Source organism: Entelurus aequoreus, linkage group LG20, assembly GCF_033978785.1.
Source record: "Entelurus aequoreus isolate RoL-2023_Sb linkage group LG20, RoL_Eaeq_v1.1, whole genome shotgun sequence".
NCBI classification, from domain to species: Eukaryota; Metazoa; Chordata; class Actinopteri; order Syngnathiformes; family Syngnathidae; genus Entelurus; species Entelurus aequoreus.
The window spans coordinates 38923251-39138008 of record NC_084750.1 but is presented as its reverse complement, the minus strand read 5'-3'; the positions used below and the strand labels follow the sequence as shown (position 1 = coordinate 39138008).

Here is a 214758-nt window from a genome sequence, read left to right as displayed (position 1 = left end):
AAAGTTTGTCTAAGTCTAAGTCTAAGTAAAGTAGTTGCGAAAAAACACCAAGACAACAGGAAATACCACCAAAATAAGAGCGCAGGACAGGAACCAGCACTAAACACAGGAGAACACTAACAAAGGCAACATAAGGTACGGCCTGGTGTAACCAGCCGTGACACTAAGGTTACAAAGAGCTGGCCTGGGGTGCCCAAAGTGCGGGCCAAGGGCCATCTGCAGCCTTGTGACTCATTTGTCATTGGCTCTAACTAAAGTAGACACAAACAGCAAAAATGGGGGGAAAACAGCAAAAGGCAAAATGAGAAAAAGCCAAAATGTCACTGTAGTGGATTGTCCGAAGCTTAACCAGCAACAAAAGTGAGTTTAGTACAAAAAGTTTATTTACCCATAGTCAAAAGTGCAAAGTATTGAGCTGCCCATGCAGACAAACAAATGTCCTCCGGAGGACACAAGAATCAAGCAATCTCTCTTAGTCCTTGTCACTTGGCCATTTTATCTGTTTCCCCATGCCCCAAGGTCCCGTTGTTTTCGACATGTTTGTTTTGCAGCATCCTTGAATCCCTAAGTCATGCTTAGACAATCAAAACATTTTGTAGAATGGTCAGAGCGACTCCATATTCAACTTTGTCCTACATCTGGTCCTTCAATGGTATAGAATAGAAGAGAAATGAAACAAGTAGACATTCTTGATAGACACGAAATATAGCTCAAAGGTCAGAAATTCTACTACATCACACCAGCCAATAGCACAAAGATTTCTCTTTATATACAGTACCTGTATGTATAATTTTTACTCTACAGTAAAAACATTTTTTTAGAAAAACATAAAATAACTTAACTATTTTACTGTCTTGAGTGTTTGTGCAGTGATGCAGAATCCAAAATAAACAAATTGTAATGAATTGATAATGAAGACTTTTCAAATTGTACTTTTCCAATATCATTGCTTCTTGCAAAAATGCATCATCTTTGATAACAATACAGAAAGTTTCAAGATAATGCATGTCCTAGCAGCAGTAGAAAGCTGCAAATACTTAATGCTTTTTTCTATTTTGGTGTGATACTTTTTCAAATGATTAAACACATTTGTTGTGTTGTACACATTTTGTGCATCGGCTTGATTGAGTTAGCTTTTTCCTCAACAATACCCTCATCTTCGGAGGATAGCTCTTAGTCATTCATGTATGTCGCTGCCCTCATCTGCACGTTTTGCTCCAAGTTCAGTCATTCTGTTTACTTTTGTAGTACTGACGAGTACAATCGGAATTGGAGCACTCACGGACATTACTGTCATGTCTGTGTTCATGTTTTTGTTTGGCCATGTGCTGTTTTGTTTTTTGGACACTTCCTTAGTTCCTGGTTTCACTTCCTGGTTTTGTTTTGTTTTGTTTCCATGGTTACTCATTAGTTTCACCTGTTCCACGTTTGGACTCACACACACCTGTCTCACGTTTTCACATTGTCATGTCACGCACCTGTTCACAGTTAGTCACGCACCTGTTTTCACTTATCATGTCACTATATAGGCTTTTCTGTTTCTGTTGTTCGTCCTGGCGACATCACCCATTCATGCCATGTCCACAGTTCCTTGTCACGTTAGTTCTTGTTTCATCTCTTGTCACGTAAGTTTTTGTTTGTTTAATGTTCATAGTTCTCCGCCATTGTGCGCGCCTTTTGTTTTTTCCTAGTGAAGTTTTTTTTACCTCCGCTGTGAGCGCCTTTTGTTTGTACCCTTTTGTTTGTACTTTGTAGTTTATAGTTATAATTAAACTATGTCTTTACCTGCACGCCACGTCCGTTCCATTTCTTTTGCACCACGGGAGAGCAAACCACGCCATAGACCTAGTCTTGACAGATGTCGCCAGCACGAGAGCTCTCCCGCAAAAAAATGGGACAATTTTGACGAGGTAACGTGGGAGGTCCTGCGCGCCATGGAAGCCGAGACACTCCGCCATTCCCCCATGGAGCGCAGGGATCTCATGTGGGGTCCGACCGGCAAACTGGTGCCGATCAGCTCCCTTTGGTCCGAGGATGGCGCTGCGTCACCGCAGTCCCGGAAGCGCCGCTCCCAACGAAGGACGTCAGGGAGGGCTTCCACAAGCATTGGAAAGGACGCATCGTTCCCGCAAGCTCCTCCCCCTCCGGGCGGAAACGAGCTGCAGCCAGCCCGGCTTCCCCAGGACGACGTCACGCCGCTGCCAGTGGGTGACGTCATGGATTTTTTTCCCCTGAACTCTTTTTCTTGTCAGCCACATCCAACCAAAGACTCTAAATCCATGATTAAATATTACCAAGACATGTTTTTAGAAATCAGATCCTGTCAATCACAGTCACCCAATTTTCATGCCCCGCCCCCCAGGACTCATGCCACGCCCAAGTCAGAAATTTTTTTTTCACCCACAAAAGCCCAGGTGGGGGGGAACGAAAGACCTTTTGGACAATTTAGAGGGGAGGATTCTGCCCTCCTCCTGAACCCCCTCCGCCCACCCCAAAAGACGGTTCCAGACCGCGGGGAGCGCGTCTGGGATCCGCTCCTTGAGGGGGGGGCTAGGGCTGGGAATTGTTCAGGTGGGGTGGGTCAGCATCGTCACGCCAAGCCACAGCCTCCAGCACGACCACCACCACCTGTCTTTCGACCTGCCAAGCCACAGCCACCAGCACGACCCCCACCACCAGTCTTTCGTCACGCCAAGCCACAGCCTCCAGCACGACCCCCACCACCTGTCTTTCAACCTGCCAAGCCACAGCCACCAGCACGGCCGCCACCACCAGTTTTTCGACCATGCCAAGATCCACCTGCTCCACGCCCAGCTCCACGCCAAGCGCCACCAGTACCTGCTCCACGCCAAGCGTCACCAGTACCTGCTCCACGCCAAGCGCCACCAGTACCTGCTCCACGCCAAGCGCCACCAGTACCTGCTCCACGCCAAGCGCCGCCAGTACCTGCTCCACGCCAAGCGCCGCCAGTCGCAGCCCCACGCCGCCAAGCGCCGCCAGTCGCAGCCCCACGCCGCCAAGCGCCGCCAGTCGCAGCCCCACGCCGCCAAGTGCCGCCAGTCGCAGCCCCACGCCGCCAAGTGCCGCCCGTGGCTGCCCCACGCCGCCAAGTGCCGCCCGTGGCTGCCCCACGCCGCCAAGTGCCGCCCGTGGCTGCCCCACGCCGCCAAGTGCCGCCCGTGGCTGCCCCACGCCGCCAAGTGCCGCCCGTGGCTGCCCCACGCCAAGACCAAAGCCAAGACCAAGACCCGCCAAGTGACCAAGACCAAGACCCGCCAAGTGACCAAGACCAAGACCCGCCAAGTGACCAAGACCAAGACCCGCCAAGTGACCAAGACCAAGACCCGCCAAGTGACCAAGACCAAGAATCGCCAAGTGACCAAGACCCGCCAAGTGACCAAGACCAAGACCCGCCAAGTGACCAAGACCAAGACCCGCCAAGTGACCAAGACCAAGACCCGCCAAGTGACCAAGACCAAGACCAAGTCCAAGCACCGCCACGCCAAGACCAACCACGCCAAGTCCAAGACCAACCACGCCAAGTCCAAGACCAAGACCCACGCTGCCAAGACCATGACCCACGCTGCCAAGACCAAGACCGCCAAGGCCAAGACAAAGACCCCCCACGCCAAGCTTCGCCGCCTGACGCACCAAGCCAAGCTTCGCCGCCTGACGCACCACGCCAAGCTTCGCCGCCTGACGCACCACGCCAAGCTTCGCCGCCTGCCACGACAACGCGCCCACCTCCTCGTCGGCCAAGGATGTGGCCATTCCATGGGCGTCCGCCACGCCAGGTGCGCCGACCTCCTCGTCTGCCACGAATGTGGTCATTCCCAGGTCGCCCACCTCGTCAGGTTCAGCGGCGGTCTACCCGCCGCCGCCACCTGACTCTGCCCCGGTGGATTCGGGGACACCTGGTCTGGCGACCCACCGCCATGTCCCCCTCCCCCCCTCCCATGACTCTTGATCCTGTTTTTTGTTTTTGGACATCTGGGATCTGTCCGTAAGGGGGGGGTTCTGTCATGTCTGTGTTCATGTTTTTGTTTGGCCATGTGCTGTTTTGTTTTTTGGACACTTCCTTAGTTCCTGGTTTCACTTCCTGGTTTTGTTTTGTTTTGTTTCCATGGTTACTCATTAGTTTCACCTGTTCCACGTTTGGACTCACACACACCTGTCTCACGTTTTCACATTGTCATGTCACGCACCTGTTCACAGTTAGTCACGCACCTGTTTTCACTTATCATGTCACTATATAGGCTTTTCTGTTTCTGTTGTTCGTCCTGGCGACATCACCCATTCATGCCATGTCCACAGTTCCTTGTCACGTTAGTTCTTGTTTCATCTCTTGTCACGTAAGTTTTTGTTTGTTTAATGTTCATAGTTCTCCGCCATTGTGCGCGCCTTTTGTTTTTTCCTAGTGAAGTTTTTTTTACCTCCGCTGTGAGCGCCTTTTGTTTGTACCCTTTTGTTTGTACTTTGTGGTTTATAGTTATAATTAAACTATGTCTTTACCTGCACGCCACGTCCGTTCCATTTCTTTTGCACCACGGGAGAGCAAACCACGCCATAGACCTAGTCTTGACACATTACCACCATCTTTGATCAAATTAACATGCTAACAGGTGTAATCGAACTGAAATTGATCATGACCATCAATCACGATCAGCCATAGCCCGCCCTTAGCTTTGATGGTGATGAACACACTTGACTTTGTTGTGTACATTTCATCTGTCAAGTTTTGTACTGAGCAACCAGGACATATAAAGCATATGTGATGATTTCCTGCTCAATATTTCATTTCTTAGTTTAAAAAAACCCAAAGAAAAAGCAAAACACACACTTGTACACGCATCATTTTTTTGAATAAATGATGCAATAACGTTTAGTGCAATTTTGGTTCTAAATTGTACGACTTTAGAAGTATTTGTTAGACTGCTCTACTCTTACTTCCACTAAAACATGAATAAAAACAAAACAAATTATGATATTCAAAAAGGGATCAGGAGTGTGAGGGGCCACTGTTTGCACGTGAGAGGCATCTTGCACCAACGTAACATTCATGCTCCAATTGACTGAATGCTGTTACTGTAATATTCATAGTGTGGAATCATTGAAGCTAAAAGCTACCTATGACACACTTATAAAGTGGAAAGTTCTTTATACATTGGAACCTTTTTATGTTGACCAACTCATCAAGTCTTGATCCGCCATGTTTTTGTTTTTAAGCTGACATCGACCGCTTTTGTCGACATAAAAACCTGAGAGCCAATTGTGCCATTTCTTTGAAAACGGGTATCTTTATGTCAATATTGACATGTGACATTGTTAACCATCTTAATATCGATCACATTTTTTTGCAAAAGTAGATTTATACTTATGTCATTTAGTGGATTAATAAACATTGTCATAATTCAATTCAACTTAAAAAAAAAAGAGCCAAATATGTTGACACAAATATAATTCTATTGTCAGAAAATCATAAACAGACAATTTTTAAATGTTTTACCTGAATGTACGTCATATGTTTTTCTTTGCTCAAAACTTGATAACAGTTTTGTCTAATGTTCAGTCAGGCTTATTTTGAAGTAAAGTCAGAGTCTCCTCACACATTTTTGTGGATGCACTAAATCTTTGAATCATCTTTAAATAATTACTTAAATGTGTCATTGAATAATTATAATTGGAATTAAGTACATAATTGTGCTATAAAATGTGTCAATTTATTTACTGTACAATTAAATTAAATCATTTAGTAATTTAACTATTGATTTTATTTATTTCACGTTTAAATTATTTCATGAATTAATTATTTGATTATTATTTTTTTAGTTGAATGATTTCAATATGTAATGATTTATTTAATTATTTCATGATTTGGACTAGATTCCTGTAAACCCCGCCCACTGACGTTATTGGCTGAGTTTGACATCCATCAATCTATCCATTTTCTACCGTTTGTATATTGAAATCAATAATTAAGTAATAGTAATTGCCAATGAAATAATTATTGACACATATAAGTATTTATTTAATTAATACATTTTGTCCAATTTGACCCTCAATAAGTTTTGGTTATGTCGACAACTGCTTATGTCGAGTTAGCCAGTCCGGTTGCCGACTTAAACGTGTTCCACTGTTCTTTCTGACTCGTGTGATGTTCAAGCAACAAGTTTTATTTTCCCATGTTTTTGTAGATTCATAGAAATATACATTTAGAAAAAGAGACTTCAGATAATTTTGTAATCACAATCAGTCACTGTGTTGCAGACAGCGAAAGAGGATTTTTGTACATTTCTTTGAACATTGTGTGAATTTGCCAGAATATTTCTAAGCCTGACAAACAGACTTTTTGAGAAATATCTCTTTCGATATGTTATTATTATTATTATTGGTGTAGTGACTTGTGCGCACTTGTGATGATTGTCTCAGGAGGTCAGTATTTAGCAAGATGTCAAATATGCTGAAAAAGGAAAAAAAATAAATCTGGCACATTGTCATGCAATTTATTGGTTATCTTTATTAACATTGGGCAACTAACATTCTAATAGGGATGGGCAAAGTATTCAGTTAAGTGATTATTACAGGGGAAATAGAGTGCACTACTCCGCTTCAACCGGTAAAGGGACTGTTCAGTCTGCACAGCTTCTTCAGGCAGCATTTTCTGGCATGGAAACAAGAGTTCAGAAACTTCTAAGAGGTCTTACCATCCAATTATAAATGGATGTCACTTAATTGATTGTAAGTAATGTTAATTGATGTTTATTCATTCGCCCATCCCATTCTATAATATGCTTTTCTATGAATATAGTTTTCATCTTCAACAAATGTAACCAAGGCTGCGAGTTGTTCTCCCAGTGATCACAGTAGCAGGAGTCCCACCAGGAGAACCAGAAGTGGCTTGATGAGGGCTGAGATCCCTTCTGTGTTCACTGAAGGAGCTCCTGGATATCAGAGAATCATCAGAATAAATTTCAATAACAGCTACTAAGGTAGGCCAGCTCTTTTATTATGATGGAATAGAATCATTGATTGTCTTTGTATGTCTTACAAACAACAAAATTAGTCGTGCAACGGCAAGCGGTGCTTAAAATGTAAAAATAAAAACACAATTTACAGTAAAAATAGCAACAAATTCAGTGCAAATAATTGTTGAGGGCACATATGGTCCTTCAATAAAGCCATCCCTGAATGTGGATGTTTGAGTCTCTAATAGGGCTGGAAACTGTATCACAATATACGGTAAGTGTCTTATGTCGGTAAATATCTACATTGGTATTTTTTTTATGAATTATCAAAAATAAGGACCAGGAAAAAAAATAAATGTAAACATTTTATTTTAAAAATGTAACCTTCCTCTGATTATAATCCCCTCAGATATCAAATGTCACAACCATGGAAAACACTCAATGTAAACAAAATTCTAAAATCACATTGAACACTTAAAAATAATATCTTAAATCAGACTTGGACAAAATACTGGCCACACGCGGCCCATTAAGATTTTCAATCCGGCCCACCGGACGTTCTACATAATTATTTTAGACCTTTAACATCAAAACTGTAGTCCGTAAGTCTTGAACTATAAAAAGTGATTCAATGGTTGAAATGTGCGCTTTTGAGTGTTATAGGAGTTATTACGGTAATCTACGTCAGTGGTCCCCAGCCTTTTTGTACTTGCGGACCGGTCAATACTTGAAAATTTGTCCCACGGACCGGGGGGGTAGTATTTTAAAAAAATTTTTTTTTTTTTTTTTTTTGTCATAAAGAAATACAATCATGTGTGCTTACGGACTGCATCCCTGCAGACTGTATTGATTTATATTGATATATAATGTATATATTGTGTTTTTTATGTTGATTTAATTAAAAAAAAAAAAAAATCTTTTTTTTTTCTTTTTCTTTTTTTTCTTCTTTTTTTCTTTTATTTTTTTATTTTTATTTTTATTTTTTATGTCCTGCCCAGCTTTTTCTTCTTTTTTTAAATTTCGTGTTCAGCCGCGGCCCGGTACCAATCGGTTCACGGTGGTTGGGGACCACTGATCTACGTCACAGCAGCTCAGACGAGGAACATACCAGGGTGGGCGATAGAGATGCGCGGATAGGCAATTATTTCATCCGCAACCGCATCACAAAAGTCGTCATCCACCCGCCATCCACCCGAACTAACATTTTATCAAAACCACAACCGCCCGCCACCCACCCGTTGTTATATATCTAATATAGACGATGCAAGGCATTAGTGAGGTAAGAAAGCTTTTGCCTGTTAAAGAAAGGAGACTGATCCAAGGCAGCAGAGACATTCAATGCGTGCCACGCATTAATATCTCTTGGCCACGCATTAGAGGCTAAGAGATATTAATGCGTGATAATATTATTTATCATTATTATAATATTATTGTCATTTCCATTAAGAAAGTGTTGACTATTATTATTTTTTTTCCCTGGTCTTTAGTATTCCCTTTTTTAGTTTGCTGACGAGTTTGCGTTGCCATCTTTTTATTTTTTCTTCTTCTTCTGTTGTGGTGTGCTGTGTCATGCCACATTTCTTCCCCCTACAAAAACACCCCCCCCGCCCCCCCCCCCCCCCCCCATTTACTTCCGTGGTCATGTTTCCTCTTACGTCATTGACAGCGATCGATAGCACTTCGGCTTTGACTGCCCGTCGCTGGAAGGATACTCCGTCTTTGACAGCTGCTGGAATCTGAAGAAATCAATTATTGTTTGTTTTTTTTGTACAGGCGCGAAACAGGACAGTCGCGTGCCGGTTAAGGACCCCCGGCAACTTTGTGATTTTATTGGACGCAGCCCCGGAAGTAAATGGTAGGGGAAGGTTTTTGTAGGGCCAAAGAAATTTTCAGAGTGCTGATCGTTTTTCGTATGTGTGTAACAACATTTAACTATGTATATATATTTCCGAATTGGTTCAACCGCCACCCGCCCGAATCTATTTAAAATCTATTTTTTTCGTCATGCATCCGCCCGACCCGCGGATTATCCGCAGACTCCGCGGTTGTGTCCGCAAACCGCGCATCTCTAGTGGGCGGGGTTTGTTTTCAGAGCAGCCAGCCTGAAACGCGTGTGTCAGAAACACATTTTTACAACCAATATCTGCCTAAAAGTGATAATATATCATATTGAAGGTGTTTATTACTTTGTACTCATATTTTGCTGTTTGTTATATTTTTGTTGTTGAGGAGCGATGTTTATATGTTAATATTCAGTGTTTTATTGCACATAGTTAATATTGTAAATCCCACTTTCTTTATTTTAATGTGCATGTTTGGTGTCCCATTCAGTAAAAAACTGTAAAGTTCCATTCCGTGTTTTTGAGGTGGTCTGTTTTTAGAATCGAACATTGTGACTTTTGGTATTAGTGTTCCTGAAAAAAGGGAACCAAACACACATACTGTACAGCAGATTTTTACAGCTAAATGTGTATATATAATTTATACACACATACACATTGGCTCCCCAGACACATTTTTTCTCTCAATGTGGTCCCCGAGTCAAAATATTTGCCCAGCTCTGTCTTAAATGGAGGTGCATAAATAAGTGTAACAAAATAGTGAAAATCTAAACACAGAGAAACCGGAGAAGAACGATTTTCTGCAGGTTTAGTGCCAGGAAGTTACTTTGCGCTAAAGGGGGAGCGCGGCTAAGGTGCTGTGGTATTACCTGTCTTGGTGGGGATGAGTGCCTTGCATCATTTACAGACCACAACGGTCTGACTACATTTGTCCGCCCTGAGATCGGTAGGTTGTGAGTTCAAACCCCGGCCGAGTCATACCAAAGACTATAAAAATGGGACCTATTACCTCCCAGCTTGGCGCTCAGCATCAAGGGTTGTAATTGGGGGTTAAATCACCAAAAATGAGTCCCGGGCGTGGCCACCGCTGCTGCTCACTGCTCCCCTCACCTCCCAGGGGGTGATTAAGGGTGATGGGTCAAATGCAGAGAATAATTTAGTGTGTGTGTGACAACCATTGGAACTTTAACTTTTTAACTTTTTAGAAAAAAATCCCCCAAACTGCCCTACTGTCGAGGTGACTTCCAGTTTTATCCACAATTTCTTCACTCTCTGAAACAGTCATTTTTAGTTTCTTTTCTCACGCCATGCAAAGATTCAACATGAGACCTGAAGATGGCGCAACCAAACATGATATTTAATACTGTTACCTGATTGGCTATCAGCGTGTCACTCCCACTGATCAGTGGTAACCTGCGTTGCTCGGCTACCAGAGAGCGAGTGCTTTTGTTCATGCAACCAACCTTGCCGCGCAACATCCAGTTTCTTCCGACTCAAACAAAAAAAAAAATTAACATTTTATCAAACGCATTTTGTATTGATATCGATTACATTTCTATCTAGATATATTTTGATATTGTTTTATCGCCAAGCCCTAGTCTCTAGCAATGTTCCTCGCTTGGCTGTGGTGGTAAAAAGCAGGAGTGTCCTCCACGGACAATAGCTGGCATCCATCATCTTTTCAGCTGCTTAATGTATGAATTTAGTTAATAATTTGTTCCAGAGTGAAAATGTCGCCATCATACAAGCTTTATGAAGCAACATTTATAGGTGAAAAAATCTACCGGTACTGTTAATGCTAATATACAAAAAATAACTTAGGTTTCTGTAAACCCCACTTTTCGTATGATTTGGTTTTTGATATAAAATGTCAATAAAATTATTCCACCGGTTTTTGTTTACTGTCTTGGTTATCGTACGACAAAACATAACGCGTAACAAACCAGCGTGTCAAATATGTGTTTTGGTCAACCTTTGGGAAGCACTGATTAGCTATAGTCCCAAATTGAGCCGAATATGCAACATTATTTTTGTCCTGGCGGATCATATTTTTATTTTTACCTTTATTGAAGACTCTTGTTGGCATAGACAGCGATGAGCGGAGAGGGAAGGCGCAGAGCCATGTGGACGCCACCGCCATACTTGGCTAACAGTTAGGCCTTGGCCAATAACTTTTATTGTCCCACAAATTATTGCCAATAAACAATATTATTGTCAGCATTATTTTATGACCAAATTCAGCACTAATGTAATCATAATATATAATAATAAGGCAAGTAACCATTTAAAGCCCAACTGAAATGAATTTTTTTATTTAAACGGGGATAGCAGATCCATTCTATGTGTCATACTTGATCATTTCGCGATATTGCCATATTTTTGCTGAAAGGATTTAGTAGAGAACATCGACGATAAAGTTCGCAACTTTTGGTCGCTGATAAAAAAAGCCTTGCCTGTACCGGAAGTAGCGTGACGTCACAGGTTGAAGGGCTCTTAACATTTCCCCATTGTTTACACCAGCAGCGAGAGCGATTTGGACCGAGAAAGCGACGATTACCCCATTAATTTGAGCGAGGATGAAAGATTTGTGGATGAGGAACGTAAGAGTGAAGGACTAGAGTGCAGTGAGGACGTATCTTTTTTCGCTCTGACCGTAACTTAGGTATAAGGGTTCATTGGATTCCACACTTTCTCCTTTTTCTATTGTGGATCACGGATTTGTATTTTAAACCACCTCGGATACTATATCCTTTTGAAAATGAGAGTCGAGAACGCGAAATGGACAATCACAGTGACTTTTATCTCCACGACAATACATCAGTGAAGCATACCCCTGACTGGAAGGATAGACAGAAGATCAACAATACTACTATTAGGAGACACCGAACCAAACACTGGACCTGTAACCACACGGTTAATGCTGTGCCGTCTGTCGAAGCCTAGCAATGCTGTTGCTAACGACACCATTGAAGCTAACTTAGCTACGGGACCTCGTCAGAGCTATGATAAAAACATTAGCGCTCCACCTACGCCAGCCCTCATTTGCTCATCAACACCCGTGCTCACCTGCGTTCCAGCGATCGACGGCGCGACGAAGGACTTCACCCGATCATCGATGCGGTCGACGGCTAGCGTCGGATAGCGCGTCTGCTATCCGACTCAAAGTCCTCCTGGTTGTGTTGCTGCAGCCGGCCGCTAATAAACCGATTCCACCTACAGCTTTCTTCTTTGCAGTCTTCATTATTCATTAAACAAATTGCAAAAGATTCACCAACACAGATGTCCAGAATACTGTGGAATTTTGCGATTAAAACAGAGCTGTTTGTATTGGGATACAATGTGTCCGAATACTTCCGCTTCAACCATTGACGTCACGTGCAAACGTCATCTTACATAGACGTTTTCAAGCGGAAGTTTCCCGGGAAATTTAAAATTGCACTTTATAAGTTAACCCGGCCGTATTGGCATGTGTTGCAATGTTAAGATTTCATCATTGATATATAAACTATCAGACTGCGTGGTTGGTAGTAGTGGGTTTCAGTAGGCCTTTAAGACAGAGGTGTCCAAACATTTTCCAGCGAGGGCCACATAGAGAAAAATTAAAGGATGTGAGGGCCACTTTTATACATTTTGTATATGAAAAATACTCAAACCAAAACGATGTAAGTGAACATATGCTAACATTTGAAAAAAAACTTCTACTTCTTAGCTTTGTATTATAGATAACAAAGCAATAAAATAATTCATGATTATTTTAATAATGATTTTATTTGTATTTATGTTAACTGTGCTCTAAAGTAAGCTTGTATTTACTATTATTGCTATTATACCGTCAACTGAAACACTTTTGAGAGCTTTAGTACAATGAAAAACATATCTTGTCTCACAAAAAACGTGTACACTTTTTCATCATGACAGGACACACGGAAATCATCAAAGACCTTATTCAGTAAGACGCTCAGATTGTCGACCATTTTGGTTTTCAGGTCCCATTTTTGGAAGATTTGGTCCCGTTTAATTTGTCGTCGTTTTTTGTTCTAATTTGGGACTTATTCAGGGCAATAAAAACCGAGCTGCGGGCTGCAAATGGTCCCCGGGCCGCACTTTGGATACCCCTGATTTAAGAGGATATCAAGTTTTATTTCTTGTTAGAATTGTTTACATTGTTCTGTAATTGGAAAGTACATCACTTTATACTAAATAAAACAAATAAATGGACTCATCTCTGCAAGCAAACATGTTAAATAAATATTGAACGCCTTAAAGTGCATTTTTATCCTAGTTGGAAAAACTGATGTTTTTTTGTTGCCATCACGGCATTCTCGCTCATTCGTCCGTGTTGATTGGCTCATATTGCCCATCTGGTTTGAAGCTGAAATATTACCACAACGGACATTGTAATGTAACGACTTTGTATATTTGTATTTTTTCCTCTTAACTTTTGTTACTTTGCAGAACTTCCCAAAAGCGAGTCGCAAGTAGCGAGGCAATGTCCATGAATCCTGTTTGTGTAAAATGACTGCGTTCAGTTAATTCTACTGCTAAATAGGTGTGCTCAGGTGCTGAGGGCGATGCACAGAGTGAGACCTTATACGGTTTGAAGCGAGAGGCGCAGAAAACAAACACGCACTTGTATCGTTTGAAATTTATCGTTGGATTACCGTATTTTCTGGACTATAAGGCACACTTAAAATCCTCATTTTTTTCCTCAAAACTCAACAGTGTGCCTTATAACCCGGTGCGCCTAATATAAGGAATAATTCTGGTTTTGCTTACCGACCTCGAAGCAATTTTATTTGGTACATGGTGTAATGATAAGTGTGACCAGTAGATGGCAGTCAAACCCAAGAGATAAGTGTAGGCTGCACTATGATGGCAATATGACTAAGCAAACAACACCAACATTTTATATGTTCGATTGAAACTATAGAACATTACACACGGTGCTCAAAAATCTATTAAAATGTTTTAGTATGACTTTGGTAAGCTATGAAGCCGCACTGCTAGATGGATTGTCGGTGCATTAAACATACGAGTATTATTATGGTGTGTGTATAAGGTAAGACATATTATCTGGCGTTTTGTTTGGTAATATTAAGCAAAAGCAACTTTTCTTACGTTCTGGTACCTGCTGATCTGTATTTCGGATCTGCATAAATCCTTAAAAATTGCACGCATCCGCCTTTGTAGCTCGTGCCGACACTGCAGTTGATAAGCTTCTTCTCTTTCTCTATCTTCTTGTTATGGGACATTCATCCTCCGCTGTTGCCATTTCTAATATAAAGTAGTGTAAAGTTCTTACTTATATCTGTCGGTAAACTCGCCATGAAAGCGCTAAAACATACCAGTATAGTGAGTTTACATTATTCACCCAAGGAACTTTAGTTATTAGAGAGTTCCGGTCGGACGGTTTTTCACGGGACACATTTCCTGTGTTGTTGTTTCCGGATGAGGAGATACTGCTCCACTATTGAATTAAGTGAAGTCCGAATGTCATTAAAACAGTTAGCTCCATCTTTTGACACTTCTTCCACTCCCGTCCTTGCACGCTACACCGCTACAACAAAGATGACGGAGAAAAGACGCTGCTGAAGGTGAGCCACGTAAATAAAACCGCCCACAAAATGGCGCATCTGGAAGCAAATTGACCAAAGAACCACCATTACATGTTATGTAGACCACAAGGAAGTGTTTTCAATTTAGAAAAATAAAAAAATATTACTCCTTTACGCGCCTTATCGGAGTAATATTAGGTGCGCCCTATGTTCCGTAAAATGGTTGGCCCAGACCTACAAGTTCCTCTTTGAATTCAACAGTGTTGCTCACATTCTTTACCAAAGTGCTGGCACTCGCATCTTTTTTGGGCCAATAGTGGCTTAAAGAACAGAGACCAACAAGTTGTTGTTTTTTTTTTGTGTGTGTGTGGGCACTTGATTTTATGGAATAATATGCGGAAAAATGGACTAGTTTGTCCGAACAATAACAGACAGTTGGGAAAACTTTTGGTTGAAAAGCAAATTATTTGAAATGTGGAGTTAATGAATAGCGATAGCGGTCATTTTGTATTGTGGTCATATTAGCAATGGTTTGTGCTTCACACCTGATTGCATCTGACTTGCAGCACTTTGCATTTCCCCAGACTCAGCCCTCGCCAGGGCGTCCATTTGCACATCTGTAAGAGCAGCTCGCTGTCCTCTGGTTACCATGGCAGCGTTGTCAGGACCAAGGGCCTCCAGTTGGGCTACAGAGAGGGCCTAATGTTGGGCGGAAGTAAAAAGTAGTCAGAATTTAAAAGTAAAGGGTCAAAGATGGGAGACTCACAGCTATGTTATTTGGATGAAGGAGTGGAACGCTGCTCTGACTGAGAAACATCATGACGGATGGATCCAAAGACACCAACTGGTGCGCATGCAAGCCAGCTGAGGGACACACAAACAAGTTCCAAAGAGCGCCATCTACATGAACAACAAGGTCACGCAAACGTCTCACCAATCATGGTGCCCACTTCAGAAACAGACGCCTCCGTCCAGCTGTCTGGACGTCCAAAGGCAGACAGCAGAACCTTCTGGAACTGCTGGGCAACGCTGGGCGAGCAGCGGATGTCGTTGATGGTGCCCACGGCGTCCCTGTGAAGAACACCGTTTAGTCAGCTCAGCATTTTAACACCGCTGTCCATCCACCTCCAACCTGAAAGCAGCTACGTCCAGTTGGGAGATCTCGTCAGAACTCAGACCACACATGAAGACGTTAAGAGCGGCCATGTCTGACGCGTCCAACTGCTCAGCCGATAGGTTGTTGCGCTTCGAGACACTTTTCCACACTGAATTCAGCTGTTGGTAGCCCACAACAAACATAAATAAACATGATGAATAAGCAAGCATCATGATGAATACTGGATATTGACTGTAATTCTCACTGTACATTACATCCTCTAATGGAGTGAAAAAGGGGCAGCACTCATAGGGGATCTTTGACTGGCATTTTTACAGTAGGCCTTAAAAACGGCATAGCGCTGTTATATATAGAGGATCTTTGACTGGCATTTTTACAGTAGGCCTTAAAAGCGGTATAGCGTTGTTATATAGAGGATCTTTGACCGGCATAGCACTGTTATATAGAGGATATTTGACTGGCATTTTGACAGTAGGCCTTAAAAGTGGCATAGCGCTGTTATGTAGAGGATCTTTGACTGGCATTTTTACAGTAGGTCTTAAAAGCGGCATTGCACTGTTGTATAGAGGATCTTTGACTGGCATTTTTACAGTAGGCCTTAAAAGCGGCATAGCGCTGTTATGTAGAGGATATTTGACTGGCATTTTTACAGTAGGCCTTAAAAGCGGTATAGCGCTGTTATATAGAGGATCTTTGACCGGCATAGCACTGTTATATAGAGGATATTTGACTGGCATTTTTACAGTAGGCCTTAAAAGCGGTATAGCGTTGTTATATAGAGGATCTTTCACCGGCATAGCACTGTTATATAGAGGATATTTGACTGGCATTTTTACAGTATGCCTTAAAAGCGGTATAGCCCTGTTATATAGATGATCTTTGACTGGCATTTTTACAGTAGGCCTTAAAAGTGGTATAGCGTTGTTATATAGAGGATATTTGACTGGCATTTTGACAGTAGGCCTTAAAAGTGGCATAGCGCTGTTATGTAGAGGATCTTTGACTGGCATTTTTACAGTAAGCCTTAAAAGCGGCATTGCACTGTTATATAGAGGATCTTTGACTGGCATTTTGACAGTAGGCCTTAAAAGCGGTATAGCGCTGTTATATAGAGGATCTTTGACCGGCATAGCACTGTTAGAGGATATTTGACTGGCATTTTTACAGTAGGCCTTAAAAGCGGTATAGCGCTGTTATATAGAGGTTCTTTGACCGGCATAGCACTGTTATATAGAGGATATTTGACTGGCATTTTTACAGTACGCCTTAAAAGTGGCATAGCGCTGTTATGTAGAGGATCTTTGACTGGCATTTTTACAGTAGGCCTTAAAAGCGGCATTGCACTGTTATATAGAGGATCTTTGACTGGCATTTTTACAGCAGGCCTTAAAAGCGGCATAGCGCTGTTATGTAGAGGATCTTTGACTGGCATTTTTACAGTAAGCCTTAAAAGAGGCATTGCACTGTTATATAGAGGATCTTTGACTGGCATAGCACTGTTAGAGGATATTTGACTGGCATTTTTACAGTAGGCCTTAAAAGCGGTATAGCGCTGTTATATAGAGGTTCTTTGACCGGCATAGCACTGTTATATAGAGGATATTTGACTGGCATTTTTACAGTACGCCTTAAAAGCGGCATAGCGCTGTTATATAGAGGATCTTTGACTGGCATTTTTACAGTAGGCCTTAAAAGTGGCATAGTGCTGTTATATGGAGGATCTATGACTGGCAGTTTTGGAGTAAGATTATGTTCCTCTAGAAGACAGAAATGTCCTGCATATAAACATGCAGAACATTAGCAGGTCCTGAAAAACATCAAAGTTGTCATTGGTGGATCTTTGACCAATGTTTTTGTAGTGTGTCATTAAATCAGGCATGAACTTGTCACATGGAGGGTCTTTAATTAATGTTTTGTGGTTGGTTCTTAAAAACTACAGGTCACTCCTGTCACATATAAAGATATTTGACTAGCTTTTTTGCAGTAGGTCCTTAAAAACAGCGGAGCAATCTGTTATATGGAGGATCTTTGACGTGTTTTTTTGCATTAGGTCCTTATGAAAAGTGGAGCAATCTGATATATATATATGATCTTTGACTTGTTTTTTTGCAGTAGGTCCTTACAGCGGAGGAATCTGTTATATAGAGGATCTTTGACTTGTTTTTTTTTGCAGTAGGTCCTTAAAAACAGCAGAGCACTGTCATATAGAGGATATTTGACTTGTTTTTTTGCAGTAGGTCCTTAAAAACAGCAGAGCAATCTGTTATATATAGGATCTTTGACCTGTTTTTTTGCATTAGGTCCTTATGAAAAGTGGAGCAATCTGTTATATGGAGGATCTTTGACTTGTTTTTTTGCATTAGGTCCTTATGAAAAGTGGAGCAATCTGATATATATGTAGGATCTTTGACTTGTTTTTTTGCAGTAGGTCCTTACAGCGGAGCAATCTGTTATATAGAGGATCTTTGACTTGTTTTTTTGCAGTAGGTCCTTAAAAACAGCGGAGCAGTGTCATATAGAGGATATTTGACTTATTTTTTTGCAGTAGGTCCTTCAAAACAGCAGAGCAATCTGTTATATAGAGGATCTTTGACATGTTTTTTTGCATTAGGTCCTTATGAAAAGTGGAGCAATCTGATATATATAGGATCTTTGACTTGTTTTTTTGCAGTAGGTCCTTACAGCGGAGCAATCTGTTATATAGAAGATCTTTGACTTGTTTTTTTTTGCAGTAGGTCCTTAAAAACAGCGGAGCACTGTCATATAGAGGATATTTGACTTGTTTTTTTGCAGTAGGTCCTTCAAAACAGCGGAGCAATCTGTTATATATAGGATCTTTGACTTGTTTTTTTGCAGTAGGTCCTTAAGAACAGCCAAACAATCTGTTATATGTAGGATCTTTGACTTGTTTTTTGCAGTAGGTCATTAAGAACAATGGAGCAATCTGTTATATATAGGATGTTTGACTTGTTTTTTTGCAGTAGGTCCTTAAAAGCAGCGGAGCAATCTGTTATATAGAGGATCTTTGACTTGTTTTTTTGCAGTAGGTCCTTAAAAACAGCGGAGCAATCTGTTATACATGGGATCTTTGACGTGCTTTTTTGCAGTAAAAAACAAAACAGCGCTCTGTCACAGAGAGGATCTCCGATTAGTTTTTTGCAATCGGTCCTTACATTGTCGTGTGTACAGAGAGTATGGCCACTCGGTTTCAGGCGATCTCCTCAATGATTGGTCAAAAGGCACTCATGTGACTACACGGCACCACGACTGCTACTAACTTTGAGCTGTGTCTGCGGTGCTTTCTCGTTAGTTTTTCAACGTGTAAAAATACCATGTTGTGCAGCATGGGGCTGCTCCACCTGCAAGACCACAACCCGGAGAGAAGACATGTATGGGAAGTGAAGGTTCCCCAACAACAATGGAGAGCCATCCATTACAGCGTCTTGTGCCAGGTAAGCGCACGACACATCTGTTTTGTTCAGGAGAGAACACACAGAAGCTAATAAAAATAATAACCGAAGAAATTGGTAAATTTAAGAGATAGTTTGACATAAACAAACTATCTTTGTATCTCAGTGAAACTAAAATATTGCAATTAGGTAACAGCAGAAAAGAAAATGAGTAAAACACATTTTGGGTGTACTAATAGATGAGAAAGTGACCTGGAAATCAAAGTGGCAAGAAATAAAGAATAAAGCAAAATATGTTCTAGATAGGCTCTAGTACCCCCCACAACCCCAAGAGGGACAAGCGGTAGAAAATGGATGTTCTGGACCAAAAATCACTCCATATTCTCTATTGCTCATCAGTGTTACCATATCTGAGTTATTGGGCAGAAATATGGGAAAATAACTACAGAAGTATATTTATTCACTTACCATGTTACAAAAAAGAAAGATCAGTTAGAATAATACATGAGTGATACACAGTACAAATACATTGGAGGTAGCCACCACAGTTGACATACTTCACACACAAGCCATAATTTCTCTGTGATTGTTGGTCCAAACCTAATGAAAATTTTGGCAAGGTGAGGGTAATAAGTCATTTTTTTGGTCGTTCTGTGTACTTTTTTAGGTTTATTGGACCCATCAGGAGAAAGGGTGAAGTGTCTTGCCCAAGGACACAATGGACGTGACAGTATGACGGAAGCTGGGATTGAACCTGGAACCCTCAAATTGCTGGCACGGCCGCGGTTCAGTCAACCTTACTAAAAACAATGGCGGGGAACTGGAGACTGTGCCTGGAGATGTATCAATCTCAGTTGGTAGTACAATTTTTATTCAAGTCTGTGGCGAGGGTAGTAGAGATGTGCCTGAGCAACATATATTCACAAGGCAGTGACGTGCAGTCAGGGGAGGCAAGTGAGGCGGGGCCTCACGTGCCATCATGGAAAGAAAAAAAATTTAAAAAGAAAAAAAATAAATTAAATTGTTATATGTATCCAGTGATTATACTATAACGTTATTTTCCATTTAACTTCACCAGTTTTAGATTATTTTTATTCAAATTCGCTGAATTTTCACATATGCCATTCAAATACTGAGAAGAGACTTTGCGGTGATCAGCAGCCAGTTGAGGCACGTCACTGAGTTGAGCCTCACCATGGTTGCGCAATGACTCGGTTAACTGCTGGCCTGCTGTGCAGTGAGACCGTATTGCTATATGAATTATATTATACATTTCCATAGTTTAGTTAGCTGAGGTATATAATGTACAGTGTATTTTGTCAACAACTGTATGTGTGTAACGTATTTCTTGTGCTGAGCAATCATAAAACGGCTGCAAAAGACGCACTGTGTGAGGCTCGCAGTAATCCCGCCTCCTGGTGGTAGAGGGCTGTAGTGATCCCAGAGATCATTCTTGTGACTACTCGGGCGGCAGAAGAAGTGACAACAAGCAACAGTTGGCAGCGATCGTTTATTTTTTCCTCTTGCCTGGATTATTAACATGGAGGATTACATACTGTATCTAAAATAAAACAGTTTTCTAAACTGGACTTTCAATCGAAGCAGGAGGTAATACCGTATTTTCCGGACTATAAGCCGCTACTTTTTCCCCTCGTGCTGGTTCCTGCGGCTTATACAAGGGTGTGGCTTATTTACGGCCTGTTCTTCTCCGACACCGACGAATAGGATTTCGGTGGTTTTAGTACGCAGGAGGAAGACGATGACACAATGATTAAAGACTGACTTTTCATATACCGGTAGGCTGGTTATTTTGATAACGTACAGGCGAGCACTTTGTATTACTTTGCACCGTTGTATTATTTGTACTCTGCACGAATGCTGTTCGCCATGTCAAAGATGTGAAAGTTTGATTGAATGATTGAAAGATTTATTGTTAATAAATGGGACGCTTTGCGTTCCCAAACAGTCATCTCTGTCCCGACAATCCCCTCCATGGTAGCAGGAACCCCTATATACACATCAAAACCCTGCGGCTTATAGTCGGGTGCGGCTTATATATGGAGCAATCTGTATTTTCCCATAAATTTAGCTGGTGCGGCTTATAGTCAGGTGCGGCTTATAGTCCGGAAATTACGGTACTTAAAGGAAGATCTCCATCGAGACAGAGAGACTTTTAAAACTGAAGAAAGATAAGGAAGACTTCTATAAACAAGTTATCGATGCTTTTGTTCAAAAGGAGTGGCGCATGGACTTCATTTATAAGTAAAGGTAAGACCATAATAACGTTTTTTTTAAATTAAATGTGCTTTTTTGTGTGCTACAGTTTGTATGTGTAAAGTTAAAGTTAAGTTAAAGTACCAATGATTGTCACACACACACTAGGTGTGGTGAAATCTGTCCTCTGCATTTGACCCATCCCTTGATCACCCCCTGGGAGGTGAGAGGAGCAGTGGGCAGCAGCGGCGCCGCGCCCGGGAATCATTTTTGGTGATTTAACCCCCAATTCCAACCCTTGATGCTGAGTGCCAAGCAGGGAAGAATGCTGGTATGAGCTTTTAAACATAACCCGTTAACTGCTGCCAATCAAATGGTGAATAAGGGTTAATATGTTTGTAAATCTGACTGTGATGAAGTCAGTGCCTCACCAGTCATGAACCTCACCGCACGTCACTGTCACAAGGTCATCAGGAAGAAAGCCCAAATAGGTATGCGATCTTAGATGATCAAAGCAACGTCTCATTCCCCAAGACAAAGTTCTCTGATGCCTTTTATAATCTAGAATTACCTCTCACCAGCCCAGAGGCGATGCAGCCTACAGTCAACACCGTAGCTGCACTAGCTAGTCAACTCTGTGATCACGGCACCGCTAACAAGTTTGTCTGCGTTAGCGCTTATAATAACAATATTGCTAATATTTGGGTAATATTCAGGTCACGTGATGAAAATAGAGTATTGTTGGCGGTTTTCGGATGTTTTTTTAGAGGGCTTATGGGCAGAATAGAGTACTCCCACGAGCTGCATTGTTGGCCACCTCGTACTTGCCGTATTTCACTTGTTAGAATGCATAAAATAAAATGAAAACATGTGCTCTTATCTTACATAAGGATTGTGAATGATAGACAAAATTCCAAACAAGTGCAATTCCCCTTTTAGCAATAATAAACTTATTTTGCACTTGTGTGAGATTTGAGATGATATTAAAACATTACCTGTATGGAAGTAGATGTTTATTTCTATAATCTGGTGTGAAATATTAAGTTTGGATGCATGGTCGTCATGATACTGTGATATTTCACCTGCCACATTTTCCAGCCACAGCGTCCTGTTTCCTCTAGCATGTCCAAGGAAAACGCCATCTTCTCCAAGTCCGCGTTGGAGAATCCCTGAGCGATACATCCTATCTGTGCTACAACGCTCTCGTTCATGTGAGACGCTTCACCCAGAGCCTGGACATGAACAACACGACGCTGCCGCTCAAATCAACATGATATAGGTAAAACACTTTTTCAATTTTCTCTAATTTACAAAACCCAAAACCAGTGAAGTTGGCACGTTGTGTAATTCGTAAATAAAAACAGAATACAATGATTTGCAAATCCTTTTCAACTTATATTCATTCAATTGAATAAACTGTAAAGACAAGATATTTAAAGGCCTACTGAAACCCACTACTACCGACCACGCAGTCTGATAGTTTATACATCAATGATGAAATCTTAACATTATAACACATGCCAATACGGCAGGGTTAACTTATAAAGTGACATTTAAATTTGCCGCTAAACTTCCGGTTCGAAACGCCTCTGAGGATGACGTATGCGCGTGACGTAGCCCGGGGAACAGAGGTATGCCTTCCCCATTGAATACAATACAAAAAAGCTCTGTTTTCATTTCATAATTCCACAGTATTCTGGACATATGTGTTCGTGAATCTGTTGCAATTATGTTCATTGCATTATGGAGAAAGAAGCTGAGCAAGCAAAGAAGAAAGTTGTCGGTGCGAAACGGACGTATTTTTCGAACAAAGTCAGCAACAACAGTACACAGCCGGCGCGTCTTTGTTTACATTCCCGAAAGATGCAGTCAAGATGGAAGAACTCGGATAACAGAGACTCTAACCAGGAGGACTTTTGACTTCGATACACAGACGCCTGTAGAGAACTGGGACAACACAGACTCTTACCAGGATTACTTTGATTTGGATGACAAAGACGCAGACGTGCTACCGTGAGTATGCAGCTTTGGCTTCTAAACATTTGATCGCTTGACCGTATGTGCGCAACTTTTTTTTTGCGTATGTACGTAACTTTTTTTAAATATATAAGCTTTATGAACCTTGGGTTAGGTGAACGGTCTTTTGGGCTGAGTGATTGTGTGTGTTGATCAGGTGTTTGAATTGTATTGGCGTGTTCTATGGAGCTAGGAGCTAGCATAGGAGCTAGGAGTTAGCATAACAAAGACGTAGGTGTTTTTATGCAGGATTAATTTGTGTCATATTAAATATAAGCCTGGTTGTGTTGTGGCTAATAGAGTAAATATATGTCTTGTGTTTATTTACTGTTTTAGTCATTCCCAGCTGAATACCAGGTACCGTGAGTATGCAGCCTTGGCTGCTAAACATTTGATAGCTTGACCGTATGTGCGCGTCACGTACGTAACTTTTTAAAAATATATAAGCTTTATGAACATTGGGTTAGGTGAACTGTCTTTTGGGCTGAGTGATTGTGTGTGTTGATCAGGTGTTTGAATTGTATTGGCGTGTTCTATGGAGCTAGGAGCTAGCAGAGGAGCTAGGAGCTAGCATAACAAACACGTAGGTGTTTTTATGCAGGATTAATTTGTGGCATATTAAATATAAGCCTGGTTGTGTTGTGGCTAATAGAGTATATATATGTCTTGTGTTTATTTACTGTTGTAGTCATTCCCAGCTGAATATCAGGTCACCCCCGGCTCTCACAGCATCTTCCCTATCTGAATAGTTTCAACTCCCCACTAGTCCTTCACTTGCACTTTACTCATCCACAAATCTTTCATCCTCGCTCAAATTAATGGGGAAATTGTCGCTTTCTCGGTCCGAATCTCTCTCACTTCATGCGGCCATCATTGTAAACAATAGGGAACTTTGCGTATATGTGCAATTGACTACGTCACGCTACTTCCGGTAGGGGCAAGCCTTTTTTTATCAGATACCAAAAGTTGCGATCTTTATCGTCGTTGTTCTATACTAAATCCTTTCAGCAAAAATATGGCAATATCGCGAAATGATCAAGTATGACACATAGAATAGATCTGCTATCCCCGTTTAAATAAAAAAAATTCATTTCAGTAGGCCTTTAATGTTCGAACTGAGAAACTTTTTTTTTTTTTTTTCAAATAATCATTAACTTAAAATTTAATGGCAGCAACATATTGCAAAAAAGTTGCCACAGGGGCATTTTTACAACTGTGTTACATGGCCTTTCCTTTTAACAACACTCAATAAACATTTGGGAACTTAGGAGACTAATTTTTGAAGCTTTTCAGGTGGAATTCTTTCCCATTCTTGCTTGATGTACAGCTTAAGTTGTTCAACAGTCCGGGACCTCCGTTGTGGTATTTTAAGCTTCATATTGCGCCACACATTTTCAATGGGAGACAGGTCTGGACTACAGGCAGGCCAGTCTAGTACCCGCGCACTCTTTTACTATGAAGCCACGCTGTTGTAACACGTGGCTTGGCATTGTCTTGCTGAAATAAGCAGGGGCGTCCATGATATCGTTGCTTGGATGGCAACATATGTTGCTCCAAAACCTGTATGTAACTTTCAGCATTAATGGTGCCTTCACAGATGTGTAAGTTACCCATGCCTTGGGCACTAATACACCCCCATACCATCACAGATGCTGGCTTTTGAACTTTGCGCCTATAACAATCCGGATGGTTCTTTTCCTCTTTGTTACGTAGGACACGACGTCCTCAGTTTCCAAAAACAATTTGAAATGTGGACTCGTCAGACCACAGAACACTTTTCTGCTTTGCATCAGTCCATCTTAGATGAGCTCGGGCCCAGCAAAGCCGGCTGCGTTTCTGGGTGTTGTTGATGAATGGATTTGGCTTTGCATAGCAGAGTTTTATGTTGCACTTACAGATGTAGCGACAAACTGTAGTTACTGACAGTGGTTTTCTGAAGTGTTCCTGAGCCCATGTGGTGATATCCTTTCAGTGTTTCCCCCAGAAAATGTGTTAGTTAAGGTGGTGTCTCTCCAAGGGGAAGGGGGTGGGTGGGTGTAAGGAACAGCGTAACTCGGCCTGTCGCCATCACGTCTCCATCTCATCGCTGCCACCACAGCCTGGGGGGGAAATAGACTACAGACTGTGGTGAAGTAGGCCGGCTTCGTCGCGTGAAGAAGCCTACAATTTTTGGTTGTGTTTTCCGCTCCATATGCTGAATGCCGATATACTATATATATCTCGATATTTTTTCCGTAAAGTAAAAACAATACACAAACAGTCCTAGTTACCTGAGATACTAAGTATGTCATTATTATGACTTAGTAAGTCAATATTTTGACATAGTAATTTACTAAGTCAAAATAATGACTTAATAAGTCAAATTAATGACTTACTGTAAGTAAGCGTTTGCAATAAGCGTTTGAAAAACAGAGTTAAAAGTGGGGCCACATGCTGACATATGCTCAACTCATCATGCTTAATTTATTACAGCATTTGGGAAGCCTGTAGTTGATTTTTATTATGTAAATGTTATATTTTTATCAACATGTGATAGCAGGAACCAAGCCATTCAAAATTAGGCTGCTACATTACTAATGATTAATGTAACTATAGCTGAAAACAATAGTACAATAGCAATAGGAGACACTATTCATCCCTGAACACCATGGAGTTCATGCAAACTTTATGATGCAGTTACATTATTATATCAACTATCAGAGACAGCTTCAAGAAACCCTTCATTTAACATGATGTCCTTTTTGGCTGCTTCAACACAGCTCAATCAACACAGAAAAAGGTAAAGTGAAATAACTTAGTTGTTAACTGTAGGTCAATAATGCTTGTCTTTCTCTCAGACAGACAGGGGTTTGCTGTCCCTTTAATGTGGGGCGCACACGCACACACACCGCACAGTGAGCTAACGTTACGCTAATAGCTAATTAGCCTTCACCTCAAGGACTGCGAGCGAGCTGAACTGCTGCTTATGTTTCTAGAACGTCAACGGGCTCATAGTGATGTTACTAGTAGTTGAGTTGTAGGGGACTGGGAGGTGTTTTGGGGAGAGTTCGCTGCCTTATGCTTACCTGCTAAACACCTATCTGCTCACCCCACCGCAGGAGTACTCACTCCATGCGCTGTGAATATGCACGGCTGATTGGCTGTTACCGCTCTGCGTGTAACCAATCAGATGGTTCTGTGGGTGGGACAATGCTGGGTGCTGCAGAGACGTACTGACAGAGGCAGAACGAAGCGTAGCAGCTTATTTAGACGTTAGTTTAGGCCAGGAGTCGGCAACCCGCGGCTCCGGAGCCGCATGCGGCTCTTTGACCACTCTGATGCGGCTCAGCTGCTTACTTGCCGACCCTCCCGGTTTTCCCAGTATACTTAACGACCCCCCCGATTTTCCCAGGAGACTGCCTCTCCTAGAAATCTCCCAGGGCAAATATTATCCTATTTTCACTCTAATTACTTAATCAAGGGCGGGCGTGCCCTAATGGCACTGCATTAATTGTCCTCTATAGCATTTACAAACAGCGTGCCAGCCCGGCCACATGTTATATGTTGCTTTTACTTGCACACGTAGGCGACAGCAAGGCATACTTGGTCAACAGCCACACAGCTTACACTGACGGTGTCCATATAAAACAACTTTAACACTGTTACGTTACAAATATGCGCCACACTGTGAACCCACACCAAAAAAGAATGACAAAAACATTTCTGGAGAACATCTGCTCCGTAACACAACACAACAAATACCCAGAATCCCATGCAGCCCTAACTCTTCCGGTCTACCGTGCGTCGGTTGAGCGGAAGAGTTAGGGCTGCATGGGATTCTGGGTATTTGTTGTGTTGTGTTTATGTTGTGTTACAGTGCAGATGTTCTCCAGAAATGTGTTTGTCATTCTTTTTTGGTGTGGGTTCAAAGTGTGGCGCATATTTGTAACGTAACAGTGTTAAAGTTGTTTTTGTACGACTACCGTCAGTGTAAGCTGTGTGGCTGTTGAACAAGTATGCCTTGCTGGCACTTACGTGAGCAAGCAAAAGCTGCATTCAACATGTGGCCAAGCAGGTACGCTGTTTGGGCAGGCTGTAGAGGGCGCTAAAAACAGTGCCAGCACGTCCTGAAATTTGTGAGTCTCCCGGAAAATTGAGAGAGTTGGCAAGAAAGACACTATCAAGCCCCATTCAATTAAAAGTCGCGGGCCGCACTAACATTAAATTTCCTTATTAAGATGCGTGCCGGTGCGTGTGTCAGAGACCCCTGGTTAACATAGCGCAAAGCAATTCAAGCTTTGTATGCGGTGTTTTTCATTTTAAATTTTCTAAATTTTTTTGTGGCTCCCATTGTTTTCTTTAATTTGTGAAACTTTCCAAAATGGCTCTTTGAGTGGTAAAGGTTGCCGACCCCTGGTTTAGGCGGTGGCTCTTTGTTGTTAAGGCGGCCGCCTTAACAACAAAGCGCTGCGGAAAACCCTGCCTTTACACACCGATGTCGCCTTTTGATGCAGTAAAGGCGACCTTAGATCCCCTGTAATATCATCGCTTACGTGCAGTGATTTCTCCAGATTGTCTGAACCCTTTGATAATATTACGGACCGTGGATGGTGAAATCCCTAAATCCCTTGCAACAGCTCGTTGAGAAATGTTGTTCTTAAACTGTTAAACAAATTGCTCATGTATTTGTTCACAAAGTGGTGACCCTCGCCCCATCCTTGTTTGTGAATGACTGAACTTTTTATGGAAGCTGCTTTTATACCCAATCATGGCACCCACCTGTTCCCAATTAGCCTGTTCACCTGTAGGATGTTCCAAATAAGTGTTTGATGAGCATTCCTCAACCTTCTCAGTCTTTTTTGCCACTTGCGCCAGCTGTTTTGAAACATGTTGCAGGCATCAAATTCCAAATGAGCTAATATTCGCAAAATAACAAAGTTTTCCAGTTCGAACGTTAAGTATCTTGTCTTTGCAGTCTATTCAATTGAATATAAGTTGAAAAGGATTTGCAAATCATTGTATTCTGTTTTTATTTACGATTTACACAACGTGCCAACTTCACTAGTTTTGGGTATTGTGTAAGAGAAATACATGTAATTAGTCCAAAATGTTTTGTTTTTAAATATAGGCTTTACCTCAGTTGCCTTTTTACTGAGCACGGTCAGCTGCTCTAAGTCGTAGTCGGGGACGGAACCAAGCGTTTCCATGGTAACAAGGAACATGTCTGATGACATCGCATCTAGTTGATCAGCTGACCAGAACACATTGTCCATTCCCAGTTCTTCTATTAAATCTACTGTTGGTTCGTTACTGTTCAAACTGTCTGTCATGACTGAGAGGGAGAATACATGATGTGAGTGTTGTGTGTTAAATAACAACACAAGACTATCTCTTCCTACCTTCGTCCTCCCTTTTAGATGTGATGAGCTTGAAGAAGGTCCTCCTTAGAGCTTGTGTCCTGTGTTGCGATCTCAGGAAATAAAAGACCTCGATCATCCAAGGCTGGCAGAAGGTAAAAAACAAAGTTGTGATGTGTGGAGAATTAACTAACACAACTACACCATTAGCATCTTCTGACATGTTTGGTCGTACTGAAATCAAACACTATTATGAAACCCATTCCATAATCATGCTGCACTCCACACATGACAACCGAAAATAATTGTTCGAATAGTAAATGGATTACCTTCAAGATACTAAAAGCGTTTTGACACATTTTCCACACTCACCCCTTCACACACACACACACACAGATGGCGTAACCTCTCATTACCCATCAGGAGCAAGGGTGAAGTGTCTTGCTCAAGGACATAACGGACGTGACTAAGATGGCGCACCAGGAACCCTCAAGTTGCTGGCACGGCTGCTCTACCACCCTAGCCACACAGTCTCCAAATTTTAAAACTTAATTTTGTTCTACACAAAAGCAGTGTTTTAAAAAAAATCACATTTCATCATTTTAAGTGAGCGTACAATTTTTTTTGTAGGTACACTTAATTACAGTTATTGTTTTGTCGAATTGTTACTTTTTGAAAACAATGAACTCGGGGTCCCCTAACTTTTTGACTTGGGGGCCACATTGGGTTAAAAAAATGATAGATATATAGTTCTGTGTATATATATATATATATATATATATATATATATATATATATATATATATATATATATATATATATATATATATATATATATATATATATATATATATATATTCATTCCTCGAGCACTAATTGACTGAAAAAGCGCGCACCTGCCGCATGCTCGCCCGACACTGCGGCACGAGCGCGATGTTATCGATGGGAAAATGCATTTTTAGACAATATGATTTGCCTGAGCAGCTCAGAGACACAAAGAGTAACAAGTGGTAGGAAATGGATTAGAAAGGACATTACAAATGTATTGATTTATTTTAACTTGGGACTTCCCGCGGCCCGAATTTTGGACACTGGCGGGCCGTATCCGGCCTGCAGGCTGTAGTTTAGGGACCCCTGCAATAAACCTTACATGTATCAAATGTATTATTTATTATAGTTCAAATTTACTGACTTTTATACATTTCAAATACTTATTTCAAAGGTAAAATTATCTGTAGAAAAAAATCACAAAAAAGTAGTCTTTTTTTTACTGTTTTCTATCAGTTTTGGCAACAAATCTACAGATTTCTTTCCTCAATTTTTTTACCAGGTTTGTGGCCAGGTAAACTTCATAGCGCTCAATAGGGGTGCACAAAAAAAATCATTTCCAAGCCAAATCACGATTCTTATTGGTCCCGATTCTACATCAATTCATAATTTTCTAAAATTGACTCAAACAAATTTTATAAAATATATATTTTTCAATTTTTTTAAAATACGTTTTTAGACCATCTCAAATCAACCAGAAGGAGCAGCTCTAACCTGTAACCTGTTTTGAAAAAGTTTAATTATAATTTTTATGCCAAATAATGCATTGCGAGAATCAGTTTGAAATGAGAAGATCAATTCTAAAACAAAATTGTCATGCCAGGAAACGGAACTGGATTGAATTGTTAGGTGCACAAAGATTCACACTCCTAGTGCTCAACAACGATCACATATATTAGTTAGTTTATCTTCATGAAAAGTGTGTCAAGAAAAACACAATTTTCTTTGACTACACATATATTTAAAGAAAAAACTTGCATCTCAACTTTTTATTTGAATTAACATATTTAAAATAGAAATCTGCATTTCAACTTTGTGTTGTTTGTGACAAGCATGGTATCTGTATCAACATTTCATCTTTTTGCTGTCACATTATGCCATTTTAGTTCTGTTTGTCTTGTTGAAATATGTAAATAATGTAAGAATCACAGTATAACACAGGCCTCTGCAATTATTTTCACTCGGGGGGCCAGATTCAGAGGGGGGCCGGTATATCTATTTTTAGGAACACTAATACAAAACCTCACAATAATGTCTGATTGAATGCTAAAAATGTTATGACAGACCGCCTTAAAAAACGGAATGGAATTTAATTTTTTTTTACTGAATGAGACACCCAGAATGTACATGAAAATAAAGAATGTGGGATTTACATTATTAACTATGAACGATAAAACACTGAATATTGACAACATATGAACGTCACACACCCTCTCGATCGACATATTTTACAATTAAGCGAAACGCAACAAAAATGCAACAAACACAGCGAAATATGAACGCGACGGTTAAAAAACCCCCACCTACAATCTGATATATCTGATGTATCACTAAGCTTTAGCACTTTGTTGTAATAATCTCCTTCCACGTCTGTCCCTGACACCCGCATTTCAGGATGGCCGCTCTGGAAACAGTTTATGTCTGAGCTGCTGTGACTTAGATTACCATAGTAACTAGTATATCATGCAAAAGTACAGATTCCAACCATTGAAATACTCAAGATTTACGGTCATTTGAAAACATCACTGCACATCATAATGGCAGCTACAGTTTCCATCTCAAAATGTCCGGCGGGCCAGATTGAAAAGCTTAACGGCCATCTGCTAGTTCTGGTTCTGGCGTGGCTCGGTTGATAGAGCGGCCGTGCCAGCAACTTGAGGGTTCCGGGTTCGATCGCCACTTCCGCCATCCTGGTCACTGCTGTTGTGTCCTTGGGCAAGACACTTAAGCCACCTGCACCCAGTACCACCCACACTGGTTTAATTGTAGCTTAAAGATGTACAGTAGATAATGGGTTTCACTATGTAAAGCTATATAAATATAATTCACTTCACAAACTGTAAGTGACACACCTTAAAGGGCAGCGCAAACAGAGCATTTTCATCCCAATCCCAAAGTGGACCAAGTGACTCCATAGTTTCCTGTGACCATTCAGATGGGTTCCTGCAGGAAATAGTAAAAAAAAAAAAAAAAAGACATTGCACTGTACTGTCTTCCTGTACCTATAATATCTCAGTTGTCCACTAGGAGCAGGATTGAAAAGTACCTAAAGTTTTCTTTGATGAGCTGCATCAGGGCTTCTCTGTGAGGAACATGCTGACAGGAAGCTATGACCTGCATGCTGACGTTGAGGGTGTTGGCGTCCATTAGGCTCAACGTGGACGCTGGAAGCTCACACACGAGTTCTCCAAGTCTGGAAACATCTTCTACGGTCAGCAGTGATGACATGTTCTTATCCTGAAAACATGCATTTGGAAATGAGGTTAAATATTTCCTTCAAGGCTATTTCTGTTAAATGAAAAAATGTTTTAGGTATTTTCAAACTTGGGGATTTTTTAAGAGGATTATTGCCAATTAGCTGGAAGTTATCAGTGTACAAACAAAATATTGAACGTTATGGTTTATGTCATGGTACCTATGTTGTAAGCATATAAAGTATTTATCAAAATTGCATATTTTTAATGCAATCTGTCATGAAAAATATGTTGTAAACAATGAAAAACTCTTATTACATATTTTTTATATTCATAATTACTCAGTAACAAAGTACTATACAATTTTACTAATCACACCATTTTAATACAACTTTAACATTTTTTTAAATTAAATATTATAGAAATAGTTCTGTATATATTATGCATTAACCTTTTCAACATTGTTCATATAATTGCAAACTATTTTGGAAAAACGTTTTTTTGTCCTTCAAAACATAACAAAAATGTAATTAAATAAAATATAAGGAGTTTACCCGGGAACATACATTATATCTACTGTATATATTGTTGGGGACATACAAAATGACATTAAAAATAAAATATCTTAAATTATACTTTAATATTTTTACATTCATTCTTATAATTATTTGTATTTAATTTGTGTTTGTAGCGAGATATGTTTATATATGCATTCTTATATATGCATGTGTATGTAGCGATTATTACAGTTTGTAAGCAGACATGCTTGCAAAGATAACAAACATTTTTGGAAAATGTTCATACAAATTCTCTAGTAATGTTGATTTATTTCTACAATTTATTATTATTTTATATTTGTTATTAATTGTATGTAATGTCGCGATTATAAATACAGTATAATAGCAGACATGTGAAAAATGTATTTTAAAAATAGATTTTATGAACCTTCAAAACAATGAAAAATGTAATTTAATAAAATAATATGAAGAGTATTCCTGAGTACATAAAACATATTTGCTGTATCTGTTAGAAAAATGGCTTTGGACCCTATTGAAAGTGTTCATAAAATGATTTGTAAAATGTTAATTTATATATACTGTTCATGATCTGTTTTTATATTACGGTATTCATCGTACGTAATGGATATTACTACATTTTATAAGCAGACATGCATACAAAATATTTTAATACTTTTTTTTACTTTATAACATGAAACATGCTCATAAAAATTTCTCAAGAATATTACATTTCTACAATGTATCTATTTTAATATAATTGTATGTAATGTAGCGAAAATAAATACAGTATATAAGCAGACATGTAGAAAACGATTTTAAAAATACCTAAACATACTAAAAATGTAATTGAATAAAATATGAGTATTTCTGTGTACATAGATTATATCTATTGTATCTGTTAGAAAAAATGGCTTTGAAAACATTGAAAATGTTCCAAAAAATATTTAAATTTTTTTAAATTCTTATATTATACTATGATACATTGTTATATTAATGTATATAACTGTATGTTATGCAGTGAATATGAATGCACTATTAAGCATGCATTATGCATTACATACTATACATTACCTTTGCACTATATTAATTTATATTATTATGTGTGGTCAACTTTGTACTTTTTTATGTCATTGCCTGAAATAAATAAATACATGAAATGAAAAATGAAATGAGGCTGGCATGCCTGGAAACTAATATTTCAATGTAATTATTTTTTGTATCATGATTACAATGAAAATGTTCATACAATTTCAAGAATATACATTTTTACATTGTAATTATTATATAGTCTTATTATTGACTGATGTATGCAACACATTTATTTTATATACACATAAGCAGGCATGCAAACTTTCTAAAAATGTATAAAAGGAATGTTTTTTACATATTTATCATATCTTTTTACATTTATTGACATAAGTGTATGTATAAATGCAGTATACAAGAATACATGCATGCCAACTTATTACATTTGTTTTGTTTTTCAAAACAATGAACATTTTATAAAACTATTTTAAAATAATTATCTATATTTATTTATAAAAAACGAATACAGTATACAAGCAGACATGCAAAAAAATAAAAATGTTAGAATAGAAACAAATTCCAGTAAAAAATTATAATTTTTGTATACATTTTTATATTTTATATAATTTAAATATAATGTAAAGATTATATTGACAGTACATTACACTTAAGTACAGTAAATCCAAATTGTAAAGTGATTTAAGTGTATTTTATATTATTTCACAGTTGTTTAGAAAATATTAAAAAAAAAAAAAAAATCATGCATTTTTTTGTTTTACTTTTTTGTATTTGACAAGGCTGGTCCCACCTTGGTGAGGCAGTGCAGAGCTTTGTGCAGAAGCGCAAGTCGAGATGTTGATGGACGAGGCAGGGAGGAGAGTTTGGCTGATTGCGTCTTGTTGAGGAACACTTCACAAACAGAATCAGGTAGATGGTTCAATTCCCAAGCCCTGGAAGACATGATAAATAATGTATTATATATATATATATATATATATATATATATATATATATATATATATATATATATATATATATATATATATATATATATATATATATATATATATATATATATATATATATATATATATATATATATATATCTATATATCTCAGGGGTCGGCAACCCGCGGCTCCGGAGCCGCATGCGGCTCTTTGACCACTCAGATGCGGCTCAGCTGCATACTTGCCGACCCCCCCAATTTTCCCAGGAGACTTCTGGATCTCAGTGCCTCTCCTGTTAACTCCCAGGGCAAATATAATCCTATTTTCAGTCTCCATCCATCCATCCATCCATCCATCCATCCATCCATCCATCTATCTTCTTCCGCTTATCCGAAGTCGGGTCGCGGGGGCAGCAGCTTAAGCAGGGAAGCCCAGACTTCCCTCTCCCCAGCCACTTCGTCCAGCTCCTCCCGGGGGATCCCGAGGCGTTCCCAGGTCAGCCGGGAGACATAGTCTTCCCAACGTGTCCTGGGTCTTCCTCGTGGCCTCCTACCGGTCGGACGTGCCCTAAACACCTCCCTAGGGAGGCGTTCGGGTGGCATCCTGACCAGATGCCCGAACCACCTCATCTGGCTCCTCTCGATGTGGAGGAGCAGCGGCTTTACTTTGAGCTCCCCCCGGATGGCAGAGCTTCTCACCCTATCTCTAAGGGAGAGCCCCGCCACCCGGCGGAGGAAACTCATTTCGGCCGCTTGTACCCGTGATCTTGTCCTTTCGGTCATAACCCAAAGCTCATGACCATAGGTGAGGATGGGAACGTAGATCGACCGGTAAATTGAGAGCTTTGCCTTCCGGCTCAGCTCCTTCTTCACCACAACGGATCGATACAGCGTCCGCATTACTGAAGACGCCGCACCGATCCGCCTGTCGATCTCACGATCCACTCTTCCCTCACTCGTGAACAAGACTCCGAGGTACTTGAACTCCTCCACTTGGGGCAGGGTCTCCTCCGCAACCCGGAGATGGCACTCCACCCTTTTCCGGGCGAGAACCATGGATTCGGACTTGGAGGTGCTGATTCTCATCCCAGTCGCTTCACACTCAGCTGCGAACCGATCCAGCGAGAGCTGAAGATCCTGGCCAGATGAAGCCATCAGGACCACATCATCTGCAAAAAGCAGAGACCTAATCTTGCAGCCACCAAACCAGATCCCCCCAACGCCTTGACTGCGCTTAGAAATTCTGTCCATAAAAGTTATGAACAGAATCAGTGACAAAGGGCAGCCTTGGCGGAGTCCAACTCTCACTGGAAACGTGTCCGACTTACTGCCGGCAATGCGGACCAAACTCTGGCACTGATCATACAGGGAGCGGACCGCCACAATCAGACAGTCCGATACCCCATACTCTCTGAGCACTCCCCACAGGACTTCCCGAGGGACACGGTCGAATGCCTTCTCCAAGTCCACAAAACACATGTAGACTGGTTGGGCAAACTCCCATGCACCCTCAAGGACCCTGCCGAGAGTATAGAGCTGGTCCACAGTTCCACGACCAGGACGAAAACCACACTGTTCCTCCTGAATCCGAGGTTCGACTATCCGGCGTAGCCTCCTCTCCAGCACACCTGAATAGACCTTACCGGGAAGGCTGAGGAGTGTGATCCCACGATAGTTAGAACACACCCTCCGGTTCCCCATTCTTAAAGAGAGGAACCACCACCCCGGTCTGCCAGTCCAGAGGTACCGCCCCCGATGTCCACGCGATGCTGCAGAGTCTTGTCAACCAAGACAGCCCCACAGCATCCAGAGCCTTAAGGAACTCTGGGCGGATCTCATCCACCCCCGGGGCCTTGCCACCGAGGAGCTTTTTAACTACCTCAGCAACCTCAGCCCCAGAAATAGGAGAGCCCACCACAGATTCCCCAGGCACTACTTCCTCATAGGAAGACATGTTGGTGGGATTGAGGAGGTCTTCGAAGTATTCCCTCCACCGATCCACAACATCCGCAGTCGAGGTCAGCAGAACACCATCCTCACCATACACGGTGTTGATAGTGCACTGCTTTCCCTTCCTGAGGCGGCGGATGGTGGTCCAGAATCGCTTCGAAGCCGTCCGGAAGTCGTTTTCCATGGCTTCCCCGAACTCCTCCCATGTCCGAGTTTTTGCCTCCGCGACCGCCGAAGCCGCACACCGCTTGGCCTGTCGGTACCTGTCCGCTGCCTCAGGAGTCCTATGAGCCAAAAGAACTCGATAGGACTCCTTCTTCAGCTTGACGGCATCCCTCACCGCCTGTGTCCACCAACGGGTTCTAGGATTACCGCCATGACAGGCACCAACTACCTTGCGGCCACAGCTCCAATCAGCCGCCTCGACAATAGAGGTGCGGAACATGGTCCATTCGGACTCAATGTCCAGCACCTCCCTCGTGACATGTTCAAAGTTCTTCCGGAGGTGGGAATTGAAACTCTCTCTGACAGGAGACTCTGCCAGACGTTCCCAGCAAACCCTCACAATGCGTTTGGGCCTGCCAGGTCTGTCCGGCATCCTCCCCCACCATCGCAGCCAACTCACCACCAGGTGGTGATCGGTAGAAAGCTCCGCCCCTCTCTTCACCCGAGTGTCCAAAACATGAGGCCGCAAATCCGACGACACAACTACAAAGTCGATCATGGAACTGCGGCCTAGGGTGTCCTGGTGCCAAGTGCACATATGGACACCCTTATGTTTGAACATGGTGTTTGTTATGGACAATCTGTGACGGGCACAAAAGTCCAATAACAAAACACCGCTCGGGTTCAGATCCGGGCAACCATTCTTCCCAATCATTTTCACTCTGATTACTAAATTAAGGGCGTGCCCTGAATGCACTGCAGTAATTGTCCTCTATAGCATTTACAAATGTTGTATGTAGCTTTTACTTGCACACGTAGGAGACAGCAAAGCATACTTAGTCATCAGCCACACAGCTTACACTGGCGGTAGCCGTATAAAACAACTTTAACACTGTTACGTTACAAATATGCGCCACACTGTGAACCCACAGCAAAAAAGAATGAAAAACACGTTTCTGGAGAACATCCCACCGTAACACAACATAAACACAACACAACCAATACCCAGAATCCCATGCAGCCCTAACTCTTCCGGTCTAGATTATACACCCCCGCTACCACCAAACCCCCCCACACATCAACCCCCTGCCCCCTCCGTGCGTCGGTTGAGCGGAAGAGTTAGTGCTGCATGGGATTCTGGGTATTTGTTGTGTTGTGTTTATGTTGTGTTACAGTGCAGATGTTCTCCAGAAATGTGTTTGTCATTCTTTTTTGGTGTGGGTTCAAAGTGTGGCGTATATTTGTAACATAACAGTGTTAAAGTTTTTTTTTCTACGGCTACCGTCAGTGTAAGCTGTGTGGCTGCTGACCTAGTACGCCAGCTGAAGCTGCATTCTACATGCGGTCGAGCAGGTACACTGTTTGAGCAGGCTGTAGAGGGCGCCAAAAGCAGTGCCATCACGTCCTGATATCCGGGAGTCTCCCGGAAATAATGAGAGGATTGGCAAGCATGACGCTATCAAGCGCCATTCATTCAAAACTCGCGGACCGCCCTTATATCAAATTTACATATTAAAGTGCGTGCCGGTGCGTGTGTCTGAGACCCCTGGTTAACATAGCACAAAGCAATTTAAGCTTTGTATGCGGTGTTTTTCATTTAAAATTTTAATTTTTTTTTTGTGGCTCACATTATTTTCTTTAATTTGTGAAACTTGCCAAAATGGCTCTTTGAGTGGTAAAGGTTGCCGACCCCTGATATATATATTTATATATATATACACATATGTATGTATATGTATATATATATGTATATTGTATGTACTGTATATATATATATACATATATATATATATATATATATACATATGTATGTATATGTATATATATGTATACTGTATGTACTGTATATATATGTATATATATATATATATATATATATATATATATATGTATGTATATGTATGTATATGTATATATATATATATATACATATGTATGTATATGTATGTATATGTATATATATATATATACATATGTATGTATATGTATGTATATGTATATATATATATACATATGTATGTATATGTACATACATATGTATATATATATGTATGTATATGTATATATATATATATGTATGTATATGTATATATATGTATGTATGTATGTATATATATATGTATGTATATGTATATATATATATATGTATGTATATATATATACATACATACATACGTACGTACGTACGTATGTATGTATGTGTATATATATATATATATATATATATATATATATATATATATATATATATATATATATATATATATATATATATATATATATATATATATATATATATATATATATATATATATATGTATATATATATATATATGTATTAGGGCTGTGAATCTTTGGGTGTCCCACGATTCGATTCAATATCGATTCTTGGGGTCACGATTCGATTCAAAATCTTTTTTTTTTTTTCAATTCAACACGATTCTCGATTCAAAAACGATTTTTTTCCCGATTCAAAACGATTCTCTATTCATTCAATACATAGGATTTCAGCAGGATCTACCCCAGTCTGCTGACATCCAAGCAGAGCAGTAGATTTTTGTAAAAAGCTTTTATAATTGTAAAGTACAATGTTTTATCAACTGATTGCAATAATGTACATTTGTTTGAACTATTAAATGAACCAAAAATATGACTTATTTTATCTTTGTAAAAATATTGGACACAGTGTGTTGTCAAGCTTATGAGATGCGATGCAAGTGTAAGCCACTGTGACACTATTTTATTTTATGAATGTCTAATGATAATGTCAATGAGGGATTTTTAATCACTGCTATGGTGAAATTGTAACTAATATTGATACTGTTGTTGATAATATCCATTTTTGTTTCACTACTTTTGGTTTGTTCTGTGTCGTGTTTGTGTCTCCTCTCAATTGCTCTGTTTATTGCAGTTCTGAGTGTTGCTGGGTTGGGTTTGGTTTTGGAATTGGATTGCATTGTTATGGTATTGCTGTGTATTGTTTTGTTGGATTGATTACAGTTTTTTTCAGTCGCTAACAAGCGTTTTTCTAAACAGTAGTCACATTTTCAAAACTCTAAACACGATTAGCACAACATCGGTCCTTTGTGGCCATACCATTCACACATTTCATGTTGTTTTCACACAATATGCAGTCGGTGAACACATTTATATAATGCTTACATTTTCTTAACAGACAAGCTATACCTCCAAACAAAATTATGGATTGTTTTTGTATTATTTACAAATGTTAACACACAACATCCCACAATTGCAAACACAATATTCCAAACCTTAGATACAGTATAAAAACCTCTGCTTCTGTAATACAGTAATATCAGTTCTAAAACAATATATCCCAGCTGATAATACTGTAACATCAGATGCGATGTGGATGAAAACTTGTGGCCTAACCCTGAAGATCGCAGGGATTAGATACTGTAAAGGAATTGTGTGGTTTTTTTTAGTTCTCCCTTTTTACTGGGCTTTTTGCTGTTGCTTTTTTGTTCATGGATATTTTGTTAACTTTACTGTAAACAATACTGTAAAACGTTTTCTGTTGTATCATAATGTAAACAGTATTTCTACTATACCTCCTGTAGTAAACAGTAAAGAAAAATAAACTGATTCGCTTTTTACTGGAATGCTTTTGAATGTGAACATTACATGTGGATATACAGTTCCCAACCAAAAAATTAGGCGTAAAAAACTTGGATTGCATGTTTTGCATGCAAATACCTGTAAAACTGAAACATAAAAGTCTATGCAGTTTTTGTAATGTCCACAATAGCCAGTATTTTGAAACCTGGTGTACTTTGATTGGCTGCATGTTCCTTGTGAAGTGAAAACAAGAGTTATTCTTTGAAAGAATAATTTCATTTTGAGTCAGATGTCCAGTGTTTTGGTAAAGTTAATGTGTGCAGAGAAAGATGTCTTCTATTTTGAAATGAAGAGTTAGTATATAGTTAACAAAATGTGCTTTTGAGAAGAAAATGATCTATTTGGCCAATTGTGTTTTGTAGGTGTAAGTCTGTGTTAAGAGTTTAGTAAAAGTATTTTAAGTATAGGTAAGCGCTTGTTAGCGATGGAAAAAAACTGTAATAAAAAATAAAAAATAAAAATAAAAATAATTTTTTTTAATACATTAAAAAAAAAAAGAAAAAAAAAAAGAATCGATTCTGAATCGCACAACGTGAGAATCGCGATTCGAATTCGAATCGATTTTTCCCCACACCCCTAATATGTATGTATATGTATATATATATATATAAAGTATATATATATATATATTCATATATATATATATATATATATATATATATATATATGTATATGTGTGTGTATATATATATATATGTGTGTGTGTACATATATACATATTGTACATATATATGTACATATTAATATATGTATATGTGTGTGTGTATATATATATATATATATACATATATATATATATATATATATATATATATATATATATATATATATATATATATATGTATATATATATATATATATCTAACGGGGAACTGCACCTTTTTTTTTTTTACTTTGCCTATGGTTCACAATCATTATGAAAGACATGATGACGAATTATTTTTTTTCCCATCCAGTTTCTATCGCTTGTCCCTCTCGCCTATCCCAGCTGCATTTGGGTGGAAGGCAGGGTACACCCTTGACAAGTCGCCACCTCATCGAAGTGCAAACACAGACAACATTGACACGCAAATTCACACATTAGGGCCAATTTAGTGTTGCCAATCAACCTATCCCCAGGTGCATGTTTTTGGAGGGAGGCTGCGCTGAGGTGCAGTGACAGGAAACAGAAACCAAAATAACAGCACTGGACAGGAAAAAGCACAACACAGGAAGACAAACATGATTAAACTGTCAGGAGCAGGCCTGACTTTCCTACAACGCATATCAGACGTTTTAAATTCAACAGAGAGTCCAAAAACCAACTGAGGGTGGAGGGAGCAATGGCGGAGGAGCCGGCCAACAGTCCAGGCCTTGTGTCCCTGCAGCCAGCGGGGAAGAGGCAGGTGTCGGCGGTGGGTGGAACAGAGACGTAGCTGGCAAAGCGGAGCAAGAGAAGCCCACAATGAACACCCCAGCAGCAGCAGTCGTCAACGCCCAGGTCCCAGGACCTGCTGCTGGAAAATAAACCCCAGACTAGCACTTCTGCAGCAGGCGAGGACGGTGTGTGCCAAATGAGCTCTTCCAGACGCCAGACGGGCGCTCCGCAGCAAGCGAGGACGGCAAGCGCCAGATGAGTGCTCCTGCAGCAGGCGAGGACAGCGAGTGCCAGACGGGCGCTCCTGCAGCAGGCGAGGACGACAAGTGCCAGACAGGTGCTCCTGCAGCAGGTGAGGACGGTGAGCGCCAGAAGGGCACTCTTGCAGCAGACGAGGACAACAAGCACCAGACGTGCGCTCCTGCAGCAGGCGAGGACAGCGAGTGCCAGACGGGCGCTCCTGCAGCAGGCGAGGACAAGTGCCAGACAGGTGCTCCTGCAGCAGGTGAGGACGGTGAGCGCCAGAAGGGCACTCTTGCAGCAGACGAGGACGACAAGTGCCAGACAGGTGCTCTTGCAGCAGGTGAGGACAGTGAGCGCCAGAAGGGCACTCTTGCAGCAGACGAGGACGATGAGCGCCAGACGTGCGCTCCTGCAGCAGGCGAGGACGGCGAGCGCCAGACGCGCACTCATGCGGAAGGCGAGGACGGCGAGCGCCAGATGGACTTCTGCAGGAGACCCACTGGAGTTGCGGGTGGCGACAGCGGCAGACCCACTGGAGCTGCGGCAGACCCACTGAAGACAAACTCACTGGAGCAGAAGGGAGTACTGGTAGCGGCGTCGTTGAGGTCATCCCAGCAGAGAGACATGGTAGCATCGTGGACGACCACTCTGAAGCAGGAAGGCTTGCTGGTAGCGACGTCGCTGATGAGGTAATCCAAGTAGGGAGGCATGGTAGTGGCGTCGTGGATAACCTCACTGGAGCAGAAAGTTGCTGTGCCTCCCCAGCAGCACAGCTACTCATAGCCCCTAGGGGGAGGGGTGGGAGGGAGCTTGAGAAGAAGCTGGAGTATGCTTCAATGTGGCAATCAGGGCCATAATCTTGTCAAGCCGGTGGGCCATACAAATCTCTGCGCGGTCACTCACTGGCTGGATAATTTCTGTCAAGGTTTGGTAAGCGTTGACCCCAAAGATGCAGAAATAGCAGACAGCCTGCAGGTAAAAGTACATTTATTGGCAAGAGGGAGGTGCACAGGAAGCTGACTAACAAGTAGAATGATCCAGCCCTGTATGCAGGGCAGGCTGGCTTATAAATAAGCCTGATTGGCAACAGGTAAAAGGTGTGTCTAGAGTGCCAATCAGAGACAGGTGAGAGAGGCAGCGCTCCGGACAGCGGTGCAGTGACCAAAATAAGAACACTGGACAGGAACAAGCACTGAACACAGGAAAACACAAACATGACTAAACTGTTAGTAGCAGGCCTGACACTCCACACAGAAAGACCCTGAGCCTGGGGATCGAACCCAGAACCTTCTTATTGTGAGGCACCAGCACTAACCTCCTTTTTTAATGCATTCTAAATATTAAATAAACATAAATAAAAGTCCGCTTACAGTGGAGCCAATGGGAGGTCCTCTATTACGACCATAAAATTCAATAAATAAGTGTCAACAATACTCTATTTACATTTTGTGACTCGAATATAAACCAATAATTAGTAAAATTGTTATTATAAGCGTTAACATAGACAAACTATTTATAGCGGCGCTGGGATAACATCTTGTGTACTATTTCGACATGATAAACTAGCGAGGTGATTCCTCGCTTCCTTGCTCCCTGTAAGTTTATTTTAGATCTTAAATCATGCCTCTCACCTGGAAAGTAGGTGGCTAAGTACGTTCTCCGAAAAGTTGGTACACTTTGACAGCCATATAGGACCCAGAAATGGCGATAACGACACGAAAAGACGCTTAGCATTGTAAGCGGACTTTTGATTGCATTTATTTAATATTTAGAATGCATAAAAAAAAATAACATCCATCGTCATATCTCTCATGATGCCGAACAATATGCAAATTTCCAAAAAATGCCGTTCCTCTTTAAAGCCGCAGAGTGATGTGTGCTTTGTGTTCTTACGGCAGGTGGATCATCAGACTTGTTGGAATTTCAATAAGCTGCTCCTCTGTGATGTTTTTGAAGCAATCTGCTCGTGCTTTCCTCAAAGCTGCGAAGTATTTCCAGGCTGCACATCCAATCTAAAAGTACATAAAATGTTCTCATTCATCTAGGTCATCGGCATCTCAGGGCAGTCAATCGATCGCAACCGGACTGTGGTTTGTCTTAGAAGATGTTTCGCCTCTCGTCCGAGTAGGCTTCATCAGTTCATGCTCATAGACTTAGATTGGTCAGATCTTGTCTGAGATTAACCAAACAGTCCAGTTTCGATCGATTGAATACCCTGAGAATACAGTACACAATAATAGAAGCGGTTATTCTAATAATTTACTGTACCTATTAATATCAGCAATACTGCTATTTACTTGATATCTAATCTGAAATACAGAACAGTATTGCTCCATATTATCTTGCTGACTGTATTGTACCATATGTCCCGGTCAGTAATCTGAATTCTAAGAACTCCGGTTTATTAGTGATTTCCGGATCCCAAAAAAAGTCTGCAGGTTATAGTGTTTTTTCTTTTCGGGCACCAGTACTCTGGAATGCCCTACCAGTAACAGTTAGAGATGCTGCCTCAGTAGAAGCATTTAAGGCCTATCTAAAAACTCATTTATCCACCCTAGCCTTTAAATAGGCACCTTTTTAGACCAGTTGATCTGTCGTCTCTCTTCTGTCTGCCCCACTCTCCTGCATGGAGAGGTTATCAGGTGGACACAGATCAGTTGCCACTAAAGAAGGCGCTAGCTATTCAAGTCAGGATCGCTCTATCCATCAATCGGTGATGTCTCTGTGCTGCTGACTTGTCTCCATACAAGGGGATCCACTGGTGGCCTCACTATGGACTGGACTCTCACGTTATTAACCGTATCCACTCGGCATCCATTGCACCGATCACCCAAGGGGACGGTCCCCACAGATGTGGGGACCGTCCCCACATCTGTGGGGACTTCCAAGGTTTCTCGTTGTTCCCATTGGGTTCAGTTTTTTCTTGCCCTGATGTGGAATCAGAGCTGAGGAAGTCTTTGTGGCTTGTGCAGCCCTTTGAGACATTTGTGATTAAGGGCTATATAAGTAAACTTTGATTGATTGATTGCAGCTGATATCTGTGCTCTCTACGATGCTCTAGTATCGTAGCTGATACCTGTGCTCTCTACGATGCTCTAGTATAGTATCATAGCTGATACCTGTGCTCTATACAATGCTCTTGTATAGTATCACAGCTAATAACTGTGCTCTCTACGATGCTCTATAGTATGACAGCTGATACATGTGTTCTCCACGATACAGTAGTATAGTATCGTAGCTGATACCTGTGTTCTCTACGATGCTCTAGTATTGTATTGCAGCGTATACCTGTGTTCTCTACGATGCTGTAGTATAGTATCGTAGCTGATACCTGTTCTCTCTAAGATGCGTTAGTATAGTATGACAGCTGATACATGTGCTCTCTACAATACTGTAGCATAATATCACAGCTGATACCTGTTCTCTCTAAGATGCGTTAGTATAGTATGACAGCTGATACATGTGCTCTCTACAATACTGTAGCATAATATCACAGCTGATACCTGTTCTCTCTAAGATGCGTTAGTATAGTATGACAGCTGATACATGTGCTCTCTACAATACTGTAGTATAATATCACAGCTGATACCTGTGCCTTGGAGAGCCACCATGGTGTCTCCTCTATGGCCTGAGCCATGTCTTGCAGGTCTGTGTCAGCCATTTTGTCAATCATCTTACAGGTAACACCCTGAATGATGGAAGTCCTCCTGCAGCGACATAAATACAAAACGTCTTCCAGGACAAACCAATTGCGAACAATTAAACGCCCTGAGATGACATCGACCTGGATGAATGAGAACCTTCATAGGCACATAAATACAAAACATATGCAAACATTTATTCATGTGTAAGGTCAAGGTTTAAGACCTACAAGTGAATTAGCACAGCAGCTCTGTTAGATAAGACTGCACTGTTATTAAAAAACACTATTATTAAAAAACGGTGTGCACTATCATTGAAAACATTATCATTGGAAAACACTATTAGTAGGCACTTTAATGGCCAATTTTTAGTGTGCACTATTATTAAAAATCATTATTAAAGTTTGCAAATTTATTGCAAAACACTATCGTTGTGTACGATCAATGTAGAACTACTAGTGTGCACTACTAATGCTTCACTATTAGTAGGGATGGGAATCAAAAACCGGTTCTTGTTCAGAACCGGTTCCCAGTGTATCAATTCTTTGGAATCGCTTGCTATTATCGATTCTTCCAGGTGGGGATGATGTCATTACGCAACGTGCGTAGTGACGTCAGATCGCAAAATGGCAATGCCCAGGCGTAACAAACACAAACAATTTACATGAAAATTTTGCAACGGTGCTACTTGTAATAATTATACGGCTGCTATTTCATCAAGAGGAGGACATACAATGCTGGAACATTAGGACACACAGCATGCAATCATTTTAAGGGAAAGTGTAATTTTTACCCGCTCCTATCTAATCCTAGCTGCAGTAACGCCAGCATGTCATCTAAATACAACAGATACTAACAAACACCTTTTATCATGTTAGCGCTATTACTTGTTAAATTGAAATGAATGCCTTCTCAGTTAGATGAGCATGATGAGAGACAGATTCTGAGGCAGGCAGCTCCAGTTCACGCCTGCCGCTCATTCTCAAATAGTAGGGCCGGCCTCACTTGGGGGGCGCGGTGCGATGCCATGGGGGTTGCGTGTGACCTCGGAGAACATGCTTGTTTTGCCGCACCAGAATACGATGACGCGTACGTAGCACTTGACTTCACTGTAACCACGGTGGGAGACGAGGAAAAAACGCTGTGTTGTTATCCTTCATGTTTAATAGGCTTACAATAAGATGCAGAGTTATAGTTGTAACAATTTTACAGACAAATTATACTATTTATAATCACTGTGGAGAGTGAGGGGTCGCAATATAATTTCTTCTTCCTAGGGTGGCGTAACAGAAAATAATTGAGAAGCACTGCTTTTTGTCATTAACTCTTATTAGACATTGTTTTCAAGATATATAATGTGTCTTTTCGTGTGTAAATGTGTGCTGGTATGACAAAGTCCATCCTTAGTTGTATTCATAGCAGTTTAATTTGTATTTATAATTTATTGTTCTATTTTATTTATATCAATCAATCAATCAATCAATCAATCAATCAATCAATCAATCAATCAATCAATCAATCAATCAATCAATCAATCAATCACTCAATATTTATTTATATAGCCCTAAATCACAAGTGTATACCTGTTCGTATTATGTGATGTGCTATAAGGTATTTCCACTATCTTGTGTACCGTATATGGAGTTCTATTTGTTAAACATATATTTTATTTCCGGAGGACACATGCTCTGGGGATAAAGTTCTGTAGACGGATGTCACCGAGCAGCGACTAAGTTTGTGGTCAAAAGTTTGCATTTTCGGTAGGTTGTTCAATTGTAGTCAGATAAAACTTGCACGTTTTCCTGCAACCTGTCTCTGTCTTTATATTATACAGGTGAAACTCAAATTAGAATATGGCGTAAAAGTCCATTCATGTCAGTAATTAACTTCAAATGTGAAACTAATCTGTGACATTAACTCATTACATGCAAAGAGAAATATGTTTTGATCATCATCATGGCTTACAGTTTCTGAAACCTTGCATTTTCTGAGATTTTTGACATATCTCACTTTGCATGTAATAGGTTAATATCACATGTTACTAAATGTTACATTCTTGTGTAATTTGCACATGATTAAATGAAAACCGATGGATGGATGGATGAGTTCTACTAAAGAATATTCATTTCTTATATTTATTTACAAATTTAAGTAAGTTACTTTTTTTCTTCTATGCTACGTATGGGACTCTTGAGACCCCACGTCACGTTACCTCTAAATTAAACAACATTTAAGCTAATTCACCTTTTTTTCTCAGTTTTTTTCCAAATAAGAATCGATAAGAGGACTGTTATAAGGAACCAAATCGTTAAACAGAATCAAAAGCAGAATTGTAACCGAAAAATTCCCATCCCTAGATGGATCGTGTATTCAAAATAGCTGCTTTTAGCACAATTCAAGTCACTGCATGTCGCACGTCAGTGTTGTAATAATGCATATGCACGATTACATGAAAATAATATTTTATTGTACTTTTTTAGTTTCCTCATAGGTAGAGGAGCTTAAAGCTTGACTTAATGTCCAAATAAGTACGTCCACTTTGCTGTGACGACAAAACGTGACAACGTACAACACCACGTAAACAGAAGCATCCAAAACAGCGTGAAAGCTCACGCCAAAATGCATAAACTTTACCACGATCATCCAACATTTATAAGTCAGAAAAAGACACAATCATAAATCCCCTTAAAAATGTGCCAATGATAAGCTATTGTTGCCAAAATGTGTCCTTTCATTTTCCAGTGAAAAATAATTTGTTGTATTCTTACCAAAAGTGTGACGTATGCCTCTTGAAAAGCTTTGCAGCCAGAAAAGCGGCCTAAGGAAATGAAGCATGTTAAGCTTTAGAAATAATCATCATGATAGTAAAATACTTGGCCAGGATGTGTGTAGCGACCTGTGGGCGGTTTAGACTCTCCGCCTTTAATTGTAGAGAGGAAGTGATGTCTGCTTCCTGCAGAGTTTTCACAGACAAACTGCGCAGCAAGGAACCAGGCAGTCGGCCCACCAGCTCCAAAGGGCTCATCTTCTTCAGCAGCTTTTAAATCAGTTTAAAGGGATGAGAGCCATTATATCAAACACCACAACACGGAGTGGACTGAAATAGTTTTGATAATTTTTTTTAACAATATTTATTTTATTTCATCAGGGGTTATAATTTATTAATTATTAATACTAAAGTAATAATTTTCCAATAGTTCCAATACTTTTTTTTTTAATGTATTTATTTTATTTTATAACATTTATTTGTTAACTTATTCATTTATTAGTGGTAGTCGTAGTAGTAGTAAATAATAGTTCCGTTATTATTTATTTATTTCTCAAATGTTTTTAGTAGTAGTAGTAGTAGTAATATTTTCATTAAATGATGACTATAATACTTTTTAAATTGTTTTAATTGTTACTTTTTTACGCAATTTTTTTATTTGATTTTATTAGATGTGTTTATTTATTTTAGTAGTGGTAGGAATAGTAGTAGTAAATAATAGTTGATTTTGCATTTGTTTAAGTTATTTGTTTGTTTTAGTAGCAGTTTTCTAATTGTTTCAAGACTTTTTTGCATTTTTATTTTTTATTTATTTAACTAACTTTATTGAATGTATTTATATAGTAAAATCAGTAATACTAGTTCCAATATTATTTATTTTAATGGCAATAGATTATAGTTCTAATACTATTTATTTATTTAATTAATCTTCAGTAATATTAATTCATTAATATCAAACAGTTCAAATACTTTTTTTACATTAATTTTTTTTAAATTATTTCTTTATTTATAATGAAGTAGTAACTTTCCAACAGTTCCATAGTTTTTTGTACATTTGTTTTAACTAAACTATTTAATTTTATTAAATGTAATTATTTTAGTAGTAATAATAGTAGTATATACTAATAGTTAATACTATTTTTTATTTTGAGTAGTTATTTATTAGTAAAGTAATAATTCCAATACTTTTTTCTTTACATTCATTTTAAAATATTTTATTTCAATTTATTTTATCAACTGTATATATTTATCAATTTATTTTAGTAGTAGTAATAGTAGTAAATAACACTCGTTCCGATACTAACCCCCTGCAACATAGCCTTCCTCTGAGCCCTCCTCATCCTCTCTGAGACGCTCCTCAGAGTCTCCACGTCTTTCAGCATCTCCAACGTCTTCACACGCCGCAGCACACAGCTCGGCACTCCTTTTATGACTTGACCAAGTTGGAGCAGCTGCTGACTGGAAACCTCCTGACACTTTTACACACAGCAGGAAAACGCTTGAGAAAAATCACAGTCAATCCCTGCGTTATCTGCAGCTTTTGTGAGCTTTAATAGTGTTCTTCGAGGCAACGTTATTCCTGAATGCAGTCTTTTGCAGGAAGTATTGCGATAAAAGCTACAAAAAGCTAAAGAAATGGAAAAATGTGCAGCTTATGTTTTGCATGTGGTGAATGTTTATATTCCTCTTGGAGAAAGTGAACCACCAGATTTAAGTAAATAGTAGCATTTCAGTTTGGGCACATAATAACATAGGGCCCTTTAGTACTGACATTGGTGTGTGGATTGAATTAATTCTCGTGGAAGAAAAGGCAATAAAATTGAACCTTGCAAAGGTGATGGCCCTATCTGTGAAAAGAGACTTGTTTGGCGTAAAGAGGCACTTCCACACAAACATCCCCTTTATGGCCAGGATGCACTCTCCCGATTTAGCACACACACACAGACAGGAGGTAAGAATATAAAACTGATGGTTTGGCTTCTCCAAGTTAGGAGTGCCTCATTTCTGACTTGACCTCCTCCAGGAACAGCAGTCCTGTATAATCACGCTTGCTTGTAATAAAGCAACTTTTGGTTCAGTACAGCATCTGTAACGTCTCTTTTGATCCAGCCCCACTGCGGTGTCATCCTTTTGTCCCGACGAGGATGACAAGACCAGAAATACACATCACTAACCTTAGCTGAAGATTCAAGTTCAAGATGAACAGAGCTCTTGTCTCGGTTCATATTTTAGACCATGTATTGCAATTAAAAGACAACATTACGAAAAAAATATGGCCTGATTTACTAAAGGTTTACTTGTATAAAAACATGCAAACCTGATAGCACGGGCAAAGCTCAACTACTAAACTTGTGCGCAGAGGATTGCGTCTCTTAAGAGAGCAGAATAAGGAGGGCAATCCATTTAGCGAGTCTGTTTTTATTAATATATAGAATATATGCTGATTCATCAGAAAACCACAACACTGGGGTAAAAAATGCAAAAATTATTATTTAGCGCGCAGTGCCATCTATCAAGACTAAAACTGTTCTGCGGCCACTGTTTTTTGCCTTTTGCCCGTCGAGAAAAGTGCAAAAAATAGCTGTGAGAAGAGGCGAATGGGCTGCAGCTCCATGTATGTAATCAATGTATATGGACTGTCAAAAATAAAAATATTAGACATATTGTCTATCCAGCAATATCATTTAAAAATGTCTCTGGATAACTTAAGGGGCTTATTAAAACAAACTGAATTGATATGTTTTCGTGTCTGCTGGTGTTTTTTTAATGTTTGTTTTGTCACAGAAAAAAAAAATTTCTACATAAAAAAAAAGCATAATATAAAGTATATATATATATACATTAAATATATAAATATATATATAAATGTGCAGCTCATATATATATAAATGTGCAGCTCAAACTGCACAAATAATGTATAAAGCCAAAATCAATAAACTCCCAGGAAGCATTCAAAAATTGTTCAGCACACGAGAAGGTGAGTTACAATTTAAGGGAGAATTTTAATTTCAAAATGCTTAGTTATAGAATGACCATTAAAAGTTTTTGTATTTCAATTTGTGGAGTGAAACTATGGAATGGTTTGAATGTGGAGTTAAAGCAATGTCCAAACATAAACCAGTTTAAAAAGAAGCACAGGCACATGGTATTCCAGAGGTACAAATATGAAGAATGGCTTTGATATTGGGTTGTTTGTGTTACAGAAGAGCGTGGGGCTGCCCATTGAGGCAGTGGTGCTGCTGCTGTGGCATGATGCCATTTCCATGATCACTAGTGGTAATGGTGTGGCTATGTATGTGTGTAGTGTGCATATGTATTATAATTTATGTATATACAAGTTCATTAAGATTGTACAACAGGTAGTTCTAGCTCAGAGTAATTTACGGTTTAAAGAAAAGGGGTGGGATTAATTAAGTGTAAACTTATTCTCACTCCTTTTCAAATATGTAAAAAAATAAATAAATAAAAAAGTCCATTGCTCATTTTGTTTATTTTTTTCATTTTTATTCTCCGTTGTTTTCATTTTGTTTAAATGGCTGTTAAGGCACTGTATTGGATAAGGCTTGCTCTTGTTTTTTTGCATATTTGAAAAATCAAAGATCAAATCAAATAAATACAAAAAATAAAAAACTGCTGTTGTGGGGTTCAACTTCTTAGATTTGTCTGTTCATAGTGCCTGACTTGAAGTTAGCTTTCTTGAGATTGTACTTGTTCATGTACTATGACATTAGTCTACGGAATTTTGTGTAGATCTATTAAACCGGTATTTGGGGTTCATTTTTTCCCCCTAATATGTGTTGCGTGAGGTCGCCTAAGCCTGACTTCCTGTTCATTTTTGGGCATGAGTACTGGTTACGACTGGGAAATAAAACAATATAAATATATATCGTGATAGACACGTAATCGATATCAATTAAAAATGTTCGATAATTTATTTTCTTCTTTGTCAGGAGAAAACAGAATCTGCAAAGCAAGGTTGGTTGCATGAACAAAGACACTCGCTCTCTGGTAGCCGAGCAACGCAGGAAGTGATCATTGATCAGTAGGAGTGACACGCTAACAGCCAGTCAGGTAACAGTATCAACTATAATTTTGGTTGCGCCATCTTATTGTCTCCCAGTTAATTTTTTGCATGGAGTAAGAAGAGAAAGTAAAAATGAATGCTGCAGAGAGAAAAAAACGGGAAAAGCATGACAGTATGGCAGTTTTAAAAATGTTTTAAAACGGACTGTAGTCAGACCAATGTGGTCTGTAAACGATGCAATGTGCTCGTCCCCATCAAGACCGGTAATATTACACTAGTACTTTAGCTCATACTTGCCAACCCTCCCGAATTTTCCGGGGGACTCCCGAATTTCAGTGCCTCTCCCGAAAATCTCCCGGGACAACCATTCTCCCGAAAATCTCCCGATTTCCAGCCGGATAACTATATTGGGGGCGTGCCTTAAAGGCAATGCCTTTAGCGTCCTCTCTCACCTGAAAAGGAGACCATTATACATATCTCCGTTATCCATAGGTTTATCTACAACCCATAAAATAGGCAGGCACGGAGCTATTTCTCAGAGTGTGTTTATTCCAGCCGGCATGTTAATACACTGACACACAACATCCGGATTCCCATCATGCATTGCTTCAAAACTACGGCAAGTTGTAATATCCAAAATTCCCAGCCGGACAAACAATATTGGGGCGTGCCTTAAAGGCACTGCCTTTAGCGTTCTCTCACCTGAATAGGAGACTATTATATATGTCTCCTTTATCCATAGGTTTATCTATGACCCATAACATGGTGGCCGAATGGATATAGTCACTCATGAATGGTCAGAGAAGCACAAGGGGGCGGCAACGCAGTATTATGGGCCACCTTGCAAGCAACATTCCGTTCTCATTTGCGGATGTTTTCAACAAATCTGTGAAGGATATGTTCCCGGATTCAGAGATCGCTCGACAGTACTCAAATGGCAGAACAAAAGCTACTCAAATAGTGAAAGGTAAGTGTTATTTTTTTTATAAGTAACCAGCAAGTACAGTACAGTTAGTAGAACAACTGTGTTTTCATTACTGTACTGTATATATAAGAAATACTTTAATTTCAGTGAATTCTAGCTATAAATATACCCCCCCTACACTGTCATGGCATCATGACAGTGTATGGCAGTGTTGGGTATAGTGTGGGATAGGGTGTGTAATGTGGTGTTGGGCCTGACTGTATTTCCCATGCTGGCAATGTCTGTGGCCCACAAAGTCCAATATTGTTGACTGACCCAATTGACTGGTAAGATGGCTGACCAAGAGACTCGTAAGTCAGTGTCCTGGGTGGTCTCCTGTCTCGCACTGGTCTCCTGACTGAACCACGCTGAGGGGAAGAAGGACTGTCCTGGTTGGTGTCATACCTGGCTTGGCAATGTTCATTTTCAGCATTCTGTTCATATTCGTGTTCACTGGATTGTTCTTGCTCCATCAGTTCAGGTTCCTCTGCTGTGAAGCTAGGAGGCTGTCCGTGCTCTCCTGCTTGTGTGGTCAGCCTTGCTTGTTCATGTAAGGATGGAGAAGTAACATGGTTTCTTTGAGGCACATGGGTGGTTGTTATATTTGACCTTTGTGACTCGGCTGGCCTTGATACTCTGAGCCAGTACTGTGGTCTTGGGCCATCTTCATCAGAGTCAGATGAAGCACTGCTTTGGAATGTCTCTCTCTCTGCATTCCTTTCAACCTGACTCCTATTCCTTTGTCTCTCTTTAGTCGGTGCTTGGTTCTTTGACTGTTCAGCCACACTCACAGGTAAGTCATTTACAAGGTGGAGGAGATTCCTATGTAGAGTACGGACTTTGCCACCACCTGTCTCTGGAGACACTTTGTAAACAGGGCTGTCATTTATTTGTTCCTTAACCTGAGCTTTCCTGGGCCTCCTCTCTCACTCATGTTGCGAACTAAAACCCTGTCACCAGGCTGTAGAACAATCCCCTTCACATGAAGGTCATATCGTCTCTTGCCTCGTGCACTGGACTGCTGACTGTTCTCAGATGCAATGCGGTAGGCCTCTTTCATTCTCACAGCCCATTTGTCGGCGTACCCTTGGGGTGTTTCACCCTCTTCAGAGGACAGACCAAAGAGCAGATCAACAGGGAGGCGGGAGTGGCGCCCAAACATGAGGTAGTGGGGTGAGAAACCTGTGGCCTCGTGTCTAGTGCAGTTGTATGCATGCACCACCTGTGGTAAATGATCCTTCCAGTTGCTCTTCTTCTCCTCTTGCAGTGTTCTCAACATCTGAAGCAACGTCCGATTGAATCTCTCGGCAGGGTTTACCTGTGGATGGTACGGGGTTGTCCTGGAGTGTCCCACCCCAGACAGTTGCTGGAGGGTCTTAAACAGGGAGTTCTCGAACTCTCTGCCTTGATCATGGTGCAATTTGGATAAAAAACCAAACCAAGGGATGAAGTCATTAAATATTTTCTCTGCAGCTGTTCTGCCTGACTTGTTTCGTGTTGGATATGCTTGGGCAAATCTGGTGAAGTGGTCTATGACTACTAAGATGTATTCGTATCCACCCTTGCTTTGCTCCAAGTGCATGTAATCGATAGACACAAGCTCAAGAGGTGCACTGGTCGTGATACTGCCGATTGGTGCTCTATCATGGACCACAGGTTTCTTTTTCTTGATACAGGGGCACTGTTTTGTGACATAAACCTCAATGTCCTTTTTCATGAAGGGCCAATAGAAACGATCTCTTGCCAGCCCAATGACTCTCTCTGATCCTAGATGAGCCATGTCATCATGGAGATGCTTCAATACAAGGGGCCGATATTCAGAAGGTAGGACAAGCTGCTGTCGTCCTCCTGCACTCCTGTACAGAAGGCCACATTCCATATACAGTTTACCCCACTCATGCATGAGTCTTTTCACAGGGCCACCTGCTTTCTTCCTGTCCTCATTTGTCAGTGCTGTCTTTGTCTGTTTCAGCTTGATTATCTCACTGATGGCTGCATCCTGCCTCTGAGATCTGATTAGTTCACTTTGGCTTATGGTCGGTACTGGGGACTTAACTTGAGACTCTGAACTTTGGGCCAGGTTAAGAGAAGCAACATAGGCGATGTCATACCTTTTTGCAGCCTCACTTCCTTCCCAAGTAGCACGTATTGCATCTCTGTCGAGCTCTTCAGTACACTCCTCAACATAACTGTTTATGTCCAGTGGGAGACGAGACAGTGTGTCAGCATCCACATTGACTTTTCCTGGCCTATACTTTAGGTTGAATCTGAAGTCAGCAAGCTCTCCAACCCATCTGTAGCCTGTGGTGTTCAGCTTTGCAGTACTCATCACGTATGTTAGTGGATTATTGTCTGTATACACTGTGAAGGATGGGGCTTAAAACAGATAATCCCTGAATTTTTGACATACCGCCCACTTTAAGGCTAAGAACTCCAGCTTTCCAGAGTGAAAGTTATAGTTCTTTTCAGCGGGGTTCAATGTCCTTGAACCATATGCGATGACTTTCAGCTTTCCACTCTGTTGCTGGTACAAGGCTGCACCGAGTCCCTGCTGACAGGCGTCTGTGTGTAGCGTAAAGGGCAGTTCAAAGTCAGGGTACGCTAGTGTAGGTGGATGTGACAGGACGTTAATGAGCTGCTCGAGTATGGTCTGGTGACAATCAGTCCACTGTATGGGGGTCTTTGAAGGCAACTGTACTCCTTTACCTTTCTTTATCTTCCCCTGTGTTGCATCAGGATTTCCTTTCACTTGTAGCAGCCCATATATTGGCTTAGCGATGCGGGAGAAATCTTGAATGTACATCCTATGGTAACTCAGAAAACCTAACAGTTTACGGACATCCCCCACTGTAGTGGGTCTTTTCTCCCTCAGTGTCATTACAGCCTCAATGTCTTTTGGGTCTATTCTCACCCCATTAGCTGACACTAACCTCCCCACATACCTGACCTCTGGCTTGAACAACTCACATTTTGTGGGTTGCAGCTTGACTCCATGACGTTGCAGGGCTCTCAGGACATGACGCACTGCATCGACATGATCAGCAAAGGACTTGGAGTAGCAGAGGATGTCGTCAAGGTAAGGAATACAGCAGTCATCACGCAAGGCGACAAGCCTCTCCTCCATGCTGCGTTGGAAAGCAGCAGGGGCATTGCTGAGACCAAACGGTATTCTCACCCACTCATATAGACCCCAAGGCGATATGAAGGCTGTCATGTGGCGGGATCCTTCAGCTATGTAGCCCTGATGATAGGCTTTGCCTTGGTCAAGAATGGTGAACCAGCTGTGGCCGCCCAGGGTGTCCAAGAGATCCTGGATGCGAGGCAGTGGGTGGCGATCTGGCACTGTTTTCTGGTTCAACTGCCTGTAATCAATACACAGTCTTAGAGATCCATCACGTTTTCTGACACAGACAACAGGTGCTGCAAAGGGTGATTTTGACTTGACAATCCAGCCTTTTGCAAGCAGCTCTTGGATGTACTGTTTGACCTCTTGATAGAGTGGTTTGGGAATGGATGAATATGTTTTTTGGACTGGAATGTCATCTTTCAGACTGATGATCATATGGAGGTTTGGGATGTCCCCAATGTCACCATCATTGCGAGCAAAAGCTCCTGATTCCTCCATCAACATTTGTTTCACCTCCTCTTGTTGATCATCCACTGGTGGGTGCCACAGGTCTGCAGTGGGTGGGACCTGATTAGAATTGGGGGGAGGTGAGGAGTCAACAGTGTTAACATGAATACTCTTATAGTCACTGTGGGGACTGTCTGTCTCTATGACTTTGTCAATGGGCTCAATGCTGCCTAGGACTGTGAAGCTTGGCAAGGTCACATCCATTTGGGAGTGGTTTGACACTGGCACTTTAATGAAACACCTGTCTGTCTGGTGAATCTCCATTAAGCCTGCTCCAATGCTCAATGACTCCAGCTGTACACTGTCAAGGTTGGGTTCAAACAACACAAATGACTCTGAGGGGTTAATATTGGCTGGAACCCTGCACTTAACGTGAACTACCTGACCTGAACAAATTGTGACCTCTTTGAAACCCACTTTTACAGCAGCATGTTCCTCTTTTGGGGAGTTCTGAGTCCGAATAAAACTCACTATGGCTGCAGCACTAACATCATCAATCTCCATGGCACCCGCAAGGAGGTTAGACAGAATGGACATGAGTTTAGGCCGGCCTTCATTACTCTTAATGAGTTCTTGGATTACATTAAAACCAACTAATGGTCTGTCTAGTTTCAGGCAACTCACTAGGAAGGGTACACGGATGGATAAGTCTGGATCATCATTACCTTGCAGGTTTACCACCACTTCAACCCATCCGTCGTAAGGCACTTCATCACCCGTGACTGCCGAAACATTCAGCTCATTGTCCAGTAGCTCACAGAGAGGTCGAATATCTTGGCTAGGCAGATACTTGTTCTTCCACGTGCGGTCAATTAGGCTCACATTGGCTCCTGTGTCCAGCAGGACAGTGACAGCGTAGCCACCCATACTACATTTCAGCAGGAAGTTGCGGCCAATGAGTGGGGCTACTAGCTTGCATGGCTGTGATGTATTGTGAGATTGTATTGTGTTGGCATCACTGATCTTAGCTGGCTTTTGTTTTGGGCCTGTTTGGGGTTGGGACAGGGGTGCAGGAGCGGTCAAAAGTTGTCCCTCTGTCTTGACCGCACTCCGTTTCCCGACGGTTTCTGTTTCTTCAAGCACCCAACTGCACGATGGCCTTCTTCTCCGCATGCGAAGCAGTGGTTGCAATTTGGATTGGACTGGGTGACACATTGTGTGCAGCCATAGGGTCTCTGTGTCTTTCTCTCAGTTCTGGGCTTTTCAGGGTCACCATAAGAGGTTGGTGCACAGCGCTGATCTGGTGCATGAGCCTGTGTGACCAGCTGTTTCAGGGTCTCCATTGCTTGGGTCAATGCTTCAACCTGGGAGCTAAGTCTCTGTATTGTGTCATCTTTATTGACAGTGTTGACTTTTACCTCACTCTTAACTTTCTCCTCAGGTTCAGCCTGGGTGCTATGGGCCTGACTTACTTTACGGGCAGAGCTGCGACCAAATCTTAGCTTTCTCTCACTTTCCTCTGTGGTGGTCTTTATCACCTGTCGCAGCAAAGCTTCATCAGATACTGTTGGGTCAGCAAGGAGAGGCTTGAGCTCACGCCTGACATCATCATACTTCTCTCCTATTCCCTGACATATTGTGTTCAAGAATATGCACTGTATTGTGGAGGTATCATACTTAACTACTGAGCTTGTTTGTTTAGTAGTGAACATAATCTTTTGTTTGAGGCCAATCATTCTATACAAGAATTGCTGTCGTGTCTCATTTTCATGTTGCTTGGCACACATCAAGTCCTGAAAGAGCTCTGTGCATCCCTTTTCACCTTGGTGTGACTGGAGGAAGCTTTTGAGTTCTGTGACAGTCAGTTCGTCTTTGTTTGTCAACATATCTCTGAAATTGCCAGGTTTGATTGTACGGAGCACCCCTCTAATGACCTCACCCTCAGTGTGTTTCTCTCTGAGACCTTCATCTATTTGTTTGCATAAGCTGTTGTAGCTTAGATCAGATGTAGTTTTACTTATTTGGCCCCCGTGTATCCTGAACTCTTTTCGCTGGAGATAAGCAAGATCTTGTAGGGAGACCAACCTATCTGGGGTTTGGTGTGGTGTGGGTTCGATATCACTATGGTGACGTGGCTGGCTGCCACCTTGTGCTGGGGTTCTTTGAGTCATTAGGGGGTCATTTGCATCATGGTTGTTCAGGTGTGGGTCAGTTGCGGTTGTCAGGCCAGAAGATGTGGTGGGAGTCACACATTCCTGTAACTTCCTGCCTAGTTCTTCATACATGGCTTGTAGTTGCTTCATATCTGGTGTGGTTGTGTGGGTGTGTGTACTGGGGTTAGTGTGTGGATATGTAGTATCACCTGACTGTGTGTGTGGTGCATTTGAACAAGATGGCTCATCATTTGAAACAAAAACAGGTAATTCAAAACAATCACGTTTTTTGATAACCTTCAATATTACATCATTCAATATCATCAAACGACCAATACCCTCATCATTAGAATTAAACAGATCATCAGATTGCATAAAGGAAAGGATATGGTCGATGCAGCTTTCTTCATCGGTTGAGCTCAGCTCGTCTGTGCCTGGATGATCAATTCCGATGGACATCGCAACCTCATAGGCTTCGGTGCCTGAGAGATGGTGTAGTTGCTTTTTGATGCTCCATAAGAGTTCTTTGCGTCCTTCAGACATGGCCTTAGCTGCAGTGATGACACCTTGCTCCTGTCGTCACTCTGCAGCCACTTCACTTCGCCTCTGTAGTCGCACTGAGTCACTGTAGTTGCACTGCAGTCTCTCTAGTCGCATTGCAGTCTCTATAGTCGCACTGCAGTTGCTGTAGTTTCTTTGGCTCTATGGTCGCACGTCACCTCTGTACTGAAGTCGCACTGCAGTCACGCCACCTCTGCACTGTGGTTGTCCTGCCGTCGCGTCACCTCTTCTCTGTAGCCGCACTGTAGACACACCACCTCTGCTCTGTAGCCGCACCGCAGACACGTCACCTCACTTCAGTAACGTGCAGTCACTCTGGTCTTCTGGTTCATATATATCACTGGATCAGCAATCGTCAAACCATCAATGGCGTTGCCGATCCCGGACGAGCCCCCAAATATCTCTTGCAGGTCCCAGGTAGCCAGGACAAGCAGTCAGATAATAATGTCCTGTTATACAGGAGGAAAAATCACACAGAACGTTTCAGATGTTTACAGACTGGTCGCTCTCATCAGAATGACGAGACACTTCCGGTCTGCAGGTGATATCATTCAATTGGGAAGAAACGCCCTACTGCCCCCTACTGACCAATGTGAATAGTGATAAATGTGGAATGACAGCTCCAAAAACGAATTCAAACCATAAAATAAAATAAATAAATCACCACAAAAATGTGACACATTATGGGTGGGTCACACGGACACATGCCTTCTCTATCTGACCGACCACATCAAACATGAAGTGGACGCGGCAAATACTGCGGCATGGTCATGCTGGACCTTCAGAAGGCCTTTGACACCGTTAACCACGCTATACTGTTGGATAAGCTCAGAGCAATCGGATTTAACAAAACCTCATGGAGCTGGATGCAATCTTACTTGGAGGGGAGGGAGCAGGTGGTAGAGGTGAACGGCACCGTGTCCCCCCCCCCCCCCCCCCTCTCGGTGAGCTGTGGAGTCCCCCAAGTCAGTATATTGGGACCTTTACTGTTCCTAATATACATAAACGACTTGTCATCGGCATGCGACTGTGAATTGTTTTTGTTTGCGGATGACTCTGCCCTGCTGGTATCCGATAAGGACAAGTCACAGGTGGAGAAAATCCTCAGTGCTGAGCTCTGTAGAACTTGCACCTGGCTCGCTGACAACAAGCTATCCATACACTTGGGTAAAACGGAATCCATCCTGTTTGGGTCCCACATCAACCTTAAGAAAGTCAATGACTTCACTATAAAAGTGGGTGACATTGTTATCACCAGGAAAGATGAGGTCACCTACCTAGGTTCCATTCTAGAGGCTAACCTTTCCTGTGATAAAATGGCAACCAAGGTAATCAAAAAGGTTAACCAACGAACGAGATTTCTCTACAGAATCTCCTCTCTGGTCAACAAAAGCACCAAGAGGATTCTGGCGGGAACTCTCGTTCAACCCTTTTTCGATTACGCATGCACCTCCTGGTACCCTAGCACCTCCAAAACCCCCAAATCTAAATTCCAAACATCTCAGAACAAGCTAGTCAGGTTACTTCTAGACCTCCACCCCAGATCCCACCTCACTCCTACCCACTTCTCCAAAGTGGGCTGGCTCAAGGTGGAGGACAGGATTAAACAACTTGCACTGAGCCTAGTCTATAAAATCCACTACACCTCCCTGATACCGAAGTACATGTCAAACTACTTCCTTAACGTAAATGACCGCCATAACCACAACACTAGGGGGAGCTTCACTAACCACGTTAAACCCAGATTCCAAACTAACAAAGGTCTTAAATCATTCTCTTTCTATGCCACATCAATGTGGAATGCGCTCCCAACAGGTATAAAAGAAAGGGCATCTCTATCCTCCTTCAAAACCGCAATAAAAGTTCACCTCCAGGCAGCTACAACCCTTAACTAACACCCTCCCCGGATTGCTAATAATCAAATGCTAATAATCAAATGTAAACAATCAAATGCAGATACTTTTTCTTATGCCTTCTGATCTCTCTCTCTCTCTCTCTCTCTCTCTCTCTCTCTCTCTCTCTCTCTCTCTCTCTCTCTCTCTCTCTCTCTCTCTCTCTCTCTCTCTCTCTCTCTCTCTCTCTCTCTCTCTCTCTCTCTCTCTCTCTCTCTCTCTCTCTCTCTCTCTCTCTGTCCACTACTTGCTGTCCATATCCTACCCCCCCCTCCACACCCCTGATTGTAAATAATGTAAATAATTCAATGTGATTATCTTGTGTGATGACTGTATTATGATGATAGTATATATGATAGTATATATCTGTATCATGAATCAATTTAAGTGGACCCCGACTTAAACAAGTTGAAAAACGTATTCGGGTGTTACTATTTAGTGGTCAATTGTACGGAATATGTACTTCAATGTGCAACCTACTAATAAAAGTCTCAATCAATCAATCAGTCCATCGAATCCCCTCAACAGTGTACAAAAGGGTCTATTTTTCGGCACATTTTACATTCAATAAACCTGCTTCAGCAATTAAAACATACCTTACGTGGTACTGTCAAAATTAAAGGAATTGTATAAAACAAATGAAACATGAACAAATTAAGAAATAAAATATTTGTAGCACCCATTTGACGCCGTATAAGCCAGTGGTACCGCTCACAGTCGGTAGTTGGTCGTAGTTGGTTGAAATGGCAAACCATTTCACCGCCGGGATAGCTTTGGTGTCGGCCAACTTCGTCTCACAAGATGTAGTTTCTCTTAAGTATCCTTCTTGAAAATGGCTTTGCAAATATATATCTGCCACCTAATCAACATTTTGCTCTCCTTCTGTGTGAGTACCGGTGAGTTTTCTGTGGATTTCTATAGCTCGTATGGCTCCGGTGCCACTTCCTGTTTTCGCAACTTATGATTGGATTCTCCCTTGGGACTCCCAAGTGAGTATCCAATCACAGCGTAAGGCCAGCTAGAAGGCCTTACTGACAACAATTCGTGATCTGATTGGCTATGGCAATTATCTATCAACTCTATGTGCCCCTTCGCTTACTGCATTGTTGATTCTGAAGGCCCAGGGCAGATTTTGTACAGCATGGCAACATAAGCTAGCTGAATTCTGATTGGATACAAATTCTAACCTACAAACAGCACTGGAAATACTTTTAGATATTTAGGGAAAGTAAATAAAACATTGCTTTTATCTTTAATTATGATCATGATTCCTGGTTATGTTAGGCCAGCAGAGACGGCCCACCACTGCATTAGAAATAAAAATGTTTACAATTTCATATATTTTTCTCCTGATTATTATTTTTTAAAAGGTCATAAAAATTATAGACAATTATCTATATCCACCGATATAAAACACTTCCATCGTGATACAGCCGTATCGCCTGGCACGAGCCTACCTACCAAATTCCGTGTGTTCTCATTTTTCTTCTACATTTTCAGAGAGGACAATTTTGGAGGGCTAACGTGGTGACCCTTAAAGCACGTCCTTAAATCCTCATAACCAATACCAATTTACAGAAGCCTCACCTCGTCATCGCCCAGCAGTTTCTTGACGAGAGTTCGTTGCTGCGTCATCCTCCACTGGACGCCAGGCGGCAGGTCTTTGATCACCTGTTTGAGGTCAGCGCTCGCGATGCTGTCCAGTTGTGTGGGGGACAGCAAGCTAACACTGCTGCCAAGCAAGTGCAGAACCTCATAAGTGGTCCAGTTGGAGTTGGACAAGGCCTTCCTCAGAAGGAGCATCTTCAGCTGCAGTCCAAGTGAGATGATTAAGAAATTAAGAAATAATCATCGCCGTCAACAAATGTAGATTTAAGAGATACCATTGTAGCCTTTGGGTTTTTGCACTCAGAAAACTGAGCCAGGAGTTGCCTGCTGAGTTCAGGGGTCAAGTCGGGTGCGTTGTCATAGTAACACGTCAATGGGCCTAGCCTGTGGTGATACCAAGACAATAAATAACAGAAAATGCAGAAATGCTTCAATATGATAATAAGCATTCCCTTTCAAATGCTGTAGATTACCAAGTGTACTGTGCATGTGTTGCAGCTAGGGGTGTAACGGTACACCAACATTTCGGTTCGGTACGTACCTCGGTTTAGAGGTCACGGTTCGGTTCATTTTCGGTACAGTAAGAAAACAACAAAATCTACATTTTTTGGTTATTTATTTACCAAATTTGTAAACAATGGCTTTATCCTTTTAACATTGGGAACACTATAATAATTCTGCCCACGTTAATCAACATTAAACTGCCTCAAGTTGTTGCTCAGATTAAATAAAATGACACAACTTTTCTTCTACATATAAAAAGTGCAACATTAAACAGTTTCAAGTCAACTCATCATGCTTAATTTATTACAGCATTTGGGAAGCCCGTAGTTGATTTTTATTATGTAAATGTTATATTTTTTTATCAACATGTGATAGCAGGGACCATGCCATTCAAAACTAGGATGCTCCATTACTAATGATTAATGTAACTATAGCTGAAAAAATAGTACAATAGCAATAGGAGAGACTATTCATCCCTGAACACCATGGAGTTCATGTAGGCTTAATGATGCAGTTACATTATTATATCAACTATCAGAGACAGAAACTCTTCATTTAACATAATGTCCTTTTTTGCTGCTTCAACACAGGTCAATCAACACAGAAAAAGGTAAAGTGAAATAACAGACAAACAGGGCTTTGCTGTCCGTAACACACACACACACGCACACACACACACACACACACACACACACACACACACACACACACACACACACACACACACACACACACACACACACACACACACACACACACACACACACACACACACACACACACACACACACACGCACACACAAGCTGCCGTTTGTTTCTAAAACGTCAACGGGCTCATAGTGATGTTACTATGAACAGTTAACAAGATGGCGGCGCATTGCTATGCAGCGGCTTGCTAACTCTCTTGGGAGTATAGAGCGATTTGGCAAAAAACACCCGTCATTTCTGTCAATTTCATGGCTGGCTCAAAGCGTGAACACTCTGTGATCACAAACGACCGACAGACAATTCTGGATGTGGATGGATCGGGTCATTATAGACTGAAAGATGCATGTACGGTGGACCTCCTCGCTAGCATGGGAATACTTCATGGGCTACATCGAGCGGCCTTTGTAGCAGCGGAGTCAAGTGCTAGCGGTGACCGCCAATGGAGACGTCGTAAGCGGTGTGAGCGGAAGCAGAAACGGGGATGCCGAGCGGGGCTAACAACAAAGGGAAAAGCTAACCAAAGAAGCGTGGAGTCTCCGGGTAAGAAGCCATTTAAACTAGAACTAGCCGGCGCCAGGCTGGATAATTCCTGCACACATAGCAATTCTCTTAGAATAAAACACAACTCACATAATGTTTTTTCTTTTGTGACCGTGTCAGAGGCAGACATGCAATCTACTGAGGTGGCTAACTATGATGCGTTCAGTTTATCGCAACATCTAGCAAACAATCGGACAATTCCCGTCGTATCAATTCCTAGATATGGTCGAAACTATTTAAAGTGCACTACGCATAATAAACGCAACATTATTAATATTTCTACTTCGGATATTTTCAACAAACAATCCTCAAAACAGCCCACTACCTATAATATGGGCTTTTTAAACATAAGATCATTATCTTCCAAAACGTTATTAGTTAATGAAGTCATTAGAGACAACAAACTTGACGTCGTTGGTCTCGCCGAGACCTGGCTCAAACCAGACGATTTTTTTGCGCTAAATGAGGCATCTCCTCCTAACTATACCAATACACATGTTGCCCGACCTCTTAAAAGGGGAGGGGGTGTCGCACTAATATACAATGAAAACTATAATTTTACACCTAACCTAAATAATAAATATAACTCGTTTGAGGTGCTCACTTTGAGGTTTGTCACACCGCTGCCTCTCCACCTGGCTGTTATCTACCGCCCCCCTGGGCGGGCCCTATTCGGACTTCATCAGTGAATTCTCAGAGTTTGTTGCTGATCTAGTGACGCACGCCGACAATATAATCATAATGGGGGACTTTAATATCCATATGAATACCCCATCGGACCCTCCATGCGTGGCGCTCCAGACTATAATTGATAGCTGTGGTCTTACACAAATTATAAATGAACCCACGCATCGCAACGGTAATACGATAGATCTAGTGCTTGTCAGGGGTGTCACCACCTCTAAAGTTACGATACTCCCGTACACTAAAGTAATGTCCGATCATTACCTTATAAAATTCGAAGTTCTGACTCATTGTCAACAAACTAATAATAATAATAATAACTACTATAGCAGCCGCAACATTAATGCTGCCACAACGACGACTCTTACTGACCTACTGCCTTCGGTAATGGCACCATTCCCAAATTATGTGGGCTCTATGGATAACCTCACTAACAACTTTAACGACGCCCTGCGCGACACCATTGATAGTGTAGCACCGCTAAAGCTAAAAAGGGCCCCTAAAAGGCGTACCCCATGGTTTACAGAAGAAACTAAAGCCCAGAAATGATCATGTAGAAAGCTGGAACCCAAATGGCGTGCGACTAAACTTGAGGTTTTCCATCAAGCATGGTGTGATAGTTTAATAACTTATAAACGCATGCTTACCTCAGCTAAAGCTAAATATTACTCAAATCTCATCCACCTCAACAAAAATGATCCTAAATTTTTGTTTAGTACAGTAGCATCGCTAACCCAACAAGGGACTCCTCCCAGTAGCTCCACCCACTCAGCAGATGACTTTATGAATTTCTTTAATAAGAAAATTGAAGTCATTAGAAAAGAGATTAAAGACAATGCATCTCAGCTACAACTGGGTTCTATTAACACAAATACGACTGTATATACGACGGATACCGCCCTCCAAAATAGTGTCTCTCTCTTTGATGAAATAACATTGGAGGAATTGTCAAAATGTGTAAATGGGACAAAACAAACAACATGTTTACTTGACCCAATTCCTGGGAAACTTATCAAGGAGCTTTTTGTATTATTAGGTCCATCAGTGTTAAATATTATAAACTTATCACTTTCCTCTGGCACTGTTCCCCTAGCATTCAAAAAAGCGGTTATTCATCCTCTACTCAAAAGACCTAACCTCGATCCTGATCTCTTGGTAAACTACCGGCCGGTGTCCCACCTTCCGTTTATCTCGAAAATCCTCGAAAAAATTGTCGCACAGCAGCTAAATGAACACTTAGCGTCTAACAATCTCTGTGAACCTTTTCAATCCGGTTTCAGGGCAAATCACTCTACGGAGACAGCCCTCGCAAAAATGACTAATGATCTATTGCTAACGATGGATTCTGATGCTTCATCTATGTTGCTGCTTCTTGATCTTAGCACCGCTTTCGATACTGTTGATCACAATATTTTATTAGAGCGTATCAAAACGCGTATTGGGATGACAGACTTAGCCTTGTCTTGGTTTAACTCTTATCTTACTGACAGGATGCAGTGTGTCTCCCATAACAATGTGACCTCGGACTATGTTAAGGTAACGTGCGGAGTTCCCCAGGGTTCGGTTCTTGGCCCTGCACTCTCTAGTATTTACATGCTGCCGCTAGGTGACATCATACGCAAATACGGTGTTAGCTTTCACTGTTATGCTGATGACACCCAACTCTACTTGCCCCTAAAGCTGACCAACACGCCGGATTGTAGTCAGCTGGAGGCGTGTCCTAATGAAATTAAACAATGGATGTCCGCTAACTTTTTGCAACTCAACGCTAAGAAAACGGAAATGCTGATTATCGGTCCTGCTCAACACCGACATCTATTTAATAATACCACCTTAACATTTGACAACCAAACAATTAAACAAGGCGACTCGGTAAAGAATCTGGGTATTATCTTCGACCCAACTCTCTCGTTTGAGTCACACATTAAGAGTGTTACTAAAACGGCCTTCTTTCATCTCCGTAATATCGCTAAAATTCGTTCCATTTTGTCCACTAGCGATGCTGAGATCATTATCCATGCGTTTGTTACATCCCGTCTCGATTACTGTAACGTTTTATTTTTGGGCCTCCCTATGTCTAGCATTAAAAGATTACAGATGGTACAAAATGCGGCTGCTAGACTTTCGACAAAAACAATAAAGTTTGATCATATTACGCCTATACTGGCTCACTTGCACTGGCTTCCTGTGCACCTAAGATGCGACTTTAAGGTTTTACTACTTACGTATAAAATACTACACGGTCAAGCTCCTGCCTATCTTGCCGATTGTATTGTACCATATGTCCCGGCAAGAAATCTGCGTTCAAAGAACTCCAGGTTATTAGTGATTCCCAGAGCCCAAAAAAAGTCTGCGGGCTATAGAGCGTTTTCTATTCGGGCTCCAATACTATGGAATGCCCTCCCGGTAAAAGTTAGAGATGCTACCTCAGTAGAAGCATTTAAGTCTCATCTTAAAATTCATTTGTATACTCTCGCCTTTAAATAGACTCCCTTTTAAGACCAGTTTATCTGCCGTTTCTTTTCTTTTCTTTTCTACTCTGCTCCCAACCCGGGGTGGACCGCTAGCCTGTCCATCGGATGGGGTCATCTCTACGCTGCTGACCCGTCTCCGCTCGGGATGGTTCCTGCTGGCCCCACTATGGACTGGACTTTCGCTGATGTGTTGGACTTTCACAATATTATGTCAGACCCACTCGACTTCCATTGCTTTCGGTCTCCCCTAGAGGGGGGAGTGTTACCCACATATGCGGTCCTCTCCAAGGTTTCTCATAGTCATTCACATTGACGTCCCACTGGGGTGAGTTTTCCTTGCCCGTATGTGGGCTCTGTACCGAGGATGTCGTTGTGGCTTGTACAGCCCTTTGAGACACTTGTGATTTAGGGCTATATAAATAAACATTGATTGATTGATTGACTAGTAGTTGACTATTATAATTTTGGGAGAGTCCGCTGCCTGATGCTTACCTGCTAAACACCTATCTGCTAACCCCACCGCAGAAGCACTGACTACATGCGCTCTGAATACGCACTGCTAATTGGCTGTTACCGCTCTGGTGTAACCAATTAGATGGTTGTGTGGGTGGGACAATGCTGGGTGCTGCGGAGTGCTGACAGAGACAGAGGCAGAAGAAGCGGAGCAGCTTGTTAAGACTTTAGTTAATATGTTCGTGTGGAAACTCGTTCGGTACACCTCCGAACCGAACCGAAACCCCCGTACCGAAACAGTTCAATACAAATACATGTACCGTTACACCCCTAGTTGCAGCGGTTAACTTCTTTAACATATGTTTCCTAACTAAACTGTCAAAATTAAAGGGCAAATGAAATACAGCTTTACCGCTTTAGTAATATGTTTGGGTTTACACATTTATCGTATTTTCCGGACTATAAGGCGCACTTAAAGTCCTTTTTTTTCCTCAAAACTCGACAGTGCGCCTTATAACTCTGTGCGCCTAACATACAGAATAATTCTGGTTTTGCTTACAGACCTCGAAGCAATTTTATTTGGTACAAGGTATAATGATATGTGTGATCAGTAGATGGCCGTCAAACATAAGAGATACGTGTAGACTGCAATATAATGGCAGTCACACACAAAAGATACGTGTAGACTGCAATATGACTCAAGTAAACAACACCAACATTTTATATGTTCCATTGAAAATACAGAACATTACACACGGCGCTCAAAAACCTATCAAAATGTTTTAGTACGACTTTGGTAAGCTATGAAGCCTCACCGCTTGATGGATTGTACTGTGCTTCAACATACGAGTGTTGTTATGGTATGTGTATAAGGTAAGACTTTATCAAGCGTTTTGTTTCGGAATATTATGCAAAAGCAACTTTTCTTACCTTCTGGTACCTGCTGATCTGTATTTGGGATCTGCATAAATCCTGAAAAATTGCGTGAGTCCGCCTTTGTAGTCCGTGCCGACACCGTAGTCGATAAGCTTCTTCTTTTTCTCTATCTTCTTGTTATGGGACATTCATCCTCCGCTGTTGCCATTTCTAATATAAAGTAGTGTAAAGTTCTTACTTATAACTGTCAGTAAACTCGCCATGAAAGCGCTAAAACATACCGGTGTAGTGAGTTTACATTATTCACCCAAGGAACTTTAGTTATTAGAGAGTTCCGGTCAGACGGTTTTTCACAGGACACATTTCCGGCGTTGTTGTTGTTTCCGGGTGAGGAGATGTTGCTCCGTTATTGATTTAAGTAAAGTCTAAATGTCATTACAACAGTTAACTCCATCTTTTGACATTTCTTCCACTCCCGTCCTTGCACGCTACACCGCTACAACAAAGATGACGGGGAGAAGACGCTGCCGAAGGTGAGCCACGTAAATAAGACCGCCCACAAAACGGCGCATCCGGAAGCAACTGTCAGAAAGCGGCTTGAAGATGATCTGTAAAACATAATCTATGCAATATTTTGACCAAAGAACCACTATTACATGTTATGTAGACCACAAAGAAGTGTTTTCAATTTAGAAAAAAGAAATAATAATATGACTCCTTTAATGCGCCCTCTAATCCGGTGTGCCTTATATATGAAAAAAGATCAAAAATAGACCATTCATCGGCGGTGCGCCTTATAATCCGGTGCACCCTATGGTCCGGAAAATACGATACACAGATGTCTCGAGGGCGCTAACTTTCAAATTGATTTTACACAGTATATCCCACCCCAATTCCTGCTTCTAGGACGTAATGACGTAACTACGTACACACGTAGCACATGCTTTGGGTGTTGTTAGCTAATGATAGCAATTTGAATAGTTAGTATTAGCTATCATTGAATGTAAAATTCTGACATAACAACAACATGACTGCAAATTATTTGTTGCTTCTCTAGGACTGTTTTTGTATGTGTGTCTCTGCGCCTATGTGTTGATGAGACAGGATGAGTGACCGGCGTAAACACCAATCATTTTATTCGGGCTGATAAAAAAATTTACTACACAAACTTAGCAATTGTTAAAAATATAGACTGTTTAAACACAAATGTGTTCTGTTAAACCACTGATAGTAACACAAGCTGGCCAAGGGTGTTCATGTTTTAATTTTTGTGCTTTAAAAAATGTAACTGTGAGCGAGTTGCAAACCGCACCTTTAAGAAACTTCTGTATGTCTCCAGCTCCAGACTTCATCTGTTTGACTAATTGTCATTACTGCCACAAGTCCTGGAAAAGTGTATTACAACTGAGAACCACTGCAGCCCAAACAAACCATATTTTTTGGTCTGGCAGCGCTTGCAGCCCAACAGTGATTGATTCTGTTTGCTTCTTCGATTACTAGATTTGTTAATAAAATACATGAAAGAGTCTTGCAGAAGCAGCCACATACTGTACGTGACATATAATCCTCGGTCTACGGTGCCGCTACCACCAGCTGCTGCTGTCCGCCTGACATGGCCAAGGACTCATTTTGACAGCAACAGGTGGCCAAATGATGGCCTAGATCAGGGGTGCCCACACTATTTCTGCAAGCCAGCTACTTTTCAATTGACCAAGTCGAGGGGATCTACCTTATACATATATATAATTTATATTTATTTATTTATGAAACAGACGTTTTTGTTTACACGTTTAAGTTGGTTAATGATAATATAATCATGTTCAACACATATAGATTTCTTTCTTTCACGAAGACAAGAATATTGGTTGGTGTATTACCTGATTCTGATGACTTGCATTGATTGGAATCAGACAGTGGTGCTGATAACGTCCGCATTTTCAAATGGAGGAGAAAAAAGTCCTCCTTTCTGTCCAGTACCACATGAAAGTGGTTGGTTTTTGGCATCTTTCTGTCCAGCTTCCATACTCGTTTTTATACACTTTACAACAGGGGTGCCCACACTTTTTCTGCAGGCGAGCTACTTTTCAATTTATCAAGTCGTGGGGATCTACCTCATTCATATATATAATTTAGATTTACTTATTTATGAAAGATATGTTTTTGTTAACAAGTTAAAGCAAGCATGTTTAACACATATAGCAAGCATGTTTAACACATATAGTTAATGTTGTTAATAAGTTAAAGGTGTTTAATGATAATACAAGCATGTTTAAGACATATAGTTAATATTGTTAACAAGTTAAAGGGATTTAATGATAATGCAAGAATGTTTAACACATATAGTTAATATTGTTAATAAGTTAAAGGTGTTTAATGATAAAGCAAGCATGTTTAACACATATAGTTAATATTGTTAACAAGTTAAAGGTGTTTGATGATGATGCAAGCATGTTTAACACATATAGTTAATATTGTTAATAAGTTAAAGATGTTTAATGATAAAGAAAGCATGTTTAACACATATAGTTAATATTGTTAATAAGTTAAAGGTCTTTAAAGATAATAAAAGCATGTTTAACATAAATAGTTAATATTGTTAACAAGTTAAAGGTGTTTAAAGATAATGCAAGCATGTTTAACACATATAGTTAATATTGTTAATAAGTTAAAGGTGTTTAATGATAATACAAGCATATTTAACACATATAGATTCCTTTCTTTCATGAAGACAAGAATATAAGTTGGTGTATTACCTGATTCTGATGACTTGCATTGACAGGAATCAGACAGTAGTGCTGATAACGTCCGCATTTTCAAATGGAGGAGAAAAAAAGTCCTCCTTTCTGTCCAATACCACATGAAAGTGGTTGGTTTTTGGCATCTTATTTGTCCAGCTTCCGTACTCCTTTTTATACACTTTACAAGAAATACATTGGCGGCAAACTCCGTAGCTTGCTAGCTTGTGCACGCCAGCTTTCTGAGACTCTTATTTTGTTAGCGCAGGCAGGATGAAGCAGAGCTTTTATTGTGCAACTGTGCAGTCGGTCTTTAGAGTTTTGACGGCAGGTACGGCGCGAGAGTCTGTTGAAATAAAAAGTGTTTCTCGCCTTCCTGTCGGTAATTTTTTCTTAATAATGAGCTGGCAGCAGCCAGCGTCATCTCACAAGACCCTCAGGTGCCGTGAATGTCAATCAAGTGACGAAAGTGACGTCATAGTGAAGATTTATAATCGCAAATTTTTAGGACTTTTTTTTAATGCCTGGCTAGCGATCGACTGACACACCCTCCGCGATCGACCGGTTGCTCGCGATCGACGTAATGGGCACCCCTGCTTTACAAGAAATACAGGCTGGCTTTCTGAGACTCTTATTTTGTTAGCGCAGGCAGGATGAAGCGGTACTTTTATTGTGAAGACAAGAACTGTGCAGTCGGTCTTTAGAGTTTTGACGGCAGGTACGGCGCGGGAGTCTGTTGAAATAAAAAGTGTTTCTCGCCTTCCTGTTGGTCATTTTTTCCTAATACTGATCTCACAGCAGCCAGCGTCATCTCACAAGACCCTCGGGTGCCGTGAATGTCAATCAAGTGACGTCTTGGTGAAGATTGTTGATTGCTAATTTTTAGGTCTATTTTTTTAATGAATGGCTGGCGATCGACTGACACACCCTCCACAATCAACGTAATGGGCACCCCTGGCCTTGATAAATGATATGTCCTTACAATGATATATGAATATGAAGCATTGTGAATGCATTAATTTTGTGTCTTTGACTCTATCTTTTTTACATTGTTAAAATCAAATGTGGCCAGGCCATCCGGGAGTTAATTGTTCATATGTCTCTGATGGGCACATTAATCAGTCTGAGGAATAAAAGTTGACCCTTTTTAATGTGAACTGTTACCCAGCGTCACTTCTGAGCGTCGCGTCAGTATCCACAGCCTGTAGAAATGTATGTAGGATTTGATACATCCCAACTTTGCCGTGAAGAAGGGCAAAGTGAAGGTTTTTGTGCGTACACAAGCTTGATACATTAGGGCCCAGAAGTCTCCCTAGAGCTGTCCGGCTGACTAAACTGAGCGATCGGGGGAGAAAGGCCTGAGTCAGAGAGGTGACCAAGAACCCGATAGTCAGAGGTACAGCATTTCTCTGTGACGAGAGGAGAACCTCACAGAAAAACAACTATCTCAGCAGCAATCCACCAATCAGAAATGTTTGCCAGCATGAACCTGAAAGACCCAGACCATGAGAAACAAAATTCTCTGGTCTGATGAGACAAAGATTGAACACTTTGTTGTGAATGCCAGGCATCATGTTTGGATGAAACCAGGGGCCGCTCATCACCAGGCCAATACCATCCCTACAGTGAAGCATGGTGGTGGCAGCATCATGCTGTGGGGGTGTTTTTCAGCAGCATGAACTGGGAGACTAGTCAGGGAAAGAGGGAAAGATGAATGCTGTAATGTACAGAGACATCCTGAATGAAAATCTGCTCCAGAGCGCTCTTGAACACAGGTTTATCTTTTAGCTGGACAACAAACCTAGGAACACAGCCAAGATACCAAATTAATGGCTCCAGGATAACTCTAAGTGTCCCCTTGAGTGTTCCAACACTTAAATCTCTGGAGAGATTTGAAAATGGCTGTGCATTAACACTTCCTATCTAACCGCATGGTTAGATAGAAAGTGCTGCAAAGAGGAATGGACAAAACTGTTCACAGATAGGTGCCCAGCTTGTGGCATCATATTCAAAAAGACTTGAGCCTGTAATTGCTGCCAAAGGTGCCTAAACGCAAAGGCTGTGAATACTTATGTAATTTCTTTGTTTTAAAAAAAAAAAAACATTTGAAAACAAAAACATTTTCACATTGTCATTATGGGTGTAAAATTTAGAGGACAAAAATGAATATATAACATTTTTGGACTATAAGCCGTGACTTTTTTCTCACGCTGCGGCTAATTTATGAATTGTTCTTCACTAACCGCCATAATGTTTTATATTCAATAAATAGTTTTCATCAGACACTGAGAATGTGTGTTATTGTTTGTGCTATGACACCATCTTTTGGATGAGTTTGCTCATTGCAGGTGTTGCGGGTTGAAACCGTACTCGCTGTAAACCGTCCCTAGCGTTTTTGCTCGAAAGGACTCGTCATTCATCACTCCAAGCAGCGTTTGTAAGTTTTACAGTATAACTAAAACAATTCATACTTAACTAAACAGTCCCATGTGTGATATCTGTAGGAGTGTTGTCATAAATATTTGTATGTGCTGTCGTAATGTAATCAAGCTAGCGCCGTTAGCATTAGCAAATATGCTACCACGTTTACAAGTGTCTGTGTTAGCATTATTAACTTACAATGGCATTCTTTTGGTATTGTTTCAGTTTGGTAAATTCACCAAAACGTCACCGTGGAGTTATTGAGTGTGTTTCGCTGATTTGAGAGCTAGCCTCCGCAGCTAGTGGGTTCTACAAAATTTTTCGCATCAGTATATATCCACGGTCCGGTGCGACTAATATATTTAAATATATTTATTTCTTCTGCAATTTGGTGGGTGCGGTGTACTCTATAGCCCGGACAGTACAGTATTTTCCAGATGCACTCTAAGAACTCACTGGGTGACATCATCTTCAAGCTCCAATTCTCCTCTGTAACACTCTTTGATTTTTTGCAGCAACTTCTTGGCCAGGCTGGGTTTCATTTCACTCTTTTTCGCCTTGGATGTGAAGTTTGGGGAGCGGAAAATGGCACACATCTAAGTGAAGAATGCCATAAAAAAAATAATTCAGTTAGAGACAAGATTCTATTCATTTTTCTGTTGTAGTGCATGTACCGTTTCTGGTGTGGAAGAATCAAAGGAAGCTTTTTCTATATCAGATTGCATCGTGTCAGAGGGCTTCCATTCCAGCTGAGCATTGGAATACTTCATCCACACTGTTAAGACAAAATAAGACGTATAAGTGCACTTTTTTGGCACCAACCAAATCCCGCCAGTCCTGATATACGTAAAATCTAACAGTACCATGTTACAGAACATGGTTTAAGCTAGTTTTAGTTTGGTCTTTATTTGAAGGGACAATGCACAGAAACATTAAGATCAAAGACAGATATGTTCTGTACCAGATTATAGCTAAATAGCTAATTTCCATCTGCAGTCCCTGGCTACCTAAATTAAAGGGATACAAAAATCATGCAATAAAATTATGACAATAAAATCATACTATAGCATGTAATTAAATTAAGAAAAGTCATACAATGCCCTTTCATGGACACATCCTTAATATACAATACAACCACACCTCATTTACATCATCACACAAGACAATACATGCTCTTGTTCACATCTGTCGTCATTTGTAAAAACAACCATGATTTTAACAGACTTTGGCACTTCGCAATCACTCCAGCAGTACTGAGAGCGGACTCAGCCAAACTACCTCGAGGTAATGTGGCAATTTTCAATGCCAAAAAATAAATTGGCTCAAAAAACGCACCAACGTAAGTTAAGTACAATAAGGCTCCACTTTTCCAATAATGTGCTAACTTGATGCTAATATACATTGGTTTTGCTATTGACGTGCTACTGAGTAGCATTAGCAATTTTACATGGCAATTTCCACACCTCTAAATTTTGTAATGGAAACTGCAACTAAAATGCACATTTCTGGTACTGTATGTTCATCAGGCACATATGGGGTAGTATTTGCTTGGCACAATATAATGCACTACATGTAATGATTTTCTACTTTGTGTATTGACATGGTATTAGGCTATATGATTTATGCGTAACGTAGATTTTGCGTAACGTGGGTTGGCTCATAGAATTGCACTGAAAGATGGTGATGTGCGTACATGGAAGAGAATGCAGTGCGTTAGGTTGGATGCAACATGGAGTTATGCTGAATGAAATGTGGCGGTAATTTTACTGTTGGCCTTGGCTTGCCATCAAAGTAGGCCTATGCGATATATAATATATTATATATTATTATATGTAAATATTTCGATGGTGGTCCGTAAGGTCAAACTAGACATTTGAGCAGGGTGATGCCAACAATCTGTCCCGACTCCCGACTAAAATATTGCTGCATAACTTTACAAATACATTTAGCTAATCAACATCAGTAAAATGTGGCATAATTACTTAGTAAACCATCTTGCAAGAAGCATAAATTGCCATTTGAAGTTCCTTCGCGGCACTGCTGCTCCCCTCTCCTCCCAGGGGGTGAACAAGGGGATGGGTCAAATGCAGAGGAAACATTTCACCACACTTAGTGTGTGTGACAATCATTGGTACTTTAACTTGAACTTAACTTAACTTGGAGTAGGATTCGGCTGAGTATCTGGCAACCTCAGTCATGGAGATTTGGAGGGAACTACAGAATTTTGACCGTGATTGCAGTACCATTTCTGGCCACATTACTACATATGGCACCTTTAAGCAAAATGTCCTGCATATACAGTTGCATATTTAATGAATACAATTTAAAAGATTAATTTAAACGACTTTGAAAACAGGAAAAATAGCATTTGTTGCCTGTCCCTACATTCTAAAATTCGATTTTTTTAAAAATATGATCATTGAAATCCTTCAGAAATGTTTTTTTCCCATGTATTTGTGTTAACCCTTATTCTACCTATCCTCAAAGTTTATTTTCCTAACAAAAACAATTTACTTAAAATTTACATCTTAGTGTCCCTGGGCATACACTCAGTCCTGTTACCCTAACACACTTGGGGAAAATGGGGAATATTTCACAACACATAAGTTGCATCATTCACATCCTCTGCAGGCCATAGGAATGTTAAAATAAAGTTTACTGATGTATTTTTCTGTATAAATTAATATTTAAACTACTCTATTGTAGAGGTGGGTATATTTGGGCATCTCACGATTTGATTCCGATTCTTGTGGTAATGATCCGATTCAGGACAAATCACGATTGAACACAATTCTCGTAATATATTATTTGGTATATAAACAAAACATTTACAAAACAGGTTTAGGTTACAAAAACTCCTCTTGGTTGCTGACATACAACATATATGCAAAACATTGATATCTTTAAACATTTTATTTTTATTTTGTTTACAAAAATCACAGAATGTTATTCAATCTAATAAAAAAAAGAGCTACCCAAACTCCAACCCCATCCCAGCTTTACAATACTTAGAATAGAAATTTACAAAGCAATTGAGAAGACATACAAGTACAATACTGGAAAAAAAGGAAAACCAAACATTTTTAAAAGCAACATTATCAATAATAATAATACTAATAATAATAATAATAATAGAGAAGACACACGTATAATACTGGCAAAAAGGAAAACCAAAAATTTATAAAAGCAACATTATCAATAATTATGTTATGTTTTTATTCAAATAATAAATTATTTAAAAAAAATGCACGAACAACTCTTTAAAAATACATTTTTTTTGAAAAATATGACTCGAATTTGAATCGGAATAAATACAATTCTCAATTTGGGTGTTTTTTTTTAAAGACCCCTACTGTATTTGTAACCCAGTTTTGTTACCAAAATTACTTCATAATTAATGTTGTTGTTGTTGGATGTGCTTAGTGTCAACATGCTCTTAGGCTTAGCGTATTTCATGTATTTGCTAATTATATTCTAAGAACTCCCTCCTGTTACTTTCAGTCCTGTTATTTGAGTGAATTATCCTCGCCTTAGGAACCTTGTACAAAAATGAAATATAGTTGCCTTGTGGGCATATACGCATTTTAAATAGTTGATTATGTGTATTATCAGACAAGCCTTTAAAAACGTTTATTTTGAGTGTTACAACAAGCAAATAGAACTGGTTAAGTGGTCACTTTCATTTGAAAAAATATTTTGCACATGAAATATGACCTCAGATGTGATGTTCCCACATCATGTTTGAATAATGATGCTTACCAAAGGACACAATGAGGAGAGAAAATGCTCCCATGGCAGCCATGATGAAACACCTCCTGTTTGTGATACAAATAGAAAATATCAACAAAATACATTTGTATGACGTTTGTTGTTGCTCTTGACTACAGCGACTCCTCCTTTGAGAACTTTCCTAGTTACCGCATCTTCCTAAGGGAGGCTGCAGCACTTTGGAAGAAAACAAGGCAGAGAAAAAAGTCCCCATCGTGGACTACATGCACTGAAATCAAACAAAATGTAGTTTTTTAAGGCACATGAGTGCTTAAAATAAAGCACACTACTGACGGAGCAGCCACTTTATCTCCATTTAGGATGACACTCATGACGTCATGAAACAAATAGTAGTACACATTGTTTAATGTGAAGTCTTTTTATCACAAACATGAGAAAAAGTGACTAAAACACAAAAAAAAGTTAATGTACTCACAGACGTGTCTTTTCGTCCAATAGAGCGTGGAGGATACTTTTGTTTCAAGTCTGCTTCCTTTTGTGTGATGGAGGTGGGAGGTTACGTCAAGTCAGAGCAGGTGCGTGTGTGTGTGTGTGTGTGTGTGTGTGAGAGAGAGAGAGAGCGAGATAAAGAGAGAGTTTCATATTTCAGTTGGAACTCTTATATGTTTTCATAGATGGGATTCATAACTAAATAAAAAAGTGGGCGATGCTGTAAATGTTTGTACCCATCCAATGAATACATAATACAATACTAACATTTGTATGCACGTACAACACTTAAGACCTTCAGTATATCAGTATGTGGAATTAAATTATGGAATGGATGAAGCAAAGCAATCAAACAATGTACTAATATGATCCACTTCAAGAAACTCTTCAAACTTAAAGTGTTTACAAAGTACTGTAATATCTGTGATATTTGCATTAGTGTACTGTGTCTTTAAGGGTTTGGGGAACGCGCATGCGCGAGTGAGTTGGCGGAGAACTTGAGTGTGTGTGAGCGTGAGTTGTGGCTAACAGCAGCTCGTGTATGTGTGTGCGTTACTTTTTTTTAACTACAACCAGTTACCGCTTGTTAATAAAGCGATTGAGCAGCGCATCCTCGTCTGTGTGACTCCTTCTCCACTGCGGGGCATTACATTGGTGTCAGAAGTGGGATGGCGTGTTGGGGCTGTCAGTCGGCACCAAGGGCCTGTGGAGTAAGTTTGCTGTGCTGCGCATCAGGGACGACGTACTGCAGCGTGCGTGGAAGGAGTCGGCCACCGGGGAGGAGAGATGGCAGGTGGTGGTACCGAAGACTCTGAGGGACGCAGTGCTGAAGCCGTGTCATGGGGGCACGGGCTCAGGGCATTTTGGCAGCACAAAGACGCTCCGTCGGTTGCGCCAAGGGTTCTACTGGGGTCAGCACCGGCGGGACGTGGAGGATTTCTGTCGGCGCTGTGATGAGTGCGCAGCCTACAAGGGACCCCAGGACCGGTCACACGCACCGCTTCAGCAGCAAGGGGTTGGAGCACCCATGGAGAGAGTAGCTGTGGACATTATGGGCCCTTTTCCCGTAACAGACAGAGGAAACAAGTATGTGCTGTGCGCGATGGATTATTTTACTAAGTGGCCGGAGGCGTACGCACTGCCGAACCAAGAAGCGGAGACAGTGGCTGATGCCTTACTGGAGGGCATGTTCAGTCGCTTTGGAACGGCAGATATCCTCCACAGCGACCAGGGCAGGAATTTTGAATCCAGGGTTTTTGCTGCCTTGTGTGAAAGACTGGACATGCAAAAGACACGCATGACTCCCTTGCATCCGCAAAGTGATGGACTAGTGGAGCGGTTTAACTGCACCATGCAGCAGCAGCTAGCCATCCTCACCGCCAACCATCAGCATGACTGGGACCGGCATATTCCACTAGTGCTGATGGCATACCGTTCCGCGGTTCAAAGTTCCACAAGCTGCACCCCTGCCCTACTGATGTTGGGTCGGGAGATCCGGACACCTGCTGAGTTGGCGTTTGGGAGACCACCAGGCAGTACAGAGGATCGGCCGGGACTGGAGTACGCTCGGAAGTTGCAGGATCGGATGGAAGCGGCACATTCCTTCGCACGAGACCAGTTGGGGAAGGCTGGTTTGAGGCAAAAGAGGAACCATGACGTGCGGAGCAAGGGCCGGGACTTTAGGCCTGACGAGCTGGTCTGGGAGTACACGCCCAAAAGGAAAAAAGGACGTTGCCCCAAGTTGGACAGTCATTGGGACAGTCCGTGTAGGGTGCTTGAGAGGGTGGGGGAAGTAGTCTATAGAGTTGCAGTGCCCCCTAAGGGCCGAAAAGTTGTCCTGCATAGAGACAGTTTGGCACCCTACAGGGGCAGAGAAGTTCCTCAGTTTGAGACGGCGCCTGCCTCACCAGATGGCAATGGACAGTTAGTGGATCAAGGTTCCCCATATTCCACCATTGTCGTCCCTGTTCAGCCGCTAGCGCCACGTGTTGATGGACCTGAGTCAGAACAGGGCCGGCCACAAAGACAGAGGCGTAGACCGCCGAGGTTCAGGGATTTTCTTGATGACCCCTCGGGGCGAGGGGCTTCATAAAGGGGGAGGCAGTGTAATATCTGTGATATTTGCATTAGTGTACTGTGTCTTTAAGGGTTTGGGGAACGCGCATGAGTTGGCGGAGAACTTGAGTGTGTGTGAGCGTGAGTTGTGGCTAACAGCAGCTCGTGTATGTGTGTGCGTTACTTTTTGAACTACAACCAGTTACCGCTTGTTAACCCTTGTGTGGTGTTCGGGTCTGTGGGACCCGTTTTCGATTTTTATTAAAAGAAAAATGATACAATTAATTAATTTTTCAAACTGAGACTCACTGGCTTTGGCTCATTTTCTGTGAAGAACATATATCAGAATACATATTTAACAAACACACACCATACACCCCCCTTACACATTTCTATTACATATAAGATGTACAGGGTCCACTGGACCCGGGGATAATAGAAGTGTGGACATTTATGTTCTTTGTACCACACGCCCACACACACACACACACACACACACACACACACACACACACACACACACACACACACACACACACACACACACACACACACACACACACACACACACACACACACACACACACACACACACACACACACACACACACACACACACACACACACACACACACACACACACACACACACACACACACACACACACACACACACACACACACACACACACACACACACACAGCAGGTCCAGACGGGGAGGACAGAGTGTAGGTACACAGAACATCAGAGGGTCAAATGTGCGACAAAATGAGCGCAGACAGTGTTGACGAACAATGTTGCAACCTTGTGTCAGCAACAAACAACAACAAACCTTGTGCAGAAACACAAAAGAAGAATCCCTGTGGGATGCAGAAACTGGCAGATACATTTCAATGCAACGTTCATCAGCCAGTGTTTGTGGGTCTTAGACTTAGACTTACTTTTTATTGTCGTTCAAATTTGAACTTTACAGTACAGATAAGAACGAAATGTTGTTGCATTAGCTGCTTGACAGTGCAGAATAAAAAAGCAATAAGGTGCAGATATAAATAAATAGATTACTGTAAAGATAAATATATTGCACTTTTGTATATGCATCTATGTTTATGGATGTATGTTATATTGTCTTTATATTCCAGCGAGTTCATTCATTTTTGGGGGGAATTGAGGGGATAATTATGATGCGTTCAAGAGTCTTACGGCCTGAGGGAAGAAGCTGTTACAGAACCTAGAGGTTCTGCTTCGGAGGCTGCGGAACCTCTTTCTAGTGTCCAGCAGTGAAAACAGTCCTTGGTGGGGGTGGGAGGAGTCTCTGCAGATTTTCTGAGCCCTGGTCAGGCAGCGGCTTTTTGCGATCTCCTGGATAGGAGGAAGAGGAGTCCTGATGATCTTTTCCACCGTCCTCACCACTCTCTGGAGAGACTTCCAGTCTGAAGCACTGCAGGCTCCAGTCCAGACAGAGATGCTGTTGGTCAGCAGGCTCTCTATAGTGCCTCTGTAGAATGTGCTGAGAATGGGGAGAGGGAGCTGCGCTCTTTTCATCCGACGCAAAAAGTGCATGCGCTGCTGAGCTCTTTTTACAAGAGCTCCGGTGTATAGGGACCAGGTCATATTGTCAGTTATCTGCACCCCAAGGAAGTTGGTGCTGCTTACCATCTCCACCGCTGTGCCGTTGATGAAGAGTGGAGCGTGGCTGGACTGGTGCTTTCTGAAGTCAACGATGATCTCCTTGGTCTTGTCGACGTTCAGGACCAGGTTGTTGGTTCTGCATCAGTCAACCAGATGTTTCACCTCCTCCCTGTAGTTCATGTCATTGTTGTCACGGATGAGGCCCACTACTGTTGTGTCGTCCGCATACTTCACAATGTGGTTAGTAGTGGACCTGGTGCAGCAGTCATGGGTCATCAACGTGAACAGCAGCGGACTCAGGACGCAGCCCTGGGGGGAGCCGGTGCTCAGGGAGATGGCACTGGAGGTGTTGTTGCCCACTCTCACAGACTGGGGTCTGTCTGTGAGGAAGTCAAGCAGCCAGTTGCACAGGGGGGTACTGAATCCAAGGGGGGCCAGTTTGCTCACCAAGTGCTGCGGGATAATGGTGTTGAATGCTGAGCTGAAGTCCAGAAACTACAGCCGCACGTGTGTGTCCTTTCCTTCCAGATGTTCTAAGCTCAGGTGGAGTGCAGAGGAGATGGCGTCCTCTGTGGAGCGGTTAGGGCGATAAGCAAACTGGTATGGGTCGAATGTGGGGGGAAGTCTGGAGACAATGTATTCCTTTACCAGCCTCTCGAAGCACTTCATTACAGATGTTTTTTGGGATAAGTCAGTATTTTAACATAAAAATGTTTGATTGTGAGGCATTAAAAGCCACAAAATGCAACGGGTCCATCAGACCCACAAACACTGGCTGAGTAACAACAATATGAACACCACACAAGGGTTAATAAAGCGATTGAGCAGCGCATCCTCGTCTGTGTGACTCCTTCTCCACTGCGGGGCATTACAGTACAAAGAAGAAGAACCATGACAAACATTCTCAATTTATTTCATCCATCCATTCACTCATTCTTAAAGTAATCTTACTTATCTCATCATATGAAATATGACTTACTTCACCAATTATTATTATTAAATTATTACTATTATTTATTTATTTATTTTATTGTGATTACTTATGGAGTTTATTGTGAATAAATTGTGAACAGGAAGTGAACAAAAAGTTTTAGCAACTGTTATGTAAAGAAAAGGGGTAGGATTAAATAAGCTCTGCTTCTTCCTACTCCTTTTCAAACATGTTGAAAAGAGAAACTGGAAATTGTGATGTATCATGTTGTATGCTTGCATGTTCGAAATAAACTTAAACTCAATACTGAATTGTATATATATATATATATATATATATATATATATATATATATATATATATATATATATATATATATATATATATATATATATATATATATATATATATATAAATAAATGATAAATAGGTTATACTTGTATAGCGCTTTTCTACCTTCAAGGTACTCAAAGCGCTTTGGCAGTATTTCCACATTCACCCATTCACACACTGATGGCGGGAGCTGCCATGCAAGGCGCTAACCAGCACCCATCAGGAGCAAGGGTGAAGTGTCTTGCCCAAGGACACAACGGACGTGACTAATATATATATATATATATATATATATATATATATATATATATATATATATATATATATATATATATATATATATATATATATATACACACACAATTCAGTATTATTTTATGTATTCATTGGATGGGTACAAACATTTACAGTATCGCCCACTTTTTTATATGTATATATATATATATATATATATATATATATATATATATATATATATATATATATATATATATATATATATATATATATATATATAATAATAAATAAATGATAAATGGGTTATACTTGTATAGCGCTTTTCTACCTTCAAGGTACTCAAAGCGCTTTGACAGTATTTCCACATTCACCCATTCACACACACATTCACACACTGATGGCGGGAGCTGCCATGCAAGGCGCTAACCAGCAGCCATCAGGAGCAAGGGTGAAGTATCTTGCTCAAGGACACAACGGACGTGACTAGGTTGGTAGAAGGTGGGAATCGAACCAGGAACCCTCCGATTGCTGGCACGGCCACTCTACCAACTTCGCCACGCCATCCCTAACACACACCCACACACACAGTACAGGCTCATTCAATGCGTTTTCTTTATTTTCATGACTATTTACATTGTAGATTGCCACTGAAGGCATCACAATTATGAATGAACACATGAGGAGTTATGTACTTAACAAAAAAGGTGAAATAACTGAAAACATGTTTTATATTCTAGTTTCTTCAAAATAGCCACCCTTTGCTCTGATTACTGCTTTGCACATTATTGGCATTCTCTCTGTGAGCTTCAAGCACACCTGTGAAGTGAAAACCATTTCAAGTGACTACCTCTTGAAGCTCATCGGCATGGTGCCACAACATTCTACCATACAGGTGAGCTACATGATCTTTTCTTAATTCAAAGGCAATACAGTGGAAACAGGAAACAGCACACACTCCTTTTAGTAGCTCGTAGATGGCTACTCGCTAGTGGCCGAAGGAGCAGTGTGAGCAAGGCGTGTCACTACTAGATATGTAAAGACAAAAGGTATTGATTATGCGGTAAAAGTATTAAAAAGTATTGCCTATTGCGTGGCGTTGTTGGGAGAGTGGCCGTGCCAGCAACCTGAAGTTCCTGGTTCGATCCCCCGCTTCTACCAACCTAGTCACGACAAGACACTTCACCCTTGCTCCTGATGGGTGTGAATGGGTGAATGTGGAAATAGTGTCAAAGCGCTTTGAGTACCTTGAAGGTAGAAAAGCGCTATACAAGTATAACCCATTTACCATATATACACTGTAAAAAGTGACCGTTAAAACTACGGCAAGCAATTTTAAAATAGCAACAGTAAAACATTGTCCATCCATCACAGGGCCAACACAGATAGACATATTCACACACTAGGGCCAATTTAGTGTTGCCAATCAACCTATCCCCATTGTAAAATCAAAAACAGTTGATCACAATAGTAAAAACAGTGGATTCCTGCTAACCAAGAAACAGTAGATAACCTAAATTACTATGGTTATAATACAAAGAAAACGCATGAAAAATTACTATGGTTATAATACAAAGAAAACGCATGAAAAATTGTACAATGCATTTGCAAATACTATAATATCACACAAGCACGCAAATACAATTTACAGTATTATTCTGTCTAAAGTAAATATTTTGCAGATTGTATATTTAAATTGACAGCATACCTTATTTTTTTAGGGGTTTTGTGTTAAAGCATTAGCCGAGTTAACTTTTGGGTAACATGTTTTCTTGTATTTTTGTGGCAAGTCGTTTTAGACATTGAGGGGTAGTCTATGTGCTTCATTGTAAACTGCATTGAAATGAAATGTGTTCAAGTGTGTTGGAACTGGTTGCAAGCAGCTATTTAACAGATACAAAGCATTTAATACAATTTTTTTATTAGCTCACTTGAAGGAACACGTTACAAAAGGCCATGTCGTGAGTTGTCCAGTGAAAGGTTGTACAAATACTTTCAAGTTAAAATCCTTGTGTACCGCTCACATGCCCCAGAAAGACAGGCATTTTGCAGATACCAGTATTGGTGATAGGGCAGAAGATGCTGTTAGCGTTTGTGCCCCACAGTTGGAAAGTCCTGGGTTTGATACCCTGGCTAGTGGTCTTTGTGTGTGGAGTTTGCATGTTCTTCCCGTAACTGTGCGCATTCTCTCCGGCTTCCTCCCACCCCCTGGAGATAAGCTGATTGGCAACACTAAAATTGGCCCTAATTTGCTTTACGGTGAGTTTCTGCCAACCACAGGTGCCAGTATTTTACTGTAAATTCTATATATTTTTTGTGAACAGTTTAACAATGTATCCATTTTTTTTTCACATGAATTTACCGTAAGTAAAAACAGTTATCAACTGTGAAATTTCGGATACGTAATGCCCTACACATCGTAACTGTATTTTTTTTAATGTGAATTCCTCGCAACCACATCCATAAATTGTGCAGATTTTTTTAACAGTGTACAAATCCAGCAGTAAGCGTCATACAGCATACAATTCATGTTTTTTGTCCATCACAACTACTACCAGGCGTCATCTCAGTCCGTTTTTATGGTCTCCATTTTAGCATTAATAACCATGTGAAGGTCTGGGTTCGTGAAATGATCTGAAAGGTGATAACATTGATTAAATCATAAATATTACAATATAATATTTAGTGTGTGAAATATTAATACTACTGTTTCTCACCTGCAGCAAAAGCACAAATATCAGTGGGCCTTTTAAGAAGGACATCCCTGCAAGACAAACAGGAAGTGCACAGTGCAATCATTTAAATGAGATATGTACAGTAACTAAATTTAATACACAAACATTAAAAAAAATATTTTATTTAACATAGTCTAATGAAATACTCTTAAATCGCAGTAATTAATACAGTCTAAAAAAACTAATACATTTGCAGAACTATAAAATCACACCATAATTTCCTATATGCACAGCAAAACATACGCAAACATTTTTTTTTAATGAAATATAAAGTTAGATTAAATTCTGTTTGACTTTGTGGCAATTAACATTATTTTAACCATATATTAATGTGAATTTTAACAAATACTTATGTGAAATGTGAGCAGTTGCCCTCATCAGAATGTGTCCATAATACAGTTAATGATTATTACTTATTAAACAGAACCAACCAGGTTTTGTGTAATGTGTTCATTACTCTGCGTTCAGAGTAAAACAAACAAAAAAAAGGGTAAATGATGGACGGAAATGTTTTGTAAAAACCTGAGAAAATCTCCAACCAAGATCTCCACCTCAGGATGCGCCATAAGGTACTTCTCGTTGTCGATCCTCGTCTGGATCTGTGCTCCAATAGCAGATTTGCATCAAAACTCACCACATGTTTTCTTTTATTTTGCTTCTTTGTCTTACTTTGAACAAGCGCAGTTTCTCCCGCTGTTCGGCGCTCAGAACGCCGTCGTCGAGTGTTCCCGACTCGCTTTCAGCCTCCATGTGTCCTCCAGAAACACTTTCGGTCGACGATAAAAGTGCCGAGTAAGGACTTCATCTGCTGCTGACACAAACAACTGTTGCTACGGAAACGGCTGGTTGTAGTTACAGCATATTGCCGCAAGATGGCACACAACACCAGATGGATGGCAAATACCATGCTTATTGCAAATATAAATGCTTTGTAGCGAATAATGACGTCATAACGTGTAACTTCCACAATAAATGTTTAATGCTCCTTTGTGCTCACTGTCCATCCATATCATTGGGTACACCACAATCGCATCATATCGAATTAAAGGAGAGCCATATGTAATAATTTACAGTTTTTTCCATTTGCTTACACACAATTTTACTAGCTGTGTGTCTTTTTTCCAAAGGATATACACACTTTTCCAAACACCACATTAAATGTTCTTAATTCCTAGATTATTTGCAAACTGACACAATTCGGTCAAAACATATGCCCATTCATCAAAATAAAGCAAGCATTTGTAAAAATGCAGTTTTATTTTCATCTCACTCACACAGACTTCAAATGATAAGACACTACTGGAGTGAGTTACCCACAACAGTGATAAATACAAAACACATTTGTAAAAAAAAAAAAAAAATACTATAAGAAATCACATGTTTGGGGCATTTTGCCCAACCTTTTTAGCATATGTGATGAATGATTACTGTAACTTGACCAAATATATTGGCAAATCCATAGCAACCGTCATTGTTTACTTTGAAGTGGGCCGTAAATTCCGTAAGGACCTAAAAAGAAAGTAAAAATATCCTGTAATTGTTTCAAGAACTGCTCAACAATGACGCTGCAAACTGAAAATATTTATTTTTGCCACAATCAGGTAAAGTAACATATCACAATAGTCAACAACGACATGTGTCAGGACGAGGACTCTGAAGTGGGTTTTTTTCCCGAGATGCATAAGAATTGGACCGGACATGGCGTGAAGTTAAATACATGATTTAATAATAGACTATAAAAAGTGTAAACAAAAGGCGCGCATAAGGCGGGGAAGAAACTTGGCTAATAAAACAAAACTAACACAAAGGCAGAACTATGGAAACAAAGGAACAAACAAAAGGTGCTCACAGCGGAGGAACAAAACAGTGGCTTGAATAAACAAAAAACTTGCGTGACAAGAAAAGAGCAGCATGAACTATGACCTGGACAGAGTAAGCAGCATGTCAAGAGTGCAGAGCACGAATGTGACGTCGCCAGCCCGACCAACAGAAAATGACAGGCTTAAATAGTCAAGTGGTGATTGAAAACAGGTGCGTGAGTTCAAATGAATCAGGTGCGTGAGTCGTGAGGACAGGTGAACTGATTGGTAGTCATGGAAACAAAACAGGGAGTGAAAAAACGGGAACTGACAGAGTGCAAAAACCAAACAGAACATAGCCAAACTAAACATGATCACCAAGACATGACAACATGCAGTACAAATTTAAATCTAAGACAGATAAAAAGGTTTGAAAAATAATCTGGAGATAAAAATTACAAATGGAAAAAGCTCTATAGCTGGAGAATCCACTTGAAAGCTGTATTTTCAATGTATCACCTGTGTGTCTTTACACCTGGTGGAAGTGATTATCCAATGTGTTCAATTGTGTGGTCGTTGGCAAGCCAGCCCTTTGGATTGACCAGGAAGTAACTTCCAAATTGCCCACCCTCAAGGGATCAATGAAAATGTATAAAATCAAGTACAGTGGGACCTCAAATTACGAGCTCTAATTGATTACGAAAGAGCTTGTAACCCTTAGTTATTTTTTGCATTAAATTAGCCATACCTTTAAATTAGTGGTAAAAGGCCAATATACAAACCTAGTTTTAGATTGTTCCTTGTTAAAATCTCACAATTCATGAGAATTTTTGTTGAAAACAAATTTTTTGGGGCTTGTTGGTCTAGTCGTATGATTCTCGCTTAGGCTGCGAAAGGTCCTGGGTTCAATTCCTGGACGAGCCCTAAGCAGTGATTTTAAACTCTAAGCTTAATTTTCCAAATTGCCCCCCCTCAAGGGATCAATGAAAATGTATAAAATCAAATACAGTGGGACCTCAATTTACAAACTCTAATTGTTCACGAAAGAGCTCGTAATCCTTAGTTCTTTTTTTTGCATCAAAATAGCCATACCTTTAAATTAGTGGTAAAAGGCCAATATACTAACGTAGTTTTAGATTGTGTTCCCTGTTAAAATCTCACAATTCATGAGAATTTTTGTTGAAAAGTCATTTTTTGTGGCTTGTTGGTCTAGTCGTATGATTCTCGCTTAGGGTGCGAGAGGTCCCGGGTTCAATTCCCGGACAAGCCCTTAACAATGCTTTTGAACTCTCAGCTCAATTTTCCAAACTGTGCACACTCAAGGGATCAATGAAAATGTATAAAATCAAGTACAGTGGGACCTCAAATTACGAGCTCTAATTGATTACGAAAGAGCTTGTAACCCTTAGTTATTTTTTGCATTAAAATAGCCATACCTTTAAATTAGAGGTAAAAGGCCAATATACTAACCTAGTTTTAGATTGTTCCTTGTTAAAATCTCACAATTCATGAGAATTTTTGTTGAAAACAGATTTTTTGGGGCTTTTTGGTCTAGTCGTATGATTCTCGCTTAGGCTGCGAGAGGTCCTGGGTTCAATTCCTGGACAAGCCCTAAGCAGTGATTCTAAACTCTAAGCTTTATTTTCCAAATTGCCCCCCCTCAAGGGATCAATGAAAATTTATAAAATCAAATACAGTGGGACCTCAATTTACAAACTCTAATTGTTTACGAAAGAGCTTGTAATCCTTAGTTCTTTTTTTTGCATCAAAATAGCCATACCTTTAAAGGCCTACTGAAACCCACTACTACCGACCACGCAGTCTGATAGTTTATATATCAATGATGAAATCTTAACATTGCAACACATGCCAATACGGCCGGGGTTAACTTATAAAGTGCAATTTTAAATGTCCCGGGGAACTTCCGGTTCGAAACGCCTCTGAGGATGACGTATGCGCGTGACGTAGCACGGGGAACAGAGGTATGCCTTCCACATTGAAGCCAATACGAAATAGCTGTTTTCATCTCATTCTGGATGTATTCTGGACATCTGTGTTGGTGAATCTGTTGCAATTATGTTCATTGCATTATGGAGAAAGAAGCTGTGCATGCAAAGAAGAAAGTTCTCGGTGCAAAGCGGACGTATTTTGCGAAGGAAATCAGCAGCAACACAAACACAGCCGGTGTTTCATTGTTTACATTCCCGAAAGATGCAGTCAAGATCGAAGAACTCGGATAACAGAGACTCTAACCAGGAGGACTTTTGACTTCGATACACAGACGCCTGTAGAGAACTGGGACAACACAGACTCTTACCAGGATTACTTTGATTTGGATGACAAAGACGCAGACGTGCTACCGTGAGTATGCAGCTTTGGCTTCCAAACATTTGATCGCTTGCACGTACGTGCGCGTCACGTACGTAACTTTGTTTAAATATATAAGCTTTATGAACCTTGGGTTAGGTGAACGGTCTTTTGGACTGAGTGATTGTGTGTGTTGATCAGGTGTTTGAATTGTATTGGCGTGTTCTATGGAGCTAGGAGCTAGCAGAGGAGCTAGGAGCTAGCATAAACACCTAGGTGTTTTTATGCAGGATTAATTTGTGGCATATTAAATATAAGCCTGGTTGTGTTGTGGCTAATAGAGTATATATATGTCTTGTGTTTATTTACTGTTTTAGTCATTCCCAGCTGAATATCGGGTACCGTGAGTAGCAGCTGCGCTTCCAAACATTTGATCGCTTGCCAGTACGTGCGCGTCACGTACGTTACTTTGTTTATATATATAAGCTTTATGAACCTTGGGTTAGGTGAACGGTCTTTTGGGCTGAGTGATTGTGTGTGTTGTGCAGGTGTTTGAATTGGATTGGCGGCTTATATGGAGCTAGGAGCTAGGAGCTAGCATAGGAGCTAGGAGCTAACATAACAAACACTTGGGTGTTTTTATGCAGGATTAATTTGTGGCATATTAAATATAAGCCTGGTTGTGTTGTGGCTAATAGAGTATATATATATATACAACAGTAAATAAACACAAGACATATGTCTTGTGTTTATTTACTGTTGTAGTCATTCGCAGCTGAATATCAGGTCACCCCCGGCTCTCACAGCATCTTCCCTATCTGAATCGCATCCACTCCCCACTAGTCCTTCACTTGCACTTTACTCATCCACAAATCTTTCATCCTCGCTCAAATTAATGGGGAAATTGTCGCTTTCTCGGTTTGAATCTCTCTCACTTCATGCGGCCATCATTGTAAACAATAGGGAACTTTGCGTATATGTTCAATTGACTACGTAACGCTACTTCCGGTAGGGGCAAGCCTTTTTTTTTATCAGATACCAAAAGTTGCGATCTTTATCGTCGTTGTTCTATACTAAATCTTTTCAGCAAAAATATGGCAATATCGCGAAATGATCAAGTATGACACATAGAATAGATCTGCTATCCCCGTTTAAATTAAAAAAAATTCATTTCAGTAGGCCTTTAAATTAGTGGTAAAAGGCCAATATACTAACGTAGTTTTAGATTGTGTTCCCTGTTAAAATCTCACAATTCATGAGAATTTCTGTTGAAAATTCATTTTTTGTGGCTTGTTGGTCTAGTTGTATGATTCTCGCTTAGGGTGCGAGAGGTCCCGGGTTCAATTCCCGGACAAGCCCTTAACAGTGCTTTTGAACTCTCAGCTCAATTTTCCAAACTGTGCACACTCAAGGGATCAATGAAAATGTATACAATCAAGTACAGTGGGACCTCAAATTACGAGCTCTAATTGATTACGAAAGAGCTTGTAATCCTTAGTTCTTTTTTTGCATCAAATTAGCCATACCTTTAAATTAGTGGTAAAAGGCCAATATACTAACGTAGTTTTAAAAGTGAAGTTAAAATACCAATGATTGTCACATACACACTAGGTGTGGTGAAATTTGTCCTCTGCATTTGACCCATTCCCTTGTTCACCCCCTGGGAGGTGAGGGGAGCAGTGGGCAGCAGCGGTGCCGCACCCGGGAATCATTTTTGGTGATTTAACCCCCAATTCCAACTTTTGATGCCAAGCAGGGAGGTAATGAGTCCCATTTTTATAGTCTTTGGTATGACTCGGCCGGGGTTTGAACTCACAACCTACCGATCTCAGGGCGGACACTCTTAGATTGTGTTTCCTGTTAAAATCTCACAATTTATGAGAATTTTTGTTGAAAAGTAGTTTTTTGTGGCTTGTTGGTCTAGTCGTATGATTCTCGCTTAGGGTGCGAGAGGTCCCGGGTTCAATTCCCGGACAAGCCCTTAACAGTGCTTTTGAACTCTCAGCTCAATTTTCCAAACTGTGCACACTCAAGGGATCAATGAAAATGTATAAAATCAAGTACAGTGGGACCTCAAATTACGAGCTCTAATTGATTACGAAAGAGCTTGTAACCCTTAGTTATTTTTTGCATTAAAATAGCCATACCTTTAAATTAGTGGTAAAAGGCCAATATACAAACCTAGTTTTAGATTGTTCCCTGTTAAAATCTCACAATTCATGAGAATTTTTGTTGAAAACAGATTTTTTGGGGCTTGTTGGTCTAGTCGTATGATTCTCGCTTAGGCTGTGAGAGGTCCTGGGTTCAATTCCTGGACAAGCCCTAAGCAGTGATTCTAAACTCTAAGCTTAATTTTCCAAATTGCCCCCCCTCAAGGGATCAATGAAAATGTATAAAATCAAATACAGTGGGACCTCAATTTACAAACTCTAAGTGTTTACGAAAGAGCTTGTAATCCTTAGTTCTTTTTTTGCATCAAATTAGCCATACCTTTAAATTAGTGGTAAAAGGCCAATATACTAACGTAGTTTTAAAAGTGAAGTTAAAGTACCAATGATTGTCACACGCACACTAGGTGTGGTGAAATTTGTCCTCTGCATTTGACCCATTCCCTTGTTCACCCCCTGGGAGGTGAGGGGAGCAGTGGGCAGCAGCGGTGCCGCACCCGGGAATCCTTTTTGGTGATTTAACCCCCAATTCCAACTTTTGATGCCAAGCAGGGAGGTAATGAGTCCCATTTTTATAGTCTTTGGTATGACTCGGCCGGGGTTTGAACTCACAACCTACCGATCTCAGGGCGGACACTCTTAGATTGTGTTTCCTGTTAAAATCTCACAATTTATGAGAATTTTTGTTGAAAAGTCATTTTTTTGTGGCTTGTTAGTCTAGTCGTATGATTCTCGCTTAGGGTGCGAGAGGTCCCGGGTTCAATTCCCGGACAAGCCCTTAACAGTGCTTTTGAACTCTCAGCTTAATTTTCCAAATTGCACCCCCTCAAGGGATCAATGAAAATGTATAAAATCAAGTACAGTGGGACCTCAAATTACGAGCTCTAATTGATTACGAAAGAGCTTGAAACCCTTAGTTATTTTTTGCATTAAAATAGCCATACCTTTAAATTAGTGGTAAAAGGCCAATATACAAAACTAGTTTTAGATTGTTCCTTGTTAAAATCTCACAATTCATGAGAATTTTTGTTGAAAACAGATTTTTTGGGGCTTGTTGGTCTAGTCGTATGATTCTCGCTTAGGGTGCGAGAGGGTTCAATTCAATTCCCGGACAAGCCCTTAATGGTGCGTTGAACTCTCAGCTCAATTTTCCAAGCTGTGCACACTCAAGGGATCATTGACAATTGTAGTGAATCAAATTTTTTGTTAATAAAAGTGCGGTTACAGGTCGTCGCCACGGATAAAATATAAACTTTTTTGAGAATTTGGTGGGATTAATCATAGGGCTTGTTGGTCTAGTGGTATGATTCTCGCTTTGGGTGCGAGAGGTCCCGGGTTCAATTCCTGGACAAGCCCAAAGCAGTGATTCTGAACTCTAAGCTTAACTTTCCAAATTGCACACCTTCAAGGGATCAATGAAAATGTATAAAATCAAATACAGTGGGACCTCAATTTACAAACTTTAATTGTTTACGAAAGAGCTTGTAACCCTTAGTTCTTTTTTTTGCATCAACATAGCCATACCTTTAAATTAGTGGTAAAAGGCCAATATACAAACCTAGTTTTAGATTGTGTTCCTTGTTAAAATCTCACAATTCATGAGAATTTTTGTTGAAAGTTATATGCGGTCCTCTCCAAGGTTTCTCATAGTCATTCACCGACGTCCAACTGGGGTGAGTTTTTCCTTGCCCGTATGTGGGCTCTGTACCGAGGATGTCGTTGTGGCTTGTACAGCCCTTTGAGACACTTGTGATTTAGGGCTATATAAATAAACATTGATTGATTGAAAGTTCATTTTTTGTGGCTTGTTGGTCTAGTCGTATGATTCTCGCTTTGGGTGAGAGAGGTCCCGGGTTCAATTCCCGGACAAGCCCTTAACAGTGCTTTGAACTCTCCGCTCAATTTTCCAAGCTGTGCACACTCAAGGGATCAATGAAAATTGTAGTGAATCAAATTTTTTGTTAATAAAAGTGCAGTTACAGGTCGTCGCCACGGATAAAATATAAACTTTTTTGAGAATTTGGTGGAATTTAACACAGGGCTTGTTGGTCTAGTGGTATGATTCTCGCTTTGGATGCGAGAGGTCCAGAGTTCAATTCCCGAACAAGCCCTTAACAGTGCTTTGAACTCTCAGCTAAATTTTCCAAACTGAGCACACTCAAGGGATCAGTGAAAATTGTTGTGAATCAAATTTTTTGTTAATAAAAGTGCAGTTAAGGTCGTCGTCTCAGATAAAATATAAACTTTTATGAGAATTTGGTGTAAAATAACGTAGGGCTTGTTGGTCTAGTGGTATGATTCTCGCCTTGGGTGCGAGAGTTCCCGGGTTCAATTCCTGGACAAGCCCTAAGCAGTGATTCTTAACTCTAAGCTTATTTTTCCAAATTGCCCACCCTCACGGGAGCAATGAAAATGTAGGAAATCAAAAACAGTGGGACCTCAATTTACAAACTCTAATTGTTTACGAAAGAGCTTGTAATCCCTAGTTCTTTTTTTGCATCAAAATAGCCATAACTTAAAATTAGTGGTAAAAGGCCAATATACTAACCTAGTTTTAGATTGTTCCTTGTTAAAATCTCACAATTCATGAGAATTTTTGTTGAAAACAGATTTTTTGGGGCTTGTTGGTCTAGTCGTATGATTCTCGCTTAGGGTGCGAGAGGTCCTGGGTTCAATTCCTGGACAAGCCCTAAGCAGTGATTCTAAACTCTAAGGTTAATTTTCCAAATTGCTCCCCCTCAAGGGATCAGTGAAAATGTATAAAATCAAATACAGTGGGACCTCAATTTACAAACTCTAATTGTTTACGAAAGAGCTTGTAATCCCTAGTTCTTTTTTTGCATCAAAATAGCCATAACTTAAAATTAGTGGTAAAAGGCCAATATACTAACTATTTTAATTTTTTTTTTGAGTTTTGTCTCTCTTAGAATTAAAAATGTAGAGCAAAGCGAGACCAGCTTGCTAGTAAATAAATAACATTTAAATAATAGAGGCAGCTCACTGGTAAGTGCTTGTCAAGTGTTTTGCTTTTTTCACTGTGCTTATCCCATACTTGAAGGGATGTACCAATGCTGAATGTGGCTTCTGGATTTCACTCAAAAGACCAGACCGTAGTTACTTTTTTCCTTTTATTTTCCTTTAGTTTTCAAGTTTTTCCAACGAAGAAACAGCTTCTTTTTTCTTCTTTAGTCTTTTTAGCAGTCTTTAGCAGTGTTAGTAGACTTTAGTTTCTTTAGCTGTCATTAGCTTTCTTTAGTAGCCTTTAGCTTCTTTAGTAGGTGAAAAACCTTTAAGGACAAAACACCACAAGATTAACATGCTGTAAAAAATCAATCAATTATCAATCCCATAATTTACAATTATTAATCAGGCTATCAAACACTTAACAATTAAACAAGTGCAAGAACATTTATTAATATTTTCCCTTTAAGTTAATTCAGATTTTAAATAAATTGTCTCAACATAAATGCACCAAGATACATATACAATACATTTAACACCAGAAACACAATAGATAAATGCAGCAGAAAACCCAATATGCAAATACATAAATACCTAACCAATTAACCACCTATTTTAGATACATATTTAAAATCCATATCCAATATAAATATATTATTAATTTAGCAGTGAAACACTCAAACTTAAACGCTGTCTGCTGGTAGAAAAATACCCCTTTTCTATGCCCTCACTAGCAGCCAATGATCCAACACAGTTAAATCCAACACTTTAAGTTGAGCGACTTCACCCTCCTGATGAAGCAAACTGCTCCAACATTTATCAAACTAAGCAAAGCATATCAACACTTCCTTACCAAACAACAGTTACACAAAACACCGTGTGTATTTAGCCTCCAGACTAAGCACGCTACATGCACACAACTCCCCCATCTCACCAGCGCAACAGGTGCGCGACACCCACAAGGAGAAATAAAAGTGCAATCTTACCGGCTGTCCGTTCAGCTTTTGGTTATAGTACACTTTTGGCACAACTCTGTGTTATCTGTAATGAACCAAACCTTTCTCCACTCTGCGCTGGCGTCTTTTGTCCTCCTTGATTTGACACAGCTGTCTAATTACCGGGCTCGCGCACCAGCAGACGAGACGGGAGTGCGCCGCGTTATACCTGCGCGTGAACGTAAACTGATAATGCCGAATTATATACATTTCCTTGGGTTGCCTAGGTGAATAGGGATGTGGATGTGCTCTAAAATAAAATATAATTTTATTAAGTGGGGTTTGGCTGGTTGCCAAGCAGCCGCAGTTACGTGCTAGCGCGTCAGCTGACGAGAGTGCTGCTATTTGAGCTATTTTTAGAACAGGCCAGCGGGCGACTCATCTGGTCCTTACGGGCGACCTGGTGCCCGCGGGCGCCGCGTAGGTGACCCCTGGTCTAGTGGTATGATTCTCGCTTTGGGTGCGAGAGGTCCCAGGTTCAATTCCTGGACAAGCCCTAAGCAGTGATTCTGAACTCTAAGCTTATTTTTCCAAATTGCCCACCCTCAAGGGATCAATGAAAATGTATGGAATCAAAAACAGTGGGACCTCAATTCACAAACTCTAATTGTTTACAAAAGTGCTTGTAACCCTTAGTTCTTTTTTTTGCATCAAAAGAGCCATACCTTTTAAATTAGTGGTAAAAGGCCAATATACTAACAGAGTTTTGGATTGGTTTCCCTGTTAAAATCTCACAAGTCATGAGAATTTTTGTCGAACACAGATTTTTTGGGGCTTGTTGGTCTAGTCGTATGATTCTAGCTTAGGGTGCGAGAGGTCCTGGGTTCAATTCCTGGACAAGCCCTAAGCAGTGATTATAACTCTAAGCTTAATTTTCCAATTTACCCCCCCTCAAGGGATCAATGAAAATGTACCAAATCAAATACAGTGGGACCTCAATTTACAAACTCTAATTGTTTACGAAAGAGCTTGTAACCCTTAGTTCTTTTTTTTTTTGCATCAAAATAGCCATACCTTTAAATTAGTGGTAAAAGGCCAATATACTAACCTAGTTTTGGATTGTGTTCCCTGTTAAAATCTCAGAATTCATGAGAATTTTTGTTGAAAAGTCATTTTTTGTGGCTTGTTGGTCTAGTCGTATGATTCTCGCTTAGGGTGCGAGAGGTCCCGGGTTCAATTCCCGGACAAGCCCTTAACAGTGCTTTTGAACTCTCAGCTCAATTTTCCAAACTGTGCACACTCAAGGGATCAATGAAAATATATAAAATCAAGTATAGTGGGACCTCAAATTACGAGCTCTAATTGATTACGAAAGAGCTTGTAACCCTTAGTTATTTTTTGCATTAAAATAGCCATACCTTTAAATTAGTGGTAAAAGGCCAATATACGAACCTAGTTTTAGATTGTTCCTTGTTAAAATCTCAGAATTCATGAGAATTTTTGTTGAAAACAGATTTTTTTGGGGGCTTGTCGTATGATACTCGCTTAGGCTGCGAGAGGTCCCGGGTTCAATTCCCGGACAAGCTCTTAATGGTGCATTGAACTCTCAGCTCAATTTTCCAAGCTGTGCACACTCAAGGGATCATTGAAAATTGTAGTGAATTTTTGTTGAAAATAGACTTTTTGGGGCTTATTGGTCTAGTCGTATGATTCTCGCTTAGGGTGCGAGAGGTTCAATTCCCGGACAAGCCCTTAATGGTGCTCTGAACTCTCAGCTAAAATTTCCAAACTGTGCACACTCAAGGGATCAATGAAAATTGTAGTGAATCAAATTTTTTGTCAATAAAAGTGCAGTTACATGTCGTCTCCACAGATAAAATATAAACTTTTTTGAGAATTTGGTGTAAGTTAACATAGGGCTTGTTGGTCCAGTGGTATGATTCTCGCTTTGGGTGCGAGATGTCCTGGGTTCAATCCCTGGACAAGCCCTAAGCACTGATTCTAAACTGGAAGCTTTATTTTCCAAATTGCCCCCCCCTCAAGGGATCAATGAAAATGTATAAAATCAAATACAGTGGGACCTCAATTTACAAACTCTAATTGTTTACGAAAGAGCTTGTAACCCTTTTTTTTTTTTTGCATCAAAATAGCCATACCTTTAAATTAGTGGTAAAAGGCCAATATCCTAACGTTGTTTTAGATTGTGTTCCTTGTTAAAATCTCACAATTCATGAAAATTTTTGTTGAAAGTGCATTTTTCGTTGCTTGTTGGTCTAGTCGTATGATTCTTGCTTTGGGTGCTAGAGGTCCCGGGTTCAATTCCCGGAGAAGCCCTTAACAGTGCTTTGAACTGTCAGCTAAATTTTCCAAACTGCGCACACTCAAGGGATCAATTAAATTGTTGTGAATCAAATTTTTTGTTACTAAAAGTGCAGTTACAGGTCGTCTCCACAGATAAAATATAAACTCTTTTGAGAATTTGGTGTAATTTAACATAGGGCTTGTTGGTCTAGTGGTATGAATCTCGCTTTGGGTGCCAGAGGTCCGGGGTTCAATTCCTAGACATGCCCTAAGCAGTGATTCTTAACTCTAAGCTGTTTTTTCCAAATTGCCCACCCTCAAGGGATCAATGAAAACGTATAAAATCAAAAACAGTGGGACCTCAATTTACTAACCCTAATTGATTACGAAAGAGCTTGTAACCTTTAGTTCTTTTTTTTGCATCAAAATAGCCATACCTTTAAATTAGTGGTAAAAGGCCTATATACTAACATAGTTTTGGATTGTGTTCCTTGTTAAAATCTCACAATTCATGACAATTTTTGTTGAAAACAGATTTTTTGGGGCTTGTTGGTCTAGTCGTATGATTCTCGCTTTGGGTGCGAGAGGTCCCAGATTCCAATTCCAGGACAAGCCCTAAGCTGTGATTCCAAACTCTAAGCTTAATTTTCTAAATTGCACATCCTCAAGGGATCAATGAAAATTTTAAAAATCAAATACAGTGGGACCTCAATTTACAAACTCTAAATGTTTACGAAAGAGCTTGTAACCCTTAGTTCTTTTTTTTTTGCATCAAAATAGCCATACCTTTAAATTAATGGTAAAAATGCAATATACTAAAGTAGTTATAGATTGTGTTCCCTGTTAAAATCTCACAATTCATGAGAATATTTGTTGAAAGTGGATTATTGGGGGCTTGTTGGTCTAGTCGTATGATTCTCGCTTTGGGTGCGAGAGGTCCTAGGTTCAATTCCTGGACAAGCCCTAAGCAGTGATTCTAAACTCTAAGCTTAATTTTCCAAATTGCACAACCTCAAGGGATCAATGAAAATGTGTAAAATCAAATACAGTGGGATCTCAATTTACTAACCCTAATTGATTACGAAAGAGCTTGTAACCTTTAGTTCTTTTTTTTGCATCAAAATAGCCATACCTTTAAATTAGTGGTAAAAGGCCAATATACTAACGTAGTTTTAGATTGTGTTCCTTGTTAAAATCTCACACTTCATGAACATTTTTGTTGAAAGTGCATTTTTTGTGGCTTGTTGGTCTAGTCGTATGATTCTTGCTTTGGGTGCTAGAGGTCCCGGGTTCAATTCCCGGACAAGCCCTTAACAGTGCTTTTGAACTCTCAGCTTAATTTTCCAAATTGCCCCCCCTCAAGGGATCAATGAAAATGTATAAAATCAAGTACAGTGTGACCTCAAATTACGAGCTCTAATTGATTACGAAAGAGCTTGTAACCCTTAGTTATTTTTTGCATTAAAATAACCATACCTTTAAATTAGTGGTAAGAGGCCAATATACTAACGTAGTTTTAGATTGTGTTCCTTGTTAAAATCTCACACTTCATGAACATTTTTGTTGAAAGTGCATTTTTTGTGGCTTGTTGGTCTAGTCGTATGATTCTTGCTTTGGGTGCTAGAGGTCCCGGGTTCAATTCCCGGACAAGCCCTTAACAGTGCTTTTGAACTGTCAGCTAAATTTTCCAAACTGCGCACACTCAAGGGATCAATTAAATTGTTGTGAATCAAATTTTTTGTTACTAAAAGTGCAGTTACAGGTCGTCTCCACAGATAAAATATAAACTCTTTTGAGAATTTGGTGTAATTTAACATAGGGCTTGTTGGTCTAGTGGTATGAATCTCGCTTTGGGTGCCAGAGGTCCGGGGTTCAATTCCTAGACATGCCCTAAGCAGTGATTCTTAACTCTAAGCTGTTTTTTCCAAATTGCCCACCCTCAAGGGATCAATGAAAACGTATAAAATCAAAAACAGTGGGACCTCAATTTACTAACCCTAATTGATTACGAAAGAGCTTGTAACCTTTAGTTCTTTTTTTTGCATCAAAATAGCCATACCTTTAAATTAGTGGTAAAAGGCCTATATACTAACATAGTTTTGGATTGTGTTCCTTGTTAAAATCTCACAATTCATGACAATTTTTGTTGAAAACAGATTTTTTGGGGCTTGTTGGTCTAGTCGTATGATTCTCGCTTTGGGTGCGAGAGGTCCCAGATTCCAATTCCAGGACAAGCCCTAAGCTGTGATTCCAAACTCTAAGCTTAATTTTCTAAATTGCACATCCTCAAGGGATCAATGAAAATTTTAAAAATCAAATACAGTGGGACCTCAATTTACAAACTCTAAATGTTTACGAAAGAGCTTGTAACCCTTAGTTCTTTTTTTTTTGCATCAAAATAGCCATACCTTTAAATTAATGGTAAAAATGCAATATACTAAAGTAGTTATAGATTGTGTTCCCTGTTAAAATCTCACAATTCATGAGAATATTTGTTGAAAGTGGATTATTGGGGGCTTGTTGGTCTAGTCGTATGATTCTCGCTTTGGGTGCGAGAGGTCCTAGGTTCAATTCCTGGACAAGCCCTAAGCAGTGATTCTAAACTCTAAGCTTAATTTTCCAAATTGCACAACCTCAAGGGATCAATGAAAATGTGTAAAATCAAATACAGTGGGATCTCAATTTACTAACCCTAATTGATTACGAAAGAGCTTGTAACCTTTAGTTCTTTTTTTTGCATCAAAATAGCCATACCTTTAAATTAGTGGTAAAAGGCCAATATACTAACGTAGTTTTAGATTGTGTTCCTTGTTAAAATCTCACACTTCATGAACATTTTTGTTGAAAGTGCATTTTTTGTGGCTTGTTGGTCTAGTCGTATGATTCTTGCTTTGGGTGCTAGAGGTCCCGGGTTCAATTCCCGGACAAGCCCTTAACAGTGCTTTGAACTGTCAGCTAAATTTTCCAAACTGCGCACACTCAAGGGATCAATTAAATTGTTGTGAATCAAATTTTTTGTTACTAAAAGTGCAGTTACAGGTCGTCTCCACAGATAAAATATAAACTCTTTTGAGAATTTGGTGTAGTTTAACATAGGGCTTGTTGGTCTAGTGGTATGATTCTCGCTTTGGGTGCCAGAGGTCCGGGGTTCAATTCCTAGACATGCCCTAAGCAGTGATTCTTAACTCTAAGCTTTTTTTTTCCAAATTGCCTACCCTCAAGGGATCAATGAAAACGTATAAAATCAAAAACAGTGGGACCTCAATTTACAAACTAATTGATTACGAAAGAGCTTGTAACCTTTAGTTCTTTTTTTTGCATCAAAATAGCCATACCTTTAAATTAGTGGTAAAAGGCCAATATACTAACATAGTTTTGGATTGTGTTCCTTGTTTAAATCTCACAATTCATGAGAATTTTTGTTGAAAACAGATTTTTTGGGGCTTGTTGGTCTAGTCGTATGATTCTCGCTTTGGGTGCGAGAGGTCCCAGGTTCCAATTCCAGGACAAGCCCTAAGCTGTGATTCCAAATTCTAAGCTTAATTTTCTAAATTGCACATCCTCAAGGGATGAATGAAAATTTTAAAATCAAATACAGTGGGACCTCAATTTACAAACTCTAAATGTTTACGAAAGAGCTTGTAACCCTTAGTTGTTTGTTTTTTTCATCAAAATAGCCATACCTTTAAATTAATGGTAAAAATGCAATATACTAATGTAGTTATAGATTGTGTTCCCTGTTAAAATCTCACAATTCATGAGAATATTTGTTGAAAGTGGATTATTGGGGGCTTGTTGGTCTAGTCGTATGATTCTCGCGTTGGGTGCGAGAGGTCCTGGGTTCAATTCCTGGACAAGCCCTAAGCAGTGATTCTAAACTCTAAGCTTAATTTTCCAAATTGCACAACCTCAAGGGATCAATGAAAATGTGTAAAATCAAATACAGTGGGATCTCAATTTACAAACTCTAATTGTTTACGAAAGAGCTTGTAACCCTTAGTTCTTTTTTTTGCATCAAAATAGCCATACCTTTGAATTAGTGGTAAAAGGCCCATATAAAAACGTAGTTTTAGATTGTGTTCCTTGTTAAAATCTCACAATTCATGAGAATTTTTGTTGAAAATAGACTTTTTGGGGCTTGTTGGTCTAGTCGTATGATTCTTGCTTAGGGTGCGAGAGGTCCCGGGTTCAATTCCCAGACAAGCCCTTAATGGTGCTTTGAACTCTCAGCTAAAATTTCCAAACTGCGCACACTCAAGGGATCAATGAAAATTGTAGTGATTCAAATTTTTTGTTAATAAAAGTGCAGCTACAGGTCGTCTCCACAGATAAAATATAAACTTTTTTGAGAATTTGGTGTAATTTAACATAGGGCTTGTTGGTCTAGTGGTATGATTCTCGCTTTGGGTGCGAGAGGTCCCGGGTTCAATTCCTGGACAAGCCCTAAGCACTGATTCTAAACTCTGAGCTTAATTTTCCAAATTGCCCCCCCTCAAGGGATCAATGAAAATGTATAAAATCAAATACAGTGGGACCTCAATTTACAAACTCTAATTGTTTACGAAAGAGCTTGTAACCCTTAGTTCTTTTTTTGCATCAAAATAGCCATACCTTTAAATTAGTGGTAAAAGGCCAATATACTAACGTAGTTTTAGATTGTGTTCCCTGTTAAAATCTCACAATTCATGAGAATTTTTGTTGAAAGTGCCTTTTTTGTGGTTTGTTGGTCTAGTGGTATGATTCTCGCTTAGGGTGCGAGAGGTCCCGGGTTCAATTCCTGGAGAAGCCCTTAACAGTGCTTTTAAACTCTTAGCTCAATTTTCCACACTGCGCACACTCAAGGGATCAATGAACATGTATAAAATCAAGTACATTGGGACCTCAAATTACGAGCTCTAATTGATTACGAAAGAGCTTGTAACCCTTAGTTATTTTTTGCATTAAAATAGCCATACCTTTAAATTAGTGGTAAAAGGCACAAACCTATTTTTAGATTGTGTTCCTTGTTAAAATCTCACAATTCATGAGAATTTTTGTTGAAAACAGATTTTGTGGGGTTTGTTGGTCTAGTCATATGATTCTCGCTTAGGGTGCGAGGGGTCCTGGGTTCAATTCTCGGACAGGCCCTTAATGGTGCGTAGAACTCTCAGCTCAATTTTCCAAGCTGTGCACACTCAAGGGATCAATGAAAATTGTAGTGAATCAAATTTTTTGTTAATAAAAGTGCAGTTACAGGTTGTCTTCACAGATGAAATATAAACTTTTTTGAGAATTTGGTGGAATTTAACATAGGGCTTGTTGGTCTAGTGCAGGGGTCACCAACCTTTACGAAACCAAGAGCTACTTCTTGGGTACTGATTAATGCGAAGGGCTACCAGTTTGATACACACTTAAATAAATTGCCAGAAATAGCCAATTTGCTCAATTTACCTTTAACTCTATGTTATTATTGATAATCAATGATATTTATCTTTGTGGAAACACTGATCATCTTAATGATTTCTCACAATTAATATATATATAGAAACAGATAAATATCATTATGCAACACTTTATTTTTATATTTTCTCTAAGTGCACATTTTTCAAATTTAACATTTTCAAATGATCACTTTTAAGACAGTCTTGTGAAATCACAATATCCCATTTTAACTAGCTAGCCACTAACATTTTTGAACAAATCATGAATTACTTTGCACCATGTTTGTACAAATAATAACTCATGTAAAATACAAAAGTCAACTCTCAAATTTTTAAATAAATCATGTCACACTTTGAACTGGACACCACATCTGTTATCTGTTTCTTTGTCAGTTAGTGAAGACCAAGTCTTTAAAATATTTTCTTGGATTTTAAATTTTTTTTTTAGTTTTCTCTCTTAGAATTAAAAATGTCGAGCAAAGCGAGACCAGCTTGCTAGTAAATAAATAACATTTAAAAAATAGAGGCAGCTCACTGGTAAGTGCTTGTCAAGTGTTTTGCTTTTTTCACTGTGCTTATCCCACACTTGAAGGGATGTACCAATGCTGAATGTGGCTTCTGGATTTCACTCAAAAGACCACACCGTAGTTACTTTTTTCCTTTTATTTTCCTTTAGTTTTCAAGTTTTTCCAACAAAGAAACAGCTTCTTTTTTCTTCTTTAGTCTTTTTAGCAGGGTTAGTAGACTTTAGTTTCTTTAGCTGTCATTAGCTGTCTTTAGTAGCCTTTAGCAGGTGAAAAACATTTAAGGACAGAACACCACAAGATTAACATGCTGCAAAAAAATCAATCAATTATCAATCCCATAATTTACAATTATTAATCAGGCTATCAAACACTTAACAATTAAACAAGTGCAAGAAAATTTATTAATATTTTCCCTTTAAGTTAATTCAGATTTTAAATAAATTGTCTCAACATAAGTGCACCAAGATACATATAAAATACATTTAACACCAGAAACACAATAGATAAATGCAGCAGAAAACCCAATATGCAAATACATAAATACCTAACCAATTAACCACCTATTTTAGATACATATTTAAAATCCATATCCAATATAAATATATTATTAATTTAGCAGTGACACACTCAATCTTAAACGCTGTCTACTGGTAGAAAAATACCCCTTTTCTATGCCCTCACCAGCAGCCAATGATCCAACACAGTTAAATCCAACACTTTAAGTTGAGCGACTTCACCCTCCTGATGAAGCAAACTGCTCCAACATTTATCAAACTAAGCAAAGAATATCAACACTTCCCTACCAAACAACAGTTACGCAAAACACCGTGTGTATTTAGCCTCCAGACTAAGCACGCTACATACACACGACTCCCCCATCTCACCAGCGCAACAGGTGCGCCACACCCACAAGGAGAAATAAAGTGCAATCTTACCGGCTGTCCGTTCAACTTTTGGTTATAGTACACTTTTGGCACAACTCTGTGTTATCTGTAATGAACCAAACCTTTCTCCACTCTGCGCTGGCGTCTTTTGTCCTCCTTGATTTGACACAGCTGTCTAATTACCGGGCTCGCGCACCAGCAGACGAGACGGGAGCGCGGCGCCTTATACCTGCGCGTGAACGTAAACTGATAATGCCGAATTATATACATTTCCTGGGGTTGCCTAGGTGAATAGGGATGTGGATGTGCTCTAAAATAAAATATAATTTTATTAAGTGGGGTTTGGCTGGTTGCCAAGCAGCCGCAGTTACGTGCTTGGGGCTTGTTGGTCTAGTCCAGGGGTCGGCAACCCGCGGCTCTAGAGCCGCATGCGGCTCTTTAGCGCCGCCCTAGTGGCTCTCTGGAGCTTTTTCAAAAATGTATGAAAAATGGAAAAAGATGAGGGGAAAAAATATATTTTTTGTTTTAATATGGTTTCTGTAGGAGGACAAACATGACACTAATTGTTATAACACAGTGTTTATATTAAACATGCTTCACTGATTCGAGTATTTGGCGAGCGCCGTTTTGTCCTACTAATTTTGGCGGTCCTTGAACTCACCTTAGTTTGTTTCCATGTATAACTTTCTCCGACTTTCTAGGACGTGTTTTATGCCACTTCTTTTTCTGTCTCATTTTGTCCACCCAACTGTTAACGTGGTGCGTGAAGGCACAAAGGTGAGTTTTGTTGAAGTTATTGACTTGTGTGGAGTGCTAATCAGACATATTTGGTTACTGCATTAATGCTAGCTAATCGATGCTAACATGCTATTTAGGCTAGCTATATGTACATATTGCATCATTATGCCTCATTTGTAGGTATATTTGAGGTCATTTAGTTTCCTTTAATTCCTTTAAATGTATATCTCTTGACACACTATCTGTATGTAATATGGCTTTTAATTTTTTGCGGCTCCAGACAGATTTGTTTTTGTATTTTTGGTCCAATATGGCTCTTTCAACATTTTGGGTTGCCGACCCCTGGTCTAGTCGTATGATTCTCGCTTTGGGTGCGACAGGTCCTGGGTTCAATTCCTGGATAAGCCCTAAGCAGTGATTTTAAACTCTAAGCTTGATTTTCGAAATTGCACACCCTCAAGGGATCAATGAAATTTTTAAAAATCAAATACAGTGGGACCTCAATTTACAAACTCTAAATGTTTACGAAACAGCTTGTAACCCTTAGTTCTTTTTTTTTTGCATCAAAATAGCCATACCTTTAAATTAATGGTAAAAGTGCAATATACTAACGCAGTTATAGATTGTGTTCCCTGTTAAAATCTCACAATTCTTGAGAATATTTGTTGAAAGTGGATTATTGGGGGCTTGTTGGTCTAGTCATATGATTCTCGCTTAGGGTGCGAGAGGTCCCGGGTTCAATTCCCGGACAAGCCCTTAATGGTGCTTTGAACTCTCAGCTCAATTTTCCCAACTGGGCACACTCAAGGGATCAATGAAAATTGTAGTGAATCTAATTTTTTGTCAATAAAAGTGCAGTTACAGGTCGTCTCCACGGATAAAATATTAACTTTTTTTGAGAATTTGGTGGAATTAAACATAGGGCTTGTTGGTCTAGTGCAGGGGTCGGCAACCTTTACCACTCAAAGAGCCATTTTGACGAGTTTCACAAATTAAAGATAATAATGGGAGCCACAAAACTCTTTTGAAATTTAAAATGAAATAACACTGCATACAAAGCTTTTTTTTAACTTTTGGGCTATGTTTAAACCAAGGGTCTCAGACACACGCTCCGGCCCGCACCTTATTAAGACAATTTAATGTTAGTACGGCCCGCGAGTTTTACTTTAACGGCGCTTGACAGCGTCATACTTGCCAACTCTCACAGTCTTTCCAGGAGACAACCGAAATGTAGGGCGTGTTGGTACTGTTTTTAGCACCCTCTACAGTCTTTGCAAACAGCGTACCTGATCGGCCACATGTTGAATGCAGCTTCTGCTTGCACGCGTAAGTAACAGCAAGGCATACTTAGTCAACAGTCACACAGCTTACACACTGACGGTGACCGTATAAAACAACTTTAACAAAACTTTAACACTGTTACATTACAAATATGCGCCACACTGTGAACCCACACCAAAAAAGAATGACAAACACATTTCTGGAGAACATCTGCACCGTAACACAACATAAACACAACACATTGAATACCCAGAATCCCATGCAGCCCTAACTCTTCCGGTCTACATTGTACACCCCCGCTACCACCAAACCCAGCCCACCTCAACCGATGCACGAAGGGGGGTGGGGAGGGGGGTTGATGTGTGGGGGGGTGGTGGTGGTAGCGGGGGTGTACAATGTAGACTGGAAGAGTTAGGGCTGCATGGGATTCTGGGTATTCGTTCTGTTGTATTTATGTTGTTTAACGGTGCGGATGTTCTCCAGAAATGTGTTTGTCATTCTTTTTTGGTGTGGGTTCACAGTGTGGCGCATATTTGTAACGTAACAGTGTTAAAGTTGTTTTATACGGTCACCGTCAGTGTAAGCTGTGTGGCTGTTGACCAAGTATGCCTTGCTGTCTCTTTCGTGTGCAAGTAAAAGCTACATATACCATGTGGACGGGCTGGCACGGTGTTTGTACAGGCTATAGAGGATCAGAAAATGCAATGCTATATTGGCACGCCCTTGATTAAGTTGTTAAGGTGATAACTGGAGAATATTTAACCCGGGAGATTTCTAAAAGAGGCACTGAGATCTGTAAGTCTCCTGGGAAAATCGGGAGGGTCGGCAAGTATGCAGCTGAGCTGCATCAGAGTGGTCAAAGAGCCGCATGCGGCTCCAGAGCCGAGGGTTGCCGACCCCTGGTCTAGTGGTATGATTCTCGCTTTGGGTGCGAGAGATCTTGGGTTCAATTCCTGGACAAGCCCGAAGCAGTGATTCTAAACTCTAAGCTTAATTTTCCAAATTGCACAACCTCAAGGGATCAATGAAATTTTTAAAAATCAAATACAGTGGGACCTCAATTTACAAACTCTAAATGTTTACGAAAGAGCTTGTAACCCTTAGTTCTTTTTTTTTTTTGCATCAAAATAGCCATACCTTTAAACTAGTGGTAAAAGGCCAATATACAAACTTAGTTTTAGATTGTGTTACTTGTTAAAATCTCACAATTCATGAGCATTTTTGTTGAAAACAGGTTTTTTGGGGCTTGTTGGTCCAGTCGTATGATTCTCGCTTAGGGTGCGAGGGGTCCTGGGTTCAATTCCCGGACAATCCCTTATTGGTGCATCGAACTCTCGGCTCAATTTTCCAAACTGCGCACACTCAAGGGATCAATGAAAATTGTAGTGAATCAAATTTTTTGTTAATAAAAGTACAGTTACAGGTTGTCTTCACAGATAAAATATAAACTTTTTTGAGAATTTGGTGGAATTTAACATAGGGCTTGTTGGTCCAGTGCAGGGGTTGGCAACCCAAAATGTTGAAAGAGCCATATTGGACCAAAAATATAAAAAAAAAATCTGTCTGGAGCCGCAAAAAATGAAAAGCCTATATATAAGTCTTATAATGAAGGCAACACATGACGTAAGTGTTGATATTAGCTATAAAAGCCTACTATCAAAATGACTATGTGTCGCAGGCTGAAGCAAATCTTCGTTGACAGAAATGTTGTATTTTCCTTTATATTCTACACAATTTTGCAACATTAGAAGCCATTAGTAAAACAGAGGCTTCTCAGAAGGTGAGATAACTCCTGGAAATTACTGACTTATAATGGCCAAAAGTATAGATGTGTGTGTCCAAGTTAAAGGAAATGGCAGGCTGTCTTTTTTTAATGGATTTATTACAATCTTTGGCAAGCTAGGTACTGTTTGCTGTGGTCTGGAACAACATGGCACACAAACAACTATCTGAAATGCAGCCAATATTACATACAGATAATATGTCCAAAGACATACGACTTGTCCAGGGTGTACCCCATGTACCCCGCCTTCTGCCCGATTGTAGCTGAGATAGGCTCCAGCACCCCCCGCGACCCCGAAACGGATAAGCGGTAGAAAATGGATGGATGGATGGAGACATGCAAAACTAAATTATATACAAAGAGGATAAAAGTAAAGGATATTAAATGAGCTCAAATATACCTACAAAGGAGGCATAATGATGCAATACGTACATACAGCTAGCCTAAATAGCATGTTAGCATCGATTAGCTTGCTGTCATGCACTGATCAAATATGCCTGATTAGCATTCGAACAAGTCTATAATATCAACAAAGCTCGCCTTTGTGCATTCACGCACAGCATAAAACATTTGGTGGACAAAATGAGACAAAGAAGGAGCGGCATAAAACATGTCTTTCTGTGGCAGCGTCTGAGAAAATTGTACATGTAAACAAACTACGATGACTTCAAGGATCGCTGAAATAACTAGGATAAAACGGTGCTCGCCAAAAACTCTCATCAGTGAAGCATACACACAAACATATTAAACAGTGGGCTTTCGAACAATTGGGAAGGTTTGTGACATGTTTGTCCTCAAACAAGACACATACTAAAACAAAACAAAAATATGTTTCCCCCATCTTTTTCCAATTTCAATCCTTTTTTAACAACAGGGAGCCACTAGAGCAGTGGTTCTTAACCTGGGTTCGATCGAACCCTAGGGGTTCGGTGAGTCGGCCTCAGGGGTTCGGCGGAGCCTCCGCCGCGGAGGTCAAGACACACCCGACTCATCGTGTAAATAAAAACTTCTCCCTATCGGCATATTATGGCTACGGCAACAGCAGAAGTCACACTGATTTGCAGGTGTGTAATTTGTTGTGAGTTCATGCACTGTGTTGGCTTTGTTCTTTGAACAAGGTGATGTTCATGCACGGTTAATTTTGTGCACCAGTAAAAAAAACAACTTTGTCTTGAATTTGAAAAAAAAAAAAAAAAGTTTTATTTTTCACTAAAGAAGGGTTCGGTGACTGTGCATATAAAACTGGTGGGGTTCGGTACCTCCAACAAGGTTAAGAACCACTGCACTAGAGCCACATGTGGCTCGAGAGCCGCAGGTTGCTGACCCCCGTGTAAGGGGATATAATGCAAGCACAGATTAAATTGATTTTAATTCATTTAACGGTTTGATTGATTGATTGAGACTTTTATTAGTAGGTTGCACAGTGAAGTACATATTCCGTACAATTGACCACTAAATGGTAACACCCAAATACGTTTTTCAACTTGTTTAAGTCGGGGTCCACTTAAATTGATTCATGATACAGATATATACTATCAGATATATACTATCATCATAATACAGTCATCACACAAGATAATCACATTGAATTATTTCCATTATTTACAATCCGGGGTGTGTGTGTGTGTGGGGGGGTTGGGGGGCGGGGGCGGTAGGTTTGGTTGTTATCATCAGTCATCAACAATTGAGAACAGAGAAATGGATATTGGAACAGTGTAGGTCTGACTTGGTAGGATATGGACAGCAAGTAGTGGGCAGAGAGAGAGAGAGAGAGAGAGAGAGAGAGAGAGAGAGAGAGAGAGAGAGAGAGAGAGAGAGAGAGAGAGAGAGAGAGAGAGAGAGAGATCAGAAGGCATAAGAAAAAGTATCTGCATTTGATTGTTTACATTTGATTATTAACAATCCGGGGAGGGTGTTAGTTTAGGGTTGTAGCTGCCTGGAGGTGAACTTTTATTGCGGTTTTGAAGGAGGATAGAGATGCCCTTTCTTTTATACCTGTTGGGAGCGCATTCCACATTGATGTGGCATAGAAAGAGAATGAGTTAAGACCTTTGTTAGTTCGGAATCTGGGTTTAACGTGGTTAGTGGAACTCCCACTGGTGTTGTGGTTATGGCGGTCATTTACGTTAAGGAAGTAGTTTGACATGTACTTCGGTATCAGGGAGGTGTAGCGGATTTTATAGACTAGGCTCAGTGCAAGTTGTTTAACTCTGTCCTCCACCTAGGAGTGAGGTGGGATCTGGGGTGGAGGTCTAGAAGTAAGAGTTTAGATTTGAGGGTTTTGGAGGTGCTAGGGTACCAGGAGGTGCATGCGTTATCGAAAAAGGGTTGAACGAGAGTTCCTGCCAGAATCCTCATGGTGCTTTTTTTGACCAGGGAGGAGATTCTGTAGAGAAATCTCGTTCGTTGGTTGACCTTTTTGATTACCTTGGTTGCCATTTTATCACAGGAAAGATTAGCCTCTAGAATGGAACCTAGGTATGTGACTGTTGCAATGCAGTAGTTTTTTGAATAGATGGCACTGTTGTACTGTTTATCATTTTCATTTCACTTTGTATGCAATTGCTCTCTGTGTGTTTGCCAGTTAATAAAAACTCTGCCGAAGAACAGGTTATGGGCCCAGATCGTCGCTAAAAAGCTGTTGTGCACGGACTTTGTGTGAAGATAAACGGTATCGTGGGAACTCACAATGGAGGATAAGATGTTTATTGACAGACTGAGCGGACCAGGAAATTGGGCAACATGGAAGTTTCAGATGGAACACTTGCTAAAGGCTAAAGGACTATGGGGCATGCTAATGGAGACGGAGACGCTAGCCGTAGATGCTAACGCAGCAGCACAGGTGGAATTCACAAGACGGAGAGAGAAAGCGTTCTCTATGTTAGTGCTAAATGTAAGTACACCCCAGTTGTACCTGATAACAAACTGTCAAACTCCCAAAGAGGCGTGGACCACACTGAAAGCCCATTTTGAGAGGGATACTTTGGCTAATAAACTGTTTCTGAAGAAAATATATTTCAGATGTGAAATGAAGGAAGGAGAGGCTTTAACTGATCATTTAAAACAAATGAAGGAGCTAACTGATCAGCTATCGGTAATTGGATCCGTAATTGAGGAGGAAGACCAAATTGTAACACTGTTGGGTAGCTTGCCACCAAGTTATGCTACAATTGTCACTGCACTAGAAACAAAGATTGACAGCCTGACACTGAAGTTTGTTCAGCAAGCATTAATAAATGAAGAGCAAAAGCGAGTGAATGCTAATGATTCCAGTGGTGCTACGTCAGGTGGTGGATCCGCCATGTCATCACAATTTCGGGGAAATGTGCAGGATAGCTCCAAGACAGTGGGAGCAGCAGACAAAAGCAAATGGAGATGTTAGAAATGTGGTAGAGAAGGCCATATCAAGCGCGAATGTCCAACCTTAAAAAACAAACCAAAAAAGAAAATCCACAAGGCCAAGCACATGATGTGTGACGATGAAGAAGATTCCTCTGAAAGTGCCTTTGTGATCAGGGATGCAAACAGTGACAGACCACAACAGGCTGAGTGGTTAATTGATTCTGGAGCATCAAAACACATGACGTGTGATAAAGACATTATTAAAGAATACCAGCAGTTCACGAAATCACAGTCTGTGAAACTGGGTGACGGCAGGGTGGTTGACGCCCTAAGAATTGGAAATGTCAACATGAAAATCAATCAATCAATCAATCAATGTTTATTTATATAGCCCTAAATCACAAGTGTCTCAAAGGGCTGTACAAGCCACAACGACATCCTCGGTGTCGAGTGGGTCTGACATAATATTGTGAAAGTCCAACACATCAGCGAAAGTCCAGTCCATGGTGGGGCCAGCGGGAATGACTTTTAAATTAAGTGATGTAAAAAATGTCACAATGTATGATGTGCTGTATGTTCCAAAGCTGTCTGGGAATTTATTCTCAGTGGGAGCTGCTACCAAGAAAGGGAATACACTGCAGTTCAGAAAGTCTCGTTGTTACATACGTGGAAAAAGTGGAACACTTCAAGGAATGGGAACACAAAGAGCTGATGGACTATATCAGCTGGATATTAAAAGGCCGCTACAGTGCTTCTGTAGCGGCCAGCCTGTGGCACCAGCGCCTTGGTCACACTACCAAGCTTAAAGAACTCAAAGATCTGGTGAATGGAGTGAACTTTTCTGCAGAAAAAGAGATTCCCTTCTGTGAAGGATGTGTGGAAGGCAAGTTGGCTAAAAAGCCATTCAAATCGATTGGAGGAATTCGTTCCAAACGCAAGATGCAGCTGATCCACAGTGATGTCTGTGGTCCCATGCAGATTGAATCTATAGGTGGAGCAAAATATTTTGTATATTTCATTGATGATTACACAAGATGCTGCAAGGTATACTTCTTGAAACAGAAAAATGAGGTGCTAAGCAAATTCAAGGAATTTCAGAGAACATTCTCAAATGAGTTTGGTCTAAGCGTCACAAGGCTGAGGACAGATAATGGTGGTGAGTACACATCAAAGGAGTTTCAAGAATATTTGATATCTCAAGGCATCCACCATGAAATGACTGTACCTCACTCACCACAACAAAATGGTGTTGCAGAAAGAAAAAACAGGACATTAGTTGAAGCAGCTAGAAGCATGCTGTCACATGCAAATACCTTTAAATTAATGGTAAAAGGCCAATATACAAACTTAGTTTTAGATTGTGTTCCTTGTTAAAATCTCACAATTCATGAGAATTTTTGTTGAAAATAGGCTTTTTGGGGCTTGTTGGTCTAGTCGTATGATTTTCGCTTAGGGTGCGAGAGGTCCCGGGTTCAATTCCCGGACAAGCCCAGTTACAGGTCGTCTCCACAGATAAAATATAAACTTTTTTGAGAATTTGGTGCTCTGTAATATAAGGCTTGTTGGTCTAGTGGTATGATTCTCGCTTTGGGTGCGAGAAGTCCTGGGTTCAATTCCTGGACAAGCCCTAAGCAGCAGAGGTGTGGACTCGAGTCACATGACTTGGACTCGAGTCAGACACGAGTCACGAATTTGATGACTTTAGACTCGACTTGACAAAATGTAAAGAGACTTGCAACTCGACTTAGACTTTAACATCAATGACTTGTGACTTCACTTGGACTTGAGCCTTTTGACTTGACATGACTTGCTACTTTCCCCAAAACCTAAAGCTTAAAAAGTTATTTGGGAGCGCTCCGTAGCTTTCATTTTGTACGTGTCTGTCTATCAGCGTGTGTGCTGCGTGTCAGCGTGTGTGCTCGCAGTACAACAGCCAATCAAATTAGATCTACATTGTTTTCATCACACAGCATTCAGCCAATCAAATTGCAGGACAACCAATGAACAAGAGTTGTCAAACAACGCGCCAGTGAGAGAGATTTATACCAAAGTTGGTTTCGTTCGGGTATAAAAACTACGACTTGGTCAACAAAAAAGGAATTGCCGTATGCAAATCACGCAGTTCGAATATTACAGACGGAGACGCAACAACTTCCAACTTCGTTCGACATTTGAAGTTGCACAAAGAAGGGTAAGTTTTGAATGTAAGATAACGTTTATTGGCTAAGTAACGTGACTTTTATTTGCTGTGTAGTTAAATCAGTGAGGCTGTAAACTCACTGCTAACGTCATAACCATAGACATCTTATAAGGGTACGCAGCATCGAGCGCTACTGCCTACTGGCGCAGACGAGACGCGGGGCCGCCATCTTGGAGTGGTGATCCGCTCCACTCAGTGCAATTCATTTGGCAGGAGCAATGAACTGTCAGCGCATTTAATTCATTTTACCTCACTGAATACCACTCATTTTCACACGCTTTTTTGTCATACGTGTAGCTATGATAACGGACACATGTTTTATTATTCATAGTTTGCTTAACAGTAATATAATATTCTTATATGCTATAAGTGACCAGACGTCCGAGATCAAAACCGGGAATATAAGCCCAGAGAAGGGGGGGAAAAAAGGTCAGCTATTTTTTAAGTTGAAGAAACAATATAATTACGTTATATATACATGCGTATATCCTACATAAACAATGTATGAATACATTAGATATCTATATATCTTATAGACCGTATCTCTGTTGCTGCAGCAGCAGAGAGTTTATTCTGTCTTGACACTTTGTATTGATACTTTGTATTACATTCTTCCCTTAAATTATCATGTTTACAGTGATTGTTATATATGTATTTTTTATGTATGTCACTTTGGATAAAAGCGTCTGCCAAATACTTAAACATATATAAACACCTGAAAGTCTTTATATCAGCTAAAACCACCAATCTGTTTCACTGGATTCAGAATAAAACCAAATGCTGTCTTACCCAACAATGTTAGTATTTGAATATTGTTACTTGAAGACTTATTCCTGGTTACAATTATACTGTTAAGTAAGTATTGTCTTATATTTTGCCTAAAATGAGAATGCATCATAATCAGTGGCGGCTGGTGAATTTTGTTTTAGGTGGGTCTGAAAGTTTGTAAAGCAAATCCCTGTAGGGTCGTCATCCTCCCCCAGAAGATTTATTTGTGATTTTCACATACAAATATTGAAGATCTTTGCTCCTTCTCAACTATGTGGTAATGTTATTTTCATAAAATACAACCAATAGTACATTAATGTTAAATCTTACTTGTGAAAAGTAATCCCCCGATTCCTATTTTCAACAGTCCGCTCATTTGAGCAGGAAAACGCTGAACACCAGCCCGGCATCTTTGTTTTCTACCTGTCAACTGTCAGTTTAGGCTGCTCGCCGGCTCCTCATCACCACTTCAAGATGCAATATGCTCGCGTCACAGCAACCAATACTGCGTCTACTTATAAGATGTCTATGGTTATAACATAATTTCAAACACAGCAATCTGTTGCGTCCACTGCAGTTTGCTACCTTATTCATACTTTTTATCAAGTGATTTTTTTAAGCAGGGTTGCATGAGGTACCTAGACAAAACGTTACGTTAGTCAATGTATCACACACAGTAACATAACGTTAGACGGCGGTCAGCAGCACCGTGTATTTTAGCCACCTACAAAAAGACAAACATAGTGTACATATTGCATAGGGCCCTGACATCTAAAAAGTAAAACTCTGTTCATTGTTATGTTCATGTATTTGTTATGTTTTTCATATGTACGCACGCATAAACACACGTACAGTATGAGATGAGATCAATGAGATAAGGTAAGAACAGAATAGAAACTGCTGTGGAACTAGTTACAATGCAATATGCCATGGAAATACAATGTTAACACTTTTGTACAAATAAGTACAGTTGCACTTGTTTTTGCAAATGTGTTTATTCTGTAAAGGAATGAGTTAAATGTTTAAAATTGTTTAAACTATTAAAATGACTGGTTAATAGTGCTATTATGAATTGCAATGTCAGTACTATTTTTTTTCCTGCTATTTCAAATGCACTTGTTTTAATAAATAAATACAGCGGTTTAAAAGCATACACAATCCGTGTAAAAATATTAGTCTGTGGTTAAAAGGACTTGAAAGGACTCGAAACTCAAAATGCAGGACTTGTGACTTGACTTGAGACTTTCCAGTCTTGACTTTGGACTTGACTCGGGACTTGCCTGTCTTGACTCGGGACTTGACTCGAGACTTGAGGGCAAAGACTTGAGACTTACTTGTGACTTTCAAAGCAATGACTTGGTCCCACCTCTGCTAAGCAGTGTTTCTAAACTCTAAGCTTAATTTTCCAAATTGCCCCCCCCCCCTCAAGGGATCAATGAAAATGTATAAAATCAAATACAGTGGGACCTCAAATTACGAGCTCTAATTGATTACGAAAGAGCTTGTAACCCTTAGTTCTTTTTTTGCATCAAAATAGCCATACTTTTAAATTAGTGGTAAAAGGCCAATATACTAACGTAGTTTTAGATTGTGTTCCCTGTTAAAATCTCACAATTCATGAGAATTTTTGTTGAAAGTGCATTTTTTGTGGCTTGTTGGTCTAGTCGTATGATTCTCGCTTAGGGTGCGAGAGGTCCCGGGTTCAATTCCCGGACAAGCCCTTAACAGTGCTTTTGAACTCTCAGTTCAATTTTCCAAACTGTGCACACTCAAGGGATCAATGAAAATGTATAAAATCAAATACAGTGGGATCTCAATTTACAAACTCTAATTGTTTACGAAAGAGCTGGTAACCCTTAGTTCTTTTTTTGCATTAAAATAGCCATACCTTTAAATTAGTGGTAAAAGGCCAATATACAAACCTAGTTTTAGATTGTTCCTTGTTAAAATCTCAAATTTCATGAGAATTTTTGTTGAAAACAGATTTTTTGGGGCTTGTTGGTCTAGTCGTATGATTCTCGCTTAGGGTGCGAGAGGTCCTGTATTCAATTTCCGGACAAGCCCTTAATGGTGCGTTGAACTCTCAGCTCAATTTTCCAAACTGCGCACACTCAAGGGATCAATGAAAATTGTAGTGAATCAAATTTTTTGACCTTAGGTCAGTAAGGTGCGTCAGATGCGTCAGTAATGCTGTTGTCTCACGAGAGAGAGCGTACGTGACGCGGGAAAAAAAATAGAGTCAAGTGTCACACTCAGCTGCCAAACAATTCTGATTTATTCAGAAAATAAAGCAAATAAAACTTAAATATCAAAATCTGGAGGCACTTGAAGGCTACGTCGAAGAGTGCTACGACCGTCTCGTCATGGGGAAGCCCTAAGACGCCAACGTCTAAAAGAAGCCGCCCGGAGGACTCACCTGGCCATGTGTCACCGCCCGGTACAAACTTCACCGACATCCTGGATTCCATCGACAAGAGGCTGACTTGTTTGGATGGCCGCCTCGCACGTGTCGAGGTGCTCCACAAAGAATTCCAAGCCATCCGAGAGAGATTGGAATCCGGACAACAGCAGGTTATGTCTCTTGCCAAGGAGAACGCCGCTCTTCGTGAGACCGTAAAATCCCTCACCGACGGAGTGACGCAACTCACCCGGGACAACAGGAGCATGAAGGAGACGATGCTGGACCTCCAGGCGAGAAGCATGAGGGACAATCTGGTCTTCGCGGGAATACCGGAAAAGACAGAGGAAGATCCAGAGGAAACCATTAAGTCCTTCATGGAACATCAGCTCAAGCTTCCAGCAGACACCATCAGGAACATCACCTTCCATCGCGTCCACCGGCTTGGAGCCAAAAAGCCGGCGAACAGGAGGCAGAGACCCATCATAGCCAAATTCGAACACTTCAAGCAGAAGGAGCGAGTGAGGAACCAGGGCCGAGAGCTGAAAGGATCCAACTTCAGCATCAACGACCAGTTTCCAAAGGAAATTCCCGACAGACGCCGCCATCTGTTTCCGCTTCGCAAGAAGTTTATCACCGAAGGATGCCGTGCAGTCATCGCGGTGGATAAACTTTTCATCAACGGCCAACTTTACCGTGATCCGGAAGCCATGCCGTGGTTGTATTATTAGCGTCTGAAACACGGTAAATGTTGTATTTTTTTTCCCTTTTGTTATTTCATTATGCTTCAATTCTTCTCTTTTTCCCCCCTCTTGCTCACAATACACCTGTGCGTCATCATAGCGCACACGTAAACACCATACGCTCTCTCTCTCTCTTTCGGTAAACCAACATGTTTACGGTTTTACTTTTTTGTTTTCCTTTTTATGTCACTTATTTCACTACCTGTTTAATACACCACTCTCTTCTTTTCTTTTTCTTTTATGTTTTGTTTTTCTCTTTCTATTTCTCCACCTGTTGTGTGTGTCCACTTGTCGTCATCAGCATTTACACTCACAGCTAATACATGTACAACTATACACACTATACACACCTACATATATGCTTGATAGGCTTACATTCAGATACAGACATGCATTATTTACACATTAAGTACACACATACATCCACACACTTAGTTACAGTCTAGTTTAGTATGTCCACTGTGCAGTTTGTCACTTGGAATGTGCGTTGAGTCGGGTCAAAGGAAAAAAATATAAAAATTCTTAATCATTTGAAGAGCATGCAAGCAGACATTGCTTTACTACAAGAGACTCACCTCTCCAAGTCCGATACCTCAAAACTGCATTCATCGCAATACCCACACACATACTTTGCTAGTTACAACTCCAAACAGAGAGGCGTAGCCATTCTCATTAGTAGAAAGGTCAACTTTACATTCCATAACTCCATTACTGACATAGAGGGAAGATACATCATTCTTAATATTTCTGTTGACGGGAGAAACTTATGTATCGCCAACATTTATGGTCCAAATGTTGATGACCCCTCCTTTTTTCACACTTTCTTCTCTTCACTTTCTCCTCACTCAAACCACTGCTTGATTCTAGGAGGGGACCTCAACTTAGTATTTAATCCAAATATAGATCGGTCCAGAGTGACTGGGAGTCACTTAAGCAATATATGAACGATTATGGTCTTTGCGATGCCTGGCGTTCTTATCACCGCACTCTTAGGGAATACACGCATTTTTCCCCAGTTCACCACTCATTCTCTCGCATTGATTACTTTTTAACTAGTAGCTCAATTTTATCTGACATCTCAAACATTCACATCATGGTGCATGGTCACTATCATCATCAGTGACCATGCACCTGTCTCACTTTCCCTCACTAACAAAACTATCACTGCACCTATAAAACAATGGAGACTTAATACATCATTACTAAAGGACCCAGACTTCCTCAACTATTTTGAGAAAGAATGGACAGATTTTTTAGATTTTAATGATCAACCAGAAATCACGGCGTGCGTTCTCTGGGAGGCCGCGAAAGTAGTTATGCGAGGAAAAATAATTTCTTATTCATCATACAAGAAAAAAAAGGAACGTTTACTAGAACAGGAACTTGAAAATGAAATAAAAATATTAGAAATAGCTTATGCGAACTCACAAAATGAACATACTCTGAACAAACTGAGAAAACTCAAATTAGATTTAAGAGAAATAATTGATAAGAAAAGTCGATTCCTGCTCCAGAGGTTACGCTTAGAAAAATTTGAACGTGACAATAAACCAAGCAAATATTTGGCTAACCAACTAAAATTAAACAAAAAAACAAACTCTATACCATCCATTAAAGATTCAGCTGGGAACATTACGCACGTTCCTGAGGAAATTAACTCCATATTTAGAGACTTTTACAGAAACTTGTATACACCCCAGATTGACCCATCTCTTTCAGACATTGAGACATTTCTCAATGGTATAGACTTACCTAAATTAAATACAAGGCAGGTATCAAATTTAGATATTGCTATTTCTGTAGATGAACTTCACAATGCTCTTCAACAGTAGCCAAACAATAAAGCACCAGGGCCTGATGGGTTCCCTGTGGAGTTCTACAAAACATTCTGGTCACTGCTAGCTCCGATATTTACGAAAATGGCTTTAGAGATTAAAGAAAACTCATTCCTTCCTCCAAATATGAACTCTGCCATGATCAGTCTCTTGCTAAAACCTGATAAAGACCCAACACTTCCATCCAGTTACCAGCCAATCTCCCTGATTAATGCTGATCTTAAAATTATCTGCAAAGTATTAGCTCAAAGATTAGAAAAAGTCACTCCATATATAGTACATCCTGATCAAACAGGTTTCATCAAAGAGAGACAATCGTCCAACAATGTTCGCCGTCTACTCAATGTGATAGACTATTCTGTTATTCATAATCTAAAAACAGCTGTTGTTTCATTAGATGCTGAAAAAGCATTTGATAGAGTGAATTGGAATTTTCTTTTAGCTACTCTACAGAAATTTGGATTTGGAGACTCATTTGTAGAATGGTTCAAGGTCCTATATAGTTTCCCTACAGCTTCGGTTAGAACGAACGGCCAAATCTCCCCAAGGTTTAATCTTATGAGGGGCACAAGGCAAGGTTGTCCACTTTCTCCGTCACTGTTTGCTATATTTATTGAACCTCTTGCAACCGCAATTCGACAGCATGCAAATATTAAAGGCATCCATATCGCAACCGTTCATCATAAAATAAGCCTTTATGCTGATGATGTATTACTTTTCTTACAAAATCCACATTCTTCTCTTCAAAATACAATCTCATTTATCAATAAATTCAGTTCTATTTCAGATTACTCCATCAACTGGTACAAATCCACTGTGTTACCAATTAATTTAGACTTTCAGAGCACCTCATCGATTCCACTGCATAAAGGGAACATTAAATACCTGGGAATCAATATATCCTCCACATTGTCAGATCTGAATCGCTTGAATTACTCCCTAATCTTAAAATCGATTGAGGATGATCTGGCGCGTTGGAAAACACTGCCAATCTCACTTATGGGAAGGGTTTCTACCGTGAAAATGATGGTCTTGCCTAGGGTTAATTATCTCTTTTCAATGATTCCAACCAAACCTTCTCAAATCTGGTTTAAATCACTAGACTCACACATCAATCAGTTTCTTTGGAAGAGTAAACCAGCACGAATCAGCCTTAAAACTTTACAAAAACCCAAAGAATATGGGGGTCTAGAACTCCCAAACTTTTCCTATTACTTCCTTGCAAATAAACTACAATAAATAAAATGGATCAATCCCACTTTATTGGATAGTTTATGGTTAGAGATTGAACAATCACTTAGCCAGGAGATCCCAATTTCTAACTTGCCCTTTATTAGCCAAATTCTCAGAAAACCCAACTGCTTTAAAAGTATTACTGTAATATACGCACTACCTTAACAGCTTGGTGGGAGTTTTTGAAAATAACTGGGTCCCCGCTCACTCCCTGTCAATTTACGCCTATTCGGAATAATCCTGATTTTCTTTTAAACAAGAAGCCATTCAACTTTCCAACATGGTATGATAAGGGAGTGAGATGCCTTGGGGATATCATCAATGCAAACAGTTGTATCTCTTTTAAAAGTTTAATAACACAATATGCAACCAATCCTAATAAATTCCTAGAATATATACAAATCAAATCTGTAATCAGCGCAAGATTCAACAAGACAACATGGGAAAGTAATCATACGACCGTTAAATTCTTCAAAACATCTGCCCCCAAAGCTTTATCCAAATTATATGCTCTCTTATCAAAAATAGATAACACCATAAGTATCCCAACTTCCAAATGGCACTCAGACGTATCCACAAGCTCTGACCCAGAATTCTGGAAACAAATATGCCTCAATACTTCTCGTTTGATTAAGAATCCGAATTTACGACAGATTCAGCTCAAATTACATTACAGAATACATTACACCGACCGGTCTAAGAATGTATAAAATGGGTTTAGCTGACTCTAACATTTGTGTACACTGCTCAGATAATAAAGTAGATACCTACTTACACTCAATGTGGTTCTGTGCTCCCGTGAGTAACTTTTGGCTTGGAGTGTGCGAGAACCTATCATTAGCATTACAGATTCCTATTCCCATCTCCCCCGCACTCTGCCTGTTGGGTGATCTCTCTGCAACTGATCTTGATATAAACAAAACATACCTCCTTATAAATGCATTAGGCATCGCCAAGAAAACTATTCTCATGAATTGGAAATCAAAAAATTATTTATGTATAAACCTTTACAAAAACATTTTATTAGATTATGTAGTTATGGAAAGAATGTCTGCTGAATCAAAACAACAACTGACAGAATTCCGATCTCTTTGGACGCCGCTAATTAATTTCCTGACCTGACTCCCATGGGGCTGGGGCTGGGGCTCTGTCCCGGGGGTCTTGCTCCGTGGGTGGGGGGTCATGGGTGCTGGGGGGGCCGTGTGCCGCGGGGTCGGGTGGGCCTGGGGTTTGTTCCCTGGTTCCGGCCTAGCGGGCCGATCCGTGAGTGGTCTGGCGGCCCGGGGGTGGATGGGGGTGCCTGGGCGGGGGGTGTTGGGGGCGGCCTCCTTGGGTTGGGCGAGGGGCTGTCCCTCTCGTGGGTGGTTGCGCCCGTGGGGCTGGGGCCTTGCCGCTGTCGGGCGGGGGGTCGGCTCGTGCCCCTCTGGCCCCGGGTGTCCGTGGGCTTCCTCCTTCCCCTGGGGCGTGGGGCGGGGTCTGCCCAGGGTCGCCCTACGCTGCGGCTGTGCGGGCCCGCCTGGTGCCGGGTTGGGGGGGCTGCTTTCCTCCCTTGTTGGGGCCCCGGCGGTGCTGCCCGACTGCCCTGCGGGGTCCCCCTCCTGTGTTTTACTCCGCCCTTATTTATTTATTAATTTTATTTATATATATTCTTATATATATATTTGTTTTATTATCTATTTAATACATTTTATTTATTCTGTTAAATTAATGATGTGTATATATGGGTGCGCGTGTATGTGTGTGTGTGTGTGCGTTTGTATATATGTATGGTGGAATCTGTGTGTATGTATGTAGGTACATATGTATGTGTCGCTGCCCCGGGTGCATTGCTGATCGCGGTACCGGGCCTGCTGAGATGCCATGGCATGCCGGCTGTGGGCGCGGGGCTGGGCCCTTGTGGCTTTTTGCCGGATGGGGTGTCTGGTGGGTGGTGGGCGGGGGGGCCTGGACGTGCGGGAAAGGTTGCAGGGTTTGGTGGCGCTGGGCACTGTTGGCGACCAGGCCTCTTGTTTATTTTTATTTATTTTATTTTATTTAAAGGTTTTATTTTTATTTTATTTTATTTTTTTGTGTATTTATGTGTATATGTGTGCATATGGATATGTATGTAGGTGTATTAATGTACATATATGAGTGTGTGTGTGTGTGTGTGTGTATGTGTATATGTATATGCATGCATGTGTGTATGTGTATGTAGGTGTATATACATGTATGTATGTATATTTGAATGTGTGTATGTATGTGTGTATGGGTGTGGATGTCCGGTGGTTAGATTGGCCTGGCTGTGGATGAGTTGGGGTAGGTGTGTTGGTGGCCTCGGTGGTAGCTGGGGGTGTGCGTTGTTGTGGTTTACGGGGTCGGTCGTTTTTTTTGTTTCGGTTTCGGCGACCGCGGGTGTTTGTACTGTGGACGGGCGGTGGTGGTGATGGTTACTGTGGTGCTGCCAGCGGTTGGCGTCGCTGTGTTGGGTTGGAGTGGTTGGGGGACTGTGGCTGGTATCTGTGCGCTTGTTGGGTTGTGGGGGCTGGCTGGCGTTGGCTTGCCAGCTGGTTTGGGGGCTGGTGTGCGGACAGGATGCATTGGCTTCTTCCCCAGTTGAGGGGCGCCGTCCCCTGGCCGGGACTCGTATGGGCACGTTGTGGCTTGTTGGTCTAGTCGTATGATTCTCGCTTAGGGTGCGAGAGGTCCCGGGTTCAATTCCCGGACAAGCCCTTAACAGTGCTTTTGAACTCTCAACTCAATTTTCCAAACTGCGCACACTCAAGGGATCAATGAAATTATTAGTGAATCAAATTTTTTGTTAATAAAAGTGCAGTTGCAGGTCGTCTCCACAGAATAAATATGAACTTTTTTGAGAATTTGGTGTAGTTTAACATAGGGCTTGTTGGTGTAGTGGTATGATTCTCGCTTAGGGGGCGAGAGGTCCCGGGTTCAATTCCTGGACAAGCCCTAAGCAGTGATTCTAAACTCTAAGCTTAATTTTCCAAATTGCCCCCACTCAAGGGATCAATGAAAATGTATAAAATCAAATACAGTGGGACCTCAATTTACAAACTCTAATTGTTTACGAAAGAGCTTGTAAGCCTTAGTTCTTTTTTTTGCATCAAAATAGCCATACCTTTAAATAAGTGGTAAAAGGCCAATATACTTGCGTAGTTTTAGATTGTGTTCCCTGTCAAAATCTCACAATTCATGACAATTTTTGTTGATAGTTCATTTTGTGGCTTGTTGGTCTAGTCGTATGATTCTCGCTTAGGGTGCGAGAGGTCCAGTGTTCAATTCCCGGACAACCCCTTAACAGTGCTTTAGAACTCTCAGCTCAATTTTCCAAACAGCACACACTCAAGGGATCAATGAAAATGTATAAAATCAAGTACAGTGGGACCTGAAATTACGAGCTCTAATTGATTACGAAAGAACTGCGCACACTCAAGGGATCAATGAAAATATTAGTGAATCAAATTTTTTGTTAATAAAAGTGCAGTTACAGGTCGTCTCCACAAATAAAAAGTAAACTTTTTTGAGAATTTGGTGTACTTTAACGTAGGTCTAGTGGTATGATTCTCGCTTTGGGTGGGAGAGGTTCTGGGTTCAATTCCTAAACAAGCCCTAAGCAGTGATTCTAAACTCTAAGCTTAATTTTCCAAATTGCCCCCCCTCAAGGGATCAATGAAAATGTATAAAATCAAGAAAAAGGCCCATATAAAAACTTAGTTTTAGATTGTGTTCCCTGTTAAAATCTCACAATACATGAGAGTTTTTGTAGAAAATTCATTTTTTGTGGCTTGTTGGTCTAGTCGTATGATTCTCGCTTAGGGTGCGAGAGGTCCCGGGTTCAATTCCCGGACAAGCCCTTAACAGTGCTTTTGAACTCTCAGCTTAATTTTCCAAATTGCCCCCCCTCAAGGGATCAATGAAAATGTATAAAATCAAGTACAGTGTGACCTCAAATTACGAGCTCTAATTGATTACGAAAGACCTTGTAACCCTTAGTTATTTTTTGCATTAAAATAACCATACCTTTAAATTAGTGGTAAGAGGCCAATATACAAACCTAGTTTTAGATTGTTCCTTGTTAAAATCTCACAATTCATGAGAATTTTTGTTGAAAGTTAATTTTTTGTGGCTTGTTGGTCTAGTCGTATGATTCTCGCTTTGGTGCGAGAGATCCCGGGTTCAATTCCCGGGCAAGCCCTTAACAGTTCGTTGAACTCTCAGCTAAATTTTCCAAACTGCGCACACTCAAGGGATCAATGAAAATTGTTGTGAATCAAATTTTTTGTTAATAAAAGTGCAGTTACAGGTCGTCTCCACAGATAAAATATAAACTCTTTTGAGAATTTGGTGTAATGTAACATAGGGATTGTTGGTCTAGTGGTATGATTCTCACTTTGGGTGGGAGAGGTCCTGGGTTCAATTCCTGGAAAAGCCCTAAGCAGTGATTCTTAACTCTAAGCTTATTTTTCCAAATTGCCCACCCTCAAGGGATCAATGAAAATGTATAAAATCAAAAACAGTGGGGCCTCAATTTAGAAACTCTAATTGTTTACGAAAGAGCTTGTAAGCCTTAGTTCTTTTTTTTGCATCAAAATAGCCATACCTTTAAATAAGTGGTAAAAGGCCAATATACTTGCGTAGTTTTAGATTGTGTTCCCTGTCAAAATCTCACAATTCATGACAATTTTTGTTGATAGTTTATTTTGTGGCTTGTTGGTCTAGTCGTATAATTCTCGCTTAGGGTGCGAGAGGTCCAGTGTTCAATTCCCGGACAACCCCTTAACAGTGCTTTAGAACTCTCAGCTCAATTTTCCAAACAGCACACACTCAAGGGATCAATGAAAATGTATAAAAACAAGTACAGTGGGACCTGAAATTACGAGCTCTAATTGATTACGAAAGAACTGCGCACACTCAAGGGATCAATGAAAATATTAGTGAATCAAATTTTTTGTTAATAAAAGTGCAGTTACAGGTCGTCTCCACAAATAAAAAGTAAACTTTTTTGAGAATTTGGTGTACTTTAACGTAGGTCTAGTGGTATGATTCTCGCTTTGGGTGGGAGAGGTTCTGGGTTCAATTCCTAAACAAGCCCTAAGCAGTGATTCTAAACTCTAAGCTTAATTTTCCAAATTGCCCCCCCTCAAGGGATCAATGAAAATGTATAAAATCAAGTAAAAGGCCCATATAAAAACTTAGTTTTAGATTGTGTTCCCTGTTAAAATCTCACAATACATGAGAGTTTTTGTAGAAAATTCATTTTTTGTGGCTTGTTGGTCTAGTCGTATGATTCTCGCTTAGGGTGCGAGAGGTCCCGGGTTCAATTCACGGACAAGCCCTTAACAGTGCTTTTGAACTCTCAGCTTAATTTTCCAAATTGCCCCCCCTCAAGGGATCAATGAAAATGTATAAAATCAAGTACAGTGTGACCTCAAATTACGAGCTCTAATTGATTACGAAAGAGCTTGTAACCCTTAGTTATTTTTTGCATTAAAATAACCATACCTTTAAATTAGTGGTAAGAGGCCAATATACAAACCTAGTTTTAGATTGTTCCTTGTTAAAATCTCACAATTCATGAGAATTTTTGTTGAAAGTTAATTTTTGTGGCTTGTTGGTCTAGTCGTATGATTCTCGCTTTGGTGCGAGAGATCCCGGGTTCAATTCCCGGGCAAGCCCTTAACAGTTCGTTGAACTCTCAGCTAAATTTTCCAAACTGCGCACACTCAAGGGATCAATGAAAATTGTTGTGAATCAAATTTTTTGTTAATAAAAGTGCAGTTACAGGTCGTCTCCACAGATAAAATATAAACTCTTTTGAGAATTTGGTGTAATGTAACATAGGGCTTGTTGGTCTAGTGGTATGATTCTCACTTTGGGTGGGAGAGGTCCTGGGTTCAATTCCTGGAAAAGCCCTAAGCAGTGATTCTTAACTCTAAGCTTATTTTTCCAAATTGCCCACCCTCAAGGGATCAATGAAAATGTATAAAATCAAAAACAGTGGGACCTCAATTTAGAAACTCTAATTGTTTACGAAAGAGCTTGTAAGCCTTAGTTCTTTTTTTTGCATCAAAATAGCCATACCTTTAAATAAGTGGTAAAAGGCCAATATACTTGCATAGTTTTAGATTGTGTTCCCTGTCAAAATCTCACAATTCATGACAATTTTTGTTGATAGTTCATTTTGTGGCTTGTTGGTCTAGTCGTATGATTCTCGCTTAGGGTGCGAGAGGTCCAGTGTTCAATTCCCGGACAACCCCTTAACAGTGCTTTAGAACTCTCAGCTCAATTTTCCAAACAGCACACACTCAAGGGATCAATGAAAATGTATAAAATCAAGTACAGTGGGACCTGAAATTACGAGCTCTAATTGATTACGAAAGAATTGCGCACACTCAAGGGATCAATGAAAATATTAGTGAATCAAATTTTTTGTTAATAAAAGTGCAGTTACAGGTCGTCTCCACAAATAAAAAGTAAACTTTTTTGAGAATTTGGTGTACTTTAACGTAGGTCTAGTGGTATGATTCTCGCTTTGGGTGGGAGAGGTTCTGGGTTCAATTCCTAAACAAGCCCTAAGCAGTGATTCTAAACTCTAAGCTTAATTTTCCAAATTGCCCCCCCCTCAAGGGATCAATGAAAATGTATAAAATCAAGTAAAAGGCCCATATAAAAACTTAGTTTTAGATTGTGTTCCCTGTTAAAATCTCACAATACATGAGAATTTTTGTAGAAAATTCATTTTTTGTGGCTTGTTGGTCTAGTCGTATGATTCTCGCTTAGGGTGCGAGAGGTCCCGGGTTCAATTCCCGGACAAGCCCTTAACAGTGCTTTTGAACTCTCAGCTTAATTTTCCAAATTGCCCCCCCTCAAGGGATCAATGAAAATGTATAAAATCAAAAACAGTGGGACCTCAATTTAGAAACTCTAATTGTTTACGAAAGAGCTTGTAAGCCTTAGTTCTTTTTTTTGCATCAAAATAGCCATACCTTTAAATAAGTGGTAAAAGGCCAATATACTTGCATAGTTTTAGATTGTGTTCCCTGTCAAAATCTCACAATTCATGACAATTTTTGTTGATAGTTCATTTTGTGGCTTGTTGGTCTAGTCCAGGGGTGTCAAACGTACGGCCCGCGGGCCGGATCAGGCCCACGAACAGGTTTTATGCGGCCCGCGGGATGAGTTTGTGAAATTTTGGAATGAAAGAAACTGCTCTTCTAAATGTGTCCACTAGATGTCGCAATAGCAATTCTTTGTATAATTTTAGATGATGCTACATATGTAAAAAAAAAACAAAAAAAACACATGATCTTAGTGCACCAGTTGAGAAAAATGAGTAAACTACATAAATAACATCCTGTAATTTGATTTTGATATTTTTTTATCTTAATAGATTGAAAATTACACCTATGAGTTGACTGATGAACATTATCCCATCATTTATTCAGAAAGTATAAGTAACGACAAATAAAGATAGAATACTATTAACTGCAACATGTAAGTGTAAAAAACCCCATCAACATTATGATTTGTTCATTTTCAGAATGTGCTTGTTCTATTTTTAAACAAAAAAAAAAATCTGAAGTTGTCTTTATTTTTAAGTTATCGTGCCGTGATTTTACCAGTCCGGCCCACCTGGGAGTAGATTTTTCTCCATGCGGCCCCCGATCTAAAATGAGTTTGACACCCCTGGTCTAGTCGTATGATTCTCGCTTAGGGTGCGAGAGGTCCAGTGTTCAATTCCCGGACAACCCCTTAACAGTGCTTTAGAACTCTCAGCTCAACTTTCCAAACAGCACACACTCAAGGGATCAATGAAAATGTATAAAATCAAGTACAGTGGGACCTGAAATTACGAGCTCTAATTGATTACGAAAGAACTGCGCACACTCAAGGGATCAATGAAAATATTAGTGAATCAAATTTTTTGTTAATAAAAGTGCAGTTACAGGTCGTCTCCACAAATAAAAAGTAAACTTTTTTGAGAATTTGGTGTACTTTAACGTAGGTCTAGTGGTATGATTCTCGCTTTGGGTGGGAGAGGTTCTGGGTTCAATTCCTAAACAAGCCCTAAGCAGTGATTCTAAACTCTAAGCTTAATTTTCCAAATTGCCCCCCCCTCAAGGGATCAATGAAAATGTATAAAATCAAGTAAAAGGCCCATATAAAAACTTAGTTTTAGATTGTGTTCCCTGTTAAAATCTCACAATACATGAGAATTTTTGTAGAAAATTCATTTTTTGTGGCTTGTTGGTCTAGTCGTATGATTCTCGCTTAGGGTGCGAGAGGTCCCGGGTTCAATTCCCGGACAAGCCCTTAACAGTGCTTTTGAACTCTCAGCTTAATTTTCCAAATTGCCCCCCCTCAAGGGATCAATGAAAATGTATAAAATCAAGTACAGTGTGACCTCAAATTACGAGCTCTAATTTATTACGAAAGAGCTTGTAACCCTTAGTTATTTTTTGCATTAAAATAACCATACCTTTAAATTAGTGGTAAGAGGCCAATATACAAACCTAGTTTTAGATTGTTCCTTGCTAAAATCTCACAATTCATGAGAATTTTTGTTGAAAGTTAATTTTTTGTGGCTTGTTGGTCTAGTCGTATGATTCTCGCTTTGGTGCGAGAGATCCCGGGTTCAATTCCCGGGCAAGCCCTTAACAGTTCGTTGAACTCTCAGCTAAATTTTCCAAACTGCGCACACTCAAGGGATCAATGAAAATTGTTGTGAATCAAATTTTTTGTTAATAAAAGTGCAGTTACAGGTCGTCTCCACAGATAAAATATAAACTCTTTTGAGAATTTGGTGTAATGTAACATAGGGCTTGTTGGTCTAGTGGTATGATTCTCACTTTGGGTGGGAGAGGTCCTGGGTTCAATTCCTGGAAAAGCCCTAAGCAGTGATTCTTAACTCTAAGCTTATTTTTCCAAATTGCCCACCCTCAAGGGATCAATGAAAATGTATAAAATCAAAAACAGTGGGACCTCAATTTAGAAACTCTAATTGTTTACGAAAGAGCTTGTAAGCCTTAGTTCTTTTTTTTGCATCAAAATAGCCATACCTTTAAATAAGTGGTAAAAGGCCAATATACTTGCATAGTTTTAGATTGTGTTCCCTGTCAAAATCTCACAATTCATGACAATTTTTGTTGATAGTTCATTTTGTGGCTTGTTGGTCTAGTCGTATGATTCTCGCTTAGGGTGCGAGAGGTCCAGTGTTCAATTCCCGGACAACCCCTTAACAGTGCTTTAGAACTCTCAGCTCAATTTTCCAAACAGCACACACTCAAGGGATCAATGAAAATGTATAAAATCAAGTACAGTGGGACCTGAAATTACGAGCTCTAATTGATTACGAAAGAACTGCGCACACTCAAGGGATCAATGAAAATATTAGTGAATCAAATTTTTTGTTAATAAAAGTGCAGTTACAGGTCGTCTCCACAAATAAAAAGTAAACTTTTTTGAGAATTTGGTGTACTTTAACGTAGGTCTAGTGGTATGATTCTCGCTTTGGGTGGGAGAGGTTCTGGGTTCAATTCCTAAACAAGCCCTAAGCAGTGATTCTAAACTCTAAGCTTAATTTTCCAAATTGCCCCCCCCTCAAGGGATCAATGAAAATGTATAAAATCAAGTAAAAGGCCCATATAAAAACTTAGTTTTAGATTGTGTTCCCTGTTAAAATATCACAATACATGAGAATTTTGTAGAAAATTCATTTTTTGTGGCTTGTTGGTCTAGTCGTATGATTCTCGCTTAGGGTGCGAGAGGTCCCGGGTTCAATTCCCGGACAAGCCCTTAACAGTGCTTTTGAACTCTCAGCTTAATTTTCCAAATTGCCCCCCTCAAGGGATCAATGAAAATGTATAAAATCAAGTACAGTGTGACCTCAAATTACGAGCTCTAATTGATTACGAAAGAGCTTGTAACCCTTAGTTATTTTTTGCATTAAAATAACCATACCTTTAAATTAGTGGTAAGAGGCCAATATACAAACCTAGTTTTAGATTGTTCCTTGTTAAAATCTCACAATTCATGAGAATTTTTGTTGAAATTTAATTTTTTGTGGCTTGTTGGTCTAGTCGTATGATTCTCGCTTTGGTGCGAGAGATCCCGGGTTCAATTCCCGGGCAAGCCCTTAACAGTTCGTTGAACTCTCAGCTAAATTTTCCAAACTGCGCACACTCAAGGGATCAATGAAAATTGTTGTGAATCAAATTTTTTGTTAATAAAAGTGCAGTTACAGGTCGTCTCCACAGATAAAATATAAACTCTTTTGAGAATTTGGTGTAATGTAACATAGGACTTGTTGGTCTAGTGGTATGATTCTCACTTTGGGTGGGAGAGGTCCTGGGTTCAATTCCTGGAAAAGCCCTAAGCAGTGATTCTTAACTCTAAGCTTATTTTTCCAAATTGCCCACCCTCAAGGGATCAATGAAAATGTATAAAATCAAAAACAGTGGGACCTCAATTTAGAAACTCTAATTGTTTACGAAAGAGCTTGTAAGCCTTAGTTCTTTTTTTTGCATCAAAATAGCCATACCTTTAAATTAGTGGTAAAAGATCAATATACTAACGTAGTTTTAGATTGTGTTCCCTGTTAAAATCTCACAATTCATGAGAATTTTTGTTGAAAGTGCATATTTTGCGGCTTGTTGGTCGAGTCGTATGATTCTCGCTTAGGTAGCGAGAGGTCCCGGGTTTAATTCCCGGACAAGCCCCTTAACAGTGCATTTGAACTCTCAGCTTAATTTTCCAAATTGCCCCCCCTCAAGGGATCAATGAAAATGTATAAAGTCAAGTACAGTGTGCCCTCAAATTACGAGCTCTAATTGATCACGAAAGAGCTTGTAACCCTTAGTTATTTTTTGCATTAAAATAACCATACCTTTAAATTAGTGGTAAAAGGCTAATATACAAACCTAGTTTTAGATTGTTCCTTGTTAAAATCTCACAATTCATGAGAATTTTTGTTGAAAGTTAATTTTTTGTGGCTTGTTGGTCTAGTCGTATGATTCTCGCTTTGGTGCGAGAGATCCCGTGTTCAATTCCCGGGCAAGCCCTTAACAGTTCCTTGAACCCTCAGCTAAATTTTCCAAACTGCGCACACTCAAGGGATCAATGAAAATTGTTGTGAATCAAATTTTTTCTTAATAAAAGTGCAGTTACAGGTCGTCTCCACAGATAAAATATAAACTTTTTTGAGAATTTGGTGTAATTTAACATAGGACTTGTTGGTCTAGTGGTATGATTCTCGCTTTGGGTGGGAGAGGTCTTGGGTTCAATTCCTGGACAAGCCCCAAGCAGTGATTCTTAACTCTAAGCTTATTTTTCCAAATTGCCCACCCTCAAGGGATCAATGAAAATGTATAAAATCAAAAACAGTGGGACCTCGATTTAGAAACTCTAATTGTTTACAAAAGAGCTTGTAACCCTTAGTTATTTTTTGCATTAAAATAACCATACCTTTAAATTAGTGGTAAAAGGCCAATATACAAACCTAGTTTTAGATTGTTCCTTGTTAAAATCTCACAATTCATGAGAATTTTTGTTGAAAGTTAATTTTTTGTGGCTTGTTGGTCTAGTCCAGGGGTCGGCAACCCAAAATGTTGAAAGAGCCATATTGGACCAAAAATACAAAAACAAATCGGTCTGGAGCCGCAACAAATTAAAAGCCATATTTCATGTGTCATGAGATATAAATTTAATTAAGAGGACTTAAAGGAAACTAAATGAGCTCAAATATACCTACAAATGAGGCATAATGATGCAATATGTACATATCGCTAGCCCAAATAGCATGTTAGCATCGATTAGCTTGCAGTCATGCAGTGACCAAATATGTCTGATTAGCACTCCACACAAGTCAATAACATCAACAAAACTCACCTTTGTGCACTCATGCACAACGTTAAAAGTGTGGTGGACAAAATGAGACAGAAAAAGAAGTGGCATAAAACACGTCCTAGAAAGTCGGAGAAAGTTATGCATGGAAACAAACTATACGGTGAGTTCAAGGACCGCCAAAATTAGTAGGACAAAACGGCGCTCGCCAAATACTCGAATCAGTGAAGCATGTTTAATATAAACAGAGTGATTTTTAACAATTAGGGAGGTTTGTGTCATGTTTGTCCTCCTACAGAAACCATACTAAAACAAAAAAATTGATTTTTTTTCCCCCTCATCTTTTTCCATTCTTCATACATTTTTGAAAAATCTCCAGAGAGCCACTAGGGCGGCGCTAAAGAGCCTCATGCGGCTCTAGAGCCGCGGGTTGCCGACCCCTGGTCTAGTCGTATGATTCTCGCTTTGGTGCGAGAGATCCCGTGTTCAATTCCCGGGCAAGCCCTTAACAGTTTCTTGAACATTTAGCAAAATTTTCCAAACTGCGCACACTCAGGGGATCAATGAAAATTGTTGTGAATAAAATTTTTTGTTACTAAAAGTGCAGTTACAGGTCGTCTCCACAGATAAAATATAAACTTTTTTGAGAATTTGGTGTAATTTAACATAGGGCTTGTTGGTCTAGTGGTATGATTCTCGCTTTGGGTGGGAGAGGTCTTGGGTTCAATTCCTGGACAAACCCCAAGCAGTAATTCTTAACTCTAAGCTTATTTTTCCAAATTGCCCCCCCTCAAGGGATCAATGAAAATGTATAAAATCAAAAACAGTGGGACCTCAATTTAGAAACTCTAATTGTTTACGAAAGAGCTTGTAACCCTTAGTTATTTTTTGCATTAAAATAACCATACCTTTAAATTAGTGGTAAAAGGCCAATATACAAACCTAGTTTTAGATTGTTCCTTGTTAAAATCTCACAATTCATGAGAATTTTTGTTGAAAGTTAATTTTTTGTGGCTTGTTGGTCTAGTCGTATGATTCTCGCTTTGTTGCGAGAGATCCCGTGTTCAATTCCCGGGCAAGCCCTTAACAGTTCCTTGAACTCTCAGCTAAATTTTCCAAACTGCGCACACTCAAGGGATCAATGAAAATTGTTGTGAATCAAATTTTTTTGTTAATAAAAGTGCAGTTACAGGTCGTCTCCACAAATAAAAAGTAAACTTTTTTGAGAATTTGGTGTACTTTAACGTAGGTCTAGTGGTATGATTCTCGCTTTGGGTGGGAGAGGTTCTGGGTTCAATTCCTAAACAAGCCCTAAGCAGTGATTCTAAACTCTAAGCTTAATTTTCCAAATTTCCCCCCCTCAAGGGATCAATGAAAATGTATAAAATCAAGTAAAAGGCCCATATAAAAACTTAGTTTTAGATTGTGTTCCCTGTTAAAATCTCACAATACATGAGAATTTTTGTAGAAATTTCATTTTTTGTGGCTTGTTGGTCTAGTCGTATGATTCTCGCTTAGGGTGCGAGAGGTCCCGGGTTCAATTCCCGGGCAAGCCCTTAACAGTGCTTTTGAACTCTCAGCTTAATTTTCCAAATTGCCCCCCCCTCAAGGGATCAATGAAAATGTATAAAATCAAGTACAGTGTGACCTCAAATTACGAGCTCTAATTGATTACGAAAGAGCTTGTAACCCTTAGTTATTTTTTGCATTAAAATAACCATACCTTTAAATTAGTGGTAAGAGGCCAATATACAAACCTAGTTTTAGATTGTTCCTTGTTAAAATCTCACAATTCATGAGAATTTTTGTTGAAAGTTAATTTTTTGTGGCTTGTTGGTCTAGTCCAGGGGTCGGCAACCTTTACTACTCAAAGAGCCATTTTGGCAAGTTTCACAAATTAAAGAAAGTGATCGGAGCCACAAAAAAAAATGTACAATTTAAAATGAAAAACACTGCATACAGAGCTTAAATGCTTTGTGCTATATTAACCAGGGGTCTCCGACACGCGCACCGGCACGCACTTTAATGTGGACATTTGATGTTAGCGCAGCCCGCGAGTTTTGAACGAATGACGCTTGATGGCGTCATACTTGCCAATCCTCTCACTTTTAACGGGAGACACCTTAATATCTGAGCGTGATGACTCTGCATTTTGCGCCCTCTACAGGCTGGCCTAACAGCGCACCTGTTGACCACACGTAGAATGCAGTTCCAGATTGTCCACGTAAGTGACAGCAAGGCGTACTACCTCAGCAACCACACATCTTACACTGACGGTACCAATACCCAGAATCCCATGCAGCACTAACTCTTCCGCTCAACCAACGCAAGGAGAGGGGGGGGGGGGGGGTTTGATGTGTGGGGGGGGGTTGTAAGGTAGCGGGGTGTATAATCCAGACCGGAAGAGTTAGGGCTGCATGGGATTCTGGGTAATGGTTGTGTTGTGTTTATGTTATGTTACAGTGCAGATGTTCTCCAGAAATGTGTTTTTCATTCTTTTTTGGTGTGGGTTCACAGTGTGGCGCATATTTGTAACGTAACAATGTTAAAGTTGTTTGATACGGCTACCGTCAGTGTAAGATGTGTGGCTGATGAGTAAGTATGCTTTGCTGTCTCCTGTGTGTATAAGTAGTAACAACATGTAACACGTGGCAGAACTGGCATGCTGTATGCTATAGAGGACAATCACAGCAGTGCAATCAGGGCACGCCCTTTTGTTTGGAAATTTGAGTGGAAATAGGATTATTTTTTTCCCTGGGAGCAATCTATGAGAGACACTGAGACCCATAAATCTCCTGGGAAAATCAGGGGGGGTCGGCATGTATGTAGCTGAGCCGCATCAGAGTGGTCAAAGAGCCGCGGGTTGCCGACCCCTGGTCTAGTCGTATGATTCTCGCTTCGGTGCGAGAGATCCCGGGTTCAATTCCCGGGCAAGCCCTTAACAGTTCGTTGAACTCTCAGCTAAATTTTCCAAACTGCGCACACTCAAGGGATCAATGAAAATTGTTGTGAATCAAATTTTTTGTTAATAAAAGTGCAGTTACAGGTCGTCTCCACAGATAAAATATAAACTCTTTTGAGAATTTGGTGTAATGTAACATAGGACTTGTTGGTCTAGTGGTATGATTCTCACTTTGGGTGGGAGAGGTCCTGGGTTCAATTCCTGGAAAAGCCCTAAGCCGTGATTCTTAACTCTAAGCTTATTTTTCCAAATTGCCCACCCTCAAGGGATCAATGAAAATGTATAAAATCAAAAACAGTGGGACCTCAATTTAGAAACTCTAATTGTTTACGAAAGAGCTTGTAAGCCTTAGTTCTTTTTTTTGCATCAAAATAGCCATACCTTTAAATTAGTGGTAAAAGATCAATATACTAACGTAGTTTTAGATTGTGTTCCCTGTTAAAATCTCACAATTCATGAGAATTTTTGTTGAAAGTGCATATTTTGCGGCTTGTTGGTCGAGTCGTATGATTCTCGCTTAGGTAGCGAGAGGTCCCGGGTTTAATTCCCGGACAAGCCCTTAACAGTGCATTTGAACTCTCAGCTTAATTTTCCAAATTGCCCCCCCTCAAGGGATCAATGAAAATGTATAAAGTCAAGTACAGTGTGCCCTCAAATTACGAGCTCTAATTGTTTACGAAAGAGCTTGTAACCCTTAGTTATTTTTTGCATTAAAATAACCATACCTTTAAATTAGTGGTAAAAGGCCAATATACAAACCTAGTTTTAGATTGTTCCTTGTTAAAATCTCACAATTCATGAGAATTTTTGTTGAAAGGTAATTTTTTGTGGCTTGTTGGTCTAGTCGTATGATTCTCGCTTTGGTGCGAGAGATCCCGTGTTCAATTCCCGGGCAAGCCCTTAACAGTTTCTTGAACATTTAGCAAAATTTTCCAAACTGCGCACACTCAGGGGATCAATGAAAATTGTTGTGAATCAAATTTTTTGTTAATAAAAGTGCAGTTACAGGTCGTCTCCACAGATAAAATATAAACTCTTTTGAGAATTTGGTGTAATGTAACATAGGGCTTGTTGGTCTAGTGGTATGATTCTCACTTTGGGTGGGAGAGGTCCTGGGTTCAATTCCTGGAAAAGCCCTAAGCAGTGATTCTTAACTCCAAGCTTATTTTTCCAAATTGCCCACCCTCAAGGGATCAATGAAAATGTATAAAATCAAAAACAGTGGGACCTCAATTTAGAAACTCTAATTGTTTACGAAAGAGCTTGTAAGCCTTAGTTCTTTTTTTTGCATCAAAATAGCCATACCTTTAAATAAGTGGTAAAAGGCCAATATACTTGCATAGTTTTAGATTGTGTTCCCTGTCAAAATCTCACAATTCATGACAATTTTTGTTGATAGTTCATTTTGTGGCTTGTTGGTCTAGTCGTATGATTCTCGCTTAGGGTGCGAGAGGTCCAGTGTTCAATTCCCGGACAACCCCTTAACAGTGCTTTAGAACTCTCAGCTCAATTTTCCAAACAGCACACACTCAAGGGATCAATGAAAATTTATAAAATCAAGTACAGTGGGACCTGAAATTACGAGCTCTAATTGATTACGAAAGAACTGCGCACACTCAAGGGATCAATGAAAATATTAGTGAATCAAATTTTTTGTTAATAAAAGTGCAGTTACAGGTCGTCTCCACAAATAAAAAGTAAACTTTTTTGAGAATTTGGTGTACTTTAACGTAGGTCTAGTGGTATGATTCTCGCTTTGGGTGGGAGAGGTTCTGGGTTCAATTCCTAAACAAGCCCTAAGCAGTGATTCTAAACTCTAAGCTTAATTTTCCAAATTGCCCCCCCCTCAAGGGATCAATGAAAATGTATAAAATCAAGTAAAAGGCCCATATAAAAACTTAGTTTTAGATTGTGTTCCCTGTTAAAATCTCACAATACATGAGAATTTTTGTAGAAAATTCATTTTTTGTGGCTTGTTGGTCTAGTCGTATGATTCTCGCTTAGGGTGCGAGAGGTCCCGGGTTCAATTCCCGGACAAGCCCTTAACAGTGCTTTTGAACTCTCAGCTTAATTTTCCAAATTGCCCCCCTCAAGGGATCAATGAAAATGTATAAAATCAAAAACAGTGGGACCTCAATTTAGAAACTCTAATTGTTTACGAAAGAGCTTGTAAGCCTTAGTTCTTTTTTTTGCATCAAAATAGCCATACCTTTAAATAAGTGGTAAAAGGCCAATATACTTGCATAGTTTTAGATTGTGTTCCCTGTCAAAATCTCACAATTCATGACAATTTTTGTTGATAGTTCATTTTGTGGCTTGTTGGTCTAGTCGTATGATTCTCGCTTAGGATGCGAGAGGTCCAGTGTTCAATTCCCGGACAACCCCTTAACAGTGCTTTAGAACTCTCAGCTCAATTTTCCAAACAGCACACACTCAAGGGATCAATGAAAATGTATAAAATCAAGTACAGTGGGACCTGAAATTACGAGCTCTAATTGATTACGAAAGAACTGCGCACACTCAAGGGATCAATGAAAATATTAGTGAATCAAATTTTTTGTTAATAAAAGTGCAGTTACAGGTCGTCTCCACAAATAAAAAGTAAACTTTTTTGAGAATTTGGTGTACTTTAACGTAGGTCTAGTGGTATGATTCTCGCTTTGGGTGGGAGAGGTTCTGGGTTCAATTCCTAAACAAGCCCTAAGCAGTGATTCTAAACTCTAAGCTTAATTTTCCAAATTGCCCCCCCCTCAAGGGATCAAAGAAAATGTATAAAATCAAGTAAAAGGCCCATATAAAAACTTAGTTTTAGATTGTGTTCCCTGTTAAAATCTCACAATACATGATAATTTTTGTAGAAAATTCATTTTTTGTGGCTTGTTGGTCTAGTCGTATGATTCTCGCTTAGGGTGCGAGAGGTCCCGGGTTCAATTCCCGGACAAGCCCTTAACAGTGCTTTTGAACTCTCAGCTTAATTTTCCAAATTGCCCCCCCTCAAGGGATCAATGAAAATGTATAAAATCAAGTACAGTGTGACCTCAAATTACGAGCTCTAATTTATTACGAAAGAGCTTGTAACCCTTAGTTATTTTTTGCATTAAAATAACCATACCTTTAAATTAGTGGTAAGAGGCCAATATACAAACCTAGTTTTAGATTGTTCCTTGCTAAAATCTCACAATTCATGAGAATTTTTGTTGAAAGTTAATTTTTTGTGGCTTGTTGGTCTAGTCGTATGATTCTCGCTTTGGTGTGAGAGATCCCGGGTTCAATTCCCGGGCAAGCCCTTAACAGTTCGTTGAACTCTCAGCTAAATTTTCCAAACTGCGCACACTCAAGGGATCAATGAAAATTGTTGTGAATCAAATTTTTTGTTAATAAAAGTGCAGTTACAGGTCGTCTCCACAGATAAAATATAAACTCTTTTGAGAATTTGGTGTAATGTAACATAGGGCTTGTTGGTCTAGTGGTATGATTCTCACTTTGGGTGGGAGAGGTCCTGGGTTCAATTCCTGGAAAAACCCTAAGCAGTGATTCTTAGCTCTAAGCTTATTTTTCCAAATTGCCCACCCTCAAGGGATCAATGAAAATGTATAAAATCAAAAACAGTGGGACCTCAATTTAGAAACTCTAATTGTTTACGAAAGAGCTTGTAAGCCTTAGTTCTTTTTTTTTTGCATCAAAATAGCCTTACCTTTAAATTAGTGGTAAAAGATCAATATACTAACGTAGTTTTGGATTGTGTTCCCTGTTAAAATCTCACAATTCATGAGAATTTTTGTTGAAAGTGCATATTTTGCGGCTTGTTGGTCGAGTCGTATGATTCTCGCTTAGGTAGCGAGAGGTCCCGGGTTTAATTCCCGGACAAGCCCTTAACAGTGCATTTGAACTCTCAGCTTAATTTTCCAAATTGCCCCCCCTCAAGGGATCAATGAAAATGTATAAAATCAAGTAAAAGGCCCATATAAAAACTTAGTTTTAGATTGTGTTCCCTGTTAAAATATCACAATACATGAGAATTTTGTAGAAAATTCATTTTTTGTGGCTTGTTGGTCTAGTCGTATGATTCTCGCTTAGGGTGCGAGAGGTCCCGGGTTCAATTCCCGGACAAGCCCTTAACAGTGCTTTTGAACTCTCAGCTTAATTTTCCAAATTGCCCCCCTCAAGGGATCAATGAAAATGTATAAAATCAAGTACAGTGTGACCTCAAATTACGAGCTCTAATTGATTACGAAAGAGCTTGTAACCCTTAGTTATTTTTTGCATTAAAATAACCATACCTTTAAATTAGTGGTAAGAGGCCAATATACAAACCTAGTTTTAGATTGTTCCTTGTTAAAATCTCACAATTCATGAGAATTTTTGTTGAAAGTTAATTTTTTGTGGCTTGTTGGTCTAGTCGTATGATTCTCGCTTTGGTGCGAGAGATCCCGGGTTCAATTCCCGGGCAAGCCCTTAACAATTCGTTGAACTCTCAGCTAAATTTTCCAAACTGCGCACACTCAAGGGATCAATGAAAATTGTTGTGAATCAAATTTTTTGTTAATAAAAGTGCAGTTACAGGTCGTCTCCACAGATAAAATATAAACTCTTTTGAGAATTTGGTGCAATGTAACATAGGACTTGTTGGTCTAGTGGTATGATTCTCACTTTGGGTGGGAGAGGTCCTGGGTTCAATTCCTGGAAAAGCCCTAAGCAGTGATTCTTAACTCTAAGCTTATTTTTCCAAATTGCCCACCCTCAAGGGATCAATGAAAATGTATAAAATCAAAAACAGTGGGACCTCAATTTAGAAACTCTAATTGTTTACGAAAGAGCTTGTAAGCCTTAGTTCTTTTTTTTGCATCAAAATAGCCATACTTTTAAATTAGTGGTAAAAGATCAATATACTAACGTAGTTTTAGATTGTGTTCCCTGTTAAAATCTCACAATTCATGAGAATTTTTGTTGAAAGTGCATATTTTGCGGCTTGTTGGTCGAGTCGTATGATTCTCGCTTAGGTAGCGAGAGGTCCCGGGTTTAATTCCCGGACAAGCCCTTAACAGTGCATTTGAACTCTCAGCTTAATTTTCCAAATTGCCCCCCCTCAAGGGATCAATGAAAATGTATAAAGTCAAGTACAGTGTGCCCTCAAATTACGAGCTCTAATTGATTACGAAAGAGCTTGTAACCCTTAGTTATTTTTTGCATTAAAATAACCATACCTTTAAATTAGTGGTAAAAGGCTAATATACAAACCTAGTTTTAGATTGTTCCTTGTTAAAATCTCACAATTCATGAGAATTTTTGTTGAAAGTTAATTTTTTGTGGCTTGTTGGTCTAGTCGTATGATTCTCGCTTTGGTGCGAGAGATCCCGTGTTCAATTCCCGGGCAAGCCCTTAACAGTTCCTTGAACTCTCAGCTAAATTTTCCAAACTACGCACACTCAAGGGATCAATGAAAATTGTTGTGAATCAAATTTTTTCTTAATAAAAGTGCAGTTACAGGTCGTCTCCACAGATAAAATATAAACTTTTTTGAGAATTTGGTGTAATTTAACATAGGACTTGTTGGTCTAGTGGTATGATTCTCGCTTTGGGTGGGAGAGGTCTTGGGTTCAATTCCTGGACAAGCCCCAAGCAGTGATTCTTAACTCTAAGCTTATTTTTCCAAATTGCCCACCCTCAAGGGATCAATGAAAATGTATAAAATCAAAAACAGTGGGACCTCGATTTAGAAACTCTAATTGTTTACGAAAGAGCTTGTAACCCTTAGTTATTTTTTGCATTAAAATAACCATACCTTTAAATTAGTGGTAAAAGGCCAATATACAAACCTAGTTTTAGATTGTTCCTTGTTAAAATCTCACAATTCATGAGAATTTTTGTTGAAAGTTAATTTTTTGTGGCTTGTTGGTCTAGTCCAGGGGTCGGCAACCCAAAATGTTGAAAGAGCCATATTGGACCAAAAATACAAAAACAAATCGGTCTGGAGCCGCAACAAATTAAAAGCCATATTTCATGTGTCATGAGATATAAATTTAATTAAGAGGACTTAAAGGAAACTAAATGAGCTCAAATATACCTACAAATGAGGCATAATGATGCAATATGTACATATCGCTAGCCCAAATAGCATGTTAGCATCGATTAGCTTGCAGTCATGCAGTGACCAAATATGTCTGATTAGCACTCCACACAAGTCAATAATATCAACAAAACTCACCTTTGTGCACTCATGCACAACGTTAAAAGTGTGGTGGACAAAATGAGACAGAAAAAGAAGTGGCATAAAACACGTCCTAGAAAGTCGGAGAAAGTTATGCATGGAAACAAACTATACGGTGAGTTCAAGGACCGCCAAAATTAGTAGGACAAAACGGCGCTCGCCAAATACTCGAATCAGTGAAGCATGTTTAATATAAACAGAGTGATTTTTAACAATTAGGGAGGTTTGTGTCATGTTTGTCCTCCTACAGAAACCATACTAAAACAAAAAAATTGATTTTTTTTCCCCCTCATCTTTTTCCATTCTTCATACATTTTTGAAAAATCTCCAGAGAGCCACTAGGGCGGCGCTAAAGAGCCTCATGCGGCTCTAGAGCCGCGGGTTGCCGACCCCTGGTCTAGTCGTATGATTCTCGCTTTGGTGCGAGAGATCCCGTGTTCAATTCCCGGGCAAGCCCTTAACAGTTTCTTGAACATTTAGCAAAATTTTCCAAACTGCGCACACTCAGGGGATCAATGAAAATTGTTGTGAATCAAATTTTTTGTTAATAAAAGTGCAGTTACAGGTCGTCTCCACAGATAAAATATAAACTTTTTTGAGAATTTGGTGTAATTTAACATAGGGCTTGTTGGTCTAGTGGTATGATTCTCGCTTTGGGTGGGAGAGGTCTTGGGTTCAATTCCTGGACAAACCCCAAGCAGTAATTCTTAACTCTAAGCTTATTTTTCCAAATTGCCCCCCCTCAAGGGATCAATGAAAATGTATAAAATCAAAAACAGTGGGACCTCAATTTAGAAACTCTAATTGTTTACGAAAGAGCTTGTAACCCTTAGTTATTTTTTGCATTAAAATAACCATACCTTTAAATTAGTGGTAAAAGGCCAATATACAAACCTAGTTTTAGATTGTTCCTTGTTAAAATCTCACAATTCATGAGAATTTTTGTTGAAAGTTAATTTTTTGTGGCTTGTTGGTCTAGTCGTATGATTCTCGCTTTGTTGCGAGAGATCCCGTGTTCAATTCCCGGGCAAGCCCTTAACAGTTCCTTGAACTCTCAGCTAAAGTTTCCAAACTGCGCACACTCAAGGGATCAATGAAAATTGTTGTGAATCAAATTTTTTTGTTAATAAAAGTGCAGTTACAGGTCGTCTCCACAAATAAAAAGTAAACTTTTTTGAGAATTTGGTGTACTTTAACGTAGGTCTAGTGGTATGATTCTCGCTTTGGGTGGGAGAGGTTCTGGGTTCAATTCCTAAACAAGCCCTAAGCAGTGATTCTAAACTCTAAGCTTAATTTTCCAAATTTCCCCCCCTCAAGGGATCAATGAAAATGTATAAAATCAAGTAAAAGGCCCATATAAAAACTTAGTTTTAGATTGTGTTCCCTGTTAAAATCTCACAATACATGAGAATTTTTGTAGAAATTTCATTTTTTGTGGCTTGTTGGTCTAGTCGTATGATTCTCGCTTAGGGTGCGAGAGGTCCCGGGTTCAATTCCCGGACAAGCCCTTAACAGTGCTTTTGAACTCTCAGCTTAATTTTCCAAATTGCCCCCCCCTCAAGGGATCAATGAAAATGTATAAAATCAAGTACAGTGTGACCTCAAATTACGAGCTCTAATTGATTACGAAAGAGCTTGTAACCCTTAGTTATTTTTTGCATTAAAATAACCATACCTTTAAATTAGTGGTAAGAGGCCAATATACAAACCTAGTTTTAGATTGTTCCTTGTTAAAATCTCACAATTCATGAGAATTTTTGTTGAACACAGATTTTTTGTGGCTTGTTGGTCTAGTCGTATGATTCTCGCTTCGGTGCGAGAGATCCCGGGTTCAATTCCCGGGCAAGCCCTTAACAGTTCGTTGAACTCTCAGCTAAATTTTCCAAACTGCGCACACTCAAGGGATCAATGAAAATTGTTGTGAATCAAATTTTTTGTTAATAAAAGTGCAGTTACAGGTCGTCTCCACAGATAAAATATAAACTCTTTTGAGAATTTGGTGTAATGTAACATAGGACTTGTTGGTCTAGTGGTATGATTCTCACTTTGGGTGGGAGAGGTCCTGGGTTCAATTCCTGGAAAAGCCCTAAGCAGTGATTCTTAACTCTAAGCTTATTTTTCCAAATTGCCCACCCTCAAGGGATCAATGAAAATGTATAAAATCAAAAACAGTGGGACCTCAATTTAGAAACTCTAATTGTTTACGAAAGAGCTTGTAAGCCTTAGTTCTTTTTTTTGCATCAAAATAGCCATACCTTTAAATTAGTGGTAAAAGATCAATATACTAACGTAGTTTTAGATTGTGTTCCCTGTTAAAATCTCACAATTCATGAGAATTTTTGTTGAAAGTGCATATTTTGCGGCTTGTTGGTCGAGTCGTATGATTCTCGCTTAGGTAGCGAGAGGTCCCGGGTTTAATTCCCAGACAAGCCCTTAACAGTGCATTTGAACTCTCAGCTTAATTTTCCAAATTGCCCCCCCTCAAGGGATCAATGAAAATGTATAAAGTCAAGTACAGTGTGCCCTCAAATTACGAGCTCTAATTGATTACGAAAGAGCTTGTAACCCTTAGTTATTTTTTGCATTAAAATAACCATACCTTTAAATTAGTGGTAAAAGGCCAATATACAAACCTAGTTTTAGATTGTTCCTTGTTAAAATCTCACAATTCATGAGAATTTTTGTTGAAAGTTCATTTTTTGTGGCTTGTTGGTCTATTCGTATGATTCTCGCTTTGGTGCGAGAGATCCCGTGTTCAATTCCCGGGCAAGCCCTTAACAGTTCCTTGAACTCTCAGCTAAATTTTCCAAACTGCGCACACTCAAGGGATCAATAAAAATAGTTGTGAATCAAATTTTTTCTTAATAAAAGTGCAGTTACAGGTCGTCTCCACAGATAAAATATAAACTTTTTTGAGAATTTGGTGTAATTTAACGTAGGACTTGTTGGTCTAGTGGTATGATTCTCGCTTTGGGTGGGAGAGGTCTTGGGTTCAATTCCTGGACAAGCCCCAAGCAGTGATTCTTAACTCTAAGCTTATTTTTCCAAATTGCCCACCCTCAAGGGATCAATGAAAATGTATAAAATCAAAAACAGTGGGACCTCAATTTAGAAACTCTAATTGTTTACGAAAGAGCTTGTAACCCTTAGTTATTTTTTGCATTAAAATAACCATACCTTTAAATTAGTGGTAAAAGGCCAATATACAAACCTAGTTTTAGATTGTTCCTTGTTAAAATCTCACAATTCATGAGAATTTTTGTTGAAAGGTAATTTTTTGTGGCTTGTTGGTCTAGTCGTATGATTCTCGCTTTGGTGCGAGAGATCCCGTGTTCAATTCCCGGGCAAGCCCTTAACAGTTTCTTGAACATTTAGCAAAATTTTCCAAACTGCGCACACTCAAGGGATCAATGAAAATTGTTGTGAATCAAATTTTTTGTTAATAAAAGTGCAGTTACAGGTCGTCTCCACAGATAAAATATAAACTTTTTTGAGAATTTGGTGTAATTTAACATAGGGCTTGTTGGTCTAGTGGTATGATTCTCGCTTTGGGTGGGAGAGGTCTTGGGTTCAATTCCTGGACAAGCCCCAAGCAGTAATTCTTAACTCTAAGCTTATTTTTCCAAATTGCCCACCCTCAAGGGATCAATGAAAATGTATAAAATCAAAAACAGTGGGACCTCAATTTAGAAACTCTAATTGTTTACAAAAGAGCTTGTAACCCTTAGTTATTTTTTGCATTAAAATAACCATACCTTTAAATTAGTGGTAAAAGGCCAATATACAAACCTAGTTTTAGATTGTTCCTTGTTAAAATCTCACAATTCATGAGAATTTTTGTTGAAAGTTAATTTTTTGTGGCTTGTTGGTCTAGTCGTATGATTCTCGCTTTGTTGCGAGAGATCCCGTGTTCAATTCCCGGGCAAGCCCTTAACAGTTCCTTGAACTCTCAGCTAAATTTTCCAAACTGCGCACACTCAAGGGATCAATGAAAATTGTTGTGAATCAAATTTTTTGTTAATACAAGTGCAGTTACAGGTCGTCTCCACATATAAAATATAAACTTTTTTGAGAATTTGGTGTAATTTAACATAGGGCTTGTAGGTCTAGTGGTATGATTCTCGCTTTGGGTGGGAGAGGTCTTGGGTTCAATTACTGGACAAGCCCCAAGCAGTGATTCTTAACTCTAAGCTTATTTTTCCAAATTGCCCACCCTCAAGGGATCAATGAAAATGTATAAAATCAAAAACAGTGGGACCTCAATTTAGAAACTCTAATTGTTTACGAAATAGCTTGTAACCCTTAGTTCTTCTTTTTGCATCAAAATAGCCATAACTTTAAATTAGTGGTAAAAGGCCAATATACTAACGTAGTTTTAGATTGTGTTCCCTGTTAAAATCTCACAATTCATGAGAATTTTTGTTGAAAGTGCATATTTTGTGGCTTGTTGGTCGAGTCGTATGATTCTCGCTTAGGGTGCGAGAGGTCCCGGGTTTAATTCCTGGACAAGCCCTTAACAGTGCATTTGAACTCTCAGCTCAATTTTCCAAACGGCGCACACTCAAGGGATCAATGAAAATGTATAAAATCAAGTACAGTGGGACCTAAAATTACGAGCTCTAATTTATTGCGAAAGAGCTTGTAACCCTTAGTTCTTATTTTTTGCATCAAAATAGCCATACCTTTAAGTTAGTGGTAAAAGGCCAATATACTAACATAGTTTTGGATTGTGGTCCTTGTTAAAATCTCACAATTCATGAGAATTTTTGTTAAAAACAGATTTTTTGGGGCTTGTTGGTCTAGTCATATGATTCTCGCTTTGGGTGCGATAGCTCCCAGGTACAAGCCCTATGCTGTGATTCGAAACTCTAAGCTTAATTTTCTAAATTGCACACCCTCAAGGGATCAATGAAAATTTAAAAAATCAATGACAGTGGGACCTCAATTTACAAACTCTAAATGTTCACAAAAGAGTTTGTAACCCTTAGTTCTTTTTTTTTTGGATCAAAATAGCCATACCTTTAAATTTATGGTAAAAGTGCAATATACTAACGTAGTTTTAGCTTGTGTTCCCTTTTAAAATCTTACAATTCATGAGAATATTTGTTGAAAGTGGATTATTGGGGGCTTGTTGGTCTAGTCGTATGATTCTCGCTTAGGGTGCGAGATGTCCCGGGTTCACTCTCAGCTCAATTTTCCAAACTGGGCACACTCAAGGGATCAATGAAAATTGTAGTGAATCAAATTTTTTTATTAATAAAAGTGCAGTTACAGGTCGTCTCCACAGATAAAATATAAACTTTTTTGAGAATTTGGTGGAATTTTACATATGGCTTGTTGGTCTAGTGGTATGATTCTTGCTTTGGGTGCGAGAGGTCCTGGTTTCAATTCCTGGACAAGCCCTTGACAGTGCTTTTGAACTCTCAGCTCAATTTTCCAAACTGCGCACACGCAAGGGATTAATGAAAATGTACAAAATCAAATACAGTGGGACCTCAATTTGCAAACTCTAATTGTTTACGAAAGAGCTTGTAACCCTTAGTTCTTTTTTTTGCATCAACATAGCTATACCTTTAAATTAGTGGTAAAACACCAATATAAAAATTTAGTTTTAGATTGTGTTCCCTGTTAAAATCTCACAATTCATGAACATTTTTGTTGAAAGTGCATTTTGTGGCTTGTTGGTCTAGTCGTATGATTCTCGCTTTGGGTGCGAGAGGTCCCGGGTTCAATTCCCGGACAAGCCCTTAACAGTGCTTTTGAACTCTCAGCTCAATTTTCCAAACTGCGCACACTCAAGGGATTACTGTAATGAAAATGTACAAAATCAAATACAGTGGGACCTCAATTTACAAACTCTAATTGTTTACGAAAGAGCTTGTAACCCTTAGTTATTTTTTTTGCATCAAAATAGCCATACCTTTAAAGGCCTACTGAAATGAAATTTTTTATTTAAACGGGGATAGCAGATCTATTCTATGTGTCATACTTGATCATTTCGCGATATTGCCATATTTTTGCTGAAAGGATTTAGTATAAACCAACGACGATAAAGATCGCAACTTTTGGTATCTGATAAAAAAAAAGGCTTGCCCCTACCGGAAGTAGCATGACGTAGTAAATTGAGCATGGCGAAGTTGATAGAGTGGCTGTGCCAGCTATCGGAGTGTTGCTGGTTACTGGGGTTCAATTCCCACCTTGACCTTCCTAGTCACATCCGTTGTGTCCTTGGGCCAGACACTTCACTCTTTACCTCTGATGGCTGCTGGTTAGCGCCTTGCATGGCAGCTCCCGCCATCAGTGTGTGAATGGGTAAATGTGGAAATACTGTCAAAGCGCTTTGAGTACCTTGAAGGTAGAAAAGCGCTATACAAGTATAACCCATTTAACATATCCGCAAAGTTCCTTATTGTTTACAATGATGGCCGCCAGAAGTGAGAGAGATTCGGACCGAGAAAGCGACGATTTACCCATTAATTTGAGCGAGGATGAAAGATTTGTCGATGAGGAAAATGCAAGTGAAGGACTAGTGGGGAGTGGAAGCGATTCAGATAGGGAAGATGCTGTGAGAGCCGGGGGTGACCTGATATTCAGCTGGGAATAACTACAACAGTAAATAAACACAAGACATATATATACTCTATTAGCCACAACACAACCAGGCTTATATTTAATATGCCACAAATTAATCCCGCATAAAAACACCTAGGTGTTTGTTATGCTAGCTCCTAGCTCCTAGCTACTAGCTCGAGCTAGTTATAGCTCGAGCGGGTTATATGGACGGGATCCCGTATATATAACCCGCCAATACAATTCAAACACCTGCACAATACACACACTCACTCAGCCCAAAGAACCGTTCACCTAACCCAAGGTTCATAAAGCTTATATATTTAACCAAAGTTACGTACATGACACGCACGTACGGGCAAGCAATCAAATGTTTGGAAGCGCGCGGGTGGGACCTGATATTCAGCTGGGAATGACTACAACAGTAAATAAACACAAGACATATATATACTCTATTAGCCACAACAAAACCAGGCTTATATTTAATATGCCACAAATTAATCCCGCGTAACAAACACCTAGGTGTTTGTTATGCTAGCTCCTAGCTCCTAGCTACTAGCTCGAGCTAGTTATAGGTATAGCTCAGTTGGTAGAGCGGCCGTGCCAGCAACTTGAGGGTTGCAGGTTCGATCCCCGCTTCCGCCATCCTAGTCACTGCCGTTGTGTCCTTGGGCAAGACACTTTACCCACCTGCTCCCAGTGCCACCCACACTGGTTTAAATGTAACTTAGATATTGGGTTTCACAATGTAAAGCGCTTTGAGTCACTTGAGAAAAAGCGCTATATAAATGTAATTCACTTCACTTCACTTCACTTCACTATAGCAAGCGATCAAATGTTTGGAAGCGCAGCTACGTACTCACGGTATCGCGTCTGTGTATCCAAATCAAAGTCCTCCTGGTTAGAGTCTCTGTTGTCCGAGTTCTTCAATCTTGACTGCATCTTTCGGGAATGTAAACAATGAAACACCGGCTGTGTTGTGTTGCTGACTTCCCTCGCAAAATATCCGCTTCGCACCGACATCTTTCTTCTTTGCTTGCTCAGCTTCTTTCTCCATAATGCAATGAACAAATTGCAATAGATTCACCAACACAGATGTCCAGAATACTGTGGAATGAGATGAAAACAGAGCTATTTCGTATTGGCTTCAATGGGGAAGCCATACCTCTGTTAAACTGGCTACGTCACGCGCAAACGTCATCATACCGAGACGTTTTCAAGCGGAAGTGTGGCGGGAAATTTAAAATTGCACTTATTGGCATGTGTTGCAATGTTAAGATTTCATCATTGATATATAAACTATCAGACGGCGTGGTCGGTAGTAGTGGGTTTCAGTAGGCCTTTAAATTAGTGGTAAAAGGCCAATATACTAACGTAGTTTTAGATCGGGTTCCCTGTTAAAATCTCACAATTCATGAGAATTTTTGTTGAAAAATAGTTTTTTGTGGCTTGTTGGTCTAGTCGTATGATTCTCGCTTAGGGTGCGAGAGGTCCCGGGTTCAATTCCCGGACAAGCCCTTAACAGTGCTTTTGAACTCTCACCTTAATTTTCCAAATTGCCCCCCCTCAAGGGATCAATGAAAATGTATAAAATCAAGTACAGTGGGACCTCAAATTACGAGCTCTAATTGATTACGAAAGAGCTTGTAACCCTTAGTTATTTTTTGCATTAAAATAGCCATACCTTTAAATTAGAGGTAAAAGGCCAATATACAAACCTAGTTTTAGATTGTTCCTTGTTAAAATCTCACAATTCATGAGAATTTTTGTTGAACACAGATTTTTTTGGAGCTTGTTGGTCTAGTCGCATTATTCTCGCTTAGGGTGCGATAGGTCCCGGGTTCAATTCCCGGACAAGCCCTCAATGGTGCTATGAACTCTTAGCTAAAATTTTCCAAACTGTGCACACTCAAGTGATCAATGAAAGTGTTGCCCTAAGCAGTGATTCTAAACCAGGGGTCACCAACGCGGTGCCCGCGGGCACCAGGTCGCCCGTAAGGACCAGATGAGTCGCCCGCGGGCCTGCTCTAAAAAAGGAGGAACATTTTTTTTAAAAATACAAAAAAATTTAAAAATTACATCTACATAGAAAAAACACAAGATACACTTTCAATCAGTGCATTAACCCAAACAACCCCCCCCCCCCCCCCCCCCCCATGCACACTCATCCACACCCACTCACACAAAAGGGGTTATTTCTTTCTGCTACCAATATTCTGGTTCCCACAACATAGACAACACATCTGCAAGGGACACAGTCCCTGAAGCACACATAGGCTGCTGGTCCACTAACATTTTCATTAATTACTATTTTTTATGTAATTATTTTTATATTGTTTTACTTTCTTTTTTATCCGAGAAAATGTTTTTTATTTTTTTATCTTATTTTATTTTATTTTTAAAAAAAGGGCCTTATCTTCAACAGACCAGGTTGTCAATGAAATTAGATTTGTTTAAAGGGTTTTTAAAACCAGGCCCAGTCCAGATAATGTCCAAGTCGGACTCAGCAACACACAACTTCATTCATGTACACAGAAAAAAATTAGGGAACACAACAGATTGCATATAATTTATAAACAAAATTACATTATCAAAATAAGCATTTATGTACAGTCCAGATTATGTCCAGGTCACTCAAATTAGGGAACACAACAACAGATATCATATAATCTATAAACATAATTATACTTTCAAAATAAGCCTTTGAGGACTTCTCATCTTTTTTTTAAATGTTTTTTTGCATCATTATCGTTTTCAACCATGTAACTTTCTACAGTTAGAAAATACTGAATAAATGTTTTAAAGAAAGTAATACTAAGTGAATATCTGTTTTTGGCCTTAAAAATAAACCTTTTACTGAGTACTATAATTAAATTGACTAAATCATGATTGTCAATGAACTCTCCTAAAATAACAGAAACAACATTAAGCTTCATAAACAAACCAATCCTTAAACACATTTTTTCAACTTCCACCCAAAACAAAGACACAATATGACAATACCAAAACAAATGCAGGGTGGATTCAGGCTCCTGACAACAAAATCGGCAATCATCTGACTCTGTCATATTCCATAATTTTAACATTTTCCCTGTGGGTAAGAAGTTATAAATAATTTTAATTTGAAAATAACGATTTTGCACATCGGTAGTAGTTTTATAGATTAGTTTGAATATGGCGTCCCACGGCAACGGGTAGTCAAAAAAGTCCTCCCATTTTCCATATGTGTTGTATGGGGCAGCCTTCAAAGATTTCTTTATTAAATAGAAATTATATATTTTTCTATTTATTTTAGTTCCTTTTTGCCAACTAGAATTTCTTATTAGAGGTTTACAAACTAATAATTTAGTAGTCCCATAATTAATTATTTGTTTCCATCTTTTCCCAATTACTCCAGTTAGTTGATAAAATGAAAAGCTTGAGCAAGCATCACCATACATAATTCTAAATTCATCATACTTCATAATTTTACCATTCCATAATATCATTGACAAAAATTATTCCTCTTTCAAACATATTTTTCCAAAAGAAAGGCTTTCCATCTATTACAATATTAGAGTTCATCCATATTATCTGCTGCAAAATATCGTCTCTTTTTTCTGGCACATAAAATTGAAAACACCACTATGAGTGGATTGTTTCCTTTATGAACCCCGCCATGTTTCCCAGCAGACTGTGCTGGTGATCCCCTCCCAGAAAAATGGGAGTGGATCACTTGTAAAAAAGGATATAATTTATTTTGATACATATATATGTATATATATATATATATATATATATATATATATATATATATATATATATATATATATATATATATATATATATATATATATATATATATATATATATATATATATATATGTTTTTTGTCCAACAGGACATTTGTGTACTACTCAATGTTTAAATACATCTTTGGAACAATTGATGCTTTTAAAGACAGACACATAGCTTCAAGGTTGAGAAGTTTCAGGCCCCCATATTCATACTCTTTGTACAAAACCTTTCTTTTAATCTTTTCTGGTTTGCCGTTCCAGACAAAATCGAAGACCCTCCGCTCATAAATCTTAAAAAAGTTTTGTGATGGAGCTGGTAATGACAAAAACAAATAAATAAATTGAGTAATAATTAACGAGTTGGCAATAAACATTTTACCATACAAGGTTAGGGATTTCTCTTTCCATAATTGCATAATTTTGTCCAGCTTTCTTAGTCGATTATCATAATTTACTGAGCCTAGATCTTCCAGATTTTCTGGGACAACAACACCAAGTATGTTAACTGGTCCATCTGTCCACAAAACAGGCACTTTGCATTCCATTCGAAAGGACGTTCCCTTTAGATTTCCGATCCTTAACATTTTACATTTATCATAATTAAGCTTAAGGCCAGATTGCTGTGAAAATATGTCCAAACGATTAAGAAGGTTCCGCAAACAATGAGGAAAAATCTTATCTTTGTGAATCAGCCTTTTCTGACATGAACTTCATCAAAAACAAACACAGAACACGCCTCACTGATGCACATCTGCAAGACTCACTCAGAGTTGCAGTGTCAAGTTACACACCAGAGTACAACACACTAGTTAACAGCATGCAATGCCAGCAAGCGATCAAATGTTTGGAAGCGCAGCTACGTACGTAGTAGACATACGTAAGTATGTCTACTTACTTTTTTTTTTGTTAGCACTATGCAGGTGTTGCACCTGTCCTGCTTCCTGCTCCCAGATTATGTGAGATTATCTGTTTCTTACAAAGAAACAGATAACAGATTTGGTGTCCAGTTCAAAGTGTGACATGATTTAAAAAATTGAGAGTTTACTTTTGTATTTTACATGAGTTATTATTTGTATAAACATGGTGCAAAGTAATTCATGATTTGTTAAAAAATGTAGTGGCTAGCTAGTTAAAATGGGGTATTGTGATTTCACAAGACTGTCTTAGAAGTGATCATTTGAAAATGTTCAATTTGAAAAATGTGCACTTAGAGAAAATATAAAAATAAAGTGTTGCATATTGATATTTATCTGTTTCTATATATATTTATTGTGAGAAATCATTAAGATGATCAGTGTTTCCACAAAGATAAATATCATTAATTATTAATAATAACAGAGTTAAAGGTAAATTGAGCAAATTGGCTATTTCTGGCAATTTATTTAAGTGTGTATCAAACTGGTAGCCCTTCGCATTAATCAGTACCCAAGAAGTAGCTCTTGGTTTCAAAAAGGTAGGTGACCCCTGCACTAGACCAACAAGCCCTATGTTAAATTTCACCAAATTCTCAAAAAGTTTATATTTCATCTTTGGAGACGACCTGTAACTGTACTTTTATTAACAAAAAATTTGATTCACTACAATTTTCATTGATCCCTTGAGTGTGCACAGCTTGGAAAATTGAGCTGAGAGTTCAAAAGCACTGTTAAGGGCTTGTCTGGGAATTGAACCCGGGACTTCTCGCACCCTAAGCGAGAATCATACGACTAGACCAACAAGCCCCAAAAAATGAGCTTTCAACAAAAATTCTCATGAATTGTGAGATTTTAACAGGGAACACAATCTAAAACTACGTTAGTATATTGCACTTTTACCACTAATTTAAAGGTATGGCTATTTTGATGCAAAAAAAAGAACTAAGGGTTACAAGCTCTTTTGTAAACAAATAGAGTTTGTAAATTGAGGTCCCACTGTTTTTGATTTCATACATTTTCATTGAGAGTGTGCATTTTGGAAAATTAAGCTAAGAGTTTATAGTCACTGCTTAGGGCTTGTCCAGGAATTGAAACCGGGACCTCTCACACCCAAAGCGAGAATCATACCACTAGACCAATGTTGGTTTTCACCAAGTTCACAAAAAAGTTTATATTTTATCTGTGGAGACAACCTTTAACTGCACTTTTATTAACAAAAAAGTTGATTCACTACAATTTTCATTGATCGCTTGAGTGTGCGCAGTTTGGAAAATTGAGCTGAGAGTTCATAGCACCATGAAGAGCTTGTCTAGGAATTGAACACGGGACATCTCGCACCCTAAGCGAGAATCATACGACTAGACCAACAAGCCCTACAAATTCACCTTTCAACAAAAATTCTCATGAATTGTGACATTTTAACAGGGAACACAATCTAAAACTACGTTAGTATATTGCACTTTTACCACTAATTTAAAGGTATGGCTATTTTGATCCCCAAAAAAAACTTAGGGTTACAAGCTACATTTTCATTGATCCCTTGAGTGTGCGCTAGAGATGCGCGGATAGGCAATTATTTCATCTGCAACCGCATCACAAAAGTCGTCATCCCCCCGCCATTCACCCGAACCAACATTTTATCAAAACCACACCCACCCGCCACCGGCCCGTTGTTATATATCTAATATAGACGATGCAAGGCATTAGTGAGGTTAGAAAGCTTATGCCTGTTAAAGACAGGAGACTGATTCGATGCAGCAGAGACATTCAATGCGTGCCACGCATTAATATCTCTTGGCCACGCATTAGTGGCTAAGAGATATTAATGCGTGATAATGTTATTTATCATTATTATAATATTATTGTCATTTCCATTAAGAAAGTGTTGACTATTGTTGCCAATGCCCTCAGATCAGGAGTGCGTTCCTCACACTTTGTGTGCGCAGTTGCAGCAAGCAGAACGATGCTTTTAAGAAGTTAAAAAAATGTTTTAGAAAGATTAGGCCTATATTTTCGTTGGGTAAAAAAAATGTTCGGAATTTATTTCAATGAATATTAACTTGTTAACGTTATAATGCTCAAATAGGGACGAGGGCGGGGTGCACAGTGAAACAGTGAACAATTTCGCGACAAAGATGAACCTTTATTGATTGATCTGCAGCCATGACAAAATATCAGACAATCTCCATTGTCAACGACAGGCAGGAAAATAAAGATAAACACATAGCCTATGTTGTAGGCATAGGCATAGGCTCATACGTTTTTAAGTTGAAATAAAAAGATAAATAAAAAATGTGCCTCATAAGCCTTAGGCTGTCAATCACGCGCACAAACTTAAATTATACAATAACATATGTATGTCAGCCCTATTTAAACAAAAATAAATTAAATAAATAATAATAATTGAATTATAATGAAAATAGATGGTCGCGACAAACAAAGCAGGCTAAATAGCCTTACATTGTAGCCAGCGCTTCACTTGAAATCGAGCCCAAATAATTAACACACAGTAGTATATCTCAAATAGAAAAAAACCACAATTAACAACGCAATTGCCTTAATTCCATTGCAATGTAGTGCGCCCAAACAACACGTAACCATCACAATTATTCAGCTGACCGAACTCAATATAGGTTAGACATGGTCTTATTTGGTATAGCCTAGGTAACGTAGACTAATTCGTTTAACATATCCAACCGTATGTCTACTTACTTTTTTTTTTGTTAGCACTACGCAGGTGTTGCACCTGTCCTGCTTCCTGCTCCCAGACCGTAGTCGAAGAGCGCAGGGGAGACACTTCTCCAGGGCCGATGTATGCTCGGGGCAACATCCTTTACTTTACCTGGCAGTGGGTCTCCACAGCGGACGACTTTAGGGTGAATGATGAGTCCGGCGATTAGTTGCAACTCTTGCTTTATTGATTGCTTGCACACAGCCAATCCAACACAAAACAAAACAAACTAGTCCCCGCCCGCACTCACGCTACCGCTCCCTCTCTTCTCTCGCCCACACACTCACTGACGTCACTCACCTCACATGCTGTCACCTGTTAAAGGGCCACACACACACACATACGCTACTCTCATAACACTGGAATAAAATGGCATCTACAGTGCCAGGAGTCAGGCGAGAGCGCCTGGCCTCTAAAATGCGCCCTGCTGCGCTGAAGGAGCGCTCACTTGCGGCACTTGTTGCTGGGACGCATAGGATTCTCTTTATACATTTAACTATGTATATATATTTCCGAATTGGTTCGGGCGGGACTATCTATTTTTAAATCTATTTTTGCATTTTGAGAAAATTAGTTTTGGAGAATTAAGCTAAGGGTTTGAAGTCACTGCTTAGGGCTTGTCCAGGAATTGAACCCGGGACCTCTCACACCCAAAGCGAGAATCATACCACTAGACCAACAAGCCCTATGTTACATACCACCAAATTCTCAAAAAAGTTTATATTTTATCTGTGGAGACAACCTGTAACTGCACTTTTATTAACAACAAATTTGATTCACATTGATCCCTTGAGTGTGCGCAGTTTGGAAAATTGAGCTGAGATTTCAAAGCACCATTAAGGGCTCGTCCGGGAGACCTCGTATGAAGTGAGAATCATACGACTAGACCAACAAGCCCCCAAAAAATCTGTTATCAACAAAAATTCTCATGAATTGTGAGATTTTAACAAGGAACACAATCTAAAACTAGGTTTGTATATTGGCCTTTTACCACTAATTTAAAGGTATGGCTATTTTGATGCAAAAAAATAACTAAGGGTTACAAGCTCTTTTGTAATCAATTAGAGCTCGTAATTTGAGGTCCCACTGTACTTGATTTTATACATTTTCATTGATCCCTTGAGGGTGCGCAGTTTGGAAAATTGTGCTAAGTGTTCAAAAGCACTGTTAAGGGCTTGTCCGGGAATTGAACCCGGGACCTCTCGCACCCTAAGCGAGAATCATACGACTAGACCAACAAGCCTCAAAAAATGCACTTTAAATTTTTTTTTAATGAATTGTGAGATTTTAACAGGGAACACAATCTAAAACTAAGTTAGTATATTGGCCTTTTACCACTAATTTAAAGGTATGGCTATTTTAATGCAAAAAAAGAACTAAGGGTTACAAACTCTTTCGTAAACAATTAGAGTTTGTAAATTGAGATCCCACTGTATTTAATTTAGAAAATTAAGCTTAGAGTTTCGAATCACAGCTTAGGGCTTGTCCAGGAATTGAACCCGGGACCTGTCGCACCCAAAGCTAAAATCATACCAATAGACCAACAAGCCCTATGTTAAATTACACCAAATTTTCAAAAAAGTTCATATTTTATCTGTGGAGACGACCTGTAACTGCACTTTTATTAACAACAAATTTGATTAACTACAATTTTCATTGATCCCTTGAGTGTGCACAGTTTGGAAATTTTAGCTGAGAGTTCAGAGCACCATTAAGGGCTTGTCCGGGAATTGAACCTCTCGCACCCTAAGCGAGAATCATACGACTAGACCAATAAGCCCCAAAAAGTCTATTTTCAACAAAAATTCTCATGAATTGTGAGATTTTAACAAGGAACAATCCAAAACTAGGTTTGTATATTGGCCTTTTACCACTAATTTAAAGGTATGGCTATTTTAATGCAAAAAATAACTAAGGGTTACAAGCTCTTTCGTAATCAATTAGAGCTCGTAATTTGAGGTCACACTGTACTTGATTTTATACATTTTCATTGATCCCTTGAGGGGGGGCAATTTGGAAAATTAAGTTGAGAGTTCAAAAGCACTGTTAAGGGCTTGTCCGGGAATTGAACCCGGGACCTCTCGCACCCTAAGCGAGAATCATACGACTAGACCAACAAGCCGCAAAAAAAACATTTTTCAACAAAAATTCTCATGAATTGTGAGATTTTAACAGGGAACACAATCTAAAACTACGTTAGTATATTGATCTTTTACCACTAATTTAAAGGTATGGCTATTTTGATGCAAAAAAAAGAACTAAGGGTTACAAGCTCTTTCGTAAACAATTAGAGTTTGTAAATTGAGGTCCCACTGTATTTGATTTTGTACATTTTCATTGATCCCTTGAGGGGGGGCAATTTGGAATATTAATCTTAGAGTTTAGAATCACTGCTTAGGGCTTGTCCAGGAATTGAACCCAGGACCTCTCGCACCCTAAGCGAGAATCATACGACTAGACCAACAAGCCCCAAAAAAATCTGTTTTCAACAAAAATTCTCATGAATTGTGAGATTTTAACAAGGAACACAATCTAAAACTAGAATAGTAAATTGGCCTTTTACCACTAATTTAAAGGTATGGCTATTTTAATGCAAAAAATAACTAAGGGTTACGAGCTCTTTCGTAATCAATTAGAGCTCGTAATTTGAGGCCACACTGTACTTGATTTTATCCATTTTCATTGATCCTTTGAGTGTGTGCAGTTTGGAAAATTGAGCTGAGAGTTCAAAAAGCACTGTTAAGGGCTTGTCCGGGAATTGAACACAGGACCTCTTGCACCCTAAGCGAGAATCCTACGACTAGACCAACAAGCCACAAAAAATGAGCTTTCATCAAAAATTCTCATGACTTGTGGGATTTTAACAGGGAAAACAATCTAAAACTCTGTTAGTATATTGGCCTTTTACCATTAATTTAAAGGCCTACTGAAATGATTTTTTTTTATTTAAACGGGAATAGCAAATCCATTCTATGTGTCATACTTGATAATTTCGCGATATTGCCATATTTTAGCTGAAAGGATTTAGTAAAGAAAATCGACGATAAAGTTCGCAACTTTTGCTCGCTGATAAAAAAAGCCTAGCCTGTACCAGAAGTAGCGTGACGTCATAGGAGGTAATATTCCTCACAATTTTTCTTTGTTTACAATGGAGCGAGAGAGATTCGGAGCGACAAAGCGACGATTACCCCATTAATTCGAGCGAGGATGAAAGATTCGTAGATGAGGAACGTTACAGTGAAGGACTAGAGAGGCAGTGATGGACGTATCTTTTTTCGCTCTGACCGTAACTTAGGTACAAGCTGGCTCATTGGATTCCACACTCTCTCCTTTTTCTATTGTGGATCACGGATTTGTATTTTAAACCGCCTCGTATACTATATCCTCTTGAAAATGAGAGTCGAGCACGCGAAATGGACACTTAAAGTGACTTTTATCTCCACGACAATACATCGGTGACACACTTAGCTACTGAGCTAACGTGATAGCATCGTTTTCAAATGAAGATAGAAACAAAAGAAATAAACCCCTGACTGGAAGGATAGACAGAAGATTGTAGTAGAATTTCTGACCTTTTGACCTATATTTCTTGTCTTTTAAGAATGTCCGCTCATTTCCAATACTCTTGTATTTTGTGCCATTGAATGGACCAGTTGTGGGACAAAAGTGAATATTAAGTCGTGCCAACCTGTCTACAGAATGTGTTGACTGTCTAAAGGATTCGAGTTGTTATGGAACAGATAGGAAAAGCAAACAAGACATTTGACGCACTCGATAAGGAACGATGACGCACAACAGACATATAAAAAATGGCAGAAGACCGGAACTCGGGAGTGATTTTGGCTTGTGTGTGTCTTGTTTGCTCCGGAGTAACTTGTGGTTTGTCTGCACGGCAAACTCAATTCAACCTGCACTTCTGATAATGGGTAAATACATTTGTTGTACTAAACTACTTTTGTTGCCAGCTTAAGCTTCGGACAATCCACTACACAAATTGGCGTCACGAACAGGATGGTTTAGAAGCTACAGGTCGACAGCCGCTCTCGCTCTCTCTGTCAGGCAGACAGTGTGCTGCACGCGCGCATCTAATACAAGGTAAGCGTTTTGCTTAAAGTGTAAACCTTTTCTGCCTGGAGAGAGCCGGATCAATAAGACTAATTGCTGAATCTATTTTTGATAAAAGATAGGTTTAGTCAGGTTCTCCAAAAACAACCTGGAATGGGGTACATTATGGTTGGATTGAGTTGTTTTATATGTGATCATTTGTCTGTGTGTTTGTTGAAAACTTGTGATTTCTTGTTTTTAACATGAGGGGATTGTTGATAGAATTTTGGTGGTTTGGAGTGTAGAAGCATAGACTATGTGAGACGAAACATTTCTCTTAACCTCTTCATCCTCTGTCGTTGCTGGCAGAGGATGCTTCTTTCTGCAAGTGCATCAGCATTAGCCATAGTTGGATACAGCTAAATTTAAGGCAGGGTTTTGCTAACTGATGTGAAATTTGGCCCATACAAATTTATGAAGTCTATGAATGTGCGACATATCTCTCTATGTGGAAACTGCAGCGTTGGAAAAGCCTCATTTTGGGTGACCGTTTGGTGACTCCGGTAAAGGAGATCAACTGAGCTGTATTTGTCACGACGTTCTGTTTAATTGGCTGCAGTATAGATGGATATTGATCGGGCTGCATATGGTAGAGCTTTGGTGGAGCTTTGGTGAAGCTTTGGTGAAACTGTATGGAACTGACCAAAACATGATGACTGTAGAGCATTGGGTGATTATCAGTGACTCTATGGTGCTTTTATGCTGTTGCCGTGTATTGGTTAGGGAGTAAAACCAGGGGCTGCTCCGCTGAATGGGTTAATCGCCGTTGTATGAGTAATGATGGGACCTGTGTTTGTTAATGAGACGGCCGATTCCACAAAAGCACGCGTGCATTAGTTGTTTATATTGGTCCGGACCAGGGGGGAGTGGTTTGTGGGATAAAAATGTGTGTTTTTTAAATTTATATATATATAAATCTGCGTATTGTAATAACATTTGTGTAGCACCTGATTTCTTATCTGGTTTAATTCCCCCCTTCCTTTTCCTCCCCCCCTCTCGCAACCTCCCCCCTTCACGCTTTTTCTCACAGCCCCGCTATCTGTAAAAGTTTGGAAATTGTCTAAAATGTGTGTGCGTGTGAGAAAGTAGACAAAGTTTATGTACAGAAAACATATGAGTGTATGATCTATCCATTTAATTATCTTATTCTGCTCTCGGAGGTTGGATCGCGGGGGCAGCAGCCTAAGCAGGGAAGCCCAGAATACCCTCCTTAAACTTGACTATTTGTCCATCTAAGAGTGAATGCTAAATGTTGTTCTTATTATTAAGGTTCTGATATGATACAGCTGTGCTTCTGGATGAGAAAAATAGTTGTCTATTGCATTTACTTTTAACTGTGCTGGTAAATTCTCTGTGTGTGAGTGACTGTGTGACGCATATAAAAAACAAAACAAAAAAATTAATAGATAAAAAAAAAAAAAAAAAAGAGTCTCAGCTGGGAGACATTTTGAGATAAGAGTGTGTGCGTGTGACGAGGCTGTGTGAGTGACAGCTGCGTGAGGCATTGGTTCGAAGAGGAGTGACACTGATAGCATTGAGCTGGGTTAGCATTGTGTTAGCATAGCATTGAGCTAGGTTAGCATTGTGTTAGCATAGCATTGGGCTAGGTTAGCAAAAGTTTGCTTACTGAGGCATAGTAAGGCTAAGTTAGCATCTAGCTTGGCATTACTAAGTGTGGTTGAACAGTTATTCTCGGTCTGTAGAGTGTGCTAGTAGTAGGTGCTTGCTAAGTCCAGTAAAATAATAGATATATGGAAAATTACACGTTTAAATATCAATAAATAAATACGGATTGTGGGACATTGAAACATTGTTTAATTCATCATTCATTTATATGTCTAGTATACTTTTTTTGGTACAGCCTTGCTGCTTATCTGATCCATCCAGTTCCTGTGGGAAGTTGCGACAAACACACACATCATAGATTAGGACACACTGTAACTTTGAATGAATAGTTATACAACAAATAAATTAATAATATTGAATTTAAATTTGATAAAGATAAATTGATCATACATTGACATTTTCATTTTTTTTTTAGGAATAAACACACAATAAAATAAAAGTTAAATTTATATTCTAATACATCTAAGGGCATCTGTGAAACAGAGAGTCTGAAGAAGTACAGATAAGAGCCACTCAGCGCCATTGTCAAAACAAAACGTAGAGAAGCGTTAAACAAATTCTAATCAGAAGGAAGACAGACCAAAATATGAGAACTTAAGTAAACAGACAGCAAGTAAACCAGAAATAATAATGTAAATAAATAACAAAGAAAGCTAATTTTTATGTGACATTGGTGCATGTAGAATTACAAATAGAGAATAAAACTAAATGGAAATAACTGTCTGCAAGATGGGCATGACGTCATGAATTGTGCTCGGGTTAGTAATAGATAGATAGATAGACAGATAAAACGTTATTGATTCCTTCAGGAGAGTTCCCTTTGGAAGAATAACTAAAAAGTAAACAGTAACTAATAAGGGTATAAATGGAAACAAAATAGATTCTATTAAAAGAGAAACTAGGCATTAACGACCATGATATAAAAAAGTATTGCACTGTTATTGTTTTGCATTCCCTGTCATCCTAGCCCCCCAAAGAGGAGTTGTACAGTGTAATGATGTATGAGACAAAGGATTTTTTATAGGCTAAACCAGTAGTTCTCAAAGGAGGATATGGTGTTTCCGCCCGGACAAAAAAAGGAGGTACTTGAAGGTATGCGACACACAGAACAAAAAAGAAAAAGAATGACCGGAAAAAAAAAAAAAAAAAAAGAATAGGCGGAAGCCAAAGCTTATAATGGCCTATGATATACAATTACTGAACATTAAATTACCTGGAACATCAACGTTAAAAGATGAAAGTAATTGTTACTATATTTTATAATGTTCAAAAAACTTTACCTTTCAAGGGTCTCCAAAACCATAACAAAAAACTACATGTGTTCAGCTCATCACTGAGGATGGTACATTATTTAACTCCTAAAACTGAAATACATTTGTGTTTTTATTTTATTTTACTTGACCTATTTCAAAAATCCATATCCCCCGTAAATGATAGTGTCTCCTCATAATGTAAACAAGCTAAGAATACAAACTGGAAGGCTGTTGTTCTTTACTTGGAAACATAATTGCCATTGTTTTAAAATTAAATTATCTGAACATTTAACACATTATGACTTATAAAAAATAGATTGGTATGATCATAACAATAATGCTTTGTGTAATATTGAAATGAGCCTTTTATTTTTAAGTATTGGGTCTATATTTCTTCTATAAACATTTGCCCAAACTTCAAAACAATATTAAATATGGAAAAATAAATGAATAATATAACATGTGCAGACATTGCTTATTCAGCATGTGTTTAACGTTATACCGAATAGCAATGGATTTGGATATTTTCTTTAATATGTTCAATATGTGGCTTCCAACATATTAATGATCAATTACTATTCTGAAGAATGTAGTTCATATACTCTGTCAATTTCCACTTGATTTAACTTTAATTTTTGTTTCACAATTTGACTTTGCACCATGGACAGGTCGCCACCTCATCACAGGGCCAACACAAATAGATAGACAGACAACATTCACACACTAGGGCAAATTTAGTCTTATTAATTTCTACATATTGAGATATATTACTTAAAATAACTACTTAACCACTGTTGTGAAACACCTTTCTAATTTATGGGAGTATTGGGATAGGATTGAGGAAGATGTCTGCTGTGGTGGTGGTTAGTTTGGAAATTAATTTAATAAAAGTAACTTTAAAGTGCAGTCTGACATTTTAGTTTGGAGTAATTTATAGTTTTATTTAGACATTGCAGTACACCATACCATGCACCCGGGAATCATGTTTGGTGATTTGGCTCCCAAATTTTTTGTAGTCTTTGGTGTGACTCGACCGGGGTTTTGAACTTGCGACCTGCCGATCTCAGGGCGGACACTCTAACCACTAGGCCACTGAGATGAAGTAGGCAAACCAAATCTCAACAGCTTTCAGTTAGCAATAGATTTTGAGAGTATAATGCGAATAACTATAACTTTACAACCGTTTGCTGTGAATAGTGTTACAAATAATAATTACAAATAACAGCCTACATTAATAAATAGAATAAGAGCCGATATGTAAAGTGCTAAAAAGAGGAGAAGTGTGATTAAGCCTGGCGCTTAGAGCATGGCCTTGTGTGTTTGTTGTGACTAGGTTGGATAACCAGTCGGAGACATGCAAGGCAAGGCGGGGCAGCTTTGTTTGTGTGGCATTTTTCCAGGAAAGGACAAGACTCAAAGTGCTTCACAGACAACAAAGTGAAATGAAAGAAAATAAAAGCAAAATTAAAATGCAGACAATAAAAATAAACACAGTACGGACGTTAAAAGTTAAAAGATTAAAAGATTTAGCTGAAGGATAAGGAGAAACGTGAATAAAAACATTCCTTTGTTTTGGAGAGTATCACGCACAGCGGGAGGTCAGAGTGCAAGCATGACAGCTTGCTCGCGCCTACTGATAGACAAATGATAGTTTAAATTAACTTATAGATAATCTTTAAGTGAATTAAAGGGTACTTAAATACACATGAAGTAGTACGTATAATCTTTGAATTAAGGTTATTGATTAGCAATTAATGGGATAGTTAAGACAGTAATTTTAAAACGTGATATGCAAAATTGAACTAACCGAGAGGATATGAAAACGATGGGTGTACATGTTTTGAGTTCCAAATTATGGAGGAAAAAAAAACCTCAACAAAACGTAAAACCATTCAGACGGACTTGGGTGGTAGCCACGGTTGTGGAAAGGATGTGCAGCCGGGGGACTGCCAGCTTCTCTGAACAAGACAAGCTCCAAAGTTGTAGCCAGAACATGCTCACAAAAAATACAGGTGTGACAGCAGGACGAACAGCAGGATACAAACAGACCCCTGCTGGACATAAGTGTCAACGGACAATATTCAACACAATCTTTGAAGCATTCCTTTGTGGTCAACCTGCACACACCTTGTAATGACCTGCTTACGAACTGTGCCCTGACAATTTAATACTGCACAGAAGGAACTTCCTGATGTTGCCTGACAGCACGACATCAGCTGACAACTACTAGGGACGCCTCCCAGGAATGAGTGGAAGACGGGGACTGCTCCAACTGTCCTAGCACTGGCTGACGCAGGTGCGTCCGTGTGTCCTGCCACCCAAACCGCCAAAGTGTATGATCACCAATTAGACGACTCATAATAGGAGCCTTTTGACTCTTATATATGGTGGGACTCAAGGTATGGCCGCTCATGTGAACTATCCTTACAACAATTAGAATGGTATAAGATGGACAACTAATGACCCACATTGTTCCCTCTGTCCTGCCTACGAAACCAAAAATTTAGGTCAAATGATAAAACAGGGCGTAGTTGCCGCTGATTGAACCGATACGCAAATACCACATTTTCAATTATTTCGGTTGTCTGTTAAAAACATAGCTATTGGTTGCAATTTGGACATTCCTGCTGTAGGCTACAAGGAGCTAGCAGCTACACAACAGCTGAGCTAAAACAAAATTTAAGCATATCAAATAATTATAATTGCTTATTACGTACATAAAGTCGCAGAGAGACAGAAGTCTGTAGAAAGTATTCAGTAACAAACGTGTCCGCATTATTAAACTTTCTACCACAGGAAACATACTGAACAAATACAGCAGTTACTGTCAGACTCTAATCCGGATTACCTTGTCTATCAGAGACATGGTTAAAACCCGCAACAACTTTCGTTCTAATTAATGTCCCGGGGGACAAGATTACAGAAAAGACAGATCGAGTGACAAAGGGGGGAGGAATTATGATTTATGAAAGGGAAAACATTAAAATTAGATCAATTTGAGTATGTTGAAATTAAAATCACATTTTCCTCAGAAATGTATTTCAAGGTAATTGTAGTATACCGACCGACCACAGCTAAAGACATTTTTCTCGATTCATTTTCAGACATCCTCAAACAGCATAGTATGAAAGAAGTAACGTCATGGGGGACGTTAATCTGGACTGGCTAAATAAGACGCGTAGAAAGAAACTTAAGGATATTATAAACGGCTTCTACATGATACAAAGGATAAGCAGCCCTACTAGAATTACAATTGGATGACAAAAATTAAAGAGAACATCTGTAAATACACGAATACAAAACCAGAAAGAAGAGTGCTAAAATAAAAATACCTTGGATTAATAAAACAATTTGGATTCTAATAAAGACATGAGGACTCAGCTCTCATAAGAGCAATTATAACAGGTCTAAATACAGATCGTATGATTTAAAAGTTTGGAGGAACAAAGTTACAATGTTTATGCGGAAGTCTAAGGCTGACTTTCACTTAGAAGTAATCAAAGTTGCAAAAGGGAACATTAGAAAGTTATGGAAAACCAGATACAAACTTACGGAAAGAGACCAGACAAGAAACAACACTATAACATTAAATATCAATGGCGCTACTATCGCAGACAGTCTGGACATAAGTAATAATTTTAATGAACATTTCATCCAGTCTGTACAAACCCTGAATAAAAAATCCCTCAAAATCAGTGCAAATAATTGTCATTTATTCAGGATGGACTAATTTTAGAATTAACAAATGAAACAAAGTTAAACAAAATCTTCACTGCATTATCAGACTCACGATCTAGAGATATATATATGGGTTGGACACTATCTTCCTAAAAACATATAAGGATTATATTATTGCTCGTATAACGACGATTGATAAATAAATCAATAATGGAAAACACTTTCCCTACCACGTCGAGAAACTGCTACTATGATTAAATCCATAAAGCAGGAAATAAAGAAGATCAGAACATGTACAGACCAATTAGCCTTCTCCACGTTATAACAAAAGGAATAGAACATTTGAAATTAAAAAGTGGCTTTGGAGCAATCAAGGCTGCTCACACGGTCACTAAGAGGGGCATTATGTAGACACATCAATTTAATGAGTATTATATTTATCCATGAGAGCATTTTTGTTGTAAATTGTGAGGTATGGCTGTTAAAATCTTGGTTGTTTTTACGAATGATGACAGATGTGAACAAGAGCATGTATGGTCTTTGTGTGATGATGTAAATAAGGTGTGGTTGTATTGTATGGTAAGTATGTGTCCATGAAGGGGCATTTGGTGACTTTTCTTATAATTGATTACATGCTACAGTATGATTATTTTTGATTAATTATTGATTATTATGAATGTATATATTTATTATGATTAATTAGTGTCATAATTTTATTGCTTGATTTTTGGATCCCTTTAATTTAGGTAGCCAGGGACTACAGATGGAAATTAGCTATTTAGATATAATCTGGTACAGAACATATCTGTTTCTGAACTTAATGTTTCTGAGCATTGTCCCATCATAGATAGACTAAATTAAATACAACTATTTAGTGAATTATTGTGGCCACAATAATTCACTAGGTGTTGTAAAATATCAAAGTACTATTGCAAAAGCGAACAGTGACCTCAAACATGACCTGTCCTCCGCCTCTGTTCTTGTTGCGCTTGACTATCAGCTGTCTTTTCTTTTTCTTGGGTGTTTCTGAAACTACTAATACTACTACTACTATTACTATTACTACGACTAACACTGTCCCTGTGAGAGGGACAGAGGGGGGAGGTGAGTTTGGATTGGGTCAAGTTTGAGCGTGTTGAGGTTTTATTTAATCAATATGATCAATCGATATGATCAAGGATAAAGGAACGTAATGATTTAGATTGACAATTGCAGTGGTTGGCGGAAGCAACCCCAACCTCAAAGGAGGGTGCCAATTCAGTAATTAAATGTTTTGTGAATGATCTAATATCCCGACATGGTTTCCCCAAAAAGATTAGGTCAAACAACGGCACCTATTTTAAGAAAACAGGTTAATCTTCTTCAGTCACAAGATCAGCACTTCTCAGGACCAGCAGCTTCCTAGGAAGGTGGAAAGACCATGAGACCAAAATGGTAAGTTTGCAAAATGTAGAATTTGTGTGCCAGTTCCTCTGTGCAGATTTGAGGATGAAAGAAGCCACCCCAGATTCCCTTGCACTCGCTAAGAGGGGCACGGTCAAAGCCAATCCAGGACCAACACCCGATACCTGACTGGAAGGAACCGAGAGGAGAGACAACACCTTGCCAGCGATGACGAGGTTGCCAGCCAATGTGTCCACCGGGACTCCAGCAGCTGTGGAAAGAAGTGTCGGGAGTGCCGAAGCAGCGAGGAGGCCTGAAGCAAGCCGAGGGCCTGGACCAAAGCCCCACGCCCCATACTCTGCCCCAGCCTTCCCCAAAGCCCCCACAGCTCCAACTCTACCTGAGTTTTCCCCAATTTCGGCCAGCACGCACATGCCACTGAACAGTCTGCCCAATGGACTGAACCACACCCCAAGAAGAGACAGAGACAGACTGTTTGAGTGGATCTCTTTCTTCACCAAGGCAGCCAAAAGCCCAACGAGGTGTCGGCAGGCCACCAGCCTGAGGCACCACCGAGCCATCTATACGAGCACTAATCGGACATGGACTCATACGAAATTCAGTTGTGTGTTTAAAATCAATTGATAATTAACAATATTGGTAACTACATTCATTGCAAATGCCGGGAAAAATATTTTTGCAAATGTCTTACAGTCATAAGTCTGTATACATTCATCTATTTATGTTCAATGATGTTCATGATCAAAGTATTTGTTATTCCTTCTAAATCAAAGGGTAGGCCACTAATTGTGTTCTGTGAGATGGTTTTACTGCAGGCTGGTAACAGCGATCGCTCTGAAGGAGGGTCATAGACGGAATTTTTGCCTCGTATAAAAACATTGAGGTTTTTGCCTCTATCTGCGGTAGAGATTTAAGTTAGTGGTCTATATCAGAAATTGTTTTGGTCCAGGGTCTTAAGACCCTGGAAGGCGGGTATGTAGTAGAATTTCTGACCTTTTGACCTATATTTCTTGTCTTTTAAGAATGTCCGCTCGTTTTCAATACTCTTGTATTTTGTGCCATTGAATGGACCAGTTGTGGGACAAAAGTGAATATTAAGTCATGCCAACCTGTCTACAGAATATGTTGACTGTCTAAAGGATTCAAGTTGTTATGGAACAGATAGGAAAAGCAAACAAGACATTTGACGCACTCGATAAGGAATGATGACGCACAACAGACATATAAAAAATGGCAGAAGACCGGAACTCGGGAGTGATTTTGGCTTGTGTGTGTCTTGTTTGCTCCGGAGTAACTTGTGGTTTGTCTGCACGGCAAACTCAATTCAACCTGCACTTCTGATAATGGGTAAATACATTTGTTGTACTAAACTACTTTTGTTGCCTGCTTAAGCTTCGGACAATCCACTACAAGATCAACAATACTATTAAACCATGTACATGTAACTACACGGTTACATCAACAGCCGTGCTCACCTGCGTTCCAGCGATCGACGGCGCGACGAAGGACACCCATCATCGACGAACCTCTGTAGCATGAGCTAACGTGATAGCATCTGTCTCAAATGCAGATAGAAACAAAATAAATAAATCCCTGACTGGAAGGATGGACAGAAGATCAACAATACTATTAAACCATGTACATGTAACTACACGGTTAAAAATTCTCAGCCTGGTAAGGCTTAACAATGCTGTTGCTAACGATGCTAAGGCTAATTTAGCAACTTAGCAACCGGACCTCACAGAACTATGATAAAAACATTAGCGCTCCACCTACGCCAGCCAGCCCTCATCTTCCCATCAACAGCCGTGCTCACCTGCGTTCCAGCGATCGACGGCGCGACGAAGGACTTCATCCGTGGGTTTGGCGGCAAGCATCGGCTAGGCGTAGTAAGTAGTCCTTGTTGTGTTGCTGTAAGTATTGTACTTAGCCGCTAATACACCGATCGATCCCACCTACAACGTTCTTCTTTGCAGCCTCCATTGTTCATTAAACAAATTGCAAAAGATTCACCAACACAGATGTCCAGAATACTGTGGAATTTTGTCGAAGAAAACAAGAGGTTTTTGTATCGGGTCCGATGGGGTCCAACCACTTCCGTGGATTTTGTGACGTCACGCGCATAAATCATATCCAAAGGAGTTTTTCAACCGGAAGTGTGGCAGGAATTTTAAAATTGCACTTTATAAGTTAACCCGGCCGTATTGGCATGTGTTTCAATGTTAAGATTTCATCATTGATATATAAACTATCAGACTGCGTCGTCGGTAGTAGTGGGTTTCAGTAGTTCTTTAAAGGTATGGCTATTTTAATGCAAAACATAACTAAGGGTTACAAGCTCTTTCGTAAACAATTAGAGTTTGTAAATTGAGATCCCACTGTATTTGATTTTATACATCTTCATTGATCCCTTGAGTGTGCGCAGTTTGGAAAATTGAGCTGAGAGTTCAAAAAGCACTGTTAAGGGCTTGTCCGGGAATTGAACCCGGGACCTCTCGCACCCTAAGCGAGAATCATACGACTAGACCAACAAGCCAAAAAAAATGCACTTTCAACAAAAATTCTCAAGACTTGTGAGATTTTAACTGGGAACACAATCTAAAACTATGTTAGTATATTGGCCTTTTACCACTAATTTAAAGGTATGGCTATTTTGATGCAAAAAAAAGAACTAAGGGGTACAAGCTCTTTCGTAAACAATTAGAGTTTGTAAATTGAGGTCCGACTGTATTTGATTGTATACATTTTCATTGATCCCTTAAGGGGGGGCAGTTTGGAAAATTAAGCTTAGAGTTTAGAATCACTGCTTAGGGCTTGTCCAGGAATTGAACCCGGGACCTCTCACACCCAAAGCGAGAATCGTACCAATAGACCAACAAGCCACAAAAAATGATCTTTCAACAAAAATTCTCATGAATTGTGAGATTTTAACAAGGAACACAATCTAAAACACTCAAAGGATCAATGAAAATGGATAAAATCAAGTACAGTTTGACCTCAAATTACGAGCTCTAATTGATTACGAAAGAGCTCTTAACCCTTAGTTATTTTTTGCATTAAAATAGCCATACCTTTAAATTAGTGGTAAAAGGCCAATTTACAATTCTAGTTTTAGATTGTGTTCCTTGTTAAAATCTCACAATTCATGAGAATTTTTGTTGAAAACAGATTTTTTTGGGGCTTGTTGGTCTAGTTGTATGATTCTCACTTAGGGTGCGAGAGGTCCTGGGTTCAATTCCTGGACAAGCCCTAAGCAGTGATTCTAAACTCTAAGATTAATTTTCCAAATTTCCCCCCCTCAAGGGATCAATGAAAATGTAGAAAATCAAATACAGTGGGACCTCAATTTACAAACTCTAATTGTTTACGAAAGAGCTTGTAACCCTTAGTTATTTTTTGCATTAAAATAGCCATACCTTTAAATTAGTGGTAAAAGGCCAATATACAAACCTAGTTTTAGATTGTTCCTTGTTAAAATCTCACAATTCATGAGAATTTTTGTTGAAAGTTCATTTTTTGTGGCTTGTTGGTCTAGTCCAGGGGTCACCAACGCCCGTAAAAAAAAAAAAAAAATAAAATAAAAAAAAAATTAAATCTACATAGAAAAAACACAAGATACACTTTCAATCAGTGCATCAACCCAAACAACCTCCCCCATGCACACTCATCCACACAAAAGGGGTTATTTCTTTCTGCTACCAATATTCTGGTTCCCACAACATAGACAACACATCTGCAAGGGACACAGTCCCTGAAGCACACATGATTGTATAGGCTGCTGGTCCACTAACATTTTCATTAATTACTATTTTTTATGTAATTATTTTTATATTGTTTTACTTTCTTTTTTATCCAAGAAAATGTTTTTTATTTATTTATCTTATTTTATTTTATTTTTTAAAAAAAGGGCCTTATCTTCAACAGACCAGGTTGTCAATGAAATTAGATTTTTTTAAAGGGTTTTTTAAACCAGGCCCAGTCCAGATAATGTCCAAGTCGGACTCAGCAACACACACCTTCATTCATGTACACAGAAAAAAATTAGGGAACACAACAGATTGCATATAATTTATAAACAAAACACTTTGCATTCCATTCGAAAGGACGTTCCCTTTAGATTTCCGATCCTTAACATTTTACATTTATCATAATTAAGCTTAAGGCCAGATTGCTGTGAAAATATGTCCAAAAGATTAAGAAGGTTCCGCAAACAATGAGGAAAAATCTTATCTTTGTGAATCAGCCTTTTCTGACATGAACTTCATGAAGAACAAACACAGAACACGCCTCACTGATGCACATCTGCAAGACTCACTCAGAGTTGCAGTGTCAAGTTACACACCAGAGTACAACACACTAGTTAACAGCATGCAATGCCAGGCTTCCCACTAACTGACAAAGAAACAGATAACAGATTTGGTGTCCAGTTCAAAGTGTGACATGATTTAAAAATTTGAGAGTTTACTTTTGTATTTTACATGAGTTATTATTTGTACAAACATGGTGCAAAGTAATTCATGATTTGTTAAAAAATGTTAGTGGCTAGCTAGTTAAAATGGGATATTGTGATTTCACAAGACTGTCTTAGAAGTGATCATTTGAAAATGTTCAATTTGAAAAATGTGCACTTAGAGAAAATATAAAAATAAAGTGTTGCATATTGATATTTATCTGTTTCTATATATATTTATTGTGAGAAATCATTAAGATTATCAGTGTTTCCACAAAGATAAATATCATTAATTATTAATAATAACAGAGTTAAAGGTAAATTGAGCAAATTGGCTACTTCTGGCAATTTATTTATGTGTGTATCTAACTGGTAGCCCTTCGCATTAATCAGTACCCAAGAAGTAGCTCTTGGTTTCAAAAAGGTTGGTGACCCCTGGTCTAGTCGTATGATTCTCGCTTCCCGGACAAGCCCTTAACAGTTCCTTGAACTCTCAGCTAAATTTTCCAAACTGTGCACACTCAAGGGATCAATGAAAATTGTTGTGAATCAATTTTTTTGTTAATAAAAGTGCAGTTACAGGTCGTCTCCACAGATAAAATATAAACTTTTTTGAGAATTTGGTGTAATTTAACAGAGGGCTTGTTGGTCTAGTGCAGTGTGTTTCAACCACTGTGCCGTGGCACACTAGTGTGCCGTGAGATACAGTCTGGTGTGCCGTGGGAGATTATATAATTTCACCTATTTGGGTTAAAAATATTTTTTGCAAACCAGTAATTATAGTCTGCAAATAATGTGCCGTTGTTGAGTGTCAGTGCTGTCGAGAGCTCGGCAGAGTAACCGTGTAATACTCTTCCATATCAGTAGGTGGAAGCCGGTAGCTAATTGTTTTGTAGATGTCTGGAACACGTCGTGTGAGACAACGATGGTTTGTCATGATCACAATATGCAGGCGACAGCGGGAGGCAGCATGCAGGTAAAAAGGTATCTAATGCTTAAACCAAAAATAAAGAAAAGGTGAGTGCCCCTAAGAAAACGCATTAAAGCTTAGGGATGGGTATGTAGAACAAAACTAAAACTGATCGGGCTACTGTAGTGGATTGTCCGAAGCTTAAACAGGCAACAAAAGTAGTTTAGTACAACAAATTTATTTACCCATTATCAGAAGTACAGGTTGAATTAAGTTGGCCGTGCAGACAGACCACATGTTACTCTGGAGCAAACAAGACACACACAAGCCAAAATCACTCTCTAGTTCCGGTGTTCTGCCATTTTTTATATGTCTCTTGTGCGTCATTGTTTGTTATCTAATGCGTCAATGTCTTTTATCTAGTGCGTCAATGTCTTTTATCTAGTGCGTCAATGTCTTTGTTTTCCCTATCTGTTCCATAACAACTCGAATCCTTTAGACAGTCAACACATTCTGTAGACAGGTTGGCACGACTTAATATTCACTTTTGTCCCACTGGCACAGAATAGAAGAGAAATCAAATGAGCGTACATTCTTATTTGACATGCAATATAGGTCAAAGGTCAGAAATTCTACTACATACCCGCCTTCCAGGGTCTTAAGACCCTGGACCAAAACAATTTCTGATGTAGACCACTAATCTCTACCACAGATAGAGGCAAAAACCTCAATGTTTTTATACGAGGCAAAAATTCCGTCTATGACCCTCCTTCAGAGCGATCGCTGTTACCAGCCTGCAGTAAAACCATCTCACAGAACACAATTAGTGGCCTACCCTTTGATTTAGTAAAGGAATAACAAATACTTTGATCATGAACATCATTGAACATAAATAGATGAATGTATATAGACTTATGACTGTAAGACATTTGCAAAAATATTTTTCCCGGCATTTGCAATGGATGTAGTTACCAATATTGTTAATTACCAATTAATTTTGAACACACAACTGAATTTCGTATGAGTCCATGTCCGATTAGTGCTCGTATAGATGGCTCGGTGGTGCCTCAGGCTGGTGGCCTGCCGACACCTCGTTGGGCTTTTGGCTGCCTTGGTGAAGAAAGATATCCACTCAAACAGTCTGTCTCTGTCTCTTCTTGGGGTGTGGTTCAGTCCATTGGGCAGACTGTGCAATGGCATGTGCGCGCTGGCCGCTTTGGGGAAAACTCAGGTAGAGTTGGAGCTGTGGGGGCTTTGGGGAAGGCTGGGGCAGAGTATGGGGCGTGGGGCTTTGGTCCAGGCCCTCGGCTTGCTTCAGGGCCTCCTTCCACAGCTGCTGGCATCCCGACGGACACATATTGGCTGGCAACCTTAGTCGTTCTCGTCATTGCTGGCAAGGTGTAGTCTCTCCTCTCGGTTCCTTCCAGTCAGGTATCGGGTGTTGGTCCTGGATCGGCTTTGACCGTGCCCTCTTAGCGAGTGCAAGGGAATCTGGAGTGGCTGCTTTCATCCTCAAATCTGCACAGAGGAACTGGCACACAAATTCTACATTTTGCAAACTTACCATTTTGGTCTCATGATCTTTCCACCTTCCTAGGAAGCTGCTGGTCCTGAGAAGTGCTGATCTTGTGACTGAAGAAGATTAACCTGTTTTCTTAAAATAGGTGCCGTTGTTTGACCTAATCTTTTTGGGGAAACCATGTCGGGATATTAGATCATTCACAAAACATTTAATTACTGAATTGGCACCCTCCTTTGAGGTTGGGGTTGCTTCCGCCAACCACTGCAATTGTCAATCTAAATCATTACGTTCCTTTATCCTTGATCATATCGATTGATCATATTGATTAAATAAAACCTCAACACGCTCAAACTTGACCCAATCCAAACTCACCTCCCCCCTCTGTCCCTCTCACAGGGACAGTGTTAGTCGTAGTAATAGTAATAGTAATAGTAGTAGTAGTATTAGTAGTTTCAGAAACATCCAAGAAAAAGAAAAGGTAGCTGATAGTCAAGCGCAGCAAGAACAGAGGCGGAGGACAGGTCATGTTTGAGGTCACTGTTCGCTTTTGCAATAGTACTTTGATATTTTACAACACCTAGTGAATTATTGTGGCCTCAATAATTCACTAAATAGTTGTATTTAATTTAGTCTATCTATGATGGGACAATGCACAGAAACATTAAGTTCAGAAACAGATATGTTCTGTACCAGATTATATCTAAATAGCTACTTTCCATCTGTAGTCCCTGGCTACCTAAATTAAAGGGATCCAAAAATCAAGCAATAAAATTATGACACTAATTAATCATAATAAATATATACATTCATATTAATCAATAATTAATCAAAAATAATCATACTGTAGCATGTAATCAATTATAAGAAAAGTCACCAAATGCCCCTTCATGGACACATACTTACCATACAATACAACCACACCTTATTTACATCATCACACAAAGACAATACATGCTCTTGTTCACATCTGTCATCATTCGTAAAAACAACCAAGATTTTAACAGCCATACCTCAAAATGTACAACAAAAATGCTCTCATAGATAAATATAATACTCATTAAATTGATGTGTCAACATAATGCCCCTCTTAGTGACCGTCTGAGCAGCCTTGATTGCTCCAAAGCCACGTTTTAATTTCAAATTTTCTATTCCTTTTGTTATAACGTGGAGAAGGCTAATTGGTCTGTACATGTTCTGGTCTTCTTTATTTCCTGCTTTATGGATTTAATCATAGTAGCAGTTTCTCGACGTGGTAGGGAAAGTGTTTTCCGTTATTGATTTATTTATCGATCGTTGTTATACGAGCAATAATACAATCCTTATATGTTTTTAGGAAGATAGTGTCCAACCCATATATATATCTCTAGATCGTGAGTCTGATAATGCAGTGAAGATTTTGTTTAACTTTGTTTCATTTGTTAATTCTAAAATTAGTCCATCCTGAATAAATGACAATTATTTGCACTGATTTTGAGGGATTTTTTATTCAGGGTTTGTACAGACTGGATGAAATGTTCATTAAAATTATTACTTATGTCCAGACTGTCTGCGATAGTAGCGCCATTGATATTTAATGTTATAGTGTCGTTTCTTGTTTGCTCTCTTTCCGTAAGTTTGTATCTGGTTTTCCATAACTCTCTATTGTTCCCTTTTGCAGCTTTGATTAATTCTAAATGAAAGTCAGCCTTAGACTTCCGCATAAACATTGTAACTTTGTTCCTCCAAACTTTTAAAATCATACGATCTGTATTTAGACCTGTTATAATTGCTCTTATGAGAGCTGAGTCCTCGTGTCTTTATTAGAATCCAATGGTATTTTTATTTTAGCACTCTTCTTTCTGGTTTTGTATTCGTGTATTTACAGATGTTCTCTTTGATTTTTGTCATCCAATTGTAATTCTAGTAGAGCTGCTTATCATTTGTATCATGTAGAAGCCGTTTATAATATCCTTAAGTTTCTTTCTACGTGTTTTATTTAACCAGTCCAGATTAAAGTCCCCATGACGTTACTTCTTTCATACTATGCTGTTTGAGGATGTCTGAAAATGAATCAAGAAAAATGTCTTTAGCTGTGGTCGGTCGGTATACTACAATTACCTTGACATACATTTCTGAGGAAAATGTAATTTTAATTTCAACATACTCAAATTGATCTACTTTTAATGTTTTCTCTTTCATAAATCATAATTCCTCCCCCCTTTGTCACTCGATCTGTCTTTTCTGTAATCTTGTCCCCCGGGACATTAATTAGAACGAAAGGTGTTGTGGGTTTTAACCATGTCTCTGATAGACAAGGTAATCCGGATTAGAGTCTGACAGTAACTGCTGTATTTGTTCAGTATATTTACTGTGGTAGAAAGTTTAATAATGCGGACACGTTTGTTACTGAATACTTTCTACAGACTTCTGTCTCTCTGCGACTAAAATTATTTGATATGCTTAAATTTTGTTTTAGCTCAGCTGTTGTGTAGCTGCTAGCTCTTTGTAGCCTACAGCAGGAATGTCCAAATTGCAACCAATAGCTTTGTTTTTAACAGACAACCGAAATAATTGAAAATGTGGTATTTGCGTATCGGTTCAATCAGCGGCAGCTACGCCCTGTTTTATCATTTGACTTAAATTTTTGGTTTCGTAGGCAGGACAGAGGGAACAATGTGGGTCATTAGTTGTCCATCTTATACCATTCTAATTGTTGTAAGGATAGTTCACATGAGCGGCCATACCTTGAGTCCCACCATATATAAGAGTCAACAGGCTCCTATTATGAGTCGTCTAATTGGTGATCATACACTTTGGCGGTTTGGGTGGCAGGACACACGGACGCACCTCAGTCAGCCAGTGCTAGGACAGTTGGAGCAGTCCCCATCTTCCACTTGTTCCTGGGAGGCGTCCCCAGTAGTTGTCAGCTGATGTCGTGCTGTCAGGCAACATCAGGAAGTTCCTTCTGTGCAGTATTGAATTGTCAGGGCACAGTTCGTAAGCAGGTCATTACAAGGCGTGTGCAGGTTGACCACAAAGGAATGCTTCAAAGATTGTGTTGAACATTGTCCGTTGACACTTATGTCCAGCAGGGGTCTGTTTGTATCCTGCTGTTCGTCCTGCTGTAACACCTGTATTTTTTTTTTGTGAGCATGTTCTGGCTACAACTTTGGAGCTTGTCTTGTTCAGAGAAGTTGGCAGTCCCCCTGCTGCATATCCTTTCCACCCTCGGTTGACCTAACACAACCGTGACTACCACCCAAGTCCGTCTGTATGGTTTTACGTTTTGTTGAGGTTTTTTCCTCCAGAATTTGGAACTCAAAACATGTACACCCATCGTTTTCATATCCTCTCGGTTAGTTCAATTTTGCATATCACGTTTTAAAATTACAGTCTTAACTATCCCATTAATTGCTAATCAATAACCTTAATTCAAAGATTATACGTACTACTTCATGTGTATTTAAGTACCCTTTTAATTCACTTAAAGATTATCTATAAGTTAATTTAAACTATCATTTGTCTATCAGTAGGCGCTAGCAAGCTGTCATGCTTGCACTCTGACCTCCCGCTGTGCGTGATATTCTCCAAAACAAAAGAATGTATTTATTCACGTTTCTCCTTATCTTTCAGCTAAATCTTTTAATCTTTTAACTTTTAACGTCCGCAATGTTTTTATTTTTATTGTCTGCATTTTAATTTTGCTTTTATTTTCTTTTATTTCACTTTGTTGTCTGTGAAGCACTTTGAGTCTGCCCTTTCCTGGAAAAACGCCACACAAACAAAGCTGCCCCGCCTTGCCTTGCCTGTCTCCGACTGGTTATCCAACCTAGTCACAACAAACACACAAGGCCATGCTCTAAGCGCCAGGCTTAATCACACTTCTCCTCTTTTTAACACTTTACATATCGGCTCTTATTCTAATTATTAATGTAGGCTGTTATTTGTAATTATTATTCAACACTATTCACAGCAAACAGTTGTAAAGTTATAGTTATTCGCATTATACTCTCAAAATCTGTAGCTAACTGAAAGCTGTTGAGATTTGGTTTGCCTACTTCATCTCAGTGGCCTAGTGGTTAGAGTGTCCGCCCTGAGATCGGCAGGTCGCAAGTTCAAAACCCCGGCCGAGTCATACCAAAGACTATAAAAAATTTTGGGAGCCAAATCACCAAAAACGATTCCCGGGCGTATGGTATGGTGTACTGCAATGTCTAAATAAAACTATAAATTACTCCAAACTAAAATGTCAGACTGCACTTTAAAGTTACTTTTATTAAATTAATTTCCAAACTAACCACCACCACAGCAGACATCTTCCTCAATCCTATCCCAATACTCCCATAAATTAGAAAGGTGTTTCACAACAGTGGTTAAGTAGTTATTTTAAGTAATAGATCTCAATATGTAGAAATTAATAAGACTAAATTTGCCCTAGTGTTTGAATGTTGTCTGTCTATCTATCTGTGTTGGCCCTGTGATGAGGTGGCGACCTGTCCTGGGTCTAAAGTCAAATTGTGAAACAAAAATTAAAGTTGAATCAAGTGGAAATTGACAGAGTATATGAACTACATTCTTGAGAATAGTAATTGATCATTAATATGTTGGAAGCCGCATTTTGAACACATTAAAGAAAAATATCCAAATCCATTGCTATTCGGTATAAAGTTAAACACATGCTGAATAAGAAATGTCTGCACATGTTATATTATTCATTTATTTTTCCATATGTAATATTGTTTTGAAGTTTGGGGAAATGTTTATAGAAGAAATATAGAACCAATACTTAAACTTAAAAGGCTCATTTCAATATTACACAAAGCATTATTGTTATGATCATACCAATCAATTTTTATAAGTCATAATGTGTTAAATGTTCAGATAATTTAATTTGAAAACAATGGCAATTATGTTTCCGAGTAAAGAACAACAGCCTTGCAGTTTGTATTCTTAGCTTATTTACATTATGAGGAGAAAACTATCATTTACGGGGGATATTGATTTTTGAAATAGGTTAAGTAAAATAAAATAAAAACACAAATGTATTTCAGTTTTAGGAGTTAAATGATGTACCATCCTCAGTGATGAGCTGAACACATGTAGTTTTTTGTCATGGTTTTGGAGACCCTTGAAAAGTAAAGTTTTTTGAACATTATAAAATATAGTAACAATTACTTTCATCTTTTAACGTTGATGTTCCAGGTAATTTAATGTTCAGTAATTGTATATCATAGGCCAATATAAGCTTTGGCTTCCGCCTATTCTTTTTTCGGTCATTCTTTTTTCTTTTCTTTTCTGTGTGTAAATGTGTATGATCGTTAATATGTCTAATTTACTGTTAAACTGCTCACACAAATTGGTTGATGGTTGATTATATGACCAAAATAAACCTATTTCATTTATTCATTCATTATCTATCGCACTCATAGTTTTATTCCATTTTGCATGTAATTATTCCTATTGATTTCTTCCCATTTCACTCAAACAACTAACCAAACAAATAAACAAACTTGCAGCTAACCACAATCAACAGCATACCATTTACGAATACCTTCATTTGTCACTTTCTCATCTTTTCTTCACTTTCATTTTCCTTTGCAAACAACATCCTGTATCCATCTCTTCCTTACACTTCACCCAATGTTTCTATTTTCTGTTCTCCTAGAAACCATTCACATAACGTAAGGTTATAAACATCCTTTTCCCATATTTTCTCAAACCATCCTCTTCACCTTCCTTCTGTTTTTTCACCTGCTCTCTCTTCCTCTCTCTCTCACTTTCTCTCCTTCTCTCACAATACAAACACAATAATCCAAAATAATCAGTCTTATAAAAATAATTTTAGCTTTAGATATGATTTAGGGCAGTGGTTTTCAACCTTTTTTTCCCCCAGTAAAATAAAGAAATAAAATACAGCATAATGTCATCATTTTCTGATTTATTAAATTGTATAACAGTGCACCATATTGCTCATTTGTTGTGGTCTTACTTGACTTATTTGGACAAAAAAATATAAGAATAACTAAAACGTTTTAAAAATTAAACAAATGATTAAATTATAATAAAGATTTTTATACATACAATCAATCATCAACCTTCTTTGGATATTGCAATAGAGATCCATCTGGGCTCGTGAACTTAATCCTAAATATTTATTTTGTTGAAGAATTATTCTTCTATAATTATATTTATAAAGGATTTTGAATTGTCGCTATTTTAAAATATTTAAAATCTCAGGTACCCCTTGGCATACCTTCAAGTACCCCCCTTTTTTGTCCGGGCGGAAACACCATATCCTCCTTTGAGAACTACTGGTTTAGCCTATACAAAATCCTTTGTCTCATACATCATTTGACTGTACAACTCCTCTTTGGGGGTTGGGGGGGGGCTAGGATGACAGGGAATGCAAAACAATAACAGTGCAATACTTTTTTATATCATGGTCGTTAATGCCTAGTTTCTCTTATTTTACTGTTCTATTTTTATTCTCCTTGTAATATTTTTCTATTTTGTTTCCATTTATACCCTTATTAGTTACTGTTTACTTTTTACTTCTTCTTCCTGAGGGAACTCTCCTGAAGGAATCAATAACGTGTTATCTGTCTATCTATCTATCTATTACTAACCCGAGCACAATTCATGACGTCATGCTCATTTTGCAGACAGTTATTTCCATTTAGTTTTATTCTCTACATGTAATTCTACATGCACCAATGTCACATAGAAATGTGCTTTCTTTGTTATTTATTTACATTATTATTTCTGGTTTACTTGCTGTCTGTTTACTTAAGTTCTCATATTTTGGTCTGTCTTCCTTCTGATTAGAATTTGTTTAACGCTTCTCTACGTTTTGTTTTGACAATGGCGCTGAGTGTTGGCGACGCTTATCTGTACTTCTTCAGACTCTATGTTTCACAGTTTGCACAGATGCCCTTAGATGTATTAGAATATAAATTTAACTTTTATTTTATTGTGTGTTTATTCCTTAAAAAAATTAAAATGTCAATGTATAATCAATTTATCTGTATCAAATTTAAATTCAATATTATTAATTTATTTGTTGTATAACTATTAATTCAAAGTTACAATGTGTCCTAATCTATGATGTGCGTGCGTGTGTGTGTTTGTCTCAACTTCCACACAGGAACTGGATGGATCAGATAAGCAACAAGGCTGTTCAATACAGTATATTACACACATAATTAATGACTAATGAATTTAACAATGCTTCAATGTCCCAGTCCAAATGTATGTATTGATATTTAAATGTTTATTTATTCATATACAGTATATTTTATTTTTCCTATTATCAAAACCAACCTGTCAGCCTTCTCTTCAGATTGAGTACAGCTGTCCACTATATATATTTATATATAGTTTTTTATTTATTTATTTATTTATTCTTTAAACCTACCTCAATGCTAAACTAATCCAATGCTATGCTAACAGTGTCACACCTCTTCGGCCCAATGCCTCGTACAGCTGACACTCACACAGCCTCGCCACTTCTGACTCACTCTTATCTCAAAATGTCTCCCAGCTGAGACTCCTTTTTTTTTCTTCTTTATATGCGTCACACAGTCACTCACACAGAGAATTTACCAGCGAGCAAGAGCCTTTTTTCCCGTACTCAAAATCTCAGTGTGTAAAACAACTGTAATATCGCACAGTCACAATCACCAGTATAGTTAAAAACAAATTCAAATGACTGGAATTCGCTCGCAGCGCCAAAGAGGGGGAGCTTCCCTGCTTAGGCTGCTGCCTCCGCGATCCAACCTCTTGATAAGCGGAAGAAAATAATTATATGGATGGATCATTCACTCATGTGTTTTCTGTACATAACTTTGTCTATTTTCTCACACGCACACACAGTTTGGACAATTTCCCAACTTTTACAGATAGCGGGGCTGTGAGAAAAGCGTGAGGGGAGAGGTTGATTTTTTTCAGAGGGGAATTAAAACAGATACGAAACCAGGTGCTACACAAATGTTATTACAATACGCAGATATATATATATAAATTTAAAAAACACACATTTTTATCCCACAAACCACGCCCCCCTGGTCCGGACCAATATAAACAACTAATGCACGCATGCTTTTGTGGAATCGGCCGTCTCATATCACAAAAACCAGGTTCCATCATTGCTCATAAAACGGCGATTAACCCGTTTCATTGGAGCAGCACCTGCGTTATCCCTGACCAACACGGAAAAACCTGGCCTAACGCCCAGTAGGACCACGGGGAATCACCCTACAATCCTACAGACTCGTGTCTGGTCAGTCCATACAGTTTCACCAAGTTTCACCAAAGCTCTACCATATGCAGCCCGATCAATACCTGTCTATTTGCAGCAAATTTCCAAATTTGTCGTGACAGCTATACGCTCAGTTGATCTCCTTTACCGGAGTCAATGAGCGGTCACCTATAAGAGGCTTTTCCCACCGCTGCAGTTTCCACATAAACAGATATGTCGCACCTTCATAGACGTCATCAATTTGTATGGGCCAAATGTCACACCAGTTAGCAAATCTTGCCTATAATTTAGCTGTATCTAACTCTGGCTAACCTAATGTACTTGCAGAAAAAAGCATCCTCTGCCAACAACGACAGAGGATGAAGAGGTTAAAAGAAATTTTTCGTCTCACATCGTCTATGCTTCTACACTCCAAACCACCAAAATTCTAATAACAATCCCCTTATGTTAAAAACAAGAAATCACAAGTTTTCAACAAACACACAGACAAATGATCACATATAAAACAACTCAATCCAACCATAATTTACCCCATTCCAGGTTGTTTTTGGAGAACCTGACTAAACCTATCTTTTATCAAAAATAGATTCAGCAATTAGTCTTATCGATCCGATCTCTCCAGGCAGAAAATGTTTACACTTTAAAGCAAACTGCTTACCTTGTATTAGATGCGCGCGTGCAACACACTGTCTGCCTGACAGAGAGAGCGGGAGCGGCTGTCGACCTGTAGCTTCTAAACCATCCTGTTCGTGACGCCAATTTGTGTAGTGGATTGTCCGAAGCTTAAACAGGCAACAAAAGTAGTTTAGTACAACAAATTTATTTACCCATTATCAGAAGTACAGGTTGAATTAAGTTGGCCGTGCAGACAGACCACATGTTACTCCGGAGCAAACAAGACACACACAAGCCAAAATCACTCTCTAGTTCCGGTCTTCTGCCATTTTTTATATGTCTCTTGTGCGTCATTGTTTGTTATCTAATGCGTCAATGTCTTTTATCTAGTGCGTCAATGTCTTTGTTTTCCCTATCTGTTCCATAACAACTCGAATCCTTTAGACAGTCAACACATTCTGTAGACAGGTTGGCACGACTTAATATTCACTTTTGTCCCACTGGCACAGAATAGAAGAGAAATTAAATGAGCGTACATTCTTATTAGACATGCAATATAGGTCAAAGGTCAGAAATTCTACTACACTACAAAGTAACCAGATTCAGAATGCTGGACGACAGCAAAAACTTACAGCGTGTGAAGCAGCAGACGGCGTCCACAAAGTACATCCGTACATGACATGACAACAATGTCCACACAAAAAAAGATAGCAACAACTTAAATATTCTTGATTGCTAAAACAAAGCAGGTGTGGGGAATAGCGCTCAAAGGAAGACATGGAACTGCAACAGGAAAAGCCACCAAAATAGGAGCGCAAGACAAGAACTAAAACACTACACACAGGAAAACAGCAAAAAACTCCAAATATGTCAGGTCGTGACAGTACGCCTACTTTGAGACAAGAGCTATATTGATGCATGGTTGGTTATGGTTTGAATTCACATGCAACAATTGCGACAACGACTTTTTATTGTCTACTGACTTTCATTTTTTAATGATTTCTGCTGGTGGTGTGCCTTCGGATTTTTTCAATGAAAAAAATGCGCCTTGGCTCAAAAAAGGTTGAAAAACATTGGTTTAGTGGTATGATTCTCGCTTTGGGTGCGAGAGGTCCTGGGTTCAATTCCTGGACAAGCCCTAAGCAGTGATTCTTAACTCTAAGCTTATTTTTCCAAATTGCCCACCCTCAAGGGATCAATGAAAATGTATAAAATCAAAAACAGTGGGACCTCAATTTACAAACTCTAATTGTTTACGAAAGAGCTTGTAACCCTTAGTTTTTTTTTTTGCATCAAAATAGCCATTCCTTTAAATTAGTGGTAAAAGGCCAATATACTAACGTAGTTTTAGATTGTGTTCCCTGTTAAAATCTCACAATTCATGAGAATTTTTGTTGAAAGTGAATATTTTGTGGCTTGTTGGTCTAGTGGTATGATTCTCGCTTAGGGTGCGACAGGGCCTGGGTTCTATTCCTGGACAAGCCCTTAACAGTGCATTTGAACTCTCAGCTCAATTTTCCAAACAGCGCACACTCAAGGGATCGATGAAAATGTATAAAATAAAGTACAGTGGGACCTCAAATTACGAGCTCTAATTTTATTACGAAAGAGCTTGTAACCCTTAGTTCTTTTTTTGCATCAAAATAGCCATACCTTTAAATTAGTGGTAAAAGGCCAAAATACTAACATAGTTTTGGATTGTGTGCCTTGTTAAAATCTCACAATTCATGAGAATTTTTGTTGAAATCAGATTTTTTGGGGCTTGTTGGTGTAGTCGTATGATTCTCACTTTGGGTGCGACAGGTCCCGGGTTCAATTCCTGGACAAGCCCTAAGCTGTGATTCGAAACTCTAAGCTTAATTTTCTAAATTGCGCACCCTCAAGGGATCAATTAAAATGTTAAAAATCAAATACAGTGGGACCTCAATTTACAAACTCTAAATGTTTACGAAAGAGCTTGTAACCCTTAGTTCTTTTTTTTTTGCATCAAAATAGCCATACCTTTAAATTAATGGTAAAAGTGCAATATACTAACATAGTTTTAGATTGTGTTCCCTGTTAAAATCTCACAATTCATGTGAATATTTGTTGAAGGTGGATTATTGGGGCTTGTTGGTCTGGTCGTATGATTCCCGCTTAGGGTGTGAAAGGTCCCGGGTTCAATTCCCGGACAAGCCCTGAATGGTGCTTTGAACTCTCAGCTCAATTTTCCAAACTGGGCACACTCAAGGGATCAATGAAAATTGTAGTGAATCAATTTTTTTGTTAATAAAAGTGCAGTTACAGGTCTTCTGCACAGATAAAATATAAACTTTTTTGAGAATTTGGTGGAATTTTACATAGGGCTTGTTGGTCTAGTGGTATGATTCTCGCTTTGGGTGCGAGAGGTCCTGTGTTCAATTCCTGGACAAGCCCTAAGCAGTGATTCTAAACTCTAAGCTTAATTTTCCAAATTGCCCCCCCCTTAAGGAATCAATGAAAATGTATAAAATCAAATACAGTGGGACCTCAATTTACAAACTCTAATTGTTTACGAAAGAGCTTGTAACCCTTAGTTCTTTTTTTTGCATCAAAATAGCCATACCTTTAAATTAGTGGTAAAAGGCCAATATACAAACCTAGTTTTAGATTGTGTTCCTTGTTAAAATCTCACAATTCATGAGAATTTTTGTTGAAAGCTCATTTTTTGTGGCTTGTTGGTCTAGTCGTATAATTCTCGCTTAGGGTGCGAGAGGTCCCGGGTTCAATTCTCGGACAAGCCCTTAATGGTGCGTAGAACTCTCAGCTCAATTTTACAAACTGCGCACACTCAAGAGATCAATGAAAATTGTAGTGAATCAAATTTTACAAACTGTAATTGTTTACGAAAGAGCTTGTAACCCTTAGTTCTTTTTTTTGCATCAAAATAGCCATACCTTTAAATTAGTGGTAAAAGGCCAACATACAAACCTAGTTTTAGATTGTGTTCCTTGTTAAAATCTCACAATTCATGAGAATTTTTGTTGAAAGCTCATTTTTTGTGGCTTGTTGGTCTAGTCGTATAATTCTCGTTTAGGGTGCGAGAGGTCCCGGGTTCAATTCTCGGACAAGCCCTTAATGGTGCGTAGAATTCTCAGCTCAATTTTCCAAACTGCGCACACTCAAGGGGTCAATGAAAATTGTAGTGAATCAAAATTTTTGTTAATAAAAGTGCGGTTACAGGTCGTCTCCACCGATAAAATATAAACTTTTTTGAGAATTTGGTGGAATATAACATATTGTTATATTGTTGGTCTAGTGGTATGATTCTCGCTTAGGGTGTGAGAGGTCCCGGCTTCAATTCCTGGACAAGCCCTAAGCAGTGATTCTAAACTCTAAGCTTAATTTTCCAAATTTTCCCCCCTCAAGGGATCAATGAAAATGTAGTAGAATTTCTGACCTTTGACCTATATTGCATGTCTGTCAAGAATGTATGCTCATTTTGATTTCTCTTCTATTCTGTGGGACAAAAGTGAATTTTAAGTCATGCCAACCTGTCTACAGAATGTGTTGACTGTCTAAAGGATTCGAGTTGTTATGGAACAGATATGGAAAACAAAAAAGACATTGACGCACTAACAAGAGAGATAAGAAAGGAATAAAGTCAAACGAAGAGAGTGTTTTGGTAGCCATTATTCCATGCTGTCGGGCGCGCCCAGGGGAAAACTTTCTGTGTGCTCGACAACTCAACCCAACCATTGTACCATTTGATTATGAGTAAAATAAAACTCGTGTGTTAAATCTACTTTGGTTCTCATTGACAACCTGGACTTTCCACTACACAAATTGGCGTCACGAACTAGGATGGTCCAGAACTCTGCAAGTCAACATCCGCTCCCGGCTTCTCTCTCAGGCAGACAACGCTTGCACGCGCGCATCTAATACAAGGTAAGCTATTTTGCTTATTGTGTTAAAGTTATCTGTCTGAAGAGAAACGGGATCGGTAAGACGAAAAATGAATTTTTTTTCCCATAAAAGATAGGCCTAGCAGGTTCTCCAAAAACAACCTAGACTGGGGCATGTGTTGGTTGGCTTGAGTTGTTTTATATGTGATCATTTGTCTGTGTGTTTGTTGAAAACTTGTGATTTCTTGTTTTTAGCTATAAGGGGATTGTTAATAGAATTATTGGTGGTTTGGAGTGTTTTTGAAGCATAGACGATGTGAGACGAAAAATTTCTTTTAACCTCTTCATCCTCTGTCGTTGTTGGCAGAGGATGCTTTTTTCTGCAAGTACATTAGGTTAGCCGGAGTTGGACACAGCGAAATTTAAGGCAAGGTTGGCTAACTGCTGTGACATTTGGCCCACACAAATTTATGACGTCTATGAAGGTCCTACGTATCTGTCTATGTGGAAGCTGCAGCCGGGTAAAAAGCCTGATATAAGGTGATCGTTCAGTGACTCCGGTAAAGGAGATCAACTGAACCAAGTTGTCACGAATTTGGAAATTTGCTGCAGTATAGATGGATAGAGTTAAGGGCTCCATATGGTAGAGCCTTGGTGAAACTATATGGACTGACCAGACACGATGTACGGTAGGATTGGTGGGTGATTCCTGGTGATTCTACAGCGCCTTAGGCCGGTTATCCGTGTTGGTCAGGAAGGAAAAGCAGGGTTTGCTCCGCTAAACGGGTTAATCGCCGTTATATGAGTAAGAATGACCTGCGTGTGTGTGTTATGAGACGGCCGATTCCACAAAAGCACGCGTGCAAAGTTGTTTATATTGGTCCGGACCAGGGGGGAGTGGTTTGTGGGATAAAAATGTGTGTTTTTTAAATTTATATATATATATATCTGCGTATTGTAATAACATTTGTGTAACACCTGGTTTCTTATCTGTTTTAATTCCCCTCTGAAAAGATCAACCTCTCCCCTCACGCTTTTTTCGCACCCACGCTGATCTGCAAGAGCTGGGAAATTGTCCAAAATGTGTGTGCTTGTGAGAAAATAGACAAAGTTATGTACAGAAAACATATGAGTGAATGATCCATCCATACAATTATCTTCTTCCGCTTATCAAGAGGTTGGATCGCGGAGGCAGCAGCCTAAGCAGGGAAGCTCCCCCTCTTTGGCGCTGCGAGCGAATTCCAGTCACTTGAATTTGTTTTTAACTATACTGGTGATTGTGACTGTGCGATATTATAGTTGTAAGAAGGCACTGAGATTTTGAGTTCGGAAAAAAGGCTCTCGCTCGCTGGTAAATTCTCTGTGTGTGAGTGTGTGTGTGACGCGTATAAAAAAAAAGGAGTCTCAGCTGGGAGACATTTTAAGATAAGGGATGTGTGCGTGTGACGAGGCTGTGTGAGTGACAGCTGCGTGAGGCGTGGGCCGAAGAGGTGTGACACTGTTAGCATAGCATTAAGCTACGTTAGCATTGAGTTAGCATAGCATTGGATTAGATTAGCATTGAGCTAGTTTAAAAATATATATATATATATATATATATATATATATATATATATATATATATATATATATATATAGTGGACAGCTGTACTCAATCTGAAGAGAAGGCTGACAGGTTGGTTTTGATAATAGGAAAAATAAAATATACTGTATATGAATAAATAAACATTTAAATATCAATACATACATTTGGACTGGGACATTTAAGCATTGTTAAATTCATTAGTCATTAATTATGTGTGTAATATACTGTATTGAACAGCCATGTTGCTTATCTGATCCATCCAGTTCCTGTGTGGAAGTTGAGACAAACACACACACGCACATCATAGAGTAGGACACATTGTAACTTTGAATTAATAGTTATACAACAAATAAATTAATAATATTGAATTTAAATTTGATAAAGATAAATTTATTATACATTGACATTTTAATTTTTTTTAGGAATAAACACACAATAAAATAAAAGTTACATTTATATTCTAAAACATCTAAGGGCATCTGTGCAAACTGTGAAACATAGAGTCTGAAGAAGTACAGATAAGAGTCGCCAACACTCAGCGCCATAGTCAAAACAAAACGTAGAGAAGCGTTAAACAAATTCTGATCAGAAGGAAGACAGACCAAAATATGAGAACTTTAGTAAACAGACAGCAAGTAAACCAGAAATAATAATGTAAATAAATAACAAAGAAAGCAAATTTCTATGTGACATTGGTGCATGTAGAATTACATGTAGAGAATAAAACTAAATGGAAATAACTGTCTGCAAGATGAGCATGACGTCATGAATTGTGCTCGGGTTAGTAATAGATAGATAGATAGACAGATAAAACGTTATTGATTCCTTCAGGAGAGTTCCCTCAGGAAGAAGAAGTACAAAGTAAACAGTAACTAATAAGGGTATAAATGGAAACAAAATAGAAAAATATTACAAGGAGAATAAAAAGAGAACAGTAAAATAAGAATATAATAAGAGAAACTAGGCATTAACGACCATGATATAAAAAAGTATTGTACTGTTATTGTTTTGCATTCCCTGTCATCCTAGCCCCCCCAAAGAGGAGTTGTACAGTCTAACTGATGTGTGGGAAAAAGGATTCTTTATAGTCTAAATCAGTAGTTCTCAAAGGAGGGGGGTACCTGAGATTTTAAATATTTTAAAATAGCGACAATTCAAAATCCTTTATAAATATAATTATAGAAGAATAATTCTTCAACAAAATAAATATTTAGAATTAAGTTCACGAGCCCAGATGGATCTCTATTACAATATCCAAAGAAGGTTGATGATTGATTATATGTATAGAAATCTTTATTATAATTTAATCACTTATTTAATTTTTAAAACGTTTTAGTTATTCTTATATTTTTTTTGTCCAAATAAGTCAAGTAAGACCACAACAAATGAGCAATATGGTGCACTGTTATACAATTTAATAAATCAGAAAATGATGACATTTTGCTGTATTTTATTTCTTTATTTTACTGGGAAAAAAGGTTGAAAACCACTGCCCTAAATCATATCTAAAGCTAAAATTATTTTATAAGACTGATTATTTTGGATTATTGTGTTTGTATTGTGAGAGAAGGAGAGAGGGTGAGAGAGAGAGGAAGAGAGAGCAGGTGAAGGAAGATTGTGGGTGAAGAGGATGGTTTGAGAAAATATGGGAAAAGGATGTTTATAACCTTACGTTATGTGAATGGTTTCTAGGAGAACAGAAAATAGAAACATTGGGTGAAGTGTAAGGAAGAGATGGATACAGGATGTTGTTTGTAAAGGAAAACGAAAGTGAAGAAAAGATGAGAAAGTGACAAATGAAGGTATTCGTAAATGGTATGCTGTTGATTGTGGTTAGCTGCAAGTTTGTTTATTTGTTTGTTTAGTTGTTTGAGTGAAATGGGAAGAAATCAATAGGAATAATTAGATGCAAAATGGAATAAAACTAGGAGTGCGATAGAAAATGAATGAATAAATGAAATAAGTTCATTTTGGTCATATAATCAACCATCAGTCAATCGATCAGTGTTTGTTTGTATGGCCCTGGATCACGGGTGTCTCAAAGGACTGTACAAGCCACAACGACATCGGCCTATCCTATACATTCACTGAACATTAAATTACCTGGAACATCAACGTTAAAAGAGAAAGTATTAACCCCTTATTTTGCAAGTCTGACCATTTTCCTCCAGCAGAGGGCGGTGCACACCAGACATTTTTGACACATGACAATTATAGGGGCCTACTTTAATATAAGTCTCTTGCCGATGCATACATGCAAGCCACTGTTGATCTTGTTTCCCACCTGTACCTCCGGGAGGGAACCTTTGGCCAAACACTTTGGACAAAGTTAACCCTGATATACACGGTGCCAAAAACAACATATGGCAGGACATTTTTTTCTTCCCATGCAAAATAGGGCTAATGACAGAGCAACAAGGAAACGACTACTTAAATTACAGATCGCTGAAGATAAAAAGTGAAAAGAACCAAAAGGTCAAAGATCAGCTAGGGTATATGCAGCAGTGGGTGACCTTGCTTTTGAGTTCCAACAGGTGGAGGAAAGAATCCTCAACAGACGTGCGGTTGGACTCGGGTGGTGGACAACACGATGCTTCAAAGCCGGTCTGGGGTAGACACTGTTTCGGCTGTGACCAGCCTGGTCACTGGAGTCGTGACTGTCCGAACATTTCCGAACAGGAAAGGTTCCGTCGTGCCAACAAACGAACACGAAGGCGTGTAAGAGGACGCCCACATCAGGAGCCGCAGCAGGAGGTACCGACAGGACCCCTGCTGGACATGAGTGTCAACGGACAATTTTATCAGCCACCCAGTCGATTCTGAATGCAGAGGTACAAAAAAAAACTGTGTGCTTCCTCTTTAAAGGTCGAAGGCTTCGCTGGGGTCACAAGAAGGTTACCTGTCACCAAACCTCTTCCGGTTCAGATTGCTGGACCTCCTTTACAGACTGTACCCTGACATTCAAATCACAAAGAAGGAACATTCCTGGTGTTACCTGACAGCTCAACCACCCAGCTGCGACACCACTACCAAGACTCCTCCATGAGCTCATACCACAGCCTGAAACAACAGGAATGGCTGACATCCAACTGCTCTAACAGTGAAAACCCTGACTGACTGAGATGCTTCCGTGTGTTCTGCCACCCGACTCGCCATATGTTATGATTATTTATATATGTTGGAACTCAAGGTGTGGCTGCTCATGTTGACCTATCTTTGCAACAGCTAGCATGGTATAAGATGGACACAATAGTGTCCCACATTGTTCCCTTGCTCTCTGTCTCGCCTACAAAACCAAAGAACTTAGGTCCAATGATAAGACACGGCGTAGCTGCCAAACATTACACCGACACCCAAATACCACATTTTCAATTGTTTAGGTTTAGCCCATGGTTATGTTAAACACATAACTATGGGCTGCACTTTAGATACCTGTAGGCTACGAGGAGCTAGCAGCTACACAACAGCTGAGCTAAAACGACACATTACACATTTAAGCATATCAAATATTTATAGTTGCTTATTACATACACAAAGTCGCAGAGAGACAGAAGTCTGTAGAAAGTATTCAGTAACAAACGTGTCCGCATTATTAAACTTTCTACCACAGGAAACATACTGAACAAAGACAGCAGTTACTGTCAGACTCTAATCCGGATTACTTTGTCTATCAGAGACATGGTTAAAACCCACAACACCTTTCGTTCTAATTAATGTCCCAGGGGACAAGATTACAGAAAAGACAGATCGAGTGACAAAGGGGGGAGGAATTATGATTTATGAAAGAGAAAACATTAAAAGTAGATCAATTTGAGAATGTTAAAATTTAATTTAATTTAATTTTCCTCAGAAATGTATTTCAAGGTAATTGTAGTATACCGACCGACCACAGCTAAAGACATTTTTCTCGATTCATTTTCAGACATCCTCAAACAGCATAGTATGAAAGAATTGAACGTCATGGGGGACGTTAAGCTGGACTGGTTAAATAAGACGCGTAGAAAGAAACTTAAGGATATTATAAACGGCTTCTACATGATACAAAGGATAAGCAGCCCTACTAGAATTACAATTGGATGCCAAAAATCAAAGAGATCATCTGTAAATACACGAATACAAAACCAGAAAGAAGAGTGCTAAAATAAAAATACCTTGGAATAATAAAACAATTTGGATTCTAATAAGACATGAGGACTCAGCTCTCATAAGAGCAATTATAACAGGTCTAAATACAGATCGTATGATTTTAAAAGTTTTGAGGAACAAAGTTACAATGTTTATGCGGAAGTCTAAGGCTGACTTTCACTTAGAATTAATCAAAGCTGCAAAAGGGAACATTAGAAAGTTATGGAAAACCAGATACAAACTTACGGAAAGAGAGCAAACAAGTAACAACACTATAACATTAAATATCAATGGCGCTACTATCGCAGACAGTCTGGACATAAGTAATAATTTTAATGAACATTTCATCCAGTCTGTACAAACCCTGAATAAAAAATCCCTCAAAATCAGTGCAAATAATTGTCATTTATTCAGGATGGACTAATTTTAGAATTAACAAAATGAAACAAAGTTAAACAAAATCTTCACTGCATTATCAGACCCACGATCTAGAGATATATATATGGGTTGGACACTATCTTCCTAAAAACATGTAAGGATTGTATTATTGCTCGTATAACAACAATTGATAAATAAATCAATAACGGAAAACACTTTCCCTACCACGTCGAGAAACTGCTACTATAATTAAATCCATGAAGCAGTAAATAAAGAAGACCAGAACATGTACAGACCAATTAGCCTTCTCCCCGTTATAACAAAAGGAATAGAACATTTGAAGTCAAAAAGTGGCTTTGGAGCAATCAAGGCTGCTCACACGGTCACTAAGAGGGGCATTATGTAGACACATCAATTTAATGAGTATTGTATTTATCCATGAGAGCATTTTTGTTGTAAATTGTGAGGTATGGCTGTTAAAATCTTGGTTGTTGTTACGAATGATGACAGATGTGAACAAGAGCATGTGTTGTCTTTGTGTGATGATTTAAATAAGGTGTGGTTGTATTGTATATTAAGAATGTGTCCATGAAGGGGCATTTTATGACTTTTACTAAATTTGATTACATGCTACAGTATGATTATTTTTTTATTAATTATTGATTATTATGAATGTATATATTTATTATGATTAATTAGTGTCATAATTTATTGCTTGATTTTTGGATCCCTTTAATTTAGGTAGCCAGGGACTGCAGATGGAAAGTAGCTATTTAGATATAATCTAGTACAGAACATATCTGTTTCTGAACTTAATGTTTCTGTGCATTGTCCCATCATAGATAGACTAAATTAAATACAACTATTTAGTGAATTATTGAGGCCACAATAATTCACTAGGTGTTGTAAAATATCAAAGTACTATTGCAAAAGCGAACAGTGACCTCAAACATGACCTGTCCTCCGCCTCTGTTCTTGCTGCACTTGACTATCAGCTGTCTTTTCTTTTTCTTGGATGTTTCTGAAACTACTACTACTACCACTACTACTACTACCACTACTACCACTACTACTACTATTACTATTACTACGACTAACACTGTCCCTGTTTCAGGGACAGAGGGGGGAGGTGAATTTGGATTGGGTCAAGTTTGAGCGTGTTGAGGTTTTATTTAATCGATATGATCAATTCGGTACAAGGATAAAGGAACGTAATTATTTAGATTGACAAGTGCAGTGGTTGGTGGAAGCAACCCCAACCTCAAAGGAGAATGCCAATTCAGTAATTAAATGTTTTGTGAATGATCTAATATCCCGACATGGTTTCCCCAAAAAGATTAGGTCAAACAACGGCACCCATTTTAAGAAAACAGGTTATCGTCTTCAGTCACAAGATCAGCACTTCTCAGGACCAGCAGCTTCCTAGGAAGGCGGAAAGACCATGAGACCAAAATGGTAAGTTTGCAAAATGTAGAATTTGTGTGCCAGTTCCTCTGTGCAGATTTGAGGATGAAAGCAGCCACCCCAGATTCCCTTGCACTCGCTAAGAGGGGCACGGTCAAAGCCAATCCAAGACCAACACCCGATACCGGACTGGGAGGATCCCCAAGGAGAGAAAACACCTAGCCAGCAACGATGCGTCCATCGGGACTCCAGCAGCTGTGGAAAGGAGGTGTCGGGAGTGCCGAAGTGGCGTGGAGGCTTTGAAGCAAGCCGAGGGCCTGGACCAAAGCCCCAACACCCCATACTTTGCCCCAGCCTTCACCAAAGCCCCCATGACCCCAAACTCTATCTCAGCTTTCCCTAATTTTGGCCAGCACGCACCGGCCACTGAACAGTCTGCCCGATGGACTGAGCCACACCCCAAAGAGAGACAGACTGTTTGAGTGGATCTCCTTCTCCACCAAGGCTGGCCACCAACTCGAGGCACCATCTGTTAGTCTATACGAGGACTAATCGAGCATGGACTCATACGAAATTCAGTGTTGTGTACAAAATCAATTGGTAATCAACAATATTGGTAACTACATTCATTGCAAATGCCGGGAAAAATAATAATGCAACAGCTTACAGTCATAAGTCTATATTCATTCTAAACCAGATCTTGTTTGATTCATTATTAATGTGAAAATACATCTTGAATAAGCATATATATATATATTCATCTAATTATGTTCAATGATGTTCATGATCAAAGTATTCTGGTATTACGTTACTAAATCAAAGGGTAGGCCACTAATTGTGTTCTGTGAGATGGTTTTACTGCAGGCTGGTAACAGCGATCGCTCTGAAGGAGGGTCATAGACGGAATTTTTGCCTCGTATAAAAACATTGAGGTTTTTGCCTCTATCTGTGGTAGAGATTTAACTTAGTGGTCTACATCAGAAATTGTTTTGGTCCAGGGTCTTAAGACCCTGGAAGGCGGGTATGTAGTAGAATTTCTGACCTTTGACCTATATTGCATGTCTGTCAAGAATGTATGCTCATTTTGATTTCTCTTCTATTCTGTGGGACAAAAGTGAATTTTAAGTCATGCCAACCTGTCTACAGAATGTGTTGACTGTCTAAAGGATTCGAGTTGTTATGGAACAGATAGGGAAAACAAAAAAGACATTGACGCAATAACAAGAGAGATAAGAAAGGGATAAAGTCAAACGAAGAGAGTGTTTTGGTAGCCATTATTCCATGCTGTCGGGCGCGCCCGGGGGAAAACTTTCTGTGTGCTCGACAACTCAACCCAACCATTGTACCATTTGATTATGAGTAAAATAAAACTCGTGTGTTGAATCTACTTTGGTTCTCATTGACAACCTGGACTTTCCACTACAAAAATGTATAAAATCAAATACAGTGGGACCTCAATTTACAAACTCTAATTGTTTACGAAAGAGCTTGTAACCCTTAGTTCTTTTTTTTGTATCAAAATAGCCATACCTTTAAATTAGTGGTAAAAGGCCAATATACTAACGTAGTTTTAGATTGTGTTCCCTGTTAAAATCCCACAAGTCATGAGAATTTTTGTTGAATGCTCATTTTTTTGTGGCTTGTTGGTCTGGTCGTATGATTCTCGGTTAGGGTGCGAGAGGTCCCGTGTTCACTTCCCGGACAAGCCCTTAACAGTGCTTTTGAACTCTCAGCTCAATTTTCCAAACTACGCACACTCAAGGGATCAATGACAATGTATAAAATCAAGTACAGTGGGACCTCAAATTACGAGCTCTAATTGACTACGAAAGAGTTTGTAACCCTTAGTTCTTTTTTTTTGCATCAAAATAGCCATACCTTTAAATTAGTGGTAAAAGGCCAATATACTAACATAGTTTTGAATTGTGTTCCTTGTTAAAATCTCACAATTCATGAGAACTTTTGTTGAAAATAGATTTTTCGGGGCTTGTTGGTCTAGTCGTATGATTTTCGCTTTGGGTGCGAGAGGTCCCAGGTTCAATTCCTGGACAAGCCCTAAGCTGTGATTCGAAACTCTAAGCTTAATTTTCTAAATTGCACACCCTCAAGGGATCAATGAAAATTTTAAAAATCAAATACAGTGGGACCTCAATTTACAAACTCTAAATGTTTACGAAAGAGCTTGTAACCCTTAGTTCTTTTTTTTTTTTTTGCATCAAAATAGCCATAACTTTAAATTAATGGTAAAAGTGCAATGTACTAACGTAGTTATAGATTGTGTTCCCTGTTAAAATCTCACAATTCATGAGAATATTTGTTGAAAGTGGACTATTGGGGGCTTGTTGGTCTAGTCGTATGATTCTCGCTTAGGGTGCGAGAGGTCCCGGGTTCAACTCCCGGACAAGCCCTTAATGGTGCTTTGAACTCTCAGCTCAGTTTTCCAAACTGGGCACACTCAAGGGATCAATGAAAATTGTAGTGAATCACATTTTTTGTCAATAAAAGTGCAGTTACAGGTCGTCTCCACGGATAAAATATTAACTTTTTTGAGAATTTGGTGGATTTAAACATAGGGCTTGTTGGTCTAGTGGTATGATTCTCGCTTTTGGTGTGCGAGGTCCTGAGTTCAATTCCTGGACAAGCCCTAATCAGTGATTCTAAACTCTAAGCTTTATTTTCCAAATTGCGCACCCTCAAGGGATCAATGAAAATGTATAAAATCAAATACAGTGGGATCTCAATTTACAAACTCTAATTGTTTATGAAAGAGCTTGTAACCCTTAGTTCTTTTTTTTTGCATCAAAAAAGCCATACCTTTAAATTAGTGGTAAATGGCCAATATACTGACGTAATTTTAGACAGTTTTCCCTGTTAAAATCTCACAATTCATGAGAATTTTTGTTGACAGATCATTTTTTGTGGCTTGTTGGTCTAGTCCAGGGGTCACCAACCTTTTTGAAACCAAGGGCTACTTCTTGGGTACTGATTAATGCGAAGGGCTACCAGTTAGATACACACTTAGTTAAATTGCCAGAAGTAGCCAATTTGCTCAATTTACCTTTAACTCTGTTATTATTAATAATTAATGATATATATCTTTGTGGAAACACTGATCATCTTAATGATTTCTCACAATAAATATATATAGAAACAGATAAATATCAATATAAAACACTTTATTTTTATATTTTCTCTAAGTGCACATTTTTCAAATTGAACATTTTCAAATGATCACTTCTAAGACAGTCTTGTGAAATCACAATATCCCATTTTAACTAGCTAGCCACTAACATTTTTTAACAAATCATGAATTACTTTGCACCATGTTTGTACAAATAATAACTCATGTAAAATACAAAAGTAAACTCTCAAATGTTTAAATCATGTCACACTTTGAACTGGACACCACATCTGTTATCTGTTTCTTTGTCAGTTAGTGGGAAGCCTGGCATTGCATGCTGTTAACTAGTGTGTTGTACTCTGGTGTGTAACTTGACACTGCAACTCTGAGTGAGTCTTGCAGATGTGCATCAGTGAGGCGTGTTCTGTGTTTGTTCTTGATGAAGTTCATGTCAGAAAAGGCTGATTCACAAAGATAAGATTTTTCCTCATTGTTTGCGGAACCTTCTTAATCTTTTGGACATATTTTCACAGCAATCTGGCCTTAAGCTTAATTATGATAAATGTAAAATGTTAAGGATCGGAAATCTAAAGGGAACGTCCTTTCGAATGGAATGCAAAGTGCCTGTTTTGTGGACAGATGGACCAGTTAACATACTTGGTGTTGTTGTCCCAGAAAATCTGGAAGATCTAGGCTCAGTAAATTATGATAATCGACTAAGAAAGCTGGACAAAATTATGCAATTATGGAAAGGGAAATCCCTAACCTTGTATGGTAAAATGTCTATTGCCAACTCGTTAATTATTCCTAATTTTATTTATTTGTTTTTGTCATTACCAGCTCCATCACAAAACTTTTTTGAAGATTTATGAGCGGAGGGTCTTTGATTTTGTCTGGAACGGCAAACCAGAAAAGATTAAAAGAAAGGTTTTGTACAAAGAGTATGAATATGGGGGCCTGAAACTTCTCAACCTTGAAGCTATGTGTCTGTCTTTAAAAGCATCAATTGTTCCAAAGATGTATTTAAACATTGAGTGGTACACAAATGTCCTGTTGGACAAAAAACATGTACTGTATCAAAAGAAATTGTATCCTTTTTTACAAGTGATCCCCTCCCAGAGAGTCTGCTGGGAAACATGGCGGGGTTCATAAAGGAAACAATCCACTCATAGTGGTGTTTTCAATTTTATGTGCCAGAAAAAAGAGACAATATTTTGCAGCAGTTAATAGGGATGAACTCTAATATTGTAATAGATGGAAAGCCTTTCTTTTGGAAACATATGTTTGAAAGAGGAATCATTTTTGTCAATGATATTATCAATGAGAATGGTAAAATTATGAAGTATGATGAATTTAGAGCTATGTATGGTGATGCTTGCTCAAGCGTTTCATTTGATCAACTAACTGGAGTAATTGGGAAAAGATGGAAACAAATAATTAATTATGGAACTACTAAATTATTAGTTTGTAAACCTCTAATAAGAAATTCTAGTTGGCAAAAAGGAACTAAAATAAATAGAAAAATATATAATTTTTATTTAATAAAGAAATCTTTGAAGGCTGCCTCATACAACACAAATGGAAAATGGGAGGACTTTTTTGACTGCCCGTTGCCATGGGATGCCATATTCAAACTAATCTATAAAACCACTATCGATGTGCAAAATTGTTATTTTCAAATTCAAATTATTTATAACTTCTTACCCACAGGGAAAATGTTAAAATTATGGAATATGACAGAGTCAGCTGATTGCCGATTTTGTTGTCAGGAGCCTGAATCCACCCTGCATTTGTTTTGGTATTGTCCTATTGTGTCTTTGTTTTGGGTGGAAGTTGAAAAAACGTTTTTAAGGATTGGTTTGTTTATGAAGCTTAATGTGGTTTCTGTTATTTTAGGAGAGTTCATTGACAATCATGATTTAGTCAATTTAATTATAGTACTCGGTAAAATATTTATTTTTAAGGCCAAAAACAGATATTCACTTAGTATTACTTTCTTTAAAACATTTATTCAGTATTTTCTAATTTTAGAAAGTTACATGGTTGAAAACGATAATGATGCCAAAAAACATTAAACAAAAGATGAGAAGTCCTCCAAGGCTTATTTTGAAAGTATAATTATGTTTATAGATTATATGATATCTGTTGTTGTGTTCCCTAATTTGAGTGACCTGGACATAATCTGGACTGTACATAAATGCTTATTTTAAAAATGTAATTTTGTTTATAAATTATATGCAATCTGTTGTGTTCCCTAATTGTTTTCTGTGTACATGAATGAAGGTGTGTGTTGCTGAGTCCGACTTGGACATTATCTGGACTGGGCCTGGTTTAAAAAACCCTTTAAACAAATCTAATTTCATTGACAACCTGGTCTGTTGAAGATAAGGCCCTTTTTTAAAAAAATAAAATAAAATAAGATAAATAAATAAAAAACATTTTCTTGGATAAAAAAGAAAGTAAAACAATATAAAAATAATTACATAAAAAATAGTAATTAATGAAAATGTTAGTGGACCAGCAGCCTATACAATCATGTGTGCTTCAGGGACTGTGTCCCTTGCAGATGTGTTGTCTATGTTGTGGGAACCAGAATATTGGTAGCAGAAAGAAATAACCCCTTTTGTGTGAGTGGGTGTGGATGAGTGTGCATGGGGGAGGTTGTTTGGGTTGATGCACTGATTGAAAGTGTATCTTGTGTTTTTTCTATGTAGATTTAATTTTTAAAAAAAATAAAATAAAAAAAAAAATTAATTATTTTTTTTTAGAACAGCCCCGCGGGCGACTCATCTGGTCCTTACGGGCAACCTGGTGCCCGCGGGCACCGCGTTGGTGACCCCTGGTCTAGTCGTATCATTCTCGCTTAGGGTGCAAGAGGTCCCGGGTTCAATTCCCAGTCAAGCCCTTTTGAGACACTTGTGATTTAGGGCTATCTAAATAAACATTGATTGATTGATTGATTGAAGCCCTTAACAGTGCTTTTGAACTCTCAGCTCAATTTTCCAAACTGCGCACACTCAAGGGATCAATGAAAATGTATAAAATCAAGTACAGTGGGACCTCAAATTACGAGCTCTAATTGATTACGAAAGAGCTTGTAACCCTTAGTTATTTTTTTTGCATCAAAATAGCCATACCTTTAAATTAGTGGTAAAAGGCCAATATACAAACTTAGTTTTAGATTGTTTTCCCTGTTAAAATCTCACAATTCATGAGAATTTTTGTTGAAAACCGACTTTTTGGGGTTTGTAGGTCTAGTCGTATGATTCTCGCTTAGGGTGCAAGAGGTCCTAGGTTCAATTCCCGGACAAGCCCTTAATGGTGCTTTGAACTCTCAGGTCAATTTTCCAAACTGCGCACACTCAAAGGATCAATGAAAATTGTAGTGAATCAAATTTTTTGTTAATAAAAGTGCAGTTACAGGTCGTCTCCACAGATAAAATATAAACTTTTTTGAGAATTTGGTGGAATTTAAAATAGGGCTTGTTGGTCTAGTGGTATGATTCCCGCTGTGGGTGGGAGAGGTCCCCGGTTCAATTCCAGGATAAGCCCTAAGCAGTGATTTTAAACTCTAAGCTTAATTTTCGAAATTGACCCCCCTCAAGGGATCAATGAAAATGTATAAAATCAAATACAGTGGGACCTCAATTTACAAACTCTAAATGTTTACGAAAGAGCTTGTAACCCTTAGTTCTTTTTTTTTTTGCATCAAAATAGCCATACCTTTAAATTAGTGGTAAAAGGCCAATATACAAAATTAGTTTTAGATTGTGTTCCTTGTTAAAATCTCACAATTCATGAGAATTTTTGTTGAAAGTTCATTTTGTGGCTTGTTGGTCTAGTCGTATGATTCTCGCTTAGGGTGCGAGAGCTCCTGGGTTCAGTTCCCAGACAAGCCCTCAACAGTGCTTTTGAACTCTCAGCTCAATTTTCCAAACAGCGCACACTCAAGGGATCAATGAAAATGTATAAAATCAAGTACAATGGGACCTCAAATCACGAGCTCTAATTGATTACGAAAGAGCTTGTAACCCTTAGTTCTTTTTTTTGCATCAAAATAGCCATACCTTTAAATTAGGCCAATATACTAACGTAGTTTTAGATTGCGTTCCCTGTTAAAATCTCACAAGTCATGAGAAATTTTGTGGAAAGCTCATTTTTTGTGGCTTGTTGGTCTAGTCGTATGATTCTCGCTTAGGGTGCGAGAGGCCCCGGGTTCAATTCCCGCACTAGCCCTTAATGGTGCTTTGAACTCTCAGCTCAATTTTCCAAGCTGTGCACACTCAAGGGATCAATGAAAATTGTAATTAATCACATTTTTTGTTAATAAAAGTGCAGTTACAGGTCGTCTCCACAGATAAAATATAAACTTTTTGAGAATTTGGTGGAATATAACATAGGGCTTGTTGGTCTGGTGGTATGATTCTCGCTTTGGGTGCGAGAGGTCCCGGGTTCAATTCCCGGACAAGCCCTTAACAGTGCCTTGGAACGCTTGGCTCAATTTTCCAAAGTGCGCACACTCAAGGGATCAATGAAAATGTATAAAATCAAGTACAGTGGGACCTCAAATTACAAGCTCTAATTGATTACGAAAGAGCTTGGAGCCCATAGTTATTTTTTGCATTAAAATAGCCATACCTTTAAATTAGTCGTAAAAGGCCAATATACAAACCTAGTTTTAGATTGTGTTCCTTGTTAAAATCTCACAAGTCATGGTAATTTTTGTTGAAAATAGATTTTTTGGGGCTAGTTGGTCTAGTCCAGGGGTCGGCAACCCGCGGCTCCGGAGCCGCATGCGGCTCTTTGACCACTCTGACGTGGCTCAGCTGCATACTTGCCGACCCTTCCGGTTTTCCCAGGAGACTTACGGATCTCAGTGCCTCTCTAAGTAATCTCCCCAAATATTCTCCAATTTTCACATTAACAACTAAATTAAGGGCATGCCGTGTGGGCACTGTATTAGTTATCCTCTATAACCTGTACAAACAGCGTGCCAGCCCAGCCAAATGTTGTATGTAGCTTTTACGTACACATGTAGGAGACACAGCAAGGCATACTTGGTCAACAGCCACACAGCTTACACTGACGGTAGCCGTATAAAACAACTTTAACACTGTTACGCTACAAATATGCGCCACACTGTGAACCCACACCAAAAAAGAATGACAAACACATTTCTGGAGAACATCCGCACCGTAACACAACATAAACACAACAGAACGAATACCCAGAATCCCATGCAGCCCTAACTCTCCCGGTCTACACTATACACCCTCGCTACCACCAAACCCCCCACACATCAACCCCCCTCCGTGCGTCGGTTGAGGTAGGCGGGGTTTGGTGGTAGCGGGGGTGTATAGTGTAGACAGGGAGAGTTAGGGTTGCATGGGATTCTGGGTATTCGTTCTGTTGTGTTTATGTTGTGTTACGGTGCAGATGTTCTCCAGAAATGTGTTTGTCATTCTTTTTTGGTGTGGGTTCACAGTGTTTGAGTTTGAGTTTGAGTTTGCAAGCATACAACATGATACATCAACATTTCCAGTTTCTCTTTTCAACATGTTCGAAAAGGAGTAGGAAGAAGCAGAGCTTATTTAATCCTACCCCTTTTCTTTTACATAACAGTTGCTAAACTTTTTTGTTCACTTCCTGTTCTCAATTTATTCACAATGTACTCCATAAGTAATCACAATAAAAATAAATAGATAAATAACAAGGCTGCAGCTAACGATTATTTTTCTATCGATTAATCTATAGATTATTTTTTTCGATTAATCGGTTAATCTATAGATTATTTTTTTCGATTAATCTATATATTATTTTTCCTTTTACCGATTACTTTTTTATTCAAAATGAAGATGAAAAAATAAATGTAGGCCAGTTTTTTCAAAAGGCATGGCTTTTATTTACAAAAAAAAAGAAGTATGGCCACTCACTCAACATTGACAACAACATGACTAAATATTCTGTAACAATGTAAACATTTAAATTGTTTAACATTTAACAAAATTAAAAGTAGCTTGTTTGCTTTTTAATGTGCAAATATAAAAGTCAACATCCAGTGCAAATCTTAATATTCTGCAATAGTATAAGCATTTCAAAAGTAAAAGTATTGCTTATTTTGCTTTAAAATGTGCAAAAATAAAGATAAACATCCAATACAAAAAAGTGCAAAACGAAATATTCTGTAACAACAGTGTAAACATTTCAACAAAAGTGAAAGTATTGCTTAATTGCTAAAATGTGCAAAAATAAAGATAAACATCCAATACAAAAAAGTGCCAATCTAAATATTCTGGAGCACTGTAAACATTAAGTAGTGCTTTTAAAATGTGCAAAATAAACATCCAGTCCAACACAGTACACAATAACCAATTCTACTCATTCCAGTGAGTGTCTAACAGTTGTAATGAAGAAAGGTTAGCATGTCTACATGCTCTGGTTCTTTTCTTGTTTACAATATTCCCAGCAGCTGAAAATAGGCGCTCAGAAGGGGTCGATGTGGCTGGAACTGAGAGGTAATTAGCCTTCACCTCAAGCCAGGACTGCGAGTGAGCTGAGCTCCAGTTTATATTCCTAGAAGGTCAACGGGCTCATAGTGATGTTACTAGTAGTTGACTGGGAGGTGTTTATTATAATTTGGGGAGAGTCCGCTGCCTGATGCTCACCTGCTAAACACCTATCTGCTCGACGCTGAAGCGCTGACTACATGCGCTCTGAATACGCACTGCTGATTGGCTGCTAACGCTCTGAATACGCACTGCTGATTGGCTGATAATGCTTTGTGTGTACCAATCAGATGGTTGTGTGGGTGGGACAATGCTGCGTGTGTACCAATCAGATGGTTGTGTGGGTGGGACAATGCTGCGTTCTGAGACAGAAGCAGAAGGAGCAGAGCAGCTTGTTAACACTTTAGCTTAGAAACTCGTTCGGTACACCCCCGTACCGAACCGAAAGCCCCGTACCGAAACGGTTCAATACAAAACATGTACCGTTACACCCCTAGCAGATACAAATGACACATTTATGTTTTTGTGTAATGATGACAACGTATACTCGCGCGGACGATTGACTAGTTGATTGTTGATGGTTTTCTTTTCAAATGTTCGTTCATAGCCGTTGTGCTGCTATGATAGGCCATTTCCGCTCGACACAGTGTGCATACAACAACATTATTAGGCCTTTTATTGAAATACTCCCACACTTTTGACGACTTTTGGCGTGCTTTTTCCCCCTCACTCGCACCGCTCGCATCGTCTGCTTTGATCGTCTGCTTTGCGCTTCGCCATGACGGTAGTGTGACGTAAATATGCGACGCGTCGACGCACAAAAACGGCGTCAACGTATTTACGTAACCGATGACGTCGACTACGTCGACGCGTCGTTTCAGCCTTAATAAATAATATTTGGTGAAGTAAGTTACATATGATGAGATAAGTAAGATTATTTTGAGAGTGAAAGAATGGATGAATTAAATAAATTCAGAATGTTTATCATGGTTCTTCTTCTTTGTACTTTGTAAACACTTTAAGTTTGAAGAGCTTCTTGAAGTGGATCATATTAGTACATTGTTTGATTGCTTTGCTTAATCCATTCCATAATTGAATTCCACATACTGATATACTGAAGGTCTTAAGTGTTATATGTGCGTACAAATGTTTAAATTACATTTTTCTCTAAGAATATATTTCTCCTCTTTTTTTGAGAAGAATTGTTGTATATTCTTGGGTAGCAGGTTATAGTTTGCTTTGTGTATAATTTTAGCTGTTTGCAAATTCACTATGTCGTGGAATTTCAGTATATTTGATTCAATAAATAAAGGATTCGTATGTTCTCTATATCCAACATTATGTATTATTCTAACTGATCTTTTTTGTAACACCGTTAATGAATGAATGTACTTTTGTAATTATTTCCCCATATTTCTACACAGTAGCTCAGATATGGTAACACTAGTGAGCAGTAGAGAATATGAAGTGATTTTTGGTCTAGAACATGTTTTGCTTTATTCATTATTGACGTGTTTCTTGCTACTTTATGTTGTATATTTTTTACGTGAGATTTCCAGTTCAATTTTTTATCAATCATTATACCTAGAAATTTGGTTTCATTTACTCTTTCAATTTCTATTCCGTCTATTTGTATTTGTGTTTGACTTTCTCTTCTACTGTTACCAAATAGCATTATTTTAGTTTTACTGAGTTTCAACGATAGTCTGTTTTTGTCAAACCATCTTTTTCATTTGTTAATTTCTTCTGTTATTATTTGTATTATCTTCTGTGTGTTCTCTCCTGAACAAAACGCTGTTGTATCATCCGCAAATAGTACTAACTTTAAATATTTTGTTACTTTACAAATGTCATTTATATAGAGATTGAATAATTTAGGTCCTAGTATTGATCCCTGAGGTACACCACAAGATATATTTAGCGTTGTAGACGTGTGTTCGCCTAGCTTCACGTATTGTTTCCTGTTCGTTAGATAACTTCTTATCCAGTTTACAGTAAGACTAACCCTCTGATGCCATATCGTTCTAGTTTTTTGATTATAATATTGTGATTAATTGTGTCAAATGATTTAGTTAGATCCATAAACACTGCTGCTGCACATTTTTTACTATCTATTGCATTGGTAATTTCTTCTGTAATTTCAATGAAAGCCATTGAAGTTGAAACATTAGCTCTGTATCCATATTGGTTCTCTTCGAGTATTCTATTTTTATTTATGAAACTCTCTAATCTGTTATTGAACAGTTTTTCAATGATTTTAGAAAATTGTGGAAGTAAAGAAACAGGTCTATAATTTGTAAATTGATGTTTGTCTCCAGTCTTATAAATTGGTGCAACTTTAGCTATTTTCATTTTGTTTGGAAATGTACCTGTTTGAAATGATAGTTTACTCATATACATTAATGGTCCTGAGATCTCTTCTATAACCTTTTTTATCGTTTCCATATCAATTCCGTTACAATCAGTTGAAGTCTTAGATTTACATTTTTTCACGATTGTAACTATTTCCTCCTGTGTCACATTACTGAGGAACATGGAGTTGGGATTTCGCTCTATTATAGTCCTCGATTGACACTGGGTCTGGAATCCTTTCTTCCACTTTTGGTCCAATATTTACAAAATAATTATTGAAGCTTTCAACTACTTCCTTTATGTTGTCATTTTTTTTATTTCCGTCTAAGAAGTATTGGGGGTAGTCCCTCTTAGTGCCATTTTTAATAATGCTATTAAGGATGCCCCATGTTGCTCTCATATTATTTTTGTTCTTGTCCAATAATACACTGTAATATTATTTTCTACATGACCGTAGTGTGTTTGTTAACTTGTTTTTATACTTTTTGTACTTAATTTCTGCCTCTGTTGTTCTTTGTGCTATAGATTTTCTATATAGTGTATTCTTCTTCTTACAAGCATTTTTTAATCCTTTTGTCATCCATGGTTGATTATTCTTTCTCTGTTTATTACTGAGTTGTATCCATGGACAATGTTTGTCATAAAGTATTATGAACTTGTTTAAGAAATGTTCATATGCTTCATCAACCTTTTTTTCATTGTACACATTGTCCCAATCTTGCTTTTGTAACTCAATTTTGAAAGTAATCATCCTCTTCTCTGTGCATAGTCTTCGAAATGTCCTTTTGTCTTCCATGTTCTTCTTGTAGTTTCCATCATATATTGTAACAACTGGTAGATGATCACTAACGTCGGTTATAAGTAGACCACTTGTAGTGTTATTATCAAAATCATTGGTAAAAATATTATCAATAAGCGTGGCACAGTGTGCTGTGATTCTGCTTGGCTTTGTGATGTTAGGATATAAACTGATGCTGTACATTGTATCAATGAAGTCATCAATAGACTTTTGCTTGTTAGGGTTCAATAAGTCAATATTAAAGTCACCACATAAGAAAATTATTCTTTGACCATTGTCCATGTAAGTAGCCTTGATCCATTCTTCAAATGTTTCTATACTTGACTTAGGTGATCTATATATACAACTAATGAAAATGTTTTTGCTTTTTTCCTGACATATTTCAATGGTTATACATTCTAAGATATTATCTATAGCAAATGACATGTTTTTTACCACTTTGTAGTTCAGGTTCTTCATCACGTACACAGCTACTCCTCCTCCATTTTTGTTGGTTCTGTTGATGTAGTTTAGTTCATATCCTTCCAGATCAAAATCTATTCCTTTTTTTATCATCAATCCATGTTTCTGTGACAGCAATCACTTTGAAGGGTTCGTTGATGTGTTCCAAAAAGTTCTTAATGTTGTTGTAATTTGCATACAAGCTTCTGCTATTAAAATGAATAATTGACAATTTGTTATCACATGTAATGTTGCTATTATATTGATCATCTGTATAATGTATAGTGTGGCGCATATTTGTAACGTAACAGTGTTACAGTAATTTTCCAAATTGCCCCCCCTCAAGGGATCAATGAAAATGTATGTAATCAAATACAGTGGGACCTCAATTTACAAACTCTAATTGTTTACAAAAGAGCTTGTAACCCTTAGTTCTTTTTTTTGCATCACAATAGCCATACCTTTAAATTAGTGGTAAAAGGCCAATATACTAACGTAGTTTTAGATTGTTTTCCCTGTTAAAATCTCACAATTCATGAGAATTTTTTTTGAAAGTTCATCTTTTGTGGCTTGTTGGTCTAGTCGTGTGATTCTCTCTTAGGGTGCGAGAGGTCAATTCCCGGACAAGCGCTTAATGGTGCTTTGAACTCTGGACTACTAGACCAACAAGCCACAAAAAATGAACTTTCAACAAAAATTCTCATGACTTGTGAGATTTTAACAGGGAAAACAATCTAAAACTACGTTAGTATATTGGCCTTTTACCACTAATTTAAAAGGTATGGCTATTTTGATGCAAAAAAAAGAACAAAGGGTTACAAGCTCTTTCGTAAACAATTAGAGTTTGTAAATTGAGATCCCGCTGTATTTGATTTTATACATTTTCATTGATCCCTTGAGTGTGCGCAGTTTGGAAAATTGAGCTGAGAGTTCAAAAGCACTGTTAAGGTCTTGTCCGGGAACTGAACCCAGGACCTTTCACACCCTAAGCGAGAATCATACGACTAGACCAACAAGCCACAAAAAATGAACTTTCAACAAAAATTCTCATGAATTGTGAGATTTTAAAAGGAAACACAATCTAAAACTACATTAGTATATTGGCCTTTTACCACTAATTTAAAGGTATGGCTATTTTGATGCAAAAAAAGAACTAAGGATTACAAGCTCTTTCGTAAACAATTAGAGTTTGTAAATTGAGGTCCCACTGTATTTGATTTTATACATTTTAATTGATTCCTTGAGGGTGGGCAATTTGGAAAATTAAGCTTAGAGTTTAGAATCACTACTTAGGGCTTGTCCAGGAATTGAACCCGGGACCTCTCGCACCCAAAGCGAGAATCATACCACTAGACCAACAAGCCCTATGTTAAAGAACACCAAATTCTCAAAAAAGTTTATATTTTATCTGTGGAGACGACCTGTAACTGCACTTTTATTAACAAAATTGATTCACTAACATTTTCATTGATCCCTTGAGTGTGCACAGTTTGGAAAATTGAGCTGAGAGTTCAAAAGCACTGTTAAGGGCTTGTCCGGGAATTGAACCCGGGACCTCTCGCACCCTAAGCGAGAATCATACGACTAGACCAACAAGCCCCAAAAAGTCTGTTTTCAACAAAAATTCTCATGAATTGTGAGATTTTAACAAGGAAGACAATCTAAAACTAAGTTTGTATATTGCATACTTGCCAACCTTGAGACCTCCGATACCGGGAGGAGGGGTGTGGGGGGGGCGCGTTCGGGTGGGGCGGGGGCGTGGTTGGGGGCGTGGTTAATAGGGGAGTATATTTACAGCTAGAATTCACCAACTCAAGTATTTCATATATATATATATATATATATATATATATATATATATATATATATATATATATATATATATATATATATATATATATATATATATATATATATATATATATATATATATATATGTATGAAATACTTGACTTTCAATGAATTCTAGCTATATGTATATATATTCATTTTATTACACATATAAATAAAATAAATACTTGAATTTCAGTGGTCATGAGCTTTGGGTTATGACCGAAAGGACAAGATCACGGGTACAAGCGGCCGAAATGAGTTTCCTCCGCCGGGTGGCGGGTCTCTCCCTTAGAGATAGGGTGAATAGCTCTGTCATCCGGGAGGAGCTCAAAGTAAAGCCACTGCTCCTCCACATCGAGAGGAGCCAGATGAGGTGGTTCGGGCATCTGGTCAGGATGCCACCCGAACGCCTCCCTAGGGAGGTGTTTAGGGCACGTCCGACCGGTAGGAGGCCACGGGGAAGACCCAGGACACGTTGGGAAGACTATGTCTCCCGGCTGGCCTGGGAACGCCTCGGGATCCCCCGGGAAGAGCTAGACGAAGTGGCTGGGGAGAGGGAAGTCTGGGCTTCCCTGCTTAGGCTGCTGCCCCCGCGACCCGACCTCGGATAAGCGGAGGAAGATGGATGAATGGATGGATGGATGGAATTTCAGTGTTCCGGGGGCTATCCAGTAGATGGCAGTATTGTCCTGTTTACGTAACTTCTCCTCCGTTCATGACTCGGCCACCGTGTTCAATGGAGAAGTCTGTTTTACAAAATGTACAGGTAACATAATTACATACCCCTTCCCCTTCGAACTGTCCTGGATGAACTGAAATTCTTGTTTCCATTCGTTTTGGAACTTGCAAGCGTATTTCTTCATCTTGCTCGTCGACGGCGTCGCCATGTCTGTAACTTCCTCGTTCTTCTGCTTCATCTCCTTGTTGTGTGCGCAGTTGTGCACTCTACTCTCTAAAAGCCGTAGATGTTATGACATCATTGGGCAGGCAAGCTGTTTATATTGTGGGAAAGCGGACGTGAGAACAGGCTGTCCCCACTCAGGTCCGCATTGAGCTGGAGGGGGCGTGGCCTCCAGCTCCGGCTGAATACCGGGAGAAAATTTCTGCCGGGAGGTTATCGGGAGAGGCGCTGAATACCGGGAGTCTCCCGCTAAAAACGGGAGGGTTGGCAAGTATGGTATATTGGCCTTTTACCACTAATTTAAAGGTATGGCTATTTTGATGCAAAAAAAAGAACTAAGGGTTACAAGCTCTTTCGTAAACAATTAGAGTTTGTAAATTGAGGTCCCACGGTTTTTGATGTTATACATTTTCATTGATCCCTTGAGGGGGGGCAATTTGGAAAATTAAGCTTAGAGTTAAGAATCACTGCTTAGGGCTTGTCCAGGAATTGAACCCAAGACATGTCACACATTAAGCGTGAATCATACGACTAGACCAACAAGCCCCAAAAAATCTGTTTTCAAGAAAAATTCTCATGACTTGAGAGATTTTAACAGGGAAAACAATCTAAAACTCTGTTAGTATATTGGCCTTTTACCACTAATTTAAAAGGTATGGCTATTTTGATGCAAAAAAAAGAACTAAGGGTTACAAGCTCTTTCGTAAACAATTAGAGTTTATAAATTGAGGTCCCACTGTATTTGATTTTATACATTTTCATTGATCCCTTGTGAGGGGGCAATTTGGAAAATTGAGCTTAGGGTTTAGAATCACTGATTAGCCTGCTTAGGGCTTGTCCAGGAATTGAACCCGAGACCTCTCGCACCCAAAGCGAGAATCATACCACTAGACCAACAAGCCTTCTGTTATATTCCACCAAATTCTCAAAAAAGTTTATATTTTATTTGTGGAGACGACCTGTAACTGCACTTTTATTAACAAAAAATTTGATTAACTACAATTTTCATTGATCCCTTGAGTGTGCACAGCTTGGAAAATTGAGCCGAGAGTTCAAAGCACCATTAAGGGATTGTCAGGGAATTGAAGCCGGGACCTCTCGCACCCTAAACGAGAATCATACGACTAGACCAACAAGCCACAAAAAATTAGTTTCAACAAAAATTCTCATGACTTGTGAGATTTTAACAGGGAACACAATCTAAAACTACGTTAGTATATTGGCCTTTTACCACTAATTTAAAGGTATGGCTATTTTGATGCAAAAAAAAGAACTAAGGGTTACAAGGTCTTTCGTAATCAATTAGAGCTCGTGATTTGAGGTCCCACTGTACTTGATTTTATACATTTTCATTGATCCCTTGAGTGTGCGCAGTTTGGGAAATTGAGCTGAGAGTTCAAAAGCACTGTTAAGGTCTTGTCCGGGAATTGAACCCAGGACCTCTCACACCCTAAGCGAGAATCACACGACTAGACCAACAAGCCACAAAAAATGAACTTTCAAAAAAAATTCTCATGAATTGTGAGATTTTAACAGGGAAAACCATCTAAAACTACGTTAGTATATTGGCCTTTTACCACTAATTTAAAGGTATGGCTATTTTGATGCAAAAAACAAGAACTAAGGGTTACAAGCTCTTTCGTAAACAATTAGAGTTTGTAAATTGAGGTCCCACTGTATTTGATTTTATACATTTTCATTGATCCCTTGAGGGGGGGCAATTTGGAAAATTAAGCTTAGATTTTAGAATCACTGCTTAGGCCTTGTCTAGGAATGGAACCCAGGACCTGTCGCACATTAAGCGAGAATCATACGACTAGACCAGGGGTCGGCAACCTTTATCACTCAAAGAGCCATTTTGACGAGTTTCACAAATTAAAGAAAACAATGGGAGCCACAAAACTCTTTTGAAATTTAAAATGAAATAACACTGCATACAAAGCTTTTTTTTGCTTTGAGCTACGTTCAAACCAAAGGTCTCAGACACGCGCCCCGGCCCTCACATTAATATAACAATTTAATATTAGTGCAGTCCACAAGTTTTACATGAGTGGCACTTGACAGCGTCATACATGCCAACCCTCCCAACTTATCCGGGAGACACCCGATATTTAGGGCATGATGGCTCTGCCTTTAGCACCCTCTACAGCCTGCTCTAATCACATACCTGCTCAGCCACATGTTGAATGCAGCTTCAGCTAGCACAGGAAAGTGACAGCAAGGCATACTTGGTCAACAGCCACACAGCTTACACTGACGGTGACCGTATAAAACAACTTTAACACTGTTACGTTACAAATATGCGCCACACTGTGAACCCACACCAAAAAAGAATGACAAACACATTTCTGGAGAACATCCGCACGGTAACACAACATAAACACAACAGAACGAATACCCAGAATCCCATGCAGCCCTAACTATCCCGGTCTACTCTATACATGGTGCGTTGAACTCTCAACTCAATATTCCAAGCTGTGCACACTCAAGGGATCAATGAAAATTGTAGTGAATCAAATTTTTTGTTAATAAAAGTGCAGTTACAGGTCGTCTCCAAAGATAAAATATAAACTTTTTTGAGAATTTGTTGGAATTTACCATAGGGCTTGTTGGCCTAGTGGTATGATTCTCGCTTTGTCCCGGGTTCAATTCCTGGACAAGCCCAAATCAGTGATTCTAAACTCTAAGCTTAACTTTCCAAATTGCACACCCTCAAGGGATCAATGAAATTGTACAGTGGGACCTCAATTTACAAACTCTAATTGTTTACGA

At 39.3% G+C, this 214758-nt stretch overlaps 3 protein-coding genes and 34 non-coding genes across 37 annotated transcripts; 28 read left to right on the top strand and 9 right to left on the bottom strand.

The window, feature by feature from the left end:
• Window positions 1–6489: 6489 nt before the first annotated feature.
• Window positions 6490–80433, bottom strand: LOC133636265 (otoancorin-like). Its single transcript, XM_062030104.1, has 22 exons — window positions 78325–80433; window positions 77880–77935; window positions 74795–74895; window positions 74577–74716; window positions 63001–63109; window positions 62705–62926; window positions 49254–49424; window positions 48079–48219; window positions 47951–48000; window positions 45131–45248; window positions 43435–43553; window positions 34049–34190; window positions 31549–31739; window positions 31355–31445; window positions 28497–28599; window positions 28233–28429; window positions 22185–22334; window positions 15494–15636; window positions 15296–15432; window positions 15128–15225; window positions 14907–15060; window positions 6490–6941 (listed from the first exon to the last, which is right to left on the bottom strand). Exons 2-22 carry the CDS (start codon window positions 77920–77922, stop codon window positions 6859–6861), a joined length of 2703 nt encoding a protein of 900 aa, XP_061886088.1. The 5' UTR covers window positions 77923–77935; window positions 78325–80433; the 3' UTR covers window positions 6490–6858.
• Window positions 80434–84737: 4304 nt separating this feature from the next.
• On the bottom strand, window positions 84738–87079 carry LOC133636263 (RIIa domain-containing protein 1-like). The gene is made up of 4 exons (XM_062030100.1): window positions 86925–87079; window positions 86778–86854; window positions 86238–86284; window positions 84738–86154 (listed from the first exon to the last, which is right to left on the bottom strand). Exons 1-4 carry the CDS (start codon window positions 87003–87005, stop codon window positions 86087–86089), a joined length of 273 nt encoding a protein of 90 aa, XP_061886084.1. The 5' UTR covers window positions 87006–87079; the 3' UTR covers window positions 84738–86086.
• A 2173-nt stretch (window positions 87080–89252) lies between these two features.
• Window positions 89253–89324, top strand: trnap-agg (transfer RNA proline (anticodon AGG)). Its single transcript has one exon. It is a non-coding gene; the product is annotated as a tRNA-Pro (tRNA).
• A 2324-nt stretch (window positions 89325–91648) lies between these two features.
• trnap-agg (transfer RNA proline (anticodon AGG)) lies at window positions 91649–91720 on the top strand. Its single transcript has one exon. It is a non-coding gene; the product is annotated as a tRNA-Pro (tRNA).
• Window positions 91721–92270: 550 nt separating this feature from the next.
• On the top strand, window positions 92271–92342 carry trnap-agg (transfer RNA proline (anticodon AGG)). The gene has a single exon. It is a non-coding gene; the product is annotated as a tRNA-Pro (tRNA).
• Window positions 92343–93813: 1471 nt separating this feature from the next.
• On the top strand, window positions 93814–93885 carry trnap-ugg (transfer RNA proline (anticodon UGG)). The gene has a single exon. It is a non-coding gene; the product is annotated as a tRNA-Pro (tRNA).
• Window positions 93886–94804: 919 nt separating this feature from the next.
• On the top strand, window positions 94805–94876 carry trnap-ugg (transfer RNA proline (anticodon UGG)). Its single transcript has one exon. It is a non-coding gene; the product is annotated as a tRNA-Pro (tRNA).
• Window positions 94877–97605: 2729 nt separating this feature from the next.
• On the top strand, window positions 97606–97677 carry trnap-agg (transfer RNA proline (anticodon AGG)). The gene has a single exon. It is a non-coding gene; the product is annotated as a tRNA-Pro (tRNA).
• A 1941-nt stretch (window positions 97678–99618) lies between these two features.
• Window positions 99619–99690, top strand: trnap-ugg (transfer RNA proline (anticodon UGG)). The gene has a single exon. It is a non-coding gene; the product is annotated as a tRNA-Pro (tRNA).
• A 274-nt stretch (window positions 99691–99964) lies between these two features.
• On the top strand, window positions 99965–100036 carry trnap-ugg (transfer RNA proline (anticodon UGG)). Its single transcript has one exon. It is a non-coding gene; the product is annotated as a tRNA-Pro (tRNA).
• Window positions 100037–100308: 272 nt separating this feature from the next.
• On the top strand, window positions 100309–100380 carry trnap-ugg (transfer RNA proline (anticodon UGG)). Its single transcript has one exon. It is a non-coding gene; the product is annotated as a tRNA-Pro (tRNA).
• Window positions 100381–101240: 860 nt separating this feature from the next.
• Window positions 101241–101312, top strand: trnap-ugg (transfer RNA proline (anticodon UGG)). The gene has a single exon. It is a non-coding gene; the product is annotated as a tRNA-Pro (tRNA).
• Window positions 101313–101586: 274 nt separating this feature from the next.
• trnap-ugg (transfer RNA proline (anticodon UGG)) lies at window positions 101587–101658 on the top strand. The gene has a single exon. It is a non-coding gene; the product is annotated as a tRNA-Pro (tRNA).
• Window positions 101659–103098: 1440 nt separating this feature from the next.
• trnap-ugg (transfer RNA proline (anticodon UGG)) lies at window positions 103099–103170 on the top strand. The gene has a single exon. It is a non-coding gene; the product is annotated as a tRNA-Pro (tRNA).
• An 8878-nt stretch (window positions 103171–112048) lies between these two features.
• LOC133635735 (uncharacterized) lies at window positions 112049–196029 on the top strand. The gene is made up of 4 exons (XM_062028985.1): window positions 112049–112201; window positions 113308–113745; window positions 118001–118811; window positions 195966–196029. The coding sequence occupies exons 1-3, from the start codon at window positions 112049–112051 to the stop codon at window positions 118796–118798; spliced, it is 1389 nt and encodes a 462-aa protein (XP_061884969.1). The 3' UTR covers window positions 118799–118811; window positions 195966–196029.
• trnap-ugg (transfer RNA proline (anticodon UGG)) lies at window positions 114258–114329 on the top strand. Its single transcript has one exon. It is a non-coding gene; the product is annotated as a tRNA-Pro (tRNA).
• Window positions 117319–117390, top strand: trnap-agg (transfer RNA proline (anticodon AGG)). The gene has a single exon. It is a non-coding gene; the product is annotated as a tRNA-Pro (tRNA).
• trnap-agg (transfer RNA proline (anticodon AGG)) lies at window positions 124519–124590 on the top strand. The gene has a single exon. It is a non-coding gene; the product is annotated as a tRNA-Pro (tRNA).
• trnap-agg (transfer RNA proline (anticodon AGG)) lies at window positions 125661–125732 on the top strand. Its single transcript has one exon. It is a non-coding gene; the product is annotated as a tRNA-Pro (tRNA).
• Window positions 128625–128696, top strand: trnap-agg (transfer RNA proline (anticodon AGG)). Its single transcript has one exon. It is a non-coding gene; the product is annotated as a tRNA-Pro (tRNA).
• Window positions 130120–130191, top strand: trnap-agg (transfer RNA proline (anticodon AGG)). Its single transcript has one exon. It is a non-coding gene; the product is annotated as a tRNA-Pro (tRNA).
• Window positions 131602–131673, top strand: trnap-agg (transfer RNA proline (anticodon AGG)). Its single transcript has one exon. It is a non-coding gene; the product is annotated as a tRNA-Pro (tRNA).
• trnap-agg (transfer RNA proline (anticodon AGG)) lies at window positions 138652–138723 on the top strand. Its single transcript has one exon. It is a non-coding gene; the product is annotated as a tRNA-Pro (tRNA).
• On the top strand, window positions 139556–139627 carry trnap-agg (transfer RNA proline (anticodon AGG)). The gene has a single exon. It is a non-coding gene; the product is annotated as a tRNA-Pro (tRNA).
• trnap-agg (transfer RNA proline (anticodon AGG)) lies at window positions 140725–140796 on the top strand. The gene has a single exon. It is a non-coding gene; the product is annotated as a tRNA-Pro (tRNA).
• trnap-agg (transfer RNA proline (anticodon AGG)) lies at window positions 144326–144397 on the top strand. The gene has a single exon. It is a non-coding gene; the product is annotated as a tRNA-Pro (tRNA).
• trnap-ugg (transfer RNA proline (anticodon UGG)) lies at window positions 148565–148636 on the top strand. Its single transcript has one exon. It is a non-coding gene; the product is annotated as a tRNA-Pro (tRNA).
• Window positions 150906–150977, top strand: trnap-agg (transfer RNA proline (anticodon AGG)). Its single transcript has one exon. It is a non-coding gene; the product is annotated as a tRNA-Pro (tRNA).
• Window positions 157494–157565, bottom strand: trnap-ugg (transfer RNA proline (anticodon UGG)). The gene has a single exon. It is a non-coding gene; the product is annotated as a tRNA-Pro (tRNA).
• Window positions 158052–158123, bottom strand: trnap-agg (transfer RNA proline (anticodon AGG)). Its single transcript has one exon. It is a non-coding gene; the product is annotated as a tRNA-Pro (tRNA).
• trnap-agg (transfer RNA proline (anticodon AGG)) lies at window positions 158931–159002 on the bottom strand. Its single transcript has one exon. It is a non-coding gene; the product is annotated as a tRNA-Pro (tRNA).
• trnap-agg (transfer RNA proline (anticodon AGG)) lies at window positions 171410–171481 on the bottom strand. The gene has a single exon. It is a non-coding gene; the product is annotated as a tRNA-Pro (tRNA).
• A 1988-nt stretch (window positions 196030–198017) lies between the features above and the next one.
• Window positions 198018–198089, top strand: trnap-ugg (transfer RNA proline (anticodon UGG)). The gene has a single exon. It is a non-coding gene; the product is annotated as a tRNA-Pro (tRNA).
• A 5465-nt stretch (window positions 198090–203554) lies between these two features.
• On the top strand, window positions 203555–203626 carry trnap-ugg (transfer RNA proline (anticodon UGG)). The gene has a single exon. It is a non-coding gene; the product is annotated as a tRNA-Pro (tRNA).
• A 6918-nt stretch (window positions 203627–210544) lies between these two features.
• trnap-ugg (transfer RNA proline (anticodon UGG)) lies at window positions 210545–210616 on the bottom strand. Its single transcript has one exon. It is a non-coding gene; the product is annotated as a tRNA-Pro (tRNA).
• A 163-nt stretch (window positions 210617–210779) lies between these two features.
• On the bottom strand, window positions 210780–210851 carry trnap-agg (transfer RNA proline (anticodon AGG)). The gene has a single exon. It is a non-coding gene; the product is annotated as a tRNA-Pro (tRNA).
• A 1965-nt stretch (window positions 210852–212816) lies between these two features.
• trnap-ugg (transfer RNA proline (anticodon UGG)) lies at window positions 212817–212888 on the bottom strand. The gene has a single exon. It is a non-coding gene; the product is annotated as a tRNA-Pro (tRNA).
• Between the last annotated feature and the right edge of the window lie 1870 nt (window positions 212889–214758).

What these genes read in the sequence shown, in the direction of transcription:
- LOC133636265 (XM_062030104.1), bottom strand. Translation starts at nt 77,922, where the DNA reads ATGGCTGCCATGGGAGCATTTTCTCTCCTCATTGTGTCCTTTG. An exon ending in CTCATCAAAGAAAACTTTAG is followed by an intron (nt 31,446 to 31,548) that starts GTACTTTTCAAT and finishes TATTTCCTGCAG; the next exon opens with GAACCCATCTGAATGGTCAC. An exon ending in TGTTTGCGCTGCCCTTTAAG is followed by an intron (nt 28,600 to 31,354) that starts GTGTGTCACTTA and finishes ACCTTCTGCCAG; the next exon opens with CCTTGGATGATCGAGGTCTT.
- LOC133636263 (XM_062030100.1), bottom strand. Translation starts at nt 87,005, where the DNA reads ATGGAGGCTGAAAGCGAGTCGGGAACACTCGACGACGGCGTTCTGAGC. An exon ending in AGAAACTGCGCTTGTTCAAA is followed by an intron (nt 86,855 to 86,924) that starts GTAAGACAAAGA and finishes ATTGGAGCACAG; the next exon opens with ATCCAGACGAGGATCGACAA. An exon ending in TTGGTTGGAGATTTTCTCAG is followed by an intron (nt 86,285 to 86,777) that starts GTTTTTACAAAA and finishes TTTGTCTTGCAG; the next exon opens with GGATGTCCTTCTTAAAAGGC.
- LOC133635735 (XM_062028985.1), top strand. Translation starts at nt 112,049, where the DNA reads ATGGAGGATAAGATGTTTATTGACAGACTGAGCGGACCAGGAAATTGG. An exon ending in ATGCTAACGCAGCAGCACAG is followed by an intron (nt 112,202 to 113,307) that starts GTGGAATTCACA and finishes ATTTATTCTCAG; the next exon opens with TGGGAGCTGCTACCAAGAAA. An exon ending in ATTACACAAGATGCTGCAAG is followed by an intron (nt 113,746 to 118,000) that starts GTATACTTCTTG and finishes AGGCACTTGAAG; the next exon opens with GCTACGTCGAAGAGTGCTAC.